The following is a 242,827-nucleotide window of genomic DNA, read 5'->3' as shown; positions in this document are numbered from 1 at the left end:
ATTTCCCCCTGTCCAACATTTTCTCATGAAAACCTTCAAACATACACTAAATTGAAAGAATTTTACAGTGAATACCTGTACCACCTGGAGTCTATTACTGACATTTTAATATATTTATCACACATCTTTCCATCCCTATATCCATCTTACTACTATCTTATTTTCTAAATTTGATATGTTTTTATTGACTTCAGAGAGGAAGGGAGAGGGATAGATAGAAACATCAATGATGAGAGAGAATCATTGGTTGGCTGCCTCCTGCAGCCCCCAGGCATGTGCCCTGACTGGGAATCAAACCATGACCTCCTGGTTCATAGGTTGACATTCAACCACTGAGATACAAGGGCCGGGCAATCTGTCATTGTTAATGCATTCCAAAGTAAGTTGCAGTCATTAGTACACCTACCTCTAAATATTTCAGAATGCATTTCACTAGCTAGAGTTCATTTGTAATTTGTGTTTTTTTCCCCAATCCTATATAATAAAGAGCTAATATGCAAATGGTCCTCACGCCCTCGAACCAGAACTGCTCAGACACTCAACACTGGGGAGAGAGGAATGGGGACCAGCCAGGCACAAATTAGCTCATGAGAGAGGAATGGGGACCAGCCAGGCTGCGGCCCTGGAGAGGGACAAGCTGTCTGCCCTGCAGTCCTGGGCGCCAGCACCTGTGGCTGCAGCCTGGGCGAACCACCCGCCCACGGTCCCCTGCGGCTGCAGCTGGCCGGGTCCTGGGTGCCTGCGGCCAGCCAGAGGGAGGGGAGCCCGGGTCCTGGGTACCTGCGACTGGCTGGAGGAGGGAATCCTGGGTCCCGGGTGCAGGGCGAGGCAGAGGCGGTTAGAGGCGATCAGGCCAGCAGGGGAGCAGTTAGGAGTGACCAGGCTGGTAGGGGAGCAGTTAGGGGCGATCAGGCAGGCAGGCAGAGGTGGTTAGGGGTGATCAGACAGGCAGGCAGGCAAGCAGTTAGGAGCCAGTGGTCCTGGATTGCAAGAAGCAGTCAGACATCCCCCAAGGGGTCCCAGATTGGAGAGGGTGCAGGCTGGGCTGAGGTACACCACCTCCCCCCCCCCCCCCCGTGCACAGATTTCATGCACCGGGCCTCTAGTCTATATATAAAATGTTCAGATTTTAAGTATACATTTGCTGAGTTTTGACAAATGCACATATATACCTATAGTGATATCTTAAAAACAACCAGGATTTTTTTTTTTCTTCAAATCCTCCACTGATCAATTTATAAATTTGTGTAAAATGCCTTCTACCACCCTAGCCGGTTTGGCTCAGTAGGTAGAGTGTCAGCCTGCAGGCCAAAGAGCCTCAAGTTCAATTCCAGTCAGTGGCACATGCCTGGGTTGGGGGCTTGGTCCAACATGCAGGAGGCAGCCAATCAATGATTCCCTCTCATCATTAATGTTTCTATCTCTTCCTCTCTGAAATAAATAAAACTATATTTTTTAAAAAACAAAAAACCTACCCTGAGCAATTTGCATGGCAGGCCTGGGCCTACAGTCTGGGTGGAGCCAACTCTTGGCCTACAGTCTGGGTGGGGCCAACTCTTGGCCAATGGATGGGACTAGGATTGGGCCTGGGACCAGGATTTCAGAGCTAGGGGCAGAGAATTTGGAAACATTTTTTCTAGTTTAGGATATTAATGGCAACCCTGGAGTGAGAATCAGAGCAAAGACTCCTACCGGGCACCTTCTCAGGAGAGGGGGCTGCATTCTGTTAGGTCTAGTGCTGGCAAATGACCCTTGGGAATAGAACAGTGGCCTGGAAAGGCACCGGGCTCTCACTTCAACCTTCTATCGTATTGCCTTGCTTTGTTTTCATTACAGCATTTAAGAAGTTTTCTTATTCACTTGTTTATTGTCTGTCACCCCATCCAGAATGGTTCATGAGAGGAGAAACCTTTTCTGTCTCATTCCCTGCTGTGTCCAGCACATAGTCTGCACTCAATAAGTATTTGTGAGTAAATGACGCATTGTTCCATTTACTACATGGGGAAAGGAGGCTCTGAGAGAGGAAGTGGCTCGTCTGCAGAAACAGTTCTTTACCCCAGTGGTCGCCAACCTTTCGGACCTCACGGACCAGCAGTGGTCCACAGACCACTTGTTGGCGACAACTGCTTTACCCCATCCTCCAGCTCTCCTAGTGTAGTTTTTTTCTGATGACCCCTGAGACTCTTGGGGCACTTATCTGTAAGTATATGCTCCTGTGTGGTAAGACAAGTAGGACTGGGAGAAAGGGTTTGGCCTCCCACTTGGTCGGGCTTGGTACAGGAAGCCTGTCTCCCCTCCTTATCTCAGGTCTTCTCTCCTCTTTGAAGACAGCCCTTTGTCCTGTAGTGATGGGGGGGAAGCTGTGTGCACCCCAGTGTCAGATAGGATGGGGAGGCTGGGCTGGTCTCCACAGGTGGGCAGCTGAGGATGGGACTCTGTCCTCTTCCACTGGAAACAGGGTATGTGTGGTTGCCAAGCTGAACTCTCCTCCAGGTCTCTGGAATGAGCTACCCAAGACCCTGTCTCTTTTTGGTCTGAGGTTCTGTCACCCCTGCACACACACCACAAATGGTCTGACCACAGTGCAGCTGTCTCATGGAGAGAAGGAACTGCATTTACTGAGACAGGGTTACTTGCCAAACTGTACATGCCTGCAATTTTCAGTACAGTCCTGGGAGGTTCCAGGAAGAGCAGCAGCAGGAGATTCAGGTCATCTAGCCAATGCAGAGGCTTAAACCCCAGGGTTCTCTCCCACACCCAGTTGAAGCATTTTCCCAAGTGTGCTCAGTCAGGCTGGGGATCCTTTTTTAAAGGATCTTAAAGAAACAAAACTAACTACTTCGCCCTAGCCTTTTTGGCTCAGTGGATAGTGTCGGCCCATGGACTGAAGGGTTTCGGGTTCGATTCAGTCAAGGGCACGCACCTTGGTTTTAGGCTTGATGCAACCAATTGATGTGTCTCTCTTTCTCTGCCTCTGTCCCTTCCATTCTCTAAAAATCAATAGAAAAATATCCTTGGGAGAGGATTAACAAACGAACAAAAAAAGCTATTTTAATCTAAGAAAATATAAATAGCATGTCAAAAATTTTATGGTAATGTAAGTAAAAATATAAATGAATCAAAAGAAATGTATTGAAGAAATATTAGTGTAGCTCAGATGTAGATGAGGTAAAACCACACTGGTCAGGTGTGTCCTGGGGTGCTGCTATTCTAGTTACCCAGGTGCTTCCTACACTCAGTCATTGTTTTTCAGGATTTCTAAACACTCTGAATGCAGACTTTTCACTTCCATTGGTGTGCAGATACTGAGTTCGGACTTCCTGGGAAACATGAACAGTGGGCACATGAAAGAACCTGCCCTCTTTGGGTCTAACAGGAGATTGGGCTTGTGGCCTGGGGGGCCTTAGAGCTTAAGTGTCTGTCCCACAGGGGCGCCTTGGGTTTGGCCATTTCACACTACTTCTGGGCAAGCCCTGCCAAGAGGGAGTGAGAAACACATCTCCCACTCCAGAAGGGACTTTTCTACTGGGGAGGGGGTGGCCCGAAGGAGGCCCACTGCATCCCATATTTGTAGGCCGTAGCTCTGGTCGGCATACATTCACTTATTTCACAAATACTGGGAAGGGGATGCATAGAATTTTAAGTCGTTGCTCCAACTGCTGGCAGTGGTGGGGACTGAACATAGTAGGGGCACCAACCCCGTGAAAATGGCAACTGATGTGGCCTCCTTCTCCTGCACCAAAATGTCTCCACCGCACTCTCCCCGCCAGGAAGAACTGACACTGGCCACAGACGCTCCGAACCACGGGACCGGCGGTGGGAGAGAGGGTTCAGGGTCCAGGAGGAAAGGGTCGCCGCATCCCATCCCAGGTAGCGCAGACTCCAGGTCTCGGGTGAAGGGTCACTGCCAAGCTCCGCTCGCACACTGCTGTGCCATCTGTCTCCACTCTCCCGGGGTGGGTCCGGGTGTGTCGGAGGGACGCCGAATGGTCTCACCCCCCACCCACCACGACTCTAATTGGCCTTTCACCCCTGACGCCCAAGGCCTGCAGCCTGGGAGCCCGCTCCTACTGGACAAACGGCCGGACGGCTTTGGGGCGCCACACTGGGACAGGGAGCACTGGCGAGGAGCTACGCGCCCCCAACCCGGTCCTCGGCCCTGGGGCGGTGGGGCGGCACGCATCTTTAGGTCCTCCTACGCTTTGACCCTCCCTCCTCTCCCCGCCAGGCCTATCGGAAACAACACCCCACCGCAGAGCACCCTGTGTTGGGTTTCTACCCGGCTCCGTGGCGAGCCAGGCCCCGGTATGTGCATCTGGAAAGCGAAGGCTATTTCCCTGGGGCTCGGGTGGGGATGGCGTGGGCCGACTTGATGTAAGACGACACCCACAGTGCCAGACCCGTTCTAGGGGCTCTGCAGGTTCCTGTCTCTCCCCAGTGAGAGGCTTCTTCCTTTAAATACCTTGCAGCAATTAGGAAAAAAAAAATCCGGATGGAACACGGTTGGAGAGAGGAGTGGAAAGACGGCATTTGAGTCCCAGGCCGCCCTTGTCGCTAGACTTTGGTGTAACTTGTATCTGGCCTCAGTTTTCGCATCTGAACACTGGGAAGAAGGCCCACGTCTAAGGGGCTGGGACTGTAGAGAGAGAGGCGGAAGGCGTGGGTGCACCGGTGGCCGGTGCTCCCGGGGTCCTGCTCCCTCCAGGACAAGGGCTTCGATGGGGCGCACACCTCCAGCGCCGCGCGCGAGACAGTGAGAACCGGTTCTGCGTCCGCGGCTGTGAGCAGGCGCTCGGAGGCGCACGCGGGCGGGACCCGGGAGGCCGGGAGACGCCCTTTCGGCGCGGACCAATCAGCGCCCGCCTCTGAATGGCCAATAAGGAGGCGCCTTACAGCCGAGGCCGGCTCGGGAGCGAGGCCGCGGGGAGTGCGGCGCTGACAGAGGCGCGCGCGCGCGATCCAGCTCGGACCCCGGGCCCCTGCAGCTATCGCCGCCGCCCGCCCTAGTCGCCCCTCAGCCACTTCTCCTCGCCATGGAGGCGAGGCCGCCGCCGCCGCCGCGGGGCTCCAAGCCGCGGGCCGGGCGGCGGCCCTGAAGGCGTGTGGCGGGCCGAGACGCCGCCGCGCAGCCGAGGCGGAGCCGCGGTCCTCGTCCCCAGCGGTCCCGCCCAGCGCCGGACTCGGTGAGTGCTCGCGGCCGCCACAGCTCCGGCGGCTTTGGAAGTGGCGGGGCGGGGAGAGGGTGGCTCCGGGGCACGGGTGGGAGGGGTCGCTGGCAGGAGCCCCAGTCCCTTTTTTTCGGGAAGAACCCTTCGGGTGTCTAGAACCCAGTCGGCTCTCACATCCTCGCGCTGTCCGGGGGCGAGGGCGGGGGGTCCCCGGAAACGTGCGGGACAGGACGCTGACCCTGTCGAGTGCCCAGGAACTTTGCGTGCGGACCCGGGCTGCTATAGTTTATTCTGAAAGAAGAAACTTGGAACGGCGAGAGTAGAATTTGCTGAGATCCATTTAAAAGAGGGAAACTCCGGGCATGAGAAAATTTGCTCTTGCAGAGACCAACTTTTCTTTCCCCGAAAGGCCCCCAGGCCCCTCTCCCGGGCCTCTCTTTATTCGGCCCATCCCAACTGTTGAGGCCGCCGAGGAAGGGGAATTGGGGCTCAGAGCTGCCCAGAATTCAGAATAAGCCAATTGGGAATGCAGATTCCCCCCTCCTTTTTGACTTTTGGTAGAATAAAATAAAGAAGATCGTGTTATTGTTGTTTTTCAAATTAGGTCCTAGTTGTATTTCCTGAAGATAAAAATAATAATGTCAGAGCTGAGCCCAATGTGGAAGGGATTGTGTGTGTGTGTGTGTGTTTGAGGTCAGGTTGTTTGTAAGGCAGGAAAAGAACGTTCCGAACCTCCCTGGGCAGGGCGAATGCCTTCAGGAGCCTTTGCCCGGGGTGGGGATTCCTGCTCTGGAACCGTCACATCTCCCTAGAGGTCCCCTCATTTGCCACCTGCTTGCTCTGAAGGCAGCCGGGGAACCAGAAGATGGTGGGCGGGGAGAGGCGTGACAGGGAACATGGGCGAACGTCTTCCTGCCTGGCCACTCCTTCAAAAAACACAGAGCTGATGCTGTCACTTGTTTACTTAGAAATTCCCTCACTCTCCTTTTCCCGTGGGATGAGCGCAGCCTGAAATGTCTTATCAAGTCATACAAGGCCCTCGGCAGCGTGGCCTCGACGTATTCTTTTAGTCTCAGCTGGATTCTCGGATTCTCCTTCCCCAGATCCCCCTCCCTAGCCATTCAGAGCTGCTCGTCCGCCTTTTCACGTGTCTGGGTGCCGATGCTCTGCTCGTGTGAGCCTCTTGCTTTACCTGGTCAGCTCTGTCTTTTCCTTTAAAGTCCTTTTCACTGGAGCAGCTTCTTGAGGGCAGGAGCTGTGCCGCGTGCACCCTTTCATCTCCCATGCTCAGAGGATTTTCCTCTCAATTGGCTTGTGGGTCCTGTCCCATCTCTTTCCCCTTATATCTTGGCTCTGTTTACTTCCAGGTACTCACTTCCCAAAAGAATCTTTCTTGACTGTTTCCCGAAGGCTTTCTTGGAGTGCCTGCCTAGGACTTTTGGGATGTCTGATTCTCCATCTTCCCATTTTCATCCCAGTCAGCTCCCCCCCAACCCCCATTAGTAGTTAGCAGGCAGGAGCTGTCAGGTCTCATATCCCACTGGCATCCAGTCTTGCTTGACTGTCTCTGAAAGGCCAAAAGCCTCATGGAGTCTTTTCACCTCTGCCTTCCTGAAGCGGTCTGCCTGATATGTGCACTCTAAGGCAGCCGTCGCCAACCTTTCGGACCTCACGGACCAGCAGTGGTCCGCGGACCACCGGTTGGCGACCGCTGCTTCTAGGCATACGGGATCCAGGAGGCTGTTTACTGGGACCTTTTAGCTGCTTATTTACCATCTGGGTGAAATTCAGAACCAGAAAAGCCAATCCTCTGACCTAAGTACATTCATGTGCCTTCTATTTGTTAGGGGAAGTGCTTGGGATACAAATTAAAAGTGAGGAGATCCAATCTTTTTTTTTTAAAAAAAAATATTTTTATTGATTTCAGAGAGGAAGGAAGAGGGAGAGAGAGATAGAAACATCAATGATGAGAGAATCATTGATCGGCCGCCTCCTGCACGCCCCACATGGGGGAATCGAGCCTGCAACCCAGGCATGTGCCCTGACCGGGAATTGAACCGTGAACTCCTGATTCATAGGTCGACGCTCCACCACTGAGCCGTGCCGGCTGGGCAGGAGATCCAGTCTTAACCTTTGAGGAGCTCAGAGTCTAATGCAGGACAGATGAATACAAATACATCACAGGTGGTGTGAAAGTGTAATAATAATAACTATTTCCTTTTATTTGCTTTGTGACAAGCTATGTAATAAATTTCCGTGAATTATTTAATGCTTTCAACAGTCATGTAGGGGCTTATTCCTATTTGACAAGGGTGGAAACTGAGACTATACAGTGGGCAGATGAGAGAATAAGCAGGATTTGATCTTGGCAGTCTAGTTCCAGAGCATCTGCCAGGCTGTGTAGAAAGCATTGCCTCCGTAGGTGGTTCAAGAAAGCTTTACTGAGAGGGGGCCTTTGGTCATGAAGGATGCATAGGAGTTTATGTATGGTGGACAGGATACAGGAAAGAGGGAACAGCACAAGTGGGCTTGGAGGTGGAAGGAACCCACTGTCCTTGGGGAGCCCGGAGAGGTTAGACATAGTTGGACTGGATAGGAAGAAGGGTGGAAGATGAGAGTAGGGTGAGCTTGAGGGCTATATGTGCTGTGTTAAAGTTTGGCCAGAGGAAAGCCACTGGAGGATTTTAAAAGAAGTCAGGGACTTGGGCTGACTGGACTTTAGAAAGGTCATTTGGGGTATTGTGGGGCCAGGTGTTGTTACCCCTGCAATGGCCAGGCTCCACAGAGGCAGAATCACAGCCTTTTAGACTCAGATGGGGCCTATAGAGAATCCTGCTCAGTTTTAAGATAATAAATACATATAAGAAAAAATTCCAACAGTATACAAGAGGGCATAGAGAAAAATAAGTCTCCCTCATACCCTGACTTCCCCAGAGATGGCTGAAGTTTCCAGTTTTGTGGCCTTATATAGACACTGTTCCTTTATAAACATGTGTCTACTTACCCATACTCTTCCCCTATATAAGTTGTTTCCACGTTTTTCTGTAAAACAGTTTTTCTGTATTACAGTTTCTGTAAAACTGTAATACAATGAATGTCCTTATATATACTTTATGTGCTCATGTATAAAATTATGTGAACAATATATTTCTGAGTGGAATTACTAGCTCAAAGGATACATGTGCATTTTTTAAAAAAGAAATGTTGTTGACATTTTAAAAGAGAGAGAGGAAGGGAGAGGGGGAGAAAGAGAGAAACGTCAAAGGGAGGGTGGTACATCCAACGCTGCCTCTCGCATAACCCCCATTAGGGAACACTCACCACTTGGGGATCAAACCCACAAATCTGGCCTGTGTCCCGACCTGAAATCAAACCAGCAGCCTTTTGGTGCTTGGGACAACGCCCAACCAACTGAGCCACACAGGCCAGGGCAATTCATGTGCATTTAGAATTTTTAGGCATATAGCCAAATCACCCCTTCTAAGGGGTTGTATTAACTTATCCTCTCTCCCCCAAATGTGAATGGGACTCAATGGATCTTCATCAGAATATGCACCCCCTCCCCACGTGATCCTAACATTTCTGTCAATTTACAGGGGAGACATTGAGGCTCAGAAAGATAAAGAGACTTGTGTAAGACAGTGTGGGTGGTGGTTGTTTTTTTAAGCAGCTCTGATATTTGTATTTGCCCAACACCTTTTATTGGAGGTGCTTAGAGTCTATTTGTAATCATTGTTGCATTATTTTTCTCCACCTTCATGTGGAAAAAATGAGATACAGGTGAAGTGAAGTTTGAGGTATAAGCAGGAAGCTGGCCAAATTTAGAATCTTGTCTTTTATTTCTAGTTCAATAACTAATAAATGTCCTCAAATGCCAAAACTGAAGAAATGTTTTTTTCAGGGAGTCTAAGTACAACAAAAATAGCTATAACACTAACTTTATAAAACTGACCAGTAAACCTACAATAACCCAACGTTAAAATTTGCCTTAATATATTCTTTGTAGAAAAGGGAATCCATTAAATGTTAAACCTTACTCTAAATTCATATCCATTTGTGTCATTTTAGAGGCATAGCTGTTTTTTTATAGTTCTAATCAGTACATACAGAATATTTTTATATATATATTTTTTAAATATTTTTTATTGATTTCAGAGAAGGGAGAGGGAGAGAGAGATATCAACACCCGGGCATGTGCCCTGACCTGGAATTGAACTGTGACCTCCTGGTTCATAGGTCAATGCTCAACCACGGAGCAACACTAGCCAGGCTATTTTTGCATTCTTGCATAGCATCAACTATTTTATATTTACTTAATAGTATCCTATGCATTGATAACTGTAGTTTGTGCATTCTTTTTTATTTTGATTTTTTCTCCTTTTTACTATTAAAAATGGTACTTCTGAGCATCCATGTTCAAAAATGTTTTTTGGATGATTTTCTTGGACTTTTATCACTAAAGTGGGTTCACTGACTTCAGGATATGGCTTCAGTACCAAATTGCTGTCTGGAAAGGCTGAATTAATTTATAACACCATCAGCAATTTATGTGTCCTGACAGTCTAGCCCAGGGGTGGGCAAACTTTTTGACTCGAGGGCCAAATGGGTTCTTTAACTGGACCGGAGGGCGGGAACAAAAGCATGGATGGAGTGTTTGTGTGAACTAATATAAATTCAAAGTAAACATCATTACATAAAAGGGTACCGTCTTTTTTTTTAGTTTTATTCATGTCAAACGGGCCGGCCCGCGGGCCGTAGTTTGCCCACGGCTGGTCTAGCCAGTGCTATTACAAACAAACACTGATATTTGATCTTATTAACTTAAAAACAATGTAAGGTACCTTGAATTATGTTTAATTTATATTTCTTTAGAAAAAGAGACCAGTAGCTCTTTAGATTTTGAAAGTGTGATATATATCATACCCAAAAATTATGTAATTAAAAGCAACTTCTTTTTGAAGAAAGGCATTATTGATGGGACAGAAGTAGTGTAGAAATTTAGGGTAAGATCATATTGGTGTGAAACAAAAGACTAGATGCTGTTTGATTAAAAATAGCAGATCTTGTGCCAGGAGCTGGGAATACTCCAGAGTATCATAGACGTGATGCCTGCCCTTACAGGACTAATACAGTAACAGGCATTAATCACTTTATGATAATTACAAATATGATCAAAGGGGAAGAATAGGATACCTTGTGAGTGCTAGAGAAGTTTGGTGTTACACAACATTTGTAGTTGAACATCACTTACAAAGGCCGTGAGCTGGGAAGGAGTTTTGGTATCTTAGGGCAGTGCTTCTTTAACTTGAATGCTCTCGTGAAACATCTGGGATCTTGTTAAAATGCCAAGTCCTGATTCAGTAGGTCTGGGGGATTGGGACGTTGGATTCAGCATGACTAACCAGCTCCCAGGTGAGGCAGATGGCTACTGGTAGGTGGATCACACTTGGACTAGCAAGACCTAATTGAGAGTTTGGTGAGCACCGGAAGCTGACTGATCAAGATGACTAAGTGGGGTAGTTCTCTTCCCTGGCTGTACTGTAAATTCACCTGGGGAATTTACAAAGATTAGCAATGCAAGTCGACAGGTGGTTGAGCATTGACCTATGATCCAGGAGATCACGGTTCGATTCCCAATCAGGACACATGCCTGAGTTGCAGGTTCGATCCGCAGTAGGCACAGAAGGCAGCTGATCAATAGTTCTCTATCATTATTGATATTTCTAGCTCTCTCTCCCCCGCCCTTCCTCTCTGAAATAAATAAAAATATATTTTAAAAATATTAGTGATGCAACTGCTCACCCCTAGGTTGTTGTTTTTTTAACTCTCACACAAGGATATGTTTATTTGTTGTTTTTAATTGATTTTTTAATTTTTATTAAGCTTAGGATTGTGACTGGTATCTTCTTGGGTCTACAGGTCAATCAGTGTCACCATGTTAACTACAGAACTTTGGGTGTCCTAAAGGAAGAGAAGGGAGTTCTGCAGTGAGCATGCAGAGCCATATTTATATATTTGCTTTTAGTGTATTGCAATATACTGGTAACAGTGTATATGATACAGTTTTTATTAAACCTTTACAAAATGGACAGGTGGCTTAAAATCATTCTGGAAAGAAATCAGTGATTGAAGAAAATGCCAGTAATTTGAGCACAAACAAACAAAATGGCAGAGCTAATCATTGTTCATCTCCTATTATGAACTCTTGTTGAACTGTTAAATCAGATTAAATAAGTCAGCTCTTATTATATTGGAAATATCAAGAAGCCTATTTAAACCAGGGATTTAGCTCAGCCAGCATAGCTCAGTGTTTGAGCATCAACCTATGAACCAGGAGGTCATGGTTTGATTCTTGGTCAGGGCATATACCTGGTTGTGGGCTTGATCCCCAGTGTGGGGCATGAAGGAGGCAGCTGATCAATGATTCTTTCTCATCATTGATGTTTCTCTCTCTCCTTCTTCCCTCATCTCTGAAATCAATTTAAAAAAAATTAAAAAACCAACAATGCCCTAGCTGGTTTGGCTCAGTGGATAGAGCCTCGGCCTGCGACTGAAAGGTTCTGGGTTCGATTCTAGTGAAGGGCACATCCCTGGGTTGAGGGCTTGATTCCCAGTAGGGGGTGTGCAGGAGGCAGCCAATCAGTGATTCTCTCATTGATGTTTCTATCTCTCCCTCTCCCTTCCTCTCTGAAATCAATAAACATATTAAAACAAACAAACAAACATGGATTTACATCCTCTGTCATTAATAGGAACCTTGCTTTGAGAGTATGTAGAAACTTGAGATATTAAATAATAAAATACTAGGCTATCACTAGCACTAGGACATTTGAAAACTAAGCATCTGGAGCATAAAAGGAACTTCTACATTTTTTTCCCCAATGATTTTTAAAGTCATAGGCTATTCAATCAGATGCTGTACATAATTTTACTAGCTTAATTATTCAAGTATATATTCTGAGGTGTTTTTTTGTTTGTTTGTTTGTTTGTTTGTTTGTTTTACAAAGGACAAAAAGGCACATATCATTTTGGCAGGTTCTTTCTGTCTTGTCCTTCCTTCTCCCCACCAAAAAAAGACTCACTAAAAAAAAAAATATACACATAATACTTAGAAAATAATGTATTCCTTTGTCAGCAAATACTCCTATAAGATGAGTAGAAAATGTTGCTGAAGATTTGAACAATATTAAAACAAATTTTGCAGTGTGGGAGTTTTGCTATCTTTTATACTAATAAAAGGGTTATATGCTAATTAGACTGGGAGACCTTCCGGACGACCTTCTGGACCTCCTTCCGGACAAAGCCGTGGCTAGGAGTGCCCATCGCAGAGCCCCAACCGGGTGGGCAGGGCCTCCCTCTGGGCAGCATTGATCACAGAGCCCTGGCAGAGTGGGCAGGCAGGTGGGGGGGGGGGGCAGTTGGGGGTGAGCAGGCCAGCAGGGTGGGGGCAGTTGGGGGCGATCAGGCCGGCAGCGGTGGGGGGGGGCAGTTGGGGGCGAGAAGGCTGGTGGGGGCAGTTGGGGGCGAGCAGGCCGACAGGCAGAGTGGTTAGGGACAATCAGGCAGGCAGGCAGGTGAGCGGTTAGGAACCAGCAGTCCTGGATTGCGAGAGGGATCCCAGAGTGGAAAGGGTGCAGGCCGCTCTGAAGGACAGCACCCCCTCCCCCCCCCCCGCCCCCCCCCCCCCCAAAAATTTCATGCACCGGGCTGCTAGTATAGTTATAAAAGTATAGAACAGCGGTTCTCAACCTGTGGGTCGCGACCCTTTCATAGGGGTCGCCTAAATACATCCTGCATATCAGAGATTTACATTACGATTCATAACAGTAGCAAAATTACTTATGAAGTAGCAACGAAAATAATTTTATGTTTGGGGGTCACCACATGAGGAACTGTATTAAAGGGTCGCGGCATTAGGAAGGTTGAGAACCACTGGTATAGAAGTTTTTAGCATGCATTCACTAGATTCTCTTTTTAATGGCAATTTACTTTTATTTTTAAATATGTTTTTATTGATTTCAGAGAGAGAAGAAGAGAGAGAGATAGAAACATCAATGAGAGAATCACCAATCAGCTGCCTCCTGCATGCCTCCTGTTGGAGATTGAACCTGCAGCCTGGGCATGTGCCCTGACCAGAATTGAACTGTGACCTCTTGGTTCATAGGTTGATGATCAGTCACTGAGCCACACCAGCCAGGCTATATTCTCTCTCTCTCTTTTTTTTTAATATTTTATTAATTTTTTACAGAGAGGAAGGGAGAGGGATAGAGAGTCAGAAACAAACATCAATGAGAGAGAAACATTCATCAACTGCCTCCTGCACACTCCCTACTGGGGATGTGCCCACAACCAAGGTACATGCCTTTGACTGGAATCGAACCGGGGACCCTTGAGTCCGCAGGCTGACGCTCTATCCACTGAGCCAAACCGGTTAGGGCAGGCTACATTCTCTTTTAATAATTCCAAGAAAAATCCATTATTTTGTGAGCTACTGGAAGAAAGTTGTACTGGAGAAGAAATTTAAAAATATATATATATATTTTTATTGATTTCAGAGAGGAAGGGAGAGGGAGAGAGAGAGAGAAACATCAAAGATGAGAGAGAATCATTGATTGGCTATCTCCTGCATGCCCCCCACTGGGGATTGAGCCTGCAACCCAGGCATGTGTCCTCACCGGGAATGGAACTGTGACCTCCTGGTTCATAGGTCAATGCTCAACCACTGAGCCATGCCAGCTGGGCTGGAGAAGAAATTCTTAATGATAAATGACTGCCTTAATAGCATTGCTATATGGAATAATTGTCCATAGTGCTTTGGCTGAATAAAAAGATGAAATTTATTCACTGCCTCTTCATGGACTATTGAGGCAGGTAACCATTCATTGGTTATCTAGTAGAGTTGTTGATGTTATACATTTTTCTTTTATTAAAAAAAGCCAACTTTTCCTGTGATAAATCGCTACCTAGTAAATATTACTTGAAAAATTAATATCCTTAATCCTTTCTCTTCAAGTAAAGGTATTATTTTAACAGTGAATGAAAAAGTAACTGCTTTTTTCTTATAAAGAAATTTGCTATAATATAGCATTTTTTTGTAATTAAAAAAGAGCTTTATTGAGATATAATTTACATACCATGAAGTTCATCCTTTTAAAATGTACATACAGTTCAGTGGTTTTTAGTACATTCATGGAGTTGTGCAATCATCACCATTATCTAATTTCAGACCATTTTCATCACCCCAAGAAGACACTCTGTACCCATTAGCTTTACTCCCATTCCACCTTCTCCCCAGCCACTGACAACCACTAATCTGTCTCTGTGGATTCCCTTATTCTGTACATTTCATGTAAGTGGAATTATACAATATGTGGCTTTTGTGACTAGATTTTTTTATTTAGCACAATGTTTTTTGGTTTTTTTTCCCTATGTTATAGCTTGTATCAGTACTTTCTTTCCTTTTTATAGCTGAGTAATATAATATTCCACTGTATGGACATCACATTTTATTTATCCATACATCAATTAGTGACTTTTTGGCTTGTTTCCACTTTTTGGCTATTATGAATAATACTGCTGTGAACATTCATGTACAAGTGTCTGTGTGGACATATGTTTTTATTTCTCTTGGGTATATATCTAGGATTGGAATTGTGTAGTTAAAATTTTTAGAGGAGCTGCCAAACTATTTTCTAAAGCAACGGCGCCATTTTACTTTCCCAGCAGCATTACACAAGGGTTCCATTTTCTTCACATCCTTGCCAACACTTGTTATTCTTTGTCCTTTTAAAAAAAAAATACTTTTTAATTAATTTCAGAGAGGAAGGGAGAGGGAGAGAGACAGAAACATCAGTGATGAGAGAATCATCTGTCAGCTGCTCCTGCACGCCCCCTACTGAGCATTGAGCCCACAACCCAGGCATGTTCCCTGACCAGGAATTAAACCATGACCTCCTGGTTCATGGATCGACACTCAACCATTGAGCCACACTGGCCAGGCAAGTCATGTATGCATTTAAATGATTAATACATGTACATGTTAAAATAAATAGTACTAAACATGCACAGTAAAAGATAATTCTCTCTCCCTCCTCTTTCAAGTTCCCCTTTCCAGAGGCATTCCCAGGTACTGTGAATGGTATTTGGAACCTTTCAGAAATAGTACAGGTGCATACAATATAGGACTTACTTAAGTTTTACATTTCAACTAAAAATAAAGGAGGGTATAAGAATTTTATCAAATGGGGTGGGTATTAAGGCAGATTGAGATGTGTTCTTACCTTTGGGTGAGGGGTTATATGGCATTCAGTCTGATTCTCCATTGTTAGTAGGAGAAATTGCTTAAACAGTTCATACTTAACTCAGTTGAACTTAGTTTCAAAGGTTCTACTTCGATGAAGGCTGCTATAGAGCAAGTAGTGGTTAACAGAGCAGCTTGGTTATCTGTGTTTTTAATGTCTGAGTGGGATTTTGTGCACGGAAAGAACTATTTAAAATTACTTGGGCTTCAAATAAATATTCCATTTAAGTCGTAAATTAAAAACCTAGGTTTTTTTAATCTTGTCATTGTACTTGTAAGCATTGTAATTTTTGTATAGAAATAAGAACAATAACTTTCACTTGCTCTTTAGTTAATGTTAATTTAGGCTTAACCGATTAAATTTCTTCATACCCTATGTCAGTGAATTAAATTTCCTTAGATATTTAAAAATACATTTTTAGGATTTGCCCTGACCGGTTTGGCTCAGTGGATAGAGCATCAGCCTGCAGACTCAAGGGTCCCAGGTTCGATTCCGGTCAAGGGCATGCAGGTTGGTTGCGGGCACATCCCCAGTGGGGTTTGTGCAAGAGGCAGCTGATCGATGTTTCTCTCTCATCGATGTTTCTAACTATCTCTCTCCCTTCCTCTCTGTAAAAATCAATAAAATATATTTAAAAAAAATAAAAATACATTTATAGGATTTAAGAGAGCAAGACATTACAGGGAGACAGATCAGGACCAGGACCTGAATTTTGTTTAAAAACCTACATCTGGGAGATTAAAAATGGCGGCAGAGTAGGAGGATTCTGCACGGACATACTCCCAGGAATAAGATGGAATTATAACTGAAATGGAAACGCTTCCTGAATAATCAGTGGAAAACTCACAGGAGAGAACCCTGATACCCAAAGACCAAAGGAGACCGCATAGAGACTGGTAGGAGGGGCAGAGGCACAAAAGGGCTGGCCGGACACCCACAGATGGCAACTGAAGTCCCAGAGATATCTTACCCGTGGGAGGGTGCCACTGAGAACTCAGATCTAATCCCGAAGCTGGTCTCCCCAGCAGAGAGCACCAAACTGAGGAAGGTACCCACATAACATCATTTTTCTTGAAATAAAAAATAAACTGAAAAAAACCCAAACATGTATACATTCAGTCTGTCAAGCACAACTTTCTTGACAGGTCAGAGTTACCACTTTAACAAACAGAATCTCCTCAAGTACTTGAGCAGTATTAAAAAATTAAACTTATTGCCGAAACCGGTTTGGCTCAGTGGATAGAGCGTCGGTCTGTGGACTGAAAGGTCCCAGGTTCGATTCCGGTCAAGGGCATGTACCTGGGTTGCGGGCACATCCCCAGTAGGAGATGTGCAGGAGGCAGCTGATCGATGTTTCTCTCTCATCGATGTTTCTAACTCTCTATCTCTCTCTCTTCCTCTCTGTAAAAAATCAATAAAATATATTTAAAAAAAAATTAAACTTATTAATGTAGTAAAGCAGGTTCTTCTAAGACTCAAGTGCTTTTCATTAGCTGAATCTGATCAACTTTTTAAAATATATATATATTTTATTGATTTTTTACAGAGAGGAAGGGAGAGGGATAGAGAGTTAGAAACATAGATGAGAGAAACATCGATCAGCTGCCTCCTGCACACTCCCCACTGGGGATGTGCCCGTGACCAAGGTACATGCCCTTGACAGGAATCGAACCTGGGACCCTTGAGTCCACAGGCCGATGCTCTGTCCACTGAGCCAAACCAGTTAGGGCTGAATGATCAACTTTTAAAAGACACATATCCTAAACTTAACTCAAAAGTATTAGCATCTTGGAAACCAAGATGGCGGCATAGGTAAACACGGGAGTTTGCTGCCTCGAACAACCACTTCAAAAATACAACTAAAAGACGGAACGGACATCATCCAGAACCACAGGAAAGCTGGCTGAGTGGATGTTCTACAACTAGGAGGAAAGAGAAAAGCATACCGAGGCTCAGAGGAGGCGCAGTGCTGAAGTAAAATACTAAGGTTCGGAGTGCATGTGGAGCGGGCTGGAGGCTGAGGGCGCGGTTGTTTTCAATCGGGAGGGAGTCTCAGGCTCTGAGCTCCAGTTCCGGGCAAGTCTCTAAGGACCCAGACTCATACGGGAGAAGCGGGACTGTCTGGCATCGCTCAGAACCCTAGGGCAGCTTTCTCTCCGTGGGGCTTGCAGCGACTACTGGGACACTGAGAAGCAGAGCCTCTGAGGGCAAGACTGAGAGCAGCCATAATTGCTAACCCCGCCCTGTTGATCCCATGGGACCCGCCCCGCCCAAGCCCTGCAGGGAGGCTTTTGCTGGATAGCCTCAGGCAAAGGCTAGATTAGCACCTCCCTAGAGATCCAGGAGCCAGGAAGCCCAGAGGTCAGAGTGGGACCACCCAGCTTTAAGCTCCGTAGAACCATAAAAGACACACTCAGGAGGCAGACTCAGTGAGCACCAAAGCCCCATCGAAGCAAGTCTAGCCCCAGAAGGGTGTCTCCAGCACAGAAGTTCTCCCACCGCAGACACAGCTGATTCTCACAGCCAATTGACCTGGAGGTCAATTCCTCACAGTGATAACTACAACAATCAAGGCTTAACCACAACAAGACTGTGCACAAAGCCCACAAGGGGGTGCACCAAGAGTGTCTACCTTAGGTAATTGGGACACTTAGCACAGAAAGGCACTCTATCGACACAGCGAAGCATAAAAAAATGCCGAGACAAAGAAACAGGACACAAACGACAGAACTGTTGGATATAGAGTTCAAAACCACACTTTTAAGGTCTTTAAAGAACTGTTTAGAAGCCCTCGAAAAGACTGGTAAGACCGCCGATAAATGTAGTGAGATCCTCAAGAAATCTAATGAGACCCTCGATGTTGTGATAAAGGACCAACTAGAAATTAAGCATACACTGACTGAAATAAAGAATATTATACAGACTCCCAACAGCAGACCAGAGGGTCGCAAGGATCAAGTCAAAGATTTGAAATACGAAGAAGCAAAAAACACCCAACCGGAAAAGCAAAATGAAAAAAGAATCCGAAAATATGAAGATAGTGTAAGGAGCCTCTGGGACAGCTTCAAGCGTACCAACATCCGAATTATAGGGGTGCCAGAAGATGAGAGAGAGCAAGATATTGAAAACGTATTTGAAGAAATAATGACAGAAAACTTCCCCTACCTGGTGAAAGGAATAGACTTCCAAGTCCAGGAAGCGCAGAGAACCCCAAACAAAAGGAATCCAAAGAGGACCACACCAAGACACATCATAATTAAAATGCCAAGAGCAAAAGACAAAGAGAGAATCCTAAAAGCAGCAAGAGAAAGAAGATCAATTACCTACAAGGGAGTACCCATACGACTGTCAGCTGATTTCTCAACAGAAACTTTGCAGGCCAGAAGGGAATGGCAAGAAATATTCAAAGTGATGAATACCAAGAACCTACAACCAAGACTACTTTATCCAGCAAAGCTATCATTCAGAAGTGAAGGCCAGATAAAGAGCTTCACAGATAAGAAAAAGCTAAAGGAGTTCATCACCACCAAACCAGTATTATATGAAATGCTGAAAGGTATCCTGTAAGAAGAGGAAGAAGAAGAAAAAGGTAAAGATACAAATTATGAACAACAAATACACATCTATCAACAAGTGAATCTAAAAATCAAGTGAATAAATAATCTGATGAACTGGTGATTGTAATAGAATCAGGGACATAGAAAGGGAATGGACTGACTATTCTTGGGGGGGGGGGGGGGAGAAAGGGGTGTGGGGGTGAGTGAAGAGATTAGACAACAATCGTGCACCTATGGATGAGGACAGTGGGTGGTGAGTGAGGGCAGAGGGTGGGGTTGGAACTGGGTGGAGGGGAGTTATGGTGGGAAAAAAGAGTAACTAATGTAATAATCTGAACAATAAAGATTTAATTTTTAAAAAAAAATCCTTACTAGAATAAATCAAATCTAAATTTTTGTAGGAAATAAAAGAAATGTGATGACAGAGCAGCAGCATGGTTACATGGATGAAAATACCTATGACCTGAAAGACAAATCATTAAAGTATATTTGGGTAAAAAAAAAAAAGTATTAGCATCTTCTTTAAAAATATATTTTTACTAGAGGCCCGGTGCACGAAATTCATGCATGGTGGAGCAGGGAGGGGGTGGGGGAGGGGTCCCTCAGCCCAACCTGCACCCTCTCCAATCCGGGAGCCCTCAGGAGATGTCCTACTGATGGCTTGGGCCCACTCCCCATGGTTCTCTGCTCTCTGCGGGGCCTGCCTACTCCACACCACTGCAATGGGCAAGCAGGCCCTGCTGGGTGCTGCCTGTGGGCTGCGCTTGCCTGCTCGTGGGTCGCCGAGGTGATGCCCACTGGGCTCACGTTGCTGGGGTGACACCGCCAGCGTCCTGCCCTGGCTGCTATGGGTGTTGCCATCTTTGTTGCGGAGTGATGGTTAATTTGCATATTACTCTTACTAGATAGGATTGGTTTCAGAGAGGAGGGGAGAGGGAGAGAGAGATAGAAACATCAATGATGAGAGAGAATCATTGATCAGCTGCCTCCTGCACACCCCCTACTGGGGATCAAGCCTGCAGCCCAGGCATGTGCCCTGACCTGGAATTGAACCTAGGACCCTTCAGCCCGCAGGCCGATGCTCTATCCACTGAGCTAAACCAGCTAGGACAAAAGTATTAGTATCTTGAGTTTAGTATGCCTTATCTTATTGCTCACATCTTTTTCTTCTGGAGCTGTAGTTTCACCCAGGTAAGGAGACAGCCTTTCCATCTAAGCGAGTCAGGATTACTGGATTGAAAATACAGAACTACAGTACAGTGATTTATTAATCAGAGATTCGAGACTGAGAAAAGAACTAAGGGCTATATGTTTTTATGATATTCTACTTATGCCTTTACATAAGAGTCTTGAATCTTGCATCAATGGGGGAGTTCCATATCTGGGATGTGTTTTACAGCCCCCTGTACATTTTTTTTCAAACTTCTTTTTCGTTGTTAATTCTAACTTGAGAATATTTTTTCCATTGACTTTTAGAGAGAGTGGAAGGGAGGGGGAGAGAGAGAGAGAGAAACATCAATGTGAGAGGCCGGAGATCAAGCATGCAAAGGAGGTACGTGCCGTGCCCTTGACTAGACCCACAGCCCTTTAGTCCGAGGGCTGATGTTCTAACCACTTGGCAAAACTGGCTATGGCTTTAACTTATTTTTATCTTATTATTTTTTTAATATATTTTTATTGATTTCAGAGAGAAAGGGAGAGGGAGAGAGAGATAAAAACATCAATGATGAGAGAGTCATTGATCTTCTGCCTCCTGCACTCCTCCCACTAGGGATTGAGCCCGCAATCCAGGCATGTGCCCTTGGCTGGAATCAAACCCTGGACCCTTCAGTCCTCAGGCTGACACTCTATCCACTGAGCCAAACCAGCTAGGGCTTAAACTAACTTCTTTTTTAAAAAATATATTTTCTTGATTTTTTACAGAGAGGAAGGGAGAGGGATAGAGATTTAGAAACATCCATGAGAGAGAAACATCGATCAGCTGCCTTGTGCACACCTCCTACTGGGGATATGCCCACAACCAAGGTACATGCCCCTGACCGGAATCGAACCTGGGACTCTTCAGTCCACAGGCCGACGCTCTAGCCACTGAGCCAAACTGGTCAGGGCTTAAACTAACTTCTTAATCAAAATTTTTTTCTAAATAAAATTGGACTTTGTATTTCTTTCATATATTCTGTCAGGCCATAGAGTTATTTTAATTTTGGGAGTTGAATGTGATTAGGATTCATAGCCCATATTGGCCATGCTTTGTGAGGTTGAACAAAGTAGTACTTCACTCTTCTGAGACTCAGTTTTCTCACCCAATAGATTCAACATTAGTATTCTTTTACTGCATATGTTTGTTGAAGGGTTAGATAGTGTATGTCAACTACGTAGCATAATTCTTTCTTACTTATCACATTGTAAACCTTCAGTAAATGTTAGGAAATATTATAATGATCTTGATTATGTCTCTTTCCTCCCTCATAGTTGGAATACAGTGTAGGTATCTTAATTGTCACAGAATAACTTTTATTTTCCTGGTTTTAATAGGGGAGGTATGGTAAGGATGGGAGAGGGAAGAGAGAAGGAGAAGAATTAAGTAAATGTGATAGTTTGGACAACATTTACTCCCTGAACTATCTTTCCTAGAGTTCTGTGACACACTCTCCTGGTTTTTCTCTGTTTCTTTAGCCACTGCTCAGTTTTCTTAGGCCCCTCTTCTCAGACCACTCTTTGTTTGGCTTACCAAAGATTCCATCTTCAGCCCTCTTGTCTTTCATCTGACACATTCTTCCTGGAAGCACATGCCCATGCCCATGGTTTCAGCTTCCAGCTCCTTGCTAATTAGGAGAAAATTTGTTCTCAGCACAGACTGAATGATAGCAAACAACCTATACTGATCATTTCCATTGGACTCTTTCCCAGGCACCTACAATAGGCTCATAACTGATCTCATCTCCCCTTTAAATGTGTTATTTTTATATTCTCTATCTTGATAAATGCACAGTCCAGTAACCCGAACCACAGACCTGGATAATGTTCATCTGGTTGGTAATGCATTTCTTTCTATTTTATCTCTTTAATATCTTTCAAATTTGCTTGCTTTCTCCTATCTATTTAGTCCCTGGTTCAGGGTCCTCCTCACTTAGATGACTGCTGCAGGTTCTCTACTTGTCTACTCAATGTTACTTCCTTGTTCCAGGTAATTTATCACATTGCTTCCAAGAGTGATCTTTTTGACTTCCTTAAATATCACAGCATGCCCTATCTTAAAATCCTCAGGATAAAATCTTCTTATTAGAGCAAGCTTTTCTAGTACAACCCCTCTTAACCTTTTAGCCTTACCTTTTCCTGTGCCCTCTACCTTTGGCTGGATTGCTCATCTCCCTCTTTACCTGGCATTATAATTTCTTAGAGATTAACTCTTCCGATCAGGATTACCTTACTGACTGTCCCAAGTCTAATCTAGGTATAGATCCTGTGCTTATTTCTATTAGTCACTTATATTGTGTGATAATACATAAACTTATATTGTATGATAATCCACACATTGGCACATGCAGATTAATGGTTTTAGAGGGATTCTGATAGTCCAAAATATGTAGTCATATGTAGGCATAGATTCATATTACTTATATATTGTTTTGGTCGTAGTAGATGAGTTCTCTTAGCTAGTCAGTGATCCTAATGTCACTCAGTATCTAAAACTGTCTTTTTTTTTTTATTCCTGATTTTGCTTATTTATCTTTTAGTTTTGTATCTTTTATTTTCTGATTACAAAACTGGAAAATACATTTACATAAGAAACCTTAAGCCCCTATAATGCCCTCAAAACTTAGAAGGTTTTTAGGCCTTTTTCTTTTCTCCTCCTCCCATCCCTCTTATCTTTGGCATTTAGTCAGGGGATGCAAATTCCAATATGTCTTTGGAGGCCAGGCATGCAATATGAATAAAAGAATTAGATCTATTGGGTCCTGTGCCACACTGGAGATTCCATGGCCTATCTAAAGGAATTTGTAATCAATTTTTTTTTAACACACTGTGCTGCCAGTTTTCAACCTTTACTGTAACTGCCAAAGACTATGTATATGATTCAGTTTATCTTTGTTTTTGAAGCTGAATTCATTAAACAAAAACTTAAGTAACCATACTACTATTGATTTTTCTAGACCTAGCTAAAGTATCACCTACTTAGTGAAGTTTCCTAAATTCTCCCAGAAATTGTTTTTCCTTCTTTTAGGATTGCCATAACAACTATAATATTGATCACAATGTATTTTATTTTATTTATTTATTAAAAAAACATTTTTATTGATTTTAGAGAGGAAGGGACAGGGAGAGAGAGATAGAAACATCAATGATGAAAGAGGATCATTGATTGGCTGCCTCCTGCACACCCCCTAATGGGGATCAAGCCTGCAACCCAGGAACATGCCCTTGACTGGAGTCGAACTCAGGATTTTTCAGCCCTCAGGCTGATGCCTTATCCACTGAGCAAATCGGCTTGGCCGCAGTGGTCAGCAAACTCATTAGTCAACAGAGCCAAATATCAACAGTACAACGATTGAAATTTCTTTTGAGAGCCAAATTTTTTAAACTTAAACTATATAGGTAGGTACATAGTTATTAACTTAATTAGGGTACTCCTAAGGCTTAGGAAGAGCCACACTCAAGGGGCCAAAGAGCCGCATGTGGCTCGCGAGCCTCAGTTTGCCGACCATGGGGCTAGGGCGATCACAATGTATTTTAATTACTCTTTTCTTGTCTATTTTCCTGGTAGTTTATAGAGGACAATTATTTATTGAGCATGTATATTTTTAAATTTTCTTTTTTAAAAATACTGTTTTATTGATTTCAGAGAGGAAGAGAGAGATAGAAACATCAGTGATGAGAGAGTCATTGATCAGCTGCCTCCTGTGTACCTCCTACTATGGATCAAGCCCAAAACCCAGGCGTGTACCCTGGTTCATAGGTTGATGCTCAACCACTGAGCCACACTGGCTGGACTTTTTGTTTGTTTATTTGTTTCTTTTGATGATTTGAAGGGCTATGTGTCTACACTAAATTTTAGCTTTGTTTTTTGGAAATTACCAAAAATGTTATTGATGCTATTTTTTAAAAAAAATATATTTTATTGATTTTTTACAGAGAGGAAGGGAGAGGGATAGAGAGTTAGAAACATCAATGAGAGAGAAACATCCATCAGCTGCCTCCTGCACACCTCCTACTGGAAATGTGCCTGCAACCCAAGGTACATGCCCTTGGCCGGAATCGAACCTGGGACCCTTCAGTCCACAGGCCAATGCTCTATCCACTGAGCCAAACCGGTTAGGGCTATTGATGCTATTTTTATGTTATTAGGTTTGGTGTGGACAAATCTGTTTGTGCAGATGGTGACTAAACAACTTAATCTCATAACCAGTTTCATCCCCCTGAGATCTATTACAAGAGGCACTTCCTTCTTCCAACTTCATATGGTTAAGATAAATTAAAACACCATGTGATTGTGGAAAATGTAAAGAAATTTGAATACACCTTGGATAAAGAAGGAGTTCGGAGTTAGCAGACCTCAGCTCTATTTCTGGTAATACTAATTAGCTATGTTACTTAGGCAAGTCTTCCTGCATTACAGCTCATCTATAAAGTGATAAAGGATGTGATGGTTTAAGGTTCTTCTATCTCTAAAATTACTTAATTCTACAAACACGTAGTTTCTAAAATATTAGGACCAGTATACTTATATAGGGTGTGGCAAAAGTAGGTTTACAGTTGTTTGTATGGAAAATAACACAATAATTAATAAATAATAATACAAGAATAAACTCTGTTTCTCGTACTCACAGATATAAACCTATTTTTACCCTATCCTGTAATATAACTCATTCTAAGAAGAATTTGAAGTGATTTGCTATAATACAGATAATACCATAATGTGTGTGTGTATTTAGAGAGTGTGTGTTTAGGAGCTCTCTAGAAAGACATGGAAGAAAACTGGTAACAATAACTACCTCTGGGGTTGGGGAACTGCACGGCTGGTGGGAAGGGTATATTCTGTTCAGTGTATTTTTTTTGTGTTCTTTGATTTTTATAATGTATGCTTGACTACCTAGTTAGTAAGGACAATAAAATTTAAATATGGAAATAGTAGAGGCCCGGTGCACGAATATTTGTGTACTGGGGGAGGGGGTTTCTCAGCCTGGCCTGTGCCCTCTCGCAGTCCGGGAGCCCTCGGGGAATGTCCACCTGCCAGCTTAGGCCTGCTCCCCAGGGCATCAGCCTAAGCTGGCAGTCAGACATCCCTCTGGCAGCCCGGAGCCCTTGGGGGTTGTCCACCTGCCAGCTTAGGCCTGCTCCTGGGGGTTCGGGCCTAAGCTGGTAGTCAGACATCCCTCTGGCAGCCCGGAGCCCTCAGGGGATGTCCGACTGGCGGCTTAGGCTCACTTCCCACAGGGAGTGGGCCTAAAGCACAGTCCGAGATCCTTAACGCTGTGGAGGCGGTGGGAGAGGCTTCTACCACCACCGCTGCGCTTGTAGCCATCAGCCCAGCCATCAGCCCGCTTGTGGCTGAGCGAAGCTCCCCCTGTGGGAGAGCACTGACCACCTGGGGGGCAGCTCCTGCATTGAACGTCTGCCCCCTGGTTGTCAGCACATGTCATAGCAACCGGTCGATTCCAGTTGTTCCGCCTTTAGGGTCAGTTTGCATATTACCCTTTTATTATATAGGATATATATAAAGAAGTCAGAGTGAGGGGAAAATAAGGGTCTCATGGTAGGAGAGAGGCAGCCTGAGAATGTTAGTACAAAGAATGCAGTCCATTAGATCCTTTGCATTTATTTAAGAAAACTCTACACACATATTGAGATCTCAAATTATATTGGCCAAGATAAAGTGGTTTCAAGAGCTTCACTTTACTTACTAGATATGAACCATCATCAGGAGTGAAAAACAGCCTTTCCTGCCTCGGGTTTGAGACATTTTTCTCTTATAAGAGCTGCCTCCAGTCCCATTCCCAGGTCCTCAGCACCCAATGGTCTGTGTCCACGGGTTATGCATATATGCATACAACTTTATTGGTTGATTCTTCCCATCCATCCTTCCCTGCCTTCCCTCTGAGGTTCAACAGTCTGTTCATGCTTCTATGTCTCTGGGTCTGTTTTTGTTCATCAGTTTATTTGGTTCATTAGATTCTACATATGAGTGAGATCATGTGATACTTATCTTTCTCTGACTGGCTTATTTCGCTTAGAATAATACTCTCCAGGTCCATCCATGCTGTTGCAAATGGTAAGAGTACTTTCTTTTTCATTGCCACGTAATATTCCACTGTGTAAATGTGCCACAGTTTTTTAATCCAGTCATCTGTTAATGGGCACTTAGGCTGTTTCTAAATCTTAGCTATTGTAAATTGCACTGCTATGAACATAGGGGTGCATATATCCTTTCTGATGAGTGTTTCAGGTGTCTTAGGATATATTCCTAGATGTGGGATCATGGGGTCAAATGGGAGTTCCATTTTTAATTTTGTGAGGAAACGCCATACTGTTTTTCATAATGGCTGTACCAGTCTGCATTCCCACCGGCAGTGTGTACTAGGGTTCCCTTTTCTCCACAACCTTGCCAACACTTGTTTGTTGATTTGTTGATGATAGATATTCTGACAGCTGTTAGGTGATATCTCATTGTTGTTTTGATTTACATCTCTCAGATGATTAGAGACTTTCATATGTCTCTTTGACTTTCTGTATGTCCACTTTGGAAAGGTGTTACAAATGGTGAATTTTTAAAATTTTACTACATTTATCATATAGCATTTCATTGTAAGAAAATGCTTTCTCTTCCTGTTTTTTTTTTTTTTTTTTAATCAATGGAACACATCAGCATGGATGCCTGGATTCCTATTGTCATTTATTTTGATGCTTGAATTGTCCTGGAATTCTTAAGCTGGCTCCTGTGGCCCCTCCCCTTTTAAAAATTCTTACCTAAGGCTATTTTTTTCCATTGCTTTTCAGAGAGAATGGAAGAAAAGGAGGAAGGGGGCGGCAGGGGTGGTCAGGGGAGAGGGAGAGGGAGAGAAAGAGAGAGAGAGAGAGAGAGATAGAGATATTGAAACATCAATGTGAGAGATATACATTGACTGGTTGCGTCCTGCAAATGCCCCAACTAAGGCAGAGAGCAAAGCTGCAACCCAGGTATGTGCCCTTGATTGAGAATCGAACCCGAGACTACATTTGGTACATGGGCTGACCCTCTAACCACCAAGCGAGCAACACTGGCCAAGGCTCCTTTGGCCTTTTTTCATGTCCCCATCATTCTTTGATCACTTACTTTTCTTATTTTTTGATACAATGAGATTTTCTATGCTCATCTTGTACTTTGACTCCCTCAGTCCTGGAATCAACCATTTTATCAGGGAACTCTGGTTGTATTTAGAAAAAAAGTTCTGGACAACCAGGTATGTTCCTTGTTACTGGGGTGTCATTGATTATAGGCACTATTAGAGGTCAGAGGTAGGATATTGTTTACCTACGGATTTAATTTATGACTGAGTGATGACATGAAGAGGTCAATGCCGCTGAAGGATGTTTATTACTTACTAGAGGCCCGGTGCACGAATTCGTGCACCAGTGGGGTCCCTCGGCCTAGCCTGCAGGATCGGACCGAAACCTGCTCTCTGACATCCCCTTAGAGGTCCAGGATTGTGAGAGCGCACAGGCCAGGCTGAGGGACCCACCAGTGCACGATCGGGGCTGGGGAGGGACGTGGGAGGTTGGCCAGCCAGGGAGGGACCATGGGATGGCTCCAGGGTGTGTCTGGCCCATCTTGCTCAGTCCTAATCAGCCGGATCCCAGCAGCAAGCTAACCTATAGGTCAGAGTGTCTGCCCCCTGATGGTCAGTGCACGTCATAGTGAGCGGTTGAGCAGCCCATATCATTAGCATATTACGCTTTGATTGGCTGAACGGACAACTGGACACTTAGTATATTAGGCTTTTATTATATAGGATAGTTTCCCAGAATCAGAAGGGACACCATGCTATGCAGGGCTACCTGGGGAAAGCACCAGTGTCAGTCAGGAGGCAGAAGAAGTGAAGGGAAAGTGGTGAGAGCCTTTATTACTATAGTGGTGGGAACATCCACTTTTGGGCAGGAAGTAAAACGCAGATGTTGGGGTTTGTGGTTATAAAGGTCGTAATATTTTCATATATATATATATATATGTATATAAACATATATAAACATCCATATCTGCCTGTAAATATTGGAAGCCATAATTTCAGTCTGATACCTCTAAACCCATTCCAACACCACAGGGTTTTTTTGCTAGTCTTTCATCTTTCTGAATTTGTACCTCCTTCTCTGACATTGAGAATCTGGCTTGCTAGCCTTTTTGCTCCACCCCCTTATAGGGAATATCTTCAGACCAGGAGGGCCATCCCATTACGTCCAGCCCCACTAAAGTGTTGGCTGAGCACTTCTATCTAGTTCCATGTACCATTTTTATATACAATTCAGTTCTTACTTTGTTTGGTTCTAATATGCAGGAATTTCTAGTTTAATGGTTTAATTAAAGGACACAGGTCCCCAAATATCAGTTGAGGAAATACAAAATATAACTTGTAACCAGGAATAGCTTTTTTCAAAATTTAAAATTTACTCTGACCCTGTAATAGCTGTTTATTACCTCCCTAGACATCATTCAATTGAAGGTAGCCTTAAAAAAAAAATTACAGTCTCTGCACTGCTCTCAGCTGAACTTTACACAACTCTGCATTTCCCTTTGTCAGGTCCTTTTGGGATGGTGGGTGGGTAGCAGAAGAAAGGATATGTACAATAATGTATTTTTAGTTCTTTTGAACAGAGGGGTTGCTCCAGCCATTGCTATTGATGACAGGAAGTATATTTATAGCTCCAGGGAAGGAGGGTCTGGTTTAAGAAAACCTAGGAGGCTGTACTTAATATGTTTCTTTAAAGGTCATTTGTACTTCATAGGAAGTTCTTACCTTAGAAATGTAGTTGAGATGAATGGATCTGTAACTTATGAAGTATAGATATTTTCATAAGCATATTCAACCTGCTCCTAAATTTGGAAAAACCTTACATTTAAAAACTTGACAATTTTCAGCACTTAAAGGACACTTCTAGGTTGTACAGGATGTGTGTAGAGAATTTAGATGGTAGCATGCAGTTTACAGTAAGAATATTAAGGAGGTACTGAATATTGTTACTAATTAGATATTTATGAAGTTCTTATTGGCACAGCTTTTGTTATTGTCTTTAAAGATTGAAACCAAAATACTATATTTGTAGCTCAAACTACAGTTCTAGAAGTATTTTTAGGACTTCAATGAAAGTGCAAAGAAAATTTCTATATTTTAAAATCTAGCAGCACAATTATGGAGCTTCCAGCTAACCTTCATTTGAAACTAATTAACCTGCAATGTAATGATATGCTAAAAGGTAAATATTAAAAGGAAAATTGAATACAATTTTATGTGTTTCCCAAGTTATTAATATGCTCAATTAAATCATATGCTTGTGGGCTGATATTAATATTTGGCTGTACTCTGTGTGAAGACATTTTCAAAGATGAAATACATAAAATTTCATTACAGATCAGCATTAATAGATTAGCATTTTAAACCAATTTTGATAGGACACATTAACTCTGAACTCCAACTAAACAAAATGTATCACCCTAAAAAAGAATTTAATTTTTCTCATTAGTATACTTATATTACCAAAAGTTATACTTAGTAGCAACTCATTCATTATTAATAAGAAATTTGTGTTTTCTCTAGTTATAAAGTACCTACATAATAGCCCCAATTTTGTTTTTTGACCTGCAAAGCCTAAAATGTATACTTTCTGACCCTTTACAGAAAATGTTTATGACCCCTCCTTTGGAGAAAGGCTTTTCCTTAACATCTATACTAATAAAAGCTTACGTGTTCGTCATGCCCTCATGTCGTCACAATCCATCACTAGGAGGCTGCGCGTGCAGCAAGCACTCGAGGGTGGGTGGGGACTTGATGTGGGCCTGCTGCGGAGGCGGGGCCTGGCAGCTCCACGTGGCAAGGCCTGGGGGTCCCGCAGCTCTGGCCTACCTCTTTGGGGCAATCCATCGCTGGGCTCCCACACTGTGAGAGGGCACAGGCCAGGCTGGGGGACCCCCTCCCCCCTGAGTGCAGGAATTTCATGCACTGGGCCTCTAGTAAGCATATAAAAGAATCTCCTTTATTTCCTCCAGAGATTGGTAAAAAACTTAACCCAACACAAGTAGGACCTGGGCTACTTATATGAAAATAAATACAGTAAATCAAGTCATAAAAAATATATATGTAACTTAAATATTAGATTTTTTTTTTTTTTTTACTTAAAACAAACACATGTACATTCATCAGTCAGTATTTTGGTAGAAAGCCAAGACTTTGAGTATGGATCTGCTAAATAATGTTTCACATGTCCGCTCTTGTATATATAACATCCATAATACATATCTTTGATTTCAAATTTGAATTTCTTTAACATGGAGCAAGAACTTAGACAACTACAAGACAATCGAGCATCCAGACCATTAGTATGATTTCCTGCCCATCTTCCTTTTTTTTTTTTTTTGTTAATCCCCACCGAGGATATTTTTCCATTAATTTTTAGGGAGTGTGGAAGAGAGAAGGAAAGAGATAAACATTGATGTGATAGAAACACATCCATTGGTTGCCTCCTGCACGAGCCCTGACCAGGGCCCAGGCAGGGGAGGAGCCTGCAACCAAGGTACATGCCCTTGACCGGAATGGAACCTGGGATCCATTGGCTCTTTCCACTGAACCAAACTGATTAGGTCAGGGAAATCTATTTGAAATCATTTGTCTTGTGTTTTGCATCTGCCTTTTCTCTATATACATTTTTTATTCAGAGACAGAGCATACAAAGTATAGGCTCCATCAGATTTCCCCACCCCAGTCCTGCCTTTTGTATCTTCTTGGGTGTTTTACAAGGACAACCTAATGGGCATTACTTGCATTGATGCCATGTTAACTTGAAAGTTTAGGTTGTGATTTCTCAAGTGAGATAGAACTTCGTTGGTTTCATTAAGCATCTTATAAATGTTAATGATGTTAGAAATTTGAAATAGCTTTTTGTTGTTAATATTTTCCATTGATTTTTATTTATTTTTAATTTATTATTTAAAAAATATATATATTCATGGCCGGTTTGGCTCAGTGGATGGAGCGTCAGCCTGGGGACTCAAGGGTCCCAGGTTCGATTCCGGTCAAGGGCATGTACCTTGGTTGCGGGCATATACCCAGTGGGGAGTGTGCAGGAGGCAGCTGATCCATGTTTCTCTCTCATCAATGTTTCTAACTCTCTATCCCTCTCCCTTCCTCTCTGTAAAAAATCAATAAAATATATTAAAAAAATATATATATATATAGTTGACAGTATTACAGAGGTCTCCCATCCTCCCCTCCCCTCCTTTAGTCCCCTCTGCCCAGCCCCTATCCATCACCTCAGGTCTTCACCATCCTATTGCCCCTGTCCATGGGCTATGCATATAAGTTCTTTGGTTTATCTCTCCTCGCCCATTGATTTTTTTTAGAGAGAGAGTAGAAAGGAGGGGGAGAGACAGAGAGAGAGAAACATCAATGTGAGAGAGACACATCAATTGGTTGCCTCTCACAAGCACCCCAATTGGGGCCAGGGATTGAGCCTGCAACCGAGGTATGTGTCCTTGACCAGAATGGAACCTAGAGCCCTTTGTCCAAGGCCCAATGCTCTATTCACTGAGCCAAACCAGCCAGGGCAAAATTGCTTTTTAATTTTATTTTTGTTGTTTTAAGTAACTATCAATAGAAGTAAGGGGGTAAAAGAATTTTTCTTTCTTTTAAAAAAATTTTTTAAATATGTTTTTATTTATTTCAGAGATGAAGGGAGAGGGAGAGAGAGAGAGAAACATCAATGATGATAGAGAATCATCAATTGGCTGCCTCCTGCACGCCCTCTACTGGGAATGGAGCCTACAACCTGGGCATGTGCTCTGACTGGGAATCAAACCTTAACCTTCTTGGCTCATGGCTTCATGCTCAATCAGAGTCACACTGACCGGTCTAGAGGGATTTTTCTAAATCAACTCTTGTTTAAAACAGTTCTATCTTTGGTAGGATTCTAGATATTCCTAGATTTGTTAAGTATTTCTAAAGATGTTTGGCATAGGTGTTAACTTCATGAGTGTATTTTTTTTTCTAGTTCTGAATTAAGTCAGTCATGAACAAAAACAGAACCTTGTAGGTGAGTGACTGCTATTGCATTCACTCAAGGCATTAGGTTACCAAGGTGAATCACAAGTAATGAGAATTCTACTTTGCATTTATTTTCAAATCAGGAGTTGTAGAATTTAATGTGCATGAAACATGCTGTTGTTTTTTTTCCTATAGTCTATGTAGGTGATGTCATTAAACTAGACTTTGGCTTTTAGATCTTGATTTAAAATATTGGAATGATTGGGTAAGTGATAAGTGATAATTAAGTATGTTTCATGTGGACAAGAAATAATACACTTGTCCTGAAATAAACTGATCTGATCAGAAGGAATCTTATCTTGAGCATGACAGGAAATAAACCTGTAATGCCAGTTATACACAGTGTAGCAGCTATGACTGAGTAAAGTAAAATGTAAATTATAAGAAGTTTGGGAAAAAGTGACTTTGTGATCTAACTTTGTGAGAGCCAGAGGTGGGGATATTGGATAGACATGTACATATCCCTAGATCTTAGGAAAGCATACTTCAAAAAGAAGAGAAGACATGGGTATGAATCAATAGGAATGATATTCCAAAAGGGAAGTCAGTTTAAAGTAAAACAAAAACTGCTCTCAAATTAAAGATAGATAGGTGTTTGCTTCTAATAGATATTCAGATTTAAGAAATTAGAAGACAAGAGTTTTTAAAAATATATGGGGCCATTAGTATTTCAATAAGTATAGAAAAAGTAAAGTAACGTAACTTGTTTTAAATCTGTGGGTTTTTTTATTGACTTTCATTTAAAGAGAGAGGAAAGGAGAGGGATAAAGAGATAGAAACATTGATGAGAGAGAAAGATTGATTGGCTGCCTCCTCCATGCCCCCTACTGGGGATGGAGCCTGCAACCCTGGCATGTGCCTGACTGGGAATTGAACCAATGACTTCTTGGTTCATGGGTCAGTTCTCAACCACTCTGCTACACCAAGCGGGCTGTTTTAAAAACTAATTAGTATTAAAATATTTTTTATGAAAACACTCTTTAATCTTTTATGGCTTTTACTGCTATTTTCTAGACCTGCTATATCCAATATGATAGTCAGCAGCCACATGTGCTATTATTGGGCAGTACATATGTAGAACATTTTCAACATCACAGACATTTCGATTGGGGAGTGTGTTAAACTTTGATACATTATTATAAAATCTAGTAAAAGTAAGTAGGGGTATTGGGGTACTTTTTTTTTTAATATATATATTTTATTGATTTTCCACAGAGAGGAAGGGAGAGAGATAGAGAGTCAGAAACATCGATGAGAGAGAAACATCGACCAGCTGCCTCCTGCACATCTCCCACTGGGGACGTGCCCGCAACCCAGGTACATGACCTTGACCGGAATCGAACCTGGGACCCCTCAGTCCGCAGGCCGACGCTCCATCCACTGAGCCAAACCGGTTTCGGCTGGGGTACTTTTTATCCAGAAGTTTTACTAAGGAAAAATTGGGCATGTGTGCTTTTTGTTGTTGTATTTGCAGGTGTGCTTTATTTTGAAATAATTTTAAATTTATAGATAAGTTGCAATAATAGTACAAAGAGCTTTCCCCCTCCCTGAACCATTTGAGAGTAAGTTGCTCACTTGATGCCTATCAACCCTGAATAGTGTGTATGTCCTACAAACAGGGACATTCTCCTGTGTAACCACAATACACCCATTAAAATCAGGGACTTACAGTGATACAGTAGTACCAGCTAATCTCAAATCCTATTCAGATTTTACCAGTTGTCCCAATTATATCCTCCATAACAAAAGGATCCAATTCAGAATCACACGTTGCATTTAGTTATCACGTCTGTCTTTGAGTTGATCATATATAGACTAATTATTTTGAAGAATATAGACTATTTTGAGGATTATTCCTCAATTTGGGCCTGATGTTTCTTCATGGTTCGATTCAGAATATGCATTTTATCAGGAATATCACATAAATTGTACCGTATTTTTATTCTATCCTGTCAGAGGTACACAGTGTCTATGTATCCCATTTCTATGTGTTAACCTTGAACACTTGATTAAGATGGTGCCTGCCAGTTCTCTCTACTGTAAATGTATCTATTTTTCCATTTGTAGTCAATAAGTTATTTTGTGAGAAAGGCACATTGTGACCATGTAAATATCATTTGTCAAACTTTGGCCCACTAGTTTTAGCATCATTGATATTTCTTGGCTGGATTACTACTACGATGGTTGCCAAATGATTTTTCTAATATCATCATTTCTTCTACATTCATCAGTTAACATACCATTGTAAAGAAAAGCTTTCTTGCCGAAACGGGTTTGGCTCAGTGGATAGAGCGTCGGCCTGCGGACTGAAAGGTCCCAGGTTCAATTCCGGTCAAGGGCATGTACCTTGGTTGCGGGCATATCCCCAATAGGAGATGTGCGGGAGGCAGCTAATCGATGTTTCTCTCTCATCGATGTTTCTAACTCTCTATCTCTCTCCCTTCCTCTCTGTAAAAAATCAATAAAATATATTAAAAAATAAAAGCTTTCTTTTCTCATTTATTTTATTATATTAATGTGGATATATGGATTCCCATTTTATTCAGTGAGTAATTATTATCTATTAATATAATTTGTTGTTTGGTACTAAATTTGTCCCAGATTTGGCCAGTAAGCTGGTTCCTGTATCCTTTTGGCATGTCCTATCATTCTTTGATCACATCCCTTCCTTACTTTCTGGTACAACAAGATGTTTCAGTCTCTTCCTGTTTTCCTGCTCTAACCCTGAAATCAGTCATTTCACTACGGAGCCCTGGTTCCTTTTATTGGAGCAGGTATTTAGAAACCAGATCTGGATGCTAGGTATCATCTACTGGGGCATCATTGCTCTTAGGCACTCTCAGTGCAAGGGAATAAACGACTTTATGTACACACACACACACACACACACACACACATATACATATATATATATATATACATATGCGCAAATGTAGCCATATATATACTATTTCTCTCCTTAAAATGCTGTGAGTTTACACTGGTACCTCTGATTCCAGTCTAATATCCCAAGAGTTCATTTTATTTTTCTCCCTTTCATATATGTAACTCTTATCTGGCAGAGAAACTTAGCTCTTATTATTCTTAATATATTTACTTAATTGATCAAGCCCCTCCAGTGTACCCAGTCTGTCTTTCCTAATGAGACTATATGGATGCCAGCCTTACTCAGCATCACCTAATGGTTTTTAGGCTGAATTATTCATGAACTAAGGAAGTACAGTGGACCATCATTATTTGCAGATTCACCTACTTGCTGAAATATATTTGTAACCCCCAAATCTACTCACTTTCATGGTCATTCATATACACATGCAGAGGGGTGACAATTTTGTGTGGTTCAACACATACATTCCTAGCCTAGGTCATACAAGGTAATGCTCTGCCTTTTTGTGTCATTTCTCATATTGTAAACAAGGTTCTTTTTGAAGTCTGTGTGGTGCCATGTTTTTTGGATTTTTTTGGTGTGCTTTTTATTGATTTCATTTTTTTAAATGGCCACCAAGCATAGGACTGATGTGCTGTCTAGTATTCTTTAGCTTAGGAGGGCTGTGATGTATGCCTTATGGAAAAAACGTGTTAAGTAAACTTTGTACAGTCATAAGTTACAGTGCTGTTGGCCATGAGTTCATTGTTAATGCATCAACAATATAATACTTCCAGAAAAAGAAAGAGGAAGTTTGCCAATCTGTACATGGTCACTCCAGAAAGTGACATCTATCGTGCATGGCAAATTTGTAGAAAGAGGAAAAAGTGGGTAAATTTGTGCATTTGTGAGATGATGAACAGTAAAAAGGCATAGGGGATAGCATTGTTGACCACTATGAGCATTGTTGAGTGTTTTTGTCACAAAGAGGTGTTTGATTTTGTTAAATGCTTTTTCTGCATTGAGAGGATCATGTTTCCCCCTTTATTAATATTGTATATAACATCAATAAATTTTGTTATTGTAAATCCTCATCTGAGAATATTTTTTTCCATTGATTTTAAAAAATATATTTTTTAAATTGATTTTTAGAGAGAAAGGGAGTGAGAGAGAGAGAGGGAGAGACATTGCTGTGAGAGTGAAACATCAATTGGCTGCCTCCTGCACACCCCCCACCGGGGATCCAGCCTGCAACCCGGGCATGTCCCCTGACTGGGAATTAAACTAGCAACCTTTCAGTGCCTGGGACAATGCCCAACAAACTGAGCCACACATGCTAAGGCTCCATTGATTTTTAGAGAGAGGCAAAGGGAAGGAGGGAGGATCAGAGAGAGAAGCATTGATGTGAGAGAGACACATGATTGATTGCCTTTCACCTGCATCCCGACCGGGGTGGAAGTGAACCTGCAACTTAGACACGTGCTGTTGACTGGAAATTGAACCCAAAACCCTTCAGTGCACGGGCCAACACTAACCACTGAGCACACCAGCCAGGACATACATTTAGTTCTAGGTCTGATATCATTTCAAGTTAATATTTGTGTATGGCATGACGCTGAGTCAAAAGTTCATTTTTTTCCATATGCATATCCAGTATATTAGCACTATTTGTGGGAAAGACTGTTATGTTCCCATTAAATTGCCTTGGCATTTTTGTACAAAATCAGTTGATTATCTGTGTGTGGTTCTATGTCTGGACTCTCCAGTTTATTCTCTTGGTGTATATATCTGTTCTTATACTCATAGAACATTGTCTTGTTCACTGTCAAGTAGTCTTCCAACTTTTTTTTTCTTTATCAAAATTGTTTTGGCTATTCTAAGTTTTTTGCATTTCTATGTAAATTTTATAATTAGCTTTATATCCTTTATTCTGCAGTTATTTTTCTAGATGAGAGAATATTTATTTTTCTGTGCAGTATTTTAGATAAATTCTTCTGATATATTTTTCAGTTTATTAAATGTCTCTTCAGCTGAGTCTTCTCCAGTGGTTAAACCATCTATAGAATTTTAAATTTCATTGACTTTATTTTATTCTGGAAGTTCCATTTAGTTGTTCTGCTTTATTTTCTTTTTTAAAAAGTGTTTTATGTCCTCATTTTTTTTTTTAAATCCTCACCGAAGGACATGCTTAGAGAGAGGAAGGGAGAGAAAGAGAAACATTGATCTACTGCCCTCTATATTTACCCTAACTGGGGATCGAACCCGCAACTCAAGCATGTGCTCCCACCGGAATCAAACCGGCAACCTTACAGTGCACAGGACAATGCTCAATCTTCTGAGCCATTCCAGCCAGGCACCTTCCTTTTGGTTTTGATGCTTTTATCTTTAATATTGTTAAACATACTTATTTTATAGTCTTTATAAGACTGTTATGTTTTCTGAATCCTGTCCATTTTATGTTGAGGTATTGCCTTTACACAGTGGTTTCATTTTGTTTCTACTAGAGGTGTCTTGGGGCATTACTGGCTCACTGGCATGGGCCAGTTTTGTTAATTTCCCATGGGGGGGGGGGGGCGGGGTCCTGAATCTATACATATAAAAGTCTAAGTGACTGAATGACTGAATGACCTGTCAGCCAGTCGCTATGATGTGCACTGACCACCAGGGGGCAGATGCTCAATGCAGGAGCTTCCCCCTCATGGTCGATGCGCTCCCACAGCGGGAGCGCAGCTCAGCTGACCCACGGGCGCCAGATGCAGGGATCATGGCTGGCGAGCACTGCTGTGGTGGTGCGAGCCTCTCCCGATCAGGACTGACTGGGCGAGAGCTGGTGGCAGGCGCAGGCGCAGCGGGGCCAGGATGAGCGGGAGCGGCAGGCAGGAGCAGCAGGTGGTGTTGGACTGCTGATTTTGGCCCGATCATCGCAGGCCACATTGAGGGATCCCACTGGTGCACGAATCCATGCACCGGGCCTCTAGTTATAAGATAGAGTTAGTAAATTTAGACCTCAAATCTATATGAGGTCTATGTCTATGGTTTCAAATTCTCAAGGGGAACCTTTTCCTCACTTTACCTATAGCTTAAACTGAGGCAGACAAGCTTTCTGGTCTTGTTCGTGCAGGTGAATTTTTCCTTGTTTATTGTCATTGAAAGTATAGGCCTTTGAGGGTCACAACTTTGCAAGAAATCTTAGATCCAACTCTCCACCTTTCTGAAGTGCCTTTTCTACTTTTCTCCTGCTTTCTGTCTCCTTTTCTCCACTTCCATCAGTTACTGAAATGTCTTAAATGCTTCTGGGGCCAATACAAAGATCAGCAGATACTCCCATTTCTGGCTTTTGGTTCACATTTTGTTTCACGCTATTGGCAGTTTTCTCTCCTTTCTTGAGAACTTAGCTAAGCTTTTCAAAGGGCATTTATCCAGCATTTCTAGACTTAGTAGCTAGAGAGTTTTAGTAGATTTTCTAGATTGTTGTATTGCAAGATAAAAAAGGTAAGACTGTGTACTTTCAAGATTGAGTTTAATATACAGAAATATAGGATGTCAGCCAAAGTATAAAATTACTTTTTACATATGCATTTATTAATTTCTATTTTTAAATGGCAACTCCTCTTTAAAAACGTGATCAGAAGCCTGATTTTCCTGTCTGCTTCCTGAGGAAGCAAAAAGGCAGAAACTTGGTGAGTTAGCAAGACCAGTTGTTGCTACAGTAAACAGGGAACTTCCTGGCAGTGGCTCTATTAACAGTAGGAAATGAAACCATGGCAGTGTTGCTTTAATTTGTCACAAGATTGTGTGTTTTGGTTTTTTAATGTTTTCATTACTTTTAGAGGGGGGAGAGGGAGAGAAAGAGAGAGAGAGATATTGACATCCATTGGCTGCCTCCTGCACGCACCCTGACCAAGAGTTGAACCGGCAACCTTTCGGTGCACAGGATGACGTTCAACTAACAGCCACATGGCCAGGGCTGCCACAAGGTTTTGTTTCCCATCTTTGACAGAGGCGTTTTAGGAACTGGCCTTTATATCAAGGAATTGCCCTTTCCAGTTTATTTTACTCATTGAGTCAGACAGTGATAGAAAGTCTCACTGGCTGAGTACATTGCACCATACTATGAGTTTGTAATTATTGGACAATTATGATAAATTTCAACAGGTTTTTAAAACTTTCCATTCAGCTCTTAGAGGGGAGTCCTTTTCCTCATGTGGCTGTTGACATACATCAACCAGGGGGTAAGAGCACAGATTTCAGAATAAGATATATCTGGGTTTGAGTCTTGCCACCAATCTTTGCCTTTTTGGAATTGTGTGTTTAATGTGCTATCTACATTTAGATGCATAACCAGTACAGCTGGAAAGAGAAACAGACCTAGGTATTGAAAAACAAGGCCAATGATTATTCTTTGCTCATCCTATGTGAGCATTGGTCTCATCTGTGAGAATGGGAGGGTGAACTGAGCAGCCTCCATAGTCTCCTCTAAAAGTCTTTAAATTAGTTCAACTTTGGATTAACAAATGAGGAAGCTGAGCTTAGGAAATGTCTGTAAAGCCCACTACCTGGTCTTTTAGTTCTTAGTACTTGGGCATATGCTTCCTTTTTTTAGAGGGGGGGGGGGGGGGGGCAAGGGAGAAAGAAGAGAGAGAGAAGCATCTTGCTCCAACAGGGGAGGGAACCTGTAACCTAGGCATGTACCCTGACCAAGAATTGACCCGCAACCTTTGGGGATACAAGACGATGCTCCAACCAACTGAGCCACTTGGCCAGGGTGGGCATATGCTTTTTTGGAAGGACCCCAGCAGTTTAGTTTTGATTCAGCTCTTGGTGAATTTGGGCACATTGTGTACAACATATAACAATTTTTCCTGCCATAAGAATATGTCTTCAGGAGCAAAATTTAGCACAAAATCTTCTTTTACTTTTTTTTATTATGTATAAGTAATAGATGATACTTGGATAATACAGAGGTCCCAACATTGTTAACATTTTGGTTTATTTATTGGGAGTCCTCTTTCCCCCAGTGGTTTTTGTTTCTTCATCACTGTAAATACATTTAATATATGTGCTGGTTAGGTTCTTAGAAAGCAGATTGAGATGGAGTAGGGGAGCAAAGGGCTTATTGGTGTGAATGTAAAAGGGGCTACAGAACCGGCAAGCTCAGAGTACCACATGGCAGGCTTCACAAGCTCAGTGACTGAAAGTGACCACACGGGATTGTTTGATCATAGATTGCTAACTGGGCAGGTCAAGGTGGTTAGTGACGCACCAGGCCTATAACTTTCTCAGCAAAAGTCAGTCTTTACCTTAAATGAGCTCTGTGAAATATCAGAGTATGAAATCTAGATATATAAAAGGCTAAGCGACTGTCCAACCGGTAGCTATGATGTGCAATGACCACCAGGGGGCAGATGTTTAACGCCGGAGCTGCCGAGCTATGGTAACTTGGCAGCAGCGGTTTTCTGGTGACACACCCTGGAACCAAGAAAGGAGGGAGCCCGATTCCAGGGTAGTCACCCGAGAACCGCCTTCTCACAATCCGGGACCCCTTGGGGGATGTCGGAGAGCCGGTTTCAGTCTGATCCCCTGCTCACTGCACAGATGCCCTTCGAGCCACGGTGCCACCCCAGGTGCGGCTGGCCAGGGAGGGACGGCACGTCTCACCCAGTCCTGCCAGCCACCTTCCAATTAATTTCTTTTCAATGTTCATGAATCCCTGCACTGGGGCATTAGTATCAGAATAATTTTCCAGGCTCCTCAGAGCCACAACCTAGCACCAGAGCACATGACCATGAAACTCCTCATTGTTATCTTATTGCCCACATACCATCTCTATTTACTGTAAATGTTAAATGTTAACTATCCTGTCCCCACCACTGTAAAAGAAGTAACTGTCTCTTCATTTTACTTTTTATCCAATCCTAGATATTTCCTTGCTTTGTTTTTTTCCGTCTCCTTAATCTGCCACCAGTGGATTTCATGTAACCTTTCTTACGTCTTCTCTTTTGATTCTAAATCAAAAGAACTGCCAAACTGCCATTCTCTGGAGCATTTTCTCAATTTGTTGAGATCTTGTTCCTGGGCGTGTCCTCAGATTTTGTTCAGATAAACTTTTATAAAATTTTCCTATCGGTTTGGATTTTCTTTTGTCAACATTGGGGAGTAATGACTATGAGAAAACAGGAAAAGGGTAGGATCGGGTAGGGGAAGTCACCAGACTGCAGTGCACACCTGACAGAGTCTCTGTCAGCCCAGATTGCCCAATAGTGGAGTATCTCACTGGACAGAAACGCTAGAGCCTTGGACCACTTCACTGCCTAGTCATTGGGCAGTCAATGAATGTCTTTGTATGAAGTTTTCTTTTACTGTATTTAGGATTATTTTAAAGAAGTGTGTGAACATTCGGAAGGCCCTCTGTTGAAAGGGATTGTCTTTTACTGTACAGTGTCAGTGCAAGATATGAGCAACCTATGGCATCAGGTCCCCAACAGCTTTAGATCTTGTTTTCCTAATCTTGGCTAGTTTGTAGCTTAAAAATGGTGTCTCTTCACCGTTTCGGGGTTTTTGTGTGTGTGTTTCAGGTTTTATTTTTTTATTTTTATATTTTTAAAAATTTTTATTGATTAAGGTATTACAAATGTGTCTTTATCCCCCCATTGTCCCCTCATCCTCCCAGTCTTGCCCTCACTCTCACCCCCTGTTGTCTGCATCCATCGCTTATGCTTATATGCATGCATACAAGTCCTTTGGTTGATCTCTCCACTTTACCCTCACCCTCCCCCACCTTCCCTCTAAGGTTTGAGCATCTGATCGATGCTTCTCTGTCTCTAGATCTATTTTTGTTCATCGGTTTATGTTGTTCATTATAGTCCACAAATGAGTGAGATCATGTGATATTTATTTTTTTCTGACTGGCTTATTTCACTTAGCATAATGCTCTCCAGCTCCATCCATGCTGTTGCAAATGGTAGTAGTTCCTTCCTTTTTACTGCGGCATAGTATTCCATTGCATAGATATGCCAAAGTTTTTTAATCCACTCATCTGCTGATGGGCACTTACGCTGATTCCAAATCTTAGCTATTGTAAATTTTGCTGCTATGAACATAGGGGTGCATATATCCTTTCTGATTGGTGTTTCTGGTTTCTTGGGATATATTCCTAGAAGTGGGATCACTGGGTCAAATGGAAGTTCCATTTTTAGTTTTTTGAAGAAACTCCATACTGTTCTCCACAAGTGGATGCACCAGTCTGCATTCCCACCAGCAGTGCATGAGGGTGCCTTTTCTCCGCATCCTCACCAGCATTTGTCATTTGTTGATTTGTTGATGATGGTCATTCTGACAGGTGTGAGATGGTACCTCATTGTCGTTTTGATTTGCATCTCTCGGATGATTAGTGACTTTGAGCATTTTTTCATATGTCTCTTGGCCTTCCTTATGTCTTCTTTCGAAGAGTATCTATTTAGATCCGTTGCCCATTTTTTGATTGGGTTGTTTGTCTTCCTTTTGTTAAATTGCATGAGTTCCCTGTAAATGTTGGAGATTAAGCCCTTATCGGAGATATCGTTGGCAAATATGTTCTCCCATGCAGTGGGTTTTCTTGTTGTTTTGTTGATGGTTTCTTGTGCTGTGCAGAAGCTTTTAATTTTGATGTAATCCCATTTGTTTATTTTCCCTTTAGTTTCCATTGCCCTAGGAGCTGTGTCAGTGAAGATATTGCTTCGGCATGTATCTGAGATCTTGCTGCCTGTGCATTCCTCTACTGTTTTTATGGTTTCCTGTCTTATGTTTAAGTCTTTTATCCACTTTGAGTTTATTTTTGTGTATGGTGTAAGTTGGTGGTCTAGTTTCATTTTTTTGCATGCGTCTGACCAAGTTTCCCAGCACCATTTATTGAAGAGACTGTCTTGACTCCATTGTATGTTCTTGCCTCCTTTGTCAAATATTAATTGAGCATAGTGGTTTGGGTCAATTTCTGGGTTCTCTATTCTATTCTCTTCGCCGTTTTGAACCTAAAGTCTCCTATGGTATTTAGTGGGTGGTGAAATTAGGGATATGATTCTTAATCCTCTGTCCAAGGGGATTAAGAACCACAGTCATTACTCCTCAAATCCCAGTGGGATGGTGAAGATAATGATAAGAATGAGGCTCTAGAATCAGATTGGCCAGGTTCAGATCCTGGATCTGCTGTTGACCACTTTGTGACCCTAAGAGTCTATATCAGGTTATGTATTTGGATAATGAGGCTAATGATAGCACCTGCCTATTATAGGGTTAAATGAGGTAGAGCACATAAAACACTTAATATAATGACTGGCCCATTGTGTATGCTTAAAGGTTAGGCATTATTTCAATATAAATTTGATTATTTTGGTACCGTGAGAATTATAAAAGAACTTAATTCAGGCTTTACTCTTTTTCCAAGAGAAAAAAACAGGCTTAAAGAGGTTAATAGGTTTGGTTTGGGTCACTTAGCTAATGAGTTACAGGCTTGGACCAGAAGGTGGGTCTTTGACCAATACTTGGTTATGCAAGGACTATCCTGTGATTTGTAAGACAATTAAAACTAGCTTTAGGCATTACCAAATGTCCCCTTGCAGACTATTCCAGGTTTGGGAGAAGAGAGGAGTGCTCCATCTTGCCTCCGCTGGAAAGACCTAATTTCTCATTGAGTTCTCATGAGCACTTCAGTGATTTAAACTATTTAAGATGGAGCTTTGTTCTATGGCTACTGGAATGTTAAGCACAGCTCTATAAAACATCTCCTTAGAGTGTACTCCCTGGGAACAATCCATGGTTTAAATAGGGCTGTTTTACCTTTCTAAAGGTTTTTTTTTCCCTTTAGTTGCAGGTGACAAACTTAAAAAAAAGTATTTATGGAATTCCAGTGAGTGAGGATGGATGATGCATCTCAAATAATTAAGGTAAGAGCTAAATAATTAAATAATTAAAACCAGAGCTGTGAGAAGTCTTTGTCCCCCAAGTTAGTGTTCTCACAAAACAAAGCTAAAATCAGGTTTTCTCCATTCCATTTTATTTGCAGGCTACAGAATAGCTTATTTTTGTGATTAAAACATTATAATTATCATTATTTATAATGGTGGCCTTCATCCTGGTCATGAATCCAAAACATGAACACAGTAAATTTTTTCATTTATTTAGGTTTAATTTGATTACTGTTTTATCAGTGTTTTGCATTTTTCAGCATATAGATCCTAACATGTTTTGTTAGAGGAAATACATAGGTATAAGTCCTTTGGGGAAGTTGTTGTAGGCCAGTGGTTCTCAACCTGTGGGTCGCGACCCCTTTGTTGGTCGAACAACCCTTTCACAGGTATCGCCTAAGACCATCCTGCATATCAGATATTTACATTACGATTCATAACAGTAGCAACATTACAGTTATGAAGTAGCAGCGAAAATAATTTTATGGTTGGGTCACAACATGAGGAACTGTATTTAAAGGGCCAGAAGGTTGAGAACCACTGCATTACAGTATCATACAGAATAGTTTCACTACTCTAAAAATTCTTTGTGCTCCACTTATTCATTCCTCTTTCCCTATACCTGAAACACTGAATCCATTTATTTTTAACCTACCTTGGTTGTTATGTTATATCTGAAGTACATTTCTTGTAGACAGCATATAGTTAGGTCTTTTTCCTTTTAAACATTTTTATTTTTCAATTACAGTTGACATTTAATATTTTATATTAGTTTCAGGCATGCAGTATAGTGGTTAGATAGATATTTATATAACTTAAGAAGTGATCCCCTCAATAAGTCCAGTAACCACCTGACATCATACATAGTTATTATATTATTAACTATATTTCCTGTGCTATACTTCTATATCCCATGACTATTTTGTAACTGCCAATTTGTACTTCTTAATCTCTTCACCCTCTTCTCCCAAACCCCCTCCCATTTGGCAACCATCAGTTTGTCCTCTGTATTTATGTGTTAGTTTCAATTTTGTTTGCTTATTTTGTTTTATAGATTCTACATATAAGTGAAATCATATGGTATTTGTTTTTCTCTGTCTGACTTATTTTATTTAAAATAATATCCTCTAGATCCATCCATATTGTCACTAATGGTAAGATTTCATTCTTTTTTTAAGGCTGAGGAAAATTCCATTATATATGCCACAACTTTTTTATCCACTTGTCTATTGATGGGCACTTGGGTTGCTTCTATATCTTGGGTATTGTAAATAATGCTGCAGTGAACATAGGGATACATATATGTTTTCAAATTAGTGTTTTGGATTTCTTTTTTTTTTTTTTTTTAAATATATTTTATTGATTTTTTACAGAGAGGAAGGGAGAGAGATAGAGAGTTAGAAACATCGATGAGAGAGACATCGATCAGCTGCCTCCTGCACATCTCTTACTGGGGATGTGCCCGCAACCCAGGTACATGCCCTTGACCGGAATCGAACCTGGGACCTTTCAGTCCGCAGGCCGACGCTCTATCCACTGAGCCAAACCGGTTTCGGCGGATTTCTTTAGATAAATACCCAGAAGTAGAATTGCTGGGTCGTAAAGCATTTCCATTTTAATTTTTTGAGGAACCTCCATACTATTTCCGTAGTGGCTGCACCAATTTGCAATCCCACAGTGTATGAGGGTTCCCTTTTATCCACATCCTCGCCAACATTTGTTGTTTACTGGTTTATTGATGATAGCCATTCTGACAGGTGTGAGATGATATCTCATTGTGGTTTTAATTTGCATTTCTCTGATGATTAGTGACATTAAGCATCTTTTCAAATGTCTATTGGCCATCTGTCTGTCCTCTTTGGAGATATGCCTATTCAAGTTCTCTGCCCATTTTTTTAAATCAGATAGTTTCTATTTTTTTATGTTAAGTTGTATGGGTTCTTTACACATTTTGGATATTAACCCCTTACTGGATGTATCATTGGCGAATATCTTCTTCCATTTAGTGAATTGTCATTTTGTTTTATTGATAATTTTCTTTGCTCTGCAAAAACTTTTTGGTTTGATAGAGTTCCATTTGTTTGTTTTTTCTTTTGTTTCCCTTGTTTGAGAAGATATATCAGAAAAAACACTGGTATGAGAAAGTTAGAGATTTTACTGCCTATGTTTTCTTCTAGGAGTTTTATGGTTTGGGGTCTTACATTTAAGTCTAATCCATTTCAAGTTTACTCTTTTATATAGTGTAAGAAAGTGGTCTAGTTTCATTTTTTGCATATATTACTCCAGTTTTCCCAACACCATTTATTGATAAGACTGTTTTTACCCCATTGTATATTTTTGCTTCCTTTGTCAAAGATTAATTGACCATAAGGCATGGGTTTATTTTTCAGCTTTCTATTCTCTTCCATTGATCTATATGTTGTTTTTATGCTCTATCTACTGAGCCAAACTGGCTAGGCCTAGGGCTCTTTCCTTTTAAAAAAATGTATTTTTATTGATTCCAGAGAGGGAGGGAGAGAGAGATAGAAACATCAATGATGAGAGAGAATCATTGATGGACTGCCTCCTGCACACCCCCTACTGGGGATCGAGCCCACAACCCAGGCATGTGCCCTTGACTGGAATCGAGCTTAGGACCCTTCAGTCTGCAGGCGGATGCTCTATCCACTGAGCCAAACCAGCTAGGGCTATACCACTTTTAAGTGGAATGTAGAAACCTTACCACCTTTTAGGTTCTTCTACCTCACCCCCCTTATCATGCAGTTATATTAAATATTATCTCATATATGTATTGAGAATCATAAGACAGTGTTAGAATTTTTACTTTCAGTATCAGACATAATTTTTAAAATTAAAGGAGGATTGTTTAATTGGTGTATATGTGTAACATAAATATATGTGTGTATATACACCCTTTCCACTACTATTTATTCCTTCTGTGATCATTTATTTCCTTTCTGAAGAAATTCAGCCAGTCTTTTAGAGCTGGTCTGCTGGTGACACATTCTTAGTTTTCTTCATCTGCCATTGTTTCTATTTCACCTTCATTTCTGAAGTATATGTTTACTCTATATAGAATTTTGGCTTGATTCTTTCAGCATTTGAAAAATATTGTACACTTCCTTATAGCTTCCATGATTCCTGATAAAAAACAATATCCTTTGAATTGTTGGTTTTCTGTAAGTAATGTGTCATTTCTCTAGCAGCTTTCAGGACATTATCTTTAGTTTTTAGCAGTTTGAGGTTTCTATCTTTAACTAAATTTGGGGAATTTTCAGCAGTTATTTCTTAAATTATTTAATCCTTACCTGAGGATATTTTTCCCCATTGATTTTTAGAGAGAGTGGAAGGGAGGGGGGGAGACAGAAAGAGAGAAACATCAATGTGAGAGAGACACACTGAATGGCCCCCCAACCCGCACTTGCCCCAAGAGGGGCTGAGGATTCAGCCTGCAACTGAGGCATGTGCCCTTCACAGGAATCCAACTCGTGACCCCTTCCATCTGTAGGCTGACACTCTAATCACTGAGACAAACCAGCTAGGGCTCAAATTTTTTTTTTTTAAATCTCTGAATGTTTCCTCTCATTTTTGGGACTGTAGTGTAACAAATGATGGGCTTTATTATTGTCCCACAGGATTCTGAGTCTTTGTTAATTTTTTTTAATCTCTTTTTTCTCTGTTGTACAAACTGGACATTTTCTATTTATCTCTTTTTCAATGTATTGATTGTTTCCTCTCTTATTTCTGCTATTGTACCCATCTAGGGTGTTTTTTCCCCCAGTTTCAGCTATTGTGGTTTTCACTTCTAAAATTTCAATTTGATACTCTATATATTCTGCTTGGTGAGTGTTTTCAACTGTGAGCATTAGTTTATGAACATTAGTTTTGTACCTAATTATTTTTTAAGTACACAGACTTTCATCTGCAAATAAGTTTTTTGGGAGGTTCTTAATAATTCTATCTTTTTTTTATCTTTTCTCATCCCATTAGTTAGAACTTCTAGAATAGGGATCAGCAAACTATGGCCTGCCTCCCATATCCAGTCTACTGCCTTTTTTATATGACATTTGAACTCAAAATGTTTGTTATACATTTTTAAATGGTTGGGGAAAACTTGAAGAATGATATAATTATATTAAATATGAATAACATTAATTTCAGTTGAGTTCACTTGTTGCAACAGAAACCATATGTTGGCCCTGTTCTAGATTAATAAATCAACCCTGGCCAGGTGGCTCAGTTAGTTGGAGTGTCAATCCCGCACACCAAAGGGTTGCAGGTTCAATTCCAGTCATGGTACATATCTGGGATATGGGTTCAATCCTGGGTCAGGGCATATACGTGAGGCAACTGATCGATGTTTCTCTCTCACATTGATGTTTCTCTCTCAAATCAATTGAAACATAATAAATAAATAAATAAATAAATAAATATTAGTAAATCATAGTGGTGATAGCCAACATGCTTTTCTTTTCCTGATTTATTGATAACTAATTTCAGTGTTTTGCTTTTCAGTGTGTTGTTGGCCATTCTCATTATAAAGGACATGTGTATAGAAATGGAAGTTTTTTTTAGCTACCTTTGTAAAAATCTAGCACCCTCCTCACCCTCCCGTGCTGCTTAAAAAAAATTTTTTTAATTCTTTGGTTTTCAGAAGTATTACTGTGGTATCTAGACACAAATTTTCTTTTTAAGTTTGGAGAATTTTAAGCCTTTGTCTCTTCAAATATTTCTTCTGTCTTACTTCTTTCCTCTATCTTGGACTCAAATTATATGTAGGATAGGTCATCTCACTATATTCTCTATACCTCTTACCTCTCTTCTGTATTTTTTATCCTCTTGCCTCTCTGCTTTTTTCCAGATTCTTCCTTTTGATTTACCTCCATTTCCTTAATTATCTCTTCAGCTGTATTTTATCTGTTCTTAAATCCATCTATTGAGTCTTTACTTCAACTATGTTCTCAGTTTTAGAATTCCTGCTTTGTCCTTTTTCTTTTTTAGATTTGCTATTACATTTTATTTATGTATGTGCATAAAACTGATTCTGGGCTGAAATTTTTTATAAATATATTTTTATTGATTTCAGAGAGGAAAGGAGAGGGAGGGAGAGAGATAGAAACATCAATGATGAGAGAGAATTATGGATTGGCCGCCTCCTGCATGGCCCCTAGTGGGGACCGAGCCTGCAACCCAGGCATGTGTCCTTGACCAGAATCAAACCCGGGACCCCTCTGTCCGCAGGCTGACGCTCTATCCACTGAGCCAAACCGGCCAGGACTGGCTGAAATTTTTAATGCTGTGGTACTGTTCTTAGCTATTTTCTACTTATTCCCATGTTACTGCCTCATGGACCAGACATATTTTAAAAAATTGTTTATAACATGATTTGAAAGCTAGGATGATACCTTTTTCTAGAGAGAATTTACATTTATTTCTGGCCTTGGGTAGGGTATTGAATCATTTTAATCCAGTTTCAGGGGTTGAGATTCTTTTAAGCAGGACTTTAGGCCCTATAGAGGCAGACTGATCAGTCTACTCCCTGGGATACCTATTATGTGTGGACCACTTTGCTAGGTGCTGGGTAGAACATAGCAGTCATGTGTTTGATCTACATGGAGCATAGTCTTGATTATAATTGACAGGTAAATATCTATAATTAAGTTATGTGAAAGCAGTGAATAAGTTGCTATGATAATGAATATTATGATATGGAGTGGGAGTAAGAATGGTTCTATTATAACTAACGAGGGCAGGTTTCATTTAAGCAGAGACCTGGCTAATGTGAGAGAACTGGGAGCAGAAGCTTCTAAACAAAAGCAGTTACCAATATAAAGACTGGATGACACCAAAAAAAGTTTGAGGATGGGGCCCGTGGGAATGGTGGAGGGAGAGTTGAGATTGATTTAGAACTATATTAATGAGGTCCAGGAGATACCCTCCTACACATACACCTCCCACCATTTTTCTCCCCTTTCCCTTCAGAAAATTAGTGAATTGGGATTTGATGATCTATCTAGCTTTGCGATCTTGGATAGTTACCTAATTCTGCACTCAAAGCAAAATGGAGGAAGGAAGGGACAGAAGGAGAAGACACACATGAAAGTGGGATGGGAAATTATGAAAGGAGCACATGAGGAAAGAGACATGTCAAGTATTTTGTATTCTACACAAGTGTTTACAGTTTGGCATATGTAGTAGGCATTCTGTAAGTTACTGTTAATTTAGCAAAATAAGAACAGGTCAGAGGATTTTTAAATGGTAAACTAATCATAGAGGAGAATGAGATAAGAATTTTCCATTTTATCTTTCTACATAAAGGAGAGAGAGTCAATGAGAATCAAAATGGGAGAAAGCCATATTCAGCTATCTCCTGGATCATAAGAATTTTATTGACTAACCTGAAATGTTTGGGTAACATGAGAAGGGTAGGTGAGAAAACACTTGAGATGTAAGCTCCTCTAAGGCAGAGGTCCTCAAACTTTTTAAACAGGGGGCCAGTTCACTGTCCCTCAGACATTCCACACATGCGCACTGAGGGCCGGGACGAGTCGGCTGCTAAGCAGGACAGGCAGCGGCAGCAAAAACACCCGGCGGGCCATAGTTTGAGGACCCCTGCTCTAAGGCATGAGCTTCTCTCCTTTACTTTCCTACTTGGCACATGTCAAGGAACTTAGTTGAACAGATAAGCAAATGATTGATTCTCTACTTTGAAGGAACTTATACTGGTCTTACCTTTCTTCTTTTCATTTTTTTTTCAACTTTATTGGGGTATAATTTACGTATAATAAATGTGCCATTTTAGGAGTATACTTAGATGTGTTTTGACAAATGTATACACCATGTAACCACCAGTGTAGTCAAGATATAGAACATTCTTATCAGCCTCCAAAGGGTCCCTCATACCCTTTTGCAATTAATCTTCATTTCTATCCCCAACCCCAGCTGCTTTCACTTTCTTTTCCTTTGTAGAATGTTATGTAAATGCAATAATACACTTCTGATTAAGATGGCAGAGTAGGTACCAGTCCAGCCATAGGCATATAGAGTTTCCTGGTTATTCAGACATAATGTAAAACAAGTAATTCTAGTGGTTTTTGTTGTTGTTTTTAATTGATTTTAAAGAGAGAGAGGAAGGGAGAAAGAGATAGAGACCAAGAGAAATAGAAACATCACTTTGCTATTCCACTTATTTATGCATTCATTGGTTGATTCTTGTATGTGCCCCTGAATAGGGATCGAACCTGCAACCTTGATGTATCGGGACAGCACTCTAAACAACTAATCTTCCTGGCCAGGGAAATATGTTGTTTTTGCTGCATATTCATTAGACACAAATGGTAATTTTAATAAACATTGAAATTATAACTTTAATAAATGAAAAAATAAATGCAATCATACAGTATATACTCTTGTGTCTGGTTTCTTGCATTCAGTTCAGCATAATGGTCTTGAGATTCATCCATGTTGTTGCATACATATATAGTCCATTCCTTCTTATTGCTGAGTGTGTCCTTATCTTTCAAGACAGGTTTACCATCCATTTCTTTGTATAAGGTCCAGGAAGAGATCAATAAATTATTTCCTCTTATAATATTATTAGCCCAAACTTCTGATCTGATCAATGGATTATAGAATTTAAATTTCCTCGCCCAGCAGTCAATGAATTGTTACACTGAGGTAAACAAGAGCATACCTCTCAGAGCCTTATGAAGTATATTTTGTCTCTGGCCATAGGTCTTAGGTCTTGAGCTGATATTTGAGAGGGAAATATTAAAACTTAGTCAAGTCATACTCCTTGTGTCTTAATTTTCCAACCATTATGTAAGGTTTTCTTTTTCTAGAAAGAGACTAATCTGGAATGAGAATTCTCATCAGTAAAAGCAAAGCTTTAAGTAGGTCATCTGACTTTACTTTGTGTTCCACATTCACCATAGTTATAAAAGGGCCTTTCATGAGTTTTCTAGGCTTTCCTTGCTGCCAGACTTTCCGCAGGCATTGTGAAAGAATAAAACTACCCTTCCCCTGCAAAGCCTGTCTCATGGACTCTTTCATAGAGTACATACTGCACTATGTTTAGCTCAGCAGGGACTCTTTCCAGACACTGAATATATGAATAGTCCTCCTTACAGATAAGAAATTTCAGTATTAGTGTCATAGCCATCGAAGTTAGTGTCCATCAGTATCTAATAAATAAAATGACTTGCAGCCAAATTTTTGCCAAGTAATTAGGCCAGAGTTTAAGTGTTTATATTAAAGTTATATATAAAATTTGCCTCTAGATAATTATGTCAAATCAGTTAGGAGATTGATAGATGCTTCAAATAATCTGTGTACTCATTATTCACTTTTTAAAAGAAGGTAACACAGAAATATATAGTTAGTTTTGACTGCAGGAGTAGAGGAGAAAAGTAAACAGGGAATTTTGAAACAAGGGATATTAAATAAGATGCTTGTGGCATCATCTGGGGATAGTAAAGGATTTTTATTTTACTGGCATTGAGATCCATATATCTCAAGGAAACTGTAACTACATAGAGATAACCATATCTATTGATTTTTTTCCCTCCAAGGACTAGAGCCTATCAGTTATAATAGTTTCCAAACAATTCTGGTGAAGTTAGTCTCTTGGGGCCTTCCAGTTTACCTATTCTGTAGTTCTCACTGTAAAACATTCCCGAACATCTTCTGAGTTTTTAGTCACTTAAGTACTTTATTTCCTTTAGTCATCTTTAATATCTACCTTCCATTCCTATCAAGGCTAGACTCTGGTTCAGCTATTCAGCTAATTCTCTTGTCAGTACTCAATTCTATTGCTTAGAGTTCTGTTACATTCACCCAGCAAAACTTTAATTCTGTATATTCTCTAAGCTATTACTGCTTAGAGCAGCGGTTCTCAACCTGTGGGTCGCGACCCCTTTGGAGGTCGAATGACCCTTTCACAGGGATCGCCTAAATACATCCTGCATATCAGATATTTACATTACGATTCATAACAGTAGCAAAATTACAGCAACGAAAATAATTTTATGGTTGGGGGTCACCACAACATGAGGAACTGTATTAAAGGGTCGCAGAATTAGGAAGGTTGAGAACCACTGGCTTAGAGCATTTTTTTAGAAAAGAATTCTTGAAAAATGGGTCTTATCTTACCCCGGCCTGTGCCCTCAGGGCTGCCCAGTGTCAGCATTTCCTGCCATTTTCTGAAGCAGCATTCTAAGTCTTATCACATCTTAAAAGTTTATTTCACTATCTCCTCCAGTTTTTTAGCCTTTGACTTTTCTACAGACTTTACAGGAAATCATCAGCATTTTGTTCCTGCTCAACCTAACAAATAAACCCTTTCTTTTCTTTTTTTTTCCTTTTCTTTTCTTTGTTAATCCTCACCTGAGGATATTTTTTCCATTGATTTTTTAGAGAGAGTGGAAGGGGAGAGACCAAGAAACATCAATGTGAGAGAGACACATTAGTTGGCTGCCTCCACATGCCTTGGGGCCAGGGATCAAACCTGCAACCAGGGTAAGTGACCTTGACCGGGAATCAAACACGCGACCCTTTGATGCTCAGCCAACACTCAACCACTGAGGTATACTGGCCAGGGCAGCAAACACTTTCTTGAGTGCAAATCAGTGGCTCTTTTTGCTAGGGTATATAGGGTCTTTTTGACCCTGAATATAGTTACCTTGATCACCCTCTTTATTAACTCTCCTTTATTATTATTAACTAGAGACCTGGTGCACAAAAATTTGTGCACTTGGGCGGGTCCCTCAGCCTGGCCTGTGCCCTCTCGCAGTCTGGGACCCCTCTGGGGATGACCACCTGTTGGCTTAGGCCCGCTCCCTGGGGGGATTGGGCCTAAGCTGGCAGTCAGACATCCCTCTGGCAGCCCGGGAGCCCTCCGGGGATGTCCACTTGCCAGCGGGGAGCAGGCCTAAGCTGCAGTCAGACATCCTTAGTGCTGCTGAGGAGGCGGGAGAGGCTCCCACCACCACCACTGTACTGGCAGCCATCAGCCTTGCTTGTGGCTGAGCAGAGCTCCCCCTGTGGGAGTGCACTGACCACTAGGGGGCAGCTCCTGCATTGAGCATCTGCCCCCTGGTGGTCAGTGTGTGTCATTGTGACCAGTCATTCCCAGTTGTTCTGCTGTTAGGGTCAATTTGCATATTACCTTTTATTATATAGGAGTGCCTGGCCAGCCTGGGTGAGGGGCTGAAGGCTGTTTGCAGGCTGGCCACAGCCCCTTCAGGGTGGGGGTCCCCCATGGGGTGCCTGGCCAGCCTGGGTGAGGGGTTGAGGGCCGTTTGCAGGCTGGCCACAGCCCCTTCAGGGTGGGGGGTCCTGCTGGGGTGCCTGGCCAGTCTCGGTGAGGGGCTGAAGGCCGTTTTCAGGCTGGCTAAGCCCCCCAGGGGGACCCTCACCCCATGAGGGTGTGGCCAGCCTGGGTGAGGGGCTGATGGCTGTTTGCAGGCTGGCTACAACCCCCAGCCACTCAAGCTCCCAGTGGAGGCTGGCTGGAAGCAGGTATCTGGGATTTATTTGTCTTCTATAATTGAAACTTTGTTGCCATGAGTGGAGGCCACAGCCAGCTCAGGGCACGTTAGGGGTCACCACAACATGAGGAACTGTATTAAAGGGTTGCGGCATTAGGAAGGTTGAGAACCACTGCTCTAAACCATAGAGCTGGCTGATACTTTTCAAAATAGCTGATCCTAAACCTGTTTATCCAGCCTCCACCATTCCTTCCTGTAGAAACCCCAATAAAGATTTTTACTTTTCCCCTCACTCCCTCTTGCCTCCTAACCAACCCTGGTACTTCCCCATGTGGCACCTGTGTGGCATTGTGTGTCACCTCCTTTTAGGAACTATGATATGAGTAACAAACTAATAAACTGTCTTTTCAGTGGCAATCACCTGGTTTTTTGGTCTCACCATACCTGAATAATAATAAAACCTACACTTTAAAGCAAGTATGTACTCTCTTTTGTTTTGCTTCTTTTACTCAGCGTAGTTATTTTCAGATTCTGCCATGTGGTGTGTATCAATACTTCATTCATTCTTACTGCTGAGTAGAGTTCCTTTATATCGATACTAGTGGCCCAGTGCACGAAATTCATGGGGTTGGGGGAAGGGGTTGTCTCTCAGCCCGGCCTGCACCCTCTCCAATCTGGGATCCCTCAGGGGATGTCTGACTGCCGGACATCAGTCTCGCAATCTGGGACTGCTGGCTCCTGACCACTCACCTGCCTTCCTGCCTGCCTGCCTGCTTGATTGCCCCTAACCACTCTGCCTGCTGGCCTTCTTGCCCCCAACTGCCCCCCACTGCCCTCCCTGCCTGCCTGATCATCCCCAGCTGCCCCCCACTGCCAGCCTGCTCGCCCCCAACTGCTAAAATATTCGTCGCTAGTATTAGTGAGAGAAATGGTGCGCCTGCGTGTAAGGCACGTAAGGGAAATGAATGCAATGCGATTATAGTAATTAGTCATTAGCAAATGTTGTAGTTCATTATTAATAATTATGTATAACTATATTGTAAAAATTAAGTTACAAAATTTTTATTAAAATGTTTCTTATATACTGTTAAATTGGCTGGGCCGCAAAAATATTCATTGTGGGCCGCATGCAGCCTGCGGGTCATGAGTTTGACATGCTTGATATACAAGCTTTTGTATGAACATACTAGTACATATCCTGGTTTCTTGGATGAATACCTAGAGTGTAGTGGCTGAGTCGTATAGTAGATTTATGTCTAACTTTTTAAGAAATTGCCAAATGTTTTCTCAAAGTGGTTATATACCATTTACATTCCCACCAGCATTGCACAAGGGTTCCAGTTTCTCTACATTCTTGCCAACACTTAATATTTTCTATTTTTGTTTTTCCCCCAAACTTAAAAAAAAATGGGCCTCCTACTGGGGATTGAGCCCACAACCAAGTATTTGCCTTTACTGGGAATCAAACCCTGACCTCCTGGTTCATGGGTCCATGCTCAACCATTGAGCCACACCTGCCAGGCTATTTTTGTTTTGTTTGTTTGTAATAGCCAGTCTAATAGGTGTGAAATAATATCTCAGTGTGATTTTCTTTTTTTAATCCTCACCCAAGGAACTGCTTAGAGAGAGGAAGGGAGAGAGGGAGAGAGAGAGAGAGAGAGAGAGAAACATTGATGTGAGAAACATCAATCTGTGTCCGCCTACATGCTCCTGACTGGGGATCAAACCTGCAACCCAGGGATGTGAGTGAACTGACCGGGAATCGAACCTGCAACCCTCTGGTGCGTGGAATGATGCTCAACTTACTGAGCCACTCCAGCTGTGCCTCAGTGTGAATTTGATTTGCATTTCTCTGATGAGCATCTTTTCATGTTCTTATTAGCCACTTGTATAAATTCAAGTCCTTTGCCCATTTTTTAATGAGGTTGACTTTTTTGGTTGTTGAGGTGTAGTAGTTTACATATAGGGTGTTCCAAAAAATGTATGCACACACACTTGGAATAATTATAAAGGCAGTGTTTATTAAAATACATTTCATTTTCAAAATTGAGCTATCAGCTGTTAAAGTGTGTATACTTTTTTGGGGGACACCCTACATACAGTATTCTGGTTTTTAATTCCTTATCAAATAGCTGTTTTCTCCCATCTTTGGATTTCCTTTTCATTCTGTTGATAGTGTCTTTTGATACACAGAAGTTTTTAATTTTGATTAAGTCCAACTTACCTATTTTTTTGTTATTGACTGTGTTTTTGGTGTTATATTTTTTAAAATCATTGCTAAATCTAATGTTGTGATGCTTTTCTCCTATATTTTCTTCTAAGGGTTTTATAGTGTTAGTTCTTATGTTTAGGTCTTTGATCCATTTAAGTTAATTTTTGTATATATGGCATAAGGTAGGAATCCAACTTCATTCTTTTGCATGTGGATATCCAGTTTCCTAGCACCATTTCTTGAAAAGGCTGGCCTTCCTCCATTGAATTGCTTTTGCACCTTTGTCAAAAATTATTTGGGCATATTTGTGTGGATTTGTTTCTGATTCTCTGTTTTATTTCATAGATCTGTTATGTTTATCCCTTTGCTAATACCATATTGTCTTAATTATGGTAGCTGTATTCTAAGCTTTAAGATTGGGTAAATGGGTTTCTCCCATTTTATTCCTTTTCAAAATTATTCCTCATTTGTTTTTTTTATGCATGTAAACTATATTTTGCTTTGGTTTCATATATCTGTTAGTTTATTTCAAGGTGAGCTTTAAGTAGAACCAAATACTTTTTTATATTGTTTCTTGTTTTAGTTAATCTGCAATATAAATTTGTACCAGACTGTTTTCTGTGTTTGTTTATTTGAAGTAATCTGCTTGACCTTTTTGCCTCCAGGCTCCTCTGTCTAGGGCAGGGGTGGGCAAACTTTTTGACTCGAGGGCCACAATGGGTTCTTAAACTGGACCGGAGGGCCGGAACAAAAGCATGGATGGAGTGTTTGTGTGAACTAATATAAATTCAAAGTAAACATCATTACATAAAAGGGTACGGTCTTTTTTTTTTTTTTAGTTTTATTCATTTCAAACGGGCCGTAGTTTGCCCATGGCTGGTCTAGGGCCTAAACAAATCTAATTCTACACTTGATCTTAGCCAAAAGGCCGAGAAGCGATAACAAATCTAATTCTAACCCTTAGGACTCAGTGGTTCTCAACCTTCCTAATGCCGCAACCCTTTAATACAGTTCCTCATGTTGTGGTGACCTCCAACCATAAAATTATTTTCGTTGCTACTTCATAACTGTAATTTTGCTACTGTTCTGAATCGTAATGCAAATATCTGATATACTATATGTGTTTTCCGATGGTCGCGACCCACAGATTGAGAACCGCTGCCTTAGGTGAAAGTTAAAGGGAGTAGAATTTAACAATCCTCTTTTACAGGCTTACTGTTCCTGTTTCATTCTCTGCATAATTTCATCTATGGGAGTAAGCTGCTCTTTAGGGCCTCAGACTCCTACTGATTTTGGGGGGTCCTCCTCCCTTTATTTTGGACCTCTCTCACCACATTGCTTTTTTCAAGAAAAGATCTGTAGTGAAAGTTTATTTCTGGTGTTCTAGAACTTCTTCAGAAGCCTTCAGCAGTTTTTCAAGCTCTTTTCTCTAACTGGCAAGTATTCAGTGTGCTGTTCTTACTCCACCCTCCCTTAGTGGCATGTATCAGTTTTGTACTCACCAGTGCCCACCTACTCTTGCCTCCTGTGCTTGTCAGATGTCTCCTGCCTGGCTTGTTCATTGTTGCTTTTGTCACCCTTACAGCTGTCCTCTTTCTTTCTTTGGCTTACTGCCTAACTTCTGTGGCAGCTGCTCTATCGTTGCCTGTCTGCCATTCTGCCCCTTCTCCCCCCTCCACCCACCTTGCTCTATGTAGATACAGCATGTACATTTTCCTTGTTCAGCTTATAGCCTTCCCCATGATATGTTCCAAAGCAGTCATCCTCTTGCTTATAGCATTGTGTTTCACCTAAGTCAGTCACATGGGCCTTTCTTACCTCTGACATCTCATTTAAGTCTTTAGTTCTGCCCCTGTAAATTCTCTTATCAGTATCCTCTGAATATTTCTGCCATGCTCTGAGGTTCTCCTGGTTTGGTGGCTAGGCTTCAGTTAACGGCTCTTCTAACCTCAAACACCACTGGTTGATCCTCCACCCTGCTGTCTGTCACTCATTCTTTCTAAAATCCAAATTGTTCCCATCAACCTCCCTGTGCTAAAGCCTTTGGTGGTTCCTCAGTGTGTTCAGTGGAAAGTTAAAACTTTTTATGTGGCCAACAGCCCCTTTGTGATCTGATCTCTGCTTCCTCTATCATCACCACTTGCATTTCTTCCACATATCCTCACAAACTCTAATCTTACATGTTTGTAATTTTCACAGTCATTTAACAGGTATTTATTAAGGTCCTGCTTGATGCCCTTACCCAGCTCTTTGCCATGCCTGGTACCAGATAAGCTTTTTCATGCTTCCAAGTCCTCTCTGCTTGCAAGACTGTTTCTGACCCTTCTCTTGGCTAACTAACTACCCTTTATCCTTCCAAATTGAGCTCAAACATTACCTCCCCTGAAAATTCCTCCCCTGGTCTGAAGTTTTACCACTTCATCTTAGTATTAGTGTTCATTCAAGGTTTGAATACATAGTTTATTTGTGCCTCACTACTGGTTTGTGAGCTATTTGATGACAATGTCCATATCTAAACTGTCTGTATGTTCTTAGTATCTGGTGGAGTATGAAGGAAGATGTGAGCTTTGGAGTTTTAAAAGCTCAGTTTTTGGCCCTGGCCCGGTGGCTTGGTTGGAGCATCATCCCATATACTGGAAGGTTGCGGTTCGATTCCTGGTCAGGGCACATACCTAGATTGTGGGTTCGATCCTGGTTGGTGTGTTTATGGGAGGCAACTGATTGATCAGTGTTTCTCTCTCACTCTCCCTTTCTAAAAAATAAAAATTTTTAAAAATCAGTAAAAGTTCTGAGTTTGAAATCCTAATAGCTATTTATTTAGATATATGGCCTTAAGCAAATTCCTTAACCTCTGTGATCTTTAGATTCTTCACCTGTAAAATGGGAAAACAATACCTCACTCATAAGGTGGTTGTGAGGATTAAATGGGTTAAAATGTATAGAATACCTAGTACAAGTGCCTGCTGTAGGCAACCAAGGATTGTAGTTGTAAAAATGGTTTTTATTTTTAATGTAAATAATATAATGTTGATTGCGTGAACAATTAGCTGAAGGAGCTGAAACCTTCTTCTAGGTGCTTTTTTTTCAAATCAGAGAACGTGAACAGTTCTAGGAAAAGGCCTAGGGCAGAGCTTAATATTCCTGGCTGCCACTTCTTTGGTTCTCCCACACCTGGGAGATATCCTCAATAAGGCTGAGAGTTGAGTACATACCTTTCCCAAAGGGATATTCATCTCTGCAAAAGGTGAGTGTACTTAAAATCAGTAATAGTACTTGAGCAGACACATATGTATATTGAATATCTGAAAATCAGTGGTTGATTAATGAGTGCATTAAAAAAAATCACTGCCCCTTTGTTTAGAAACTCACAAAATGGAAATAATCATCAATTAGTTTTATTTCGCATTAGGAAGATGTTTCTGTTTCTTCATTAGTCTTTAATCTTTTGAAGGATAATAAGATATGTGAAGAAAGGTAGTCCTAGATTTATTCCACTTCCACAATTTACCAGCTACATGACCATCTTTTAATTTCTTTGTCTGCAAAATGGGAGTAAAAGTATCTAGCTGGTAGAGTTGCTATTAGATTTAACTGAAATAACATATACCTGATATTTGATCAGATTTTAACAGTATTAATGTATGGAATATTGAATGCTTAACTTTCAATAGATAGACCCTGATGGACGCTATCCCAGCCAAAGCATAAACTTTGGGGAATGTGCAGATGGGCTGAGGTCTCCTTTGCTAGTGGGGGCTTCATAATATTGATTTCTGGTAACATTTTTTTTTTTAGCGAATGTATGCAGCATTGTACTTTCTATCAAGAGGGCTGAGAAAAATGCATTCAGGAGCATCCTCATCATTCCTATTCCTAGGTCATCACAAGTCTTATTTCTTACTAGTGGCCTGGTGCACGAAATTTGTGCACGGGAGGGTGGGTGTCCTTCAGCCTGGCCTGCACCCTCTCCAATCTGGGACCCCTCGGGGGATGTCCGACTGCCAGTTTAGGCCCTGTGAGATTGGGCCTAAACCGGCATTCAGACATATCTTTACAATCCAGGACCACTGGCTCCTAACCGCTCACCTGCCTGCCAGCCTGATCGCCCCCCTAACCACTCCCCTGCCGGCCTGATTGACGCCTAACTGCTCCCCTGCTGGCCTGATCGCCCCCAACTGCCCTCTCTTGCCAGGCCAATCGCCCACAACTGCCCTCCCCTGCCGGCCCGATCGCCCCCAACTGCCCTCCTCTGCTGGCCTGACTGCCCTCCCCTGCCGGGACCCCGCCTCCTCTACGCAAGGCGGCGGAGATGCGAGGACTGGCCTCCTCCATGCTGCACGGAGCCATGGGACCTGTAGACCTCACTGTGCGGAGCGGCCGCCAGGCCCCGCCTCCACTGTGCGCATGGTCATCTTGTGGCAGCCATCTGTGTATGTTTGGGCCATCTTGTGATGACGTTGCACACAAGGGCCACCTAGGCTTTTATTAGTATAGATAACTAGCTGTTTGGGATTGGTTGTTATATCAGAAAATGAAACAGGTTTATTTATTTCTTATTTATATATATAAAAGGCTAAGTGACTGATCGACCGACCGGCCAGTACAGATGATGCACACTGGCAATTTAAAAATAAACGTTGACTCGCACGTGCGTGATACATATACTAGTAATGCTCTCACTGGCGCCAATCACACGAGTGTTTCGACACTAGCCTCCCATTTAAATTAATTCAAAGACAGTTTCCCGTGATGCCAGCATTTGCGATGACTATTAATAAATCACAAGGACAAACTCTAGGCAGAGTAGGAATATTCCTACCTGAACCCGTTTTTGGACATGCTTAGTTATATGTTGCTTTCTCTCGAGTTCGAAGAGCATGTGACATTAAAGTTGTAAATACTTCATCACAAGGGAAATTAGTCAAGCACTCTGAAAGTGTTTTACTCTTAATGTGGTATACAGGGAGATATTAGAATAAGTTTAATCAATTTATTAGTCATTGTTTTTTATCAATGTTTTTATTAGCATGTTTTTGTTGTTTTTATGTCATGTCTGTTATTATTTATTAATCAATTTATATATTATTTTCATATACATTTTACTAATTTCCAGCTCTGACACTTCTATTATAGAGAAAGGGTGAATAGCGATATTAAAATATTTCTTCTAATTAATTTCCTTTCAGTGTGCACGAATCAGTGCACCAGGCCACTAGTATATATAAAATTTAAAAGTAAGTAGGGCCAGTATAGCAGTTTCACAGTATCATCAAAGAACTCGATCCCTTTCTAACTCTCAATTCTGCTATGCTCAAAATCACTTCAGGGTCCATAGTGACTACTGGTTATCACATCTAAATTCCAGATTCAGGAGGAAGGACAGGGGGTGGTGGGGGGGGAAGGCTCACACCCTTCCGTTTGCACCACCTTCCTAGAGATCTCATAATATACTTTATTTTATATCTCCTTATCTAGAACTTAGTCACTTGTCCACACCTAACTGAGGAATAAGGATTTCCTTAGCACCCAATTTTCCTCTCCTTGCTTTAGACCAGGATGGCAGGATGGCATGTCTCTCAGGACCTCAGGGTCCACTGACAGGGAGTGTGTGTTTGGGTAAGGAGTGTTTCTCTTTGGCTAGAAGCCAAAGAGTATATCTATGGATGATTCCTTCATCTTGGGTGCAGGATATATATTTCACACAATTTATCCATGATATGTGTGTAAGCATGTATAATTGATTGCTTATGAATTTAATATTCAAGGTTTCTGTAGTTAAAGCCTCTCCTCCCCCCACAAAGGTGCACAATATGGTAAGTTGTAACACCAATTGCATCATAGGGTTGGGGAGGATTAAGTGAGAGGGGGCATACAGAGAACTCAGTACAGCTGGGTTTGGGGATAGGAGGGCAAGGGTGAATGATTTAATAGCCAGCAGACACTGCCCACCATCCATGCCCCCACTGTAGAATTCAGAGCCTCCACATGTATCTCTGGAGAATGTCTCAGATCAATTATGCTGAATTTGAATTTTAAGAAAATTTGGGAAATGTTCTTAGAGACTCAAATATTGGGAAAACAACAGCCATAGTTCTTTTTAAAATAAGTTTTTATTGATTTCAGGGAGAGGAAGGGCAAGGGAGAGAGGGATAGAAAAATCAATGATGAGAGAGAATCATTGATTGACTGCCTCCTGCATGTCCCCTACTGGGGATTGAGCTCAGAACCCAGGCATGTGCCCTGATGGGAAATTGAACTGGTGACCTCCTGGTTCATGGTTCAATGCACAACCACTGAACCACACAAGCTGGGTGACAGCCATAACATTTTAGAACTCCTTTGTCACTTATCCTAGGGCTTTTTACAAAGTATTGCTCATGGAATCTTAGTTTTCCTTTTCCTTTTGTTTTGTTTTGTTTTTTTGTTTTTTTTTATTGCTTAAAGCATTACAAAGGGTATTACATATGTGTCCTTTTTTTCCCCCGCCCTTGACAATACCCCGGCTTCCCCTACCCCCCAGTGTCTTATGTCCATTGGTTATGCTCATATGCATGCATACAAGTCCTTCGGTTGATCTCTTACCCCCCTCCCTCCTGCCCCCCAACCCTCCCCGGCCTTCCCGCTGCAGTTTGACAATCTGTGTGACCTTTTCCTTTTTTAAAAAATATATTTTATTGATTTTCTACAGAGAGTAAGGGAGAGGGATAGAGAGTTAGAAACATCGATGAGAGAGAAACATCGATCAGCTGCCTCCTGCACACCCCCTACTGGGGATGTGCCCAAAACCAAGGTACATGCCCTTGACCGGAATCAAACCTGGGACCTTTCAGTCCGTAGGCTGACACTATCTCCACTGAGCCAAATCTGTCAGGGCCCTTTTCCTTTTTTTTTTTAATGTTAAAATTTCTGAACTGAGCACCTTAATTTATGTATGTGCAGTAGAAACAATTTTTTAAAGAAAGAAATGTCTTTGTAATGAAATAATGACTGTATATTGGCCCTTTTTTTGGGTGTGGTGTAGGTTAGGAGAGAGAACACAATGTGTGTGCCATTGTGTCCAATAAATTACGGGAACTGCCCAGATTTCATGACTCATCTCCCAAAGCCTCCCTGCTCAGCTCTTCTATATTCACAGTTAACCAAAGGCTTATGATTCACTTTTTGAAACCATTTAGTGATCACTTTTGGGAAATGGGACTGGCAAGAGGTGAATGAGACTTACATTTTGTTTTCTATTCCTCTCTTCTGTTTGTATATCTTGTAATGAGCATGCTTTACCTTTTTTTTAAGTTGTTTATAATTGCAGTGAAGAAGAGGACCAGTGTCTTTCCTATATTACAAAAGTAATGTTTTAATAAATAACATTAAATGATTTACTTTCATATTGATGCATGTTGAAATAATATTTTAGATATATTGTGTTAAATAAACTATCATTAAAAAAAAGATTTACTTTCTGCTGGAAGGTGAATGTGGTCTGGGGATTGGTGACTATAGTTGATAACACTGTTTTATATTATTCAAATTTGCTAAAAGAGTAGAACTTGAATGTTCTCCCCAGAAATGAATAGGACAAAAAAACAACAACACAGTTACATAAAAACTTTGAGTAAATGCATAAAAATTTCTTTTTTAAAAAAATATTTTTTTATTGATTTCAGAGAGGAAGAGAGAGGGAGAGATAGAAACATCAATGATGAGAGGAAATCATTGATCAGCTGCCTCTTGCATACCCCACACTCTGGATCAAGCCCACAATCTGGGCATGTGCCCTGACCTGGAATCAAACTGTGACCTCCTGGTTCATAGGTTGATGCTCAACCACTGACCCACGTAGGCTTGGCGAGAAAAAATTCTTTACAAAATTCTAAGTAAGAGAAAAATTGAAAGAATTTTATATCCACCACCTAGATTGTACAATTAACATTTTATTATACTTGTTTTATCACATATCTATTCATCTATCTATCCCACTATCCATCAATTCATATTGTTTAAAATATATTTCAAAGTAAATTACATATATCAGTACCCATCTTCCCAATACTTAAACATGTATATCATTTACAGTATTTGTTAATGGGTAGAGTCTTTTTTAGAGGTAAAATTTATGTACAGTGAATGCCCAAATCTTTTTTTTTTTTAAATCCTCACCCTTGGATGTGTTTACCATTGATTTTTAGACAGTGGGGGGCGGGGGGAGAGAAGGAGAGGGGAGAGGAGAGGAGAGGGGATACACACCATTTGGTTCCAACTGGGGGCAGAGAACAAACCCCCAACCCAGTTACCAGCCCTTGACCCAGAATCAAGACCCTCTGGTGTAAAGGCTGACGCTCTAAACACAGAGCCATGTCGGCCAGGCTGTAAATGCACAAATCTTAAGTCACCATTCAATGAATTCTAAGAAATATACCCAGGCAATCCAGAACCCTGTTAAGATATGGAATACTACTATTGTCCAAAAAGTACCCTTATATTCCTTTCCAGTAAATCCTGTCTCTTTCCCATGCAACAATTGTTATTTTTTCCACCATAGTTTTACTTTTTCTAGAACTTCATATGTATGGAATCATGCATTATAATATGCTCTTACATAAGGCTTTTTTCACTTGGTGTGATTTTTTTTTAGATTCACCCAAGTGGTGTGTATCAGTAATTCTTTTCTTTTTATTGCTGAGCAATATTCCATTGTTTATATATTACCACTGTTTATATATTACCTGGGTTGTTTTCAGTTTTTGTTATTATGAACATTCTTGTACTAGTCTTTGAGGACATAGTTTCTCTTAGGTGAAAATATAAGAATGGAATTACTAGACCATAAAGTAGGTGTATATTTAGATTTATAAGATGCTGTCAGACAAACTTTTTAAAAATATCACAAATAGAGCTCATCCTAAAAACTCATCCTGTGACAAGGTGGAACCATTTCCACTCTTAGAATTATGCACAGGGTGTCTGGTATTGTGCAGACTACAATTGGATGGCTGGGCTGGTTTCCTTTTGACATTTGGTAGTGCATATTTTCCTTGGATTTCAACCATTTGTTCATTCATGTTGAAACTAGACCTTAGTCATAGAACCAGTTTTTAAAATCTTCAGTTCAGAGGGAGATGTGGAGAAGTGATGAATTTGAGACAATATGGGGTATCAGTGAATCAGAGGTGACAGAGAGAGGTTGAGAGATATAACAACAAAAAAGCTGTGTGGGAGATGTGGGAAAGAGGACGTGTGGGGAGAGAAAGAAATACCAGTCGTCCCCCCCCCCCCCCCCCCAGTGAATTTTAATTTAATATATTTGTAAAAGTTATTTTTAAGTTCAAAATCAAAGGTTGTCTTGTATACTAAAATGGATTTCCAAAAACCCTCCTCATTCTGTTTAACAATTACATAATACTCCATTTTGTGAATATGCCATGATTTATTTAATCATGTTCACTTTTCCTATTGATAAACATTTAGGTTATTTCCAGTATTTTTTTTTTTTATTGCAGATAATACTGCTTTGAATAACCTTGTACATAGGTCACTTTTAAAATATGGGTATATCTAGGAAGTTCTTGGGCAGAATTCTGTCAAAGGGTTTGTGCTTTCATAATTCTGATAAATATTTACAGATTGTATGAGAGTATCTGTTTATGAAAATCTTTGCCAGTGCAGTGTTGTTCAAGTTTTTATATTTGCTTCTGATAGTTGAAAATGATATTGCAGTATAGCTTTAAATTGGGCTTTCTTTGATCATGAGTGAAGTTGAGTATTTTTCATATATTTAAGAGAAATTTTTCATTTTCTGTGAATTGTCTTTCTCATGTCTTTTGCCCATTTTGGGGGTTTTTGGTCCCCTTTTTATTAATCTAATCTGTAGAAGCCCTTTATGTATTAGGGAAATTAGTCCTTTGTGAATGAGTTGGAATATTTTAAAAGAGCTCAGTCTTTAAAATATGGAGGTAGTTTTAGTGGAATGGTGGTAAAAGAGGTCAGATTGCCGTGTACACAACTCTTTCTAGAAATTTGGCTGTAAAGTGTAGTAGGGAGAATGCTAGCTGGAGGATTGATGCAAATTCAAAGGAGTTATTATTATTTGATAAAGTCTTGTGTTTAAATGCTGTTATGAAAGGGAGGAATTAAATCTAGGAGATGGTAGTAGAGGGTAAGCTTTCCAATGAACTGAGATTCTTGGAAAGAACTAGAGGAGGAAATTTGTAAATATGGTGATGAGAATTAAGGATGTCCCATGGCTTTTATTTTCTTTGAAGCGAAGGCAAGGCCTATACCAAGGGTATAGGAGGAGATGGTTGGAGAGAAGAGCTTCTTTGAAATCACTGCTATGGAGAATTGGCGAGAAAGCTGAATAGGGAAATACAGAAAGATTGCAGGTTTTCAGAGTTCCACTGAGGCAGAAATAGTGATATAAACTTTATGGATTGTTTGGTTTTCATAAGCAGCATTTGGCAGTACAAGTGTAAGATTAATTCAGGATTGGGTTTGGGTGAGGGGGTTCCCTCATGTATATGTAATGGAACAATGTAGCAACAGAACTTAGGATATTAGCAGGGAAGTGATTGAACTGACACCAATTCTTGATTATGTAGAGAGGAGAATAAAGACAGGACAGAGATATTGGAAATAAAATTAGAGAGGATCTGAAGGAACCAAACACCTGGTGAGGTCAGAGAACAGTTTGTACTAGAAGTAATAGGGAGAGAACTGCAGGGATAAAGGAGTGTGGTGGAGAGTGGGATGAGAGCTTTTCTTGGTGATGATAGAGCCTAGAATGAGCCATTGTCATAGGGCCCAAGTAGAGTAGAGGTATAGGTTGGAATTGAGGAAATCAAGGAACTCAGAGGCTGGCCCTGATGTGAGTTGTAGTGACTGATGTCTGTGAGCATGTTGAACAGCCTTCTAGGAGAATATCAGGACTTAGGGATGGAAAGAAAACTGTGAACCACATTGCAGTAACAGAGGAGTGCCAGCAATCATTAGGCAAAAAAGTCCTCGGGAACAGGGACTGTTAGAGCAGGCTCCAGGAAAAACGGTTTGCAGTAGCATCCATGAAGAATGAGGAAACTTCAACCCTACATCCCGACATGCAGCTCTAGGATGCTTGGATAGAAGACATGGTGATTAGAGGAGGGGAAGTAGGGTAGGTGTGGTTGCAGTTTAGTCTGGAGATCAGGAAGTCACAGGAATTAGCATGAGGGTCTTTATATCCTCTGAGAAGAATTAGGCCTTCACTGTGGTTTTCCTAATTATGGTTTAGTGACACGGGTCTTCTTAAACTGACATATCTCTCAGCCCCTACTTTATGCATACAAATCCTCTCCAACTTGCCATCTACTATGCGTTTGTTCTTTTCCCTGGCATTCTTTTACTTGAGGTATGCCTTCCTTGTGCAGTTTTCCTTCTTTTAGTTTTGTTTCTTATATTCAGACTGTAGTGAAATTTATTTTTTAACTTAATTGTATTGATTATTTTTATTTATAAAAATAACATGCTTTTTATTTTTAAAATTTAGAAAATAAAAAAGTACAATATAAAGAAAATAAAAATCATAAAGTACTATGCCAAAATTTTTATAGATTTTTCCTTCTAATCTTTCATGCATATACATTTATAAATTTAATTGTGATCATATGGTATATTCAGTCTTGATTTGGCTTTTTAAATTTTTTTGGTTAATCTTCACCCAAAGATATTTTTTTTATTGATTTCTAGAGAAAGTGGAAGGGAGGGAGAGAGAAAGAGAGAAAAACATCAATGTGAGAGAGAGACACATTGATTGATTGATTGCCTCCTGCATATGCCCTGACTGGGGCCAGGGATTGAATCTGCAACCCAGGTACGTGGGTTGACCAGAACCTGAGACCCTTCGGTTCACGGGCTGACGCTCCAACCACTGAACCACACTGACCAGGGCTGCCCCCGCCCCCCACTTTTTTTTTTTTTTTTTTTTAATGAAGGGCTTGCCTTAGCCGGTTGGTCCAGTTGGTTGGAACATCATCCCGTACACCAGAAGGTTGCTGGTTTGATTCCTGTTCAGGGCACATGCCTAGGTTGGGTGTTTGAATTCTGGTCGGGGTGGTACCAGAGGAAACCAGTCAATGTTTTTTTGCTTTCTCTCTCTCTTGAAAAAATTAATAAAAACATATCTTTGGATGAGGATTTAAGAAAAATAAATGGTTTGTTCCACTTTCTTATACTCTTTGAATGCAGCATTTTAAATCATAATAATGTATCGTCTTGAATAGCAACATAATACTTATTTCATCTTTTTCCTGTTTTCCCTAGTGGGTATTTGGATTGTTCTTTTCCACTTAATGACTATCTCTATATCATTTTAAAATATATTTATTTACTTATTGATTGCAGAGAGGAAGAGAGAAGGAGAGAGAGATAGAAACATCAGTGATGAGAGAGAATCATTGACTGGCTGCCCCCTGCACACCCAACACTGGGAATTGAACTGCAACCACTTGGTTCATTGGTCAACGCTCAACCACTGAGCCATGCTGGCTGGACTCTCTAAATCATTTTAGTCTGAGTTATAGTTTATTTATATTCACTTTAGAATAGAACCTTGAAAATGGGTCAGAAAACAATATGAACATCTTTAAGATTCTTGTATAATCTTTCTGGAAAGAAACTTGTTAGTTTAGGCTAGTTGGCATTCCCACCAGTATTTTTGTTCTTTTCTGTGACTCTTGCGAGTGTGAGGGAGGAAGAAACTTTCCTCTAACTCAGGTTCTTTCTGCTGGTCTAATAACTTAATTCACCTGATAAAGATTAATAAGAGAAAATAACCTAATTTAATTACATGTGTGTGCATGGAAAATTCACATACTAGTACATGAGTCAGAGACCCCACGTGAGAGGTTCAAAGATAGAAAGAGAAAATTAGATATATGGTATCCTGAGCTAAGGATGAGGTAAGGTAACTTGAGGTTTCAGAGTGGAGGAATGTTATTGCAAAATGATAAGGAGAGTAGATGTTCAGTAATTAGTAGTTTGCCCTGCCATATAGTCAAAACATTTTTTTCTGGTGATAACTCTTATTATGGGCAAGGCCCCTAATTTAAAGTCTGGTGTGCTTGCAGGGTCTTGATTGCCTTCAGCTCAAAATAATTCACATGCCAAAGTGGCACATTTTGGGGAGGCTTCTTGTGGACCCTTATACCAGCATTGAATATTTCAAATGATTGATCTTTTCTGATTTGGAAAAAAAAAATGTTATCTCATATTCCTTTGATTAGTGGGGATGGTCAGCACTTTTCATGTATTTCCTTTGTTGTTTGTTTTTCTCTTCTGTAAATTACCTGGTTAGGTTCTCCAGGTTTTTCAAAGTTGGGGTTTTAATGTTTTTCGTATTGATATATGAGTTCTTGTTTTAATCTTTCTCTTATTTATGAAAATTTCCCCAGTTTATTTCTTAAAAAAAAAAGACTATTTTTAGATTAGTTTTAGGTTCACAGCAAAATGGAGTAGAAATTATAGAGCTCCCAAATGCTCCCTTCCCTAAATATGCACAACCTCCCCCACTATTGACATCTGCCACAGTGGTCCTTGTTGAACCTACATTTTGACACATCATTATCACCCAAAGTCCATAGTTTACATTAAGGTTCACTTTTGGTGTTGTACATACATTCTATGGGTTGTGGCAACTGTATAATGATATGTATCCCCAATTATGTCATCATATAGAATAGTTTGACTGCCCTTAAAGTCCTGTGTTCCATGTATTCATTCTCTTTCTCTTTCCTAACTCTACAACCACTAATCTTTTTAGTATCTCCATAGTTTTGCCTTCTCAAGAGTATTATACAGTATGTAGCTTTTTCACATTGGTTTCTTTCACTTGGTAATACATGCATTTAAGGATTCTCCTTATGGTAAGAGTATGCTTAGTTTTTATAAGGAACCACCAACTGTCTTCCAAAGTGTGTGTATCACTTTGCATTTTCACTAGCAATGAATGAGAGTTCCTGTTGCTCCACATCCTCACCAGGATTTGGTGTTGTCGGTGTTTTGGATCTTGGCCATTCTGATAGGTGTGTGGTGAGTGGTATCTCATGTTTTAATTTGTAATTTCCTAATGACATATGTTGTTGAACATCTTTTCATATGCTTATTTGCCATCTGTAAATCTTCCTTGATGAGGTGTCTATTCAGGCCTTTTGACCATTTTTAAAAATATATGTTTTTATTGATTTTACAGAGAGAGAGAGGAAGGGAAAAGGAGAGAGAGAAAAACAAACATCCCTGAGAGAGAGAAAAACATTGATTGGCTGCCCCCGCATCCCCTCCCCTGGGGACTGAGCCTGCAACCCAGGCATGTGCCTTGACTGGGAATCGAACCAGCAACCTTTGCGTGTATGGGATGACGCTCAACCAACTGAGCCACACCGACCAGGGCTTCACCATTTTTAAAATTGCGTTAATAGTTTTCTTATTGAGTTTTAAGAGTTCTTTGTATATTTTGGGTAACAATCCTTTAGGAGATGTGTCTTTTGCAAATATTTTCTCCTTATCTATGGCTTCTCATTCTCTTGACATTGCCTTTTGCAGACCAGAAGTTTTAAATTTTAATGAAGTCTAGCTGATTGATTATTTCTTTCATGGATCATGCCCTTGGTGTGGTTTCTACAAAGTCATCACCATACCCAAGGTCATGTAGATTTTCTCCTATGCTATCTTCTAGGTTTTGTAGTTTTACGTTTATATTTAGGTCTGTGATCAATTTTGAATTATTTTTTGTGAAGAATGTATGGTCTGTGTCTAGATTTGTTATTTTTTGACATTGTATGACCGTTTGTTCTAGCACAGTTTATTGCTCCATTGTATTGCTTTTGCTCCTTTGTCAAAGCTCAGTTGACTATATTTATGTTGGTCTGTATTTTGGCTCTCTCTTCTGTTCCACTTTCCTATTTGTCTGTTCTTTCACCAGACCACTCTGTCTTGACTACTATTGCTTTGTAGTAAGTGTTGAAGTAGGATAGTGTTAGTTCTCTAGCATTGTTCTTTGGTACTGAGTTGACTATTCTCAGTTTTTTGCCTTTCTCTATTATAAACTTTAGAATAAGCTGGTCAGTATAATCTTGCTAGGAGATTGAGATTGTATTGAATCTATAGACCAAAATTGAAAGAACTGACAATATTAAGTCTCCCTTTCAATGAACATTATTTTTAATTGATTTCTTTTATATTTAGAATCATTTGTTTTTTTCTATTGTTAGGTATTCCATTTTTAACCTTGGTGTTTTCTTATGTTACCTTTATGTTTTTCTTCTTCATTCTGAACTCACATAAATATTTATTCCCTTTTAAAATGCACATTCAAACATTTAATTCTTCAATTGAATTTTATTTTGGTCTATGGAATGAGGCAATGGTCTGACCCCCTCTCCCCAAATACATATTTTCCCAAAAAACCATTTCATATTGATTTATCAAGAATAGACACATATACATATACAATAATCAGCCTTCCAACCTGTTTCCTAATCCTATGGAGGGAATTGTATGTTTTTCCAGTTTTGGATTATGGTCAGATGGGAAGAATGGGAATATGGTCAAATCTTGTATGGCTGCACCTTGGAAAGGCCACTTGCTGGACCCACTTCCCTGTTAGGCATGGTTGCTGGTACCAGAGGCAACTCCTGGGATATATACTAACCATCTGCACATCCCTACCCTTCCTCTGGAGAGGCACTACCATATTGAATTACTCTCTAGGCATGAGGCCCATGAAGATAGGACCTATGACTATTGCTCTGCATTTGTTTCCCTTAGTGTAGGGCACAGAAATCTGAATAGATGAATGAGCCACTATTAGTTGTGGAAATGTGCCACAGCCCTTTGATATGGTTTGAGGTGGCATTAAGGTTGAGGACAGCTGTATAATGTCTGCTTCGAAGGGCACTATGCGGTCAACCTACCATTTTCATATTTCACATTCTGAAGATGCTAAAACTGCATAGCAATCACCTTTTAAAAGGACAGCTACCTAGCTCTCACCCCCAGAGATGCAGTCTGACATGGGGATTTTTTAAAGTTCTTTGGGGTAATTCTAAAGTTGAGAATCACTGCTCAAAAAAGTTTGTTCTTAGTAAGTCTTATTTATATGTCTATAAAGATTCAATGAAGTAGTTGGATTCTTGGGGAAATGTACATATCAGACTCCTAAAAAATTATTGGTCCTGTGTGCACATTTTAATAGCTGGGAAGATTTTACCCAAAATACTCCTTTGGTGAGTATTTGGACATAGTTACAATAATATAGGATTTTATCTAACATGGCTCTCTGTTTTCCAGGTCAGCATGGATTCCTGGATCATTCTTATTCTGCTTGTCAGTAGTCTGATACATGTCAGTGCCAACAATGCAACCACAGGTAAATTGTCATTTAATAAGGCTGTATTCAGAGTAGAATTTTGCTTTAAAAAATATTAAAGTTTTACTTAAAAGTAATGGTAAAATAAATGTCTTTAGAAATCTCTGAGTCCTAGTGAATGCTCATCATTGTGGTATATACCATACTACATACTATGACATTTACCATATACATACTTCTTTAAGTAAATAAAAAGGTAATGTATTCATTCCTGAAAAGTACAAAAAAAATTGTTATTTAAGACCCTATATATTAATTCTGAGGAACTAAGTAAAGAATCCAGTTTCTTCCTCCCTTGGACTAGTAGTCTTTTGGGTTGGTAGAAAGGGTCCAGCACTATAAATGTGCCCACACTCTTGTTTATTTTATTCACTCTTTGATTGGTGTCCAAGTGTTTGAGAGCTTATTAAGACTTGATACTTTGTGCTTTGTAATTTTTAAGCTATCACATTCTTCCTGTGATGTTTCCTTATTTTCTTGATGTTTATAGCTTCACCTACAAGATCTAATGAAGCATTGGTAGCAGAGTCAGTAAAAGAAGAGCTCAAAACTTCAAATCCTACTTCTTCAGTAACTTTTCCTGTGACACCAACTTTCAGCCCAAATCTAACTCTGGGACCCTCCTATGTAACCCCTGTCAATACTTCAGATTCTGAGAATGGGACCACAAGAATAGCAAGCACCAATTCTGTAGTTACTACAATTTCACCAAATGGAACATGGCTTCCAGATAACCTGTTCACAGATGTCAGAACAGAATCTTCGGAAGGAAATTCCAGCACTGCAGCAACCACTCCAGAAACTTTCCCTCCTTCAGGTACTAGAGATGGTTTCTGTTCTTTCTTTTGCTATTTGAGTTTATTCACCCATTATTATTTTTTTGTGTGTTTTCTAGGCATAAAATTTCTTGAAATAAGTAAAATTGCCCAAAGTAATGAAATCTAGATATAGGGAACGCTCAGTGATGTCTGATTAATATAGGGTTAAGAGGAAAGAAGAAAGATTCTGGAGGATGTCCTGCTTTGCATGGGTTCCTGGTTAGATTGGTGAGGTTTAATCATGTTTAAAGGTAGAGAAGAATGTTGAAAATATAAGCGAAAGAGGGGAGCTAAATGATTATGCAAGAGCCCTAACCGGTTTGGCTCAGTGGATAGAGTGTCGGCCTGTGGACTGAAAGGTCCCAGGTTCGATTCCAGTCAAGGGCATGTACTTTGGTTGCGGGCACATCCCCAGTGGGAGTGTGCAGGAGGCAGCTGATCAATGTTTCTCTCTCATTGATGTTTCTAACTCTCTATCCTCTCCTTTCCTCTCTGTAAAAAATCAATAAAAAATATTTTTAAAAAAATAAATGATTATGCAAGAGACTGAAGATGCAGGTATACAGAGGTAAGTAATAGTATTATCCCTGAAAAGAAAGGAATCTATAGAGACCATGGGAAGTAAAATGGATCTGGATGGCCTAGGCAGTTAGATATGGAGTGGGAGACCTGTGTCCAGGGGTGGAGTTAGAGATGATCTCAGAGAAACAGTTGAATTGCAGTGTCAGTTTGTTCAGGGCTTCAGCCCAGCCTAGGCAAAGCATATCAACAGAAAGTTCTCAGAAAAGGAAATATAAATGATCCTTTGAAAAACCTCACTCAGTGAAATGCAAATTAAAGCTATATCGAGCCTTGGCCAGTGTGGTTCAGTTGGTTGGGCCTCATCTCTCTCTCTCCCCCCACTCTCTGAAAAGCAATGGAAAAAATATCTTCATGTGAGGATTAACAAAACAAAACAAAAACTTGGCAGATACCTCCAGAACAAAGTTAGGAAACAAAAGCAGGCAGCCTTGTCTTGTACTGACTCTAAGAAGGATGCTCTCTGTGGTTTTCCATTAAACATGGCTTTTCTGACTCATTTATTGAAGCTTTTTAATGTTAGGGAAATGAGCTCTTTGTTTACCTGTGATAAAACTACAAATACTGCCCCCTAGTTCGTCATCTAGCTTTTCTGCATTGCAGAAACTATTATTAGCAATTTAGAAAATTTTTTAATTAAAAATTTATCATATTCAGGATTTGTCATTTTATTCCTGTTTCAAAGCGCACTTATGTCACAAATGGGTGTTAAATTTTGCCAATTACCTGTTCAACATTAATGAGCAAGATCTATATGATTTTCTTATTTTTATCATGCTATGATGAATCATATTAACAGATTTTCTATTTTTGAACTCTTTATTTATTATTATTTTTTTAATATATTTTTTATTGATTTTTTACAGAGCGGAAGAGAGAGGGATAGAGATAAGAGAGAAACATCAATCAGCTGCCTCCTGCACACTCCCTACTGGGGATGTGCCTGCAACCAAGGTACATGCCCTTGACTGGAATCGAACCTGGGACCCTTGAGTCCGCAGACCAACGCTCCATCCACTGAGCCAAACCGGTCAGGGCTATTTTTGAACTCTTTACATTCCTACAAAAACAACTGTATTTGGTTGTGTTGTATTTTTCTTCAATTAATTGTTGTGATGTGTTTGATAGTTATTTTATTTGGGATTTTCTCCATTGATATTCATAAGTTATTTCCAAATGAAATTGGTCTGTGTGTTTCCTTTGTATTTGTGCTACATTAGTTGTCAGTATTTTGTTTTGCTTCATGGAAAGAATTGAAGTTTACCTAGAAAACTATGCATTTCATTCATGTTTTCAAAATTATTTGAATGGGATTTGAGGAAAAGTCATCTTTTAAGATCAATTTCTTATATAGCTATGAATATTTATTTTATATATTTATGGTTTCTTTTCTTGCTTAGATTGGCTAACCATTTATCTGTTTCATGACTCATTGTTTTTTTTCTTCCAAAGAACCTGCTCTTATGTATATATTAGTTCTGTCTTTTTCACTTTTGATTAATTTCTTTTTTATTCTTTTTTCCACTTTTCTTAGATTTATTTTGTACCTTTTCTGTCTTCCTGAATTGAATGCTTAATATATTTAATGCTGTGAATTTTTTTTATGAGTATAGCTTTAACCATATCCTATAAGTGTTCTTGTAACTAGTTGTATAAGTTAGGGTGCAGTCTAAACTACTTTGACAAAGGCACAGCAAAATTAAGTGACTTCAATTAAGACAAAAGTATCTTTCCCCTATCACATTCTATTTTTTAAAAAATATATTTTTATTGATTTCAGAGAGGAAGGGAGAGGAAGAAAGAGATAGAAACATCAATGATGAGAGACTCATTGATCAGCTGCCACCTGCACGCCCCCTAGTGGGGATCGAGCCCAAAACCTGGGCATATGCCCTTGACCAGAATCGAACCCAGGACACTTCAGTCCGCAGGTCAATGCTCTATCCACTGAGCCAAACCGGTTAGGGCCCTTATCACATTCTAGAGGTAGAGGACTTTGCTTCCTTGCCTAGGACCAAGTTCCTGTATTCTTGTGGCCCTGTCATCCCAACAAAATTTCCCTCATTTGTTTGGTTAAAGATGGCTCTCATTATTGGGTTCTGGGTTCAGCCCCTGTAAAGGATAAACAGAGGCAGTGGGAACACAAATTTTTTTTGCAAGGGATGTGACCAGATATTGCCTTCATCAGTTTCACACACATCCCACTGGCTGAATTCCTTATATGACTACACCTAGCACAAAGGAGCCTCAGAAATGTAGTTTTTAGCTAGGTAGCTTTGTGCTCAGCTGAAGAAAACAACAAAACAAAAATGGGTTCTGGCCAGGCTGGAATGGTTCAGTTGTTTGAACCTCGTCCTGTTCACTGAAAGGTTGCCTGTTCGATTCCCAGTCAGGGCACATACCTAGGTTGTGGGTTCGATCTCCCATTGCGGCACCTATGGAAGGCAGCTGATTGATGGTTCTTTCATATTGATGTTTCTCTGTCTCTCTCTGTCTCTGTCTCTGTCTCTCTCTCTCTCTCTTCGATCTCCCATTGCGGCACCTATGGAAGGCAGCTGATTGATGGTTCTTTCATATTGATGTTTCTCTGTCTGTCTCTCTCTCTCTCTCTCTCTCTCTCTCTCTCTCAGCATGTCCTCAGATGAGGATTTTTTTTAAAAAATTGGGTTCTGTACCAAAGACAAGAGATTGATATTGGAAGAGCGTTGGTAGATTTTGCCACAAGACTGATTGTTTGTGTTAATTCTAACCCGAGGATATTTTTCCATTGATTTTTAGACAGAGTGGGAGGGAGAGGGAGAAACAAAGAAAGAGAAACATTAATGTGAGAGAGACACATCGACTCATTGCCTCCCGCATGTGTCCCAAACAGGGATGAGGAGGAAACCCACCACCCAGGTATGTGCCCTTGACCAGGAATGGAATCTGAGACCCTTCGGTCCACAGGCTGATGCTCTAACCACTGACCAAACCCAGCTAGGGCTATATTCTTGTACGTTTTATGAGTATTGATGCTGCATTGTTTTTAGACTCACAGAGAAGGACAAACCACTGATTAAAAGTTCAGTGAATCTGGGAAATCTCGTTTCACAAGTGTTTCACAGCTCCAATATATATAAAGATGAATGTATCTGTATTCCTAGAGTTTATTTTGTCTTACCTTAGGTTGAATAGTAATGTTTTAATTTGAATGAATGTTTCTATTTTTCACTTGTAACACAGGTAATTCTGACACGAAGGACAGAAGAGGTGAGCCACTCACCCTATGTCTGACCCTTTTATAATGTATAATATTTGTTATGTTTCCTTTGCTTACAGTCTGTAGTAACCTTGTGCATTTGTGACTGTTATGTGTTTACTTTCCCTAAAGTTGTTTTCATATTAACCTCATAGAAAAGAGTAACAGGGACAAGTACTCATGTTTTTTTAAATGTAGATTACAGATTCTAATAGCTATGATGCGTTTTAATAAGTAATGAAACAACTGTATCTTACTTGATCATGTCACCTTGTTAATATTACCCTTTGGTGATATTAGGCCGTAGTTACCTTTAAAATACAGCCTTTGTGTTGTTTTTCCCTAGTCAACAAAATGTCGACCCTTTATCACTTTATATGGATTTCAGCCCTTTAGTGTAAAGTCCCTATGACTGGAGAAGCTGTGTCGGTGGTCTGAGCAGTACTGCCAAATCCCTGATCACCAGAGAGCAGAATATGTGGTACACATCTGTAGAAATGGCATGTTTTACTTAGGACAACAATAAAGCTATAAAGAACATAAGAGAAAGAAATCATCCAACAGCCTAAGAAATGAAAATTGCGTTTGAGTTTGGAAAATGTTAATCTGTGAAGCAATCTTTCTCATCATGAATTTCCTATTAAATCAGACTTTTCAAGGTATTTTTTTCTGATTCCATTATTTAACTGTGCACAATTTTTCCTGTATTAATTAAGTAATGGAACATTTGAAGGCTTATGAAGTCCGCTAAGTAGGGAGTATTTGAATCAGAAAAGTAGGTACTCCAACCTTTTATGTGTTATCTATCCGCCATTGTATTTGGTGAGGAATAGTGAGATGTTACCATACTGTGTACAGAGTTTCCTCAATTTTGCAGCTCTTGCTTTCCTAAACTTAGGAACTAGATTCAGTTAATGCAGTATCCTGGCTATTCACATCCTCTTACCTGATTCTAACTATTAAATGAAGAAGTTTGTAGATTTATGTTGCAAATAGATTTCCTCCATAAAACTGCTCTTTTAACCAATCTTACAAGAAAGTCAAAAGACAAAGTGGTAGGCTTCAAGATTAAACATAAGATGTGTGATTCCTTCTACTTAATGTATATTTTCTTAATATTCAGCCTTTCTCTTCCCTCAGATATGGGGTGGGGTCACAACATTAGTAACAAAGAAACAATTTCTGGAGAATGCGGCCCAGAAATCAGGATTTTAAAAAGATTCCCAGGTGCAGCCAAGGTTGAGAACCATTGCTCTAAAGGCTTGGGAAACCATCCAAAGTTTTTACATATGAGAGGAACATGATCTGATTTGCTTTCTTAGAGATCCCTCTGCCTGCTTTGTGTAGAATGGGTTGGCAGGGGGCAGAGGCTTACTGTGATCCAGATGAGAGAGGATAGTGACTATAGTGAGGGCAACAGAATTTTAAAAAAGGGCAAACAAATTTGAGGCATTCATTTTAGCCTGAGAATATATTACTTGCACTGAGTTGGATATAGAAGAAAAGCATCCACATTCATTATAATGGCCCACATTTCTTACTTTAACAGGGTGAATGGCAGAGCTAGCTTATTGAATGGAAAGGAAAATGTTTTAGACAGAAAGTTTGCATTGCCTGTGAAATTTAAAGTGGAGATGCCATATAGGCCCAGAAGAGAGGTCTAAACAAGCAATGCAAATGTGGGGATTGTTAGCATATCATTTCTGCTTACCGCCAGCTATCTGATCAGATCAACTACATAAAGTATAGAGAAGAGTTCCAAGGACAGAGCTGTGAGGAAATCAGGCATTTTTAAGATCTCGTGTTGGAAGAGGAACAACTAGCAAAGAAAATGTGATGGAGCAGCCAAGAGATAGAAGGAAAATCAGAAGAGTGCTTTGTTGTGGAAACCAAGAGGAAAGTTCTTCAAAGAGGAGAGAGTAGTCAGCCAGTTTGAATGCTCATTTTAAGATGAGAGGCACATACCAGGGTATGTTGAAAATTGTCATCTCCCATCTCTTAAAAAAAAACAAACTTTGCACTCCACATCTTCCTCACATGTATTCCTTTATGGCAGTGGTTCTCAACCTGTGGGTCGAGACCCCTTTGGGGGTCGAACGACCCTTTCACAGGGGTCGCCTAAAACCATCGGAAATAATTACATATTGTTTTTGTGATTAATCACTATGCTTTAATTATGTTCAATTTGTAAAAATGAAATTGGGGGTCACCACAACATGAGGAACTGTATTAAAGGGTCGTGGCATTAGGAAGGTTGAGAACCACTGCCTTATGGTAAAAGTCCTCACTTCACATAAGGAATCGGTATCTTACTATCTACTCTTTCCCTCTTTATTTCACTCTATTTAGGCTTCCTCACCAATCTTGAAAAGTTTACCAATAGCTGCCATCTTGTCAAATTCAGTTTCACTTCTCTATCTTCATCCTACTTAATCTATCACTAATATAAGATTGAACTGATTACTCTCTACTTGAAAAACTGTTTTGGCATCCATAAGACCGTATTCTGCTGGATTATCTCCCACTTTATAACTGCTGTTTATGAGTCATTTAGCTAGCTGAACTTTTAAAAGAATGTAAATCCAATTATTTCTCTACCATGTTCAAAGCCCTCCAATCACATAGTGTTTCTCATCACATTCAGAATTAAATCCACACTCACTACAATGGCCTACAAAGTCCTAAGTTTTCTGGCTCTTGCCTCCTTCTTCAGCAACATTTTACTAAAACTGGATTTTGTGTTGTTTTTGAACCTGCCAAGCTCCTAAGAGCTATTGTACTTGCTGTTCCCTGTGCTAGAAATATTTGCCCAATATTTGCATAGTTCACTTCTTCACATTACGTAGACCTCATAACCACTTCAGGCCTTCCCAAACTACTCTAAAATAGCCGAATCTGCCCCTTCTTACCCATCACTCCCTAATTCCCTACCATTCTTTTCTTTCTTTAAATTACTGATGTTTTATTTTTTTTTTAATTACAGTTTACATTCAGTATTATTTTCAAGTATAGAGCACAGTAGTCAATCTTATACTTCACAAAATGCTTCCCCCTCCCCAATATTTCCACTATCCACCAGGCATTATACATAGTTATCATATTATTGTTAACTATATTCCCTGGGACTATTTTCTAACTACCAGTATGTACTTCTTAATCCTTTCCTTCACCTTTATCACCCAGTCTTGCAAACCACACATACAACCATCAGTCTGTTCTCTGTATCTATGAGTCTGTTTCGATTTTGTTCACATGTAAGTGAAATCATTTCTTTTTCTCTGACTGACTTATTTCACTTAGCATAATATCCTCTAGGTCCATCCACGCTATCACAAGTGGTAAGATTTCATTATTTTTTATGGCCGAGTAAAATTCCATTGTATACATATACCACAACTTTTTTATCCACTCATCTATTGAGCATTTGGGTTGCTTCCATATCTTGGCTATGTAAGTAACGCAGCAATGAACATAGGAGTGCATATATTCTTTTGAATTAGTGTTTTGGATTTCTTTGGATAAATACCCAAAAGTGGAATTGCTGGGCCATAAGGCAGTTTCATTTTTAATATTTTTGAGGACCCTCCATACTGGTTTCCATAATGGCTACATTCCCACCAACAGTGCATGAGGGTTCCCTTTTCTCCACATTTTTGCCAACACTTATTGTTTGTTGATTTATTGATGATAGCCATTCTGACAGGTGTGAGTTGATATCTCATTGAGGTTTGAATTTTCATTTCTCTGGTGATTAGTGACATTGAGCATCTTTTTATATGTCTATTAGATATGTGTATGTCTTTTTTTTTTTTTTTTTTTTGATTGATTTCAGAGAGGAAGGGAGAGGGAGAGAGATCAATGATGCGAGAGAATCATTGATTGGTTGCCTCCTGCACGACCCCGACTGGGGATCGAACCCACAACCCAGGCATGTACCCTTGACTGGAATCGAACCTGGGACCCTTCATTCTACAGGCCGATGTTCTATCCACTGAGCTATTGTAAATGGGCAAGGTGACATCTGTATGTCCTTTTTGGAAAAGTGTCTATTCAGATTCTCGGCCCATTTTTGAATTGGATTGTTTGGTATGGGTTTTTTTTGGTGTTCAGTTGTATGAGTTCTTTATAAATTTTGGACATTAACCCCTTAATAGATTATCATTGGCAAATATCTTCTCTCATTTGGTAGATGGTTTATTGATGGTTTTACTGATGGTTTCCTTTGCTCTGAAAACCTTTTTAGTTTGATGTAGTCCCATTTGTTTGTTTTTGTTTTGTTTTGTTTCCCTGTGTGAGGAGATATATCGGAAAAAATCATCGCTAAGAAAAATGTTAGAGATGTTACTACCTTTGTTTTCTTCTATGAATTTTTTGGTTTTGAGTCTTACGTTTAAGTTTTTAATCTGTTATATAATGCAAGAAAGTGGTCTCATTTCATTTTTTGCATGTTATCTGTCCACTGTTTCAAATACTATTTATTGAATACACTGTCTTTACCCTATTGCATGTTCTTGCCTCTTTTGTCAAATAGTACTTGACCATATAGGTGTGAGTTTATTTCTGGGCTCTTTATTCTGTTCCATTGATTTATGTGTCTATTTGGTTTTGTTTGGTTTTGCTAGTACTATGCTGTTTTGCCTACTATAGACTTATAGTATACTAGTAGTTTGATATCAGATAGCATGATTGTTTATTTGATATTTTTTGTTTCTTGAGGTAGACCTGTAATTCTGTGAATTTACCTTTTAGGACTGCTTTCGCTGTGTCCCATAGATTTTGTGTTTTCATTTTCATTTGTCTCAGGTATTTTTTGAAATTTTTGCTTTGATCTCATTGTTAGCCTATTCATTTTTAGTAAAATATTATTTAGCCTTCATGTGTTTGTGTTTTTCAGTTTTTTTTCTTGTAATGGATTTCTAATTTTAGACCATTACAGTGCTTGATATGATTTTATTGTTCTTAAATTTATTGAGACTTTTTTGCATCCTAATATGTGATCTGTCCTGGAAAACGTTTCATGTGCATCTGAAAAGAATGTATATTCTGTTGCTTTGGGGTGAAATGTTCTGAAAATATAAATTAAATCCAGTTGGTTTAGAGCAGTGGTTCTCAACCTTGGCTGCACATTAGAATCACCTGGGAATCTTTTTTTATTGTTTTATTGCTTAAAGTATTACAAAGGGTATTACATATGTCTCCTTTTCCCCCCGCCCTTGACAATCTCCTGGCCTCCCCTATCCCCCAGTGTCTTATGTCCATTGGTTATGCTTATATGCATGCATACAAGTCCTTCAGTTGATCTCTTATCCCCGCTTCTGCCCCCCTACTCTCCCCGGCCTTCCCACTGCAGTTTGACAGTCTGTTTTAGGCATCTCTGCCTCTGTATCTATTTTTGTTCATAAGTTTATAATGGTCTTTATTATCCATGAATGAGTGAGATCATGTGATATTTTTCCTTCGTTGACTGGGAATCTTTTTAAAATCCTGATTTCTGGGCCTCATCCTCCGGAAATTCTGTTTCTTTGTTATGGGGTGGGGCCACAACATTAGTAACAAAGAAACAGAATTTCCGGAGGATGCGGCCCAGAAATCAGGATTTTAAAAAGATTCCCAGGTGATTCTAATGTGCAGCCAAGGTTGAGAACCACTGGTTTAGAGCAGTGGTTGGCAAACTGCGGCTCATGAGTCACATGCGGCTCTTTGACCCCTTGAGTGTGGCTCTTCTATAAAATACCGACTTCTGCGCATGGGCCACAAAGTTTCAATCACACTGTATGTGCACGCCCGCACGTGGTATTTTGTGGAAGAGCCACACTCAAGGGACCAAAGAGCCGCATGTGGCTCGCGAGCCGCAGTTTGCTGACCACTGGTTTAGAGTATCATGTAAGGCCACTGTTTCCTTATTGATTTTCTGTCTGGAAGAACAGTCCATTTATGTCAATAGAATGTTAAAATCCCCTACTATGACTGTTTTACTATAGATCTCTCCCTTTATATCCCTCAATATTTGCTTTATTTATTTAATCCTCACCCGAGTATATGTTTTTTATTGATTTTAAAAAGAGAGGAAGGGAGGGCGGGGTGGGGAGAGAGAGGGAGAGAGAAACATCTATGTGAGAGAGAATTGATGGTCAGTTGCCTCCCAGATGCACCCTAACCAAGGATCAAACCTGTAACCCAGACATGTGCCCTGACAGGGAATCGAACCTGCAACCTTTTGGTGTATGGGATGATGTTCCAACTGACCAAGCTACCTGGCCAGGGCCAGTATTTGCTTTATATATTTATGTGCTCCTATGTTGTTGGGTACATAACTGTTTACAACGGTTTTATGCTCTTGTTGGATTGATCCCTTTATCATTAGGTAATGTCTTTCTTTGTCTCTTATTACTGCCTTTGTTTTAAAGTCTGTTTTGTCTGATGTAAGTATTGCTACCCCAGCCTTTTCTTTTGTTTTGATTTACATGGAATATCCTTTTCTAACCCTTTACTTTTAGTGTGTGTATATCTTTCATTCTGAGGTGGGTCTGTTGTAGATAGCATATACAAGGTAGGGCAAAAGTTAGGTGTACAGTTGTGAATACATGAAACACAGTTTACTCTTGTAATATTATTTATTAATTATTGTGTTATTTTTCATATAAACAACTATAAACTTTTGCCCCACCCTGTATATGGCTGTTATTTTCTTATGCATCCAGCTATACTATGTCTAATTGGAGCATTTAATTCTCTTTTTTTCTTCTTTTCTTTTCTTAAAGAAGTCCCTTTAACATTTTTTGTGTAATATTGGTTTGGTGGTAATGAAAACTCATTTAGTTTTTTCTTGTCTGTGAAGCTCTTTATTTCTCCTTCAATTTTAAATGATAGCCTTGCTGGGTAGAGTAGTCTTGGCTATAGATCCTTGCTTTTTATCACTTTGAATATTTCATCCAGTCCTTCTGGCCTGAAATGTTTCTGTTGAGAGATCAGCTGGTGGTCTTAAGGGAGATCCCTTGTAGGTAACTAACTGTCTTTCTTTTGATGCTCTTTGTCTTTAACCTTTGCCATTTTAATTATGATATGTCAGAGTGTGGACCTTTTTGGGTTCATTTTGTTTGGGACTCTCTCTGCTTCCTGGACTTTTGCGTCTTTTTCCTTTACCAGTTTTGAGAAGTTTTCCGTCATTATTTCTTTAAATAGATTCTCAGTCTCTTGCTCTCTTTCAGTTCCTTCTGGAACCCAATGATGCAGATATTATTACTTGATGTTGTTCCAGAAGTTCCTCAAACTAGCCTCATTTTTTTAAAAAAAATTCTTTTTCTCTTTTTGTTGCTCTGATTGCATGTTTTCTGCTACCTTGTCTTCCAAATCACTGATTCATTCATCTGCTTTACCTAAGGTTATTGATTGCATTTAGTATATTCTTCATTTCAGACATTGCATTTTTCATTCACGGCTGGTTCTTTTTTATGATTTCTGTGTCCTTTTGTATGTTTACTATCTATTTGCTTAAGTTCTCTCTAAGTTCATCCATTCTTTTCCTAAGTGTTTTGAGCATTTTTATAACCATTGTTTTGAATTCTGGATCTTGTAGATTACTTGCCTCCATTTCATTTAGTTCTTTTACTGGGGATTACTCCTTTTCTTTATTTGAGGCTTTTTTTTTCTCCCCATTTTGGCTGCCTCTTTGTACTTGTTTCTGTGTATTAGGTAGATCTGCTGTGTTTCCCAGTCTTGGTATTGTGGTCTTATGTAGTAGGTGTCTTGTGGAGCTCAGTGGTGTAGTCTCCCTGATCACCTGTGCTCCAGGAATGTTTCTTGTGTGGGTCATGTGAGCCCTCCTTTTGTAGTTGAGTCTTTTTTTTTTTTTTTTTTTTTAAATCTTTATTGTTCAGATTATTACATTTGTTCCTCTTTTTTCCCCCCATAACTCCCCTCCTTCCAGCTCCCACCCCACCCTCCACCCTCACTCCCCACCCACTGTGTTCATCCATAGGTGCATGATTTTTGTCCAGTCACTTCCCGCATCTCCCACACCCCTTTTCCCCCCAAGAATAGTCAGTCTATTCCCTTTCTATGTCCCTGATTCTATTATAATCACCAGTTCATTCTGTACATCAGGTTATTTATTCACTTGATTCTTAGATTCATTTGTTGATAGATGCATGTTTGTTGTTCATAATTTGTATCTTTACCTTTTTCTTCTTCTTCCTCTTCTTAAAGGATACCTTTCAGCATTTCATATAATACTGGTTTGGCGGTGATGAACTCCTTTAGCTTTTCCTTATCTGTGAAGCTCTTTATCTGACCTTCAATTCTGAATGATAGCTTTGCTGGATAAAGTAATCTTGGTTGTAGGTTCTTGGTATTCAGCACTTTGAATATTTCTTGCCATTCCCTTCTGGCCTGCAAAGTTTCTGTTGAGAAATCAGCTGACAGTCGTATGGGTATTCCCTTGTAGGTAATTGAGCCTCTTTCTCTTGCTGCTTTTAAGATTTTCTCTTTGTCTTTTGCTCTTGGCATTTTAATGATGATGTGTCTTGGTGTGGTCCTCTTTGGATTCCTTTTGTTTGGGGTTCTCTGCGCTTCTTGGACCTGTAAGTCCATTTCTTTCACCAGGTGGGGGAAGTTTTCTGCCATTATTTCTTCAAATAGGTTTTCAATATCTTGCTGTCTCTCATCTTCTGGCACTCCAATGACTCTGATATTAGACCGCTTAAAGCTGTCCCAGAGGCTCCTTACACTATCTTCACACTTTCGGATTCTTTTTTCATTTTGCTTTTCCAATTGGGTGTTTTTTGTCGAATCTTTTGTTTGATTATTGTACTCCTCTGGTCTGCTATTGGGTATAATATTCTTTATTTCAGTCCGTGTATGCTTACTTTCTAATTTCTTTATCGTAGCATCGAGGGTCTCATTAGTTTTCGTGAGGCTCTGCACAAATTTATGGCAAGCCCTCAAAATTGCGATTCTTAGCTCCATATCCTCCATTTCTGTCATGTTTTTTTGTCTCCGCATCTTTTATGCTTTCTTGGTGCACCCCCTTGTGGTCTCTGTGCGCAGTCTTGTTCTAGCCAAGCCTTAATTGTTGTAGTTAACACTAGAGGGATTTGACCCCCAGGCCGACTGGCTATAGGAATCAGCTGTAAGGAAAACGTCTGCCTTCTGGGGAGGCGCTAATCCAGCCTTTGCCTGAGGCGATCGGCAAATGGCTGTGCGCAGGCTTTGGGCGGGGCGGGATCAACAGGGCGGGCGGAGGGAGCAGTTATGGCTGCGCTCAGTCCCGTTCCCAGAGGCTCTGCTTCTCAGAACCCCGGCAGCCGCTGCAAACCTCGGAGAGAAAGCTGCCCTCAGGTTCCAACTGATGCCGGATAATCCCGCTTCTCCCGTTTGAGTCTGGGTCCCTAGAGACTCGCCCGGATCTGGAGCCCAGAGTCTGAGACTCACTCCCGACCGAAAACGACAACCGCGCCCTCAGCCACCAGCCCGCTTTGCGCGCGCACCTCGGTACCTTTGTATTTTCCACACTGCGCCGCCTCTGAGCCTCGATTTGCTGTTCTCTTTCCTTCTAGTTGTAGAGTCTCTCTTCAGCCAGCCTTCCTGTGGTTCTGGGTGATGTCCGTTCTGTCTTTTAGTTGTATTTTTGAAATGGTTGTTTGCGGCAGCGGTCTCTGGTGTTTACCTACGCCGCCATCTTGGTCTCTCCCCTTGTAGTTGAGTCTTATAGTTGGCCTGTCCGTGAGTGGGATTGAGTCTCAGGTTGGCTATGAGAATCAACACCAACCACAATGTACGATCGTCTGTGTGGGGCCTGACCCCACAACACGGAATTCATGCCTGCAGGGTCTGGTGCCTACCAAGAGCTCCTTTTGGGTATGCCACTTGTGGAGCTAATTAGGTCATGATCTGATGTGGTCTGAAGCCTGCCACCAGGTGTGTTGGTTCTGGGGCCTCTTTGAGAAGGACATGGGTGCAGATCAGTATCAGGGGCTGCCCTTGTCTTGCCCTCGGCTACATGTTTGGAGCTACAAAGCAATCCATGGTTTGGGTTTGTGGTTGCCTCTGCTGGGCATGGGTGTGCATGAGAGAGGGCAAATTGCATACCAAGGCTGGCTTCCATGGGCACCAAGTTTAGGGACAAGTCAGCAAAAGGCCCAAGATACCCTGAGATCTGCCGCCAGCTACCTGTTAGGCTAAGTCACTGAAAGTCCCTGGTGGTAGGCGGGTTGCATGATAGCTTCTCAGTTAGTCACTAGGTAGGGGCTATTGGTGTTCTCCAGGTTGATACAAATTAAGACTTGGCACCAGAACTGAGTCTGATGATACTCAGCAAAAGTCTCAGGGTCCAACAAGGCCAGCTGCCACCTACTAGGGGCCTGGGGATCTTTGTGGTGGGTGGGATCTCAGGGAGCTGTCCTGGTGAGGCCAGCAGAGTTCATCAGGCTAAAACAGACCAAGATTTGGCTATGCGGAGGAAGAGGAGCTTGGCACGGCAGGCCACAGGGAGTTGGGAGAGTGGGGCTAGTGCATTTTCTTAGTTTGATGCTATATGGAGGGGAGTACTTGATCTAGGAAAGATGGTTTCTTTTGGCAGTGCGGGTGAGGGAATCAGCACAGGACCCTTGGCAGCTGATCCTTTAACCTTCTCCCCAAAGCCACACAACCCTCTGAGCTGCCTTTCTTTCACTGGAGCCCAGGGTGAGTGCCCACAAATGAGATTTTGTGCTTTGGCCCTTTAAGAAGGCGCCTGGGTTTCTAGCACACTCCCTGGTGGATAGATCTTCACTGATTTTTCACAGTCAGATATTATATGGGCATCTCTTCCCTGCTCTGGTGCTCCAGGCTGGGGAGCCCCGCATGTGGTTAAGACTCCTTGTGTGTCAGAGGGAACCTTTGCACCTGAGATACCCCTCAAGATTCTCAGCCACCGTACATGCCACCCCACCCCTCAAGATTCACAGCTCTTTTCGCATCTCCACTCTTCCTGCCAGGCTGCTTCTGTAAATCCTTGGTTATAAGACTTATGTTTAGCTAGTTCAGTTGGTTATCAGGTTTATTGTTCTATAATTTAGTTGTAATTTCAGTTTGATCCTGAGAGGAAGTGAGTGTGCTTTCCCCTTACTCTGCTGCCATTTGAATTAATCATACTGTTTTCTTCATAGCACTTGTCCCTTTCTGAAATTATGTGTTTACTTGTTAATGAACAGTATCCCCTCACTTTTCTTTTCCCATGGTCTAGAACAGTGCCTAGCATAGAATTGCTGGTCTATAAATATTTTTTTAATGAATGCTACTAAGAGGTTGAATCAGGTGTGAATGGGAATGTTTCCATTGGATTTGGTAATATGCCATTTGTGTGTTCTTGATGAGTTTTTTAATTTTTATTTATTTTTAAATATATTTGTATTGGTTTCAGAGAGGAAGGGAGAGAGAGAGAGATAGAAACATCAATGATGAGAATCATTGCTTGGCTGCCTCTTGCACACCCCCACAGGGGATCGAGCCCGCAACCCAGGCATGTGCCCTGACTAGGAATTGAACCGTTGATCTGGTTCATCGGTCCATGCTCAACCACTGAGCCACACCAGCTGGGCTTGATGAGCAATTTAAATGGAGCACTGAGGTAGGAGTCAAGAACAAAATAGGCTAAGGAGTTATCCAGAGGTAAAGAATTAGAGAAAATGACTGTTTTTATAAGACAACTGTTGTGAGAAGTTAACTGTGAAGCATGGGGCTGTTGGTGAGTAGAGGCGAGTAAATGAGGTCAAGAAGACAAGTCTTTGAGGTAACAATAATAGATGTGTAACAGGATTGACTTTCACATGGGAGGGACTTGTCCTCCCTTTTAGTAGGATGCAAAATGATGAAGATAGTTACAAACTCAAGATGTTGTGTAGTTAGTGGTAGGGGCATGAGAGTGGAGGAGAATGAGTCAGTACCTGGTTAGCTGCCATAAGAAAGAAAGCTAAATATTGGATGGAAAGGAAGCCAGGCCCTATGGAATGGAAATCCAAGAACCTGCCTTCCAATATATCTCCAAGCCATATCTTGCTGTAGTTGGGATTCTGGCTGTGGAAAGAAGTAGAAAACAGTACCGGCATTTTGGATACATAGTTCTTAAGGATCTAATGTCTGCTTGCTTTAATCAGGAACAGTATTCTCTATGCCAGGAAACAATCTGAGTTTATGACAGGAAAATTCTTTTATCTCCTGTCTTCCTCTAGGTCAGTGATGGCGAACCTATGACACGCGTGTCAGAGGTGACACGCGAACTCATTTTTTTGGTTGATTTTTCTTTGTTAAATGGCATTTAAATATATAAAATAAATATAAAAAATATAAATCTTTGTTTTATTATGGTTGCAAATATTAAAAAATTTCTATATGTGACACGGCACCAGAGTTAAGTTAGGGTTTTTCAAAATGCTGACACGCCGAGCTCAAAAGGTTCTCCATCACTGCTCTTGGTGGAGCCCATTAAGGCTGGGGAGAGAGTATGTTGTTGACCCTCTTACCTAGATTGCCATCAGATTGGATGTGTTCATGCTTTCAGATATTTATTTGTTTATGTACTAAGCTCTGTTTTAGGCTCTATAGCAATGGACAAAACAGTCTATGCCTTCAAAGAGCTTTTATTCAAATGCAGAGAGACAGCTCTGGCCGGTTTTGTTCAGTGGAAAGAGCATTGGCCTGCAGACTGAAGGGTCCCGGGTTTGATTTTGGTCAAGGGCATATGTCCGGATTGTGCGCTTGGTCCCCAGCAGGAGGCAGCCAATCAATGATTCTCTCTAATCATTGATATTTCTATCTCTCTTTTCCTCTCCCTTCCCCTTTGAAATCAATAAAAATATATTTTTTAAATCCAGGGAGACAGAAAACAAATGTATGATAAGCAGAGATAGGTAGCAGTAGGAAGTGTTGTCTCTCTCACTCATTTTGTTCATGGCCTGTCTCTACAGAAGCATTGAATGAGCCCTTCTTCCTGGGTATTTCCCGGAGCACCCAACTTGAGCCCTCCATTGCACACAATGGTAATGACATGTTTTCTTTTCTCAATTTCAGATGAAACGCCAATTATTGCAGTGATGGTGGCCCTGTCCTCTCTGCTAGTGATCGTCTTTATTATCATAGTTCTGTACATGTTAAGGTGAGCATGTGAACTAATGCTTCTCCATTCTCGTGGACTCTATTTCAGTAACCCCAGGGCCTCAAGCCTGCATAGTTCAGAAGACAGTAGGATGAGAATAATTAAGAGGATAGAGGGAAATGACTCAGGATAGTGCTCATAAGATTAAATTTCTACTTAGAAATTATTTAAAAGCCACATAGTCTTCCTCAAGACTCAGCCCCTTCTCTTGGCTTCCACCTATCCAAATCCAGCCTCCCAACTCTACTGCAATCTAAAGTCCAGGATGGTGGTTTGGAGGTTGAGGGAAGAAGCCACAGTCTGTATACTATTGATAAGTGTTTAAGATCTTCATATCTAGCCCTGTTGAAGCAACCCCTAAAAATCCCCTGGTCTCTATATAATAAAGCATATAAAATATTTATACCTGGGGCTTTGTCCCCAAACCCCTCTAGGACTCCTTACCCTGGCTTACTGCACTAAACCATGTGAGTTATAGGGTTCCCCTTTCTGACTTTCTTTCAAGGTCCTCCAGATAATACTACTCAAACAGGGAACAAAAACAAGAAAGGGGAACCCAAGGGAGAGAAGAGGGAAGTGTATTTGTTATCTTCCTACTGCCCTGACTAATTAGGCTTAACTTCGCCCTTATCTTTGGCTTTAAGCTGCTCTGTGTGCTCTTTCTGTTCTACAGATATAAAGAGAGGGGAACCTTGGACACCCCTATAATTTGTCATGTGTATCCACCATCCTGCAGGAGACTTGAGACCAGACCTGTGCTCACCCAGTCTGAAACTCTGGTCTTTTCCCTGGTTGCACTGGGGAAATAACAGAATTTTTGTTTGATATGGATATTCTTATCTACTCCTTCCCCCTACTATACTCTACCCACTCATCCTTTTTTTCACCTGGTATGACTGTAATCTTCAGGGAGTTCTGGAACTGGAACTGCACAAAGTCACACAAGCTAGAATATACTCTTGGTGATACCTGGGTTGGATTCTAATGCTGCGGTCGCCAACCGGTGGTCTGCGGACCACATGTGGTTCGTGGGGTCCGAAAGGTTGGCGACCGCTGTTCTAGTGTGCTGAGGGTGAGCAGGAGTACCATGTGCAGGACCTGTCTCTTAAAAGAGCCTGGTTAGCCCTAGCTGGTTTGGCTCAGTAGATAGAGCACCGGCCTGAGGACTGAAGGTTCCCAGATTCGATTCCTGGTCAGGGCACATGCCCGGGTTGCAGGCTCGATCCGCAGTCAGGGGTGTGCAGGAGGCAGCCAATCAATGATTCTCTCTCATCATTGATGTTTCTATTTCTCTCTCACACTCTCCCCCTTCCTCTCTGAAGTCAATTTTTTTTTTTTTTAAAGCCTATTTATTTGGTAAAGAAGATTTAGAAAGGCTGAATTGAAAGTGGAAATACAAAACCAATGATTGGTCTCTTCTGCCTCTGTGCTTAGTTTTTCACATTTTCTCATTAGGTTTAAGAAATACAAGCAAGCTGGGAGTCATTCCAATTCTTTCCGCTTATCCAATGGCCGCACTGAGGACGTGGGTAAGGAACTCTAATGGCATGGGAAATCTTCATGGAGAAGAAAAACAAGAAATTAGTGATTTCCCTATTCTAAAAGGAAAAAGACTTGAAGAGAGCAGCTCTAGTTCTTGGAAGCTCGGTCCATGAGATAGAATCCCCAATTTAGTTTCCAGAGAAGGACTAGTCCCCAGGGCACATAACTAACCTTCCCCTTTGTGCATTGCAGAACCCCAGAGTGTGCCACTTCTGGCCAGGTCTCCAAGCACCAACAGGAAGTATCCACCTCTGCCCGTAGACAAGCTGGAAGAGGAGATTAACCGGAGAATGGCCGATGACAACAAACTCTTCAGAGAGGAATTCAACGTGAGTTTTTTGCTGAGACTAGTGTGTCAGCAGGGAGGAAGGCAGACCTAAGGTGTTGGGGGAGAAAACAGGTTTTTAATGGGTTAAGAGATGAGAAAATGTTCACCAAGTTCTTCTGACTCCTTTCCTATGTGATTATGGACAGGAAATGAATAATTTGTCTCACCTCCCTTATCTATCCATCTATTCATTCATCATCACATCTGTTACTTTGTTTAATAAATACTTATTAAGCATTTAATATGTGCTAGGTGCCAGGGATTTGCTGGGGAGAAAAAACAGATTTAATTTCTACCCTCAAGAAATTCACTGTCTATAAATAAGAACAAAAATAACTAGTTCAAATAGCAATATAGGACATGAAGGACTGGCGCATAGTAGTAGGAGCCTGTATTAACGGTGTCCTTTTAGAGTTTGGATTAGGGATCCCAGAGTGTCTTAAGTAGACAAGGAGTAGCTCAGTGTGGAAAATGAGGACCATGGCAGACTGCAGAGTAAAGGCCTCATCTTGGGAATTTAGATTCGTATTTTTTTATAACTCCCTCAAGAAAGCAGAACATATTTGTGAATCTACCAGTTGGTGATTCTAGCCCATCGGTTCTGATCCCAGGTCAGAACTTCTTTGAAGAAATGATGTTTTCATTGAGACCCAATCAAAGGCAAAGACATTGGGGGAAGGGAGATGGGGCGGGGGGGGGGGGGGGGGGGGACTTTCCAGACACTCGAAATAGCAGGAGCAGACTGTTAATAATGAGGGTGCGTGAGGGAAGGGCCCATTCAGAAAATAAAGAAGGGCTATATGTGGCCGAAGGGCAGAGACTCAAGAGAATAGTAAGAAATGAAACTGCAAGAAGATGAGGCCAGACTATAGATCTTATAGATTGCCGTGAAAGAAATAGAGCTATGGACTAACCAGGTTTGTATTTTGAAATAAAATGGCTGGTGCCATATAGAGAATGGCCCATGGGGAGATCAGAATAGGTGAAGGGAATACAGTTAGGGGCTACAACAGCTGTTGATACCAGAGGTGCTGATAGATTGGCGTAAGCTGGTCATGATTAGGGAAAGGGGAATGGATTTGAGGACATAGAGGACCAACTTGGGCATTGGTAAACTCTCAGTCACTTTACACCTTTCAACTGAAGTTGGCTCCCCTCGTGACACCAAAATGGCTACCCCAGTTCAAGGCACCACATGGAGGTTTCACAAGATCCAGTGGACAAAGGATGACTGTTTCTTTCTGTGTGTCTCCTTTTACCAAGGAGGAAAACTTTCCCAAAAGCTTCTGAAGACTTCCCTTGTCACATGCTTCTTTTTAAACCAGTCATAAGCAAGGGAGAAATAGGCTTACTGCAACTGACAGAACCCAGTCCAAATTAGTGGAGCTCTAATAGCAAGAAGGAAAGGAGCTTCAATTACCAGGTGGGTGGGTCACCACTCATCTGCTCCACCAGTGAAGGGTTTTGGGGAACAGAGATAATGTGGTCAGATTTGCTCTCTGAGAAAATCATTAGCTCCAAGTAAAGAATAGCTGGGAGGAGGCAAGAATTGAAGCAAAAGACCCTTTACTGGGCAAGAGTTAATAGAATAACTTGGACCCTTTTTTCTGGCTGTTGAAAAAAACAGCATCATTTTTGCTCATTGTTGCTTGAGACTTGGTCCCACAATATAGCACCCAAGCGATGGCCCGGGGGGCTCAGTTGGTTGGAGGGTTGTGCCACACCCAAAGGTTTCGGGTTCAATCTCCAGTCAGGTTGCATTTGGGAGGCAACTGATCAATGTTTCTCACATCAGTGTTTCTCTCTCTCAAAGAAAAATAATAATAAAAAAAACATATTCTCAGGTGAGGATTTAAAAAAAGTTCCCAGCCTCAGCACCATCACTAGGTCTCCAGTAGACACACTAATGTTTTAGAGTCTGTAGTGCCAACTGCTTCTGGGTAATGGAGTATGTGTCCCCATGGCCATACCTCTTTGTGTGTGAAATGAAGTCTTTGTTTAGAGGTAATAGTCACTGAGATCCCATGATAAGGCAATCCAGTAAATCCTTGAATAGAGGTGGTGTTCTTAGAGGCATGGTAGGCAAATTCAATAGATAGTGTGGTGAGAGCCAATTGCCAGGCTACCATGGCCACTATATTCATGGGCTCATTGGGCCAGCAATGGGATATTAAGGGAAAGGGCTAACCAAGATCTCCTTGGCGGTTAGCAATGAGTGCCATCTGGGAGGACATAACTACTTCCTATCTTTTTTATTTCAGTCGTCTACTACCTTGGGATCGGTTTAGATCCTGATCGCCAATGAAGTAGGTAGTGGGGTGCCTTGCTTGAAGTTCTGTTCATTAGAAGGATTTCTCTTTTATACCATTCAGGGCCATCTCTTAAGTCGATTACCTCACAGCAGAATGGGCTAGCATGTCTCAGAGCCATTTGTACACTAGGCTGGATGTTTTTCTTCGTCAGTCAACTGTTGAAATCATCGGGAAGTCAGAGGTGTCTATTAAAGGGAGTGGGTGTGTTGCAAATGTTCCATACACATCACTTCCAGCTGGTGGTGGAATTCTGCTGGACATGTCCAAATTTATGGCTTGTTGAATCACATAATACTTCTTAGTTGAAGTCATTTGGATATCTAGTGTCCCATGGTTAGACTTACATTCTCTACCAGAGTATGCTGACAAGATCATGGTCTTGTCCCCCAAATCTTAAGGTTTTCTAATATGATTCTCCTGCTTAACCTTAACCAGACACATGGGGCTCCCTATGCCAGTTTCTCCATGGCTTTGATCAGCTGGAGAGCCTTCTGTTTTCAGATCACTCAATAAATGAGTCAAAGCAGGATATCAACATGTGTTATATGCTGTCTCCAAAATCCAAAATGGCCCAGCAAGCATGGATTATCTCATCATTATCCTGCAACTTTTTTTTTTTTTTTTTTTTTTTTTTAATATATTTTTATTAATTTTTTACAGAGAGGAAGGGAGAGAGATAGAGAGTCAGAAACATCGATGAGAGAGAAACATCGATCAGCTGCCTCCTGCACATCTCCTACTGGGGATGTGCCCGCAACCCAGGTACATGCCCTTGACCGGAATCGAACCTGGGACCTTTCAGTCCGCAGGCCGATGCTCTATCCACTGAGCCAAACCGGTTTTGGCTATCCTGCAACTTTTAAGTCTTCTATAGCACTTAGGATTTCTGTGACTCACCTAGGGACTTACCATTTGGTAGAGATTGCTGCTCCAGCAATTTGCATTTGCTCTTGCTACTGTATAGTCCTTATCCAAAGGCTTCAGGTAGTCTAGTGTGGGTATTTTGTTGCTTGCTATAGATATCTATTCTAACTGTACATTGGGAAAATACTTTGTTCCTAATGTGAGGCCAGCTCAGGCCAAAACTCCTTCCATCAGCTGGCCTGCAAAAGCTCCATTCTAGCTGGCATAAAAGAATGACATTCTGGGTTCTCAGGAATTAGTTAGCTCAAGGCCAGACCCCAAATGGTGATCCCCCTTTACCTAGTGAAGTTACCATGGCAAATGGCTGCAGAATCTTAGGGGGAAATGAAGATGACGATTCATGGTATATGCCTGTTGATGTGCTGTGGAAGGGTTCTTCCTTACGTGTGCCCATCATTGAAGGGCTCTGGGTCTCTAAACTGACCCAGGCCTGGGAGTTGGGTAGAGAAGGGGTCCTTTCTCTAGCATGGCAGTCTAGTCAGGCCTCCTCAACTGACCTGGGCTGGCTGCCTCTCATTCCTTCACAATGAATTATCCAAAACCAGAAATGTTTGAGCCTTGGTGACTATGGCCTCTGAGGCTCCTTCCATCCCACTAAGATCAAGGATCCCATTTTGAAGCCAGTCCCTTCCACCAGCATCTCACTGTGGTAAAGACAGCTAGGAAAGCACTTCTGAAAGAAGTGTTCACCCTCTAGCAAGGCACTTGTGGATCCCATCAAGGACATGGTGAAAGTATCAGTAAGAAGGTTGAGCCTGTTAGATCCCATGTAACACTGATCACTACTTTGTGCCAAGGATTTTCTGACTTTTCATTGTTACCTAGTTGAATCCAATTCAGTCCAGGTTTCCACTTGCCAACCTAGCCCACTATTAGAATCCTGGCCAGTTTCCTGAGCTGTTACACTAACTCAAAAGTTTAGTTAACCATACCATAATTACAAATTGACCTTATACAAAAATTAAGCTCTCCTTTCCTTTTTTGATGATTTTTGATGACCCAACTCAATGAATTACTTCAGTTGCTTCAATTAGCTCCTTTGCTTTTCTACCTTGTTTATGTATAGTGGGGCCTTGACTTACGAGTTTAATTCGTTCCGTGACGGAGCTCGTAACTCAGATTACTCATATGTCAAATCACTGTGACGTTCGCTGGGCCAACTAGCGGTGGGGTATCTGAAGCTGGCTCGTAACCCGAATTTTAGCTCGCAACTCAACTCAAAGCAAAAAATTGGCTGAGAGACGGCTCGTATCTCGAAAAACTCGTTAGTCGGGACACTCGTAAGTCAAGGCCCCAAATGCCGCATCCTCTGGAAATTCTGTTTCTTTGTTATGGGGTGGAGGCCCAGAAATCAGGATTTTAAAAAGGTGATTCTAATGTGCAGCCAAGGTTGAGAACCACTGCTCTAGGTTGTGTTATGCTTGCATCCTTATATCCATCAGCAGTGAGAGTGGAGAGAACTTTTCACCACGAAAACAAGATACAGTAGAGAGATTTTTAGAAGTTGGCCTTTGCCAACTCCTCTGTTGCCTTTCAGCATTATTTCAATTGTCTCACCAAAGCCCTGTTTTTCATACAAGCAACCCAGAAAAGATGTGAATTCCATTGTCATTAACATTTAGCAACCAGCAAAATTCTGAAATGTTAACATTTGGTTCAGCAAAAAACATAGCCAGTCATAGAAAGGCCCTGAGCCTTGCACTGTTTGTGCAGGTGAGCATTTGATATTGGAGCTGTGCTTTTTCTTGTTTTGTTACCTGACATTGTCAGAAGTAATTCTCAATGTCAGCATTTCTCATCTACTTTTAATTGGAATTCTCCCACCCCTTTACCACCAGCTGAAACACATTCCAGGTGATTACAAGCAATAACTGAAGTTCCTTTCCCTTTATCTGAACACAGGAATCAGATTTACATCACCCACATTTCTTCCATCAGTTTCTCAACTACAACCCACTCACTGATACTGCTAAGTCACTTCCTTTATTTAAAAACCAGAGAAGTCAACACAACTAAATGAAGCAAAACAACAAAACTGTCAGTTGGGGAGACACTGGAAAAGTTGACAGAACCAAAAGATGAGGTAGGCTACCAGCACTTGGGCAGAGCAGGCCTGTTCTGCTGGCTCTAGGGTCCTTTCAGGAAGCCTCTGCTGCTTTCAAAGTCCTGCCTGGCAAAGAGAATCTGGTTGGCACCGTGTGGGGCAAGTGTGACTGTGCTTGCATCAGTTAACCCTATCAGGAAAGAGGCTGACAAATAACACCTAGGACAAACACACCAGTTTGTGTCTACTATCATAGAATAGTATTTTTATGATCATGGAGTAAGGAGGACCTTTCTAAGCAAAACACAAGATTCGTTCCAAAATGGAATAGATTGAAAGGTAGTAAATATATTTAAAATGTTAAACATCTATATAAAAAAATGTCTCCATAAAAAGTGGCCAACTGGGAGAAGCTATATGCCACAGGTAGACAGACTATTCCATAATATATAGAGCTTCTACAAACCTGCTGTAACAAAATTGGCAATTCACAGAAAAATAAAAGGTCTATAAGCATATGGAAAAAAGCTCAACTATATCTGTCATCAGGGAAGGCAAGATTAAAACAACCATTATTTTGAGCCTGTCAGATATGAAAATTTTAAAAGACTGATACCAAGTATGGGCAAAGGTATGGGGATACATATACTGTCATTGACAGGTAGAAAGAGTTCAAATTGGTATAGCATTGGAAGGATGATTTAACAGTATCAAGCAAATTTTAAATACCCACACTATCTGACCTGACTTCTGAGACTCTGACACAGCAGTTCTCAACCTGTGGGTTGCGACCCCTTTGGCAGTTGAATGACCCTTTCACAGGGGTTGCCTAAGACCATCCTGAATATCAGATATTTACATTATGATTCATAACAGTAGCAACATTACAGTTATGAAGTAGCAACAAAAATAATTTTATGGTTGGGTCACAACATGAAGAACTGTATTTAAAGGGCCAGAAGGTTGAGAACCACTGCTCTAACAGAAAACCAAATATGTATTTGTACGTGGATGCTCATTACAGCATTATTTCTAATAGTAAAGAAAATAAAAAGCAGATATCTATCAAATAGCAGAATGGCTAAATGAGTTCTTGTGTCCATTATGAAATTCTGTACTGTCAGTAAAATAAATGTGTTGGCATAGAAAAATCTAAGTTGTACTGTTAATGAAGAAAACACATTACAGAGGACTATACATGGTATAATACTCCCTTTAAAAAAATACATGAGTGTATTAATGCATTTTTTTTAATCTGGAAGAAGAATACTGTGACTGTGAGCAATGGGTTACCTATAAAGGAAAGTAGAATATATAGGAGAGACATGATAGGGAATTTCCTCTTTCTTCTGAATTTATTTGACTTTTACAACAAGCATATTCTTTTATAATGTTTTTTAAAGCAGAGGTTTTAAAATATATATGTGGTAAATAAAGCTAATGGAGCTTAGATTTAGGATGGATGTACTGCATGTAGAATAAAGAATTGATGTCGCTAGCTTGAACTACGCCAGGAGTCTTGTGGTCAGGTCTCTGTGAAAAGGAATGGGAAGTTGTTTTGGGGGTGAACAGCTGATGGGGTGAACAGCTGAAGGAACAATGGGCATAGGACACAACAGTTTGTTTTCAGATATTTGACAGGCTTTATGAAAGAGTATAGCATCTTTATGAAACCCTACCACGGTTGAAAGTTCCATGAGGTTATGTTTGTCCTAGAATTATAAGCTGCAACTTTTTTATTGACCAGTATTGGTCTTAGAAGGAAGCACTGAATTTGTTTAAAAGAAACATTTTGAAAAGTCACTTATTGAGGTCCCTAAAGCATGTTCACACACACGAAAATTTGGTTAGCTCCTGAGAGGAAGTGGGGGGATAGAGAGCGAGAAGAGAAGGAATGAGGTGGAGCTAGTGAGACGGTTAAAATCTGTGCATTGCAAGATGTGACACCCCACTGCTCAGGATCCTACATCTTTATTTTTTTAAAAATATATTTTATTGATTTTTTACAGAAAGGGAGAGGGATAGAGAGTTAGAAACATCGATGAGAGAGAAACATCAATCAGCTGCCTCCTGCACGCCCCCTACTGGGGATGTGCCCGCAACCAAGGTACATGCCCTTGACCGGAATCGAACCTGGGACCCTTGAGTCTGCAGGCGGATGCTCTATCCACTGAGCCAAACCGGTTAGGGCAGGATCCTACGTCTTTAATAGAGACAGCTTAATTCTTGGATTTCCAGATGAAAAGGCTTGTGTGTGTAACCTGGTGACAGGACTGTGTGACATTGGAGTAAGGTAGAAGCAAAGTAGCATCTACATCAGCCGTGGGCAAACTACGGCCCGCGGGGCCCACTTGAAATGAATAAAACTAAAAAAAAAAAAAAAAAAAAAGACTGTACCCTTTTATGTAATGATGTTTACTTTGAATATATATTAGTTCACACAAACACTCCATCCATGCTTTTGTTCCGGCCCTCCGGTCCAGTTTAAGAACCCATTGTGGCCCTCGAGTCAAAAAGTTTGCCCACCCCTGATCTACATTAATGAGTTGTCTCTAACAAATGAATTAGAGCCAAACACTTATAGGAATTTAGCAGGCGCTGTGTCAAGGGCTTTAAATTCAACATTCTAGGGAATTGGGGTTTCAGAGTTTCCAAGGGGTAGAGAAGGTGCCAGCTGACATCTGAGTTTTACACTAGTCAGTACAAGGGAAATGCAAAAGAAGTTGTGTATCTGGGTGTTGGGTTCTTCCAAATAAACTGTTCCAGGATGAGATAAACTACCTTGGAAGGTGTTGATTCCCCATCACAGCAGAATATTCAGGCACTGGTAGCTGTTCGGTGAGTGTATTTAAAAGGGAATTCAAACATAAAAGTGAATGAATGAGATTCAAAACAGTACTGGAGATCTTAGCATAGTGAAGCAGGAAAAGAAATGAAAGGTATTAAAGATTGGAAAGGAAGAGACAAAATATGCATTTTTCACAGAATAGAATATTGTCCTCAGAGAAATGCAAAGTCTCATCAGATAAATTATCAGAATTGGTAAGTTATTTTAGTAAGATTGATAGATACAAAAACAGCATTAAAAATTAATGCATTTCTTTGCATAAGCCACAGTCAGAATCTAGTACTAATTTTTAAAAGATGGCCATTTGCTGTAGCATTTAAAATATAAAGTACCTAAGAATAAATTTAACAAAATATTTACAAAATCTTTAGAGAAAATATTTAAATGTTTGAAGACATTAAAGAAAAAGCCTAAATTCAAGGCTCAATATTGTAAAGATGTCAATTCTCCCCAAACTGATATGTAGATTCAATGCAATTCCAATAAAAATCCCAACAGGTTTTTTGTGGAACTTGACAAGCTGATTCTAAAATTTATATGGAGGAGAAAAGATTCAAGAATAGCCAAGACATTCCTGAAGAAGAAGAACAAGGTGAGGAGATCTGCCTTACCAGATGTAAAGAGTATTATAAAATCTAGTAAGACAGTAACGTATTGGTACTGGGATAGACGGATTGATCAGTGGAATAAAATAGAGAACTCCAAAGCAGATTTGTGTGTAAGTGGAAGCCTACTCATGACTGAAATGCTGTTGTAGTTTTGTTAGATGAAAAGATGGTCTTTACAATAAATAATGCTGGAACAATTGGGTAATAAATGAAAATTAATTCTTGTCTCGTACCAGAAACAAAAATCAGTCCCAGTTAGTGTGCACACTGAAATCTAACAGACAGAATGATGAAACATGAATGAATGTAGGAAAATATAATTTCACAGTAGGAAAGGATTCTTAAGACTTAAAATGTTGATAAAGGGAAAGATTAACCAACTTGACTACATTATGATGTAAAACTTCTGTTTATAAATAGATACCATAAAAAATGAAAGGGCAGGCCACAAACTTGGCAAGAAATATCTGTAACACTTATAACTGATGAAGAATGAGTAGAATATATAAACAACTCGTACAAATTAAGAAAACAAACAAGCAATCCAGGAGAAAAGGGGGAAATACTTGCTAGGTAGTTCACAGAAGAAGAAACCCTGTTGACCAGTATCTGTGGAAAGATGGTCAACTTCATTAATAAATCAGGAGAAGTATAAATTAAACTGACATTTGATACATTTAAAGTCTGACCATAGCAAAAGTTGATGAGTATACAAAACAACAGGGAACACTACATTGCTGATGGGAGTGTAAATTGTTACAACTACTTTGAAAAACAATTTGGCCTTATCTGGTAAAGTTATATTCATACCTAAAACTCTTGCACATGTGCATGAGGAAACACATACCAATTTTTGTTTGAACTAGGATTGTTCACTGTAAACAACCCCAGTATTCGTCAGTAATAGAGTGTGTAAATAAATGTTGGTATGGACTCAAAATGGAACACTACAAAGTAAAGTGAATGAACTTTGGCTACATGGAACAACCTAGATGAGTCTTCAGAACATAACATTGGACAAAATAAAAACAAATTACCACTTTATTATGATTCCATTTTTATCAAAAAGCAGACTGAATAATAAAAAATACTGTTTAAGGATACAAGATATATGGGGTACAAATAAATTAAAGCAAGGTAATGATAAACACAGTATTTTTAAGTTTATTTGTGAGAAGGAGGAGTATATGATGAGGGAAAAGACCAAAGAGAACTTGTAAGTTAAATTATGTGATGGATATATTTGTATTTTTAGAAATATAAAAATTGAAAAACAATGTTTTAAAAAACATGTTTTTTAAAAATGGCTTAATCTTGCTTCCAATGAAGGCTTAAGCAAGGGATGAAATGGTCTTTGATGCCACCTAGTGTTTCAAGAGATTTTATACCTAAATCCTTCTGGTTATCTGCTGCTTCCTAGCTCTGGGCTAGGTTTTTCAGGGTAGAAAGGAAAAGGAGTAAGATTCTCCTTGTTTTCATCCCTGACATAGGCTCTTCAGCCTGACCCTTTGCATCTAGCACCATATTCTCTAGAGCAAGCCCTTTTCTCTTGTCAAACAATAGCTCCTGTTTCTTCCTCACTTTGCTTTTAGGAACCTTACTTAACATGGCTGGAGAACTAGTTTTTCTTCATCATGACCTGAGAAGCTAGGGATGCTGTTAGGACTATGGTCATGGTTATTAGCTGATAGGACTATGGTCATGGTTATTACTGACCCTGGGGACTATTTTCAAGTCTTGCTGTCTACCTTTGTTTTACATCATTTTAGACAAGGTGTGTACTGGGAAAGTAATGCCTCTGAATTAGTTGTGGGGGCTTTAAAATCTTGTATCTTATCTTGCTCTGACCAGGGTGGAAACATGGAAATCTAGCCTACCTGGATGAATTGGGAAATTCCAGTCTTAAGCAGGGTCTCTATTCATGTGTAAGAGTCCTGCTCAGGATACTATCCCTCCCTCCCACCTCCCTCCACTTAAGTATTAGCAGCACCAGATCTAAAGAAATTGCTTCTCAATAAAATAACATGTAGCCCTAACTGGTTTGGCTCAGTGGATAGAGCTTTGGCCTGCGGACTGAAGGGTCCCCGGTTCAATGCCGGTCAAGGGCATGTACCTTGGTTGCGGGCACATCCCCAGCAGGGGGTGTGCAGGAGGCAGCTGATTGATGTTTCTCTCTCATCAATGTTTCTAACTCTCTATCCCTCTCCCTTCCTCTCTGTAAAAAATCAATAAAATATATTTTTTTAAAAATAAAAATAACTTGTAAAATCTCCAGGGTTTTAACTCTGAACGGAAAATCGTAAGTGAAGGCAGATGGACTATGAGATTCTGACTCCCTTTATCTTAGGATCCTTTAATTTCTCTTTATCACTGTCTTGATGGTTCCCAGGAAACATGTTTGCTCCCTTCTTAGAGATCTTGCTTTCGTCTGGTAAAATTAGTTCCTTTTAGGCTGGCATTTCCTTTATTTAATCATATTTTTTATTATCAAAATTAGAAACCAAAGAGTCACCCTTTATTCCTGTCTCTTTCTCTCCCCAATCTACATTCCTTTCAGTCCATCTCTCAATCTAGTAACTCTTCTCCAGAATATATCTCAAATGCATCTATTTCCTTTTACCTTCATCTTTCCATGTTTCTATTCTTGTTTGCCAGTCCATTTTCCATGTATCAGCTAGAGTGATTCTTTAACATGTATATTGGATTGCAGCTTTATTTTTTTTTAAATATTTTTTTATTGATTTTTTACAGAGAGGAAGGGAGAGGTATAGAGAGTTAGAAACATCAATGAGAGAGAAACATCGACCAGCTGCCCCCTGCACACCCCCTACTGGGGATGTACCCGCAACCAAGGTACATGCCCTTGACCGACATTGAACCCAGGACCCTTCAGTCCGCAGGCCAACGCTCTATCCACTGAGCCAAACCAGTCAGGGCATGGATTGCAGCTTTAAAACCTTGAATGGTTTCCTCATGCACTTAAAATTCAAGCTCTCTATTGAAGGACCTATTTGGAAATGTGTGAATTAACCTTACCAAGCTCATCTCCTCCCACTTCTTGCCATCCCCACCAATCACACTTTCTATGTAATATGCTCACTGACCTTTTAGTTCTTCCCACAAGCCACGCCTTCTCCTCTCTCTCTGAGTCACCACAGATGCTGATCACTGTGCCTCGAATACTGTTTTCCACACTCATCCTTCCTCTAATTTTGGGTATACTTTCTCTTATAGCATTTTGTTCTTTCATTACATTTATTGTGGTGTATAATTTTATATTTATTTGTTTAATGTCCGTCTTTCACACACAAGTTTGTATTGTCTATGAGAGCAAGAACTGTGTAAATGATTGATTCAACACTGTTTGCTCTGTATCTAACCCGGTATCTGAGAGGTATACAATATATATATTTGTTAAAGGAGTAAGTGAAAAATAATACATGAACCATAATTTACTTAACTCTTTCACTACTGCTGAATATTAAAGCTGTTTTCAGTTTTGGGTCATTTAATGAAGTAAATAATTTGAACATAGAGATTTTTATTTCTTTAGGCTAGATTCTCAGAAGTGGAGTTGCTAGATCAAAGAGTATGAATATTTTTAATTTTATTTTTAAGGCTTATAAAACATATTTCCAAATCACTTATTAGAAAGGTTTCTAGGTTGGAATTTTTAACTGTTTCCCTTTTTGCTTTCTTAGTTTTGAATATATGGAACATATCAAAAGAAAACAGTTCAAATAATAAGGCTTAGCTTCCCTCTCCTTTTTAAAATTAATTTATTAAATGCCTATTCTATGCCAGACAGATTATTTTATTTATTCCTTATGTGGCAGATATTAGCATCCCAATTTTACAGATGAGGGCATTTGGGCCTAGAACGTTTAACTGTTTTGCTCAAGTTCAGACAATCCAGACTGTCTCGTGTGAAACCATTTGTGCTTATCCATATACCTACCAATACACATGTCCTTCAGAATTGCTGCATAGTTACTGCCACCTCACCAGGTCCTCTGCTTCCTAACTGCTGAATCCCTGTGAATGCCTGTCCTTGTTTCCTTGCTACATGATGCTAGAGGCTGGGTTGCCATGCTCCTTTGTCGGCCCTAGAGAGGACCTAACTCAGCTAACCGTCCAGAGCACTCCTGTGTGGTTCATTCTGAGATGGATCTTATCTTTGCATTGTGGTTAACATGAGGAGAAGTGGCTCATCCCTTTATGTCTCCACTCCAATTAACAGGGTGGTCCATTTTGACCCAGCATTGTAACAGGCCCCTAACCACGTAGTAACCATATAAAGAGCATGCTGCATAATAACAGGAAGGGCATTCTGCTCCTGGGGATTCTTGGTGGTAAACGCTAAGAAATTTGCAGGCACTTTAGAAAAAGGAGCACGCTCTGTGTTAGGCTGCAAGTGTTCCCTTGGGCCCATCTTTTTCCCCCAAGGAAAGGCAGAACTTGCTGCCAGGTCGGGAGTTGGTGTAGCAGTCTGCATGTTTGGTGTTTATCCCTGTTAGTAACTCCTCTCATTTCTCTTAACCTTTCAGGCTCTCCCTGCTTGTCCTATCCAGGCCACCTGTGAAGCTGCCTCCAAGGAGGAAAATAAGGAAAAAAATCGATATGTAAACATCTTGCCTTGTGAGTGTTCGTAGGCTTTCTAGGGATGTAACCTGAAACTGCATCTCTAGCCAGTTTCTGAGGCTGGAAAGAATCTTGTGTTTAATCATAGGAGGGTTGGTAAAGAGAGTAAGGTCAGGCCTCCTCTCAATCTAAAATTGCCTTTCTGGTTCCCAAGGCGACCCCAGGTGCTTACAAAGTCAGTAGGGGTGCTTAACTAGTTTTTTGTAGCAGGCCTAAAGTTTCTAGGAGGTTAGGGAGAGCAGTTTCACTAGGACCAGATAAGAAGTGGGTTGTTCATGGGGGGTTTTTTTTGTAGTGCTCATTGCAAAGAAATTATGATACAGGGTTCTCTTCATAAACCTTCCCAGAATTAGTCATTACTCATCAGTTGACCTATATAGCCTAACAGACATTTTTCTAGACCAGGGGTCTCCAGAATGTGGGATATACATAATCCAGTGGGATAAGAGAGCAAAATATTTGAACTTTGTCTTGTTTTTATAATGACTTTTTTTGTGTGTATAAATTATATAATTTATTATTTAAAGACCTGGTATATTTTTGAGTGCTAAACATATTAGAGAGCACTATCTATTTATATATATACTGTAATTATGTCTTCCTATTTGTGTATGAATATATGTATGTGTAATATATATATATATGTAATGTAATTGGTATATTGTATACATTGTTCAGACCCCCTTTTTTTTTTTAAATCCTCACCCGAGGATATATTTTCTCTTGATTTCTAGAGAAACTGGAAGAAGCATCGACATGAGAGAGACACATCAATTGGTTGCCCCCTCTCCCCCGCCCTACCCTTACCGGGGCTGGGGAACCTGCAACTGAGATACTTGCCCTTGACCAGGAATCAAACCCAAGACCCTTTGGTTCTTGGGTCGATGCTGACCACTGAGCCAAATCAGCCAGGGCAACCTTTTTTCTTTTAACAATATATATACACTGAGTGGCCAGATTATTATGACCACCTGACGTTTGTAGGCAAATTAGCTATAATTTCGCGCTGAAGTTGCTAGAGGGCCAGATCATTATAAACGTCTGAATAGCACAACATACCTAAGTATCCTTGCTGGTCAAGTTCATCCTATCATGTTGATGGTATATCCCAATGGAGATGGCTTCTTCCAACAAGACAATGCGCCATGCCACGTTGCTCGTATTGTGCAGGAGTGGTTTCAAGAACATGAGGGAGACTTTACCTTGCTTAGGTGGCCCCCACAATCACCAGATCTCAATCCAATTGAGCATTTGTGGGATGAAATTAAAAGAGCCATCAGGCAACTGGTTCCACATCATCAAATCTCACAGAACTGGACAGTGCTATTCATCAGGCATGGTGTCAGATTCCTCGCATCACCTTTCAACATCTTGTGGAGTCAATGCCAAGAAGAATTGCTGCAGTATTGAAGGCAAAAGGTGGCCCAACGAAGTATTGGTGGGGTGGTCATAATAATCTGGCCACTTCAGTGTATATTGTCAATTCATCTGTTGAGAAACAAAAGTACTCACTTTCCTCTTTATCAACTGCTTACTATTCCATATCTTTTTTTTCTTTAACAATAGTTTATTGATTTTTAGAGAAAAGGGGAAAGAAACATCAATGTGAGAGCAAAACATTGATCAGCTGTCTCTTGCATGCCCCCTACCAGGGATCAAGTCTGAAACCCAGGCATGTGCCCTGACCAGAATTGAACTGGCAACCTTTCAGTGCACAACCAACTGAGCCATCCCGGCCAGAGCTGTGGACATATCTTAATTTATTTAACTAGTCCCCTAATGATGATTGAGATATGTCCAAATTTTTGCTGTTATAAATAGTTGCTGCAGTGACATCTTTATACATCTGTGTCTCTACACACATAGGCACAAATGTCTTATCTGGCCTGATTGTGTCAGGACCAGTGAGAAATAAAATTGGATTTAACTGTTTTAATATTAATTAAATATTTAAAGATTAATTTTTTTTCCTAGATGATCACTCTAGAGTCCATCTGACACCAGTTGAAGGAGTTCCAGATTCCGATTACATCAATGCTTCATTCATCAATGTAAGGAACTCACATCATTATCTTGAACTGTGTCCTTCCCAGCTTCATGTTAAGAGGAGTATTTGTCATTTCAAGTTTTCCCTGAGGAGTCCATTTTTTAAGTGACTGAAAACAAATTTTTTTAAATTGTCATTATTTTTATTGATTTCAGAGGGGAAGGGAGAGGGAGAGAGAGATAGAAGCATCAATGACGAGAGAGAATTATTGATCAGCTGCCTCCTGTACACCCGCCCCCCCCCGCCCCCCCCCCCCCCCCCCCCCCCCCCACTGGGGATCGAGCCCGTATGTGCCCTGACCGGGAATTGAACCGTGACCTCCTGGTTCGTAGGTTGATGCTCAACCACTGAGCCACGTTGGCCAGGCAAAAGGGGTTTATTATAAGATACTGGATAACTTACAAAATCTGTGGGAGAGCCAATGAACCAAGCTAAGGTGCTGCTCAGTGAGGAATAGAGCAGTCACAGAGGTACCCAACTACCCTGTAACTCTCATAGTGAAAGCTCTGCAGAAGATCTGGATGCTTCTGCCATGCTTGCCCAAAGACCAAATCTTGCTAGCACAATCACTATCTCACATCGCTCACTTCTACCCCTGGCCTTATGTGGGAGCATCTGCTAGGTCTGTGCAGAACTAAACTGCAAGGGATGAATCTAGGGAATTTAGCTTTTAGTGTCTTGGCCCCTGTAGTAAGAAAGTCAGGATAGCAGTGGGTGAGACTGGGTGTTGAATAAGCCACCTTATAGTAGCTGCAATTTTTCAGTACAGCTAAGGGTTTTAATTAATTCTCTGGGCCATGGGGTAGTATCGAAGGTATTAAAGACAAGAAGTGACATGACCACATTTGTATATTGGTCACTCAGGTTACTATGTGCAACATGGATTTAAGAGGGCCAATTAGGGGCTGTTACAGTATTAGGTTATAGATGATGAGGGCCTGTAGAAAGGATGAAGAGGAAGCAACAAAATAAAAGCTACTTTGGAAGTAGACTTAACAGGACTTGGTGATTGATTGTATATTTTCGAGAGTAGAGCTTATAGAAAATACAGTGATCCATGTGGATGTCCAGCACACAGTTGGTCATATTCATCTGGAGCTCAGAGGAGATATTCCAAAGCCATGGTCTTGGAAGTTATTCAGAGGGAGAAGATTGGGCCCTGGGGCCCACCAGCCTCTGCCACACACACATTGAGCAAGAGACACTCATGAATAAGATAAAAGGAGACTGGGAGAGAAGAGCACCTCAGAGGGCAAAAAGTAAAGCGTGGAGGAAATGTCAGATGGTCAGCAGGGTTAAGTGCAGATGAGAGATCAGTGAGAAAGAGGGAGCAAATGTGCCTTGGGCTTGGAGTATAGGGGTAGACAGTGTCCTTTGAAGCAAATCAAGGCCATTTGTTATAGGCTGCCAGTTATACTTACCAAACCCTTTTTCTCTCCAACTTAATTGAAGTATAGTTTATATAACAAAAATTTGGTCTATTTAAAGTGTAGAAGTCAGTAAATTTTATAAAATTTACCAAGTCATCCTGCCATCACCCTAATTAAGAATAGTTTTAACAACTTTATTATATGTAATTCATATACCATAATTTTACCCATTTAAAGTGTACAATTCAGTGGTTTTTAGTGTATTCACAGATATATGCAGCCATCACCAGTCAACTTTACAACCTTTTCATCACCTCCAAAAAGGAACCCTATACCCTTTAGTTATTGCCTCTTAGTTTTAGAACATTTAATTACCTCAATAAAAACTTCTTGTCCAGATACAGTTAAACCCCATTCAAGTGGTGGCAACAGCCAGTGGAGACTAGGACCTGTGGTGTGGGGAACACAGAGGTCTGAAAGCAAACCTGACATTGGTCACAAGGGGAGGCAAAAGAGGCAGTGGCAGAGTTGGCAAGTGGGTTCCAGCCTGGAGTTTTAGAAGGAACCAATCTCCTCACTCACCTTTAGATGTCTAAGAGTGTATAGGTCTTTAGCAGTTACTGCCAGTTGTCAGTTTCTCAGAGGCTCCTTAGCTATACCCCAGTGCTCCTTTGCTTCTTCTCACTGCCTGTAGCAGAGAACCCAGAACACTGGGAGCTGACCTGCCATACCCACATGTTATTCCCAGAAAGTCTTTGCACCAGGGTAAAGCATCATCAAGAAAATAACCATTTTCTTTCCAAGTGTGAGCCCAGCTTCATCCCTGGAACCACCACATATGCTTCTGCCTTAGAGGGTTCCTATCCATTAACACTAAGACCCAGATTGTAAGGCTCTGAGACACGTCAGAAATAGGGTCTAGCCTGGGATTTGGTATTTGGATATTCTTCATTAATAATATACTTGGAGAAGACTACCTAGATCATGTAATCTTTGATTCCTGCTATCTAAAGCTAATCCCTTGGAAATTTCTAGAATGGAAATTCTTATTAATTGCCTGGACCTTTTCACAGGGAGGCCTTGTTAACTGGTGGGGAGTCTGGAGAATATTATTTCCAACCCATTTTTGGTTTTCACTTTCTTTTTCTTTCCCACTCTCCTCTCCCCTTAGGGCTACCAAGAAAAGAACAAATTCATTGCTGCACAAGGTAAAGTAATGATTTTTGAAACAATATGTTTTTATTGATTTCAGGGAGGAAAGGAGAGAGAGAGAGAGAGAGAGAGAGAGAGAGAGAGAGAGAGAAATATCAGTGATGAGAGAGAATCATTGATCAGCTGCCTCCTGCCTTCCCCCTACTGGGGATTGAACCTGCAACCTGGGCATGTACACTGACCAGGAATCGAGCTGTGACCTCCTGGTTTATAGGTCAATGCTCAACCATAGAGCCACTCTGGCTGGGCAAGTAATGATAATTTTTTACTCAGGTTTATCCATGAGCTCATAGTGGGTTTGGGTTATTTCTTCCAAATGCTAAATAGATTAATCTGAATGCAGTAGCCTTTCTATAAAGATTACTATCTGAAAAAAAATGTAATCCACCTTGCAATTTTATAACTAAAGGCCTTGAACTTGATGACTTAGTATCCAGGTGTCATTTAAAAGAAGTTCTTTTGTAAGTGTGCATAAAAAGACTGGAGAAGGCTATACACACATGGTGTGACCCTTTGGGAACATGAGGTTCTATTTAGGCTGCTCAGAATTTGAATTTGTAATCAATCTCCAGAAAGGATTGGCCACCTCCCAGGGTCCAGGCTGGCTCATTTCCTCCCTGCCACTCATGGGCCTGAGCTCCGCTATTATTAATAGACTAGAGGCCGGATGCACGAAATTCAAGCAAGGGGTCGGCCCTCGCAGCCACTGCAGCTTTGTCCAGAAGGATGTCCGGAAGGCGTCCGGTCTGTCTGGTCTAATTAGCATATTACCCTTTTATTGGTATAGATAAGTGATCTAGGAACCTCAGAGCAGGGACCCAGTACCATGGACCCTTAAGTTAGTGGAGGACAATGTACAGGGAAACAAGCATAAATTTTGGTAAGTGGCTATGCTTTTAATACAGTAGCCAATAGACACATGTGGCCATTTAAAAGTAAAAATTTAATTAATTAAAATTTTAAATTCAGTTCTTCAATTATAGTAGTCACATTTTAAGGCTCACTAGCTACATGTATAAAAAGACTGGAGAAGGCTATACACACATGGTGTGACATAGTAGTGCAGATATAAAACATTTTCACCATTACAGAAAGTTCTGTTAGACATAAAATAGAGATTGAGGTAAAGTAAGTTAGGAAAAGCCTCAGATCCTCCTTACCCTCACAGTCTCCCACTGGGGTCAGGCTTTTACATAACCAGGCCCTGCTTTCTCTTCCTCTGTAGCCATCTTTCAATTCAGATCTGTCTTCTAAGGCCCAATTGTGCTAACACCTTCTCAGTGATGATTTTGGCACCAACAACCATGTGCAGTCTTTTCCTCTCATTATTTGCCATAGGACTTTGTTGACACTAAAATATTTGTGAATTAAGGTCTCCTGTGACTTCCTGGTTGACTTTTTTTCAAACTCCCATTCTCTTAAGCCTTTACACAGTACTTCACACTCCTTGAAACTCCTCCGTTATTTCCTGATGTTCAGTTACCTTGATTTTTCTCACTTTTCTAAATATTCTTTCCCTGGCTCTTATTCTTCATTCTGCCCCTTAAATGTAGCTTCTTCCCAAATGTGTGGGTGACTGCTTCCTTGAAACTCCATCTCTGTCTTTCATGGCACCATTTTCTCTCAGTTCTTTTGCCTCTCCATCTGCTCCTTCTTATCTCCTTCCCAGGGTTTTTATTCTATCTGAACTGAATAATGTTGAAAGTCCTCAGCATTCTCTGTCTGACCCCTTCTGTTTTCTGTATTCTCTTTGAGACAGTTCATCTAATACTTACCTCTGGCTGCTGCCTCTCTTGACCTCTCCTAAGCCACATTTTCAAACTAGTTTTGTACTCTTCCACCTGGATACCCCTACATACTCTTTAGATTTAACATCAGAAACTAAAACATGACTCTTCCTTAGACCCCAGACTGCTTTCCTCCTGTATTCGTTGGCCATCACCATGACTGGAATGTAATCTACCCAATTAACCAAACCAGTTTAGGATAATCCAGATCTTCTACCTGTCCCTTAGTCTAATGACTAGTCCTCTTATTTCCATCTTCAAAATCTCTCTTCTCTGACACATTGCCTTACTCCCATCTTTTCTTCCAGCTCTGTTATAGCAGCCTACCGACTGATTCCTCTACCCCTCACCCTTGCTCCTTGCATTCTTTCCACCAGAATGTTCTTTTTTCGAGGAAAACTTTTGTCAGGATCCTCATGATTTTCCATTATCTATAGGACAGGCCTTGTACCTTACCTATCTTTCCAGCTCCATCTTCCACCACTCCATGCACTCTACACAGTTACCTCACTGAATTCATTACATCCCTGGGTATCTCGCTCTTTCTTGCTGCCAGCCGCCTGTACATCTGCCTGGAGTGCCTGTTCTCCCTGCTTCCTCTCTAAGCTCCCATCCACTGATCTACCCTAACATATAACTCAGATGTCACCTACTCTAGTAGATTTGTCCTGACCTTGCCAGGCAATGAAACAATTACTCTTCTGTATATCTTTCTGGCATATGTTCACTTCTATCATTGTTTTTCTTTGTAATTTTTTTTCCATTTTTACCAAAGGGAATATAAATTTTAAGGAAGTCAAAGTTATTACAAAGGTTATAAAAATAATGTTCTTCCCCCTTTCTCCCTTACTCTTTTAATCTAATGCAACCGTTTTTATCTGTTGATTCCTCATGGGTAGATGATATACTTTATTTAATTCTCTTACAAACAACCTCACACTCAATCAGACAGACATGCATATACATGTCTCTTTCCCCCACTCTTTTTTTAAATTTAATTCTTTATTTAAAGTATTACATATGTCTCCTTTTTCCTCCATTGCCCACTCTTCCCAATAGAGTTAAATTACAATTTGAGGTTAAGATAACATTTGTTGTTTACATTATTACTATATCAATATTATTTACTACTGAAGCACATAATGTATGATTTTTTTGGTACAATTTTTGGTTTTCTCTTTTCTGAGAGTTAATGATTAACCTTTTTTCCTATTCACTTACTTTTTTATATAGCTAACATTGATTCTCCCTCCACTCCCCCCCGCAAAAAAAATTCTTCTCTAGAAATATATTCTCTCAAGAATTCAGATACATGGAGTTTATTTTTTTATCTTGGGATCCTTCAAGAACCTTCTTTCTTTTGCCATTCTGGATAGCTTTAGTCTCCCTTCTGTGTTAGATCCCATCTCTTTCTCTTTCTTTGTTGGCTCCCTCATTTTTGTTTGGAAATCTTCTAGTGGCTTTCTGGGAAGGACTGTGTGGGAAGTAAATTTTAAATTCCAGTCTGAGCAAGTCACCTAACCCGTCTGTGGCTGATGACACCTACCTCAGAGCATGGTGGAAAGAAGTAAATGAGATATAAAACACTTAGCTCACTATCTGGCCCATAATGTGATATTGAGTGAATAGTCATGCTTTCTAATGTCAACAATATACCTTTGGGAGACATTGTTCATGTTCTCTTTATATTTTGACAGCCTCCCACTCCCACTTCACTTTTTAGTGAAGTGCCTGGTGGATACATGGGAAATGTTCAATTAGCAGGTGGGTGGGTGGATCAATGTATTAGATATTTAGCTGGAGATATGTGGGCACAGGCTTCCAAAGTCAAGAATGAATGTTTCAAATTTCCCAGCATCTTTCTTCCCCTTGCCATGGGTTCTCATTTTTGCTATTGGCTGCTTTAGGACCAAAAGAAGAAACAGTAAATGATTTTTGGAGGATGATCTGGGAACAAAACACAGCCACCATCGTCATGGTGACCAACCTGAAAGAGAGAAAAGAGGTAAGTGGAAAATTTGTTAGGAGGGCCGCTGATACAGGCATGACCAGCAGAGGGTCTTTGCTGGAGCTGTGTTTGTGTCTGGACTGTCCACCCTTTGTGGCTCCTTGCCAGTCGTTCTTGCAGACAGAGCCCAGGCTAATATGCCTACCAGACTTTCCTGTGTCCCAAAGGCCTCCGATGATCCCAAGGGTTGCCTAGGGCAATGGTCGGCAAACCACAGCTCGTGAGCCACATGCAGCTCTTTGGCCCCTTGAGTGTGGCTCTTCCACAAAATACCACGTGCGGGCACGCACGTACAGTGCGACTGAAACTTCATGGCCCATGCGCAGAAGTCGGTTTTCAGTCTGGGCGAGTCTATTTTGAAGAAGTGGTGTTAGAAGAAGTGGGGGGTGTCCGTCGGTCGGGCGACGGGAGACATGGCGCAGGCGGGCCCGCGGGATATGCAGCGTGGGAGAGGCACACGCGATTCGTGCACGAGTTGAGTGAGCCAGTCAGTCAGCAGTCTCATTGTGTAGTGGTTAGTGTTAGTCGCGTCCGCAAATTGCACATGGGTGACAAAAGTACCTACTCAAAGCATAAAGTTACCTGTATTTTTCCAACCAGCTGCAAATCCTACAGGCATTTTTGTCATCAATTTAAGAATTGTAATTATTTTGTGTTGGTGGCTTTATTATTATAAAATGAAACATTTTTTTAGGTGCCCTATTTGACATGGCTACAAAGAAGAAGCAAACTACCTATATAGTTTAAGTTTAAAAAATTTGGCTCTCAAAAGAAATTTCAATCGTTGTACTGTTGATATTTGGCTCTGTTGACTAATGAGTTTGCCGACCACTGGCCTAGGGCATGTTCCCTGTGTCTGGTAGTCAGACAACTCACCCTGGTTCCAAACAGCCTGGCAGAAAGACTTGGGCCATTGGCCAAGAAAGCACCACAGAGGGGCTTTTTCTCTTTGGCTTTCTAGTTCCTCCTTCCTGTGGTTTCCTGTCACTCCTCCTGGGTCGGCAGAGGGAGCTATATGAAACTGAGACCCTGCACCAAGTGCAAGGGAATCTGAGGCCCTGGCCTGATCCTTGAGGCAGTCTTCTGACTGGTCCTTTTATTTTTGACCACTAAGCCCATACCTGGCCAGCTCCATCACTGGGTCACAGCCAGCCCCAGTCCTGAGTCCTGGATCAATCCCCAGGGAGGAATCCCCATCAATGACAGTTTTTCTCCAGGATGGCCCTTGAGTCACCTTGATCCCCACACGGGTGTTGGAGTACTGTTCAGCACCTCCACAGTGCTTGGGAAGGATAGCATTAGGTCTGGGTGTTAGGTTCATTTCTTACAACCAAACCTCTGGCTCTTGAAAGCTGTCCAAGGACCAGACACCAGAGAAGACCTTGGGCCTCTTGTGACAGGTTTAAAGTCTGCATCAATCCACTCTTGTGGCCTCCTCATAGGTTGCTGATTCCAGGGAATAAGACAAGCTCGCCTCTAGAGTATGACAAATTTGCCCTGAACTGACGGAATAATGGGAATGGGAAAGAACAAGAAGTATATGTGCATAAGTTAAGAGACTATGCTAAACAGGATGAAAATTGAGGAACTTGCAAAAAGAGCAGATAAAACAAATAAGTAGGTAGTTGTCTGTGGTGAGAAAACAGGCCATAGGACTTTCCCAGGACTTCAGTCTTGGCTATTGTGGTCCTTTTCTTTCCGGCCCTTTCCATCTACCAAGGGCAGGAGGTTTAAGGTCAGGGGATGCGTGTTTGTTCCTTTCCAGTGTAAGTGTGCCCAGTACTGGCCAGATCAAGGCTGCTGGACCTATGGGAATATCCGTGTGTCCGTAGAAGATGTGACCGTCCTGGTGGACTACACAGTGCGAAAGTTCTGCATTCAGCAGGTACTGTTTTCTACCTCCTTTTCTTGGCTCTTGCTTTGGATCTGCTGACCATTAAGAGGGCAGAATAGGTTGTGTTATCTCCCTTTTTTCCTCGGGGTGGTCAAGAAAGCTGATTGTGTGTTGTGTTTGGACTCTGAAACCAGAGATCTGACACCCAGGGAACTTCTTTTGTGAAAACTAAGGAGCATTTTCATGACTGGGAGAAACATGATTATTATTTTTTTAAATATATTTTATTGATTTTTTACAGAGAGGAAGGAAGAGAGATAGAGAGTTAGAAACATCCATGAGAGAGATACATCTATCAGCTGCCTCCTGCACACCCCCTACTGGGGATGTGCCCGCAACCAAGGTACATGCCCTTGACCGGAATTGAACCTGGGACCTTTCAGTCTGCAGGCTGACACTCTATCCACCGAGCCAAACCGGCTAGGGCGAGAAACATGATTGTTGAGATGGAGTTTTATCATCTTAGTATGAATCAATTGCATCAGGAGGTGGTTAATCTTCTGGGTACTTGACTCGCTTTTTCTTTTTTATTCCAATGGCTCCTAACATCAAGTATGTGATAAACCCTGCTCCTGGCCCTCCAGAGTGACCCTGGAGGCTTAAACAGAGGTCGCCTTGATCTGAGGGCAGTGTAGTGCTATGAAAAGAGAGCTTACCAAGAGTCAGGAGACCTGCATTTTAGTACTGACCTTGCCATTTACTAGTTCTGAGACCTTGACCAGGTCATTTACCTTGAGTTTTACATTCCATATATGTAGACTGAGAAAAATAGTAATAGTTTACCCAGTGGGGTTCCTGGGATGATTATCTGTTCATTGTTAAAACTTTCTTGGGTACACCCTCACTTCCCTATTGTCACTAACAGCCACAGCTGGCCCTGGCCCCTAAGCCTCACCTTCCCTTCACTGGGGCTGCCCCACCTACCCCAGGGTATCAGGGCCAACACACAGGATTTCCTCACTTCACAGGTGGGCGACATGACCAACAGAAAGCCACAGCGCCTCATCACTCAATTCCACTTTACCAGCTGGCCAGACTTTGGGGTGCCTTTCACCCCCATCGGTATGCTCAAGTTTCTTAAGAAGGTGAAGGCCTGTAACCCTCAATATGCAGGGGCCATCGTGGTCCATTGCAGGTCAGTGTGGCCTGACCCTTGGCTTCCCACTCATACCACACTCTGTTCCCAAGGGAAAGCACAGGCCCTGGCTGAGGAGGCTGGCATAACGCAGATGAGCTGTTAGGGTCCCTAGGGTAGCAGAGAGACTTCTCTCTGGTGCTGGTTAGAGATTACTCGAGGAAAAAGGGAAGGGCAGTCCTCCAAGATCGGGGTGGGGGGTGGCAGTGGAGGGGAGACCACTGCTGTGAAGCCAGGAAACTAGGTTGATTGCTGCCTTGTGCACTGGGAGCCTTCAGGCCCCTCTAAGTGTAAAGGTTCTCTAACCCTAGAGGTAAGGTGTTCAAGGTACAGTGGGGTTTGTTGGTTCCCTGAGAGTCCCAGCTCTATCTCATTCAGAATTAGAATTTAGAGGCTTAAAGAAAGAGCCCTGGCCTGTGCTGCCCCCTCCTTACATGCTACCACAAGGCATGTAGGCCATGCCTGTAACACCCCTACTCTCTGGCTACAGTGCGGGTGTAGGGCGGACAGGTACCTTTGTTGTCATCGATGCCATGCTGGACATGATGCATACAGAGCGGAAGGTGGACGTGTATGGCTTTGTGAGCCGGATCCGGGCACAGCGCTGCCAGATGGTGCAAACAGATGTGAGTGATTTGCGGGTGAAGCAAGGTGGGGGCATGCCGGGACCAAAATATCTGCCACCCCATGGATTACTCAGTCTCCCAGGTTATTGTGAATGATCATCATACAGTATGATGAAGGGCCCTGGTAAATTGTGTATTAAGAGAGACATGGAGCACAGAAGGCATTGTACCTAGGGGAATTGGGAAGGCAGATGTCATTTGCACTGGGCTCATTTGCACAGGATAAGGAACAGGTCCTGAGGGAAGCAGGCATGCAGCAGCTAAAAGAGCTAGTCCCTGCAGGATTGTGACACAGTTCAGCTATATCCAGCTTATCCTTACTGTTGAGATCAACTCTGTGGTTAGGGCATGGGGCACAATGCTGGGAGGCAGGCTGGCACAGGTTTTGTGTGTCGCCAGATTTTGATTGTCCCTTCAGACTATCAAATCTTTGCTCTCAGAATAGGCAGGAGTTGGATTTGTTTTTCTCTCTAGGCTTTCACTCCAGAAGGGTGCCAGAGTAGGACCCTCCCTCCCAAGCTCAGCACCCCAGGGTGACTCATAAATTTCAAGTCCTGTGTCACTGAATTGGGACAGTTAGAGTGAATTGTTTTATCCCGGCTAGGATCAAAGGAGAAGTGGACTGGAGGGAAGTGGGGGTCGGTGGGGGTAGGTCTACCACCATAGGGATAGTGTTGTATGTAACTCAGAACTCGGATACCATCCGGTTTCAGATGCAGTACGTCTTCATATACCAAGCCCTTCTGGAGCATTATCTCTATGGAGATACAGAACTGGAAGTGACCTCTCTAGAAACACATCTGCAGAAAATTTACAACAAAATCCCAGGGACCAGTAATAATGGATTAGAGGAGGAGTTTAAGGTGAGTTGGAACTGAACCACCTTTTCAGATTGAAGGATTCATGTGATTTGGGAAATGTGGGATGCTTGACTCCTTGTAGATTTACCAACAAATGATGAAAACACTTACAAGGTATGTGAGTGGTTAAGGAGGTGGGTCTCTGGCCCTTTGCTCATACCCTGGTCATTTTCAACCCATCCTGCACATTAGAATCACTTGGTTTGTTTTGGGGGTAACAAGCAATGGTAATTTTTTTTTTTATCCTCACCCAGGATATGATTATTGAATTTAAAGAAAGAAAGCGGGGGGGGGGGGGGGGGGGCGGCGGGGGAGAAACATCGACCAGTTGCCTCCTGTACACACCCCGACTGGGGATCATACCCACAGTCTAGGTGTGTGTCCTGACCAGGAAGCCAACCTGCAAGGGATGACACTCCAACCAACTGAGCCACATGGCTAAAGCAGCAATGGTATTTTTTGTTGTTAGTCCTCACCCGAGTCAGAAAGTGGTATATATTTGAATAAGGTTTTCTAAAGAGTCAAAGACAGCCTCGGGTGGAACAGGAGGGAGAGGGAAGGTGGACCTCCTGTCAGGCTAAGATCTTTGCTCCATGATCATTAAGTTCCAGCCCAAGGGAATCCAGAAGGGTCCACAGGAGCCTGGAAGGAAGGCAGTTTCCCAAACACTTTTTTGACTTGTTGACCGAGCTTAAAGACAGAAGAAAGTGTTCCAACAAAGACATGTGGAAATGAAGGTTAGGGTTATGGTGAGGAGGTTTATGCAGCCAGAATGGCTTGGAGACACAGATTCAGTGACAGGCATAATCTTGTCAAGTTCAGTTACTGGGATCAGTAATGTTTTCCCTCCCCTTCCCAATTCAGAAATTAACATCAATCAAAATCCAGAATGACAAGATGCGGACTGGAAACCTTCCAGCCAACATGAAGAAGAACCGGGTTTTACAGATCATTCCATGTAAGAGCCCTCTCCCCACCCCCAAAGCCTTCACCTCCAACCCTTCCCCTATACCTTTTCCACTTCTCAGGTACTAATGATCACTTTGGAGACAAGAATTATGGCATTGCCTCTCGTTGCCCTCAGTTCTTTAATGGCTTCAAAAATAAAAGAGCATGAAAGCCAAAGGGATTCTCCCTCCTGGTCAGAGAACAAACATGTTATTGCCCAGCTAGGATATATCTGCCCAGAGCCTGGGGTGGGGAGGAAAGATGGAAGAAGAGGGAGGAGAGGACAAGTGATATTGAGGAACCACAATCTGCTCTCCTTCCTACAGATGAGTTCAACAGAGTGATCATTCCAGTTAAGAGGGGTGAGGAGAACACAGACTACGTGAACGCATCCTTCATTGACGTAAGTGCTACCTGTGTCCCCAGAGCTCCCAACACTCCATGGAGATTCATCTGGGCCTTGCATTCCCCTCATCCGCCAGGTGTTGGGAAAGTTATCTTTGAATCAATCATCAGTTCAGAACTGATCCCTACCCTAGATCTGTCAGGTCCCAGAGAGCAGAAGATGGGGGAAGCAGGGGTTATACCAGGGTAATAACTGGAGGAAAAAGTTCACAACACAAACCACAGCCAAAAGCTGAAAACCTCTGACCTTTCCCATTCCTACCGGCAAAAGGACAACATCGCCAACCAGGGCCCGCTTCTCCCTCTTTCCCTCACCCTCATAGAAAAAGACCAGCTTATCAGACAGAGTTTGGTCCTTGGCCAAAAGGGATCTCTGCCTAAAATGGGTTTGCCTCCAAGCAGCCCCATCCCTTCCTAGTAGCCTCTTCTCCACTAGCCCCTCCCTGATTAAACCACCTCACTGCTACCATTGACATGGCCCGTACAGGGCTACCGGCAGAAGGACTCCTACATCGCCAGCCAGGGCCCTCTTCTCCACACAATTGAGGACTTCTGGCGAATGATCTGGGAGTGGAAATCCTGCTCTATCGTGATGCTGACAGAACTGGAGGAGAGAGGCCAGGTGAGCACAAAAAGGTCCTGGGCTGTAGGAGACAGAGGACACATGAAAGCTGGTGGGGTGGGGAGGGGGTTATGAGGTATGTTTGGACCTTTACTTTAACTTAAACTGCCCAAAGAGCCATCTCAAGGCAGTATTGCCCAGCCAGTTGGTATCTGAGCAATCAGGAGCTTCTCTCAGGACTGGAAGAGCAGTGTGGTCTGAGCTTGCATTCAGTTTTCAGACAGCTCACACCCTCTCTTCTCCTGAATACAGTTTGTCCTCCCTACCCACAGCCTAGCTTTGTGCATACTCTCCTCCCACCTCCCCAGGCAGGGCAGGACTCTCCATCAACAGGATCCCAAGGCATCTTTAGCCTGGGCCACAGTGGGTATAGCCACTGCTAACCCCTGGTCCGGATTCCTCAGGCCCATGTTATACCTCCTGAGGAAGGCAGGGAGTCCCTGCCCTTTTGCCTAGAGGAGAGTCATTTTCAATAGATTTGTACACTGAAGTTTCTCTTTTTAAATATTCCAAAGCCTGTACCTTCTCCCCCAAAACCTTGCCTTCCAGCAACTTAACTCAGCCTTTGAACTAGTGCTACCTCAGTAATAGCTCTCTGCCGTCTCCCACCTCACAGCCACAAGAAGCATCCTGGAATTCCATTTACCTCTGTTGTTCCCCTTTTCTCTCAAGTAGCTGGCTTTAAGTCCACCTGCTTCCTTGTTTGTGTTGTTCTGTCCACATGGAGGGCTCAATTAAATAAATCCTGTAGCCTTCACCTGGCTGAGTAGGATAAGTTCCTGCCATCAGTTCAACATCTGTAATTGTCTTAATGTGGCTTCTCTTTATTCTTTAAATCCTAAAATTTTACCAGGCTTGTTTTCTCTCAGCACACCATACCTGCTTCCCTACAATAGCTGTGTCACCTTGAAACTCACTCTACAGTGCTAACGTAACTCTTTTTGGTTCTGACCATCTGTAACCACCTTGGGTAGTTCTCCCCATTAGTTGGCCACAGCAGGTCCCCCATTTGCTTTCACTGTTGACCAACTCCCTGCCCTGTTTTAAGAAGGGACTTTCTTGATAGTTTCCCAACTCTGTATCCCTGGGGACCTCCTTCCAGTCTGCCCCTTTTCTTCTCTGTTACGCCTCTTTGCCTAAACTAAGATCTAAAATATCTTAAAGCTGTTAGGTGTGGGACCATAGTACAGTTGACCCTTGAACACAGGGGTTGTGGCCCTGACCCCCCTCACAGTTGAAAGTCCATGTATAACTTTTGACTCTCCAAGCACTTCAGTCATCTCTTGCTACGTTCAGGGGATTGGTTCCAGGAATCGCCATGGATTTCCAACCACAGATTAAAAATACTGTTTTCATTCCATGGTTGGTTGAATTCACGGATGTGAAACCTGGGAATACAGAGGACTGACTGTATATTTAATGAAAAACAGGCCCATATTAGTAACCTGTGTAGTTCAAACCTGTGTTGTTCGAGCGTCCACAGTATTTTTTTCTTGTCATTGTGTGATTCTAGCTCATATACTCTGTTACTCTCAAGCCCGTTTGGATCTTAGCAGTTCTAATAATTCAAAAGCCCCAATCTTCAGTCCTAATAACTGTGTAAAGGCATGTTTGGAGGGAACTGTGGTAGAAAAATTCATTCTAGCCCCAGCTGGTTTGGCTCAGTGGATAGAGCATCGGTCTGTGGACTGAAGGGTCCTGGGTTCGATTCCAGTCAAGGGCACATGCCAGGGTTGCAGGCTCGATCCTCAGTAGGGGGCGTGCAGGAGGCAGCCGATCAATGATTTTCTCTCATCATTGATGTTACTATCTCTCTCTCCCTCTCCCTGCCTCTCTGAAATCAATAAAAAGATATTTTTTAAAAAAAGAAAGAAAAAAAAAGAAAAATTCATTCTAGCTCTGGGCAGTATGGCTCAGTTGGCTGGGCATTCTCCTGTGCATCGAAAGGTTGCCAGTTGGATTCCCAGTCAGGGCACATGCCCAGGTTGTGGGATTGATCCCCAGTAGGGGACGTGCAGGAAGCAGCCAATTGATGTTTCTCTCTCTCCTTTTCCCTTCCCCTTTCTCTAAAAATCAATTTAAAAATAAAATTCAATTTAAAAAAAGACAAAGAGGGGAAAAAAGAGAATAAATAATAAAGTAAAGTAGAAACTTATTCTATCCGCCAGAGCCCTAAAAACCAGTAGAATCTATGTAAATGATCCTTATTTAGGATTAACTGAAGAGAGGGGCTCACCCCAAGGCCACACCTGGCTCCTAGTGGGCCCACAAATAAAAGCACTGGACTGTGGCATTTATTTGATCCACCACTTTACTAATCCTTACCCAAGGATATGTTTTTTATTTTTTTATTGATTTTTAGGGAGAGAAACATCAATGTGAGAGAAACATCGGTTGGTTGCCTCCTGTATGCACCCCACCGGAAATCAGATTGCAACTTTTTGGTGAAGAGGACAGCGTTCCAACCAACTGAGCCCCTCATCCCGGGCCAATAATCCTGTGTTTTAAAATAAGCTCATTATTATGTATAAAGGGGGTAGTGAATGATCACAAATATAAAAGGCAAGAAAGTTTACTAAAATTGACTTTTTTTCTTTGAGAGTCAGAAAACTTTAACTAACAGTGGTATTTATTTTTCTACTTAATTTCCCCAAATCTTTTATAATGAACATAGAACACATTTATGGTTGAGGATTTTTTTAAAAATGTGTTTTTATTGATTTTTTTAAATCCTCACCCGAGAATATTTTTTCCATTGATTTTTAGAGAGAGTGGAATGGAGAGGGAGAGACAGAAGCACCAATGTGAGGGAGACACATCGATTGGTTGCCTCCCACATGCCTCCAACCAGGGCCGGGAGCTTGCAACCAAGGTATGTGCCCTTGACTGGAGTTGAACCCTTCAGTCCGCAGGCTGATGGTAGGGGTTATTAAGGATTTTTAAATTGCCTGTAATGAAGTAGCTAAGATATTTCCCCAAATGCTCTAAAGAAATGAACAGGATTTTGTTTTATTTATGTATTTATTAGAGGCCCAGTGCACGAAATTCGTGCACGGATAGGATCCCTAGCGGCTGCCAGCCGGGGCCTCCCTTCCCCAGCTGCTGGCTGCTGGCTGGGGCCTTCCTTCATTCCCTGCTGCCCCTTGGTGGTCAGCGCACATCATAGCGAGTGATCGAACTTCTGGTCAGTCGAACTCCTGAGGGGACACTTTGCATGTTAGGCTTTTATATATATTGATACCTTGGGTTGTTCTACAGACATTGAACAAATTCGTTTATCAGATACTTACTGAGACCTAGCATAGGCAGGCATTGTGAAAGGTGCTGGGAATACAAAGATGAAGAGAAGCAGCCCCAGCCCACAACAAGCTGTAGAGGGAACTGAGTTGGGTATAAAGAAAAAAAAACAGATGGTAGTCCTGGCCTGTATGGCTCAGATGGTTGGGTATTGTCCTGTCCACTGAAAGGTTTCGGGCTTAATCCCCAGTAGAGGGCATGCAGGAGGCAGGTCGATCAGTGTTGCCCTCTCCCTCTCCCTCTCCCTCTTCCTCTTCCTCTCCCTCTCCCTCTCCCTCCCTCCTTTCCTCCCTTCCCCTCTCTCTAAAAGTCAATAAAAAAATCTTTTTTTTTATTGATTTTTTTTCTTTTTTTTTTTTTATTAAATCTTTATTGTTCAGATTACATTTGTTCCTCTTTTTTTTTTCCCCCATAACTCCCCTCCTCCCAGTTCCCGCCCCACCCTCCGCCCTCACGCCCCACCCACTGTCCTCATCCATAGGTGCACGATTTTTGTCCAGTCTCTTCCCGCATCTCCCATTCCCCTTTCCCCCCCAAGAATAGTCAGTCCATTCCCTTTCTATGTTCCTGATTCATTATAATCACCAGTTCATTCTGTACATCAGATTATTTATTCACTTGATTCTTAGATTCACTTGTTGATAGATGCATGTTTGTTGTTCACAATTTGTATCTTTACCTTTTTCTTCTTCCTCTTCTTAAAGGATACCTTTCAGCATTTCATATAATACTGGTTTGGTGGTGATGAACTCCTTTAGCTTTTCCTTATCTGCAAAGCTCTTTATCTGACCTTCAATTCTGAATGATAGCTTTGCTGGATAAAGTACTCTTGGTTGTAGGTTCTTGGTATTCAGCACTTTGAATATTTCTTGCCATTCCCTTCTGGCCTGCAAAGTTTCTGTTGAGAAATCAGCTGACAGTCGTATGGGTATTCCCTTGTAGGTAATTGAGTCTCTTTCTCTTGCTGCTTTTAAGATTCTCTCTTTGTCTTTTGCTCTTGGCATTTTAATTATGATGTGTCTTGGTGTGGTCCTCTTTGGATTCCTTTTGTTTGGGGTTCTCTGCGCTTCTTGGACCTGTAAGTCCATTTCTTTCACCAGGTGGGGGAAGTTTTCTGCCATTATTTCTTCAAATAGGTTTTCAATATCTTGCTGTCTCTCATCTTCTGGCACCGCTATTATTCTGATGTTTGTACGCTTGAAGCTGTCCCAGAGGCTCCTTACACTATCTTCGTATTTTTGGATTCTTTTTTCCTTTTGCTTTTCCGGTTGGGTGTTTTTTGCTTCTTCGAATTTCAAATCTTTGACTTGATTCTTGCGCTCCTCTGGTCTGCTATTGGGTGTCTGTATAATATTCTTTATTTCAGTCCGTGTATGCTTAATTTCTAGTTGGTTCTTTATCATAGCATCGAGGGTCTCATTAGTTTTCATGAGGCTCTCATCAAGTTTATTGGCAGCTTCTAGCACATTATTGCAAGCCCTCAAAATTGCGTTTTTTAGCTCTATAGCCTCCATTTCTGTCATGTTTTTTTGTCTCCACATTTTTTATGCTTTCTTGGTGCACCTCCTTGTGGTCTTTGTGCGCAGTCTTGTTCTAGTTGAGCCTTGATTGTTGTAGTTAATACTAGAGGGATTTGACCACCAGGCCGACTGGCTGTGAGAATCAGCTGTGTCTGCCGCAGGAAAACTTCTGTCCTCTGGAGAGGTGCTAATCTAGCCTTTGCCTGAGGCTATCCGGCAAATGGCTCTGCGCAGGGCTTGGGCGGGGCGGGATCAACAGGGCGGGTGGAGGGAGCAGTTATGGCTGCTCTCAGTCCCGTTCCCAGAGGCTCTGCTTCTCAGAACCCCAGCAACGGCTGCAAATCTCGGAGAGAAGGCTGCCCTCACGTTTCAACTGATGCCAGACAATCCCGCTTCTCCCGTTTGAGTCTGAGTCCCTAGAGACTCGCCCGGATCTGGAGCTCAGAGTCTGAGACTCCCTCCTGATTGAAAACGACAACCGCGCCCTCAACCACCAGCCCGCTTTGCGCGCGCACCTCCGCACCTTTAAATTTTCCACACTGCGCCTCCTCTGAGCCTCGGTATGCTGTTGTCTTTCCTTCTAGTTGAAGAGTCTGTCCTCAGCCAGCCTTCCTGTGGTTCTGGGTGATGTCCGTTTCGTCTTTTAGTTGTATTTTTGAAGTGGTTGTTTGCGGCAGCAGTCTCCGGTGTTTACCTATGCCGCCATCTTGGTCAATAAAAAAATCTTTAAAGTAAAAAACAGACAGCAAACCATATTCTCAGTAGCAAGGACAGACATGCAAGTGCTAGTAACTTTAAGGTACCATTGCAGATGAAAGAAATAAAGAAAAAGAAGAATGACGGCATACTGTGGACTGGGCTGTGGTAAAGCACCATGGCTAGGCAAGGGTGATATAATTGGGTTCGGTTTTTCTGGATTAGCAGTCTGGCATGTAAACAGCTATAAGATATGGGAACACTCCAAGGAAACAAAAAAAGGGAGGGGAGAAGTTGGAACAAAGATATTCACTCCTCCTCACCCTCTACCCTGCCACTGAGTGTTGGATGCCCCAGTGGGGTGATGGTCGAGTTTTTCTAGGACTCCATCAGTGTTGCAAAGTACACCGTAAGTAAGTAACACCAAACGCTTAATTGATTATCTCTGGTAGTGGACATAAGTTGTTAAATATAGATGTCCTGGAGTAATGTTAAGTAACGTTATGACCCTCTGAGTTTTCAATACTTTGGGGGTGAAGTGTATTGGGTAACAGGTAGCTGTGCTGAGAAGAGGGCAGGCAGTTCATGGGGCAGCCCTGCCTCTTCCACACATGATGTTCTGAGCCCCTTACACTCTCATTTGTCCTTCCAGGAGAAGTGTGCCCAATACTGGCCCTCAGATGGACTGGTGTCCTATGGAGACATCACAGTGGAGCTGAAGAAGGAGGAGGAATGTGAGAGCTACACCGTCAGAGACCTCTTGGTCACCAACACCAGGGTAAGATGGCTGGTGGATGAGGCTTCTCCCACAGGGAAACCTGGGTGCCCCTACCTCTCTGATGGCCCTTCCTCCAAAGGAGAACAAGAGCAGGCAAATCCGGCAGTTCCACTTCCATGGTTGGCCTGAAGTGGGCATCCCCAGCGATGGGAAGGGCATGATCAACATCATCGCAGCCGTGCAGAAGCAGCAGCAGCAGTCAGGGAACCACCCCATCACCGTGCACTGCAGGTACCGCTCACCCCAGCCCTCAGACGGGAGAGAAAAAAGTGATGAGAAGCAGGCCAGTTGGAGGCAATCATAAGCATGGATCAGACAGTGAGGATGGGTGGACGAGAACAGTTTGTTGGTCAGCACATGGCAATCAAGTTCCATGACCCTAGGACTCGGCCAAATGATAGGAGGGGATCCTGGTGTTTGAACTTCGCACATTATGTGCCGGGGAATCTGGCCTCCTTGTGAAACACAGGAATGAGAAAAGCAATTATTGAAGACAGTTTGGAGAAAAATGAACAAGACTAAGAATATAGCTGTGAAAGAGAAGAAGAGTCAGGGTGTCTCCCAGGTTTGAGACAGGGTTTCTGGTAATGGTTGGTGTCACAGAAGAAAGATGGTAAAAGGGGTCTCATTGCGGGGGGAAGGGGAAGGTGAATTTTCTTTGGAGCATGTTCGCGATTACATTTTAGAAAAAATATTTACCATGAGTTTGTAACTAGGAAAAATATCTATTTTAAAGGGGAAGGAAGAATATATTAAAAATTTCTACAGCCCTAGCCAGTTTGAATAGAGCAGCGGTTCTCAACCTGTGGGTCGCGACCCCTTTGGGGTCGAACGACCCTTTCATAGGGGTCACCTAAGACCATCGGAAAACACATATTGTTTTTGTGATTAATCACTATGCTTTAATTATGTTCAATTTGTAACAATGAAAATACATCCTGCATATCAGATATTTACATTACGATTCATAACAGTAGCAAAATTACAGTTATGAAGTAGCAACGAAAATAATTTTATGGTTGGGGGTCACCACAACATGAGGAACTGTATTAAAGGGTCGAGGCATTAGGAAGGTTGAGAACCAGTGGAATAGAGCATTGCCCTTGGACTGAAGGGTCCAGGATTCAATTCCATTCAAGGGTACGTACCTAGGTTGCAGGCTCAATCCCTGGCCCTGGTCGGGGCATGTGCAGGAGGCAACCAATCGATGTTTCTCTCTCTCTCTGTTTCCCCCTCCCTTCCACTTTCTCTAAAAAGCAATTGAAAACATCCTCACATGAGGATTAACAAAAAAAAAAAGAAAAAAGTTAATTTAATAAAAAATTCCTGCAAATTAGTTTGAAAATAAAGGAGCAAAGGAACTTCTAGGAATGTATCCAGTAAATGTTCTTCAAGTAGTCAAAATGAAATAATTACAAGGATTGAACCACTGCTTCTAATAGTAAAATATTATAAATAATATAAACATATTAATAGGGGACTGATTCAGTAAGCTCTGATATGTCTCATACTACAGAGCTGTAAAAAATTGATGAGGAATCTGTTTATAGACTGGTATGGAATAATCCTCTAGATTTATTTTTGTTGCGAAAAGTAGTGGGAGACAGGAAAAGAATATATGTTTATGTTGGTTTAAGCATAAAATAACTCTGCAAGGACACACAAGGACCTGATGACATTGCTTGTTTCCTAGGAGGTAATTTGAAGGGCAGAGAAATGAAGTAGGAAGGAGAGTTTTGGACCTTTTTGAAATTTGAACTATGCTAATTAATATCTGTACAAAAATAAATCATTTTAAAAGGTGAAGAGGAAAAAGGCAAAGTACATTAACTAATACTAACGAATAATAAACATGGAATGATGCTAGACCTTCCTCAGAATATGAAATGGGAATGAAAACAATGAAACATGGCTCTTGCCCATTGGACCGGCAAAAGTAAAAGGATTCAGTGGCCTAGAGACTTCCTGCCCATACTTTTTATCCCCCGTGCTCTTCACCCTTGGTCACCCTCTCTTAGGACATCCCAGATTCTCAAGCTACCGTACCTGCACCATGCAGCTGAAAGTGGCTGAAGAAAAGCACTGTGTTATGGGCCTCATTTTACATTTCTGACCCCTGACCTCGTGGTTGGCCCTTAGTGCTGCCCTGCAGTCCTGTGCATCTCCCAGTCTCCTAGACCAGAGCTAGGCAAGTAGGGCCCATCACCAAATCCAGCCTGCCACCTGGTTTTGTGTGAGCCTGCAAGCTAAGAACTGTTTTTTATATTTTTAAAAATCAAAAGACTATTTCATGGCATGAAAATTACATAAAATTCAAGGTTTATTGGAACACGACTATGCTCATGTGTTTGTATTGGCTGTGGCAACTCTCATGCTCCAGTGGTAGATCTGAGGTCTTAGTGGAGCCCTCATCGCACAGTGCTGCTCAGCACACAAGAAGTTACAATTGCCCAGTTATTACTCAGTTTTATCTCTTCCCAGCAAAACCTAAAATATTTCTATCTGGCCCTTTATAGAAAAACTTGCCAGCCTTTTTCCCAGATGATTATTTCATGCCTCCTTTCAAACCTCAAACCTCCAGCACCTCTCCCATCCTCATATTTAAGAGGTGACTGTGTTTTCTATCTAAGAAAAGAGAAGCAATCAGAGAGAACTTCCACATACTTCCACCACCACAGCTCACCATCTGCCTGTGCTGGTGCTGTGGACCCTGCAGCCCTCCTGTTCAGTGGATGAGTTGTCTGACTTCTCTGAAGGCAGCTACATTAATCATCTCTTGTTGTGTAATATTACCACAAACTTAGCATCTGAGAACAACACACATTTATCTCTCAGTCTCTGTGATCAGGATTCTGACATGTCTCAGCTGAGTCTTGTGCTTCAGGGTCTCACAAGGTTACAATCAAGGTGCTGCCCAGGGCTGTGGACCCACCTGAGGCTCAGACAGGGAAGGATCTGCCTCCAAGCTTGCTTGGTTGTTGGTAGCATTCAGTTCCTTGTAGGTGCTGGACTGGAAGCCTCTTGTTTGAAGTTTCTTGCAACATGGACCTCAGTATGGCTGCTTGTTTCTTCTAAGCCAGCAAAGGAGAGAGCATCTTGCAAAACAGGCATTAGGATCTCATATAACATAATCGTGTATATGTAATTGTATACATGCTATCACTCCTGCTCTTTCTGTTGGTTAGTAGCACATCACCGGTCCCTCCCACACTCGGAAGTGGGATCACATAAGGGCATGAACTTGAGCTTGTCTACACCCTGACCCTCCACTTAGATACCAGTTCTGTCCCCTTTTATCTCCTCAGGGACGTGACTTCGCTATGCTACATGATCTTCTCAAATAACTACCTACATAACTACATCTCCATACAAATGTGCTATAATTTCTCCCATCTTAATATTTTTTTTAAAAACTCTGCCTCCAGTTCTCCCCCAGCTACCCCTCTATTTCTCTTTTTCCTTAATATTAATGGTTCTTAAAAGATTTGTTCATACTTACTCTCCAATTAGTCTCCTCCCTTTCTCTCTTGATTCCATTCCAATTACAAACACACACACACACACACACTCACACTCCATTGTAGCTGCCCCTGGGAGGGGCACCTGTGACCTTTCCCAGCTCACAGTCTCATTATCCTTCACCTTCATCAATATTGGACAGTTGATCGCTCACGTCTCTATGGAATGCTTTCAGCATAGCTTCTCTCCTGCAGCCCTCCTGTTCAGTTTTTGTCGTCATCAGCTGTTTCTTCTCTGTCACCTTTGCCCATTCCTCTCCATCTGTGGTCTGGGGCCTAGTCCTTGGACGTCTTCTATGTCAACTAACAGTTGACATACGTGAGCCCGTCTGAGTCTCCTGGCTTTGATACCAGCATCCAAATCTTCTTTTTTTTTAAATCCTCGCTCAATATTTTTTCCATTGATTTTTAGAGAGAGTGGAAGGAAGAGGGAGAGTCAAGGATACATCAATTGGTTGCCTCCCGAATGCCCCTGACCAGGGCGGGGAGCCTGCAACTGAGGTATGTGCCCTTGATTAGAACCAAACCTGGGATCCTTCAGTCCACAGGCCAGCAATCTATCCCGAGCCAAATGAGCTAGGGTAGCACCCAAATCTTTATATATATATGCACACACACACACACACACACACAAATACACACACATATATATATGATTTCAGAGAGGAAGAGAAAAGGAGAGAGAGACAGAAACATCAATGATGAGAAAGAAATACCCCACACTGGGAATTGAGCCCGCAACCCAAGCACATGCCCTTCACCGGAATCAAACCCGGGACCCTTCAGTCCGCAGACGGACGCTCTATCCACTGAGCCAAACAGGCTAGGACAGCACCCAAATCTTTATCACCAGTTCAACCTCTCCCCTAAACTTCATATTCATATATCTTAACCTCAACAGTTCCACTTGAGCATTTCAATTTAAAGGGTTTCAGTCAGAACTGATACTTCTTTCTAAGCTTACTGTTGCCATAACCTTCTCCAAATCAGTAAGTGGCATTTCAATCACCACTCGACTCAAGTGAGATGCCTTAAAGTCTTCCTGTTCTCCTCTTTTTTTCTCACACATGTTCATTGAATGCTCTACCTTGCTCTACATGCAAAATAATTTCAGAACCAAGTGTTCTCACTCCCTCCACCAGGACCTCTCTGTCCAAGCCACATCCCCTTTTCCCAGTAATTATACTGGCCTCACTGCTTTTCCTGTTTCCACCCTTTTCCCAGCTCTCCTCACCCTTCCTAGAACTCTTGTTTCTCGTTTTCCTTCCTATGCTGCATATCTTACCATCTGGGGATACTGCTACCCACCATAGTCCCTACCACACAGTAGGGTCTGGTGAGTGAATCAACTGGTAACATTAAACAGGGTGGACAGTGTCATGGCGAGAATTTGGATTCCTAGGATTTAGGAAGAAAATGAGAGGCGTGGAAAAGAATCAGCACACACATACCAGTGCAGAGAGGCAGGTGTGTCAGGGGAAAGAGAGGATGAGAACTCTGAGTGAGCAGCAGGTCAGGCAGTCCAGGCTTGTTTGTAGGTAGACACCAAAGGCTCAGTGCTGTCCGATAGGCTAGTCCCTCACCAGGCAAAGTAGGCGGTGCAGGGAGGGTAGCAGGGGTACACCTGCCTCCCCAGAGCTGTGTGAGCAGGGGCTTATGTGGTAAGGAGCAGATGGGCCTCCTGCTCCACCCCAGCACCAACCTCAGCCTTTATCCTCTCACTGCCACCTTCACTCACCTTGTCAGCTCAGAGGGTTGGTGTATTGTTTGTCTCCTCTATTACAGTGCGGGGGCAGGACGGACAGGGACCTTCTGTGCCCTAAGCACAGTCCTGGAACGGGTGAAAGCGGAGGGGATTCTGGATGTCTTCCAAACCGTCAAGAGCCTGCGGCTGCAGAGGCCACACATGGTCCAGACACTGGTATGCTGCCGCGTGTGTCCACACCACCTGTAGCCCTTCTTCGTCAGGGCAGCTCAGGGGGAGGCTCTTCCTAGTTGTCAGAGCCTATGTAATTGCAGGCCCGTTCTTCCCTTCCCCAGGGTGCCCCAGACAGAACGAGCCTTGGGAGGCAGTGAAAGCAGATAGCCCTGTCACCAGTAACTCTCTTCCTGGTGCACCCCTGCCTGGCCTGGGCAGGGCACCCCATGGGCTTGTCATACTTCTCCATGAGTCCGGGTAAGGGAAGACTCAGGAGTGCCTCCTCTCTTCTGCTCAGGCTCCCTGTGAAGAGGTCTGGCTCCTGACAGTCTTACCAGTAACCACTGAGTATGGGGAAAGTAAATTTTAAGATATTTGGGAGTTAATGAGGTGCCTCGAGCCTGACAGTCATAGTGAGATGTGGGCCACACAGCCATCTCCCCACCAGCTCTACCAAACCACACACACATCTGACCGCTTCTTCTCTGGTCGCCTCCATCTGTAGGAGATGAGCTGCCCTCACCCAGAAGGGGATGCTGTCAGAACTCGGGCAGGAACCACGTGTATGTTCTCATCAGTAACCCTTGCTTTCCCCCTCCTTTCGCTCTCCAGGAACAGTACGAGTTCTGCTACAAGGTGGTGCAGGAATATATCGATGCATTCTCAGATTATGCCAACTTCAAGTAAGGTGATGAGACCGTGGACAGGAGCATTGCCTTTAATATTTTGTAATATTCTGTTTGTTAATATACCCAAAATTGTGTATATATCTTATAACTGTTTTAGAAATTGGTACATAGGCTTCTATTACTTATTAGGTGGAGATTTTATATGTAAATGTGATAGCACTGATATTCCTTTTTCCAATGTTTTATTGGGGAATTAAATAGTGTGATGTTTGGACTGATATTGTGAAATTCTCTGCCTGGAAGTTGGGCTGAATTGTTCTGTATTTTACACATCTTTTCCTAAAGAAGAAACACAAAACCCTTTCCAGGTAGCTTGGCATCAACTAAGAAAAAAGCACAAAGCTCTCAGAGCTCTTGAGGAAATTGGTTGTCCCAGGGCCCTGTCAGGCCGCTATTCCCTCCCTGCTCTGTAAGTAATCCCTCCCCTCCCCCTCTACGCAGCCTCTTCTCCCACCACCCACATCCATCATGGGAGTAAGGGGACCAGAGTGGTACCTCTGTCACCACACTAGGGATTATCAGGTAATAAAAGCTTTGCCTCCCTGAGGAAACGTCTCTCCCTTTGTCTGGGGTGGGGCAGCCATACCAGAGCTGGGGCTCTCCTAGGCCACTCCTGACCCTGTTGGTACTGTTTTGTCTCAACTGGCCCCAGAGAGGCCAGTCCTCCTGACTCCTCCTTTCCAATAAGTGCAGCCCCTCCAGCGCTTGGCTACATGCCAAGGACCCGCCTTCCCTCCCCAGCCCATCTTTGGTGCAGTGGTCCCAGCCAGCCTGGCACTCTGGGAAGATAGCCAAGGGCATTGAGAGAGAGGAAGTGGCTCGGGGCTAAGGCCAGTCTGACCTCTCTGGTGCTTTGTTACAAAACTACCTGGATTGTGTCACTCCGCCCAGAATAAGTCTTTATTCTCACACTTACTGTGTAAATAGCTTCAATTTTCTTTCACATCTGTCCTCATATCCAGGACTTTTATGTGGAAGTGCCTCAGATTCTGGATGGTGGGAGTCTTAGATTCCAACTTGATTTTGAGCTGAATATTAGGCAATAGTGTTTAACTTTTGTGTCTCAAATAAGGTGGATGTTCATTTATTTCTCATGTAATTGTCTGCCCAGTCCAGAGGCCCAGTATCCTCCCATCTCGTGGTTCCAGTGTCCCTTAGGGTGTTATTCTTTTCTTCATGGTTGGAGCTGGATCACTGTCTTTTCCCATGGAGAACCAAAAACAGTGGAAAGCAAGCAACTTCATTTTTAAGGACATGAAGCAAAATTTGCATTTTTCATTCTCATACATATCCCATTAGTTAAAACCCAGTCATAAGGCCACACCTAGCTACAGGGAGGCTGGGAAATGTAGTCTTTGGGAGCACAGCTGGGAGAGGGGGCCTGTCCACTGCCTCCTATCCTCACAAGCAGCTCATCATGGGAACAAGAGAATAAACTGTTTGTCATGGCTATCAGTGCAGTACTGAGAGAGGCCTGCAGCCTGGCCTGGCCTGTAGGGCATTTCTTGAGGAGCAGGGCCAGGCCCTGAGCCTTCTCAGGCTCAGGACTGAGAGGTGACACCCTAGCCTGGTCCATGAAGGCACACTTGAGATATCAGTGCTGCTGTGCTTCTTGGAGGAGGTGGGACTTGAACTAGACCCAAGGGAAGCTGGATATTCAGATGAGTGAAAGGAGGAAAGGTCAGGTGGAGTCACATTACAGAGGACTCGGAATCCAAGCAAGCAAGGACACCACAGCTCCAAGACAGGAGCCAAGTTTTGTACCACATTCAGGATGTCTGCAAGGACACAACAGACCACCTCTGGAAGCTTGCAGGAGGTGAGTATGTGTCAGTGGAGGCACTCAGTCCCTTCTGTACGAACTAAGGAACTCCACGGGGCAATAAACTCTGATTTCAGTAGTTTTAAAAGAAGCCTGGATAAATTAAGCAATGACAGAATCTGATGAATTTCTGATGAGAGGAGCCGTGTTTGGGGAAAAGACCCTGGCTCCTCGAACAAGCTACTTTTTGGTGTTTCTGTGTGACCAAGTCCAGGCAGATGAAGGAGGGCAGGCTTTGGGTCAGTAGGCTGTGCCGGAACGAGCAAAAGAGCCCTCTACATGCCCTCCACAGGCCCTGCCTCCCCTCCTCCCAGCAGGCTGCTCAACTGTTACCAGGGCTGGTACTGAGCAGCTGCACACTATTTTGGCCCAATGGTTTTCTGCTGGAGTCCATGCTGATATGACCAGTGGCTGGGACAATATTGTAAATATCACCTGGTTAACAGACGTCTTCAAACAGGATTCACATGATTTCAAGAGACATAAACCCAACAGGAACTAGTCTGGGCTAAAAGGAAAGTGTATTGGGGCTCACACAGCATGACTGTGTGGGAAGGGCAGGGGTGACTACTTCATTCGGTGCCCACCCATCAGCCAGGATTTCTCAAAAGGGGAAGAGTGGTGTCCATTGCCCACCACACACCAAGAACTCTGGGGTCTGCCACACTCTCAGAGACCTCACTTCAACTAGTCAGCTCTCTCCTAGGTTTCCTGTTTCTTTCATCACTTCCCCCACCAAATCACTTTCTCCAGGCTTAAATTCTTGTCCCTCTGATAGACTTCTTGAAAAAGTCTGCACTCCCACTCTTGCCTCTATCCCACTTCATTTCCTTCCTTACCTGTTCTCGCCAAGGTGACCTGTGCACTGAGCCCCGGGGACCCCCCATCTGCCCACTAGTTCCCCCGTGGTGTTAGTGACTGATTCACTCTAGCCACTCCTCCACTGTCTCCTCAGAGGTCAGGCATTCCTGCTGTCTCTGTGCTGTGGATCCTCAGCCCTTCCTCAAGCCTGAGTCCCCTCCTGAGCTCCAGGTCCACATTTCCTGCTTCCTGTTCAGTGACTCCACATGGGATGACCCACAGGCACCTGTCCCTGTTTCCTGCAGCCCTCTGGCATTCTCTGCACCCCTTTCACCTCCACCCCACCTGGCAGTTCCTGTGTTGACCCTTCTCCATTTTGTTCCTTACAGTGGAGCACCCACTGCTGCCCTGTTTCCCACAACTCCAACTAACTCCTTTCTGCTTTCACCCTAGACCACCGTGGTCAGGGGGTGGTGCCTTGTTGTGCTCCAACAGCACCTGAGCACTGAGCTCTAAACCTCTGTTTTCCCCACTGACTACAAGAGCTCCCAGACTGGAATGATGTCCTCTCCCCAAGGCAGAGAATTAGCAGGAACTTACGGTGAACAAATGGCTTTCTGTGTCCTGCTGAGGATAGGAGGATGAATTCCAGAGTTTATAGTCTGGAAGGGGACAGCAAACATTCCTGAAAAGCTAGGTATGTTGCCAGAAAGGGCCCGGTGTTTCCCCTGGGAAGCTTAGTTCTGGTTTGGATCTTTTAGCAAAAACCACAAATTACAGAAAAAAAGGCATCCCCATTTCTCTTTTAAAATAAACATTCTGTAAATACAAGTCAAAACTAAGCTTGTTTATTAAATTCAGTCATGTTTACTAAACTACAAAGCAAATGTTTTCTAAAAATTACTTGGTTAACCCATGCATCTAGGAACAAAGCCTATTTGGTTTTTTTCCCCTCAAAGCAATTTAACTGAATACACTGATTTCAGGTTCCTGCTAAATAAGTCAATTTGGAAAATCACGTGTGCCCTCCTGCCTGGGCAGCTGAATTCCAGGTGCCCATGACCTACCATGATGCCCATTATGCCATTCCCTCCCCCATCTTTGCCACAGGATTTGATGCACCTGCGCTCCCAGTGACTGGGCCCCATGATGTCAAACCTGACCCAGGCCTTTGCATTTGCTGTTCAGCTCAATTGCAGAAATTGGTTATTATTAACAGGCCTCTGCTGCCCTGCCCTTCCCTGCGCTCCCCGCCCCCCCCAACCCCCAGGCAATAGAAAACTGAGCTGACCCACACTAAGTGTAGGTAAAGGATTTGGAATTCAGGAGAAAGTAGGTAAGGGGTTTGGAATTTAGGGAAAAGGTTTAATCAGAAAAAAGCTGCAGTCAGGTGATTTCCTGAGCATCCCTTCATCTGCTGACCTGTGCTGATTCTTTATCTACATCCTGGGCAGCTGACCTCTTCCTGGAGCACAGTGGCTCAGATACCATCTTGGTCACTTATAGCTGTCCTGGGGCACAAAGGTCAAATTGCTTGTGGGTCTCCTGAAGTCAGGGCAGGTCCAGTCATACATTCCAGTCCCTGGAACAATAGCTTTTCTACATGCATTAATTACCAAGCCTATTAACTACATATCTAAAGCTAAAAAGTCTATGTGGAGTAAGTTCCCCCTGAACTTAACTTCTTGAGTTCCCCATCAGGAGCAGCCCTGCCATGGCCAGCTCCAAGCTAGGCCTCTTGCTGCTGCTGCTGCTGCTGCCGCCCACCCAACCAGGACCCTCAAAGACTCAGCACTGGTCCCACAACTGGTACAGTGGAGGAAAGTGAGCCTCCAGCTCATCCCTGCACTGCCAGCATGCCCCAAGGCCCCCAGGTGGGTGACGGGTCTCCCCAGCCTGAGTGGGAGGAAGAAGGTGCTGGCTAGGGCTCCTTCGCCTACCTTGAGCCTGTGGTTGGGGGTAGTGAGGGCAGTTTGCAGCCTCGACTATTTTTGAGGAAGGATTCTGGGCACTGCAGCAAGCGGCCCAGACCAGACTGCCATAGCCTCCAAAGCAATGCCCTGGCTCTCCCCACACACACACACTCCAGGTGGAAAGTGTACCCGGGGATAGCAGGACCACAGGCCAGGAGACCCTCCATACAAAGCAGTACCTGGTGCAGACACTGCTGGTAAGTAGAGTGAGAGGCCCCAGGCATTGGCCACCAGGGGCCATAGTGGCTAAGGACTGGGGGCTATGTGAGTAGAAGATGGGGTAGACAGCACTGAGACACCCCTACTACAGCACCCCCAGCTGTTAGTGCCCCCTGCTTCTTACAAGCAGGGTGCTGTCTGCTATTCTATTTCCCAGAACTCTAAACAATTTATAAGATACTTATGTTAAATTTGAAGATTGGAAGTCACTAATGGAGTAGGAAATAATTGTACTGCACTAAGAAACCTCCATAAGTAAGGCAGTGACTGCAGTGGGGTCCCCCAGGCTTGTTTCCTAGGGAAACCGTTGTGTTCCCCGGCCAGCAGAAAGAGGTGAGAGGTGGGAGGGACCTCACACTGACAGGTAGCAAGGCCTGAAGGACCAGGCAGTCACTGACATGGCACTAGAAATGGTAGCGATTGCAGAGTCCTCCGAAGCCCTAGCAGAACACAGGTGTGTGGAGATGGATTGTTACTATTTTGCACATAGTATTTAAAAGTGCACCAGGAGAGCACGGTAACTAAAGGAGAAAGTAGTAAGTAGATTCCTATATGGCAAAACCTTATCGCCTAATTTAAATCCATGTGAACTCAGGTTTTTACCTATCAGGTTTGTTTAGGAGGTGAAGGACACCCTGGATCCTCTAGGCTAGGAGCCTGTCAGCGAAGCCAGGTCAGAAGGGGGCAGGGGGGCCGGGCCGGGCCGGGCCCGCTGACCAGAGCTTCCGCTGGAATGACCGTCCCCTTCCCCGACAAACTGGACCCGAGCGCTGCGCACTGCCGCCCAATAAAGTTATGTGATCCCGGAAGTTGTTGCCTCGAATTCTCCTCCGTCCTGTTCCTCTCCCACTCACACTGAGCCCCTTCTCCGCGTGGGTTCTGGAGGGTCGCGGACCCGGCCCGCAAACGAAGGGGCACGGACGTGACCGGGCCCCGCAGGAAGGGCGCAGCCAGAGCCGTGGCGGGGGACGACGGCAGACTTCGGCAAGGCCTCGTGCGCCGTCGGAGCGGGCTCCCGGGTACGGTGTGTAGACTCAGGGAGGATAGACCTTGGACTTCACGCCCCATGGTGCCCCGCGGCCGCTTCCGGGCCCCCGTGATGCCCTGCGGCGCGCCGGACGCGAGGCGGCTTCGGTCATGCTGCGCCCTCTGAACTACCTGGGCGCGCGGCCCCAGTGCGGGCCCCCGGCCCCGCTGCTGCTGCTCGTACGCGGCCGCAAGACCCGCCACGACCCGCCGGCCAAGTCCAAGATCGGACGCGTGGCGACCCCGCCCGCGGTGGACCCTGCGGAGTTCTTCGTGGTGACGGAGCGTTACCGGCAGTACCGCCAGATCGTGCGCGCCCTCAGGTGTGTGAGACGGTGGACAGGGAGGCGGCCGTCGGGAGTATCGGGGCGGGCGGGCTGAGGGTGCCGACCTTGGGCGCGTCTCTGCCAGGCTGCAGTTCGTGTCCGAGGTGCGGAGGAAGATGCACGAGGCGCGGGCCGGGGTCCTGGCGGAGCGTAAGGCGCTGGAGGACGCCACTGAGCACCGCGAGCTGATGGCCTGGAATCGGGCGGAGAACCAGCGGCTGCACGAGCTGCGGTGAGACGGGCGGGCGGGGCGTTGCGGGGCCCCCTGTCCGGCCCGCGGGAACCCAGCCCGCTCAGCCGCCTCGCCCTCTTGCTCCTCCCAGGATAGCGAGGCTGCGGCAGGAGGCGCGGGAGCAGGAGCAGCTGCAGGCCGAGGAGAAGGCCCGTAAGGCCCGAGAGAGAGAGGCCTGGGTGCAGCTCAAGGAGCAGGAAGTGCTGCAGCTGCAGGTGGGTCGCGTCTCCACGGGGTGGGGCTGGAGACCGAGAGCTCATCCTGGGAGGCCGGCAGAGTCCTGGGTGCAGCGAGGTGGGACACCGGCTACGTGCCAGTGGCGAGGGCAGTCCTGAGAGAGCAGGTGGGGATTTGGGAGAGGAGTGCAAGGAGCGTGCCTGGCCGGCACAGCGACCTGGAGTGAGCGCTGACATTGGAAATTGTCCAGGTAGCTGGTGGGTGGTAAGCTGGTGTCTGCGGGAGGGACCCCTGAAATCCAGAGTTTGTCTTTTGGGTGATGTCACTGAAGGGGTAAATATTTTGGCTGGGTTGGCAGGAGTGATCCAGCAAGAATGGATGAGGCTTAAATTAAAGTGATGGAGGGAGGAGGAGGAGTTTGAGAGAGACCGAGAGGTAACATTGTCACAGCTGGTGTGCTGTGGTTCTGGCAGAGCTGTCCAGTGGATGGTTAAGAAAGAGGAAGGTGACAAGGCTGCTGGCAAGTCAGCGGGGCACTCAAAGAGGACCTGGGCTCCAGGCATCCTTCCCAGGGGAGAGCTGGAGCTGTCAGTGGGCTGAAGGCCAGCAGGCAGGGTGGGCAGGCTGGCCCGTGCTGGGGGCTCCCAGTCAGCCGCCTTCTCTCTCAACAGGAGGATGCAAAAACCTTCATCACCCGAGAGAACCTGGATGCTCGGATAGAAGCAGCGTTGGACTCCCCAAAGAGCTACAACTGGGCCATCACCAAAGAGGGACAGGTGGTCAGGCCACAGCACAAGGGCAACTAAGGGCCCAGTAAGGACAGTGCCTGCCCAGGGACTGTGTGTGTATACGGGTATGACCTGGGATAAAACAGGTGTTTCTTCTGAAGAAGGAAGCTCAACCTATTCCATTGTGGCCCTCTTGTTCTGGCCTCTGCATCTACCACTTGACCAGTGCCCTTTTCTGCCCCATGTACAACTGCCAGCACAGCACCAGACCCTAAGGTTTCCATCTTACAGAGGGGCAGACTGGACCATAGGCGTGAGGTCATCTGAGTATCATCGAGGGTGGTCAGCGGTTGGCAAATCTGGTCCACTACCTGTTTTTGTAAAGAAAGGTTTGTTTGAATACAGCCACACCCATTCATTGACTACTTGGATGCTACGATGGCAGAGATGATTAGTTGCAATAGGGACCATATATGACTTGCAAAGTCTAAAATATTTGTTAATATGGCTTTTTAAAAATATATTTTTTAAATTGATTTCAGAAGGGGAAAGAGAGAGAGAAACATCAATGATGAGAGAAAATCATTGATCAGCTGCCTCCTGTACGCCCTTTACTGGGGACTGAGCCCACAACCCAGGCATATGCCCCTGATCAGAATTGAACCCGGGACCCTTCAGTCCTCAGGCTGACACTCTATCCACTGAGCCAAACTAGCTAGGGCTGTTATATGGTTTTTACAGAAGAAGTCTGCTGACCTCTCACCTAGGGTTTTAGGGCTCCAGCCAGGAGCAGCTATCACAGGGTACCTGAAACACAAGCCAACCGTTGGCCAAAGACCTGTTTCTGCTTGACCATGGGCTTTGGATCTGGTGGCTCAAGACACAGAAGGCAAGGTGGAGACCCCGTTTCTTCTAGTAGCCTTTCCACCCATGGCCTCAGTGACCTGCATCTATCCTGGCACTGCCAGCCTCCTTGGACCACCCAGCAGATGGGTGCTGGCAGGGGAGGCCTGTTTGATCCAGGCTTTACAAGGTTGGTGTAATTTGTCAAGCACCTGGATCAAACCCTGAGGGTACCAGGAATACTTGTGGTTAAAGTTCACAAGATTGAATAAGTGAACATACAGATCCATTGCCCCTGTTCATACAAGCTCTCGAGCAACATCTGGGTTGAGGTTGAAGAGCTGTTTCTCCGACCCAGAGCTGCAGCCCCTTTGCCACCGTTCACTTGAACTTGCCCAGATACCACAGGAGGACAGAATCCCAGCTTCTTTTCCTGAACTCCCACATTGTAGAGAGGGTCTGGGAACACCCAAAAAATGAAAACCTTTTAGAAAACGGGCACCCCCACGCACACATTCAGGTGAGGACGCAGGTAACAGTTATGAGCTTAGAGCCAGTGGTTATCATTGTGCCTTGCACCCCTCAGAGCAATAGCCTCCTTCCTCAGGCTGGTAATAGCCCTTTTCCCTGGTACTAAACCTGGGTACAGCACAGTGGAGTCCTTTCAGATGCTCAACATAACTTCTGGGGTGAGCTGATGGACACACATTGTGGGCCATGGATTGGCAATTGTGCCCACAGTCTTGGACTTGATTGTGAGGAGTGGACAGACCGTCTGGTCCCCTGCAGTGGAAGTCTTGGTGAGCTTTCACATGGGCCCCTGGGCCTGTGTTAGGAAGTCCAGTTTCATTCTTCCCAAGTCCCTTCCTCTCTGCTTCAGGCTGTAGACACAAGTCATCTGTCTTTAAGTAGAGGAGACTGATACGTTCTTGAAGTTCTGCCTTTGGGCTGCTTTCCCCTCACTGCCGTTTAGTGTCCTGCATGGGGCTGTAACTCCTTGACGTTCACTGCTGATACCAGTGTGTCGTGCAGAGCCACCTCTAAACCAAGCTTCATTTTTATCCACCTATAGTCAAAAAAAAAAAAAAAAATCTGATATTTTTTTCTTTACCCCCAGGCACTTTGCTGAGTAGGCACTTTCCCCCCAGGATTTATCTCCCCAATTAAGCATCGATGTTTTACCAAGACACTTGGATTCTTGGCCCTTCCAATTCTCCGGGATAAGTAGCAGTACATCAATGAAGTGGACCACCGTGATGCCCTGGGGGTGGGTAGTCAGGGTCTTGAAGATGAAGTTGTACAAAACTGTAGAGTTCACCACTTGGACTGGGTGGTGATGATATACTGCCAGGTGAAGGAGCACTGCCTGTAGTGGTCCAAGTAGGCAGGAAAAGAGCAGAATATTTGCCACATGAATGGGTGCTGGGTGCCTCCTTCATCTACTCCTCATGGAGCCACACTGGGCCTACGTAAGCCCGAAGTCATTCCCATGGTTTTCCAGTATACTCCAAATTTTCTGCATGGAATACAGTCACAGGTACACAATATTCCTTGAGAGAGCACACTTTCCGTTTTCTATGGAAGATTGTTGCCCGACTAGAGCTGCAATATTGGCTGAGCTGCAGCACAGGAGCAGAGCCGTCTCACTGGGCTGAGACTAACACCAGAGCGGTAACACCTGCGCCATAACACTGGCCTTCTCTGGAGCCACCTCACAGCCACAGCCCCGCTGCAGCTGTTTCACAGTTGAAATGTTTGCACCAAATACAGCATCTCTCCCCTCACCACATGGAAATTGGGGTTCCTGTTAGCACTGAATTGGCGGCAGTGACCTTTAGTTGACACAAGTAAATGCAATGAAGCTTTTAGGTGCTATGGGAAAAGTCTGTGGAGTAAAACAGGTTTATAAAGAAGGGTGGGACTGAAAATCGGATGGGACAACAGGGAGTCGGATGCTGGTCAATGGAGGAGAAGAGGCCTGAAGTCAGCCTAGAGAATGTGCTGGTATTCATCAGGAAGTAAAAGTTGTGCAAGGCCCTCAAAGGGGAGCCACGTGAGCCAGGCACAGTGCTAGGGAACATTAGAAGGACTCGGTACTTCATTGTTATGTGAGCATAAGATATAAGAAGAGCTGGCTTCAGTGAGCTATGATGCTAGAGAGGAGAGCATGAGTCAGAGCAGAGAGCCTTGCAGATTAGTTGAAGTTAAACTCATAGAAACAAAGTAGAATGGTGGTTGTCAGGGTATGGGGAGATGGGGAAATGTTGGTCAAAGAGTACACACTTCCAGTTATAAGATGAATACATAATGGGGATCTAAGTATAGCATGGTGACTATGGTTAACAACACTGTATTGTGTGCTTGAAAGTTGCTAAGAAAGTAAATCTTAATGTTATCACCACACACACACAAAAGTTCCCCCTGAACTTAACCTGTGGTTACTTTCCTGACATACGTGTAGAGGTGAAATAAATACCTAGGAAAGGAACCCAGTTCACTGCTGAAATATGAGCAATTCTGGCAAGAAGAGTCAAGCTTGGAACTCTTGTTCCTACCCAAGTCAAAAGCACTTTTTGCAACCTCCAAATCCTGAGGAAGACAGGCCCAGTGATGATGCTGGTCATTTCTTTCATGGTGAATATTTCCTCAGTGTGGTAAGTGCTTAAACCAGGGGTGGGCAAACTTTTTGACTCGAGGGCCATAATGGGTTTTTAAACGACCAGAGGGCCGGAAAAAAAGCATGGATGGAGTGTTTGTGTGAACTAATATAAATTCAAAGTAAACATCATTACATAAAAGGGTACGGTCTTTTTTTTTTTTTTTTTTTAGTTTTATTCATTTCAAGCGGGCCGTAGTTTGCCCACGGCTGGCTTAAACCATAGATTTGAAGCTTAATGAATTATTTTGAAGGGAGCATCCATGTCAAGAAACAGAACACCATCTGGATCAAATTCATAGTTAAGTTTACAAGGCCTTGAGGTCAAGAACCTGTAAGGAAGGATCCCACTGCATTGCCACAAAAGGCAGTAGAGGGACCTGAAGGAGCTCAGAGCTGCACAAACCCACCCTCACCAGGACTCCACGGTGGCTCTGTGGGTCACATATCCAATACTTTTTTCCAAATGTTCTCGCCGAGGACAAAACACAGTTAAGTCATTCACAGTCTTTGGAAAGTTGTGTTACATTTCACACTGAGAGTACATGTATTAAAACCAGACAGTGAAACGAGGGAGGGCTTAGGATAGAAGCAGCAAGAGGGAGCTAAGAGGGACTGCGTTGGCTCACGGAGAAACGTCAGTGACAAGTGAGCCAAGGCGGGGCTGCTATTGGCTCACTGAAGAGCAGGAGAAAGGGGGCCTTGAGACAGGCACAGGGGGTTAGCTTGAAACAAGCCGCCCCCACCCACTGCTCCCCTGGTTGCCAGTCTCCTGGGGATCATAGCGTTTAGGAGATGCACAGCAGAGAGGGAAGAAAGGCATAGGCATGCTCCCCAAAGGGGAGCCTATATTTCACGCTTTTTTAAAAAAATATATATATATTATTGATTTTTTACAGAGAGGAAGGGAGGGATAGAGAGTTAGAAACATCAATGAGAGAGAAACATCGATCAGCTGCCTCTTGCACAAACCCCACTGGGGATGTGTCCGCAACCAAGGTACATGCCCTTGACCGGAATCGAACCCGGGACGCTTGAGTCCGCAGGCCGACGCTCTATCCACTGAGCCAAACCGGTTAGGGCCACGCTTCTTTTTTTAAATATTTTTTTTATTGATATCAGAGAGAAGGGCAGGGGAAGAGAGAGAGAGAAACATCAATGATAAGAGAGAGAATCATTGATTGGCTGCCTCCTGCACACCCCCTACTAGAGATCAAGCCTGCAACCCAGGCATATGCCCTTGACCGGAATCAAACCCGGGACCCTTGAGCCAAACTGGCTAGGGCTATTTCACACTTCTTAAAAATTTTATCTTTATTGTTGAAAGTATTATAGATGTCCCCCCTTTTTTCCCATTGACCCCCCTCCACCCTGCCCCCACCCCCACCCCTCCCAGGCCTTCACCACACTATTCTCTGTGTCCAAGGGCAATGCATATAAGTTCCCCCAGTTAATCTCTCCCATTTCACACTGTTTTATTTTTCCTTTTAAATGCTAGCCACTGAGGGAGAGAGATGGTCTGAGAGTGGGATTTTGTGTCTGGGAAATTTGTAACTGAGGTATAAATGTCAACCATGGAGCACACACCTTTGCTGTCAGTGCCAGAGCCCGCAAGGTGCTGGCTGACCTGCTGCTGCTGTTGGAAGGAACCCCACGGCCCTGGCTGGATCCCCGAGCCACACTCATCTGCCGCTGCCGCTGCCGCTGCCACTGCCAGAAGTCCTCAGACGTCAGAAGCAGAGGGATCCGAGGGTTCACCCTTCCTCTGGCCTCAACAACAAATCTTTTGCCGGTGACTCCTAGGGTGTTGCCATAATAGAAGCCAGGTGGCCAGGAAGTCTGGGGATCACAGTGTACAGGCCTCCAGCCTCCTGTGGAGCTGTAGGCTTTGGATGAACAACCATATAAATGGATTTTTTAGAGGCACTGTTTCTCACAATTTACAGTATTTAGAGTGGGATAGAATTGTTTTATGGGGACTTTTAGAATAAGGTGAAATGAAATTTGAGACAGTAATATATTTTGACAATTCAGGATTTATACTTTCTGAAAATCTACAAAAGTTATCTTTAACTACAAACATAGCATATCACTAGCATGTCTTTTAATTTGAAAAATATTCTTATATTTTTTTACTTAAAAATACTTATATTTTTTAACATTTTTAAAAAATATATTTTATTGATTTATTACAGAGAGGAAGGGAGAGGGATAGAGAGTTAGAAAGATCGATGAGAGAGAAACATCAATGAATCAGCTGCCTCCTGCACACCCCATACTGGGGATGTGCCCGCAACCAAGGCACATGCCCTTGACTGGAATCGAACCTGGGACCCTTCAATCTGCAGGCTGAGGCTCTATCCACTGAGCCAAACCGGTTAGGGCTTTTTAAAACATTTTTTTTGTTAATCCTCACCTGAGGATATTTTTCCATTGATTTTTGGAGAGATTGGAAGGGAGGGTAAGAGACAGAGAGAGAGAAACATTGATATGAGAGAAACACATTGATTGGTTGCCTCCCACCCAAGCCCCAACCAGGGCTGGGGATCTAGGGATCAAGCCTGCAGTGGAGGCATGTGCCCTTGACCAGAATCGAACCCAGGACCCTTCAGTCTGTAGGCCAATGCTCTATCCTCTGAGCCAAAGCAGCCAGGGCCATTCTGATACTTTTAAATGTAATTTTGTCTAAAAATAAATATAGTTTAATTCCAAGTTTTCATAATAGACAAATTGTATTTGTAAAGTAAGGTTTTATGTAAAATATCTCCAAGATAACATTTGGCAAAAGTCACCATTAAAATATATATATATATATATATATTTGAAAGCAGCAGTTTGTAAGTTGGTCTACATCCCCTTTTATCATCATTTGTCAGGATTGCCATTTCCTTGTGTGAGACATTTGGTCTTTTTGTTGTTGTTAATCCTCACTCAAGGATATTTTTCCATTGATTTTTAGAGAGAGTGAACAGAGGTACATGCCCTTGGTCAGAATCGAACCCAGAACCCTTCAGACCGTGGGCTGACGCTCTTATCCACTGAGCCAAACTGCTAGAGCAAGACACATGGTCTTTTCCTCTGAAGATTTTATTGCTACTATGACATTCAGAACCCAAGAAAAAAAATTAAATAACAAATTTCCAGGATTTCAGTTACTTCCTGACCTGGTGAAACTTAAGTTTGTGTTTGTTTGTTTTTGGATGCTCTTTGCAAGTATACTAACTTCTCTTATGGGTGGGAGAAACCGATTTGGGAGTGACTGGAGCTGACAGATACCCCTCATGGCTTCCTGGGAACTTTTGTGAGTCTATCCTATACTAGAGGCCCAGTGCACGAAATTCGTGCAAGGGGCTGGGCCCCTGCCGCTGCGGTGGCCACCTCTGCCTCAGCCCCCACTGCCACTGCGGCTTCATCCAGGAGGACATCTGGTCTAATTAGCATATTATGCTTTTATTATTATCTACTAGAGGCCCGGTGCACAAAAATTTGTGTACTCGGGGGGGAAGGGGGGTGTCCCTCAGCCCGGCCTGTGCCCTCTCGCAGTCTGGGACCCCTCGGGAGATGACGACCTGCTGGCTTAGGCCTGCTCCTGGGTGGCAGAGGGCACGCCCAATCCCTAGGTGCAGCCCCTGGTCGGGCTCAGAGCAGGGCCAATTGGGGAGTTGGGGCGCCGCCCCGTCATGCACAGAGCAGGGCGGATTGGGAGGTTTCGGCACCACCCCCTGTCACGCACAGAGCAGGGCCCATCAGGGGGGTTGGGGCTCTGTACCCTGTCACGCACAGAGCAGGGCCAATCAGGGGGTTGGGCGCTGCCCCGTCATGCACAGAGCAGGGCCCATCAGGGGGTTGGGGAGCTCCCCCCTGTCACGCACAGAGCAGGGCCGATCAGGGGGTTGAGGAGCTCCCTGTCACTCACAGAGTAGGGCCGATAGGGGAGTTAGGGCACCGCCCCCGTCACACACAGAGCAGGGAGGATCAGGGGGTTGGGGCACCGCCCTCTATCACCTGCAGAGCAGGGCCGATCAGGGGGTTGGGGCGCCGCCACTGTCACACTCAGGGCAGGGCTGATGGGGAGGTTATGGCTCTACCCTGTCACACACAGAGCAGGGCCTGTGGGGGGGGAGGGGCGCCGCACCCTGTCACAGAGCAGGGCCAATCAGGGGGTTGGGATGCCACACCCTGTCACACACAGAGTCGCAGGGCGATCAGGGGGTTTGGGCGCTGCCCCCTGTCACGCTGATCCGGTGGCGGGAGGCCTCTAGGCTTTGCTGATCCCGGTGCTGGGAGGCATATTACCCTTTTACTATATAGGATAGAGGCCTGGGGGCTGGCTGGTTTGCCCTGAAGGGTGTCCTGGATCAGGGTGGGGGTCCCCACTGGGGTGCCTGGCCAGCCTGGATGAGGGGATTATGGCTGTTTGCAGCTGGTCACACACCCTTCAGGGTAGGGGTCCCCACTGGGGTGCCTGGCCAGTCTGGGTGAGGGGCTGAGGGCTGCTTTCAGGCTGGCGGTTGTTGACTGAAGCTCCCAACCGCTCCTTTTTTTTTCTCTTTTTTTTATTTTATTCTGGGCCAGCTTTAACTCTGGCTCTAGCTCTGAGGCTTCCGCTGGTTTGTTTGTGTTCTATAATCGAAACAATGTATAACTCCAGCTCTGAGATCCCTGGGTTTTGTTTAGCTTCTATATTTGTTACAAAGTTTCAAACTGCCAGCTCAGAGGCTGGCAGCGCAGGCGGGGAACGTTGGAGTCCGCAGTCACTGAAGCAAGCAAGCCTCATGTTCGCTTCCAGCTGCCTGGCTGCCGGCCGCCATCTTGGCTGACAGTTAATTTGCATATAGTCACTGATTAGCCAATGGGAAGGGTAGCAGTCGTACGCTAATTACCATGTTTCTCTTTTATTAGTGTAGATACTAACAAAAGGGTAATATGCTAATTAGACTGGGCGTCTTCAGGATGTCCTTCCAGACAAAGCCGCGGCAGCTGCAAGGGCTGAGGAGGGCCGGCAGCCACGGTGGCCAGCAGTGGCAGCAGCAGCAAGGTGATGGGGGCGGCGCCTTCCCCTGATCGGCCTGGTCACCTCCCACAGAGGGAGGCCAGACTGCGGCTTAGTCAGTAGGACATCCCCTGAGGGCTCCTGGACTGTGAGAGGGGGCAGGCCGGGCTGAGGGACCGCCTGCTCCCCCAGGGCACGAATTTTCATGCACCGGGCCTCTAGTAGATAATAAAAGGCTGATATGCAAATCGACCAAATGGCAGAAAGACCAGTCACTATGACGCATACTGACCACCAAGGGGCAGACGCTCAATGCAGGAGCTGCCCCCTGGTGGTCAGTGCGCTCCCACAGGGGGAGCTGCTCAGCCAGAAGCTAGGCTCATGGCTGGCAAGCGCAGTGGCGGTGGCAGGAGCCTCTCCCACCTCTGCAGCAGGGAAGGATGTCCGACTGCCAGTTTAGGGAGCGGGCCTAAGCTGTCATTCGCACATCCCCTGAGGGCTCCTGAGAGGGCATGGCCAGGCTGAGAGAGACGACCCCCCCCCCCCCCCCCCCCCGCCGCCGCAGAGCACAAATTTCGTGCACCGGGCCTCTAGTTATAGAAATAACATAAGACCTTGTAAAGAAATCTCCAAAAGAGATGGGAGTGTTTGCATGATTGCCCTACTCACTGCTTCACTCCAGAAATCCATAGGCATAAACTGAAAATAGAGAAAGCACTTTGGATAGTGATTAGGAGCCTGGTACAATCTGCCTGGGTTTGAATCCCAATTTCCCCTCTTTCCTTTTTTTTTTTTTTTTTTAACATATTTTATTGATTTTTCCACAGAGAGGAGGGGAGAGGGATAGAGAGTTAGAAACATCGATGAGAGAGAAACATCGATCAGCTGCCTCCTGCACACCCCCCACTGGGGATGTGCCCGCAACCAAGGTACATGCCCTTGACCGGAATCGAACCTGGGACCCTTCAGTCCACAGGCCGACGCTCTATCCACTGAGCCAAACCAGTCAGGGCCTCTCTTTCCTTTTTTTAAAGAGGGAAAGCTAGTCCCCAATGAATGACCCTAGCCCAGAATAACCCAACCTAACCCAGAAGAGTTGAGCCCAGACCCAAAGGGGAGAGCCAAGCCCCTCAGAGTGAACCAAGTCCCTAAGGGCTGAGTCCAGTCCTGAAGGATGGAGCCTAGACGGAGCCTTGTGCTCTGTTTCTTTTTCTTTCTTTTTTTTAAATTACAGGGTACATTCAATACTATTTTGTAATAGCTTTATATGTACTGCATAGTGGTTAGACAATCATACTTTACACAGTGGTCCCCCCGATATTCCAAGCACCCACCTGGCACCATGCAAAGGTATTACAATATTATAGCTATGGGCCTATGCTGCATTCACATCCCCGGGACTATGCTGTGACTACCAATGTGTAGTTCTTAATCCCTTCACCTCTGGCAGCCATCAGTGTTTTCTCTGTATCTATGAGTCTGTTTCTCTTTTGTTTGTTTGTTCATCTTGCTCTTTTGATTCCACATATAAGTGAATCATATGGTATTTGTCTTTCTCTGTCTGACTTATTTTACTTAGCATAATACCTCCTATTTTGGGAGGGCTTTGAGAGCCATCCAGGGCAAGAGGACACCAAAGCAGATCCATGTTGTCCCAAATGGTAACATTTTCTTCTTTTTTATGGCCAGATAATATTTCATTGTATATATACACCACAACTTTTTTTATCTACTCTGCTATTGGTGGGCATTTGGCCTGCTTCCATATCTTGGGTATTGTAAATAACACAATAAACATAGGAGTTCATCTATCTTTCGAATTAGTGCTTTTTTGTTTCTTCAGATATATACCTGAAAGTGGAATTTTTGGGTCATAAAGCAATCCCATTTTTAATTTTTTAGGAACTTCCATACTGTTTTCCATAGTGGCTGCACCAGTCTGTATTCCCACCAACAGTACACTCCCCTCTTACTTCTTGAGTGTCCTTGGAAATATTCCTTAGTCTGCCTGTGCCTCAGTTTTCTCCAAAGTAAAATAAATAAAATGAATAAAATACTGGTATCAACCTATAAGACTGTTGTAGCAATTAAGTGAAACATTCATGTAAAGTTGAATTAAGTGCCTTCGAGATAGTAAGTGTTCAATACATGTTAAATGCGGCCATTATTATTACTATTATTAATTTTAAAAATATATATTTTATTGATTTTTGACAGAGAGGGAGGGAGAGGGATAGAGAGTTAGAAACATCGATGAGAGAGAAACACCGACCAGCTGCCTCCTGCACACCTCCTACTGGGGATGTGTCTGCAACCAAGGTACATGCCCTTGACCGGAATCAAACCTGGGACCTTTCAGTCCGCAGGCCGATGCTCTATCCACTGAGCCAAACCGGTTTGGCTATTATTAATTTTAATGAAACTAAAGAATGGCCTCAAACTCATACCAGGGTCTAAAGATTATGTACCAAATACAGCCAAATTGGGAATGAATTGCTGGAGGCCAAGATCTGCCCTGCAGTTCCCCTTAACTCCAGCAGGTGGAGCCTCCTCAATACAGTAACAGGTCCTTCAAAATGTAAAATGTAAGATTAGTAAATTTGACTAGATTACCCCTCCCCCCCTTATCCTGGAATATATTGTAAGACCCCTAGTGCAGCAGTTCTCAACCCGTGGGTCGCGACCCCTTTGGGGGTCGAACGACCCTTTCACAGGGGTCGCCTAAGATCATCGGAAAACACATATATAATTACATATTGTTTTTGTGATTAATCACTATGCTTTAATTATGTTCAATTTGTAACAATGAAATTGGGGGTCACCACAACATGAGGAACTGTATTAAAGGGTCGCGGCATTAGGAAGGTTGAGAACCACTGCCCTAGTGGATGCCTGAAACCACAGATGGTACCGAACCCTATATCTACTATGTTTTCTTCGTATACATACATACCTTTTCGCTTGAAAGAAGCACTTTATGGCTTCTCTTTGGGATATCTGAATTGCCAGCCATCACTACTCTTGTGCTTTGGGGCCATTATTAAGTAAAATAGGGGTTACCTGAACACAAGCCCTGTGATACCACGACAGACCGTCGATCTGGTAACCAGCCGGCTACTATGATCATGCAGCAAAGGGATATGCACGTTCTGGAAAGAACAGGGCAGGTTGGCTTGAGATTTCACCATCCTGCTCAGAACAGCACACAATTTAAAACTTAGGAATGTTTTATTTCTGGAATTTTCCATTTAATAATTTCAAACTGTGGATGACTATGGGTAACTAAAACCACAGAAAACAAAACCACAGAGAAGGGGGCACTGCTAATTCTATTGAATAAATTGATTTTATTTTACTGTCGGTGGACATCTGGGCTGTTTCCAGGTTTGGACTATGACACAGAGTGCCACTGTGACCAACGCCCTTGGACGTGTCTTTTGATGCTCATGTGCACGCATTTCGGGGGTGGAATTGCTGGATCACACGGTGCACATGTGCCCAGCTGTAGTAATGCTACCAAGCAGCTTTCCCAGGTAGCTGTGCCGTCTATACCCCTCCAGTGGTGTATGGAGGTTCCCACTGTTCTGTATTCACTTGGTAAAGACAGCCTTTTAATGTTAGCTGTTCTAGTGAGTGTGTATTTCATTATGGTTTTAATTTTAGTTTCTCTATTACTAACGGGATAAGTACCTTTTGTTTTTATTGGACAATTGCATAGCTTCTTTGGTGGCTTTCTCCTGGCTTGTCTGTCTTTTTAAGTTGATTTGTCAGAGTTCATTGTATATGTGGGCTATGAGCCCTGTGTTGAGTATATATGCTGTGCTAATAAGAATGGTTTGACCCACAGGAGGTGCTAATTGGTTATGGATCTCCCAGGACAGAAATGGTCAGGAAGCCCATTAAGGCCCCACTGTTCCATGTGTCCAAAACTACTCTATCTGTAGTGAATTGGGGCCTAGCCTGATCCATCACAATATAGACCCTAGTTCTTTCCTCAGTAACCAGACCACCAGATGAAGGAAGAACCCAGAAATCGCCTTATATATTTCACTGTAAATCTTCCTCCTAGAATTTGTCAAGGAGTCTTGTGACCTGTGTAACTGCAGTGAGGAAAGAAAAATACCCAGACTGCCCTAGCTGGTTTGACTCAGTAATAGAGCGTCGGTCTGTGGACTGAAGGGTCCCAGGTTTGATTCTGGTCAAGGGCACATGCCGGGTGGAGGGTGTGCAAGAGGCAGCCAATCAATGATTCTCATCATTGATGTTTCTTTCTCTCTCTACCTCTCCCTTCCTCTCTGAAATCAATAAAAATATATATAGTTTAAAAAGCAACTATTAAAAAAAATACCCAGACCTTCCTGGAATTACTGGGGACCCAGAGTACCACTCCCGTCCACTGAGGAGAGCCAAAGCCTGTGGTAGTCAGGAAACAAGTGGGACCTAGGAGGCAGGAGGTAACATCAAGCCTTATAAACATGTGTGTTGGAAACTAGACGATAAATCCTGTGAAAACACAGAGCCTTGCATGTCCATGAAATTTCTGGGAATGCGGGGGTAGGGGGTGGGCGGGGGAGCATGCCTGGATCCTTTCAAAGTGAAAGAGAATTCTCACACTGTGCTGGTAGGAAAAGCTAAACACACACAGAGTCTTGAATCTAGCAATTCCACCCAAGAGAGATGATGCTTATGTCCACCAAAAGATAATAGCCAAACCTGGAAACAACCCAAAAGTCCACCAACAGAATAATGGATAAACACAGTATGGCATATTCTTACAACTGGGTAGTGTATATAACTGTGTATTGCTCTTATAGTAATGAGAAAAGGGACTGTCTTTCTACCCCACCCCTCCCAAATGATGCACAAGCTGCTATACCTTGCACCCCCTGTCCCTGAAAGAGAGATGCAGTGCGTGGTGGACCTCTGCATTTGGAGCCCACATTGGCCACATTGGAATGTGCTGCTCTGACCCATCTCCCAGGAGCAGAAGGGCAGTGGGCTTTGAGAGCCATCCAGGGCCAGAGGACACCAAAGCAGATCCTGCTGCCAGGCAGGCAGCTCTGCCTTTTAGGCCTGATGGCCCAGGGAGTCCCCTCAGGCTCAAGAGGCCCACAGCTGATGAGAACGCTGGGGGAGCCTGTGGCCAGCTCCAGTGGGATCGCACGTCAGATGCCCCTAGGGTTGTAGAGCAAAGCTAGAACCCCTTTTGAGAAAGCACTGGCTCCTTGAAGACAGCTCTTTGCTTGTCCCCCAGCCCTGTTAGAGACTGCCTGCATAACCCTTAGCTTAGCCTGTATAATAAAAGGCTAATCTGCAAACTGTCCCCCTGACTGGGAGTTCTACCAGGGGGCGGGGGCAGCCAGCCAACCGCCTGTGGACCCTACGCCCGGCCAGCCCCGCCCCCGATTGGCTCCCCTACCCCAATCGGACCCCACCTGTGCACGAATTCATACACCAACCTCTAGTTCTGAATAAGAAGCCACTCCAAGCCTTGGTGGTGTGAGACAGTAAATACTAGGACTGCTCATGAGACTGTGGGTCAGCCGGGTGCACGGCTCTGGGCTGGGCTCATTCAGGCATGCGTGCTCGCTGTGGGGCAGATAAGCTGCTCAGGCAGATGGTCTCTTCCCGGACTCCTGCTCCTTCCTCACTCATAATTGTGATCTCACAGGGAGTCTTAAATGTCCAGTTGACCAAAGAGGCAAAAAGAATGGAGTCCAGGTTTCCGGCGGCTCACATGCAGATGGCCGTGGCTGTGGTGCTCCTGTCCTGAAGGACATCAGGAGATGAGTTTCTCCACCTGAAACACTACACTGCAACCACTTTACCTGGAACTAGGGAGAATCCTAGAGACTGGAGACAAGTAGCTAATGATTTGGAGGGAGGATAAAAGGCGTGGGACTTAGCAGGACTGTGTTTGAAGGATGGAAACATGAAGGCTTGTGGAGAGTATGCGGCTGGACCTCTCAGAATGGACCTAAAGTTGGAAGATATTTGTGCCCCAAAGACCCACTGCACAGGTGACTTGTGCACATCAGACATCCTCTAGCCCCATCCATCCCAATCCTTGCTCTTTGGATTCCTGGACAAAGCGGTCAGGGTGGCAGGGACTGAGGCTGTGTGTGGGCTCAACCATGGAGACTTGACTTCACCAAGGCCGGCCTGGCTACCACCATGGCTGAAAGCCCACCTCTCCAACAGCAGAGACCAAGGTGGACGCCCTTCCCTGGGGCCAGGCAGACACCCTGGGGCCATGACAGCTACCCCACCACATGGCTTTTGATCAAGGAACTCCCTTTATAGGAAAAGAAGGAGGGCAATGGATTCTCTGGTCTCACCGTACACCATGCAGCAGAAGCAGCTGGCCTCAGAGAACAGCCTACTGAAGGCTGACATGGTACCAGCTCAGAGAGAACACATGGGTGCATTATATTCTGCACCGATGGTGGGGCTGTCTCCCCATAGCCAGTGACGTGGGAGAGAATGGGTAGCCGCAGCAAAGAAGGAGAATTCATGAACAGCACCAAAAACCTCAGTGAAATTAGATACTGCTACCAGGGCTGCTATCACTCGTTGTAGCTGGGAGATTTCCATCCGCACTGCTCCGCCACTCTGGCGAAAGGATGGAGAAGGCAGCTTCAGCATCAAAAACCAAGGTTGTGTCAAACAGCTTCTTACACCATCTCAAAGTCCTCTCCCCTGTCTTCCTCCAGCCACCGCTGGGGGCCCAGTCCCTGCGGGCTTCAACCCGCTCCACACTGGGACCATCAGGGAGCACTTCCCCTTAAGGCAGCGGTTCTCAACCTGTGGGTCGCGACCCCTTTGGGGGTCGAACGACCCTTTCACAGGGGTCGCCTAAGACCATCGGAAAACACATATATAATTACATATTGTTTTTGTGATTAATCACTATGCTTTAATTATGTTCAATTTGTAACAATGAAATTGGGGGTCACCACAGCATGAGGACCTGTATTAAAGGGTCGCGGCATTAGGAAGGTTGAGAACCACAGGGAAGGGGAGGTGAGAACTGCTCACCTCTTAAAAAGTTAACCAGACACTTACCCTATGACCCAGCAGTTCTACTCCTCGGTCACCACCCAAGAGAAATGAAAACATGTGGCCTTGCAAAGACTTGTACATAAGTATTCATAGCAAGATTATCATCATAGCCAAAATTGAAAGCAATTAAGTGTTCATTAGCTGGTGAATCGTGAACAAAATGTGGTCCATGCTTGGACTACATCTCAGTAATACAGAGAAATGAACTATTGACACACACAATCAGTAGGGTGAACCTCAAAAACACTCTGGTAAGTGAAGGAAGCCAGACATGAATCATTGCACACTGTACAGTTGCATTGACATGCAATTTCTAGAAAAGGTGAGTCTACATCCGTGGTTTCCTGGGGGCTGGAAGAGAGTCATGGCACACGGGCGTGAGGGACCATTTTTGGAGCTGGGAGTGTTCTCAATCCGGATTGCAGGATGGCTGCCCAACTGTTTACCAAAAATCATCAAAATGTACACTTACAGTGGGTAAATTTGATGGTATGTAAATTAAGCCTCATCGAAATGGTTCAAATAAAGAAGTTTAACTTTCACGCCCGCAGCACTTGGCGAAGCTGATCACTTCCTCCTTCCGTCTTCACTTCCCACTCCTCTTTCCTCAGACCTCACTCAGAGTTCAGCCCGTGGTCCCCTCCCCATCGCTGCTCTCCTAGGTGTTCTCACTCAGGTCTGTGCCGATAAATGACTCCAAATTAACGTATCTTCAGCCTAGACCTCTTGCCCGAACTCCGGGCGCTTATATCCAAATGCAAACTCAACGTCTCCTTCGGGTGTGTGATGTCATCTCAAATGCCTGTATGTCCTCACTGAGCTCCTGCCCTTCCCAGCCCAGATCTGGGCCACCCTAAGGGTGCCCATCCCAGCTGATGGCAGCTCCATCGATCCCATTGGTCAGGCCAAAAGCCTCAGAGTCATCTTTGACTCCTCCTTTTCTCTCCCACCCACATCCAACCTATCAACAAACCCCAAACTTTCTTCCAAAGAATGGGACCACTTCTCCCCACGTGCACCCCATCACTTTGGTCCAGCCCACCATCATCACACAGGGCCTGCTACAGTAGCCTCCTCACTGGCTTCCCGGCCTCCACCTTTCCCCAGGTCTTTTCACAGCATAGTATCCGAAGTTGCCTTATAACATGCAAATCCAATTATGTCGCTCCGCCACTCAGAACCTTCTCTGGTTCCCCATTTCAATCGGTCCTATGTGACCCAGTCTCGCGTGACCATTCTGACCCCGGCTCACTCTACTCCAGCCGCACGGGCCTTGCAGTTTCTTGAACATGCCAGACAGACTGCCATCCCTTTGCACTTGCTGCTTCCTCTGCCTAGAATACCCACCTCCGTGGTAGGGAGAACTTTAAAATGGCCCCTGTGATTCCTGCCCTTGGTATCCTTTGTGTAAACTCCTATTGCATGTAGATAGGACCTGTTACTTTCATAACAGGCAATATCAATGGGTATAACTTCCATGATTATTCTACACTACGTGATAACGGTGAGGGGATTTTGCAGATGTAATTAAGGCCCCAACTGTCCAAATTAGTCAGGGTGACTGAGTTAAAAAGATGGCAGTCCCTGCGCTCAGAAACTCGAAGCACCAAGGCCTGCCTGCTGCTGGCCTTGAAGAAGCAAGCCGCCATCCCTTCGATGGCCACAAGGAAGTGAGTCCTGCAACAATCCCCCGGCTCCAGAAAGGAACAGCCTGGCCGACATCCCCTGAGACCCTGAGCAGAGGACCCAGCTGGGCCTTGCCCAGACCCACAGAAGCTGGCGAGAGTAAGTGGGTGTTCATCTGCTCAGTCTGTGAGGGTTGTTACACAGCGACAGGAAATGAGTCTGCCCTCGGATATCCACGTGGCTCCTGCCCTCCCTCCTCCAACAGGCAGGTGTCACCTTCACAGGCCTACACTGAGCCCCCTGAGGGAAACTGAGGCATGCCCCACCCTTTTCTCCATAGCACTCACTGCCCCCTGACCTGCTGAAATAGGTGTATTGTTTAATGTCACCCTCCCATCCCCTCCCGACCACCCCCTAGAACATAAGCCCTTGGCTCCCTGGAGTTGCCAAGCATCTGGGCTGGGACCCCAGTGCATCTCCAGATGAGCAGTGTTGAATGGATAAAGGGATGCGGGGCCTGAGGGGGCCATTATGCTAAAGTAATTTATGTGCATGTGTTAACTTGGTGAGGTCAGTGTGCTCACAGAGAGGTTGGGAGGCCTTTCTGGCCCACCTCTAGGGTCAGACGCTTGGCCTTCCAGTCCAGCAATGCCAATGAGCTGATTTGGTTGAGAAACAAGGCCGGCCGCTGCCTGGTACTCCCGGGGGGCCTAACCAGCTCCTCAGAGCTGGAGAGCTCACACAGTGGCTGGGGCTCAGCAGGCTCTGTGCCCCGGTGCCCCCCGCCCCTCCTCTGGGAGAGCAAACAAGAGTGCAGGACTGGCCTGGGCCCTCCCAGTCTCCTCGCCCCTGGGTCACCTCAAGGGATTGGTGCTGTTGAGTTTGTACTTTCTGACATTGGACTCATTTCGTCCATGCCTTTGCCAGGGGGGCTCCCCAGGGAGCAGCCTGAGATGGACTTGATGGGCTGGATGTTTACCAACAAGGGCCCTGGGGACCCACCTCTGTGGAAGGGGGTGGAAACAGGAGTGGGCCGAGGGAGAACTCTATGCTGGCCTCGGTACTAACTCCACAGGGAGGCCTGGAACTGAAATAGTCCTTCAGAGTTGCCCAGCACTGGGTCAGAGTGGACCAGTCATTGGTTGTGGGCACCTGGGAAAGGTGTGCCCGTGAGCCAGGTGGTTCTCTGCCGCTGAGGCACACCCTGGACCAAAGACCATTCCGCTGACCACGCTACCACCAGCTCGGTGACAAGTCCCGTCTTGAAAAAGAATCTGTGCTGCCCATCTTCCTGTTCATGACACTGACCTACACCCCCTCCACTGAGGCAGTCGTCTTCCTTTTATGTGCAATTATTTTCATTTGAGATATGTTTAAAATGCAAAAAAAAAAAAAGCACTGTTTTTAAATGCATGACACAAAGACAAAGGAAACCGATTATATTTGCATTCAGGTATGAAAATGTTAAAAGAATGTGCGACCGTCACAGATGGTTCATTTAAAGCATCAGGTAACAAGACCTAGTGCAGGTCCAGTAACTGCCCAATACAAACGGATGGTGGTCTGCACACTGTGCCGAGAGCGTTGCAATAGCGGATGTGATAGGAGGGCATCTGTCATTCCAGTTTTGACAAAGCCCCAGGGATTGCAGATTCCCCTGCGGATTGTTCTCCCTCACAGTTGAAGGAAAGGTTGACTTTCAGTTAGAGGTTAGAGAAAAATAAAGGTCTTTTCCTATGCAAGTTCCGGTGCGGGGAAGTGGATATTGGTGTGCGAGTGGGGGTGGGGTGGGGTGGGGGTGGGGAGTGAGCCCCAAGAAATGTGGGTTCAGGAAGAGACCTCCCCAACAGAGGGGCTGGATGCTCTGTGGCAGGGGTGCAGGGTGGTGGGGAGGCCTGCCCAGTCCTGCCACAGCTTCTTCTGGCCTGGAGGCGTCCGAGTGCCCTCCCCACCCCCGGGGTATGGGGAGTCCAGCTACATAACCCCTGGTTGGGCCACACACCCCACCCCCACGCTCTCTCTCTCACCCCGGGGCCCAGGCCATCCCCCAGGCTCCCTTGCCATCCCCCAGGCTCCCTTGCCCGCCCTGCTTCTCCCCCCCACCCTCCCCTCCCCGCGCACGTGGCTGGAGCCAACGCAGTGACCTCGACCAGACTGACCCCTGCAAATGAGGGGGCGCGCAGGGCGCACAGGGCCTGACCCGCGGTGGCCAGCCGTGCCCAGACACCCGCCGGCCCTCTTAGGCCCCGGGCATAAAAGGACGGGAGCGGAGAGCCGGCCACAGCCGTCGACGCCGGACCCCGCGCCCGCACCATGGCGGTCCCCAGCCTCGCCTGCTGCCTGCTCGGCCTCCTGGCGCTGACCTCCGGCTGCTACATCACCAACTGCCCCGTGGGCGGCAAGCGGGCCGTGCTGGACCTGGACGTGCGCAAGGTGAGCAGCTCCCTCTCCCGCCGGGGCCCGACGCCCCGAGCCACAGGGTCGCCCCTGCCGCCCTCGGCCCCCCGCACCCGCACGGACCCCCACCCCACCCCGCCCCGCCCGCCCCGCTCAGCCCGCTGGCTCCCCCTCCCAGTGCCTCCCCTGCGGCCCCGGGGACAAGGGGCACTGCTTCGGGCCCAGCATCTGCTGCGGGGACGAGCTGGGCTGCTTCATGGGCACGGCCGAGGCGCTGCGCTGCCAGGAGGAGACCTACCTGCCGTCGCCCTGCCAGTCGGGCCAGAGGCCCTGCGGGGACGAGGGCCGCTGCGCCGCCGACGGCATCTGCTGCAGCCCCGGTGAGCGGGCGGCGCCGGCGGGGGTCGGGGCGCGGGGTCCGGCGTCCGGGGACGGGGACGGGTCGCTGGACAGCGCTGACCCGCGTCTCCCCGCGCAGACGGCTGCCGCACCGACCCCGCCTGCGACCCCTAGGCCGCCGCCTCCCCGCGCTGAGCACCGCGCCCCGGACCTCGGACCTCGGGCGCAGCCCTCGCTCCCTCCACAGCCACTCCCGAAAGAATGAAAATAAACGAATGCACCTTTTCCCTCTACCTCGACTGGCGTCTCTGTCAGCACTGGGAGGGGGGACCCGGGGTGCGAGAGCGAGGCCGGGCCTGTGTCTGCAGCTCCGGGCAACGCAGAGCAGGAGCTGGGGGGCAGCACGGGGCGAGGAGTGGGCTGCTGCCCCCGGGGAGGGAGGGCGCGGGGCTCTGAGTGTGGTTGGCAGGGAAAGGGCCTCACGGGCAGCTCCTAAGTCTGAAGGCGCTGGGCCACACCTGGGGGCCGGGCAGGACGCCCTCCACCCTCCACAGCTGCAGGCTGTCCGTTCCCAAGGAGCTGAAGGAAGGCTCAGGCCACAGGAGGCCCCTGGTACGCAGATGAGGCCAAGCTGGGGACCCTGCAAACCAGGGGTTCCTGAGAACACAGGGCCGCAGAAATGACCCTGAAAGGCAAAAAAACACCACCAACAGGACGACTCTTCTCATCGATTACTGGGAATCACTAAAAGCCTCATCCTTCTCCCCTAGAGCACACCCCTCCACCGACCTCCGCATGGCCAGCCATTCCCGGAGGCCCGTGTCCACACAAAACAGGAGCACAGAGCATTTGTTAGTGATTAAAAAAAAAAAAAGTTACCTGCCCAGCTCAGGTAACTGGTGTGGCTCAGTGGTTGAGCGTCGACCTGTGAACCAGGAGGTCACCGATCAGATCCTGATCAGGGCACATGCCTGGTTGGGCTTGATCCCCAGTGGGGACATGCAGGAGGCAGCCAATCAGTGATTCTCTCTCATCGAGTGTTTTTCTCTCTCTCTCTCCCTTCTTCTCTGAAATCAATAAAAATATATACATTTTAAAAGTTACTTCTGTGGCTTTCTCACACTGGAGGACTGCATACCCCCCGCCCCAACCTAACTGTGTGGGGAGCTCACAGACATAGAGGAAAGAGAAAACAATACTACCGAGGTCTGTAAGAATTTCTTCATGTAAATCACAAAAACAGGCAACGCTAAGCAATGGTGCCAGAGGTCTTGGAGGGGCGGTGATGGGAAGAGTGAGTGCTCCTCTGGGCGCGGCCTCTTCTGCTTCTGGGCCGGGAGCTGGTGAAAGGGGTGCGCTCCGTTTATGAAAACTCACCAGCTGCACGTGTGTGAATTGTTCACTTGTGTGTGTGCTATACTGGAATAAACGTTTCAAAAGTGAGAACAAGATCATTGCTAAGGGTATGAAGATCATAGAAATGAGGTTTTTGAAAGCCCCAGTGACCAACAGCCATCTAGACTGGGGTTCTTGCTGGGGCTGTGAGAGGGGGTCTCTCCCAGGACCCCTGCATCTGGGGAGTAGTGAGGGGTTATTAGGAAAGGATCAGGAGTGACTCAAAGCAGAGTCCTGTTCAAATCGCACATGGGGAAACGTGTGACACACGTAAATGGGTATCTGAGGAAGGTCGTGCAAATTCTGTGGTCCCTCAGACGCGGCACAGGGAACCACGCTATCAGCTGGAGAGATGTGGTCACGGGTTTGTGCTTGGCAAGCTTGGGTGTCCACCCACCACCTCAGCGGGAATTCGGAATCACCCCCTTGGGTCCCCTTTCTCAGCCCTAAGGGCCCTACATCCCCTCCCACCCCAGTGGCTTACACAGAAGAGGGTATCAGTCCAGATTTCTCACCTTGGGACTGAGTTCAGGGTCCCCTCCTTCCGACACCCTACCCACCCACTGTCCCTTTCTTTCCCTAAATCCAAAGGCCAGCAGTATTTTCTTTCCCACCATCAAAAACAGAGTCTAGCCCTGGATGGTTTGGCTCAGTGGATAGAGTGTTGGCCTGCAGGTTCGATTCCAGTCAAGGGCACACGCCCAGTAGGGGGCGTGCAGGAGGCAGCCGAACAATGATTGTCTTTCATCATTGATGTTTCTCTCTCCCTCTCCCTTCCTCTCTGAAATCAATAAAAATAAAAATAAAAATAAATAAAGCATAGAGTCTGGCCCAGCCGGCGTAGCTCAGTGGTTGAGCATCGACCTATAAACCAGGAGGTCACGGTTCAATTCCCAGTTAGGGCACATGCCTGGGTTGCATGCTCGCTCCCCAGGAGAGGGCCCTGTAGGAGATAGCTGATCAATGATTCTCTCTTATCACTAATGTTTCTCTCTCTCTCCCTCTCCCTTCCTCTTTGAAATCAATAAAAAACAACAACACATAGAGTCTAATTAACAACCTTTTTCTGAGGACATCAAGCTAGGTCCCATGCATGGGTGAGCTGGGAGAGGTGCTGAGGGAACCCAGGCCAAGTGAAGTTGTCCAGTGGCCAGACAGACCGGCGCAGAGCGAGCTGCTATCATTCTTTTTTTAAAAAATATATATTTATTGATTTTTTACAGAGAGGGAGAGGAATAGAGAGTTAGAAACATCGATGAGAGAGAAACAACGATCAGCTGCCTCCTGCACACCCGCTACTGGGGATGTGCCCACAACCAAGGTACATGCCCTTGACCGGAATCGAACCTGGGATCCTTGAGTCCGCAGGCCGACGCTCTATCCACTAAGCCAAACCGGTTAGGGCTGCTGTCATTCTTTATCTTCTTCCTGGCTCAGTCCCTGGCCTCTGGCTCTCCTTGGAATGACCAAAGTGCTTGGGGCTTGTCCAGGACAGTGGTTCCAACTCCCCCTTTGTCTAACTAGTACTCTGTGAACCCATTTTGCTACCTCACAGTGAAATTCCCAGATAATATGCCTACCTGCACTCAATTTCAAAAAAATATATAATTAGTCCTGGCAGTAATATAGGGGAAAGGAGAGTAACATATTACAAAATAAGATTATTTTGCCGAAACCGGTTTGGCTCAGTGGATAGAGCGTCGGCCTGCGGACTGAAAGGTCCCAGGTTCGATTCCGGTCAAGGGCATGTACCTGGGTTGTGGGCACATCGCCAGTAGGAGGTGTGCAGGAGGCAGCTGATCGATGTTTCTCTCTCATCGATGTTTCTGACTCTCTATCTCTCTCCCTTCCTCTCTGTAAAAAATCAATAAAATATATTTTAAAAAAACAAAATAAGATTATTTTAACATGTAACTAAACAGGCAAAATAACTCTAGGTGGCATCCACACAGTAAAGTCATCTGATGACACCTGCTGGTAATGAGCACAGTAAAAAGATTTTAAGTCATGCTCTACAGGAGGCTCAGGAAAATAAGAGTGCAGAAAGGGCATGAGGATTCATATTCTCCTTTGTGCCTGAGGGAAAAAGGGACTCAGATATCAATGAACTTGTAAAGGTGTGCTCCTGGAACACCTGAGGAAATCTGAATAATGCCTGAAACTGGATGATACAGGCATACCTCGTTTTATCGTTTCGCTTTATTATGCTTCACAGATGTTGCATGTTTTACAAATTGAAGGCAAGACCCTCCACCAGAAAAGAGCTTACAACTCACTTTATTGCCATATTCACTTTATTGTGGTGGCAGTGTCTCTGAGGTATGCCTGTATTGATATATGGTTGAGTGTGCCGTGCCTGCATGGCCAAGGGTGATCCTGAGTGGGGGTGATGAAAGGATTAAGAAAAGACAGACATGCCCTAACTGGTTTGGCTCAGTGGATAGAGCATCAGCCTGAGGACTCAAGGGTTCCAGGTTCGATTCTGGTCAAGGGCATGTACCTTGGTTGTGGGCACATCAGTGGGGAGTGTGCAGGAGGCAGCTGATTGATGTTTCTCTCTCATCGATGTTTCTAACTCTCTATCCCTCTCCCTTCCTCTCTGTAAAAAATCAATAAAAAACATATTTAAAAAAAGAAAAGAAAAAACAGACATGAGAATGAAAGCTGGGTCTCGGTGGGACGCTGCCCCCTCTGATGGAGAGAGACAGTGACCACGCCCACAAGCCGTGTCTTTTATTTTATAGCAGATGCCACGAGGCAAAGTAAGGGCGTGATCAAGTTGTTTACAACATTCTCATTAGTTTCAATCCCACTCCACTACATGCACCTGAACTCTATCACTCAGGCACCTGGGGCCACGTGTTCGAGCATAGGTTCAGGCTTACAACTACAGCTGTTGGCTAATTGTGCTGGGAGGGCTCTGCCCTCCAAGCTGGGACTTGCACGTGGCAATGAGAGGACTGTGCCCTCTCAGTAGTCCAAGGCTTGAATCTGTCCAAAACACTCTGGCCGCACCCCACAGTTGAGGTTTGGTTTGCGGTTTGCATGTGTGTGAGAGCAGTCTGTGGTCATGTTTATCAGAACAGTCCATATATTTTTGAGATGTGCCTGGAAGGTTTGTAGATGAAATGGTACAACAGTTGGCCTTGACTTCAAGATCATCTGAAAGTGGGAGGAGAGTCAAGGTAGAGATGAAACAAGCCACCCCATGATGATAATTGTCATAACTGGGGGTGGTGGGTGCCTGCAGGGTTTGGGTCTAGTAGCTCTAGTTTTGGTCTATTTGAAATTTCTCATAATAAAAACCTACAAAACCAAAAGATGGTGGTAGAGGTAAATGTTCTGATATGAAAAGCTGCCCCAAATTTACTTTATTAAAAAATGGTGCAAATCAGTACATATGGATTGTGAAATGACACTAACTTGTAAAGTGAAAATGCCTGTGTGCACAGAGGACTGTGGGCAACAGAGGGGAGCTCCACACAGGAGAGTGAAGCCTCAGGACAGAGCATTCCAGTCTGAAAACTGGAAGCATCGGCCACATCAGTGAGCATCCACGGCTGTGGTCTACTTTTATGTCGCACTATCAACGCCAGGACCCTGCAGCATAGGGTTCTTGGCGATCAAGACCACAGACATGATCACAAAAAACAAGGGACACAGACAAGGAGAGAGACTGCCTGGGCCTCGGCTAATTAGGGACAGAAGCCCCCCCTCCTGAGCCTGGTCAGGGGTGACAGCAGAGCAGAGCTCTGAGGCCAGAAGAGAGCTTGACCTTGGCTTGGCTCCTGGACCTTCCCCTCCCACCACCACCACCTGCGCAGGGCTGGCTGAGGCTGTCATGAGGCTGTGCCCCAGGCTGCTTGTTGGGGTCAGGGCTCAGAGGGACTTTTCTCAGCCTGCGCTCCACGCTGGCCTCCAAGACCTGGAGCAAGACATCCCAGGGAGAGGCTGCCGAGAACAAGCTGGTAGAGAAAGGAGGATATGAGGTAACTGAAGGGTAGAGGGCAGAAGAGAAAGGGAGGGGTGTCGGGGGACAGGGAGGGAAGCAAGAGAAGAGTTGAGGGGGAAGGGAAGGCAGGGGAGTGAGGGGAAAGGGGATACATGGGCAAAGGGGACAAGGAGGGACACGGGACAGAGAACAGCGTTGGCCTGTTAGTGGACATCTTTGCCCTGAAGCTGCATGTGTCAAAGGGTGGCAAGTCCGTTTGCCCGGGAGCGCATGTGAGTGTGTGTGTGTGTGAGTGTGTGTGTGTGTGTGTACATGGGCCCGCCTGACCTCAAGCCTGTTGTGTCTGTTTCTCTGAGTGTGAATGTGCCTCTGAACGTGTTCCTCGGACTGTATCTGTGACTGTGGTCAGGCACCACGGGGCTGCCCCTCACAGTTCTTCCCTGTCTGTGCGGGAGTGTGGTTTGCACGGCTGTGCCTGGGGGAGCCTGCGGCCAGGGTCTCAGTGACGCTGTCTCTCAGGCTGGTTGAGAGTCAGATGGGGTGCCCTTTCCTCTGGCCAGGGAGCACCTGGCCTCGCTGCTGCTGGTCCCACTCCGCCGCCCACCTGCACGCCCATGTGCACACCCCCCACAGCCTTGGATGACAGGCATTGGACTGGGACCCTGCGGCCCAGGATGGGTCCCTGGAGCTGCTGTCCCTCCGCCTCCCGGGAGTGATTGGGGACCGTAACCCCTGCTCCCGTCTGGGCTGGTCCCTCCGCCTCTCTCATCGTCTCCTGTCATTCTCGAGGTCTCTGTCTCTCTCTCACTGTGTTGTCCACGACATCTTGCCCCCACGCTTCCCCCTTTATTCCCATCCCTCCGCCCTAAGACCCCCCCACCCAGCCCTGCAGGACCCCTCCCGGCCTTGGCCCGCCACTCCCGCCCCGGGCGCCTGTCCCTTGTCCCACCTACACCTTCGCTGGGGCAGGATCGCTTCCTTTAGGGCCTGGCCCTCCTGCTGGGGGATCGGCCTGTGTCTTGGGGTCCGGGAAGCGTCCGCGCCCTCCTCCCCCGCCCCCAGACAGACAGACACCGGCCAGTGCATTTAAAAGGTTTATTTTTCGTGCTTCGGGGGCGGGGCGGGAGGGCCGTGGGGGCTCAGTAGACGCCGGGCGGGGCGGGCTCGGGCGCCCCCGCCAGCTGCACCAGCCGCAGCAGCAGGGCCCCGGCCGGCCCGTCCAGCTGGGTCGCGTTGCTCCGCTCGTTGGCGCGGGCGCGGCGGGGGAGGCCGGCGCCCTCCCGGCACTCGGGCTCCGTCACGCAGCTCTCTGCGGGGGACAGGGGCTGAGCGCGCCCGGCGCCGGGACCGACCCAGATCGGCGCCCGCCCGGCCCCGGGCCCCCGCCCCCCGCCCCTCTCCGCCGCCCCCGCACCCCCCTCCCGGCCCCGCACCTTCGTCGCAGCAGATGCCGTTGGCGGCGCAGCGGCCCCCGCTCCCGCAGGGCCTCTGGCCCGACTGGCAGGGCGACGGCAGGTAGTTCTCCTCCTGGCAGCGCAGCGCCTCGGTGGTGCCCACGAAGCAGCCCAGCTCGTCCCCGCAGCAGATGCTGGGCCCGAAGCAGCGCCCCTTGCCCCCGGGGCCGCAGGGGAGGCACTGGGAGGGTGGGGAGGGGGGGAGGGGGGCAGGGTGAGCGAGGCCGCTGCCCCGGGGTGAAGGTCAAGGCCCCTCTGGGTGGGGAGGGAGCTCAGGGACCCGAGGTTCGGGGTCGCCTTGGCGCTGCTTTGGCCCCAAAAAGGGTCCCAGCAGGGGAGCCACATCTACCAGCCTCCCTCCATTTACAGGTGCCTCCGACTCTCTCTGTGAATCACTCAGCATCCTCCCCACACACACACCCCACCCGCAGGGGGTCTCCCAGGGCTGCAGCGTGCGGGCTGCCCACCACTTTCCCCCTAACACAGACCCCTCCCCATTACTCACGCTTGACTAGCACCATCCCTGTCCCCCACCCCCACCCCGACCCCTACACCCAGGCCCTTCCTTCCGTTTCCTGTCCTCTCTCTGGCCATGCCCGGCCCCCTCACTCCCTCCCCTCCCTCCCCCATCACCCCCTCCCCCTGCCCTCCCCGCAAAGCTGGGGGGCCTCTGCTCTCCTGCCTGTGCGCTAACCAGGGGTGGCAGAGTCCTGAGCCCTAGAGGATCCCCCCCCCCCCCCAAAGGCCGAGCAGAGGGAAGGGAAGTCTGTCTGCCCAGCTGCCCATCTACTTTGTTCAGCAGCTCAGAACTGAGCCTCCTGCGGCCTGAGAAGAACTGAGACTGAGGGGGTGCCTGGACTTCGTCCAGCTCTAATGCAAATGGATACCAGGAACGGACTGGGCATACAGCAGGAGAGAAGGGGGCGAGGCCCCTAGCAGAACGGCCTGACAGGGTGCTTGGCTGGCACCTACCACTCCGGCCAGTGACCAGTCGTGTGGAGGCCAGGCCCGTGGCCGGGAGAGGCTGGGGCTGGAAGGGGAGGCCTCAAATGCTGAGTAGGGCAGAGCCCTGCTGCCCCGCCACTGCCGGCCGAGAGGCCCCAGGGGCACACAGGAGGCCTTCCTGCCCAGTTCTCCCTGCCCCAGCCCCAGCCCAGTTACTGCGGAACCCTCTCTCTCCTCCATCGTGTCTGGATGGGGACAGTGTCCAGGAAGCCTCTCGGCCCGTCCTCGCCTGCCCGCGGTCCGGTCCCCTGTGCCCATCCCTGCCGGCCTCGCTGCTTCTGCTGGGCACTCCTCCGAACCCCACTCTCCCCAGCCCTGCACCCTGGTGCCAGCCCCCGGGCTCTGCCCCTTCCCGCAGCCCTGAGGCGGACCTTGGTCATACCTGTCTCAGCTCCAGGTCCGACATGGCCCTCTTGCCGCCCCTCGGGCAGTTCTGGAAGTAGCAGGCAGAGGTGACGGCCAGCAGGCCGAGGAAGCAGGCGGGCAGCATGGCCTCGGGCATCCTGGCGCAGGTGGGCACAGCGTGTGGTGCTGCTCGGCAGGCTGTGCTGTGCTGCCTTCGCTGCTGCTGCCTATTTATGGCCGCAGGTGTTTCCTCCGAGGTGACGTGGCCACCACCCCCTCCCCAGTGGCTCCCCAGGAGCCCATGACCACCGGGTCCCAAGCCGTCAGCAGTGATTCAGGCGCCTGGGGACGCACGTGGGCCGGCCTGTGAGGGGCTGACGGGGGAGGAGTGCGGGCCTCAGACTGTCGCTGGAGTGGTGTGGCCGCCGTGTGGCAGGAGCTGCTGCTACTGTGATCGCAGCTCTCAGGGCTCGAAAGAGGGACAAATGGGGGTCACTTGGGGGCTGTCTCTAAGCTTCCTAGGGGGACATGGGCCTGTCCCCCATCAGTCTCCTGAGGAGGGGGGAGGGGGACTCACGGGGCTGGTGTGTAAGAAATCGGCTCTGGCGGGCCCCGGAGTGGCGGGGAGAGGGCTGCAGGCCTGAGGACCCCTTCAGAGGGCTGACCCTGTGAGAGGACAAGTGACAAGACCAGCTCACACTCCAGGTGGTGTGAAGGGAGGTGGTGCCGGCTGCACCAAGAAAGGAAATTCTGCCTTAAGGGACCAGCAATCAGGGGGCCGTTCCCACAGGTGGGTGGGCAGCTCCTGGGGAGTTTGGGGTTGCTCCCGTCCCATGCACACACCCAGAGCAGGGTCCAGGGTCCAGGGTCTCAGAGACGGGGGGCCTTGGAGGCAGCTTCTTGGCGTGTCCCCATCTCTCCCTCCCAGCAGGAACATGGGGGTTGGGAACCCAGCGAGGTTCAGAGGGGTGGGGAGAGTCCCAGGGAACCTGGCAGCCAGCCTGCCCCAATTCCTACCCCACCAGGACGCTAGTTCATGGGGACCAGGGCAGGTACCATCTCAAAGACTGGGTTGAGTGTGAGGGCATCAGGGCTGTGGGGTGAAGGAAGGGAGTAGTCATAGCCAAAGAGGCCCAGCCTGAGGAAGGACCCCTTGGTTCATGAGCCCGGGCTGATGGGGTGAAGAGACTCAGCCTCCCTCCCCCAGGGCACAGAGCACCCCTGTAGCCCCAGTTCTTCCAGCCCCCAGGCTCTTGGCCTCCTCTCCAGGGTTCTGCAAGGAAGCTCTTAGAAGTGTGTGTGGGGGGGGGGGGGGGGCGCGGGGGGGTGACAGGGCAGCCTCCTCCCCACAAAGTGCTATGAAGGGTCCAGCGTCCCAGGGAGGGGCCTCCTACACTCAGAACCTGGTGTCCATCTTTCCAGGAACATCCCCTCAGGGGCCGTGAGGACGCGGGAGCCCAGTGGCCTGTTGCAATCTGGCTGCTGTAGCGGGAAACATGACTTGGGCAGGTCACGTGTCCTCTCTGTGCCTCACTCCCGTCCAGTGTGAAGCAGGTGGATACTGACACCCGCTCCGAGGGCTGTTGTAGGAGCTTTAGGAACGTGCTCGCGCTCGTGCCCATGTGAAGTAAATGAGGAGGAGCACTGTATCATTAATGCCATCATTCTTGTTAACAGCTGACAAGCTTTCTTCAGAGAGAGTATCTTTCTGGATTAACCCAGGAGGCACATTCTCATTCCATCATCACCAGAAAGAAGCTTGGTGTGAGCTGTTGCCTCCTGACACTCTGTGGAGTGGGGGCCGGGCCAGGGAGGAGGCCAGAGGTCCAGTTGGGCCGGCTGTGTGGCTGCGCCCAGCATCCTTCCACCTCGGGCCTGCAGGTCTGAGTCCCCTTCTAAAAACGGATGGGGCTCCACCAACTCCAGGGCTCAGGCCCAGGGGCAGACCAGCCTTGTCTACCAGCATCATCATTCTAAGACTTGCCCCCACACCAGGGCCCCTTGAAGAACCCAAACACCACCTCCACACAGACGCCAGAGGGCCTGCTCCTCCCAATGCCACCTCCTTGGGGCCTGCATGGGCTGGAAAAGGCCTCATTACTGTGCTGACTGGCTCACTGTAAACACGTCACCTCACCTGTCACCATGACCCTCGGATAGCCCCCCCCCTCTGTAGTTCCCTTCCCCAAGACTCCCCCACACCTTCATCTGTGAGTCAGACTGCAAATGCGCCCTCCACGCTAAGCCACGTGGCTTGTTATGATGACCTTCCCATCGCTGAGCAGCTGATTGCATTTCCTGGAGTTAAGGATTGCCCTGGTTTCCCATGTGGTCCACCTGCCATTTTTAGACGTCAACGTTTACTTCTCAACTCCCTCCGCTCAGGCTTCTGCCCAAACCAACCCACTGAAACGCCTGTGATCAAGATCATAAATTACCTCCATATTGCCAAATCCGGTGGCCATGTCTATGTTCTCATTTTCCATCATCCCCTAGCGGCATTCCACATGGGTGAGCACTTGTCCTTTTCAAAAATATGCTTCGTCTGGCTCCCGGGACACCACACTGTCTTGGTCTTCCTTCCACCACACTGGATGTTCAGTCTCCTTTTCTGGCTCTTCCTCTTCGACCTTGGCTTCTAATGTCGGAGCACCCAGGACTCAGGCCTGCATCCCTTTGTTTCTCCTCTTCCTGGGTGATTGGTTCTAACCCCATGATTTTATACACTTTCTACAAACTAATCGTTTCCAAATTTGTACCTCCATTTCAGGCCTCTCCCCCAAGTGCCAAACTTAAAGTGACACCTGCCCAACGACACCTCCCCCTGGGTATTCAGATAATTATAGGCCTCTCCAGCTTACCATGGTCAGACTCAGCTCCGGGTTCTTAGCTGCTCCCCTGCTCACGCCCAATCATCCCACCACCCGGCCAGCAGCTCCTCCCAGAACTGAGACTCCCCCTGGTCCTTCTCTTTCCCTCACTCTTAACAAAGTCCTTCCTCTAAAATATATTCCAGATCGAGCTGCTTCTTACTGCCCCTGCTTTCAAAGCTCAGAATCTGCTGTTTCCTGTCTTAGAAGACTCACCTGCCCTCCCCCCTCCCTGGGAGTCACTTGGCTGCTTAAATGTCTTCTCCTAAAAGGAGCCTTCCCTAACCACCCATCGGGAGTACGCATTCCTTACCTCCACCTCAACTATTTTCAAACTTGGGTCTATGCTGATGGGTTTAATAGCATCTACGATCACTTGAGGTCCACCCTGATACAGTGCTTGCCACTCGGTGTTGTGGTTTTTTAAAATTATCTTTATTGCCCAGCCGGCATGGCTCATGGTTCAATTCCTGTCAGGGTACATGCCCAGGTTGCAGGCTTGATCCCCGGGAGGGGGTGTGCAAGAGGCAGCTGATCAATGATTCTTATCATTGATGTTTCTCTCTCTCTCTCTCTCTCTCTCTCTTTCTCTCTGAAATCAATAATATTTTAATATTATTAATATTAAATATTTTTAATATTTAATATTTTTCAGTTTACTATTTCATTAATTTCCACTCTTGGTCACACCTTTTTCATACCATAGTTCACTTTGCTATTTTTTTTCCTAATTTAAGCCGATGGTTGAACTATTGATTTAAAATCATCCGATTATAGCCCAGCTGTTGTGGCTTAGTGACTGATCAACAACCCATGCACCAAGAGGGCGCAGGCTTGGTTTCCGGTCAGGGCACATGCCAGGGCTCTGCAGCGGCATGCAGGAGGCAATGGATTGGTGTGTCAATGTTTCTATCTCCCTCTCCCTTCCTCTGTCTTTAAAATCAATAAAAAGATATATTTTTTAAAAATCATCCTAATATAGGTTTGGGAGCTATAAACTTCCTAATGTATTGCTTTAGCTATATCCTATAATTTTTGAAATGTTTATTTTCATTCAGTTTAAATTATTTAATTGTTTTGTTTTCTTTTACCCCTGGGTTATCTCTTATTTTTATTTTTTTATTAATTTCAGAGAGGAGCGGGGAGGGAGAGACAGATAGAAATGATGAGAGGGAATCATTGATCGGCTGCCTCTTGCATGCCCCCACTAGGGACCAATCCCACAATCTGGGCATGTGCCCTGACCAGGAATCAAACTCTGACCTCTTGTTTCATAGATCAAGGCTCAACCACGGAGCTATGCTGGCGGGCCCATAGGTTATTTTGAAGTGTCATTTAATTTTCAAATAATTTGTGATTTTCCTGTATTTTTCTGCTATTGCTTTCTGATGTGTCTGTTTTTAATAAATAAAAATATCTCATTACTCTGCTTAGTGTATATCAGATGCTTTCCTTTATTTAATCCAGCGCGCACGCACTCGTGGCTGGTCAGGCTGCCTCTGGTGTGCCTGATGGCACCAAGGATAGTAACATTGTGTGATTCTGGAAAGAACACCAGTGCTCTCAGGTTGTTTAGGAAATCAACAAGCTGAGTGTGAAGAGATCTGAGGATGCCTCAGAAACGCTCTCCCCCTATGTTAACATGGCCGCAGGGGGGGGGGGGGGCGGGGGGGGGCATGGGGGGCATGGGGAAGCACTCCCTGCCTCTTGCTTTTTAAAAAAGTCTTAGTTGATTTTTTCCCTTTTTATGTTTTTATTGATTTCAGAGAGGAAGGGAGAGGGAGAGATAGAAACATCAATGATGAGAGAGAACCATCACTTGGCTGCCTCCTGTGCGCCCCACACTGGGGAATGAGCCTGCAACCCGGGCATGTGCCCTGACTGGCAATCCATGCTCAACCTCTGAGCCACACCCACCGGGCCTTCACCTTGTTTTTAAGACCCCTCACTACTCATTATTATTAAAACCCCACTCCCCCTCTCTTTGACGCTAGATATTCTGTATCTCCTGATGGAGGAAAGAAAAACATTCCCCCCCCCCCCCCCCCCCCCCCCCCCCCCCCCGCCACCGCCCGCCCTGAGATCAGTAGCTGCATATGAAGCCCAGGACTGTGCTGATTTTCTCCAGTGAGAAGGCTGTATTTGGAACTGGTAGCCAGTAGATGCCTCTGGATTCAATTTAGAAAAATCCTCTGGGCCCTGCCTGGGTAGGTCTGTTTGTTGGAGCATAGTTCCCATACCCCAAGGTTGCAATTTGCCAAGGTTGTGGGTTCAATCCCCAGTCAGGGCACATACAAAATCAACCAATGAACCCACAAATTGATGTGTCGTTCTCCCCCACCCCCACTTTCTCCCTCTCAAAAAAAAATTAATAAATATAAATTTTAAAAAAAACCTTCCCATTTTCTAAGACCTATTCATCTTCTGCACCAAACAGGGAAGATATATAAACAGAGAGGATGTGGATTAGCTACCGTTCACAGCATCTGACAATGTGTTCCAGTTCATACGCTGCCAGTCCCACCAATGTCATGAGGTGTGTTTATCACCATTTTATTCATGTGAAAACTCAGGCACAAAAGGGCTAAGCACATTTCCTGAAGAGTCAAGGTAGCAGAGCCGGAGCTGGCTCCAGCCCAGCATCCCGATGCCCGCGCAGCCCCTGAAATGGAACACGGCCTGTGTCTTTCGAGGCTCTGAAGGGTTCGCCCAGGTTTTGATTTGTCATTTTGATGGGAAAAAAGGAACTCCAAGAGTGCCCAACCATTATGCCCTGAAATTGTTAACTTAGTGCCCTAATTTACTTCAAAATAACATGAGAGGGGCACCTTAGGGGGGGTAAGTATAGAGAAAACAAATGGGTACATGAGAGTTTACAGGACTAATGTGTATTTTTGTATGTGCGTGAACTTTTCTTAAGAAACATTTTTTTTGAAGTATTGGCCTCACCTTTTGTGACACCTGGTATAAAATATGACCAAATGTTTATTTTATTTTTTGTTAATTCTCACCTGAGGATATTTTTCCCTTTTTTGCTTTGGGAGGGGGGGTGCGGAGTGGAAGAGAGAGGGAAAGACAGAGAAAAACATCAATGTAAGAGCAACACATCGATTGGTTGCCTCCTGCACACACCCCAACCAGGGCCCGGTCTGGGGAGGAGCCTGCAACCGAGGCTTACCCTTGACCGGAATCAAACCCGGGACCCTTTGGTCCGCAGGCCAACGCTCTATCTACTGAGCCAAACTGGCTAGGGCCTGACCAGGTGTTTAGAAGTTGTAAGTCAAGCTAACAAATTGTTAAATAAAACATTTCCCTCCTCCTACCTTGACAAATACGTCTTCATGGTGACCTGAACCCAGACACGAGTTTGGAATCCTTGTGCTCTTCCGAGTTCTGCCCCTGGGGGAGCTGGCCTCTCCCTGCGGCTTTGTTTTGTCCCACATGGGATGTGGGCATTCCAGGCTGCAGGCTGCAGGCTGCAGGCTCTGCCTGGCACTGCACACACTGCCTCCCCTTCTCACCACAAAGGAGCATTTGCATACCTGAGGTGGGTCCACCTGGGGCACATGCCCAGGGAAGAGGACTCCTCCAGCCGTAGAAACAGTTGTGGGAGGCGGTCGGTATGACTCAATGGTTGAGTGTTGACCCATGAACCAGGAGGTCATGGTTCGATTCCCCATCAGGGCACATGCTGGGGTTGTGAGCTCCATCCCCAGTGTGAGGCATGCAGGAGGCAGTTGATCAATGATCCTCTCTTAGTATTGATGTTTCTATCTCTCTTTCCCGCTCCCTGCCTCTCTCTGAAATCAATAAAAACATTTTTTAAATCAATGAACTGAAATAAAAATATAATTGAGTGCCCTATATTAAAAAGAAATAAGGAAGGAAGGAAGGAAGGAAGGAAGGAAGGAAGGAAGGAAGGAAGGAAGGAAAGAGTCATGAGAAAGTTAGGCGGGGCGTTCCATGCCACAGCCCACAAGGTATACATTCTGGGTGGGCATATCCCCTGGCTTCACCCCAAGGAGGGCCAGAGCAGGCCTCTAAGGCAAGGGCAGGGCCTTTCTTGTCTGGGCCTTAGGCCTTAAGGCCCTTGAGTCTGCCAGCACCCTGCCCTCGGGAGGCACATGGCTGTAACGACTCAGCTGCTTCATCCCCACCTGCCATAGGACACGGGTCCAAACCAGCAGGTGAACATCAGTTTCAGTCTCCTGGCCTCTGCTGCTGGTTCTGTGCTGTTTGGGGTCATTTGAGCAGAAGGAATTTACTAGAGGGCTATTGAGAGCTCACAGTTTAAGGGAAGAGTCGAAAACCAGGCTTGGAAGCTATAGTTCTTGAGGGCCACGAAACAGGAACCCATAAAGTTTCATGACATGGTGAGTCAGATCCCCCAGGAGCAGTGCCTGAGATTGGAACTCCTGTGGTTCATGAGGGAGGCTCTCAGGAGTGAGGGAAGTAGGATGGACGAGGAAGAAGCCAGGTAAAGATGGAGTCTAGCTTCAGCCTGATCCCCCAGAGCTCCTGAGTGTGAGTGGCACCACAGAGTTGTCCTATCATGAGGCAAGAGGGTTAAGCGGGGGGGGGGAGGGGGGGGGGAAGAGATGTGAGAAACATCAGTGAATTGCCTCCTGCACACACTCCACCAGGGATCAAACCCGAAACGTAGGTTTATGTCCTGACCGGGACTTGAACCGGCAACCTTTCGGTGCACGGAAAAATGCTCAACCCACTGAGCAACATTGGCCAGGGCTGTTATACATGTATATAATTTGCATACCACTCAGTCATTGGTCAAGGAGATTGGGGAGAAGGAATCTCCCAGGCATTTTCTTGGTGAGGTGGCTCCCATAGGCTGAGGGCAAGTCTTTGGAGACAGGCCAGGAACAAGCCATTAGCAACCAATTCCCACAGCATCTGGGGCATGATGGGTGCAGAGCCCAGGGTGTCCATTCTAGGGATGCTTCAAGTGCCGCCGGCCTTGCCCCTGTGCCCAGGTTCCCATTCCCAGGAAGGTTGTCTATTTGGCTTAGCTTCTATCCCCTAAGCTTCCTCCGACTGTACCCAGGGAGAAATGGTAATGCCTTAAAAGACAATCAGGATGATATTATAAAGGGACAGTGGGTACTGTGGAGCTAAGCTCCCCCAAATCCCCAAGATATTTTTCTGAAATCAGCACCAGAGTCCCGTTTGTCCTGCCCCCACCTCTAACCTCCTTCCTACAGGTTGATGGGGTTGACCTAGAAATGCTTCAGTCACGCTTCCCTGTCCCTCTGCCCTCGTAGAAAGTGTTCCTGTCATGAGTGTGCCCCAGGGCCCTGCCTTGGGCCCTCACTGGGTCTTCAGGAAATGAGTTAGCGTGCTGGCCAGCCCCAATGAGCCTGATGAGCCTCCGTTTCTCTAGCTGTGGTGACTGCCTACATTTGCCTACAAAATTAGCATAGGCACATTTTCAGGCTGTCCCCTCCCCGCTCTGCTACAAGGATTCTGGCTTCGCCCTCCCGGTCCTCCTTCTAGACCCCTCTGGGAGTCCTTGAGGATTTTGTGGTTGTTCTAGTTTCTACTTGCTGTGCAACAAACACCTCCAAGGCGCAGTGCACAAAATAACCACCGTTTTACTAAGCTCGTGGATTCTGAAGGTCAGGAGTCCAAACAGGGCACAGCAAGGACCGCTTTTCTCTGCTCCACCTGGTCTGGGGCCTCCGTGGGAAGGAGCGAATGGCCAGGGGCTGGAATCAGCTGGAGACTCTTCACTCACAGGCCCAGGCACCTGGGCTGAGGCCCCACCGGCTGTGCCCAGCGGGACTGAGCTCCTGCCCCCTGTGGCCTCTGCGTGTGGCTTTTCACAGCTTGGTGGCCTTGGGGTATGTCGGACACTGGCGAGTTCCAGGAAATGAGTCAGAAGTCACGTGGTCTTTCATGACAGCCTCGGAGTCGAGTAGGGTCACTGCAGCCACACGCTGTGGGTCTAAGCCACCCCACGCCTGTCCAGAGTCAAGAGAAGGAACAGAGCTCCCCTTTGGATGGAACGAGTGTCAAACAATTAGCAACCAATCATGGAAAGCCGTCACAGTGGCGTGAAGTCAGGAGAAAAGGGTGGGGACGAAGTTTGGGGGTAGATTTTTCCAAGGAGCTTTGCAAGGTATGGGAGAGCTGCAGGACAGGAATGTGGGAGGCAGATGGGCGGGTGAGAGGGGAATTTAAAGAAGTCTTGCTGAGTAACATCAGTGTGAAATGGCAGGTTGGTTCCCGAACCTGTGTTCCTTTGGCTCCGAATCACTCTAAGACTGATCGCACGGCTCGGGCAGGTGCGCAGGCTGCCCCCCAGCCTGGCCCCGGGGTTCGCAATGAAGAAAATTTTAAGGTTTGAGGCGCTTACCATCATTTCCGTCATCTCATCATAGAAGGTCAATTTGCCAAGCCCATCTCATGCCTCAGCGCGTGCCCCCGCATCTCATTTCCCCTGGCCTCCGTGCTCCGGGCCCCTCCTCGCTCCCAGGGGCCAGCTCCCCGGAGCCTGATCTCATCCGTGGGGTGGGAGCGGAGGAAGGCAGGTGAGAGGGACTCTCTCTGGAGGATCCTGGTTTCTGAGACAGGCTAATTACAGGCTTCCTAATTAATGAGCCATGGGGCTGCATTTCATCAGCTGAGTCACAGTTGATGTCTGAGCCCTGGGCCCAAGGGGAGGGTATCAGGAATTGTGGGAGCGGGAAGACCAGCCTGTGTCTCTGTCTCCCCCACCCTTATTCTCTGCTCCCCTGTTCAAACCCAGCTCTCCCCACCGGTGTAGGGAGTGTCAGCAGCCCCCATTCTTCCCTACTCTTGCCTCTGCTTCCTGACACCGTCCTGGGACTCCCCCACCCCCGCCCCCCCAGTCTGTCCATCCCTCATATCTTCCCGTCCCACCAGGACCACATAGGGCTCATTTGGTTACTGTTTCCCAACACCCAGTTTCTCTTTCAAACTGAATCTCCCTCAGCCCCCTTATCACACAGCGGGGTCACCGTCTGCAGTCCGGCAGCCACAGCTGGTAGGATCCTAGCCCCCACCACCCCGTGGCCAAAGCCAGCCCGAGGCCACTGTGGATAGAGCCGCTTGCTCCCCACACCCATTTCTTTCAGTAACTGCATGACGGGTACTTTTCCATTGGCTTTTCAACCAAGAGATTTATCCATTTACATGAAGTTAACGCTGCTGAGCGTTTATTAAAGGAACATCTTTTATTTTTGTGCCTCGAGATGTAATATTATTGAGTTTTCAAAAGCTTAGTCACGAGTTATTCCATAATTAGATTTTTCGTGCCTCCGGTTCTGGGTCGTATGATGAGCTTGGGCCCTAGTGGATAGGTTCCTGTAGATGGTGGGGTTGCGTGGGCTCCCCCCAGCTCAGTGCCGTCGGCGCACCTGTATCCTGCACAAGGTCCCAGCTCCATGGAGGGATCCTTACAGGCCCTGTGGTGACAACATCCAGGCCACCCCTGTTAGGGGAGACCTGAGTCAGCTCCTAGCCAGCCTGTGCTACCTACAGAGCGTCTCCGGAGTTGGGAGTTGGTGGCCTTGGCGTTGGACAGACCAGCTCTTTGTGGAGCTGAGCCTCAGCTTCCTCCTTCCTCCAAGAGCTGTGAGGATTAAATGAGATAATACATATGGCACAGAGCACAGTGCCCAGGACAGCGTGCTCAATACATAAAAACTTTTTAAACTTTTTTTTTTTTTTTTTACAGAGAGGAAAGGAGAGGGATAGAGAGTTAGAAACATCAATGAGAGAGAAACATCGATCAGCTGCCTCCTGCACACCCCCTACTGGGGATGTGCCCGTAACCAAGGTACATGCCCTTGGCCGGAATTGAACCTGGGAACTTTCAGTCCACAGGCTGACGCTCTACCCACTGAGCCAAACCGGTTAGGGCACTTTTTAAACTTTTGAATGCAAAGTTTTTTAACCCACATGGTTAGCCTTCTAAGTCTCCCCAGTATCCTTGATGGTGTGTGCAGATTCATGTGTGTAAACCACTTGTCCCTGGGCCCATCCTCTGGGTGCAGTGAGTCCCTCCATGAGGGTGGGTGATGGCTCCCCAGCTCCCAAGGGACTACCCTGCTGTTTAGGCTGCTTGCTGGTAGGGCCGAAAGTGTTCTCTTCAGATTTTTGTCAGCGAATCTTCAGGCTAGAATCCTAGAAGTGGAAAGGCTGGGTTAGAGGGTACATGCGTATGCAACCTCCCTGGATATTGCCACATCCCCCTCCACAGCGTTTGCACCCCTTGCATTCCCAGCAGCATAGGACAGTCAGCCTCACCAGCGAGTGTGGCCAAACTTTGAGATTTGTGCCAACTTGCTGAACAAGAAATGGTATTTCGGGGTTATTATTTCATCACTAGAGGCCCAATGAACGAAGATTCGTGCAAGAATGGCTGCCGGCACTGCCTTCGCTCCAGCCTGGAGCGGCCTTTCCGTTTCCCCACACTATTCAGAGGCCCTGAGCGGCCATGGCGACGACACAAGCGTCCCGCCCCACCCCCATCCACTTGGCGCCTGCATATGCAAATTAACCTGCCATCTTTGTTGTGTTAATTTGCATACCCATGCCTGATTGGCTGGTGGGTGTCTCAAAGGTACAGTCAATTTGCATCTTTCTCTATTATTAGTGTAGATATGAGCAAGGGTGGGCTTCTTCTGACATGTCTAAAAGACCATGTGTACTTCTTTGTGCATCTTTCTTATTTTTAGGAGCTGTATGTTAGGGATATTAACCACTGCAAAACAAGTTACAAATATATTTCCCCAGCCCTGGCCAGTTTGGCTCAGTGGATGGAGCATTGGCCTGCAGACTGAAAGGTCCTGGGTTCGATTCTGGTCAAAGCACATACCTCAGTTGCAGGCTCCTCCTCAGTCCAGGCCGTGTTCGCATGCAGGAGGCAACCAAACGATGTGTTTCTCTCACATTGATATTTCTGTCTTTCCCTCTCTCTTCCAATCTCTCTAAAAATCAATAAAAAAATATCCTTAGGTGAGGATTAAAATATATATATATATATACGTATATATTTCCCCCCCAATCTTGTAACTTATTTTTACTTTGTAATGGTGTTATGTTTTTCTATTAACATAGAAGATTTTTTAAAAAAATTCATACATAGCCCTGACCAGTTTGGCTCAGAGGATAGAGCGTCAGCCTGTGGACTGAGGGGTCCGGGTTCGATTCCGGTCAAGGGCATGTACCTTGGTTGCAAGCACATCCCCAGTGGGAGGTGTGCAGGAGGCAGCTGATTGATGTTTCTCTCTCATCGATGTTTCAAACTCTCTATTCCTCTCCCTTCCTCTCTGTAAAAAAATCAATAAAATATATATTTTTAAAAAAATTCATACGGAGTCAAATTGATCAGTCTTTGGCCTTAATGTATCTAGGTTTTGAATCAGGGATCTTTTCCTCTCTCTCAGGAATTCCCTCATTTTCCATATCCTTCTGGTTCTCAGATGGTGTCAGTGACTGTAGCACCACTTACGAAAGGCCACCTTTCCCCAGCTCATTGCCAATGCCTCGGGCAGAGCACACTGCATTTCCATGTGCAGCCGGACCTAGTTCTGGATTTATAGACATTTTGTTGGCCTATGTTTTTGTGGGTTAGGCTCAAACTGTTCCTCGTTATTTTGGCTCGTTCTTCAAGATGATCTTTATAGTAAGAATAGTGTCTAATGAAATGTTAAGGGAACTAGCAGGCAACAAAACCACACAGTTACACATAGACAATTTCCCCCTTATAATAAAACCAGAGGCCTGGTGCACAAAATTCATGCATAGGGGGAGGGGAGTCTCTCAGCCTGGCCTGCACCCTCTCCAATCCGGGACCCTTTGGGGGATGTCCCTCTCGCAATCTGGGACTGCTGGCTCATAACCACTCGCTTGCCTGCCTGCCAGCCTGATCGCCCCCTAACTGCTCCCCCCTGCCGGTCTGATTGCCCCTAACCACCTCTGCCTCAGCCCCCTCCACCGTGGCTTCATCCCAAAGGACATCCGGAAGATGTCCAATCTAATTAGCATATTACCCTTTTATTAGTATAGACTAGAGGCCCGATGCACGAAATTCGTGCAAGCATAGGCCTTCGCAGCTGCAGCGGCTGCCTGGATCCTTCCATCACAGCCGCGGAGGCTTCCTTGATCCCGCTGCTACAGCCCTGGCTTCATCCGGAAGATCATCTGAAAGGACGTCCGGAAGGATATCTGGTCTAATTAGCATATTGTGCTTTTATTATTATAGATATCGGAAGGGAAAAGATCCAAAATGTTTGTGAGGTTATCTTTTTCTTGTGTGAAGTTATCACTTGTTAGTATGGTGATGGGTAGCATCATCTTGCTATTGGTATAAACCTTGATGAAAACTTACCATCTTCTCTTCCCCCTTCACCTCATCCCTGTGCCTCTTCCTCCTTCATCTCATCCCTGTGCTACTCTGGAGATGTTATCACCCCTCTGGACCATGGCCCCTCTTTGTACGAGAGGCAAAGCATTACAGCAAGGTGGATTGGGTTACGGCCTCTGTCAGGAGGCAGGTTCATAGAGCTGAGGAAAACTAAGGGCCAGTCTCACCATGTTCCTATTTGGCCCAGCTCTGTCCAACAGGACTATTTTTTTAACATAGATTTTATTGATTTTTTACAAAGAGGAGGGGAGAGGGATAGAGTTAGAAACACTGATGAGAGAGAAACATCGATCAGCTGCCTCCTACGCACCCCCTACTGGGGATGTGCCCACAACCAAGGTACATGCTCTTGACCGGAATCGAACCCGGGACCCTTGAGTCCGCAGGCCGACACTCTATCCACTGAACCAAACTGGTTAGGGTAGGACTATTTTTGATGGTGGAAATGTTTTATATCTTGCTGTCTAATAGAATAGCCACTAGCACGTGTGGCTATTAAGTACTTGAAATGTGGCTGCTGTGACTCAGGAACTGAGTTTTTAATTTAATTTAAACTAATTTAAATAGCCACATGAGGCTAGTTGTTACTACATGGGATAGTGCATCTTTGGCTAATTCTCAACCTAGCCATTCCCCTTCCTAGATCTGGAAGGACCAATCCTGCCTGTGTGAGGCCAGGCAGGCTACAGCAAGCTGAGAGGCTGGGCTGGAAGCTGAGTAGGCAGAGGGGCCAGCTGTGCAGGAGGGGGTCAGCCTGAGGCAGCCCCAACCCACCCAGCGGCCATCACAATGGCAGCCAACCCAACATCACAATACCACAGGCAGGGGGTGAGCAGTGGCCTGGCAGGCGGTTTCCTCCAGGGGCAGGTCTCTTTGTCTGCAGACCTACTTACAGCCACCCAGGTGGCAGAGGACCGGTTCCGGGAATAGAGAGCATCCAGCAGCTGAGCAGCCTCAAACTGGAGACCCACCGGAGGAGGCAGGCCAGGCATGGAGATGGGGGCACCCGCTCTGCCCCAGAACCCAGGAGCAGGGCCCGGTGGCCTGGCTGCCAGGAGGTGGAATACCCTGTGAGCACTGAGCAGCTCCTCATCTTCTTCTTAGCAGTTTGGTTCTTCTACGTCTTCTACCTCTAGGACTACTTCTGAGCAGCCCTCCTTCCCGCCTGCTCCAGCTGGAGAGCAACAGCAGAGAACATGCGTGGCCCAGGCCCCGTGAGTGAGGACGGACAGTGCTCAAGGGCTGGGGCCTCTGGCCCACAGGGAGGACGGTCAGGATGCAGGCAAGGCCTCACTCTGCTCCGTGGGGATGAGCACCGGCGCCCTACCCCTCAATGCCTCGGGGGCCATGCCCAGCCTCCTGCTCTCCGAGGGCCCAGGGCTGCGTGACCCCAACAGGCTTGTGTTGTGAAAATGATACAGAAGAGCGGAGACAAGTGTCCCACAGAACCTGCGGTGAGGCGAGGGAGTCATGCCAAGGCTGTGCAGCCTTGCGTCTCTCAGAGCCTGTGGAGTCCTTGTGTTTGCCGCTTTGGGCCTGGCTCTGGGCTCTCGGGAGAAATAAACTGCCTCTGAACGGAGCTGGCAAGAGAAAGGTTATTCCTATTTTCTAGGGGAGAGAAATGGAGCCCAGCAGTGCTCAGTGTGTTTCTGGCAAGGGTGGTGCAATCACCACTTCCTTTGGGGGACTCTTTAAAATGAGGTGAGGCCCTGACCGGTTTGGTTCAGTGGACAGAGCGTCGGCCTGCGGACCAAAGGGTCCCGGGTTCGATTCTGGTCAAGGGCATGTACCTTGGTTGCAGGCACATCCCCAGTGGGGGGTGTGCAGGAGGCAGCTGATCAATGTTTCTCTCTCATCGATGTTTCTAACTCTCTATCCCTCTCCCTTCCTCTCTGTAAAAAATCAATAAAATATATATTTTAAAAAAATGAGGTGAGAATGAGTGCATCTCCACCTGGTCAGAGAACAGGAACTGTCCAGCCCAGTGGCTCCCATGCCCAATTTCCCACCAGGCCCTGCAGGAAGGGAGGCAGCTCTGCCCTCGTCTGAGCATGCTTTAGGCTGGTGGCTTCCCCTGGCTCCTGGTGGGGCAAACAGGGCAACCCCAGAGAGCAGGGCTCCCTGAGGCTGTCCACCTGCTGGTGGGAGCTGGGCTGTTCCCCCGAGACCGAGATAGGCTGAAAATCCCCCCCGACCCCCACCACCCCCACCCCCCAGTGGTTTTGCTACAAAAGCTGGGGCTTTTCCTAGAACACAAGCACGAAGGAGGGTAAGGCGAGACTCTGGAATGGCCTAGACCAGCTGTGGGCAAACTACGGCCCGTGGGCCGGATCCAGCCCATTGGAAATGAATAAAACTAAAAAAAAAAAAGACCGTACCCTTTTATGTAATGATGTTTACTTTGAATTTATATTAGTTCACACAAACACTCCATCCATGCTTTTGTTCAGGCCTCCGGTCCAGTTTAAGAACCCATTGTGGCCCTCGAGTCACAAAGTTTGCCCACCCCTGCCCTAGACACTGGAAGCCAAGGGCACATGGAGCCTCATCGGCCACCAGTGCAGACCCGAAGTCTCAAGGGAAGCGCCAGCAGGAGGCGGAGGGAAGGATGCAGCCGCCTCTGAGACACACAAACCCCCCAGGAACTCTTTAACAAGCAGATTCCTGAACCCCAACCCCAGATCTCTAAATCTTGGGTCTGGACTGCAGTCCAGGAAACTGAATTTTTTTATAAAGTTCAGTGTAAGGACTGGAGTTCTGCCCATGTGCAAAGCTTAAAACCAGAGAATGCCAGCCTCCAGCCCTCAGGTGCGCTCAGGTGCAGGCTGCGGGAGGGGAGGCAGCTCAGAGCCCTGTCCACAGGAGCCTGCGAGGGAATCTCAGGATGACATGGAGCCGCTCGGCGCTGCTCCTTCCCAGGCACGCTCAGAAGAGGGAAAAGCGCGGGGTAGTTTCTCACTGACCTTCCTAGTGACTCCGTACAGTAAACAATTGTAAGAACACGTATTTTCCCTCTGCGACTCCACAAAACTAAATTCTGAACGGAAAAACAAACTGCAGCTACAAACAAGTCATTTTCCTGAAATGGGCCCGGGCAGGAAAGGCACCTTTCCCCTCAGAGGGCAGCAGCCAGCCCCTGCAGGGGCTCCCCCTCCCTCCCCACCCACACACACCCACCTGCCAACCCCCCACAGCACGCATCTGACCAAATTACAGCCTGCCGGGGGGGCAGTGACTGCTGACGGCTGCCCTGTGACAACTCCACTCTGTATGGGTGCGGGAGGGGACAGGAGTATGACGACAGACAGGCAATCCATCAGCAGATGTCAGCAATCACTTTATTAAGGCTCCACACAGTCTGCCAGTTGGAGGCCGAGTCATTCACTCCACTTTTGGGGACACTGAAGGCAGAGGCTCTCTGAGACCCCGAGCCACACACGACTGTGCTCCACGCACATCCACCCTGCAGGATGAGGGGAGGCCCCCCGCCCCACATGCACACGTGTGTGCGTGTATGCAAATAACTTGGGGGCCCTCAGCAGGGTGGGGTTGGCTGAAGCAGGCCCTGGGCTCTGGCAGAAAGGGGGGTGGCAGGGAGGTACAGGAGGGCAGCAACATCTCCCCCAGCCCTCCCAGCCCAAAGTATGGCTTTGTTATCCTATTGCCACTTGAGCTGGGGTGGAGTGGCCCCTCCCCCACCCCTCACTCCAGGCCTGTGCTACACTGTGGGAGGCAATAAAGGGAAAGCCCTTGGGAACGAAGAGTCCCCTCTGTGCCTGGGACTTGGCCAGATCTCAGGGAGCTATGACCCCCACTTCTGCTCCTCCCAACAACAAGTCTTCTCGGGTTGAGGCCAGTCACTCAGAAGTGGACCCGCAGCACGTCCTGGCTGGTGAAAGGCTGCTGGCAGGCTGTGCATATCATAGGCAGGGAGCGCTGCTTCTCACCCAGGCAGGGCCGGCACAGGAGGTGGCCACAGGGAAGCTGGTACACGGGCACCTTTTTGAAGTAGGAAGAAAATACTCTTTTGCAGGAGGCACACTCGGGACCCAGGACACTCCCAGGCTGCTCTGGTAAATCAGGGAGGAAAATAGGACAGGGTTAGGGAGAGCTGCGCCTAGTCCAGGCTCCATCCTGGAGGCAGGGCACATCCCTGGAGTGGGAGAGAAGCTGCCCACCCTCTACCCCTGCAGCAGTCTGGCTGCACCCCTCCCTAGGCCACCTCTGGCTGATCTGAGAGCAGAGGTCCAGGGAGCTGGGGAAGCTGGAAGGCCTCCACAAGATCATCAAATCTTAGCGTTCCCATAAATGCTCAAAAAGAGCTGGCTTCTCGGGGGAGCCAGGTAGCGCTGGGCCCTTCGTCCCAGCCTCCCGAGATGCACTTTCCCCTGGGACAGGCTCCCAAGGCACAAACTCACGCTGACAACCTTGATAAATTACAAGGTGAGGTGTGACAAGAAAAGGAAAAGGCAGAAAATGCTCTTGTGTGTCAGGGTTGGGCAGGTCAAGGGGGTAGAGAAGTCACTAGAGAGCAGAGCTGAGGTCTGTTGGCAGCAGACCTGCCAGCTGAGCCTGGGGCCTGCTTCTCTTCAGCCCTGCAGCCTGGCAGCTCCCTTCCCAACCATCATCCCCTCGCTGTGCTGCTGGCTTTCTCTCCTTCCACACTTCCCAAAGGGGCTCCTGAATGAGAGCCACAGTGGGCAGGTGGCCACCACCCCCTGCCCCAAGCTGCACCTGCTCTTCCTTCTCTCATGGCCTTGCCTAAGGAGGCTGTTCTTTCTCTTCCAATCCACACACCTCTGGAGAGGGCAAGGATGGCCTCTTAGGGAAGGAGATAAATTACCTCACCTTGTAATTTATCAAGGTTGTCAGCGTGAGTTTGTGCCTTGGGAGCCTGTCCCAGGGGAAAGTGCATCTCGGGAGGCTGGGACGAAGGGCCCAGCGCTACCTGGCTCCCCCGAGAAGCCAGCTCTTTTTGAGCATTTATGGGAACGCTAAGATTTGATGAGGACAGAGAGAAGAGGGTCCAGGACCAGAGTATTGAAGAGGAGAGTCAACAATGGAAACTGAAGAGGAATCACTGAAATGGGGAGAAAAAGTGTAACATCTAGAAGGCCATAGGAATGAAAAGAGGCCAGCCATGCAAAGAGTGAACGAGACAGCAAGGACAAAGAATGGCTGGTCCATCAGAGAAAGAAGACAGAGGGGTGTGAGGCATGAGCATGGCTCCAGGTGAGATGGCAGAGCAGGGAGGGCAGGGGCTGGAGCATGCAGGACCTCACAGGCAGCAGGAGTTTCCATTTATTCCAAGTTCAATGGGATGCGATGGGAGAATTCTAAGAAGTGGAAGAGAATGATCTAGCTTCCATGAGGATGACGGGCTATGGCAGGGAAAGCGTGGCTGTTAGGAAGTAGCGGGGCTGCCACAGGAGCCTGGAGAGCACAGCAGGAAGGCAGTGGAGCAGAGGACAGGCTGAGATCTCCTCCGGAGGAGTATGAACAAGACGGTGATGAAGAGAACGTCAGAGTGAGGACACTGAAGGAAAACTAAGGATGGCCTGCATGTTGTAGGCCTGACCAAACGGTAGATGCTGCTCTTGCCCTAACCGGTTTGGCTCAGTGGCTGGAGCGTTGGCCTGCGGACTAAGGGGTCCCGGGTTCGATTCTGGTCAAGGGTATGTACCTTGGTTGTGGACACATCCCCAGTGGGAGGCGTGCAGGAGGCGGCTGATCGATGTTTCTCTCTCATCGATGTTTCTAACTCTCTATCCCGCTCCTTTCCTCTCTGTAAAAAATCAACAAAATATATTAAAAAAAAAAAAAGATGCTGCTCTTTGCCCTCAATGGTGTGGGAGGGGATGTGGGTGGGAGAACCTTTGGAGCTGTTCTCAGTTAAGTTCACTCAAGATATCCATGAGTTTTCCACGTGGAGGCGTCAAGCAGCTGATAGGGAGGTCGGGGTCTGAGTTCCAGGAAAGATCAAAGCTATAGGTGAACATGGGCAGTCACTGGCCAGTGGGCTCTCACTTGGGTGACAAAGAGGACAGAGAGAAGAGGGTCCAGGACCAGAGTATTGAAGAGGAGAGTCAACAATGGAAACTGAAGAGGAATCACTGAAATGGGGAGAAAAAGTGTAACATCTAGAAGGCCAAGAGAGAAGGCGTTTCGAGAAGGGGTGTGCTCGCTTCAGCAGCACATCTACTAAAACTGGAACGATACAGAGAAGATTAGCAGGCCCCTGCGCAAGGATGACATGCAAATTTAAATATGGAAGTGTTCCATATTTAAAAAAAAAAGGAGGGGCTGATCAGCCACATCAGATATTGTGCAGAGGCTCAGTGACCATTTTATTTATGGACGTGGAAATGCTGGTCATTTGGACAAGTTTTGGGGAATGGTCAGGATGGAAACAATCAGAGAGGAGTTTGGGACGAAGGCAGAAGAGGTGACCTGCGGTCCAGACAGCAGAGGAGAGCCTGGTTCTGGACGGGCAGGAGGAAGAAGTGTGCGCCTTACCATTAGCCCCACCAGGTTTCATCTTGGAGAAGGTGCCCGGCATCCCAGCCGGGCCCTCTCACTTTATATCCTAATCAATTCCAGTATCCGGTGTGGTCCCAGGTTCATTTTAGGCAAAAATTGGCTCAGTAAGCTACCACTGTTCTTTTCTAAGACTAAGAAAATGTTAATAGGAAAGAATGAAGGTGACATACTCAACCCCAAACTTCACACTTACATAAAATACCCCAGAGGTCAGATGGGAGACAAACTAGATAAGAAAAATAAACTAAAGAGGAGAAACAAACAAAAGTCCTCAGGACAGAACAATTAATAATAAACCTTACGTAAAAAAACAAACAAACAAACAAAAAAAAAACACAACAGGGTGTCTATGTCCACAGAATTACTAAGAGTTGCCTAAAGAAAGCTCTTCTTGTGAAGAGTCAAACTTCACAGGCAGCCTGTCCGTCAGCTCCCCGCTGGAGAAGGAAAGAGGCCTGGGTATTGGAGCTAAGAAGCTGGGCATGAAGGGCCAGAGAGCCCCGGGGTTATGGCTCAGCACCCCATTCAAGGACTCCAAGGAGGTGGACGGGACCCATGTTACCGGGGCTAGTGCCTGCCCTCCAGGAAGTGCTGGTCCTCCTTGTGCCGAGGTGTTGGAGCTGTCCCCTGGTCAGCCGCGCCGTGAAGGAGGGCATGGAGCCAAGGGTAGATGTCAAGGCAATTTCCAAGCTTTGTGACAGCTTCTGCTCATGGGACTCTGGCCCTGTTGACAACAATATCCAGAGAGAGGTTTGGCAAAAAAAAAAAAAAAAAAAAAAGACCAAAACACCAAGTCCATTGAGGTCTACAAAAACAGCACTTCCAACTTTAAACAGACACAAATGTAAGGAAAGTCCCCCGATGTCCACTGGTGGGTTGTGACGGCAGAATACATCACAATGGGGACCCTGACAGTTGCTACCCATCCACACCACACAGCTTTCTGGATTTCTGGGCTCTGTACCAGCTTTCCTCCTCCCGGACAACTGCTGGGCAGGTCGGGGCCACCTTGTGGCTCCCCTCCAGAACTGCACCCTACTTTCTGAAGGCCTCCCTGTGGGCCAGGCAATGACTGCAGCCAGCAAACATGCAGCCTTGGACCCCTGCTCTCCCTCCCCAGCAGCCTTAATCCGCTCTTTCCATCTCCTCCCTTCTGGAGACCCCGCTGCTCTGCAGGGATGCTGGCCTGCACGCTCTCCTGTTGGGTAAAGCAAAGCAGTTATTACTGAGTGGGACAGGAAGATCTCACTCTGTCACTGCACCATCGAGGGCCTTCTCTGTGTGATCTACAGAAAGCCAAGCAATGGGCACAAGATGAAGGCCATGGGTGGAGAGGGCAGCTGCCCAAGGAAGGAACCAGACACCTGCCTGGTTCACAAAACTGCCCAAAGTGGAGAGGGAATTATTTTGGTCTATACTTTATAGGACAAGGACATCAGCTTGGAACCTTCAAGGACCACTGGTCAGCATGGTTCTGTGTCACCAACAAATCTGCCAAGGCCAACACCAATGGAGACCTCCACAGGCATCCAGGTCTAAAAACCTTTCTCCTGGTCTCGCCCATCACACTTCAGGTGCTTCCAGGCGTTTCTGGGGGTCGTGTTAACTATAATTTACACTCAAAAACAGAGACACAGGTGTAACCTTTAAGTACGCTACTTACACAGGATTTTTAGAGTAAGAGAGGAAATTAAAAGAATAAAATCTACACGGATGAATTTTCATAAAGAAAAAGAAAAGACTGTCAAAGAGCTAGCTCCCAAAGCACCAGGCACTGATCATCACAGGGAATAATACCAAACATGTACAGAGTAAATTATGTACCTTGGGTAGTGTGTTCAGTGGTTAGAGCACCAGCCTGAGCACCGAAGGCTTGCAGGTTCAATTCCCGGTCAAAGGCACGTACCTGAGTTGCAGGTTTGATCCCAGGCCCAGTCAGGGTATGTGCGGGAGGCAACCAGTCAATGTGTCTCTTTCACATAGATGTTTCTCTATGTTTCTCTCCTTCTCTTTCTCTCTCTATCTCTCTTTCTCCCTCCACACTCCCTCCCTTCCACTCTCTAAAAATCAATGGAAAAAATATTCTCTGGTGAGGATTGACAAACAAACAAAAACAGTGTAAGTGATCTGAATATTAAATTGTTCCAGAGATTAGAAGAAGAAACTTCTAATTTGTCTTATGAAGCAAATAAATCATCCATACCAAACCTGAACAAATATGGTGCGCGCGCACACACACACACACACACACACACATTACAGTCCAGTCTCACCAATGAATGCAAAAATCCTAAATAAAACACTAGCAAACAGAATCAAGCAGCCCATTAAAAGAAGCAAGACCAAATGGAGTTTACTCCAGGAATTTAACAACAGTTCAATATTAATAAGTCTGTTAGTGTGCTTTCTCACATTTCTCACATCAAGGATAAAAAGTTACAATTAATCTCCATTGATACTGAAAAGGCATTAGACAAAACTCAACCACCAGTCTTAGATCAACACAGTGACTAAAACAGGAATAGACGGTGTGGAAGAGGATCTGAAATGATCCGTGAACTCCACCCCGGGCCCTTGGATCCCCCCTCTCCTTAGAGTGAGCTAGATTTTAGTGACTTGTTTTTCACAAAATACAGCAAAAGTGATGGGATGTCATTTCCATGGTTAGATTATTCAAAACCAACTCCCACCTTGTTTGCACACCCTTGTCACACAGCTGCCGTGCAGTGTGCTGCCCTTGAGGCCCCCATGGCAAGAAACTGAGTGTAGTCTCCGATCACCAGCCAACAAGGAAGTGAAGCCTCCAGGGCCACAGTTCAGGAGGGAACCGCATCCTAAACAACCATGTGAGTGAGCTTGGAAGGGAATCCTTCCCCAGTGAAGCCTTGTGCTGACTACAGCCCCACCAGCACTTTGACAGTAGCGTGGAAGAGCCTGAGCAGACAATCCAGCCAAGCAACACCTTGATTCCTGACTAGAGGGGCTGTGAGGTGTGACTGGGTGGTACTTTAAGCCAGTAAGATTTGGGGTAATTTAAGCTGACAAGGCAAAAACAAAGGGCAATGGTGCCAAGTGTCACCTGGGAGGAGTAAAGATGACAACCGGCATGGACATAGGGCGGTGGGTTACCTGTTGAGCAGTCCATGTGTGTCAGACCAAGCTCACTGGCAGCTTTCATTTTCTTAGCAGTGTGCTCTGAGGTAGTGGGTGAGACCAGGCTTGTGGTAGGAAAACTGGAAGCATTTACATCAAGGCTACTATTGTCTGGGGCATCCTCAGCCTGCTCCATTTTCCTTTTCCGAGATGGCAGAGCAATGGAAGAAGGGGTCAATGCCAATGTAGTCTGTGCTCTCCCAAGCAGGTGGCAGCCAGGGATGGAATGCTGGAGCAGGAAATGGTCGATCCGGGCCTTCAGGGAGGGGTGAGGCAGGGGCTGGGAGTGTGGAGTAAAGGCTACCCCTGTGAAAGGGTCACTGGGCACTCGGCCCCATGTGGCTTCACTGCGGTTACACTTCTCCAGTGTGGCCTGGTCGATGACCTTGCCTGAGGGCAGGAGCATGGGGCAAGGCATGATCTCCAAGGTGATGGGATCCAGGAACTCCTCAGGCACATCCTGAAACACCTCAGCTAGCTCCTGCAGGCTGGAGGGAGCCTGCTGGCCCCCAGACTCACGCCCAGGGTCACAGTCACTCTCCATGGGCAAGGCCGGTACCTGCAGAGCCGAGTCCTGGGAGAGGTTTTTGGAGGCAACCAGCAGGACACTATCTATTACCTCCTGAGAGCAGGTTTTGGCGGGCTGACCCCACACTTCCAACCGCTTGATGCAAGGGATTCCACTGCCTGTCACGTGGGTGATACAGATCTTGAGATGGGCCACATGGTTAAGGGAAAGAGGTCCTTTATTCCAGAGCTCCTGGGCCACAATAGTAGGGGAGGGGAGTGTGGCTTCTATCGGGCCAAATGGTGGCCTGGCCTTGAAGCCCCTGTGGCTAAACACCACCTGGTTTTGGTTTTTCAACAACACTTTGCCTACCAAGGTGAACGCCTCCTTGTCCGGGACAGATGGCTCAGCTGGGCCCAGTGTCTGGCACTCAGAGGTATTCCAAGATGCTCTGTTGGATAAGGCGGTCGTGTACATTTCCAGGCCAGTTACATTTTGGACTCCCCCAGCTGTCAGGTCTATGTAAATCCTACAGATTTCCACACTGAAGGGAAAGGAAACAGTCACATAGACCGGTGGCTTAATAAAATACTCTGTCCTAAAACCACGACTTCTCTTTGTGAGGTCTTCAGAGATGAGATTTTCTACTTCATAGCCATCAGCTGATATCTAGATTTAATGACAAATATGAGACAAATTGATTTGATGAGATCCAAATGAAGACAACTAGTTTCCAAGAATTTACCACTTCTAAGAAAATTTTTTTAAAGAAAACCTGAAGTTCCTCATTTTAAAATTTCCTCTATTACTTCAAATTCTCCTGGTTTTTTAAAAAAATATATTTTATTGATTTTTTACAGAGAGGAAGGGAGAGAGATAGAGAGTCAGAAACATCGATGAGAGAGAAACATCGATTAGCTGCCTCCTGCACATCTCCCACTGGGGATGTGCCCGTAACCCAGGTAAATGCCCTTGACCGGAATCGAACCTGGGACCCTCCAGTCCGCAGGCCGATGCTCTATCCACTGAGCCAAACCGGCTTCGGCAAATTCTCCTGGTTTTTTTTTTATAAACTCCCAATATGAGGGCAACAGTATCCCCCAAGTTCTGTCTATTCTTAAAAAATAGGAGCAAGAAAACTCTGCCCGACCCAGCCAAAATCCCTTGAAAATAACATCTCTGTGGAAACAGGGCATATAAACTGGTAGTTTTTTATTTCAGAAAATGAAAACATGCATATTTAAGGGGGAAAAAGATGTTCATTAAAGTTCTCAATTTTGTATTTGGACTACCCATTACAACAAGGTCCCTAGGAAGGCATAACAAACAAGCTTCTTGTAAATCTATAAATGATGGAACTTGGTTTAAAAAAATGTTCGCACATGGACAAAGATCACAAAATATGATGGGAAATTTAAAACGGTGCATGTGCAAAAGATAGGATTGTAAATAACCTCTTCATCTTTTAATATTTCTAATACTTGTTATAACCAATGGAAACTTTAAGATATCTTTGTCCGAAGGAGCCACCTTAACAATCTGGGAACCTAAAATAGTACGCTGAGTGCAGAAACTCCAAATTAAGGGAGGGGTTCAATTCTCCCCTTCGAACTTCCTTATCCACTGCTCTGAGCTGTGGAAACACACCCTCCTTGTACAAAAGGAGGCAGCTTAATTCATGTAAAGAACAAGGAAGCCCTAGCCAGTTTGGCTCAGTGGATAGCATGTTGGCCTGCCAACTGAAGGGTCCCGGGTTCGATTTCGGTCAAGGGCACAAGCCCGGGTTGTGGGCTCAATCCCCAGTAGGGGGCATGCAGGAGGTAGCCGATCAGTAATTCGCTCTCATCATTGATGTTTCTATCTCTCCCTCTTCCATTCCTCTCTGAAATCAATAAAAATATATATATTTTTAAAAAGCTAAGGGATTTTTTAAAAAAAGGAACAAGGAATAAAGGCAGTAAGACAAAAAAAAAAAAAAAAAGAAGAAGAACAAGGAATACAAATAAAAAATACAAGCCATTATTCCTAGCATTTGAAATGATAAGAACAGGGGGGTGAGAAAGAGGAGAACGAGTGTCTCTAACCATAACTGACTTTGAGTAAAATTAAAATTTATCATCACAACGAATACAAATATCCACACAATGAGTCAAGCTCCCCTTGCAATAGTACTGACTCTAGAGGTGCAGCCTGACCCAATCTTATCTCAATACCATCTGGTGGAATCTACAACAACGAGGTTTGTGAAAGCACATTAAGCCTGACTTAAGTTCACTATACAAGGCAGGAAGTGGGGGGGGGGGGGGGGGGGAGGGGGAACACATGAAAAACAGATATAGGGAATTTATTTATGTGTATATACTTCTTTTGTTTACCTTGTTGCATGAAATTCTTGGTCTGAACTGTGGGAGGCAAAGATTTATTACCATCTTTGTGGCTGAAAGGATAGCTTCCAAGCATCAGAAATAGCCTTAAATAAAAAATAAAACTTGGTATTAGACAAGTTAAAATTCAATTGCAAACCTTTAGGAGTGGATTCCTAAGAGAAGAGAATCAAACAGGGTAACAACAAAAACTTTCATAAACACATCTCTCCTGGCCTATCCTCACTTTCTTTTTATCTGACATGTGATGCTGGGGAATTGTGGAGGAGACTGCTACTGCACACTGAGCAGGATGCCAAAGACGCTGGTTCTTGGGCTGGAGCTCTTCTAAAGACCCAGTGGAGCCGAAACCGGTTTGGCTCAGTGGATAGAGCGTCGGCCTGCGGACTGAAAGGTCCCAGGTTCGATTCCGGTCAAGGGCATGTACCTTGGTTGCGGGCACATCCCCAGTAGGGGGTGTGCAGGAGGCAGCTGGTCGATGTTTCTCTCTCATCGATGTTTCTAACTCTCTATCCCTCTCCCTTCCTCTCTGTAAAAAGTCAATAAAATATATTAAAAAAAAATTAAAAAAAAAAAAAAAAAGACCCAGTGGAGGCAAGGGACAGTCAGCTCTACCGGGGTCTCCCCACAGGAAAGGTAGGGCCTAAAGTGGCTGAGCTCAGAGAAAGAACTTACCCTGAGGGTTTCGAATGGGAAGGGTCACAGAAAACAATCATAATGGTACTAAGCATTATTATTAAACACTTCAATGCAATTACATTTTCTTATTAAAACAAAAACAAGAAAAGTAAAAAAACATTATTGAGAAATAGAAAATGTTAGGGTTGGAAAGCAGCTTAATAGGACAGCTAATCCAAATAGTCATTTTAATGACCAATGCCCAAGAAGGGGGAAACAGGTAAAGATGGTCAAAAGGTACAAACTTCTAAACATAAGAGAAATAACTTCTAAAGATATACTGTGAAATATAGTGACTACAATTAACTATACTAGTATATTTAAAAACGGCTAAGAGAGTATATCTTAAAAGTTCTCAACACCATAAAAAACTATGTGAAGTGATGGATGTTAACTAATTTATTACAGAAGTCATTTTGCAGTATTTAAATAAATCAGTTGAACATCTTAAACTTTTACAATGTTATGTCAGTTACAGTGCAATAAAATTGGAAGAAAAATATAACCCATGTCCAGTAGCTTTCGGTACTCTCTGTAGAGGTGTAGGGAAGCCACTAGGAACATCCCTTCCAGTGGCAAGCTTGTCCAATGGATCTGAACTCCTTGAGCAAGGCCAGGGAGCCATTCTATGCTTTACCTTCTGGTCAACAAGACCATGAAAAGCTCTGTTACCCAATAGGGACAGAGCCACCCTCTGGGGTCTTTGTTGTCATGATCAGTAAGTCCCCTTGCAGAGGCCAGGCATGTGGGGTGTCCTGTAACATTTTAATGGGCAGTTTCTGCATACTGAAGATCTGCCATGGGACCTTTAAATATTTATCTCAGCCTAGTTCCTAACACAGTTTTAACTATAAACACAAAGTAAATTTAATGTGGTTTTAATAAATGCTAAGTTTTCTAGGAAGGGAACTTCCATGTAAGTCATAAGAAGATTGTACTTTGTTTTGTTCAGATCTTTACCAAGATGTATTTACCATTTCTGAAAACCACATCACTGAGAGTAATGCTAATACACTTGACAGTCTGCATCTGTCTACATTCTAGGTCAGCCGTGGGCAAACTACGGCCCGCGGGCCGGATCCGGCCCGTTTGAAATGAATAAAACTAAAAAAAAAAAAAAAAGACCGTACCCTTTTATGTAATGATGTTTACTCTGAATTTATATTAGTTCACACAAACACTCCATCCATGCTTTTGTTCCGGCCCTCCGGTCCAGTTTAAGAACCCATTGTGGCCCTCGAGTCAATAAGTTTGCCCACCCCTGTTCTAGGTGATTCTACATCTTGGTAAAAGCTTCTGATTATTTCTTTATGCCTTCCAGTATGGTCATACCTAAACATTTACACATGAGAATACATTTTATTATCACAGCTAAAAATTTTTCCTTTGAACTGCAGAGGTATCTCCTTTTACATTCATTATTGATAATGTTTCTTCTATTATTTTTTTCGTAGGTGTTGCTAGAGGTCCATCAATTTTATTAAATTTCTAAAAAATTATCCTTTACATTACTATTACAGTATTTGTCCATATATATATATATATATATATATATATATGCATGTGTTTATGTATATATACTAGTAAATACACAGGATGGGGCAAAAGTAGGTTTACAGTTCCTCCCATGGAAAATAATCCAGTATAATAAAAGCATAATATGCAAATCAACCCGGCAGAACAGCGGAATGACCATCCGGGCAACCATCCAGGACCACGCTATGACACCCATTGGCGCCAGGCCAGCCAAGGTAGGTGCGATGCGATTGGTCGGGGCCCGGCCATCGCCCTATGATCACCCCGCAGAGGGAGGCCCAGGTCACCGGCCGGCAGGGTGATCAATCGGGGGGGCTCCACAATCGCCCCAAAGAGGGAGGTGCAGGCCACTGACCAGCTGGCTGTGGTGGGTGGGGCCTCCTAGGTCCTGGGAGCCAGCAGGCTGGAGAAGGAAGACCTACTCTTGCACAAATTTCATGCATCGGACCTCTAGTGTAATAATAAATAATATAAGAATAAACTGTTTCGTGTACTCACAACTGTAAACATACTTTTTTTTTTTAATATATCTTATTGATCTTTTACAGAGAAGAAGGGAGAGGGATAGTCAGAAACATCGATGAGAGAGATCGACCAGCTGCCTTCTGCACGCCCCCCAGTGGGGATGTGCCTGCAACCAAGGTACATGCCCTTGACCAGAATCAAACCTGGCACCCTTGAGTCCGCAGGCCTACACTCTATCCACTGAACCAAACCAGTTCGGCTGTAAACATACTTTTGCCCCACCCTGTATGTGTGTGTATACACTGCCACAGGGAGTTCTCTATTACCTTATTTGCCTTGATGGGAAAGGCTTTGATAAGGAAAAAGAGATAGAGACTTTGCTGTAATATAAAAATGCTGAGAGGTGGCTAATTTAGTAAGACAAAGGACCACTAGTCTGCAATAATCTCTACCCCACAGTCCACATCTTAGGCCTTTTTTTTCTCTTCTAGGGGGAAAAAACAAACTCTGGCAGAGGTAGCAATGCCATTACTTGAAGTATTAATTCGATTTCCTAGTGGGAAGCACCGATTTCACCAACATTTATATTCTTCCTATCTCCTTGCTATTTTCTTGGACATTTCACACTGTGGTCTTTTTTTTTTTTTTTAAAGATTTTTTAAAAGATTTTTAAAATTAATCTTTTGAGAAAGAGGAAGGGAGAAAGAAACATTGATGTGAAAGCAGAACATAGATCAGCTGTCTCCTGAACTCCCCCTACAGGAGATGGAGCCCACAACCTGGGCATGTGCCTGACCAGGAATCGAACCAGCAACCTTATGGTGCATGGGATGACGCCCAACCAACAGAGCCACACCGGTCAGGGCACACTGTGGTCTTTTAACTTTAAATTATTCTACATGTCATGAAATCAATTTCTCTGAGAACTTAAATGCTAAGATCAGAGCAAGTTGGGCAGGGTCTTTTTGGAGCCATGACAAAGAGCTTTCCTGTGAGTATAAAGTCAAATGAAAAAAGTCTTTAAAACTTATCTGAGTACCCAACTCAATAGTAAACGGTAGCATGAGCTGGAGTTGCCTAGACGTGACTACCCTCAGGACAACTGCCCTTTGCCTTTAACCCCTGACACAGACACCTGATTCTGTGATTGGACTTGAGAGATGATCAGGATGAGAGGGGTAAGGCTGAACAAAGGGCTTTCAAATGTTATCTCATAACTTTTAAAAATTCCACCTCAGACACCTGAAAGGAAAGAATCTGATTGCCCCACCAATCAATGCAGTAATTTAAAAGGTCTTATCTACAGTGTCTCAGCAAACCTTGTCTTCTAGTGAATCATCGGACAAGGACCCTCTAGTAACAAAAGCATACCACATAGACAAAATGGCTTAGAGGAGGCTACTAGGGATTCTATTAGATTTAAATCTTACCAACTGGCTAGCCCTAAAGTAAGTACTAACACCCTTGTTTTGCAGATGAAGAAACTTGAGGCTCAAAGAAAAGTAAAACTGGGACTCATATTCCAACCTTCCCAAACCACCCTCGTTACTATCTACTTGGTCACCATTTACCTTGAAGGATTTGCCAGGAAGTTATATGGATATCTTACTTTTTCTTTTTTGCTGTTACTTAGGTCAAGGTTTGGTATAATTCTTTTTTCTTTTTTTTTTAAATCCTCACTCAAGGAGTTAGGATATTTTTTCCATTGATTTTTTAGAGAGAGTAGAAGGGGAGGGGAGAGATGGGGAAAATGAGAGAGAGAGAAAGAGAGAGAGGGAGAGAAACATCAATATGAGAGACACATCGATTGGATGCCTCCCACACGTGCCCCTGCAGCCCAGGTACATGCCCTTGACCGGGAATCCAACCCATGACCCTTCAGTCCATGGGTCAACGCTCTAACCACTGAGCGACCGGCCAGGGCAGTACCATTCATTTTCTACAAATCAATTCTTCCAAATTTATTAATGTGGCTATGCTCTACTATGTAGGAATTTGGAAGCCTTGACTGCCCTTTCCAACATGTGCTGGATCAAACCTTAAATTGTGTTTTAAGGAAATCTTTAGGTAAGCTAGCCTTCTAGTATCTTACCTCATCAGAGGTTAATTCCATTAGTCAACTATTAAAACATTTGAACCTCTATCTGACAGAAACAACCTACCTGTTCTACACAGTACTTACCGAATCTAATTTTAGAGAATATTTACGGAGACTGTTCAGTCCATCCACGTGAAATTCTTTTTATTGCCAACCTAAGTAGCACTTCATGCCTCCTTGCCTAGCCTCCCTGGTGACTTGTGCATTCATATTCCAGACTTCTTAGCAGTGTGGAACCTCAACTATAGCAAAAATAAACACATTGATAAAAATTCAGTGTGGCCAATCTGTGGAGTCACAGGACACCAGGGTAACACAACACCTCAGCTGAGAACCACAATTTTAGTCTCTACAATGTATTACTCCATAGAGCTGCCCCCCTCAGAGTGCACCGAATTACCTTCATGTCTATCCTAGCCGTCACTGTCACCCATCCCTCCCTCCACTGCAAATACTCTTTACCAAACTGTTAGAGCTTGGTTCTCTGCGGCCCCTTAGCAAGGAGTTCAGTAAGAAACAGCTCTACGAAGTCGGGCGCTGTTTGCTGCATTAGGTTATCAAAATGATAATTCTCTACGCAGCAGTTATCTTCTTTGGGGGAACCATGAGAACACTCTGGTCTCAGTACTAGGAACAGCTGTTTCCTCCAATCAACTCGATATTTTATGGTATAAATATGAATTGTATAATCATGATCATTTCTTTCCTTTGGCCGCTACAACACTCAGAATAAAGTCTGTGGTCCATCCCTCACATTTATCTTTACCTGAATTCTTCACTTAATTTTAAGTCAGTTTATATTGTGAAAGCTACCCTAAAATAATTTTGGAACAGGACGGTATATAAATAATAAACCATTTTCCTTTTGTTAGACATTTACTAGGTTGTTTGCAACTTTATCCTATTACAGTATTAGGATAAAAAAAATTTAAGTAGATGTGTGTCTTAGTACAATTTTGACTTTTCTAAAGGGGTCCTGCATGTTTCTTGTTAAGCTTGCTATTTATGGATAGGATTCTTTTTTCCCATTAATTTTTCTAACCAGTTAGTCCTATATATACGAAAGCTTTTCACTTTGGTATCTTCGTTATGTGTTCAGTTGTCTCAATGAACGAACTCATTGGTTTTAACAGATTTTCGGTTATTTTGGAGGCTTCTACAATGTCAATAATGAGAGCCCTTTTCTCAAAATGGTGACTCTTATTTGTCTCTCATCTTATTACACATAGCTAGAACTTCCAGAATTATAAGAAATAATAGAGTTGCTTTACTTGTTTTTCTCCCATTAGAAGATGACTCCAGTGCTTCATCTTTGGACATAATGTTGATTGTGCAGATTGAAATACTCTGCTTATGTTAATGAAGCATTTAATTTTCATAGTTAATAACAAACACACCAAAAAACTATGGCCCTGGCCTGTGTGGCTCAGCTGATTGAACATAATCCCATGCACTGAAAGATCTCTCGTTTGATTCCTGGTCAGGGCACATACCCAGGTTTTGGGCTCTATCCTGTCGGTGGGTTTGTCAGGTGATCGATGTTTATCTCTCACATCAATGTCTCTGTTTCTCTCCCTCTCTCTCTCCCCGCAACCCCACCTCGGCTCCTTTCCTCTCTCTCTCAAATCATTAAAAAACAACAACAACATATTAAACAACAGCAACCATTCTTTGTGTTCTGATTTTCTCTGCATATTTTTATTCTTTTTCTTATCTAACAGACTGAGATATAACACATTTTTCTAATTTTAAACCTTACTTTTATTCCTAGGATAGGTTCTATTTGATTGTGGCAGATTTTTCTTTAAATGTTTTTCAAATTGTACTGAATTTGATTGCTCATATTTAATTTTAGATGAGATATTAAAGTTCCCTGCAGTTCAGAGTAGTTTGGAGCCAGATATAATGGCATTATAAGATAGCAAGTTAAAAGAGGTTTATAAGCAGATATGTCAATTTTCATTACAGAGATTTTTTTTTTTATTACAAAATACTTCAGATAAAAAGGTAAAAATTATAATCTATAATAATAAAAGCATAATATGCTAATCAGACCGAACAGCAGAACAACCTTCCGGACATCCTTCTGGGCGACTTTCCGGATAAAGCTGTGGCGGCGGGGGCAAGGCAGAGGTGGTTAGGGGTGGTCAGGCAGGCAGGCAAGTGGTTCAGGTGATCAGGCAGGCAGGCGATCAGTTAGGAGCCATCAGGCAGGCAGGCAGGCAGGCAAGTGGTTAGGGGCGATGAGGCAGGCAGGCAGAGGCAGTTAGGGGTGATGAGGCATGCAGATGAGTGGTTAGGGGCAATGAGGCAGGCAGGCAGAGTGGTGAGGGGCAATCAAGCAGGCAGGCAGGCAAGCGGTTAGGAGCCAGCGGTCCTGGATTGCGAAAGGGATGTCTGACTGCCGGACATCCCCCAAGTGGTCCCGGATTGCAAGAGGGTGCAGGCCGGGCTGAGGAAACCCCCACCCCTGTGCATGAATTTCATGCACTGAGCCTCTAGTATAAGACAGTATAATATAATATAATTAATATAAATATATCCACCACCTAGATTTAGCAAATGTTAACATTTCAGCATGTTTGCTTCTCATTTCAGTGTTAAAAGCAAAATTTATAAGGCATAAACAAAACCCACCATCAATTCTATTTCTTCTGCCTTTTTATCAAGAAGCAAGTATGTGAAGTTGGTGTCTCTCACTCAAATCAGTATAGATATGTGTGTATCCACAAACAACATAGAGTAGTTTTATGTATTTTTAATGTACCTTAATGATAAAATACCATGAGTATCATTTTATAACTTGCTTTTCTAATAAGCATTATTATTTTAAGGTTTCTATGCTGAAATGTGTATGTTTGGTTTCACACACACACACACACACACACACACACACACACTGAGTGGCCAGATTATTATGACCACCTGACGTTTGTAGGCAAATTAGCTATAATTTCCCGCTGAAGTTGCTAGAGGGCCAGATCATTATAAATGTCTGAATAGCACAACATACCTAAATATCGTTGCTGATCGAGTTCATCCTATCATGTTGATGGCGTATCCCAATGGAGATGGCTTCTTCCAACAAGACAATGCGCCATGCCACGGTGCTCGTATTGTGCAGGAGTGGTTTCAAGAACATGAGGGAGACTTTACCTTGCTTAGGTGGCCCCCACAATCACCAGATCTCAATCCAATTGAGTATTTGTGGGACGAAGTTAAAAGAGCCATCAGGCAGCTGGTTCCACAACCATCAAATCTTGCCCTAGCCGGTTTGGCTCAGTGGATAGAGCGTCAGCCTGCGGACTCAGGGGTCCCGGGTTCGATTCCGGTCGGGGGCATGTACCTTGGTTGCGGGCACATCCCCAGTGGGGGGTATGCAGGAGGCGGCTGATGGATGTTTCTCTCTCATCGATGTTTCTAACTCTCTATCCCTCTCCCTTCCTGTCTGTAAAAAATCAATAAAATATATTTAAAAAAAAAAAAAAAAAAAAAAAAAAAATCTCACAGAACTGGACAGTGCTATTCATCAGGCATGGTGTCAGATTCCTTGCATTACCTTTCAACATCTCGTGGAGTCAATGCCAAGAAGAATCGCCACAGTACTGAAGGCAAAAGATGGCCCAACGAAGTACTGATGGGGTGATCATAATAATCTGGCCGGTCATAATAATCTGGCCACACTGTGTATGTGTATATATATTTTTATTATTTTATTTTAACTTCATGGTCCTGTTTGCAAGTCCTGAAGCACTACAGACTTCCTTCTAACAGTGATTATGGAAAGTAAAGGTTTATAACAGAACTCTCTACAGATGACAGAGTGGGGAAGAATGACTTAAATCAGTGGTTCCCAAACTTATTTGGCCTACCGCCCCCTTTCCAGAAAAAATATTACTCAGCCCCTGGAAATTAATTTTTTAAAAATTTTAATAGCAGTTACTCATCGCCCCCAAATGCACCTGTGGCCATCACCGCCCCCCTGGATCGCTGCAGCGCCCACCGGGGGGCGGTAGCGCCCACTTTGGGAATCACTGGCTTAAATCAACGTTTCTCAATCTGTGGTTTTGAAATCAAGTTATAGGTTGAATAAGAAAAAAAACTAAAAGAATATAAAATATTAAAGTGTACATAGCATTATGTGATAAACTTTTGTTTCTGTTTCTTTTTTCTTTTTTTAAATATATTTTATTGATTTTTTACAGAGAGGAAGGGAGAGAGATAGAGAGTTAGAAACATCGATGAGAGAGAAACATCGATCAGCCGCCTCCTGCACATCCCCTACTGGGAATGTGCCCGCAACCCAGGTACATGCCCTTGACCGGAATCGAACCTGGGACCCTTCAGTCCGCAGGCCGACGCTCTATCCACTGAGCCAAACCGGTTTTGGCTTGTTTCTGTTTCATACAAATATACTGTATACAGCAAATGTATATACCAGATTCAATATAAAATGTATTTCTTATTATACTCTTGATGGAAAAAAAATTGGAAAACACTGGCCAAGTATACCCACAAGTCAGGGAAGAATTCACAGGAGTAACTTTTGAACTGGGGACAACTAGGACACATGCCTGACCTCACGGGCAATTTCTGAGGAGTGACAGATAGGACATGCTAATGGTGCAATGGACAATATATGCTTGACTATAGGAGCCAAGACTCAAGAAAGAACAGGAAGAAAAGGGGAAGGGTACTAGGGAGAGGACAGTAAGAGTCAAGACATAGAGATGGGACAGTGTGAGGCAGGTTCAAGAAATGTTGAATATGCCTCTAGCTAGAGGGGGGAGGAGGAGGCAGAGGTGGAAAGGCGGATGGAACCAGATGGGGAGGGCCTTGAAAGTTATGCCAGGGGGCTCCAGACTACTTTACCTGGTAGCCTAGGGATTGTTTTTCCAAACCACAGATCAAGAATCATGAACTCAAATTACTAAGCCATAATCCGCACTGAGAAACATTAAGAATAGAAAGAAAATGTCAGAGTGTAGCACACATGAGGGTGAAAAGTGTTTTGTGAAATATAGATACAGATATAGGTATCTAAATCTTCCTCCTTCCCCGCTCCCTTCTTAGATTTTGATGTAAAAAGTATTTCTTACTAAGGGTTGTAATAAAAAAATAAAGTTGAAAGCCACTGGTCAGAGGAAAGTCATAGAAGGCTTAAAACCAGGAAAAGAAATGACACTAATGAAAAGTCTGGCCCTAACCGGTTTTGCTCATTGGTTAGAGTGTCAGCCTGAAGGCTGAAAGGTCCCAGGTTCGATTCGGGTCAAGGACATGTACCTTGGTTGCAGGCACATCCCCAGTAGGAGGTGTGCAGGAGGCAGCTGATCGATGTTTCTCTCTCATCGATGTTTCTAACTCTCTATCCCTCCCCCTTCCTCTCTGTAAAAAATCAATAAAACATATTTAAAAAAAGAAAAAAAAAGAAAAGTCTGCCATTGACCTCCTAGATAACAGAAATTCTGAACCACTGAGAAGCATTTGCCCTGCAAGGGGTTTTCCTTTCCTCTAGCTGATGTGTTCCTATCGTCTTTTTTGCACTACACAAGGGGCTATCTTTGCAAATGGCTTTCTGAAGACATCAAATGAGTATCAAAGTACAAACTATTTAGAAATAAACTAGCACTATCATTTTTCCCTTAACATTTTCTTCCTTTAAATTTTTTTTGAGAGAGGGGTATTCTTTAAGATGAGGAAGGAAAAAATGGACTATGTTTAATATATTACTGAATATCTCACAAGGATTTCAAAGCTACCTTATAAGACATCTTTCATTTTAAAAAATTTTAATTAGCCCTAACTGGTTTGGCTCAGTGGATAGAGCGTCAGCCTGCGGACTGAAAGGTCCCAGGTTCGATTCCAGTCAAGGGCATGTACTTTGGTTGCGGGCACATCCCCAGTAGGGGGTGTGCAGGAGGCAGCTGATTGATGTTTCTCTCTCATCAATGTTTCTAACTCTCTATCTCTCTCCCTTCCTCTCTGTAAAAATCAATAAAATATATTTTAAAAAATTTTTAATTAACTTTTTAAGATCACTGTAAGTTCCTGTACAGTCATAATAACCAATACAGAGAGATCTATGTACCCTTAACCAGTTTCCCTCAATGATAAGGTCTTGCTTAGCTATAGTATAACAGCATAACCAGGAAATTGACAATGATACAATCCATGGATCTTATTCAGATTTCATAAGTCTCGCATGCACTCATTTGTGTGTGCCTATGTGTTTAGTTCTATGCCATTTTATTCTATGCATAGATTTGTGTAATCACTACCATAATCAAGACACAGAACAGTTCCCTCACAAGGATGTCTTGTACTGCCCTTTAAGAAGCCTTTTACTTTGTATGTCTAAATACTCTAGTACCACAGAAGTGTTTAAGTTCTAAGCCCCTCAAGTGAAGACTCCATAGAAGAATTATGATCACACATTTGTTAGAAATCTGTATGAAGAATATGTACACATTGAAGAGTTTGGGAGGTAATAGTGGACATGCAGAAACTTAAAAAAAGCAATATATTAGAGTAGTGGGACAAGTTTTTTTTTTCTTTCATATGTTTAAAGTTGAACTAAGTAGTTAAACAATTGCATGGGTTCCTGAGGTCTCAGGATGGTATCAGAGAGGACTGTGACTCTATATGCATGCCCACAGTATTTCTTGTAACCGACAGCCCCTATAGGATTGGATGTCCAGACGGAGACAGACCTTTCTCCTCTGTCTCCCTGTAGACAGGCTGAGTAAGGGAAAGTGCAAGGGAAGGACTGAGAAGAGACCCAAAGGTAGGCTGATCAACCATGTGGCCTACCCAGGACTGAGGTATTTCCAGAAGGTGGAACTCTCAGCACTAAAACCAGGAGGGGCCTGACTGGTTTGGCTCAGTGGATAGAGCGTCGGCCTGCGGACTGAAGGGTCCCGGGTTCGATTCCAGTCAAGGGCATGTACCTTGGTTGCAGGCACATCCCCAGTGGGGAGTGTGCAGGAGGCAGCTGATTGATGTTTCTCTCTCATCGATATTTCTAACTCTCTATCCCTCTCCCTTCCTCTCTGTAAAAAATCAATAAAATATATTTTAAAAAAAAAAAATAAATAAAACCAGGAGGGTAAACGGGACAAGCTGGTCATCCTTATCTGGAAGGTTTCTGTCTGTGCTTCTTTGGAGCTTGAAGCAGCTACGCAAACCTTTTTGTTGTTGAGGACTCAGAACCTAGGGGTGGGGAAGTGTGGAGGGATAATTTGAAGAGAGTAAGGTGACCATGACACTTATTGAACACCTCAGCACCCATCTTCCTTTGGCCTACAAAGAAGTTGCCATAGCTGAGTAGTCTCACGAAAATGTAATGGGAAGTAATTCTGGCAGTTTAAAGACTAGGCTCAAACAGGTTACTGAGGGGGGAAAAAGAAGAAGAAAAGATTACCTGTCAAATAAGAGAAAAGCATTTAACCTCAAAGAGTGGGTGGAATACCAATGCACTGAGCAATTTTATAAATTGGGCACTTCAGCTTTTAAAGAAGTACAATGCTTCTTATAATTTCAAAATTGAGTTACTTGTCCATCCATGAAAATACTGACTTATGTGAATTCTTCTTAGAGCTGGTTAAAATGAAAGACAGCTGTCCCAGCCTATCCCACACAGACACCCACCAGTAAGAGGTACACAAGGAGACCAGAACATAGGTGTGGGCCCAAAAGAAGCCTGCAATCTTACACACTTGGAGCCAATTCACCCTTCAAAGGTTTAATATGTGCAAGGCATTATGCTAAGCACAAGATAGTATTTAAAAATTCATAGGTTCAAAGCAAGGCAGAGTTGGGTATAGTTTTTACTTTAAAGAGCCCCACAGACTCTTTAAGGACATGGACAGAGTTCTAATACCATTTACTCAGTGCCTTAATAGTAGTGTCAGCAAAATTCTGTGGGAAACCAGATGAACCTTAACTCCATCCCTCTACTCAGGCCTTATTCCATGTGTTCTTGCCTCTCTACAAAATTCTCAACTTATCTCTGACTACTAGTCCCTTTCCTCAACATGGAAACAACATTCAAGTCTCTTCTGCCCTCAACAGCCCATCAAAAAACTCTGTCTTGTCCAGCTGGTATGGTTCAGTGGTCCAGCATTAACCTATGAACCAGAAGGTTGTGGTTCGATTACCGGGCAGGCATATGCTGGGGATGTGGTATTGATCCCCAGTGTGGGGCGTACAAGAGGCAGCCGATAGATGATTCTCATCATTGATGTTTCTATCTCTCTGAAATCAATAAAAATATATTAAAAAACAAACAAACAAAAAAACCCCTGCCTTGGTGCTGTGTCTTTTTTAGGGATGCCAACTTAGCAAATAATAAATTTTAAATGCCCACTTATATCTAGTATTTATCCAGTAAACTAAGAATAGAAAGGAACTTCCTCAACACAATAAAGGGCTTTTATGAAAACCCACAGCTAGTTCAGCTGATGTGGCTCAAGGGTTGAGCGCCAACCCATGAACCGAGAGGTCACCAGTTCAATTCCCTCAGGGCACATCCCCAGATTGCAGGCTCAATCCCCAGTAGGGACATATAGGAGGCAGCTGATTGATGTTTCCATTTTTCTATCCCTCTCTCTTCCTCTCTCTCTCTCAAATCAATAAAAACATAGTTTGTTTGTTTTTTAAAAAAAAAACACACAGCTAGCCCTACTGGCCTTGGCTCAGTGGATAGTGCGTCAGCCTGCGGACTGAAGGGTCCCAGGTTTGATTCCGGCCAAGGGCACATATCCGGGTTGCAGGCTCGATCCCCAGTAGGGGGCGTGCAGGAGGCAGCCGATCAATGATTCTCTCTCATCAATGATGTTTCTATCTCTCTCTCCTCCCTTCCTCTCTGAAAAAAAAAAAAAAGAAAGAAAAAAAAGATGACCTAAATAAATGGAAAGACATTCTGTGTTTATGGACTGGTAACTTAATATTGTTAAGATTGAAAGATGCTGCCCTGACTGGATGGCTCTGTTGGATGGAGCATCATCCTGTACACCAAAAGGTTTCGGGTTTGACTCCCACCCAGGGTACTCATCCAGGTTGAGGGTTAGATCCCTGGTTGGGGCATGTATGGGAGGCAACTGATTGCTGTGGTGTTTGTTTGTTTGTTTGTTTCTCTCTCTCCTCTTTCCTCTCTAAAATCAGTAAAAACATATCCTTAGGTGAGGATAAAAAAAAAAAAAAGATTGAGCCCTAACCAGTTTGGCTCAGTGAACAGAGCGACGGCCTGCGGAATGAAGGATCCCAGGTTCAATTCTGGTCAAGGGCATGTACCTTGGTTGTGGGCACATCCCCAGTAAGGGGTGTGCAGGAGGCAGCTGATCGATGTTTTTCTCTCATCGATGTTCCTCTCCCTTCCTCTCTGTAAAAAATCAATAAAATATATATATTTTTTAAAAAAGATTGAAAGATGCTAAATACCATTAGTCACCAGGGAAATACAAATCAAAACCACTTCAGAACTACCAGAATATTTTTAAAAATACAGAAAATAGCAAGTGCAAGTGTTAGCAAAACTGTAACCCTAGTACACTGCTGTTGGGAATTTAAAATGGTACAGCCACTGTAGGAAAGTCAAATATAGAATTAACATATGACCCAGCAATTTCACCCCTAGGTAAAAATACCCAAATGTACTGAAAACAGGTGTTCAAACAAAACCTTGCACATAAATATTCACAGCAACACTATTTATAATAGCCAAAACAATCCAGTGCCCATCAACGGATGGATATGGTATATCCACCCAATGGAAAATTATTCAGCCATAGAAAAGAATAAAGTACTGGTATATGCTATAACATGGATGGACCTTGAAAACATTATGCTACATAAAAGAAGGCAGACCAAAAAAAAAGGTACATATTATATAATTCCATTTTAAAAAATATTCAGAATAGGTAAATCCATAGACAGAAAGCAGATTAGTAGTTGCCAGGGTCTGGGGAAAGAGAATAACATAGAGTGACTGCTTAATGGGTATGGAGTTTTCTTTTGGGGCGAAGAAAATGTTCCGGAACTAAATAGTGATGATTGGTTGCACAATATCAATGTACTAAAATATGACTGAATTGTATACTTTGTTTAAAATGGCCAATTTTATGTGTAATTTACCACAAAACATTATTCATTGCTTATCTGAAACTTAAATTTAACTGGGCAACCTGTATTTTATCCAGCAATCCTAGTCCTAGTCTAAATCCTGCTAAAGTTTTCATCTCCTCTTCATAAGTTTTCAAGGAATTGCTTCAACATTTGCAACCCAGCCCTTAACTCTCATCCAACAGGTGTGCAATCTGGTTTCTGCCGACAATTCAATTCAAACTGCTATTGTTAAGGTCATTGGTAATATCCTGGTTACCAAATTTATTGGTGATTTTTCAGTTCTTGTCTTAATTGTTCTCTCTCCAGCAACTGACATACAAACCCTCTTTTTATTTAGGATATGTTTCATTGATTTAAGAGAGAGAGAGGGAGAGGTAGAGAAACATCAATGTGAGAAACATCAATCAGTTTTCTCCCACACACACCTTGACCAGGGATCAAACCCAAAACCTGGGTATGTGCCCACACTGGGAATTGAACCTACAACCTTTCAGTGTATGGGATGATGCTCCAACTGACCCACACAGCCAGGGCCAAACCCTCTTTAAAAAAAAAAAAAAATTATATATATATATATATATGTATTGATTTCAGAGAGGGAAGGAGGAGAGAGAGATAGAAACACCAAATGATGAGAGAATCATTGATTGGCTGCCTCCTGCACGCCTCCCACTGGGGATCGAGCCCGAAACCCGGGCATGTGAGCATGTGCTCTTGACTGGAATCGAACCCAGGACCCTTCAGTCTACAGACTGACAATCTATCCACTGAGCCAAACCAGGTAGGGCTAAAAATTGATCTTTGAGAGGAGACCTAGATAATGATGGGAGGGATCCTTTTTAAGAGAAATTCTCACAGACTCCCCAATGTTTACAAATGTTACTTGTATTGTTACATATATACAATCATAAATTGGCGCTAATACAACCTGTGGCTTTAATACAACCAAACCTGAAGCCCCTTACCAGTGGTCGGCAAACTGCAGCTCGAGAGCCACATGAGGCTCTTTGGCCCCTTGAGTGTGGCTCTTCCACAAAATACCGACTTCTGCGCATGGGCCACGAAGTTTCAATCGCACTGTACGTGCGCGCCCGCACGTGGTATTTTGTGGAAGAGCCACACTCAAGGGGCCAAAGAGCCGCATGTGGCTTGTGAGCCGCAGTTTGCCAACCACTGCCTTAGACTGCTTCTGTTAAGGGCGGTAATAAGTTTCCTTCTCATCTGAGCTACTTGCCATGAAAAACATTCTGCCTGGTCATATTTGAGAACCTCTGATTCCACAGGCACTCATATAATTCTACTCTTCTAAGTTCAATTTTAGGGAGAAAATATTCCAGGGGTAAAAAAGAAGTCAAAATGCAGAAGAGGGGGCTAAGAGGAAGATAGTAAGCTCACTAATTCTGAAATGGCTTTTTAAAGCACGAAAAATCAGCAACTAGGGACAACCAACCAAATCTAAACAAGAATAAGAAGGATTTTAATTTTGGAGAGTGTGAAGAAAAAAACATGCATGCGGGGAAATCCTGAAATATAAGTGAAGTTATATAAGACTAGGGGCCCAGTGCACAAAATCGTGCACCTTGAAAGGAACTGTGGGCCGCAAGGCTGCGGTGGGCACAGGGGCAGGTCTTGGCCCATCCTCTGCGCCCCCACCCGGCCCCTCCCGCTGCAACCCCCGGTCCTGTCTGCCGGCAGCCCCGCTCCCGCCACCACTGCTCCCACGTGCTGAGGTACCAGTCCCGCTCACACCCACTGACAGCGCAGAGCCATTGGGGCCAGCCCAAGCAGCAGGTGCGAGCAGGGCTGGAGCCATCAGCGGATGCGAGCAGCAGCTGCTGTCCTGACTGCCCCTCAGGAGCAGGGGAAGGTGATCGGGTGCGAGTAGCTGCTCCAGCGCCAGCAGCGGGTGCAAGAGGCAGCTGCCAGCCCCGATTGCCCCTCAAGAGCAGGGGGAGGTGGGGAAGCTCTAAGGTGCAATCAGGGCCAGCAGCCGCCACTCGTACCCACTGACAGCGCCAAGCGATCAGGGCTGGCGCCAGGCGCCAGCAGCAGGTGAGAGTGGGGCCAGTGTCGGCAGCAGGCGTGAGCATCCAGCAGGACCGCAGCATGCGGGAACAAAGAATTTTCAGTAACCATCAGAGGCTCACCCTGATGACAGCGACCAGTGCCCTGCCTTGGTCTGGCACCCCCCGCTCACCTGTTCCATCATCCCGCTACAGCCAATGCCCACCATGTTCCGCGCTCTGCCGCCTGCTGCTGATGCCCATGTTCCACATGCGCCCCCTCGTGGTCAGCGCACATAATAGCAACAGGTTGTTCTGCCATTTGGTCTATTTGCATATTAGGGTTTTATATAGAGAGATTCTTATTTTATAGCAAAGTATATAAAAACCAATTTTTATTGTTTATTATTATTATTTAAATGTTTTTATTGGTTTTAGAGAGGGTAAGGGAGAGGGAGAGAGCAAAACATCAATGAGAAAGAACCATCAATCGGCTTACTCCCGAACACCCCCTACTGGGAATCAAGCCGGCAACCAGGCACTTGCCCTGATTGGGAATTGAACCAGTGGCCTCTAGGTGCATGGAATAATGCTCAACCAACTGAGCCACATCAACCAGGGCTGAAAACTAATTTTTAAAAATTGGCTTTAGATAATGTCTGACTATACTTTTATCCTAAATATTCAAAATAACTATGAGATAAGGCTGGTAAACAGAGAAAAATGAGAAATTGAAAATAGGACATTTTAAGATGTTTGTTATTTACCTGCACAAATTAGGTTACAATTAATTCACAATAACATATACTACCTTCAATCTGCCATAGACAAGAACACAATTGGGTCTCCTCAAGAGATAATTTTATTACAAACCTACATTCTGGCTTTTATAACTATTTCACAATACCTAGTACAGTGTATATCTACAGCATTTATACGCAGAAATGCCCAAAGGTCCTTCAGAGAGCAGAGGTGAACACTTTCTCATGGAGGAACGCCAGCTTTTCAAAGCGAGTTCGTTTCAGTAGTGGGAGCCATTCCCAGTGGGATAACTCTACCACACGGTACCCAAGCCGATTCAGCTGCCGCCTCTTCATATTGTGCAATCCAAGCAGATCTCTAGAACCATAGCAATACTGGTTCTTGTTTGTCAACTGAATAGCCAGCTTCACTTGTGGGGCCTGCATACAGGCTGGCGGGCATTGGCCAGCCATCTCCACAGCCCCCAATCTGTCTGCCACATTGTAAAGAGAGGCCTCTGAGGGCATGGCTGCCTTCTTCTCTAATTCCATGGGCTGTTGCCCAGTCTCTGACTCAATTTTCCCCTGGAGATGCCCTCCTGATTTCCCCTTTAGTAGCTGATGCATCAAATCATCTGTAAGACTGATTCCCACATGCTTGAGCCTTAATTTGGCTAGTAAATCTTCAGAGGGTATGGCTTCTCTGTTAAATGGCAATGGCTTCATATTAACATCAAGCCGGACCTCTAAGTCAGAAGATCGGGTATGGGGCAAAATCATATGGTGCTTAATGTACTGGGGCCCACCCAACATGGTCTCAAGTAAGAAGAGAGCTTCTAGGAATTCAGGTTTTGAGCACATATCCTTCCTAGCTGCATTCCACAGTATTTCTGACCCCTCTTGCTGAAGGTAAGAACTAAGACGGTTGCCTCTGTAATCTGGACACTCAATGCCAACTGAACCATCAAGAGTATACAGCTCCTTAGTGAGTTCAAACTTAGTTCTCTCCCGAGCTAACCTGACAAACCCTGGACTCAAAGCAAAATTGATGAGCTCAATTGGAAAGTACTCAGAAAATGCCAGGCCCAACAGGCAAGTGAGCAGGTGTTCTGGGTAATGGTTGAACTCAGGCATCTTTCTGTGAATCTCATTTATCAGGCTAGAATAAAACTCTTCTGCATTGGGTGGCTTATAATTCAGAGTTCCAAATGACCACAGAAACTTGGCAACATCTTTACTTCGACAGTATGATACTCTGGGAGGCAAAGAAGCAGCCACAGCATTCATTACCCCTTCATCTAGGAAACGTAAGGCAGAGCAGGCAAGAGTCAAGTGCATGACACCCTGAACTCCCAGGGAAGGAATTCGTTGAGGCGCAATCTGCCCAAATTGCTTCATGAAATTTACATGATCCACATGAGTGAAACGGAACATTTTAAGAATGTTTACCAAGGCATAACTACTCAGGTGCTGCATATCAGCACACACCAAGTCTCCAATTTTCCGCATGACAAATTCTGAGAGACCACTACTTGATTTAAAGAACCCCAAACAGATTGCACCAGCCTCCTCTATATTGATAAAATCTATATACTTGAGGATCAATGATTCCAGTTTTTGCATTAGGTCCTGGGGTACCTGACGACTTTCACCTATAATATAAATCAAGTGAATCAGCTGAGACAAGGATAGGTCGTTCCAGTGCAAATTAAGGTAACTAAAAAAGATTTTTAAAAACCGAGGTACTCTGCGGCCCAAGTATCGCCAGAGATCAGCAACCATGAGTAGTTGATCCAGACTCATATCCCATACTTTATGGCAAAATCTGGTTTCATACACATCTAGCATTGCGTGGGAGTGAGGGATTCCTAAACTGACAAATGCTTTTAAAATATTGATCAGATCTAGGGTATCAAAAAGCTGTATGTTTTTCACACTCAGCTGGCAGAGTAATGCAAATTTGGCACTAGACAGCAAAACAGGATGTTGTTCTGCAGGCATAGAGCTCAGCTTACAGAAATAATCGGCAATGATTTTAGGCTGGAGATTATCTTGATAAACTGTGACTTTGTGCAAAATTAGTTCACCTTCTGAAACAGACAGGGGCTGACAAGGCTCAGATTTGTTATAGCTGTGAAGCTGGTACTCTGGTCTTAGCTGTAGGAAAACTCGGGGGTCTTCAAAGGAATCAAAAACTTCTACATCCTCTTCATCAACTTTCATGGCCCTAGGTGAGCCCAGTTTCCATGTGCTGGCTTTAGAGGCAGAAGCCCTGCTGAATTCCAAACCTAGGAGGGCACTGCTGGTTGTCAGGATCCTCTGAGAAGAGGAGGTGCTACAAATGTTCTCAACTTTTTTGGCAGGATGGCAGAGATTACTGTGTTCTGGAGGGTCCTGTCCCCTGTGCCGTGTGTAGCTTCCCACATTCCAATATGCCACACTTTGGGTTGCACTGTAGGCAAAAGGACTGCAAAATACTCGATTTCCTAACGGTTTTAATAACTTAAGAGTGGCTGCCATTCTGGTGTCAATACTGATCGTTTTGGCAGTCAGAACACAGTCCTCACAGGTCTGACCGGGCAATTTCTTGTTTATATGGTGCTTGATTAGAGCTGGACAGGAAGGCGTTCCACAGAAACTGCCTGGAAATCTTCGGCATATCATAAGAGTCATGGATCACAAATGACTGGGCCAGAATTGGTGCCAGATACTGAAAAAAGGATAGACGAAGAATAAGTGGCTTCCACCTATCACAGTATCAACATTTACACATTATACATAATGGGCTAAAACTTTGCTGTCCACTTAAATACAACACTAGTGAATGCCCAAACCACAAGACAGCATACATCAAGGATAAATTCTGTGTGACTTGCATAAAGACACAAGAAAACCTCAAAACCAGGGTACTATTAGGCAGTTCTCCAGAATGCTGCTCAGTCCAGACTTCCTTCTGTACTTCCTCTGACCTCTAGATTTCCTTTATGGTAAATGTAGTGATGGTCAGAGAAGAGAGAGTTGCTCTGCTAACTTCCAACAGGAAGAAAAGCTAATTTTCAAAAAGAAAACTGGAGCCCTAACTGGTTTGGCTTAGTGATAGAGTGTCAGACTGCAAACTGAAGGGTTGGTCCCAGGTTCAATTCCGGTCAAGGGTACTAACCTTGGTTGCAGGCTTAATCCCGGCCTGACTGGGGCCCATGTGGAAGGCAACCAATCACATAGATGTTTCTGTCTGTCTCCTTCCCTTTCACTCTCTCTAAAAATCAATGGAAAATTATCCTTGGGTGAGGATTAGTTTTTAAAAATTAAAAAAATAACAACTGGGAACAAAAGTGAGCAACCTATTCCATCTCTGTGATATCAATGAATAAAAGACCCATGTAGAGAATAAAAAAGTTGGTAAAAGCTGCTATGCATATACCAAAAGTAAAAAGAGGGTTTGGGGTATAAAGTTTAATTAATTATACTCAAAATGACCCTCCCTATTCCCAAAGTACAAAACTTTTTCAAAATATATTTTTATTGATTTTAGAAAGGAAGGAAGAGGGAGACAGAAACATCAATGATGAGAGAGAATTATTGATCAGTGACTCCTGCACGCCACCTGGAGATCAAGCCCTCAACTCAGGCATATGCCCTGACCAGGAATCAAACCATGACCTCCTGGTTCATGGGTTGACAATCAACCACTGAGCCACACCAGCTGGGCAACTCTTGCTTTCTCTAAACGCTTGTCTTTCCTTCCACTTAAGAAATGCCAAAGCCTGACAAGCAAAATCCAGGGAGCCCTGAGCTGCCAAAATATGGACCAGATAGGGCCGGTGTTGCAGAAAATCCCTTGAGGATTCTGATGGAAGCAGAATGACTTTCTGAAATGCCTGCCCACCTCCCATCAGCCCCTTCCTTCCAGAGCTCACAGGGTGGTTTAGTGGCTTTGTTCAGGTAAGTCAGCTAGAAAGGCTTCTCTGGATGGCAGGAATGTGTGCTTCCAATTTCTTTGTGAAGCAGAGCAGAATTATTTCACATGAAATCATTATACATTTGGTTCTCTACTGTGGCCTGTGTACCCATTCTGCACACTAAGTTTCAGTCTATGGGTTCAGATGCCATAGACCAGGTATCAGCAAACTATGGCTCAAATCTAGTCCTCCACCTATTTTTGTAAGCAAAGTATTATCAGCAACGGCCATTCATTATTGTTGATAACTACTTTTTTTTTCTCTATAAGAGCAAAATTGAGCCATTGTGGCAGAAAATATATGGCCTGCAAAGCATAAAATATTTACTATTTTTTCCTTTACATAAAGTTTATTCCTACAAATGCAGGTGGCCAACTTTTTAAAAATTAGGAAAATTATACTTAAATTTTATATTTTCCCTAATATTTAGATGATAATTGAAGATTTATGCCTCAAAACAGTCACTAGGAATCTCAATTAATACTGCAGCACAGGCATGGTGGAAACAAAAGAGAGAGCAAGTAATGGGACTCTCCAGTTGACAGAACAGGGCTTTTAAGAAGACCTGTTTTGGCCCAACCAGCATGGCTCAGTGGTTGAGCGTTGTTGACCTGTGAACCAGGAGGTCACGGTTCAATTCCCAGTCAGGGTACATGACCAAGTTGTGGGCTCGATCTCCAGTGTGGGGCATGCAGGAGGCAGCCAATCAACGATTCTCTCTTATCATTGATGATTCTATCTCTCTCCCCATCTCCCTTCCTGTCTGAAATCAATAAAAAATATATTAAAAAAAAAAAAAAGAAGACGACCTGTTTTGGACTCTGGAATGTAAATTTAGTCCAACACAATGTGCAACTAAAGTCATAAACTATTCATGTCTGTAGTCCTTCATCTCATCTTGGGAACTAGATCTAAAGAAATAACTAAAAAAAAAAAAAAAAAGACAAAATGTTTTTTTACAAAAATAGCTGTGCTATCTAAACAAAAAACTGTAAAAAAAAACCACACAAAAAACAAATGTTCATCCAGAAGGAGGAGGCTGGTTTACAGAATAACTGTGTAGCAGGCATCACAGTACATACACAGTACATAAAAAAGTACATACAAATATCAGTGGAACAAACAGAACACAAATGAGTGCCATCACCTAAAATACACTGCTTCTTTGTGAGAAGAAACTTTGTTATATCTTTGCTAAATTAACTTTTCCCCCCACTTTGGGGGGTTAAAAGTGATAATACAGAAGAATATATGGATTAACTTAACTAATACCTTTATAAATTATAATTTAAAAAGTGTATTTAGCCCTGACGGTTTGGCTCAGTGGATACAGCGTCGGCCTGCGGACTGGGGGGGTCCCAGGTTCAATTCCGGTCAAGTGCATGTACCTTGGTTGCGGGCACATCCCCAGTGGGAGGTGTGCAGGAGGCAGCTGGTCGATGTTTCTCTCTCATCGATGTTTCTAGCTCTCTATCCCTCTCCCTTCCTCTCTGTAAAAAAATCAATAAAAATATTTTTTTAAAAGTGCATTTAAATTACTTCAATTAATACTACCTAACAATACTTAATAAAATTACTATGCATGGTCTTCAAAGTAACTAGAATCATTTCCTAGAACATCAATGTCTGACTGGTGTACATCCCATGTTTTGAATTAATGTGGCACTTTTTTCATTTTTAAAAATGCAAGCCAAGTCCCAATATGGAAAAAAGAGCCACACTTTTCTTAGGGCTTCCTCTGTGCCAAGCATTTTATGAGCTATTTTATCTGCATTGATTCCAATCCTTATAACATTTCTGTAAGATAGGTTTTATCATATCCCTATTGTTGATGAGGAAAAGAGCACTTCACAAGATTAAGAAACCTGCCAAAGGTTACACAGCCATGGCACACAGTGGGTTTGACATCAAGAATTGTCTGATTCATTCCAAAGCTAACACTGCTGGTATACTGGAGAGACAAGAGAGGAGTCAAATTTCAGACAGGGAAGTAGGGAAGACACTGAACAATCTTTAGAATGCCAGAGAGCTAGAGGATTAGAGCCTGATGAGGTCAAAAGCCCCACCCACCTTTAATGGTCTGGGATCCTAACTATCACTATGGTTAGATTATACTATTCACAAAAAGAACAAAGAAAAGACCTCAAAGAGGGAAATCTATATAAAGGTGAGGGTTTACAAGATGCCCCCAGTATCAAAGCAAAGAGGTCACATTTGAAGACCTGAACGTTGGAAAGAGAGATATGCGATCCAGAATTTAGAGTTCAGCATAGGAGAGAAGCAAAGGAAAACCCCAGGATAAAGATGAAAAAAGATTCCAGGACACCCTAACCCAGTGGTTCTCAACCTTCCTAATGCCATGACCCTTTAATACAGTTCCTCATGTTGTGGTGAGCCCCAACCATAAAATTATTTTCGTTGCTACTTCATAACTGTAATTTTGCTACTGTTATGAATCATAATGTAAATATCTGACATGCAGGATGTATTTTCATTGTTACAAATTGAACATAATTAAAGCATAGTGATTAATCACAAAAACAATATGTAATTATATATGTGTTTTCCGATGGTCTTAGGCGACCCCTGTGAAAGGGTCATTCGACCCCCAAAGGGGTCGCGATCCACAGGTTGAGAACTGCTGCCCTAACCGGTTTGGCTCAGTGGAGAGAGCGTTGGCCTGAGGACTAAAGGGTCCTGGGTTCGATTCCGGTCAAGGGCATGTACCTCAGTTGCAGGCTCCTCCCCTGGCCGGGCCCTGGTCCGGGTGGGTGCAGGAGGTAACCACTACATCAATATTTCTCTCTGTCTTTTCCTCTCTCTTTCACTCTCTCTAAAAATCAGTGGAAAAATATCCTCAGGCGAGGTTTTAAAAATAAAAAAGATTCTAGGACTAGAGCTGTGAGCAGACATAAAGAGTAAGCAGTTCTGCCGAAACCGGTTTGGCTCAGTGGATAGAGCGTCAGCCTGCGGACTCAAGGGTCCCAGGTTCGATTCCGGTCAAGGGCATGTACCTGGGTTGCGGGCACATCCCCAGTGGGAGATGTGCAGGAGGCGGCTGGTCGATGTTTCTCTCTCATCGATGTTTCTAACTCTCTATCTCTCTCCCTTCCTCTCTGTAAAAAATCAATAAAATATATTTAAAAAAAAAAAAAAAAAAAAAGAGTAAGCAGTTCATGCTGGAGGAGATGGTTATTACCGGGGAAAGCAGATTTACACTTCTAACTGATAATCTGAGGTAAGGAGACAGAAAACCAAATCAATTAACAATAACAAAAATTAACTCCAGGAAAACAAAAAAGTTGTACAAGATAAAAAAATGTTATAGTATACTCCCTGCTCAACTGTAAATAATATTTACATAATCTTATTAATATAAACCTTGAATATCAACCTAACTAAAAATTTTGAGTAAACTGGCCCTGGCCAAGTAGCTCAGTTGGTTAGAGCATCTTCCTGATTCAACTGATTGCTGGTTTGATCTCCGGTCAGAGTACATAACAATCAACCATTGCCCTGGCTGGTGTTGCTCAGGGAGCATTGTCCTGTGCACCAAAAGGTCACGGGTTTGATTTCTGGTCAAGGTCATGTACCTGGATTGCAGGTTTCATCCCCGGCCCTAGTCAAGGCACTTGAGGGAGGCAACCAATCAATGCGTCTCTCTCACATTGATGTTTCTCTCTTTCCCCCCCTCTCCCCTTTCCATTCTCTCTAAAAAAAAAATCAATGGCCCAGCCGGCATGGCTCAGTTGTTGAGTGTCAACCTATGAACTAGGAGGTCACAGTTTGATTCCAGGTCAGGGCACATGCCTGGGTTGCAGGCTCATCTCCAGTATGGGGCATGCAGGAGGTAGCCGATCAATGGTTCTCTCTCATTCATGTTTCTATCTTTCTTTCTATCTCTCTCTCCTTCTCCCTCTCCCTTCCTCTCTGAAATCAATAAAAATATTTAAAAGAAAAAGTCAATGGAAAAAATATCCTCGGGTGAGGATTAACAAAAAACAAACAAAAGAATAAACCAATGAATGTAGAAATAAGTGGAACAAATCAATTTCTCTCTCTTTCTCTCAAATCAATAAATATTTTTAAAAATATGGGCAAACTAGCCCTGGCTGGTTTGGCTCAGTGGATAGAGTGTCAGCCTATGGACTGAAGGGTCCCAGGTTCAATTCCGGCCAAGGGCACATGTGCAGATTTCAAGCTCAGTCCCCAGTGGGAGGTGTGCAGGAGGCAGCCAATCAGTGATCCTCTCTCATCATTGATGTTTCGATCTCTCCTCTCCCTTCCGCTCTGAAATCAATAAAAATATATTTTAAAAGAAATATGAGCAAACTATATTCAGAAGATAAAGGGAGGTGAAGATGATTAGGGAAAGTGGGTAGTGATACAAGAGACCTAGAGCCTCAATAAAGAAGTAAAGAGATTTTTATAGCTATTGATTTGATCTCCTAGAAATAAAAAAAAAGCAACACAAATATGTTATTCAGAAATATACTGATAAATGCCAAAAGAAACAGACACATAGTCGAAAGTGCCTCTGGGAAACAAAAATAAAGGGAGAGAAAGAGGAAATTACTATTTAGTGTTATAAACTCTATCGAATTATTTGACTGTGTAATCCATATCCATGTATAACTGACAAAATTTAAATTTACAAAATGCATGTGCTAACAGGAGATTAAGGTATTATTAATCAAGAAGACAATCAGTGAACAGAAAAAGTAACCTTAATATTCAAGGAAAATGTTGAAAAGTTATTCCCAGTGCAAGCACTTTTTACTGTCTTTAGAACTTCTTTATGGATGCCCACAGAATGGGCAGAAATGATAACAAAATAATCTTAGAGGCATGCAGAGCCAAACTGCAAGTAACAAACAAACAGTAGCTACTTACTTTTTCATCACAGAACTTTTAGTGTTAAGTGCATAGACACCATCCTATATAATAGAGATAATATGCAAATTAACCCTCACACCCTCACAAGATGGCTGCCTATGACCAGGCCGGCAGGGGGGTTAGTGAGGAACAACCAAACAGACTGAACAAGCAGGCTGTGTGGGGCGACCAGGCCAGCAGGGGGGGCAGTTAGGGGCGACCAGGCCAGCACACAGAGGCAGTTAGGAGCAACCAGGCAAGCAGGCAGGTGAGTGATTAGGAGCCAGCGGTCCAGGATTATGAGAGGGATGTCCGACTGCCCATTTAGGCCCGATCCCCAGGATAGGCCTAAACCGGCAGTTGGACATCCCCCGAGGGGTCCCGGATTGGAGAGGGTGCAGGCTGGTCTGAGGGGACCCCTCCCCACCCCCATGCATGAATTTCATGCACGGGGCCTCTAGTATATACAGGTATGAAATGTGACCACTTTGGAAGTTGGGTCTCAAATACTGCAGAAAAGGAAAGAAATACTAGATATAGAACAACAAAGTAAAATGTGGGGAGAAAAAGAGGTAAGGATGTGTTACCCAGGTAGAGAAAACACAGCTGAGTTAGTTCCTCCTTACTTAAGGACTCCCAGAGAATCCATTAGAAAGCTGAGAACACCATGAGATGCCCAATAACTCCTGATGCCTCTGTGAAGATTCAAAGATATGTGGCATCATTTCACAAAGCCCCTTTCCTAGTTTAAGTGCCCCTAGTATACCCTGCTCCCTACCTCCTTTTTAGGGGTTCTTATTAACCAGAGTGGAACCTCAGAAACCCCTGGAGCATGGCTGTTCTAAACAGCACTGCCCAAATCAACCTGAATCATGTGATTTCATAGGAGTGAGGAATCTTACCTTTCTGCCTTCCAGGTACAGGTCTGAGCAAGGCCGAATAGCTTCATTTTAAACTATAGTCCAGAAGTTAGAGAGCCAGGAGGAAGAAGGCAGCCATGCTAACTGTAGATTAAGTATATAACACCCTCAGCATTTTCAATTTACCAGTTATCAGATCTCATCCCTTAATTCTGATTTCTGATCTTTCTGCTAGAAAGGTTTAAACCTCTTATATCCTGATAAAATTGCCACAAATAAATGGATACTTCAAAACCCATTCTTACCTTAGCAAATAATGTATTGGGCAACCCTAAGAATTAAAACAACTAACTTTTTCTAGGTGCTGGAGTCTCCTGATCGGTTTACAAAGCTTTAAGCCCGTGGTAAGAGTTCAGAGGCTGACGGTATGGACCCCTAGCTGTTAATACAGATGCTAACTGGGCTAGACTCTTCTATGCTTAGTTCCACACAGGAACACAGCTTACAGGAAGGTAAAGCATTAGTGTAAACCAAAATCTAGTCTAACAGCCTATCCCCTCTACTTCATTCTAGGTTCCATGCTTATGGGCGAGAAAACAGCACATCACAATAATCTATGAAACTCTTTTAGCGTTCATAGCCTTCTCCCCACCTTCTAAAACTCTACCTTTTCTCCATCAGAATGACAAGAAGGGAAATCCCTCTAGTGTTAACTACAACAATTAAGGCTTCGCTAGAACAAGACTGCGCACAGAGACCACAAGGGGGTGCACCAAGAAAGCATAAAAGATGCGGAGACAAAAAAACATGACAGAAATGGAGGATATGGAGCTAAGAATCGCAATTTTGAGGGCTTGCCATAAATTTGTGCAGAGCCTCACGAAAACTAATGAGACCCTCGATGCTACGATAAAGAAATTAGAAAGTAAGCATACACGGACTGAAATAAAGAATATTATACCCAATAGCAGACCAGAGGAGTGCAAGAATCAAACCAAAGATTCGACAAAAAACACCCAATTGGAAAAGCATAATGAAAAAAGAATCCAAAAGTGTGAAGACAGCGTAAGGAGCCTCTGGGACAGCTTTAAGCGGACTAATATCAGAGTCATTGGAGTCCCAGAAGATGAGAGACAGCAAGATATTGAAAACCTATTTCAAGAAATAATGGCAGAAAACTTCCCCCACCTAGTGAAAGAAATGGACTTACAGGTCCAAGAAGCGAAGAGAACCCCAAACAAAAGGAATCCAAAGAGGACCACACCAAGACACATCATCATTAAAATGCCAAGAGCAAAAGACAAAGAGAAAATCTTAAAAGCAGCAAGAGAAAGAGGCTCAATTACCTACAAGGGAATACCCATACGACTGTCAGCTGATTTCTCAACAGAAACTTTGCAGGCCAGAAGGGAATGGCAAGAAATATTCAAAGTGCTGAATACCAAGAACCTACAACCAAGATTACTTTATCCAGCAAAGCTATCATTCAGAATTGAAGGTCAGATAAAGAGCTTCACAGATAAGGAAAAACTAAAGGAGTTCATCACCGCCAAACCAGTATTATATGAAATGCTGAAAGGTATCCTTTAAGAAGAGGAAGAAGAAAAAGGTAAAGATACAAATTATGAACAACAAATATGCATCTATCAACAAATGAATCTAAGAATCAAGTGAATAAATAACCTGATGTACAGAATGAACTGGTGACTATAATGAATCAGGGACATAGAAAGGGAATGGACTGACTATTCTTGGGGGGGAAAGGGGAATGGGAGATTCGGGAAGAGACTGGACAAAAATCATGCACCTATGGATGAACTCAGTGGGTGGGGAGTGAGGGTGGAGGGTGGGGTGGGAGCTGGAAGGAGGGGAGTTATGGGGGGAAAAAAGAGGAACAAATGTAATAATCTGAACAATAAAGATTAAAAAAAAAAAAAAAAAAAAAAGAATGACAAGAAGGGCCTGGGTAGATAGAGTCTGGCAAGGCCCCACAGATAATTCTGCTAGAGTCACCGCTCTTACAGGGTCCGATAAGTCTCGTCGTTAAAAAATCTCACTGTAACAAAAAGCAGAAACTCATGTTCTCTCAGCCCATCTGAATGGGACTAGTAGAGAAATGACAAAACCCCTGCAGGTGGAGAGAAGTAGCTGTACCCAGTTATGTGGACAAATCCCCAAATAAATGGTCCAAGTACCTATCAGTGTTAACTCCATCAAACACTTGATTTTAAATCGGTTTTCCTAAATTTGCAAGGCTGCACAACATGGTATTTCAGGCAAGTGAAGAGGGAACTTCAAAATTCTTTAATATCAAAGTTGACTGACTTACATGATGAATGACAAGGCCGTACTGGGGAATAGAAAAATAAATCCAAAACGAAAGTAAGAGAAAGAAAAGTAAGCCAATGAATTGGGAAGAAAGCCAAACTGACAAATTAGACCTGCGTAACTGACAAAGGCCTCACTTTCCCAGTTGTACTATAGATGGCACTGAGTCTCCAGGGTTTTGTTTTGTTGTTGTTGTTTAGGAAAAAAGTGGAGTCGGCCCTCAGCCCCCCTGGGAAAGGGGCCAAGTCCGCAGCCACCCACCCCCGGGTCTGGGGGGTCTCCTTCCCAGCCCCAGGCCCAAAGGCCCCGGATCCGGTTTCATTTTGTTCTATCAGGCAGTAGTACACTCATCCCAGCGCCATTCAGAGCAGCGAGTTGCAGAATCTAGTTCTGGAAAGGTAGCTGTTATAACTACTCAAAGAACGGAAAACATGCATTCATATTACAGCAGCAACACATACTCAAGCATAAAACAGGAGCTGCGCTGGTGCTAAAGACCTTGGCGACCAGCTCCACAGGATGAGCACCGTCCGAGCATCTACAGCGAGTGCGCAATGAAGAATCACCTCGGCATAACCTAACTGTATAGACAGGGCCCAAAGCTTCCTGAGTCAGGGCGGAAGAGCTGTGTCAGGGTTTGCACATGAAGAGAAAAGGTAATCACTTGTCTTACTCCTAGAGAGAGAAAGGGAGTGGGGCATCCATGCTAACCTTAGGTAGGCTTGTGCAACTAGAAACTTAAAACAAAAAACACAGCACCACAAAACACCGTTTGCTATTTATTGGAGACTCACCCCATCCCAGGTACTAAGCAAAATACTGCTCAAAGTGTGGCCCGAGGAACAGCAGCATCAGCCTCACCAGGCCCCACCCGACCTACAAAATCGGAATCTTCAAGATGCCTACGTGTGATGAGGTGCGTCTCGCTACACTCTCACCACACACAGGACAGGTCTGGGAGACGAGTACTGTTATTATCGCTGGCTCACAGCTGAGAAATACAGCTTCGCGTAAGCCGCTCGCAAGGTCACAGAACTCCGGAGTGGCTGGGGTCGCCAAGGTTCTCTCTGGAGCCGGGCCTGGGAGAAGCGCCCGGCACACTGACGGAGAAGTGCAGAGGCACGGCCTTGGCGCGTGCGGGCCCTGGGCCGGCCAGGAGGGGCGGGCCACGGATCAGGTTTGCACGGAGAGGCCGGTGCGACCTTCTACCCAGCCGCCGCCACTCACCTGGGCACGGCCAGCGCGGACACCACAATTACAGATCACAGATCCCGCGGAGTGCGGCAACTCGGCGACTCCAGGTACACTTGGCCTGCACAGCCCCACTTCCGGCCAACTGCCCGCTACTTCCGGCTGATGCGCTAAGGACGGGTGCCACCGAGGCTCAAAACTCTTAGAGCGTTTTTCAAGGACGTTTTCCACTAAAGGACGATATTGAGGAATTGGCGGGGGGGGGGGTCGGGGGGCGGGGGGGGGGGCGGGGGGGAATATAGAACTTGGTTGGTGCTAAAGAACTTGGCTACCAGCTCCACGAGATAAGCCAAAGACACACCACTCTGGAAGTAATTTAATAGCCAAGGCACAGGTTCGAATCCCGACCGCTCAGCGGTTCTTAACTTGTGGGTCGCGACCCCTTTGGCGGTAGAACGACCCTTTCACAGGGGTCGCCTAAGACCATCCTTCATATCAGATATTTACATTACGATTCATAACAGTAGCAACATTACAATTAAGAAGTAGCAACGAAAATAATTTTATGGTTGGGTCACAACATGAGGAACTGTATTTAAAGGGCTAGAAGGTTGAGAACCAGTGCACCACTCCTCAGGGTGTTATGGCCTTGGGGAAATCACATAAACTCTCTAAGCCTAGTTTCTTGTCTGTACAATGAGGATAATCATACATTTAAAAGAAATGTATGCCAGAACCGGTTTGGCTCAGTGGATAGAGTGTCGGCCTGCGGACTCAAGGGTCCTGGGTTCGATTCCGGTCAAGGGCATGTACCTTGGTTGCGGGCACATCCCCAGTGGGGGGTGTGCAGGAGGCAGCTGATCAATGTTTCTCTCTCATTGATGTTTCTGGCTCTCTGTCCCTCTCCCTTCCTCTCTGTAAAAAAATCAATAAAATATATTTTTTTAAAAATAAATAAAAAAAATAAAAGAAATGTAATCATAAAGTTCTCCCAAGAGAAGATTTAGTGATGGGTAGATGGAGAAATGGATGTGAGGAGCTGGAGCTTGAGGAGGCCAGTACTATGATGGAGGAGCCAGGGTGATCCTCCACCTTCCTAAGTAGGAGGCTCATACCTGAGATGGTTTGGGCAAAACTAGGCAAGGAAGAGGCTCCACCCAGAGCTTTCAGGAGGGCCTGCCCTAGACAGCCTTTCCTGGGGCACTGGAGAGCTGCTGGTCAGGATCATCATACCTTGTCAGTGCCTTGGCTGCTCGTCCACTCATTCATTCATTCGGGAAAGAGAGATAGAAACATCAATGATGAAAAAGAATCATTGATCGGCTGCCTCCTACAGTAGGGATCCACACTGGGGGTCGAGCCTGCAACCTGGGCATGTGCCCTGACTGGGAATGGAACTGTGACCTCCTGGTTCATAGATCCAGGCTCAACCACTGAGCCATGCCAGCCAGGCTCATCCACTCATCTTAAGGGCTAGAAAGGAGACCTGAGAATTAATACTCCCTCCTGGGCACCATCTTGTCTAGGAGACAAGACTAATGTAGGCAGGATACTTCACTGCAAGGGGAGAGGTGGGCAAGCCTGGCATTCCAACTCCTGAGCTCTGCAGAGGGCAGTGTTTGCCTGGGTGTGAACATTTGGGGCCTCAGAGGACTGACACCACTGCTCAGGGAGGTTCTCTCACTTGGGCCAGACCAGGGCACACAGTTAATTGTTGATTATGATTCTGTCTTTGCCTGCAGAACTCAGAGAGAGCAGAGGGCCCATCCCCAGGGGATGGACCACATTGCTCAGAGGCAGCCAAGGCAATCCTATTGTTCTTTGACAAATACTCAATGTCCCAGCCACCCTTAAAATGGAAAGAACATGTGACTAAGTCTTGGCAAACAAAATTTAAAGGAAAACATGCGAGTAGGGTTCTGGGAAAGCTTTTATTTCATGATAAAGTAGTGCTGTCTCAATGCCTTCTTGGAGCTGTGGCAGCCACCTGTGGCATGGTGTAAACAGCAAGAATGTGAAAGTAAGAGGATAGCCCTAACCGGTTTGGCTCAGTGGATAGAGCATCTGCCGGCGGACTCAAGGGTCCCGGGTTCGATTCTGGTCAAGGGCATGTACCTTGGTTGTGGGCACATCCCCAGTGGGGAGTGTGCAGGAGGCAGCTGATCGATGTTCCTAACTCTCTATCCCTCTCCCTTCCTCTCTGTAAAAAATCAATAAAACGTATTTTTAAAAATATAAAAAAAAAGAAAGTAAGAGGATAAACAGTCTAAGTCCTTGATGAACCAACACCTATGACACACAGAATGCCTACCAGACTTGTCAGGTGAGAATAAATAAACCACTGTTTTAGGTCCTGTAAATCAGGTTGGGTTGCTTGTAGCATAATAGTCTTTTTTAAAAATCTGAACTATGGAGTCTCTTTTTTTAAAATTTTTTAATTGATTTTAGAAAGAGAGGAAGGGAGAGGGAGAGAAACATCGATAAGCTTCCTCCTGCATGCCCCCTATTGGAGATCAAACCTGCAACCCAGGCATGTGCCGTGACTGGGAATCGACTGGCAACCTCTCAGTGCATGGGACAACCCTCAACCAACTGAGTCATACTGCCAGGGCACCTAATACATTCTTGATTGGGGCGGGGGGGGGGGGGGGGCGCTTTGTAAGAGTCCCAGAAAAAAATATTATAAAGGACAGCACTTAACCTCAAAGGACGACTCTCATCTTGCAGCACACTTGGGTCATTTCTGCCTTTTGGCCCTCACCACCAATTACAAACTGGTTCTTAGACTCATTAATATGTATTCCACCCTCAAACATCAGCCCATTGCTATAAGGTGGCTCAGGCCACTACAGGCTGCATCTAGCTATCCTGCATCATCTGTCTTTTTGGCCAGCAGCCTGGTGTCCAGATTTTGAGCTGGAACCAGCTTGAAACTCTGAAGAGAATGCCCCCCTGGCCAGAAATGTGGGACTACGACTCCTCCTGGGCAATATGGAGGAGCCTGGACTTTGAGCCAACCTCTTGGCATGCATGGCCCAGTGAACACCTTGTCTCACGCCTCCTCTGGGAAATGTTTACTCCAGCTTTGCCCTCCACACCCCCTCACCTGCAAAGACACAAACAAGTCAAAGAATGCCACTCAAGAGGCTTTCTCCATTTTATTTCTTTGGGAAAAGAAAACAAAGTCTTTCCATCACATATGGTAGAGATATATATTTATATATATTTATATATAATTTCTTTTGTGGTTGGAAGTCCCAAAGCTGAGTCTGTTAATATTTTTTTATTTTTTTCTTCTACTAATGCCTTCTCTTCCCCCTGCCCCTCTGGCCCAGGCCCAGATTCTGGGACAGGTCCACTGAGGGGTGAGTGGAATCGGCAGTGATTGCCAGCATGGCCCCCCCCGCAACCCAGTTCAGAGATCTGGTGAGGGCCACAGGAAGGGGCTGTGCAAAGAGATAGAGGCCAGAGGGGCACTCCTGTTTTCATGGGGGCTGCACAGCTTGTTAAACAGTCACCAGTCATGGGAGGAGGCTGGTCAGGGGTTAGAGGACTTGCTCACAGTAGTTGCCAGCTCTCTCCACCCAGTCCCCAAACCTAGTCTTGGGGGTGGGAGGAAGAGAGTGAAAAGAGAAATACAAGGGCTAAGGGCCAAGCCTCCTCCAATTTTTATTGCTGGTGAATTAGAAATTTGCCTTTCCCTTCCTACCTTGGGGAGATGGACTCTGAGAGGGCCCATACAGGAGGAAGTCACATTGGATGCCCCAACCCCACTGATGGCCATGTCAGGCCTTTCCTGGGCTACCTCAGGGCCCTGGGGACCCAAAGGTCAGCCTTGTCTTTCAAGGGCAATCACAACCACCCCCCCAAAACAAGGGCCTCAGGCTCAGGTTTGGGCCCAGTGGAGCTTGGAAGTGGGCAGTGAATGCACCAGATATCAAGCAGAAATTTCTACTGGAAGAAAAGGTGAGTTTTGAGGGAAGAGGTGACAATGATGTTCTGAGCTGAAAGCAGGAGGCTGGGGGAATGGAGTGGGGAAGACATCACAGACACTCATGACCTCAGTATGGGTGAGGGGAGTGCCTGAGAGGCAGGTAGCACTTAATAGCTGTAGTTAGAACCAGACAGTGGCCCTGTGTGGGGGCAGGCCAAGCAGATGAGGCTATTGCCCTTGGATCGTGGTCAGGGAGAGGTGTGGGGAGGGAGAGCTTAGAAGCCTCCAGGCGACCCTTCCAGGAACAGGAGGGCAAATCTTTCCTGGACACTGAGCCTCCAGCCCTTCCCTCCCTCAATACACACTTATGGACTCACACTCAGACCAAGCCAGGCTCTGAGGCCTGAACCCTAGAGACCTTGGTGGGGAGGGGCTGGGCAGGTAGCCCTCTCAACCACAGGCAGGCCATCTGCTCCCACTTGTCCTGCCAATCTGCCCAGGAAGGGAGAATAGTGCAAGAAGGAGAGAGGCCAGGAGCCCAAGGTCTATCAGTTTCAGCAGACCCCCTCAGGTTACATGGCCTAGGAGGTGAGCACAGAGAACATTACTGGACACAGAGTAGCCAACAGTAGCAGCCCAGACCCAGTGAGGGGCTGGGGCACCTCATGGCACTACAGGCCTGCCACCTCCATCTCCAACAAGGGAGGGCCAACAAAGGGAGCCTGGGCCCCTAGTCCCCGCTCGCTCTGCCCTCTCCCTGTTCCCTCCTTGGAGGAGGGCCCAGTGGGTTGCCCAGAGGGGCAGTAGTAGAGCTAGAAGGGCACTCAGTGCAGGAAGGGAAGGGACCTGGCCACAGCTGCTTTGAGAACCTCTTTGGTCTGGGGATATGGGGAACCCAGGGAGGAGAGATGGTGGGAGGGGACATGGGGGACTCTGGCTTTTGACAGGGTATTTGTCAAAAGTCCCATGCCGAGATCAGGGATCAGATTTCTGTGGATTCGATGCGCTCAAGGCGGGAAGGGGTCCAGGCTTTCTTCTCCTCGCCATGTTGGGGGGTGGGTGTGCTGGCACCCCCTGCGGCCCCACGTTCACGCAGCCGCCGCTCCAGCTGCTGGTTGCGCTGGTACATCTCCACATAGCTCAGCTGCAGCTGCTTCTGGTACTCGATGACCTTCTCCTTCTCCTCCAGCCACACACGGCGCTCCTCGGCGAAGCTCGCCCCCTGGCGCTCCCGAGCTCGCCGCTCAGCCGCTAGCTCGGCCTGCAGCCGCCCCACCTCCCGCCGCAGGGCCCTGGTCCCGCTCTCCCCACCAGCATCCACCTCCCCGTCCAAGGAGACTAAGGAGGCGGCGGCGGCCACCCCTGCCTGCCGGCGCATCTTGGCCTCGTCGCTCTCGCACGTGGCCAGAGCATCCTGCGGCTCGGCGGGGTCCACCGGGGTCAGTGCCGGCTTGAGGCAGGCGGTGGGCAGCTCACCCTCGGCCAGCTCCAGGCTGGCCTGCTTGCTGCCGAAGGAGTCCCTCAGGCTGAGCAGCTGCTCCTCCTTCTCCCGCAGCGAGGCCCGGCCCTCCCGCAGCTGGGAGCGCAGCCCCACAATCTCACTCAGCTTCTGGGACACATCCGCCTGCGAGTCCTTCAGCTGCTGCTTCAGGAGGGAGATCTCCCCGGCTTTCTGGCACACCTGGGCAGGGTCGGGTGGGAGAAGCCAGGTGAAGGCAGAGCTCTGCTCACCTCACCCCACCTTCCCTATCCAGCCCCAGAGGTACCCAGCTTCTCCAGGGCATCAAGCAGGGCAGCAGTGACACACAGGGCCCCCTCCTCAGACTCAGGACATACGTGGCCAATCCCACCCAGCCCAGGGACAGCTCTCTGTGGTCCTCACAGAAACTGCTGATCAATCTTGGGCCCCACCCCCAACTTCCATTCCCCTTGTGCTCATGGGGGCCGACTGCTCTGGGTTTCTCTGCAGGGACAGAAGGAAGAGGAGATAGGGAGAAGGCCCAAGCCCCCAACCCGCACCTCCCACTTAGTTTCCTCCATCCGGGGCAGGAAGTCGGCCTGCTCCTTCTGGCAGGCGGCCACCTTGTCCTCGAGCTCTTCCCGCTGTCGCATCAGGCGGGCTGCCTCCTCCTGCAGCTGCTTCTTGTCCTGCTGCAGCCGCAACACTTGCAGCTGTAGGCCCTGCTGAGCACGCTGGGCACGGCGGGCCACCTGCTGCAGCTTCCCGCTGCAGCCCTGCCGCAGCTCGGCCAGCTCGCGCTCCCACGCTTTCTGCCGCTCCTCCAGGACTTGGGCCACCGCCACCTCGCTCTGCTCCAGGCTCCTGCGCAGAGCGGCCACCTCCTGCTCTTTCTCCCACAGCCGCTCCTCTAGATCCTGGATCAGAGCACTGGGCGAGGGTGGTGAGCAGGCCGAAAACGGCAGGCCTCCACCTCCGCCCTCTCCCGATCCCAGGTGGCCTGACCGCCCCATGGAGGAGGAGGACCCGCTCTTGCTAGAGGCCCGCCCACTGTCAGAGGTGGCCAGGTCCTGGTAGCCTGACCCACCACCGCTACTGCCAGTGCCACTGCCACTGCCACTACCATAGCCGGCAGTGCCAATGCGGTTAATGTGGCTGGTGGAGGCACTGAGGGGCGCCACGTGCTGGCTGTAATTAGAGCTGTAGGTGGGCAGGCTTGTGAGTGAGTTCCGGCCTGAGTCTGAGAGGCTGCCCCCACCCCCGCCCGCTGGGGTCATGGTCCGAGACTTGTCCAGTCCACCCTTGAGGCCCCCAGGGCCCTGTCGTCCCTCAGGGGTGCCGCTGGTCTGTGGAGGACACAAGTTCTGCATGGAGTGGAAGTTCTTGGGTACAACAGGCTTGAAGGCTGAAGGCCGAACTAGCGGCTCTGAGCACTGCGTAGAAGCAAAGAAGGGAGAGTGGACATCAGGATGAGGCCTTAGCCTTAACCCCAGCCTCTTCCCTTTGGACAAGACTTCCCCACTTCCCACCCTCATTGATCTCCATCCCAGGAGTCACTCAGGGTTGGTGTCTACCTTATGGCCCACCCAAGCCAAGTCTTTATCCTATACCCACCAGCTGGATTTGGCCCCCAAGGACCACCCTTCAATTCTAGTCTCCATCCTGGCACCTACCACAACCCAAATTCTAAGGAAGTCCACTTCACCTTCCACTCTGAGCTACCTCCCATCCCCAGAAAAAGGCCCTGGGGACTGACCTGGTCGAGCTTGCCAGAGGTGGCCAGGAGCTTAGGTGGGTGGCTGGGCTCACGATACTGTGGTGGGGCCTTGTCACTGCCGCCGCTACTGCTGCTGCCACCACTGCCGCCCACCACATTGCCACAGACATCCGTGTGGTCACTGCCCCGCAGCTCACCGTTGAGGTAGAGGGAGTTGGCGAGAGCCTTGTCCTCAGACGGGTAGCGGCCTGGCCTCTCCCTGCTGGCCCCACCGCCACCAGTTCGAGGGCCCTGGCTGCCCCCACCCCCTGTGCGGGTGCCCACGCTCTTCATGGCAAACTCCTGGGCATGGGCAACTCCACTGCCCACACTGCCCATGGCCAGACGAGGATCTGGGGGTCCGAGCTCAGAGGGCCGTGGGGCAAAGGCCAGGAGGGGATCCCGCCCCGAGTCAGCTCGTACAGGCAGTGTCTCCAGCTTCGCCATGATTGAGCTGGGGTGGTGGGGGGCACTGTGGGCATAGGTGAGAAAGCAGGATTGGTCAGACCACTCCCCTGCCCACCACACCCGCCGAGTCAGCCCCAGCACCACCTGTACCCTACCTCTCGGTGTCCCCTTCCCTAAAACAGACACGGGAATTCCCAGACACCCAAGGAGAAGGAATGGGGCTTGGTAGAGAGTGATAACCTTGGTAACGGGAGCTGCATGTTGCCCACCTGACAGAGCCCGAACCCAGGACACTATACCCACCCTTCCCTCCCGGATCTGCTCAGCTCTGGATTCCACTCCTCACCCACTCCTCCTCCTCCAGCTTCCCCGACTCAGTGGCCCACTCAATTCTTTACTGCCACCTCCACAACGAAGGGTTCTTTACCCTGGGTCTGGACCCCTACATCCCAACCTCACGGGCAGGGAGATGGGGCTGGAAGGGGACAGCAGTACCTGGATCCAAGAGGGAACCTCAGAAGTTAAAGGAGGGAGAGAAGCCCACCCCTACCCAAAAACTGTGGGCGGGGTCCTAACCTAGGGTGTTGCAGTCAAGGGCACAGGTGGAGGCTCACGACCAGCACAGGCTCCTCTCCTGGCCTTTCCAAGGGGGTGGGGACCGACAGGCCCTCAAGCCTGGGACCCTTGGAGGCCTGGTATGCAGGGGTCATGCGCCTCCCTCTGGAAGTCAGAGCTCGGCCGGAACCAGCGCAGTGACTTTAGACAGACCGGCAGCGCCATCCTGGACTGCAGTTTTCTTCTCTGTGAAATGGGAGGAACGAAGGACCTACCTCGCCGAGCTGCCACGTGCCAGGCGCCCCCAGGCGACAGGCGCAGGAGCGAACTGGGGTGCTGCGGGGCGGGGGCAGCAGCTGCTTTGCAGCGCGCCTCAGGGCCACCTCGGGCACGCCCCGGCCCCCGCGGCCAGCCAGGAGCCTCGGCTGCAGCGCGTGGCCAACGAGCCCGCCCAGAGGTCTTTCCAAGTGGGCGCCACGGGGCCCTGGCACGGAGGGTCCCCTCCCCGCATCCAGGATCTCGGAAGAGGACCCCAAGCCGGCAGAGGCCGGGCGGAGAACGCGATGCCGCTAGCAGCAGGCGCCCGCCGAGCCTCCCTCGGGGCCTGCCTTTCCCACAGGTGGGCGGGAATGGGCGGGGCCTGCGCACCCAGCGGAGCCTGGGAAGATCCCGCGCCGAGGAACCTCCCTAAGAATTCGCTGCCTCCGGACAGACTTCCTGGATTACTTCCCTTTCCCACTCCTTGTGGACCTTGACCCTGCTCAGTGCACCGTGAAGTCCTCCGCGCCCCTCAGTGGGCGTGCACCCCCACCCGCCAAGGCCGGCCCCCAGGAACAGGGCCAGCAGGGCCTCGGGTTACCTGCGCTCGGGAGACCCTGCTTCCTGGTTCCTTTGTCTCCTCCAGCCGGCACCTGGGAAGGCCTGCCCCGGAGATCCCAATACTGTAACCCAGCCTGGCAGGGGCTGCAGCAGTGCCTCCCAGCAGTGTAAACACTCAAATCCGCGTGCCAGAGACGGCAGGAATGTCCTTCAGGCTCTTACCCCCTTACTCCCATCAGAGACCAGGTCAAGAGCACGCCTCTGCCAAGGTGAAGGGGTCCAGGTGGCACCCCACAGCCCCTTGAGCATTCCTCAGACTGTCTTCTATCCAGGTGCCCACTTCTAATGTTGTGTCCAGCGGAGCCTGACAAAACTATTGCCCGTCAGAGTCACCTGGCCACCACACCTGGAATTACAGCCCTAGGTGGTTGGAAAGTTCACCACCACGCCAGTCCACACTGCCTTTGTGAAATTCCACTCCCTCAGGCCTGCTCTAAGGTGTGGAGAAAAGCACATTATCACCTACCTCTCTTGGCCAATCTGTCCCGTAGGGCGCAACAGAAGTGCAGGATCAGCAAGTTCAGACCTAGAGAGAGTGAGGACCTCCTTACTTTGGTGCCCTGGGTGCCTGCCTCTCATGCCTCACCCTGCTCCCTGTTCAGCCTCCACTCCCAGTATACGCCAACCTGGCTACCCCTCAGATCAGAAATCCCCCTCCCACCCTAATCATGACCCCCTTCTCTCACCATTCCTGGTACAGTACAGGGAGCAGCTAAGCAGCTGAGGATGGAGGCTGAGTGGCCTGAAGCTTGGAACCAGTGGGAAGGCCTGGGCAGGATTTGGGAGGAAAAACTGACAAAACTTCATACAGATGGAGTTCAGGGGGTAGGGGCAAAGAAGGATCTGGGTTGGGACAACAGGGTGGACATGACACATTTAACATGACAGGGGGAGACTGTTTGGGGGAAAAGGGCTGTAAACTGTAAACTTTGGAGAAGACCAGAGAAAGATATCTCTCACATACTGGAGAAGGAAGGAGGGAGGGAGGGAGGGAGGGAGAAGAAGAGAGACTGAGCATCATCAGCATTCAAGGATAGTGTGGGTGGGGCCCAGCAACGAGCTAGGATAACAGCGCCTCAGAAGCCTGGGAGACAGTGTAGGAGCAGGAGGAAGGCCAGAAGGCAAGCCCTGCGGAACAAGATGGGGGCTTTCAAGAATGTGGGTGCAATTCTGGTGTTAAAAACGGGCCAGGTAGAATTGAGATTGGAGAGCGCGCCCTGGATTTCACTGATGTCTATGAGAGAATGGTTTCAGAAAGGTAGTGCAAGGCAAAGCCAGGAGTAGAGGGGTCTAGAGGGAGAGACAGGAGGTTCCCTACTAAAAGAAGGCCAAAGAAGGCAGTCATTTAAGTGATTTGGGGTCCAAGGGCTTTTTTCTAATTTTAAAATTAAACATGGTAGAAACGTGAGTGTGTTGATATGCTGAAGGAAGTGAGACTGGAGATATAGGCAAGGGGGCTGCACCAGAGGCCTGGGTGTGAGCATGAGCAAACCTCAGAAGTAATCATGTTGATCACGAGAGTGACAGGGGATAGTAATGCTTGGGAAGGTGCTTTGTAAACTGTAAGGTGCGATACAAGCATGCAGTACTACTACCTTCTCTGAGATCCAGGAAACAAGATTCTGACCATAGGTTGGGGCTGGTCATATGCCACTCTGCCCCACCATTTCCCTAGAGTGTATGATCCCCAGCCAGACTCAGATACCCAGGGTCTTGGGTGGAAATGGGGTCCCAGGACTGTCTCCTAAGCCTTTTTTAAAAAAATATTTTTATTGATTTCAGAGAGGAGGGGAGAGGGAGAGAGAGATAGAAACATCAATGATGAGAGAGAATCATTGATTGGCTGCCTCCTGCATGCCCCCTACTGGTGGTCGAGCCCGCAACCCAGGCATATGCCCTTGATCAGAATTGAACCCAGGACCCTTCAGTCCACAGGCCGAGGCTCTATCCACTGAGCCAAACCAGCTAGAACTCCTAAGCCTCTTATGCTGGTGCTTTACCTGGGAATCCTTTATTGCCAACCCAAAGCAATTCTCCCTCAAGCCTCATTCCCCAAAGAGTTTCTTGGCATAATTCTAATTTGTCATGGGTAACCCCATGCAAGCATTCTGTCTCTTGCCTATTCCAAGCCTGTTTCCTCAGAACCCCAGCAGGGAGCTGGCAAGATAAGGAGGGGCATATGCTTCCCTGGTAGGCAGAAACTGAGTTGAGCTTTGCTATGGGTCAGAGTCCTGAACTGGCCCCAATAGCTGAGTATGGTCTGCAATGGCAGCCTTATGGCATCAGCTCAACACCCTGGATGATAGCCTGTTGCTTGACTCTACCTCTATCTCTGTCCCGTCAACCTTCAGTGCCTGGGAAATTACTTACAGTATTAGCAGTCACAAAGAGCCCAAGTGGATTCTACATGTGGGTTACATGGGCAGGTCCCTCCAACCCACAGTTATCACTGCCCCCCCCCCTACCAGTGTCCCTCCCAAAACTAGGAACAGTCCACCTTCTCTTGGGGTCTCAGAGGTCCCAAGCTTGGCCCATTCACCTCCTAAAGATCTCAGCATCCCCTCCTGCCAGTACCTTTGCAGGGGGCTCCTCATTGGCCTTTCTTCCTCTGCACTCCCTCTCCTGCACCGCTGCCAGGGAAATCTTTCCAAAGGGCAAAGCTGATCTCGCCCCTGCTCTGCCCAAATTCTTCCATGAGCAGCACCAAGCGCAGTAGACTAGACAGAGTTCTGGAGGCATCAGCTCCAAAGATAAATTAGGGGTGGAACTGTGTGCAGTGTATTTCACCTCAGATTCTCACACCTACCTTACAGGAAAGAAGTATATGTATTGTGGGTGAAATGCCTGGCATTCCTCTCAGCCCCCAGAACCAGAGCAGAGCTTGCAGCAGGGCCCCCAAGGCCTCTCCCACTGCACATCCTATTTCCCCTGTTCTGAGCCCCTTTCCACTCCACAGTCTCTTCCCAGATCTCTGAACCCATCCTGCATCCTTCAAGGCCCAATCCAAATGCTGCCTCCCAGGACAGCATCCTGATTGCCATGGCGGGAAGGGGTCTTAGAGCTCTTGGCTCAGGCTACTTAATGGAGATTTCATTCTGAGGCTTCCCCAGTGCTGGCCTGTGGGTGCCCACAGGGCACAGATTGCAAAGTCCTGGGGGTCCCTGAGCTCTGGCACTGAGGAGATATGTGTGGGATTGCTAGTGATGAGCAATGCAAAGAGGCAATGAATCCAGACAGGAAAATCAGGAAGGTCTTCTGGGAAGGACTAAGGGAGAAAAGAGATCGGGGGCACTGTAAATCTTTTGGGGGTGCAGAGGTCTCCAGAACTTCTTGGTTGGGATGTGTGAGGGGAGATCCATCTTCCCTTGGCGACAACGGGTGAAGGTGGTCCATCCCATAGGTCCTGGGTCTGATGAAGCCCGTGGTTTCAGGACTGTGGGGGCTGACAGCAATTCTCTGCCCCCCCCCCCACCCCCATCACACACACGCGCACACACACGAGTCTCCGTGCGGAGGGGTGGGGGTGTTCGCCATTCACCTACAGCCCACAGCCCCGCAGCGCCACAGAGACCCCGGCCTGTGGCCGTCCAGAGAAGGTGCCCAGGGGGTCTCTGCGGAGGGGGAAATCCCGGCCTCCTTCCCCGCGCTCCCCACCAACGCGTGTGGCCCCGGGGGGCGGGGCGCAGAGGGAGAGGTGACATAATCCGGGCCGCACCCCCTCCGGCCTCCACTGCTCCCCAGGCCCGACGAAGCATCCGTGACATCATCGGCCTCATCTTCACTCCCCTCCCCCCCGGACCCCAGCAGCGGGACGCGCCCCCTCCCCAGCTCCGGGTCCCTCCGGAGGAGTCTCGCGGTGCAGAGGGCACGGGGAGAGGTTGGCGCTGCGAGGGACGCCGCGGTGGGCCTGCTTCACTTACTCGTTGCTCCGGGGTCCGGCGCGGGGTCTCCGGCACAGAAGCCACCGGCCCGGCTCGCTGGCGCAGCCCTGAGCCCGCCCGGCGGGGCGCGCGGCGCGGGGCCAGCTCCGCTCCGCGCCCCTCCCGCTCCCCGCCCGGGCCCCGCCCACCTGCAGCTGCGGCAAACGCGGGCCCGCCCTCTGGCCACGCCCCCCGGGGCCGCCAATCCCCGGGGCGGGGCGGGACACCGTGTTTTAACCCTTTGGTTGCCGAGTCCCTGCCCACGTTTGGGAGCCGCGTTCACCCACTCGAGTCTGCCGAGAGCTCCTCTGCTCGTCGCCTGTTCTTTCCCAAGACCTTTGGGCTCAGTCTCCAGTCTCTCCAACAAATCCAGTGGGGCCACGCCCTCTCTGATCCCCACATTTTTGGCTACAGGGAGGGAGCCCACTGATTTGGGGAAAGGGCTCCCGATTGCCGAGCCCCAAGTCCCATTCCTCTCCCGCTCAAGCTCTTCGGACGCGGCCTCCCAGGGGACACCTGAAACCCTGAAAGTCTGCAAGGTGGGGCGGTACCAGATGTCATGGGTGGATATGACACGGCGGTGGGAAGACCCGCCCCCGCGCGGGGACCACAGGCGGGTGTGTGGGAGGCTTCCAAGGACCGTGTCTGCATTCGTCAGCAAACAGCCGATTTGAAACTTGCTGCTCGGAAATGCTCACTGGCGGGAGACAAGTTAAAATATACATTACAGCCCTAGCTGGTTTGGCTCAGGGACAGAGTCTAGGCCTGCGGACTGAAGGGTCCCAGGTTCCATCCTGGTCAAAGGCACACGCCCAGGCTCAATGTAGGGGGCGTGAAGGAGGCAGCAAATCAATGGTTCTCTCTCATCATTGATGTTTCCATCTCTCTCTCCCTCTCCTTTCCTCCCTGAAATCACACACACTGTGTATATATAGACACACACCCACACACACACACACAGAGTTCAGCAGGGTTTCAACGCTTTCACCTTGTGCCAGCACCTGGGATGAGGCCTGGCCCTGTCCTGCATCCTGGATAAGAGAGTCGGGTGGGGACTTCCTCTTGGAGCCAAAGCATCTGCTTCACAAACACAGGCAGCTTTCAGTGTGGGGGAGTGCTCACCCGACCTGGAGTAATCCTGGAGGACTGCCTGGATGAAGGAAGGGGTCTGCCTGGACCTGAGGCGTAAGCTTTAAATAAGGCAGAAAAGCAAGCCAGGCCTAAGGTTCAGCATTAGCAAAAGCCTGGAGGTACAGGGGTCCACCCTAAGAACCTGCAGTGCCTCCACTCTGGCTGATATATAACCCATTGTTTCTCTGCTGTTGTAGCTAATTTTTTGGTTATCTGTCATCCTATTTTATAGTTTTTACTTTTGCTATTTCCTGTTTTCTGAGTTTTTCCATATTTGCTTTTATCTTCTAGTGTTTTGCAAGGCAGAAAGCCTATTTTTAAATTGTCCTGGTGGTTGCCTGTAAGGTTACTAAATAAAAAGTTTATATTCTAGCCCTAGCTGGTTTGGCTCAGTGGATAGAGTGAAGAATCCCAGGTTCGATTTCGGTCAAGGGCACATGCTGGGGTTGCGGGCTCCATCCCCAGTGGGGGACATGCAGGAGGCAGCCCATCAATGATTTTCATCATTGATTTTCTCTCTCTCTCTCTCTCCCTCTCTGAAATCAATAATAAAAAGTTTATATTCCACAAATTATTAGTCAATGACAAATCATTCATTTTTATAATCTTTATGTAAGGAGAAATTTAATGTGCCTTCCCACTCCTGGCCTGCTACCCTCACACCTACGTGTATTTGTCCACTTAATCCAGAATGATAGACCCAGATTTTGTTTACATTTTTTAAAGCCACTAAATCTTCTTTTCAATCATTGTTTTTGGCTTTTGCCAGCCCTTTGTTTGATTGGTATCAATGTCACTGCCAGTTTTTTCATGCTCTAATTTTTCTTTTCCTCACTCAGACCCCTCTCACTTGACTGGTGATTTCCAGGACTCCTGAATGTTATGTTTTTCGAAGCCTTTGGCCTTGGTGAGAATGCTTCCTACTGTATTGAGCCTCAAAAGCTTCACAAGAATCTCTTGCCCTTATCCCATTATCTTTTGGCTTTTAAAATGGTAGCAAATACACCTGAAACTATATATAGTTGACCCTTGAACAACCTGGGCTTGAACTGCACAGGTTCACTTATATGTGGATTTTTTTCAATAAATGTATTGGAAATTTTTTTGGAGATATGTGACAATTTGAAAAAACTTGCAGATGAACCACATGGTCTGGAAATATTGAAAAATTAAGAAAAAGTCAGGCATGTCATGAATGCATAAAATATATGTAGATACCAATCTATTTTATAATTTACTACCATAAAATATACACAAATCTATTATAGTTCAAATTTATCAAAACTTGGATACTTAGCCAAAGCCGGTTTGGCTCAGTGGATGGAGCGTCGGCCTGCGGGCTGGGGGGGTCCCGGGTTCGATTCCGGTCAGGGGCGTGTGCCTGGGTTGCGGGCACATCCCCAGTGGGAGATGTGCAGGAGGCGGCTGATCGATGTTTCTCTCTCGTCGATGTTTCTGGCTCTCTGTCTCTCTCCCTTCCTCTCTGTAAAAAATCAATAAAATATATTTAAAAAACAAAAAAAAAACAAAAAAAAACCAAAAACTTGGATACTTAGGTACACACAGACTGTACATGGTACCATTTACAGTTGAGAAAAATGTAAACAAATGGAAAGATGCAATATATTTGTGTAACACAAAATATATACTAATCAACTGTTTATGTTATTGGTAAGGCTTAAGGTCAACTGTAGGCTACTAGTAATTAAGTTTTGGAGGAGTCAAAAGTTGTATAAGGATTTTCAACTGTGCAGGGGTTGGTATCCCTATCCCTCTCTCCCCACATTGTTCAGGGTTAACTGTAACTTTATTTTTTAAAATCCTCACTTGAGGATTTTTTCCATAGATTTTTTGAAAGTGGAAGAGAGGGAGGAGGGGGAGAGACACACACACACATCGAATGGTTGCCTCCCGCACATGGCCCAACTGGGGCCGGAGGATCAAACCTGCAACTGAGGTACAACGTGCCCTTGACCAGGAATCGAACCTGAGACCTTTTGGTGCTCAGTCTGATGCTCTCACCACTGAGCAACCGGCCAGGGCTTAACTGTAATTTTGCATGTCAATTATATATCAAAACAAATTATAGCAATCTGGGCTGGGCTGGGCTGTTTTAGGTGAGCAGTGTGCCTGGTGTGCCGGGTGCCTGTTGGGACTTTTTATTACCCGCGAAAGTCAGACATTTGTATGACTGCCAGTATGTCTCAGTGCAGGCCTTTTTCTATTAATTTTCCAGAAATAAAAGGTCTTTTCAGCTTAGAAAAGTTTTCTTCTAATATGTTCCTGTCTAATCTGTGAACAGATTGTTGTTCTCTTCCTCCACTAACATTATCACATTGGGTCACCATTGTCAATTAAATCTTTGTCCTTTTTCTCTGCATCATGGGCGAGTATCTTGTTTTTCTTCATCACCACGAATTTAATATTCTTCCGTCATCAACAGTACTCTTTGTATTTTTTTTTTTTTTTTTTTTAAATATATTTTATTGATTTTTTTTTTACAGAGAGGAAGGGAGAGAGATAGAGAGTTAGAAACATCGATGAGAGAGAAACATAGACCAGCTGCCTCCTGCACATCTCCCACTGGGGATGTGCCCGCAACCCAGGCACATGCCCCCGACCGGAATCGAACCCGGGACCCTTCAGTCCGCAGGCCGACGCTCTATCCACTGAGCCAAACCGGTTCCGGCCTCTTTGTATTTAATTTCTGCTTATTTTCCTTTTTTTTTTTTTAGCCAGTTTCCATCCATCTATCTTGATCTCAATCTCTCTTTATAATATTCTGTTCCTAGCTTTAGAGAATGTGGTTTTGCATCTTAAGAACACCAGGAAAATAAGAAAATACCGTAACTGATTCTGTTTTAATATATATGAAAATCTTGATAAAGTAGACCATCTTCTGGGAAATAAAACTACAAAAGTAAGAAAGAGGTTGAGCCTGGCTGGTGTGGTTCAGTGGTTGAGCATCAACCTATGAACCAGGTCATGGTTTGATTCCCATTTAGGGCACATGCCCAGGTTGTGGGTTTGATCCCCAGTATGGGGCGTGCAGGAGGCAGCCAATCACTGATTCTCTCTCATCCCTGATGTTTCTAACTCTCCCTCTCCCTTTTTCTCTGAAATCAATAAAAAACATTTTTTTTTAAAAA

General features: G+C 45.1%; 8 protein-coding genes and 1 non-coding gene across 29 annotated transcripts; 5 read left to right on the top strand and 4 right to left on the bottom strand.

Annotated features, from left to right (window-relative positions):
• Positions 1–4,939: 4,939 nt before the first annotated feature.
• PTPRA (protein tyrosine phosphatase receptor type A) lies at positions 4,940–133,762 on the top strand. 5 transcript variants are annotated; one of them, XM_070420028.1, is made up of 23 exons: positions 4,940–5,183; positions 44,015–44,093; positions 73,125–73,203; positions 73,694–74,020; positions 77,823–77,849; positions 90,883–90,967; positions 92,423–92,496; positions 92,702–92,838; positions 106,121–106,211; positions 108,189–108,265; positions 110,803–110,839; positions 114,538–114,635; positions 116,404–116,523; positions 117,501–117,667; positions 118,158–118,293; positions 119,007–119,156; positions 120,018–120,111; positions 120,428–120,504; positions 120,994–121,128; positions 127,294–127,419; positions 127,499–127,650; positions 132,723–132,858; positions 133,468–133,762. In XM_070420028.1, exons 2-23 carry the CDS (start codon positions 44,067–44,069, stop codon positions 133,540–133,542), a joined length of 2,427 nt encoding a protein of 808 aa, XP_070276129.1. In that variant the 5' UTR covers positions 4,940–5,183; positions 44,015–44,066; the 3' UTR covers positions 133,543–133,762. The 5 variants fall into 5 exon arrangements, with proteins under 5 accessions (XP_070276129.1, XP_070276127.1, XP_070276128.1 ...); XM_070420026.1 differs by lacking the exon at positions 4,940–5,183 and adding an exon at positions 70,780–70,868 and having other exon boundaries at positions 44,014–44,093; XM_070420027.1 differs by lacking the exons at positions 4,940–5,183; positions 77,823–77,849 and adding an exon at positions 70,780–70,868 and having other exon boundaries at positions 44,014–44,093.
• Positions 133,763–137,881: 4,119 nt separating this feature from the next.
• Positions 137,882–139,012, top strand: LOC139014372 (progonadoliberin-2). Its single transcript, XM_070421329.1, is given in 3 exon segments — positions 137,882–138,045; positions 138,265–138,337; positions 138,980–139,012. Coding segments are annotated over 3 exon segments (270 nt in total).
• Positions 139,013–139,372: 360 nt separating this feature from the next.
• On the top strand, positions 139,373–141,273 carry MRPS26 (mitochondrial ribosomal protein S26). The gene is made up of 4 exons (XM_070420025.1): positions 139,373–139,708; positions 139,797–139,943; positions 140,035–140,158; positions 140,792–141,273. The coding sequence occupies exons 1-4, from the start codon at positions 139,497–139,499 to the stop codon at positions 140,924–140,926; spliced, it is 618 nt and encodes a 205-aa protein (XP_070276126.1). The 5' UTR covers positions 139,373–139,496; the 3' UTR covers positions 140,927–141,273.
• A 19,053-nt stretch (positions 141,274–160,326) lies between these two features.
• OXT (oxytocin/neurophysin I prepropeptide) lies at positions 160,327–161,033 on the top strand. The gene is made up of 3 exons (XM_070421452.1): positions 160,327–160,461; positions 160,604–160,805; positions 160,904–161,033. Exons 1-3 carry the CDS (start codon positions 160,342–160,344, stop codon positions 160,936–160,938), a joined length of 357 nt encoding a protein of 118 aa, XP_070277553.1. The 5' UTR covers positions 160,327–160,341; the 3' UTR covers positions 160,939–161,033.
• Positions 161,034–167,196: 6,163 nt separating this feature from the next.
• AVP (arginine vasopressin) lies at positions 167,197–169,175 on the bottom strand. Its single transcript, XM_070421450.1, has 3 exons — positions 168,953–169,175; positions 167,545–167,746; positions 167,197–167,420 (listed from the first exon to the last, which is right to left on the bottom strand). Exons 1-3 carry the CDS (start codon positions 169,070–169,072, stop codon positions 167,251–167,253), a joined length of 492 nt encoding a protein of 163 aa, XP_070277551.1. The 5' UTR covers positions 169,073–169,175; the 3' UTR covers positions 167,197–167,250.
• A 16,345-nt stretch (positions 169,176–185,520) lies between these two features.
• UBOX5 (U-box domain containing 5) lies at positions 185,521–225,758 on the bottom strand. 10 transcript variants are annotated; one of them, XM_070420016.1, is made up of 6 exons: positions 225,673–225,757; positions 199,643–199,800; positions 194,773–194,867; positions 191,866–193,066; positions 189,299–189,460; positions 185,521–186,266 (listed from the first exon to the last, which is right to left on the bottom strand). In XM_070420016.1, the coding sequence occupies exons 3-6, from the start codon at positions 194,824–194,826 to the stop codon at positions 186,058–186,060; spliced, it is 1,626 nt and encodes a 541-aa protein (XP_070276117.1). In that variant the 5' UTR covers positions 194,827–194,867; positions 199,643–199,800; positions 225,673–225,757; the 3' UTR covers positions 185,521–186,057. The 10 variants fall into 10 exon arrangements, with proteins under 10 accessions (XP_070276117.1, XP_070276116.1, XP_070276115.1 ...); XM_070420015.1 differs by lacking the exon at positions 225,673–225,757 and adding an exon at positions 222,160–222,242; XM_070420014.1 differs by lacking the exon at positions 225,673–225,757 and adding an exon at positions 221,276–221,319.
• On the top strand, positions 188,374–188,484 carry LOC139014714 (U6 spliceosomal RNA). Its single transcript, XR_011472278.1, has one exon. It is a non-coding gene; the product is annotated as a U6 spliceosomal RNA (small nuclear RNA).
• FASTKD5 (FAST kinase domains 5) lies at positions 212,076–225,757 on the bottom strand. Of its 5 annotated transcripts, none has more exons than XM_070420010.1 (2): positions 225,673–225,757; positions 212,076–215,133 (listed from the first exon to the last, which is right to left on the bottom strand). In XM_070420010.1, the coding sequence occupies exon 2, from the start codon at positions 215,094–215,096 to the stop codon at positions 212,643–212,645; it is 2,454 nt and encodes an 817-aa protein (XP_070276111.1). In that variant the 5' UTR covers positions 215,097–215,133; positions 225,673–225,757; the 3' UTR covers positions 212,076–212,642. The 5 variants fall into 5 exon arrangements, with proteins under 5 accessions (XP_070276111.1, XP_070276113.1, XP_070276110.1 ...); XM_070420012.1 differs by lacking the exon at positions 225,673–225,757 and adding an exon at positions 225,240–225,601; XM_070420009.1 differs by lacking the exon at positions 225,673–225,757 and adding an exon at positions 222,160–222,221.
• A 3,011-nt stretch (positions 225,759–228,769) lies between the features above and the next one.
• Positions 228,770–238,678, bottom strand: LZTS3 (leucine zipper tumor suppressor family member 3). Of its 4 annotated transcripts, XM_070420007.1 has the most exons (7): positions 238,548–238,678; positions 235,314–235,395; positions 235,094–235,153; positions 233,770–233,994; positions 232,786–233,257; positions 231,590–232,462; positions 228,770–231,251 (listed from the first exon to the last, which is right to left on the bottom strand). In XM_070420007.1, exons 5-7 carry the CDS (start codon positions 233,230–233,232, stop codon positions 230,553–230,555), a joined length of 2,019 nt encoding a protein of 672 aa, XP_070276108.1. In that variant the 5' UTR covers positions 233,233–233,257; positions 233,770–233,994; positions 235,094–235,153; positions 235,314–235,395; positions 238,548–238,678; the 3' UTR covers positions 228,770–230,552. The 4 variants fall into 4 exon arrangements, with proteins under 4 accessions (XP_070276108.1, XP_070276105.1, XP_070276109.1 ...); XM_070420004.1 differs by lacking the exon at positions 235,314–235,395; XM_070420008.1 differs by lacking the exon at positions 235,314–235,395 and having other exon boundaries at positions 231,653–232,462.
• Positions 238,679–242,827: the final 4,149 nt, after the last annotated feature.

Source organism: Myotis yumanensis, unplaced genomic scaffold (assembly GCF_028538775.1).
Source record: "Myotis yumanensis isolate MYYU_CA2020_CCGP unplaced genomic scaffold, mMyoYum1.0.hap1 SCAF_7, whole genome shotgun sequence".
NCBI lineage: Eukaryota > Metazoa > Chordata > Mammalia > Chiroptera > Vespertilionidae > Myotis > Myotis yumanensis.
This window is presented reverse-complemented; position numbering and strand designations above follow the sequence as displayed.

Excerpts from the sequence above, each read along its gene's own strand:
- PTPRA (XM_070420026.1), top strand. The coding sequence starts at position 70,782 with ATGAATGAGAGTTCCTGTTGCTCCACATCCTCACCAGGATTTGGTGTT. Across the intron at positions 90,968-92,422 it reads ATAGTTCTGTACATGTTAAG|GTTTAAGAAATACAAGCAAG; the intron begins GTGAGCATGTGA and ends TTTTCTCATTAG. Across the intron at positions 127,420-127,498 it reads TCTTGGTCACCAACACCAGG|GAGAACAAGAGCAGGCAAAT; the intron begins GTAAGATGGCTG and ends CTTCCTCCAAAG.
- MRPS26 (XM_070420025.1), top strand. The coding sequence starts at position 139,497 with ATGCTGCGCCCTCTGAACTACCTGGGCGCGCGGCCCCAGTGCGGGCCC. Across the intron at positions 139,944-140,034 it reads CAGCGGCTGCACGAGCTGCG|GATAGCGAGGCTGCGGCAGG; the intron begins GTGAGACGGGCG and ends TGCTCCTCCCAG. Across the intron at positions 140,159-140,791 it reads AGGAAGTGCTGCAGCTGCAG|GAGGATGCAAAAACCTTCAT; the intron begins GTGGGTCGCGTC and ends CTCTCTCAACAG.
- OXT (XM_070421452.1), top strand. The coding sequence starts at position 160,342 with ATGGCGGTCCCCAGCCTCGCCTGCTGCCTGCTCGGCCTCCTGGCGCTG. Across the intron at positions 160,462-160,603 it reads TGGACCTGGACGTGCGCAAG|TGCCTCCCCTGCGGCCCCGG; the intron begins GTGAGCAGCTCC and ends TCCCCCTCCCAG. Across the intron at positions 160,806-160,903 it reads CGGCATCTGCTGCAGCCCCG|ACGGCTGCCGCACCGACCCC; the intron begins GTGAGCGGGCGG and ends CTCCCCGCGCAG.
- AVP (XM_070421450.1), bottom strand. The coding sequence starts at position 169,072 with ATGCCCGAGGCCATGCTGCCCGCCTGCTTCCTCGGCCTGCTGGCCGTC. Across the intron at positions 167,747-168,952 it reads CGGACCTGGAGCTGAGACAG|TGCCTCCCCTGCGGCCCCGG; the intron begins GTATGACCAAGG and ends CCACCCTCCCAG. Across the intron at positions 167,421-167,544 it reads CGGCATCTGCTGCGACGAAG|AGAGCTGCGTGACGGAGCCC; the intron begins GTGCGGGGCCGG and ends TGTCCCCCGCAG.
- UBOX5 (XM_070420018.1), bottom strand. The coding sequence starts at position 194,826 with ATGGTAATAAATCTTTGCCTCCCACAGTTCAGACCAAGAATTTCATGC. Across the intron at positions 189,461-191,865 it reads ACACATGGACTGCTCAACAG|GGCCAGAGTCCCATGAGCAG; the intron begins GTAACCCACCGC and ends TGTTGTCAACAG. Across the intron at positions 186,267-189,298 it reads GAGGGCAGGCACTAGCCCCG|AGCAGCCTGGGAGTGTCCTG; the intron begins GTAACATGGGTC and ends CTGATTTACCAG.
- FASTKD5 (XM_070420010.1), bottom strand. The coding sequence starts at position 215,096 with ATGACTCTTATGATATGCCGAAGATTTCCAGGCAGTTTCTGTGGAACG.
- LZTS3 (XM_070420007.1), bottom strand. The coding sequence starts at position 233,232 with ATGGCGAAGCTGGAGACACTGCCTGTACGAGCTGACTCGGGGCGGGAT. Across the intron at positions 232,463-232,785 it reads CCTCTGGCAAGCTCGACCAG|TGCTCAGAGCCGCTAGTTCG; the intron begins GTCAGTCCCCAG and ends GCTTCTACGCAG. Across the intron at positions 231,252-231,589 it reads TGGAGGAAACTAAGTGGGAG|GTGTGCCAGAAAGCCGGGGA; the intron begins GTGCGGGTTGGG and ends GACCCTGCCCAG.